Genomic DNA, 243,793 nt, shown 5'->3' with positions numbered 1-243,793 from the left:
TAACACACTACTTAAGAGAATTAATACAGCATAACTTTCTGTTATATAGCATATATAATATTCATTTTAATATTTGAGAAAAGCCAGTAATAAAATATGCATTTTGCACATGGTCATTGGAGATGGGGACAGCTGGACCAACCAGGCAGGGATGGGGACAGGAGAAATGGGGACTGCTGGGCCAAGCAGGGATGGGGACAGGAGAAATGGAGACAACTGGGCGAGGCTGGGATGGGGACAATTGGGCCAGGCTGGGATGGGGACAGGAGAAATGGGGATAACTGGGCCAGGCAGGGATGGGGACAGGAGATGGCTGGATGAAGTTGTGGAAGGAACAGAGGCTGGGATTGAGGAGAGCCATGGTGGCCTAGGCTGAGGACAGCTGGTCCAGACTAAGATAGTGTGAAAAATGTATATTTTATGACTGGCTTTTTGCGAATATTAAAATGAATATTATATGTGTTATGTTAGAAAGTTATGCTGTATTAATTTTTTTAGTAGTGTGTTAAATATAGTTTTAGGTTATAACATAATGTTAAAAAAGAAACTGTAAGATACTTTTTTTTTAAGGACTCACAGCAAGATAGCAGCCACCTAAATCTTTCAGATTAAGAGAATTTATTGCTCTCTTATCAGAAGAAATGAACTTCGTCCTGCCTTGCTCAGCCCTGAAGACACTGTTAGGATTAAGTTGAAAAGAAGTTGATGCTGACCAGACAGAATCCTGTGTTTGAATTCAATTTATGCATAATGTATGAGGTGTATGAATATGCAACAGGCTATTGTTTTTAAGGGTTAATCCTCTGTTAATGTGTGTCCTTTTTTGGGCTTATTTTGCCCAGAGAAACATACCAGGACGTCCGTGACTCTTTGTTTTTATTGTCTCATATTGTCCTAATCCAAATTGTCCAAATTTTTATTACTCTAATTGTATTGCTATTTTTATAACCATTTTATTACTATTAAACTTTAAAAAATAAAAAAAAAAAGTGATTGGCGTTTTTCACAATAGGAACAGGGGACAGAGTCTGGTGACAGCTGGACCAGGCTGAGATGGGAACAGGGGACAACCGAGCTTCTATCCCAGGCCGGGGTCAAAGGCCGGGGTCAGCCAGGCCGGGCTGGGTAAGGCCCAATCCCAGGCCTAGGCCCGGGCTCAGTTTAGGCCGCGCTGTCCCTTCCCGGTTGCCCAGCAACGGTCGCGGGAGTCACGTGACCGCCCAGGAGCGCTCACGTGGGTCCGTTGGCGTCGGGCGGCGCCGGTTGATGACGTCACAGCGCCGCGGGGCCGTCCGGGAGTGCTGCGGGAATGGAGGAACGGGAGAGGCTGTGCCGGGAGATCCGAGTGCTCCAAGGTTCGGGAATTGGGGGGAATCGGGAACGGGAGAGGCTGTGCCGGGAGATCCGAGTGCTCCAAGGTTCGGGAATTGGGGGGAATCGGGAACGGGAGAGGCTGTGCCGGGAGATCCGAGTGCTCCAAGGTTCGGGAATTGGGGGGAATCGGGAACGGGAGAGGCTGTGCCGGGAGATCCGAGTGCTCCAAGGTTCGGGAATTGGGGGGAATCGGGAACGGGAGAGGCTGTGCCGGGAGATCCGAGTGCTCCAAGGTTCGGGAATTGGGGGGAATCGGGAATGGGAGAGGCTGTGCCGGGAGATCCGAGTGCTCCAGGGTGCGGGAACTGGGGAAATTGGGAATGGGAGCGGCTGTGCCGGGAGATCTGAGTGCTCCAGGGTGCGGGAATTGGGGAAATTGGGGAGAATTGGGAATGGGAGCGGCTGTGCCGGGAGATCTGAGTGATCCAGGGAGTGGAGGGATTGGGGGAACACCAGGAAATGAGGGGACACCGAGGGGAATGGGAAAAAAAGGGAGAGAAGGACGAGGAAAAGAGGCCGGATCTGGAAACTGGGAGTGGCTGGAGCAATGTGAGAGAACCTGGAGGAGGGATAAGGGGAAATCTGGGCATCTTGGAAGGTGGTGCAGTGTTTTAAGGGAATTTTGGGAATCTGCTTCGGGACAGGGAAAGGTTGTGATGGGACCTGGAGGTTTTTTGGTGGGGGTGGGACGTTGGATTTTAGGGGAGTATGAGCAGGATGGGGATGGAGAAGATCCCAGAGTGTTGGAGAAGGAAGGAATGGGGAGAAGAGAGGACTCGGGAGTTCTGGGAGAAGAGGGAAGTGATCCAGGGAGTGCTGGGAAAAGGTGGAAAGGGAAAAGTCCCCGGAAATCCGAATGGGCCAAGGCAGGGAGGGAACAGAGCCCCTGGAGTGCTGGGGGATTCTGGGGTCCCCACACCAGGGAATTCCCACAGTTCTGCTCTCAGCAGGATCTGGGACTCTCCTGGCTTTGGGAAGGGGCTTTTCCCTGTCCCACAGCCCTGAGCTGGGAGCACAGAGGTGGGATGTGGATCCATGTGCCCTTCCCAAGCTCTGGAAAGCACCAGAGCTTATTTTAGCACTAAATCTCTCTATTTTTGTCCTTCACAATGAATTTTCCTCGTTAGTGAGGCCACAACCTCCGCTCAGGATTTGGGATTTACTTCTCCAGGAGCTCCCAAGTGGGGGAATGATGAGAGGGAGGAAAACAATCCTTGCTTTTCCATGAGGAATGTGCTGACTCAGCTCTCCTGGCAGCACCGTGACCCCGGTGAAGGAAAAACTCTGCCTGAAATACCAGGCTCCAAATTCCTTTGGGAAACACTCATGGGAAAGGTTTTCTGAACACTGAGGCTGGACAAGGGCAGGAATTCCCAAATTAACAGGGATGTTGCCTTCCAGAGGGACACAGCAGCAAAGCCTTGGAGTGTCCTTGTGGCTGCTTTGGAGGGAAGCAAGGAAGGGAATTTGGGAAGGGTCTGGAGCACCAGGAGCAGCTGAGGGAGATTGGGGGGCTCATCCTGGAGAAAAGGAGGCTCAGGGGGAACCCTCTGGCTTCCTAAAATTCCCTGACAGGAGGGTGAAGTCAGGTGGGATCTGGATCTGCCAGGACACAGGGAATGGCTTGCCATGGCCAGAGTGCAGGGATAGATGGGATTTTAGGAAGAAATTCTTCCCTGTGAGGGTGGTGAGAGGCTGGGATGGAATTCCCAGAGAAGCTGTGGCTGCCCCTGGATCCCTGGAAGTGTCCAAGGCCAGGTTGGATGGGGCTCGGAGCAACCTGAACCAGGTGGTCCCTTCCCACCCAAACCATTCCTGGCCGCTGTGATTCCATGACTTTTCCTTCCACCCTGGCTCATCATCCGAAACCCGAATGATGGTGCAATTCCAGCACAAGGAAGAGCAGCTCTGTGTTGCTCTCAGATTCCCATGGGATCAGGGAATGAATGCTCTGTCTCCTCTGCCACAGGTCTCATAAACAGCCACAGGAACATTCACGGGAATGTCCCACGCCCGGCGCTGTCGGCTCCTCCGAGGTGGAACAACCCCCGCCAGCCTGGGTACACCAGGAGAGGAGCCTTTTCCACCAGGTACCCCCAGCAGGCTCCCAGGAATTTCCACCCACGCCAAGCTCACTCCTGGAGGAAAAAATACTCCCTGGACAACCGGCTGCCGGGATCGGGGTATGAGGCTGGAAGCGCTTCCAGCACTTCCCAGGGTTTTGGGAGCCTTGGGGACAGCCAGGCTCCTGAGGCACCGGAATCGTCCCCGGAGAGGCACGTGGACTTCACCATGGATGGGAACATCGTTGTGGATATCCAGGTGCCACAGAGGGCTGGCCAGGAAAATGTGGGTCCTTACGGAGAGTTTTCCGGGCGGGAAGTGGCAGTGGCTCCTTCGGCGGATGGAAACATCCAGAAATCTCTTCTCCAGGAGGAAGAGAGAAGACCTTCCCTCTCCATTTCCTTCAGTTCCACCTCGAGGACTGTGTGCCTGCCTGGAAGCGGGGCTGGGAGCTCCTTTTCCACCTCTGGAAGCACCAGTGAAAGTGCCGTGGCGCTGAAGTCAGAGCCACAAAAACCTTTGGAATTTCCAGGTCAGGAGCCAGCCCAGCACTCACTACGGATCAAGGCAGAACCACTCTCTTCAGGGCAGCCAAATGGTGAGGAAGTCCAGGATGCTTCCCTACATCCCAAACTCTTTGGGAATGCTGAGACGCTCTCTCGACCTGCTCAGGCTGGGGTGACTCTGGTGAAGAGCAGATTTCCTGTAATTCCCAAAGCTCCTGCTCTCCAAAAAGCTGCCTCAGCACCCATCTCCAGCAAATCTCAGAAATTCAGGAAAAACAACTACACCTGGGTGGCAAACCCTGGGAAAAGCTCCCGGATTGTGAAGAGGTGGGCGAGCCCTCGAGCAGAAAATTCCAAGAAGGGCACTGTGGGAGTGGACAAAGGTGCCAAAATCTCCCCCAAAGCGGATTTGGGAGCCAAGATAAAGAAATTGGGATTGCAATCCAAGCTGGGGGTTTCTCCCAGTAAATATAAGTGGAAAGCCTCCAGCCTGCAGACTTTGCCTTCCACTTCCAAGTCAGCATTCCAGTGGAGATCCGAGGACCAGAAGGAAGCTCCAGCCCCAAATGTCCCTCGAACCGTCTCCGTCCCACCGGCTCCGAGCGCGGCGTCCGTTGTTCCCGGTGGGATGAAATCCTTTGGAGAGGCTGCACTGTCCAGCTACAAAGTGAAGAGTCGGACGAAAATCATCAAGAGGAAAGGGAATGTGGGGTAAGTTACTGGTTTGGGTTTTGAGTTTCGGATTTTGTGCGTTTCACGCCAGGTTGTGGCTGTGGGAGAAATTCCAGCGAGGGTTGTTGTGTGCTGGAGGATTTATGGAATCATGGAGTGGTTTGGGCTGGAAGACCTTAAAAATCATGGAATCTCACACTCCTGTTATGAGCAGGGGCACCTTCCATGACACCAGGCTGCTCCAAGCCCTGTCCAACCTGGCCTTGGACACTTCAGGGATGGGACAGCTACAGCTTCTCTGGGAATTCCATCCCAGCCCCTCACCACCCTCACACGGAGGAATTTCTTCCCAATATCCCATCTATCCCTGTCCTCTGGCAGTGGGAAGCCATTCCCTGTGTCCTGTCCCTCCATTCCTTGTCCCAAGTCCCTCTCCAGCTCTCCTGGAACCCATTCAAGCACTGAAAGGGGCTCTGAGGTCTCCCTGGATCCTGCCCTTCTCCGGGCTGGACATTCCCAGCTCTCCCAGCCTGGCTGCAGAGCAGAGGGGCTCCAGCCATTGGAGCATCTCCCTGGCCTCCTCTGGATTTGCTCCAGCAGTTCCATGTCCTCCTGATGTTGGGTGATCCAGAGCTGGATCCTGTGAATCCCTGTGGTCACTGACCCTTCCTCACTCAGCAAAGGAAACTGCATTTTCCTTGATTTAATTTCAAATTCTCATAGTTGTTGTGTTGATTCCTGCATCTGTTTCCCAGATCCCTTCAGTGCTTCCTAGCAGGTTTCCATCCTTGCCTTGCCCTCCTGCTTTGCCTGGAAAACTATCCGTGGGTGGATTGTGCTAGGAAAATCACTCTGGAGCAGCCTGGAGAAGCTGGGAATGTTTGGGATTTTTTTGGCAGTTCAGAGAGACCTCCCACACCTTGGTAAATTCCAGCAGAACCAGGGAAGGGATCATCCCCCTGTTCTGGGCACTGCTGAGGCTCCTCAAATCCTGGGGGGAAAATATTGAGGATCTGGAGCATGTCCAGAGTTGGGAATGGAGCTGGAAAAGGGTCTGGAGCACCAGGAGGGAGCTGAGGGAGCTGGGAGAACTCAGCTTGGAGAGAAGGAGGCTCCCTAAATTCCCTGACAGGAGGGTGAAGTCAGGAAGGATCAGGATCTCCCAGGGAACAAGGGACAGAGTGTGAGGAAACAGCCTCAAACTGCTCCAGGGGAGGTTTAGTTTGGATATTTGGAAAATTCTTTTTTGTATAGGGTGGTCAGGCATTGAGAATCCTCATCCCTGGAGAGATTTAAGATCTCTGTGGATGTGGAACTTGGGGACATGGTCAGTGGTGTCCGTGGCACTGCTGGGAAATGCTTGGGACTTGCTGATCTCAGAGATCTTTTCCAACCCAAACCATTCCATGATTCCATGACTCAATCCCTCACATCTGTTGAGCAGAAGGCAGTGGGTAAGTCTGACTGCCAAACACCTCATTCTCCATCTGTTCCTTGCCAGGAACTCCTCACATTTGCCCATTTCCTTGGAATTCTCTCTTCAGAGCTTCTTCCCCCTCACCCAGAGGAGAATCCCGGTGGGATTTGACTCCTCTTGGAGCCCTGGAGAAGAGCACCAGGAGCATTTTGGTCACTTCCCTGCTCCCTCCTAACCGTGTGACATTCCCTTTCCCAGTTCCCCCACGGATAAGAAGAACATCTCCCCCACCACAGCTCTCAAGAGCCGCTTCCACCTCCGGAGGAGGAATTCCATGAAGGGAAAACCCTCGGTGACAGCGAAGCGCTCCTCGCCCCGGGGCCTGGTGCAGATTTCCAAGCACCGGCTCTGCCGGATGCCGGCGACCAGGACACAGGCAGCCACCAAGGAAGGTAGGAACAGGCATTCCAAGGGCTCGCTGGATTCCAAGTGTTCTTGGATTTGGGAAATGTGTTGCTGAGTCCTCCTGGAGGTGTTGTTGGTTATGGAGCAAACACTGAGGAGAAATTTGACTCCATATCTCTGTTGTCCTTTTGGTATTTCCACAAAAAATCTGTTTCCTATATTTCCTGGGATTTCCCTGGATTTTCAGGAAGGTTTTCCAAGATGAGAGAGGTTGGCAGAGGCAGGAATACACAAATCTCTCACCTGTATTCCAGTTTTGCATCTAATTTGCTTAAAATTAGTGGAATAGAGAATCCCTCATGTTTGGGAGCAGGGAATTTGCATCCATGTCCTGCTGCCTTGGAGCAGAACTCGGAGCTCAGAGTGGCACCTCCACGTGTCTGGGATGTTGTTGGGATGTCGGTGGCTCCAAGTCTGGTTCTTCTGTTCCCTAGGGATATTTTTGTGGATAAAAGGCTTCCCCCACCTGGGATTCAGTTGTTTCAGATGGATGTGAGGCACAAATTTCCCTGTGGCCCTGTGAAATTCCCTGTGGGAATTGCTAGAGCTAGGAGAGGAGTTAGGATCACATTTAGCTGGGATTTGTCTCTAGTTATATTTTGGAATTATTTGATGTTTAAACAGCTCTGTTGAGATGTTGTGGAGTTTTTCTGGATGAGGGATTTTGGGCAAGGGGCTGGAATGCTAGGACAAGGGGGAATATAGCTTCCCCCTGCAGAGTTAGATGGGAAATTGGAAAGGAATTCTTCCCTGGGAGGGTGGTAAGACCCTGGAATGGAATTCCCAGAGAAGCTGTGGATGTCCCTGGATCCCTGGAAGTGACCATGGCCAGCTGGGATGGGGATTGGAGCAACCTGGGATAGTGAAAAGTGTTCCTGTTCATAGCAGGGGTGTGGAATTCCATGATCTTTTGAGTTCTTCAACCCAAATCATTCCATGATTCTGTGAAAAGACAGAAAACTCTGGAGACATGGAACTACAGCATTTTAACCTTGGGGGGAATTGAGGCAGTGATGATTCCAGGGATATCAGCTTGTTTGGAATCCCAGTTCCTTGATTGAAGGGAATGTTCCTGCACTGAAATCTTGATTTTAGCTGGATAGGAATGAGAAAATAAAGCGGGAATGTGGTTTTGCTCCAGGCTTTGGGAAGTTGGCAAATAAAAGAGGTTGGAGTATGGAAGAAAAAAAAGGGATTAGGTCTGAGAAGTTCAGGAGGAGCCTGGATTTCCTTGAAATTCCCTCAGTGAATTTTGGATTTGCTCCCTTTGATTAAAATTGACTTTCTGGATTTGGATCCTTTTGTACTTCAAGATTTTTCTCGGAGAGCTTCAATCCCAGGCAGAGGATTCACAGCTTCATGTGTTGGAATATTCTTAAACTCTGGGTTTGGAAAGCTGTGGAATTATTCCAGGGCTGTTCCTCTGTGTGCTCCAGGACTTGTGTGTTATTTTTTTCCCCCAGGTTTAGTAGGTGAAGATTATTGGGTGGTGGATGGGGCAGGGATATTCCCAAGTCTGGAATGCTCACAGGGATTGGGACAACTCCCATGTTCCCTATAAATGTATAATTATGGATGTGGTGCCAGTGTTTTTGGTTCCACAGGGAGCAGGGAATAAGTGAAGTTTTGTGGATTCAATTCCTGGCTCCCAGGTTATCCAAGAGGTTTTGGGAAAGTTGTTTTGGTTTCTTTTGGGGCAAAGTGTGGATATTAATCCCAGCAAAAATATTGTGGATATTAATCACCACAAAGGGGTGGAATTTCCAGTCTTTTCCATTTCTCCTTGGGCAGGTGTGAAGTAAATGGGGTTACTGGGATGCACTGGGAGCAGAGTGGGGTAGGAATGGAGCAGGGAGGTGGAGGGGAAGACAGAGGGGAGGAATGTTCCCAACTTCCTGCACGGCAGCGTGGCTGGAAAAGCTGGATCAGCCCCTTCCGTCCCCACGGATGTGGGGCCTGTGGTGACACAGCCTTGCTGGTTTCCTGTTTGTCCTGTTCCACAGGATTTGGGGATCTGTGGCACAGCTCTGTGGGCTGTACAAGGACATTGCTCCTGCTTTTCCCAAGTCCTGGTCTGTCTCCTGACTTTCCAATTCCCTTCTTGCACCCAAATGGATCTGTCTGGTCTCATCAGTAGGGAGCTCTTCCAGGCGTTGCTGAGTCCTAAACTGGGATTGGTGTTTTCCAGTGCTCTGTCCACTTCTCTCTGTGGGAATTGCTGTTACTTAGGAATCAGAGAGCCAGTGGAAAGTGGCAGATTGGCAGGAATTTTCTTGGGATTTATTTGGGCTGTTCTGTGAGAGATCCACCTGCAGCTCTTACCAATTAATTCCAAAATACTTGATTAAGTAGGGTGTTTAATAACAACTCAGATATTGGAGTGTGTCCCAAATGGAAGCTTTTCCAATGGGATGGTGGAACAGGGAGAAAGTTCCAGGTCAGGCTGCCTCCATCACCTCTGGGATCCTCAGGGATATGATGGAAGAGGCATAAAAGGTGTTGGTTGTTTCTCTCCTTATCCAGGAAAAAGCTGGAGGACCAACAAGGATCATCAAGGTCTCGTGTGCCAGTGTTTTGGATAAAATCGTGGAATGGTTTGGGTGGGAAGGGATATTGGAGATCATGGAATTCCAGTTCCCATCATGGGGCAGGGACACTTTTCACTATCCCAGGTTGTTCCAAGCTCCATCCAAGCTGGTCTTGGACACTTCAGGGATGGGGCAGCTGCAGCTTCTCTGGGAATTCCATTTCAGCACCTTCCCAATCTCACAGGGAGAAATTCCTTCCCAAATCCCATCTGTCCCTGCCCTCTGGCAGCAGGAAGCCATTCCTTGTGTCCTGTCCCTCCATCCCTTGTCCCCAGTCCCTCTCCAGCTCTCCTGGAGCCCCTTCAGGCTCTGGAAGGGGCTCTGAGGTTTCCCTGGATCCTTCCCTGCTCCAAGCTGGACATTCCCAGCTCTCCCAGCCAGTCTAAATGCCAAAAGAGCTTTTTCTCCATGTCCTGTCCCATCACCTTGGGAATCCTTTATCCACTTTCTCCAGACTGAAGATGGAATATTCCCAAAAGTCCAAGGATGGCATCTTTTTCTCACCAGTTTTGAGGGAAAATGCCAACTTTCAAGTGAGGTTTGACTGATCCAGGTGTGATGACAGCGAGATATTCCTGCTTTTGCCATCCTAAAAGTCCCATGCCAGAGGATATGGGAGTCCCATGCTTTCCCAACAGCTTTTTCCTGTCTTTATCTGGGATTTCTTGCAGGATGAGGCTTATTCCCAACCTATTTTTGACAACAGACAAGTGAATTGTGGTAGTTGGGAACTTTTCCTCGACATTCCTTGGCTCATCCTGCTTGGGATGTCATTTCTTATTCCCAGGATTTTTTCCTTGGAAAAACTAGGAATAAGTGCTTCAAATGAAGATTTCTTGATTTGTTTTCCAATTAATTTTAATGTCAGAGATGTGGCAAATGTATGGACAAGGAGAGTGGGAGTGATGACTGTGTGGATCGTGTGGGAAAATTGGGATTTTTGCAGGAGAATCGGGGGCTTTTCCAGGAGAATTGAGGATTTTTGGAAGGGCACACAGCCCTGCAGAGGGCACTCGTGCCTCTCCCATCTCCTCAGTCCACCTTTTTCTGGTTATTGATGGCCTAATTTCGTCTTTATGTGAAAGAAAGCAGATCTGGAGTAATTTGCAGCAATAACCTGCTAATGCCGGGCCAGTATCAAAATTCCCATGTTCATTCCCGGTGGCAGATAAAACACTAATATATAATTATCCTTGCAAATTGGATTGTTTTAAATAACCAAAAGGCTACGGCCGGGGAGAAAACCATCCCATTTCCCTGGAGTTCCTATTGCGGGGTAATTGCTGCGTTCAATCAATTTCCTTGGCATTAGAAATTCCATCACAATCAACATTAAGCTTTATTCATTGTGATGGCAAAGAGCCGGATCATTTCTCCTCTTTTCCTTAACTGGCAAAATTAATCAGGGAAAAGATTTTAAACATTTACCCGTGCGAAAGAGGTCAGCTCTGCCACTATATTGCTCAGCAGATAAGGGGGCTAATAAAAAGAAAATTGAATTACTAATGATCGCCAGGAACAGAGTATATAAAACCTGGCAATCGCCCGGTGCAGGAAAAAAAGGGAATCAATTTTCTCCGGACAAGGTGCGCTCGTTTTTTATTTTGGCTCATATTATCAGCAATTTAATTGGAGAGAGCATAAACAGGAGGAAACAGTTAGGGAATAATGAGGCTGGAGGTGTAAAATCCTGCAGGATAGATGCTGGACACAATTTATTTGGCACAACAGATAATCACTTTAATTGAATCCAAAAGTGCAGCGTTCAGCAGCGCCGGCTCTGCGCCTCGCCCGGGGGGATCATGGAATATTACAAAGAGGCTCCTCCGTGTCTTTTCCACCTCTGTAATGTCCCCTTCCAGGCAGGACTGCTCCAGGATTGCTTCGGCACAGTCACAGCTGGCTGGAAGCAGGAGATGGAGAGAGCACAAGGGAGATTCTCCAGGGAATCTTCCTTATTTATGTTGTGTTTGTTCCTTAAATAATTCGTTGCTTGCCCGGGTTGGGTGGCTCCGTGTGAGACTGGTCGTGTCCTGCTTGAGGTGAACTTGGAGTGGTTTGGACTGGGAAGGATCTTAAAGATCAACTTATTTTGCTGTGTCCTGAGTTCAAAGCCTGGCTCCCTTCTCCTGCTGTGACTTCCAGGTCTGGCTATAAAAGGAACTTCTAAAGAGATTTTGGATTGTTTTCCTGGGAGAGGTGGGTGGTTCATTGTGGAATTTAGATCCCAAAACAATTTGGATTGGGAGGGACCTTGAAGATCATCCAGTTCCACCCCCCTGCCATGGGCAGGGACACCTTCCACTATCCCAGGTTGCTCCAAGCCCTGTCCAGCCTGGCCTTGGACATTTCCAGGGATCCAGGGGCAGCCACAGCTTCTCTGGGAATTCTGTTCCAGTTCTTCACCATGCTCCCAGGGAAGAATTCCTTCCCAATATCCCACTAAACCTTCCCTCCTGCAGCTTAAGTAGATGTGGAATTGTTGCAATTCCCCATCTGTGGCTGTGCAAGTCCAAGGCCAAAGCAGGAGTAATTTGGGAGCACATCCTTGTCAGATCCACTACATCCAACCTGGATTTGTGTTGCTTCCCTTGGAAATATTCCTTCCCTGCTTATCTTCCCCTTTCTCCTGCTCCAAACTGAGATAAGCCAGTGGTTGGTGTTATCAGCTTTCTGCTTTTCCTGTGTCGCCACCCCACTGTTGAAACTGCCAAACAGAAGGAATCCTGTTTGTTTTCCCATCTTCCTAAGGAGAAATTCCATAGAATTCAGAAAACCTGCTTCACTCTGCATCTGCAGAAGCTTCTCCAACTCTTTACTGCCAGAATCACCCTCCAAAAAATTCCCAAAACCCTCATTTCTCTCCTTCTTGAAAGGATGTGACATGAGGGGGTTGGGATGGGCAAGGAGTGTTTGCTTGGAAAAACGCTGGAGGCAGAAGTGGCAGGAGCTGCTTTGCATTACTTGGGCGAGTAAAGGGGGTGTAAATGGTGAGGAGCAAGTTATGGGTGGCATCCAAATGCTCAGCTGCTGATAATTTTATTGACACCGGGTGTTTGGATCCCTCTGGCAGCTCTGAAAATCTCAGCCCTGGATTATATACCCTCTCCTATTTTTTTTTTCTTGAAGCTTCCAGCAGGTTGATTCCCAGTGGTACAGCAATTGAGGGCATTTTGGAGGTTTTTTCCTTGTTTGGTGTTTTATTGTATATTTATTTTATTTTATTTTTCTTATGAGTTGCGTGAGGTTTTGCTGCTCTTCGAGGCGACGCCTCCGATCGTGTTACAGCCGAGTTAAGCTCTTGATCCCTTCCCTCAGGGAAGCCCTTGGATCACACACAGAACTCCCCAGAGTTCATCACATCTTTTTCTTTGCTCCATCATCACTCCCGTTTTCCCGAGTTCCTTCCAGCTGATCCAAACCCCTTCCAAGGTCGCCGCTCTCTGTCATTCCTCTGTCCCACCTAGATTTTGACCTTGCTTGGAAATCATTCCATTGCCAGCTCTCTCTTCCCTCTGGCTTGTCCTTGGGAGCCAGGGGTGGAGCGTGGCTGGCGAGGTGGCTCCTCACTCCTTCAGGAATTGGGAAAAGTTCACATTCTTGGCTCTTTGCCGGGCCCGGTTACGTCAGTGGTCGTAAGTAACGGTTTTGGGTTTCCGCCTTGACTTGGCATTTCCAGGTGACTTGTCCCGAGCTGCAAGAGGAGCTGCAGGCCTGGAGCCAGGGTTGGGAATTCTCTTTGCAGAGCCCTCTTTTAAAAATAACAGTCTGCTAGGAGCAAGGGGATGGGCCTTGCTCAAGGAAGTGTTCCCATGTGGACGTTGGATTTGGGATCGGGGAAATTGGTGGCAGTGACAGAGGGAACATCTAGAGGGAAATGGGGATCCTGAAGGTGACAATTCCTGGGTGTCTCTTTCCCTGTGGAATTCGACCTCAGTTTGTACGCTCAATTTGTTGTGGAAGCTGCATCCGTGGACGCATTCCAGGCCAGGTTGGATGGGACTTGGAGCAGCCTGGTCCAGTGGAATGTGTCCCATGGAAGGAGATGACCTTGAAGGTCCCTTCCCATCCAAACTATTCCATGTTTTAATGAAAGTCACCTCTCAATCCCCATTTTAGGTAGTTTTACTTCAATATTTTTGCCCCAGTCCCTATTTTAGAGCCTCTCTTGTGCAGCTCCAGCTCTGTTGGATTGGGAAATTCCATTGGTAGCCAGGAGCTCTTTAGGGAGTAATCTGTTTATACACTAATAGGAAAAATATTTGGCTTTGGGGATGGATGAGATCCTTCCATTGGTCTGACCCTTGATATTTCCAGGGCTGTGGGGGGCTTCGTGTAAGACTCCAAACCTTTCAGGGATGGCACGATCTGGAACTAAAACAGACAGGGGAAAAAAAATACAGAGGGGAAAAAAACGTAGGAAACACAGCAATAGGTCCTAAACTCCTCATTTCACCTCCTAGAGCTTGCCTGGCCTTAAATATTTCCAGGAATGGAGCATCCACAAATTCTCTGGGCAACCAGGACCTCACCACCCTCACAGGGAAGAATTTCTACCCAATATCCCATCTGAACTTACTCCCAGTTTGAAGCAAATCCCCTTTATCCTGTCACTCCATGCTCTTGGGAACAGATCTTTATCTTGGAAATAGATATTTATTTGTCCATGGAATGCTTTGGCTTGGAAGTGACCTCTAGGAGTCTCCTAATCCAGCCAAAAAGGAAGCTTTTAAACCAGTTTTGGACCTGCTGCTTGGAATTGGGTGGAATTTCAGTGCTGATCCCTCTTATTCCTCTGCTTATCTTTCCTTCCTAAATAAAAATAAGGAAAATAAAAGTGGGTTAAGGCACTTGTAAAAACCCATAACCTGAGAAGTGACAATGAGTCCCTTTTCCCTGTTTTTTTTTTCCCTTTTTTTTGCTATTTTCTCCCACTTAATAAACTGTCTGATGGTATTCCCAGCACGGTCACAGTTGGAATTACTGATGCCGGCGTGGATGATCAGAGTATCCTCCACTGCTCTGTCAGGATTCCCAAAATCCCGCCCTGGCAGATGCTCAATTCCCCGTAAAACCTGCATAGGTTTCTCTGTTCTGCTTTCTGCTTCCAGTTCTTTCCCAAATCCCAGTTTACACCCTAAGTTTTAAAATTTTCTCATGGAAATCTTCCCATTTGGTTTTCCTTGTAACGACTCGGAAGCGTCGGAGGGAAATTCCTCTCCCCGGCTGCTGAGCCGAGTTAAGCCGTTCATTCCAGGACTCGCTGGATCGCTCTGTGTGCTCTACAAAACCGTGGAAATGAGCAAAAAACCCTTTGGAATATGGAACAGATGCCAGAGTGCACCTGGAATAAGGGATTTGTGGACTCGGCAGCATCTCCCGAGTCCTACAAAACTCTGCTGTTCCAGCAGCTTTGCCGGAGTTTCTGCTTCAGCCTGAGGGGTGGGGAAATGCCTTGACTTCGCTTGTCAATGGGAATTTTGCTGCCATCCCTCAGGAAATTTGAGTTCAAGGAACGTTTCCTCCTCCCCCGTGCCTCTGGATAATCCCCACGCGTGCGGTTTTTGGGGGACTGTTTCTATTTTGGATTGTTTGGAGTGGTGTCAAGTGGGGATTTCGTGTGGAGGTGTGGACGGGATTGGCTCCAAAGCTGATCCCACGTGTTATCAGCCCTTAAGCTGCCCTCAGGGGCTCTCTGTTGGAAAAGGGCACGGGAATTCTTGGAGGTTTAGTGTGGGCTGTAAACTCCAGTGTTGGTTGCGATGGGAAACCCCATGTTGTTCCTCAGGGCACCAGCAAATGTCCTGGGACATCTTGTCCTTGGATGGGGCAGAGAGAGCCCAGGGAAGGGTGAGTGGCTGGGATGTGGCATCAAACTTTTTCTTTTTCCCCATGGAATCACAGAATGGTTTGGGAAGGATCTTGAATATTATCCAGTTCCAATCCCCTGCTATGGGCAGGGACACCTTCCACAATCCCAGATTGCTCCAAGCCCCATTCAACCTGGGCTTGGACACTTCCAAGGATAGGACAGCCACAGCTTCTCTGGGAATTCCATTCCAGGGCCTCAGCACTGTCCCAGTGAAGAATTCTCTCCCAATATCCCATCTTTCCCTCCCCTCTGGCAGTGGGAAGCCATTCCCTGTGTCCTGTCCCTCCATCCCTTGGCCCAAATCCCTCTCCAGCTCTCCTGGAGTTGCTTTAGGCACTGGAAGGGGCTCTGAGGTTTCCCTGGATCCTTCCCTTCTCCAGGCTGGACATTTCCAGCTCTCCCAGCCTGGCTGCAGCCGTTGGAGCATCTCCGTGACCTCCTCTGGATTTGCTCCAGTATCTCCATATCCTACTGATGTTGGATCTCTGAGCTGGATGCAGAATTCCAGGTGGGATCTCATCTGTGCAGGGCAGAGGGGCAGAATTCCCCCCTCTCCTGCTGCCCACGCTGTGGGATGAGCCCAGGATATGGGGAATTTCTGGGATGTGAGCACACATGGATGAGGCACTTCCAGTTTTTCATTCACCAAAAACCCCCAGTCCTTCTCCTTGGTGCTGCTCTCAATCCATTCTTTATCCAGCTTTGGGATGGGAAAATGTGCTTGAATCCCAAGGCTCAGGTGGATCAGTATCAAGTGCTCCTTTTGGGATTTAAAAAAGCAAGGAATTCTTTCCTTTTGACGAAGAACCCAACCTGCCACCCAAATGATGTTGGTTCCTTGCTGGGTCGAGGTGTTTGCAGTGATTGGTGACCTTAATTTAGCAGTGATGACTTCCAAATGCTTTCCCTGTTATCAGGAATCAGGGAGTGGAGCCCTCCCTTATCGGGAAGCAAATCAAAAGGGAATTTGATGGGGTGAGGTGAGTCCATCAGAGATCCCTCTCTGTTTTTAAAACAAGATTTACTCTGCTCTCTCCACATTAACTGGGGCATTTTACGGTGCTCCCCTTTCCGTGAGCTTCCGTGATCCATCATTTCCCGGCTCGCCTGCCGAAGTGGCTGTTAGATTTTACTACAGCAAACACTGTAAAAGGGCATTAGAGCAGTTAAATCTGGAGTCTTGCTTCCATAAGGAAAAAGAAAATGCTGAATTAGGCACCAGAAAAGGCAACCACAGCGATACTTTAATCTTGCATAAATTATCAGAAGAGTCAGAGGCGAGTGATTTTATGTATTGTTAGAGCTTTGCTAATTAATTATTCCGGAATAATTGATGTTTAGAAGCACCAAAGTTGGGTCCTTTCCTGGCTTAATGGACTTTCAATATGGCAGCTGGATTTTTATTTCTTTCTTAATTTTAACCCTCCTGTCCATGGGGTTAATGAAGTTGCTTTCCTAAATATGAAGAGTCTAAATAATAATTAATCAAGGAAATATCGCTCCAAAAATTGAGGGTCTAAGTCAGTGGTGGTTTTGGGGACATTCCTGACATCCAGGGGAAGCAGAGTCTCCAGTGGGAATATTTGAAGGATGAAATGCCCTAAAGAAATGGAAAAATGTAAATAAGCTGAAGAGGAGCAGGATTAGATTGGATTTTGGGAAGGAATCCTTCCCTGGGAGGGTGGTGAGGAACTGGAATGAAATTCCCAGAGAAGCTGTGGCTGCCCCTGAATCCCTGGAATTGTCCAAGGCCAGGTTAGATTTGGCTTGGAACAACCTGGGATAGTGGAAGGTATCCCTGCCCATGGCAGGGGGTGGAACTGGATGGGATTTTAGGTCCTTTCCAGCCCAAACCATTCCATGATTCCCTTTGGCAGGAAAAGATGGCCTTCCTTGGATCTCTGGGATTGGAATGACCTTCTCATCAATTTCTTCATCTCTTTCTGGAGAGTTTGGATTCATTATTTCCAAAGGATTTCAGATCCCGGTAAACCCAGAACTCCAAAATGAGGCTTAGGGTTCACAGAATTCCAGCTGGCCGTTTGTGGCACTGGTGGGGCCAGGCTGGTAACCACTGGGTGCTTTGGGTGATCCCAGTTCAAGAAGAATACAAAGAGATGATCCCAGTGGATTTTGGGATTCCCTTGGGAATGTGACAAGGAATGGAGTGACGGGACACAGGGAATGGCTTCCCACTGCCAGAGGACAGGGAGAGATAGGATATTAAGAAGGAATTCTTGGTTGTGAGGGTGGTGAGGAGCTGGAATAGAATTCCCAGAGAAGCTGTGGCCATGGAATTGTCCAAGGCCAGGTTGGATGGGAATTTGAGCAACCTCGGATAGCGGAAGGTGTCCCTGCCCATGGCAGGGAGTTGGAATGTGATGATCTTGAAGGTCCTTTCCAACCCAAACCATTCCATGATTTCATGATCACGACCCCGCAGATATCCTGCCCCCTCCTGCTGCCTCTGGACATGGAGGAATGAGTGATAAAATCATTCTCCCCAGGCAGATTGGATTTTGCAGTTTGTTTCCAGAGCTTGGCAATCATGTGCTTGGTTGGATTTTGTAGCACATCCTGTCAGGACCCAGGACATCCCTCTGTCTGTCCTGAGCAGCCAAGACCCCTGCCAGGGGTCTCAGAGACCCTGGCACAGAGCCCAAAATGCCTGTGGTTTTGATTATGACCCATGCAGCAAGTTATCAACCTTAGATGAAGATCTGCAAGCCACGACAAATTAAGTAGAATGATAGTGAATTTATCACAAGGTGAAAAAGTAGATTTTGGGGTTTTTAGAATGGGGGTCCAGGGGGGCAGGATGGAAGGATCTGGACGTGTCCTACCTTTCTCCTTCTTCTTCTTGGCCTCCATCTTCTGCTGTGATGTTGGCACTTTTAGATTGGTTTAGAGTAGAAGCTCACTGTCTAACATAGGTGATAGGTATTGGAAAGTAATTGTAAACATTGTATATGTAGTTTTTGGTATAAAGACATAACACCACCCCAGGGGCAGGCAGAATGCTTCTGACTGTCTTGCTGAGCTGACCTCGGCTGGACAGGAGAAAGAATTTTATATGTAAGATACAATAAACAACCTTGAGACTGAGAAATGAAGAGCCCTGACTTCTTCAAGCACTGGGCTGGGAAAAGAGACTTTCCAACCTTTCTCGGGGTCACTCTGACCAGCTGGAGACCCCGACACATCCACTTTTTTGGGATGGGGGAAGATGGGGCCTGCAAAGGACAGGTGAGGACAGGTCATGAAGTGAACAAACACTCGTTGAGCCAAAAGGGGTTTAGGAGAACAATGTTGTTTAGGACATACAATGCCGGTAAAGTGATCCCTTCTCCTGAGCAATTCCAGCCCCCGGAGCAGGGGGATGCCCAGCCCCAGCGACTCTCCCACTGTCACCACTCTCCTTGTGGGGCCGGGCAGGGCGTGGGTGACAGACATTCCATGGCCTGCACACAACGTGGGGAAAGCAGCTTTGTGGAAAAGCGTCCTAAACTTGATATCTTTGTTTATCTCTTCCCAGGCCCTGGCTGGCCCCTCGAGACAAACAGGTGCTAGTGCTTGCGATTCCCAACAGCCGGAATAATTCCAAAAGGAGGTTGTGTTTACGTGGGGAGTTATTCCTGCCTTCCTTCAGGGCTGGAGCATCCCTGTGGCAAATGGGCTGGGAGTGGACACAGCCCCAGGACCTGGAGTTGCTCCAGCCTGGCCTTGGAAGCTTCCAGGGATGGGGCAGCCACAGCTTCTCTGGGAATCCTGTGCCAAGGCCTCATCACCCTCACAGGGAAGGATTTCTGCCCAGTATCCCATCTAACGCTGCCCTCTGGCAGTGGGAAGCCATTCCCTGTGTCCTGGCATTCTATCCTTCATCCAAAGTCCCTCTCCAGCTCTCTTGGAGCTCCTTTAGGCACTGGAAGGGGCTCTGAGGTCTCCACAGAGTTTTCTCTTTTCTCCCAGCCTGTCTCCATCCCCTGGATCAACTCCTTGGCTTTGTTTGCTTTCCTCACTTTCTGGATCAAACCAAGACATTCCAGCTCCTTGGACTCATCGATAACTTAAACCTCAGGGTCCCGTGCCTGGATTTTTTTCCTTTATTTCCCTTTTTCCACTCTCTCCCTGCCTCGTGGGATCCCTGCTCCTTCTCCCTGCCCTGGCCCAGCTCTCGCGTGCCTTGACTTAGCGCAGGGAATCCTCAGCTCCTCTCCTGGGAGCTCCCAGCATTGCTGTCATTCCCTGAGGGAACACTGTGCCCTGCTCTAGGGCTGTCTGCTGTCTCGAGTTAGAGACATTCCTGAATGGAACGTCCTTAATTCCCACACAGATGCTGCAGGAGCAGCATCAAGCCCAGTAGTAAAATGTAGTGAAGAATTCCAGAGTGAAATTGAGATGGGAAACCTCTGCTGCTGCCAGGCTGGAAATCTCCAGCCTAGGGTTTCCCTAGGCTTTTTAATGGAAGTACGAGCTTGTTTTATGTTGTTTTATGTCATGGGCTCTGAAGTGAAGCTGGGATCAATTCTGGAATTCTGGGATCAGTTCTGGCTCCTCTTAACAAGAAAGACAGTAAGGGTTTGGAGCATATCCAGAGAAAAGAATGGAGCTGGGGAAGGGTCTGGAGCAACCAGGAGCAGCTGGGGGAGGGCTCAGCCTGGAGAAAAGGAGGCTCAGGGAGGACCTTTTCACTCTCCACAACTCCCTGAGGGTGGAATCAGCTGGAAACTGGGCTCTGCTTCCAGGGAATAAGGGACAGGACCATAGGAAACAGCCTCAAGTTGTGCCTGGGAAGCTTTAGTTTGTGTATTGGGAAAATGGCTTTCATGGAAAGGATTGTAATGCATTGGAATGGGCTTCCTGGGGGAGTCACATCCTTGGAAGTGTCCAAAAAATGTGTGGATGTGTGGATTTAGCACTTGAGGACAGGGATTAGTGGTGGCCTTGGTGGTGGTGCTGGGCTGAGGTTTGGACTCTATGATCTTGGAGCTCTTTTCCAGCTTTCCCTTCCATGATTCCAGACTTTGCTCTGTGTTGTTTCTCTTGCTCTCACTCTCTGCCTTGACCCTGTGCCTAAGAGCAATGATTGGGAATTTGGACATGGAATTTGATTTCTTTTTTGGAGTATCCCAGAATCACAGAATTGTGGGAACTGGGAGGGACCTTCAAGACCATCTAATCCCACCCCTTGCCATGGGCAGGGACACCTTTCACCATCCCAGATTGCCCCAAGCCAAATCTAACCTGGCCTTGGACACTTCCAGGGATCCAGGGTCAGCTGCAGCTTCTCTGGGAATTCCATTCCAGCTCCTCACCACCCTCAAAGGGAAGAATTCCTTCCCAATATTCCATCTATCCCTGCCCTCTGGCAGTGGGAAGCCATTCCCTGTCTCCTGTCCCTCCAGACCTCATCCAAAGTCCCTCTCCAGCTTTCTTGGAGCCCTTTAGGCACTGGAAGGAGTAATTCAGATTTATTCCTGGTTTTTTTTTTTTTTAATTTTATTCCTTAACACATTCCCTGATATTTCTGGTAATACATTGCAGGAAACGTTGATTCCAAAATATTTTTTTGTTGTGTTATTCCATCCCCACAATTCCCAGACAGTTTTCCCTTTCAACTGAAAGGACATTTCCCTCTTTGTTGCATTTCCATTAATGGATTCTCACCATGGATCCACTTCCCATCGCATGTCACTCACTGCCTGTTCTGAAGGGCTCATTCCGCACTAAGTGGTGTCTGTCGGAAAAGACTTTTCCCTTCCCCGTTCCATCCTCTTAAAACCCAATCCTGGACATCACAGCGGCCACTTGGGCTGTGCTGACACTTCCTTTGTCCTGTCCCCTCTTCCTAAGGATCTTAGTGCACATTCCAGGCTGCCTTATTCCCTAATGCTTTGCTTTTTCTCCTTTAAATATTCATGGGAGCAGAGTGGCCTGGGTTGCTTAATGGAGCAGCATTTTCCTTGGAATTCAAAGCAGGAGTGTGCTTGTTGCCAGTATGTTTTAAAAACTTTTCCCAAATCTTGAATCCTGTAGGATTGAGGTAATTTCCCAATTTCCCGATTCTGGAGTTGATGGTTGTGATTGTGCTGTGTTGGGAGGAGGAGAAATTCCATAAACTTCCAGTTTCTCACTAGACAAGGATGTATTATCCTATGAAAAGGATCACTGACATTCCTGAGGGATTTTTAGTGGGTGGCTTTTCCTCTAAAACCTGGATAAGAAGAGTACTCAGAAGGAATTTAGAATCACAGAGTAATGGAATAGTTTGGATTGGAAGGGACCTTAAAGATCATGGAATTCCAACCCCTGCCATGGGCAGGGACACCTTCCCCTGTCCTAGGTTGCTCCAAGCCCGCATCCAGTCTGGAATTTTGGCTTGAGTCGGGATTTGCAGCTCCAGATGCTCCTGGATATCCTGTGGATTACTGAAGAGTGAAATAAAGGAATGCCAGAGATTTTTCAGGGAATTTTTTTTTCCCTTTCAGCTTTACTAACCAGTCAGCTCCCAGTTCATTCAGGTCACTATTGGGATGCCTGGCTCTCCTGCTGCTTGCATATTCCATATATTTAGGAGATGGTTCCTGACACATTGCCTAGAGAGAATAATTGGGATGTGGCAGCTGAGTGAAAAAGGTTGGATGGGATTTTTCCTTCCGGTGTGTGCAGATGGATGAAGTTTGGGGTGATTTGTTTTATTTTTATTATGGAAAAAATAAAGGGAAACAAAACAAATTCCCAGAAAACCACCAACAGAACCGTTTATGTTCAAATCAACTGGGATCCAGTGGGGATTCAGCCAAGACAGTGGGAGACAGGAGGGATTTTTTTTTCCTGTTCTGGAATTTCTGGTGGCCTAGAAAGGGGTTTACCATTTGGAGATACTCTTAAATCGGAATACCAGCAATCCCTGGAATACCTGGGGAATGTCCTTCAAATCCATTTGGAGTTGATTAAAACCAAAGAGTCTTTACTGTTGCTGGACCTCTGTAACCTTGGGATAAGTGATTTTACTGCTTTTCCTGGATTTTGCTGCTTGGAAAACGGGAGCAGATTTGGGAAAAAGAGATCTGTGAGATCTGGGGAAAAAACCTCCGGCAGATCCCATCACTGTGGGATCTGGGCAAAAATCCCACCTATTGGGCAGGAATTCTTCCCTGCGAGGGTGAGGAGTCCCTGACTCAGGTTTTGCAGAGAAGCTGTGGTTGTCTCATATTTGGAAGTGTTCCAGGACAGGTTGGGTGGGTCTTGGAGAAATCTGGGATAGTGGAAGGTGTCCCTGACCATGTCAGGGGGGTGGAACTGGATGAGCTTTAAGGTTCCTTCCAAAGCATTCCAAGATTCTGTTCCCTGTGCTCTCACTCCCTCCTGGGTGTGGCTGGTGATCCTTTAGGTCCCCATTCCTGTAGGATCAGAGTGGTATGGGGAGATCAAGCAAAAGAAAATGGAGAGAAAGTCAAAAGGGTTTGGAGATGGCAGGGGGAAGTGGGAAGTGGATGAGGGACAAAGAAATCATGGAATCATCAAGGTTGGAAAAGGCCTCTAAGATCATCGAGTCCAGCCATTAACCCAGCAACAGCCCATGTTCCAAATTCCACATCCACACATTTTTTGAACCCTTCCAGGGATTGTGATTCCACCACTGCCCTGGGGATGCCATGCCAAGGCTTGTCAACTCTTTCCACTGAGAAATTTTTCCCTGATATCCGAGCTGGACCTCCCCTGGTGCAACTTGAGGCCGTTCCCTCCCATCCTTGTTCCCTGGGAGCAGATCCCAACTCCCACCTGGCTCCACATTCCTGTCAGGGAATTGCAGAGTGAAAAGGTCTTTCCAAAGCCTCCTTTTCTCCAGGCTGAGCCCCTTTCCCAGCTCCCTCAGCTGCTCCTGGTGTTCCAGACCCTTCCCAGCTCCATTCCCTTCTCTTGGACTCACTGACCTTAGAGGGCTTTTTCCAACCTTATCGATTCCATGAAGAGGAGGGACTCAGGATCAGTGCTGGGAAGAGCTGGATCAGTGAGAAAGATGCTGAGGATGTTTTGTGACCAAGATTTTAAGGAATGAGAGGAAACCTGGAGTTGCCACCCTTCTCCCTCAGAAGTGATGGAGGGATCCAGGTGGAAAGAAAAAGCATCAAAGCTTGGGTTTTTTTCCTCCCCTCCAGTTTTCTCTGAGTTTGGAAAGTTTATTTCCGAGGGAGAAGAGTGGAGCAGCTTTTTTCCAGCCTGGAGTGGTATTAATTGGTTTTTGTTTGAAATATTTACGGGATGGGAACATCAAGGATGAGCCGCTCTCCCTCTAAGTGGCCTTGACAGGTGACATTCCCTGGCAGCTCCAAGTCCCCACGGTGCAATCGGGTGGATTTGAGAAGTGCTGACTCTCCAAATAAACCAGGTTTATGGATTGGCCTCAGTCTTGTCCTAAATCTTGTTTTCTTCTGGATTTCGTGGGAGTGTTTTGTGTGGACTGGTTGTGGTTTGGGGGTCTTAGGAAGTTTTTTTGTTCAGGTTGATTTGTCTAAAATATGGGGCTAAAATCATAGAATTTAGGGAAAGGTTTTATTCTGGGAAGTTGGATCTCGTGGTTGGTGGTGGGATCTCACTATCCCAGCACAAGGAGAAGGTGTGGTTTTAGGGACTGGAATGTGTTTGGAATGTGGGGTGGCCCTGGAAACAGCTGGGAAGTACCAGAGGGCCACAGTGAGCCAGTATCTGTGACAGCAAATCTGCACCTGGAAATGTGGGAATCTCTTGGAAAAGGGCGTTAAAGGAATCTGTGCACTATCATTTAGTTTTTTGGCCTTTTCCAGGCCAGGTTAGACAGAACTTGGAGCAACATGGGATAGTGGAAGGTGTTGCTGCCCATGGCACAGGAGTTAGAATGGGATGGTCTTGGGGCTGCCTTCCAACCCAAAACCATTCCATGATTCTGTAAATCTTTTTTTTTTTTTTTTTTTCCTGTGGAACATTTTTGTCCTGGAGTCTCCAGAGGAAGTGTGTCCCTTCTCCCAGAAATCTGAAAATTGAGAGGCTTGGCTGGAGGGATATGCTTGGAGCAAGCTTCCCTGTGTGTCCACTGGGATATTTCTTTCCTGTGCTCTTGTGCTGCCCGTGTTGTTTCCAGCCCCTGGGAAGCTGCTGTGTGTATCCAGCACGTTCCTCTGGAATGTGGTAACCCCATTCCTTGGGAATACAATTTGAGCTATGACATAATCCCTGGAGCAAGTGAGGAGCCATTAGCAGCTTCTTCCTTACGGCAGTTGGTGGAGTGGAGCTGTGCCTTGGGATTCTGCTCGTTCCTGGGTATTTTCTCAGGCTCCAAACTCGGACAGGTGGCACCCGGGAATGACTGGGCAGGGAATTCTGTTTTAGGTCATTCAGCACCTCGGAATGGCTTCCCCTGTTTGTCTGAATTATGGCATTGACCTCCAGAATTTCTTAGGAATATGCCCTTAATCGTCCCAATGCAATGGGAGAATCCCAATCCGGAGTGTGATGTTATGTGTATCCTGTCTGCTATCCAAATGATCCCACCTTGGCAAAGGGAAAATTGGGATAAATGAGAACGAAAAGGAGCTTGAGGTGCTCCGGCTTGGATTACAGCTGGGTCACAAGTGTTAAGAAACATTTATGGAGGAGATCTGGGACCATGTGGACGTGCTCCATGGATTCAGCACGTTCCAGGGTCCATGTCCCAAGTTGACACGTCCTACAGTCCTTAAAATCTGTTGGGATGTGGATGTGATCTGTGGCTGAGCATTTCCTCTCTCTGCCCAGCTTTCCCTTTGAAAATTTGGGGTAAAAATTAAATAATTAGGGATGTTAACGAGGGGATCTTGGAGCACTTAATGGGAAGAGCTGCTGGTGTGGGAATGGGAAAAAGGGACTGGAAGGAGCAACGCTGGCGTTTCCCTTTCTAACTGGGAATTCCAGAACTGTTGGATTGATGTGGCCAAAATGCTGCTTTTCCCAGCTGTTCCTGCTGCCAGCAGTCTTTTTCCTGGGATTTTCTCTGGTGAATTTCCATGTCTGGAAGCAAATACATGTTTGAATTCCTTGAAAATCTGTACTTATTCCTTCATCGTCCCATTCCTGTGGGATTTTTGGTGGCTTCTTCCACAGCTCCAGAGAAAGGGACAAGATGAGGTGGTGGTTTGGAAGTTTATCCCTGAAATTCTTGAATGTTGAGTCCTGAGAGAATGGGAGTTGCATGTGGGAAGTAAAAAGCTTAAGGTGAAAGTCAGGGAAGAGAGAAAAATGAGATATCCACCTGTGGGATGTTCCTCGTATCCTGGTCATGGAGCATCACCTGGAGCCAGCATGGAAAACAAGAGTTGGGAAGCAGCAGCATCTCCACAATTCTCCCTCCTTGCTGTCTCCAGGAGCTCCTTCCACGGGTGAAACAAGAGGGAATGGATTAAAAATTCCATAATTAGCACAGCCAGGGCTCTGCTCCAGGCTGCAGCCGGCATTAATTAGTTATCCCAACAATTATGGCATTGTTAGGAAAAATCAGCTCGTTCAAGCTCTTTGTTTTGGATTTGTTTGGCACCTCCTGGGATGGGATCCTGGACAATGACTGCGGGATGCTGAGCAGCTGCCAGTGGAGTGATCCCATTAAAATATGAAGATCTCATCTCCAATTCAATTCCGGCTCCAAAGAATATCCTGGGAAGTCGTTTTGTTGCTCCCAGGAGCATCTCCAGTTCCAGTGTCACGTTGTCACCCCTTGGAATAGGCTGAGTTATTGCTGTTGTTATTTAAGGAGAAATATTAATGGAGCATTTCCTTTTAATCCCATAACTCTTCCTTATTTTCCCTACCGTAAACCTGCCTTTCCTTCTGCTCTTCCTTGCAGCACTCCCTGTTGGATTTCAGTGCAGGAGCAGGAAATTTACCCCTCTAAAATGCACTTTATTACCTTTATTTGCTCTCAGATTCTGGGTCACTGCTCCCTTCCCTCCCTGATATTTCCTGGGGACAAATGAATCCTTATGTTATTCAGCAGCTCTTGGGAATTGTTGGGAATGCTCCAAGTATTTTATACCTGTAATGGAAAATAATAAGTGCTGTTTTCCTGGGTTTTTGTGGGATTTCAGGGAATTTTTATGCAGTGGAGAAGCAGAGGTTAAAGTAGTGATTCCTGTGATTCCTTGAAATGCTGCTGATTGCATTGCAGCCAAGCTTTGACATTGGGAATATTCATTATTTGTGTGAATATTTGTGTCCGGATTTGATCCTGTGAACAAACCTCCTGTGAAAAGTTGTCCTGATTTAGTAAAATTTAGGATTTATTTCCAAGTGGCAGCTTGGCAATGCAGGAAAATACAGCCCTTCGTCATCCATGGGATCGGCAGAGGGTGGTTTGGGAATTTTGAAGGTTATCCAATTCCAACCCCTGCCATGCGCAGGGACAGCTTCCACTATCCCAGAGTGCTCCAAGCCCCACCCAGCCTGGCCTTGGACACTTCCAGGGACCCAGGGTCAGCCACAGCTTCTCTGGGAATTCTATTCCAGCTCCTCAACACCCTCACAAGGAAGAATTCCTTCCCAATATCCCATCTATCCCTGCCCTCTGGCAGTGGGAAGCCATTCGCTGTGTCCTGTCCCTCCATATCTTGTCCAAAATCTTTCTCCAGCTCTCCTGGATCCCCTTTAGGCACTGGAAGGGGCTCCAAGGTCTCCCTGGAGGCTTCCCTTTTCCAGGCTGGACATTCCCAGCTCTCCCAGCCTAGCTCCATCCCTTGGAGCATCTCCATGACCTCCTCTGGACTTGCTCCAGGATACCCACGGGTTGGGATGGAAGTGGAATTAGAGCCAAGGTTATGACCCCACATCCCATGGTCCTGGCAGGTCCTTGAGCTCAGTGGGCCCACAAAGGTCTGGAATGATCCACCTCCATGGCTGTGATGCTCCAGGATATTCTTGCACCCAGTTTTCCATGTGACAGGAATATTTGGGTGTGAAGTGCCAGAGTGCAGGTACTGGAAAGTGTAGGAGAGGAAAGATCTTTCTCTTTCCTCTAGGATTGTTTACAGGAGTTGGAATTCCTGTTAATAAAGACTTATTTCCCCCCTGTGCTATTCCATATATTATTATTTTCCAGCAGAGGAAAATTAATGTAATTTTTCTGTATTCACATAGAACAGAACATTCCAAGAGCATCCCACAGATTTGTGAGGTGACACTTGTGGTTCTTATTCCTTTTAGTGACATTTGCACATCTCCAGAGATTGTCTCATCCCTCAGCTCCAGAATCAGCCCATGGAAAATGAACCAGGAATGTCCTGAGCTGCTCCTTTCCAGGGCCGTGTCTTGGGTTTGACTCCTGGAAGTTGGTTTCAGCAGGCTGCGGAAATATTCCCGCTGAAATCCTTAATGAAAACACCTGTTCCGAGTCATCATCTTTTCCCTTTTCCATCTCTTGTGTCCATATATAACAGCGGGAGTGATGAAAATTCCCAATTAGCTGCCTGTGAGAAAACGAGGCAATGCCAGCTGTGAGCAAGCCCCTTCTCCCTCCCTGGGGACAGAGTAACCTTATCGCATTCCCAACTTTCCTCCCAAATACTCCCAAGCCGGGGGGGACCACTTGTGAGGGCGAACAGGGAGATGGCGCACGAGGAAAAAAGGGGGAAAACTGGGAACAAGAGGAACTCCAGCCACGGGTTTGTCCCGGTGTGCCGGATCTATCTTTACCCTCCGTGGCTCGGGACAGCACTTGGATTTGTCGAGTCCCTACGGAAACATCCAGCTTGGCATCCGACTCCCGCCAGGAACGCCGGCCCTGGCTCAGCCCGCGCTCCGCGGCCTCAGGAAGCTCCTCGCTCCTCTCACAGGTGCCTTTCCAATTTTAAGATTTGGTTCGGATGCGTCGAATTGATGGGATTCGTCATGGAAAGCTCCGGGCAAGATGTGATTCCCGTGAATTAAAAAAGAATCCTGAGCTGGAGAGGGTGGGAGATCAGGGGCTCTTGAGGCCAACAGGGAGTAGTGTGGGATTCGATTCCTGACACCTCCCGGGGTAATTTTTGCGGATGATCTCATCCTGATTCTGTTGTTGATTTGCCACTTGGCTCCTCTAATTCCTTGTGGATTGACCCTCCTTCCCTCATCATCTGTCATTCCATGAGGGCTGGGAAGGAGTTGAGGAGGTGATGGGAGATGGGTGCTGTTGCTGTGCTCCCTTCTCCTTTTCCTGGGATAAAATCCCTGCTCACTGTCAGCCCTCACCTTCCTAAAATTCTGGAATAGTTTGGGTTGAAAAGCACCTTAAAGCTCATCCAGTTTCACCCCCTGCCATGGGCAGGGGCACATTCCACTATCCCAGGTGCTCCAAGCCCCATCCAGCCTGGCCTGGAAAATTCCAGGGATGGGGACTCCACAACTTCTCCAGGTTCCTGTGTATCTCCCTCAAAAAGAAGAGCTGGTGGTGGGAAAAATCCCTGGAAGTTGTGTCACCGTTTTATCCAATCCCAGAGCTCCTTTTTCCTTTCTTCCCCTTGAGTGAAGTGGCAGGACACGGGGAATGGCTTCCCACTGCCAGAAGGCAGGGGTTAGATGGGAACTTGGGAAGGAATTCCTCCCTGGAGGCTGGTGAGGGGCTGGAATGGAATTCCCAGAGAAGCTGCCCCATCCCTGGAAGTATCCTAGGCCAAGGATTTAGCTTGGAGCAGCCTGGGATAGTGGAAGGCATTGATGCCCATGGCAGGGGTTGGAATTCCACGATCTGGAAGGTCCTTTCCAACCCAAACCATTCCATAATCCTGTAATTTGGAGTCTTTTCCAAGATTCCAGTCTGGCTTTGGTACCACCTTGCTCCCTGCAGTGCCAAGAATTTCCCAGGTACCACTTCCCAAAGGTATTATTCCAATACATACCCACAGCTGCAAATCCCCTTTCCCTTTTTTTTTTATATCCTTGGACCTTTCCCATATCTCTCAAACAAATGGGGATCTCCCAGGTCAGAATCTGCAGCTGTCCCTGAGCTCAGGCTGGTGGTGAAACAAGTGGGGTGGGGTTTATTTCCCCTCCCCTTTTCCTGCTGGGAATGCCACAGGGCTGGGTGATTCCAGGTGTCTGATTAGCCACGCTTAATTAAGAGCCAGGGATCTTGGAACCAGCCTGGTGGAGTCAGCTGAAGGAAGCCTGGAGGGAAGGCTCAGCTTGTTCCCTGTGGGAATGTCAGCTCCAGGCTACCCAGTGCTTTGGGATTGCTATGTCCTCATCTTTCCAGTTCCACGGTTTTCTTGGAATAACCAGTTGGGAAAGGTGTCCTGGGAGGTTGGGGAAGTTGGAGGAGGACATTCCTGTGCCCCATGGGAAGCATGGTTTGGGATTTTGGGTAAATCAAGGCTGCTGCCTTGTGCAAAATCTGGGATTTTTGGCTCTTTAAATTCCACCAGGAAAACACTCCCCCTCCAACCCCCCCCTCCCTTCCAGACATTTAAAAGGAGCATACATCCCCCTCCTCATCTGTGGATGCTCCTTGAGCTCTGTCCCCTGGTGGGATATTCCCTTTCCATCCCTTTCCCGGCATGGATCCTCCACCTTGGCAGCTCCCTGAGGCAGGAGCAGCCTTTTCCTTGTATTTCTGTGCCTCATTGACTCCCATCTGTTCCCATTCTCCAGCATCAAACTTATTCCTTTTGGCTTTTCCCTGTTTTTCCCCTTCCACTTTCCCGTTTAATCGTAGCTGTGTTGTCGTACTCAGCATTTCCCCAGTGCTGAAATGCGGGAAGAGATTTGGGAATGGGAGATAGGTCGGTGAATAAACCCCCCCTGGGGCTTTGAGCAAGACCACATCCCAAGGGGATCCTTTTGGGATGATTTTTAGGGATAACTGGACTCAGCCCAGCTTCCCTGGAGAGCTTAATTCCATGTGTGTCACTCCAGCAAAACAAGAAGGGATCTCTTCCCTGTATTCCTCGGTTTGGGATAGATTTTTTTCCCCTGGATTCCTTGATTTGGAGTTTAATTACACTGATTTCCCAGCTGGAAAGGAAAATCTGGGGGGGTAAAATTTGAAGCCTGTACTGCAAAGTTTAAAATTCCTGGATGCGTTTCTCCCTTTCTTTTCCAATTCTTTACAAAGCATATTCAGGCATATTCAGGTGTGGAGATCTGTGGGAAGAAATTGATTTTTCCTTCCATCTTTTTCCTGTTGGGATACGGAGAAGCTGGATCTGACACCAGGACCTGCCGTGGTACCCTCTAGGGGGCACGATGCCTCTGCTGTTTTTCTGGAGAAAGGATTTTTTTTCCCATAGGGGAAAACGAACTGAGAGTTACAAGAAGCAGCAAAATATCCGTGTGTTCAGCAGGAATTGTAGCTGGCCCGGAGCTGCGTGGAATTTCCCTGGCAGTGTTGCCTTGCCTTCATTTTTGTGGGACTTTTCAGGGTAAATTTGGGTTTAATCCCTAATTCTGCCCTTCAGTCCCAAATAAAGTGAGGCGTATCCCGGCTCCTCTTTAGTTAAAACCTCTGGGGTCTTCATGAATCCTGGATAATTTGGGATATCCTGGATAAGCTGTGAGGTGCAAGAATTGAATTTAAACACCGTGTTGGTTTTTTTAACTCCTTCATTCCCACTATTCCTGAACTATCGGGAGTGAGAGTGGAATAAGAGGCTGAGAAAATTATGTAAAAAAACCCCTTTGGGAATAAATCCTGTTTTCCAGTGCTCCTATAATTACCTTTTCCCACTCCGTGTGGGATTCCTGCCTTAGGGACAGAGCTGGGGTTGCTTTTTTTGCTGCCTCTGGGATGTTTCCCACACGGAGCCGATTCCTGTCTCGTTAATTGATTCCCAAGAACGGTGAGTTAACCGGGAATTTTTTATTGGATCAGATTATTTTATTTCCCTGCCTTCCCAAAACTTTTGCCCTGTCCTTAGCCACAATTAATTAATTAATCTCTGCTTTAATTGCTCCACAAGGGGAAGGAATGGGGTGGCATCACCTCCAGACCCTCTGGAGCAGAACAAGAGCGCAAAAGGCTCCGTCGGAAAATCAAATCCATCTTTTCCAATCGGTCCCTGCCGACCTGGATTATCTTGGATTTTCTGGCAAAGAGCTTCGTGCCAGAGTGAGCAAATTAAGGAGTGAGGGGATCCCTGTAAAGGATAAAAAAGGGATGTGCATCCCTGGCTTTTCACGGACAAAAATTCGGGATTTTAAAAAATCCCAAACCACCTTCAGTTATAATATGAGTAAATGGGAACATTCCCTTTTTCTGACATAAAATTCCTTGTGCAAAATAAAAAAGCAATCTCCAAACCCTCATTTTTCCATGAAATATCCTCATGCTGGAAATGGTTTTTTTTTCCCTTTTTCCCCTCTTTTATACATATCCAGGAGGATTTTGTCCCGGAGAGGGGAATGTTGAGACACAAGCTCCATGCTGGAACTCCACTCCAGCCCAATCCTGCTGCATCTGCTTCCCTCTGCCTCATCCTTCTCCACTTTTCCTGCTGAGTCAGGATTTTTCCAGCTTGTAATCATTCCAGCAGATGGTGGGATAAAGGGATGCTGACCAGGAAATTACCTGGGATCCGGGAGCAGCGGCACCTTTATGTCACAGAGTGCCAAAAATCCGTTTGCAGCACGGCTGGGCTTGTCCAGGGAAGGCACGGATTTATGGAAAAGAGTGGGAAAAGCTCTCCAGCTCTTTTCTGGGTATCAGGATAAGGGTTTTTTTTGGAAAACCCTGAATTGGTAAAATTTAAACCTGCTGTGGTGGTGATTTAAGGTGGGGTTTGGTGATGTCCCGCAAAGTTTCCACAGGGAGAATCAGTTACTCCTTCGACTTGAGGCTCCTGGAATTTCATGTGGGAGAATGGGATCTCCAGGAAATTCCTGGTGGAGCAGGGCAGAACCTTTGGAATCTGTTGTCCAGTCAGGAAAACTGGGCTGTCCTGTGGATGCAGGCGTTTGGTGTTTGTTGTAAGAGGGTGGGATCTCCAGGAGATTCCCAGAGGAACAGGGGAAACCCTTTAGGATGTATTGTCCTGCCAGGAAAACTGGGTTCTCACATGTTTTGAGGCTCCTGGTGTTTGATTTAGGGAAATTGGATTTCTAGGAGATTCCTGGAAAAGCAGGCAGAGCCTTTGGGATGTGTTATCCAGCCAGGAAAACTGAGCTGTCCCTGATTTCAGGCATTTGGTGTGGGAGAACGGGATCTGCAGGAGGTTCCCAGAGGAGCAGGGTAGACCCTTTGGGATGTGTTGTCCTGCCAGGGAGCTCATTTCTCCCAGGATTTTGCCACCCAAAAAGAGGGAAGTGGGAAACCATATAATTCCATAAGATGCATCCCTTTTTTCCTCCTGCCTGTGCCCCTTTTTAAGGAGTATCAGTGGAGCAGGTGCTGCTTTGGGAATACAAAGCTCCGCTCCCATTTTCCCAGAAAGTATCCGGTAAATCAGGCACTCCTGGCTCACTCCATCCAGTAATGAAGTGGGAATGAACTCTGGAAAAGGGAAGGGGGAGCAGGGGGGGGATGAACTCCCCGGAGATTGATGGGATGTGCTGACGTCGGGGCCCAAACACGACCATCTCACTTTTCCAAGCAATCCATCTGGAGCTTCGGTGAGCTGTCATCCCCGCAAGCCGGGAAATTTGTTAGGAGACTTGGAAAAGAGCTCTCACCTCTGCGGTTTTTCAGGAAAGAGTTGAGGGGGGGATGCAAAGGAATCTTGGAGCTTTTTCCTGGGATTCTTGAGGGTGTTAATTTGGTGGCACAGGAGTTTAAGTGGGCTTAAACACTTGGATAAATCAAGGAATTCCTTGATATTTGGTTTATGAAAAGTTGGTTTATTCCCGATTTTTTTTTAAGCAGAGCCAGAATAGGAAGGAGATTTCTTAGGATTTAGGGCAGTCAAGGAAGTGTTAAAGCAGCTTGGAAAGGAAAAAAGGTGATGTGGGAAATTTTTTTTGAGTTTTATCCTTGTTTTTGCTGTTGATCTTTCTGTCTGCTCTAGGAAGAATCTATTTGTCATTCTGCTTCCTGGTTTTCTTGCTTTTAAATGAGGAAAAGTGGGATGTTGAGGGCTTGTGTTAAAAAATTCCTCCGAGGTATCCTAAGGGAAGAACAAAGTATTCCCTATTGTGCTCATTCCTTGCCTGTATTTGCATCAGAATTAATCCCAAATTCCATGTAATGATCCAGATTAACCACTTCTTAAATGGAGAGAGAACAAGTCCTTGAATCTGAGACCTGGGATGTGACAGGGTCTAGAACGCCTTTAAAACTGAATTTGAGATTTTCCTACAGGGATTCACAGAATTAATTCCACATTTTGTGTAAAAATTTGATCCAAAATGATCCAAATTTTAAAGGATGAATCTCTGGCAGAATGATCCCTGGAATCTGAGACCTGGGATGTGACAGAGGATAAAGCTCCTTTAAACCTCATCTTGAGGTTTTCCTGAAGGGATTTGCAGCAGAATTAACCCCAAATTCCATGTAAGAATCCAGATCAACCACTTTTTAAATGGAGAGAGAACAATTCCTGGAATATGAGACCTGGGACGTGATAGGGTCTAAAATCCTTTTAAAACCGAATTCGAGATTTTCCTACAGGGATTCGCAGGAGAATTACACCCAGATTTTGGATAAAAATTTGATCCAAAATGATCCAAATTTTAAAGGATGAATCTCTGGAAGTGAAGGGCAGAATCATCCCTGGAATCTGAGACCTGGGATGTGACAGAGGATAAAACTCCTTTTAACCTCATCTTGAGGTTTTCCTGCAGGGATTTGCAGCAGAATTAACCCCAAATTCCATGTAAGGATCCAGATTAACCACTTATAAAGCATGAAATTTTGGGAAGTGGAGAGCAGAGCAGTCCCTGGATCCTGAGACCCGTCCCTAGATTCTGACACTTGGAATCTGGCCAGGGCTAAAGCTCTTTTAGACTTCAGCTTGAGGTTTTTCTGTGTGGATTTAGTGAAATTCCATGTAATGATCCAGATTATTAACCACTTTTTAAGGATGAATTCTGGGAACTGGAGGGCAGAGCTATCCCTGGATCAGTGCTGGGGCTGGGACTGGTTTTATGGAAAGGGCCACACAGTCCTTGGTCCAGACTTCCATCACGCAGTTGTTCCCAATCCAGAGGCACAGCTGGCATGCCATGGCCCTGTCCCAGCATCCCAGGATGTATTAATAGCCCCACAATTTGGGAATTCACGGCTGGACTGAAACCTGACTCCAGCCGCTTTCCCACCCTGCACATGGACACAATTATCTTGGAGACTCCAATCATTTCCAGCACCCTTTTTCCAGTGCTGGAAAAGTGTGGCTCTTTGGTTGACATCCTGCTTTTATCCTCTCTCCTGAATTCCTGGAGAAGGGATCAGGTGTTAATTGAAGGGAGGGAAATTCTGGGAAGTGAGGGCAGCACTGATGTCTCCTTTTCCAACAAAATATCCTGGATGCTGCCTCAGTTTCCCCACATGATTCCCTCCTTCCTAATCCTCCCACTTGGTTGCTCCCTGGAAGCTGCATGGAGAAAGGAATTTCTCCTTCATTCCATGAAAAGTTGTGGCTGAAGCCCTCAGGGACAAATGTATGTGGAGATGGGTGCAAATACCAGGTGTCAAAATGCAAAGTCCATGAGATAAAATCATGGAATCATTAAGGTTGGAAAAAAACTTCGGAGCCCACCGAATCCAAGTGTTCCCTCGACATTTCCAAGGCCACCACTGACCTTGTGGATGGATTTTAACATCTTCTAGGGATGTTAAAATGGATTTTAAATTCTTCTAGGGATGGAGACTCCACCACTGCCCTGGGCAGCTGTGCCAGTGCCTCACCACCTTTTCCATGAAGAAATTTTCCCAATATCCGATTTAAACCTCTCCTAGTGCTTCTTGAGGCTGTTTCCTCTCATCCTGTCTCTTCTTCCCTCGGAGCAGATCCTGATCCTGCCTGGCTCCACCTACCTGTCAGGGAGTTACAGAATGAGAAGGTCCCTCCTGAACCTCCTTTTCTCCAGGCTGAGCCCCCCTTTCCCAGCTCCTATTTGTATTTCAGAGATTTTCCATAGAAATTATCCCTGCAAATCCACCCTCATTCTCCTTTTTTTCCCCTGCAAATCCTGTAAATACCTTGAATCCCAGAATGGTTTTGGAAGGGACCCTAAAGACCACCTCATTACAACCTTTTCCATGGACAGGGACGGCTTCCACTAGACCAGGTTTCTGGGATTCCTTTTTGTGGGAGTAGGGAATAGAATATTTATCGAATAAACACACCCACGGTGTATTTTGGCAGTGGTACTGTCATTGCTTTGCATTCGGTTTGCTGCAAATTCCTGATCCCTGTATCAATAGTCACTTCCCAGCTCGTTATAAATTTCCATCAGATAAATATTGATATTCCACTCCAACTTTATGGATAAACAACCTCCCTGGCTTCCATATTGTCCCAGGTTTTATGGATTGGAAAGAAATCAAAGGTGGTTTATGATTTGAAACAGCCTCAGGTTGGTTTGGGTTGTTTTATGTCCACTTGTGTTAATCAAGGGGGAAGTTTGGGATTTGTTCCAAGAGAGGTTTTGGTGACATTTGAGGTATCGGATGCTGTTATCCATGAGGGAATCCAGAGGGATTCTGGGAAGAGGCAAGTTAACGGAGACGTTTTGGGGTTTTGAGCAGGACATGGATATTTTTTCCCACCCAAGAGCCAGTTTGGGAACTTTTTGGGAGCCCGCGGCGCCGCTCGGTGTTTGTGTCACCCTCGGATGTCCTGGAGGGGTTGGAAAATCTCCAGCTACAAATGAAGCTCTGATGGAAGGTGCTGCTCCCGGGGTGCCTCTTCCCGTGTTCCTCAGGGCGGGAAGCAGATCCCACAGGCACCTCCTGTGTGATGTCTGCGCCCAGCAGGAAGGGAAAGAACTGGAGACAAAGGAGAAGAGGAGCTGTGCCATGTGCTGCTCCTCTGGCTCTCCCCAGCCTCAAATTGCTCAGGGACACGGCACTGGCTCCGTGGATTACTGGGAGCCAACACCCTCAAGGAAGCACTTTTCTTCCCCTAAGAGCTGAGGGATGTCTGGGGACTTTTCCTGCCACTTCTGGGACGTGCACAAGTACATCAAGACGGGAGAATCAGCCTGGAGAAGCCTCTTCCTGAGGTTTGTGCTGAGCTTGGAGGAAGATTTTGCTTAGCTGATTGGCTTTTGTTATCCTTGAGGATATTTAACCCCCTCTGGAAGATTCGTTCCTTGGGCTGGAGCTGGTGGGAGGAGGAGTTGGGGGGACACTGGGGACAGCACGTGTTGAGCTACTGGAGAAAAGCAGCTGGAATGTGTAGTCCCAGAAATAAGGATCTAAAGCTCTCCCAAAGGCACATGATGAAGGGCCTGGAGGGGAAAAACCTGGAGGTGAAGAGGGAAGAATCATTGGGATCTTGAGTTTCCTCAGGAGTGGCAGCTCCAATCTCTGCTCTCTGTGACCAGGGAATGGCTGGAAATGTGTCAGGGAAGGTTTATGTTGGGTATCAGGAAAAGGTTCTTTCTCCAGAGGGTGATGGGGTGCTGGGACAGGATCCTTAGGGAATGGTCATGGCCCCAAGGCTGCCAGAGCTGTTGGAAAGGGCTCTCTGGCATAGAGGGGGATTTTTTGGGATGTTCTGTGTGGGGCCAGGAGTTGGACTCGTTAATCCTCATGGTTCCTTTCCAACTCAGGATATCCTATGAATCCAGAGGGTGTTTTGGCTTGTGGGCAAATCCTTTTGACCCTTAAGTCTATTCCCTGTCAGGCACAACTATCCCAGGAATATTTTAATGTGAGATTCAGTCATTTTCTGCCTCAAACACCTTAAAACCCGTGGTAAAATCACCACCTGCTCAGCTGTTTTCTCCTCAAGCCCATCTTTTCTACGAGCATCTGATTCCCAACTTCTCAGCTTTTTTTCTCCTCCTGTTAATTATTATAATTACTTTTAAAACCTGGCCCCTGATTAGGCACTAGGTGGACACGGTGGCTGGGTTTTATTGCAGAACCTGCTCCTGCTCAAGGAGTTATTTTTGCTGAAGACTTGCCCGGAATTGCTGAGTCAAGACAACGCTTTGATGGGATAAACATCTTCCCTCTCCCTTCTGTTCAGACCCTGGAGCCCCATTTGCCTGAGTAAAGACGTCGAGTTTCTTGGAATGCAGCTCCTGTTAAAGGAGCCCTGGAGCAAACACAGCGAGCTCTTGCTGTGATTTAAGAGTTTATCCCAAATCCATGAACCATGGACCCAAATTTGGGAGCTGAAAGTTGCTTCCTCATCCTGACCATGTCTCTCCCAAGACCTGCAGGTGGGTTTGAATTCCCACTGATCTTGGAGCTGGCCAGTGATTTCCTCATGGAAACACCACCTCAGAGCCACTGGTGGTCACCTGCTCCTAATGTGACTTTTCCAGAAGGGTTTGGCCAAAAGGTCAGCGCTCAACTGCTCAATGGAACCATTCCTGATGGATGCACGGAGAGGCTTCCAGGGGGGAGCACGCGGAGTTTACACAGAAACAGTCACTCATCCGACTGAATCGTTAATGCCCGCTGCCCGCGGAGACTAATTAAGGAGAGCTGCAGCTGTTTTGGGAAGCACTTTGTGGGGATTACAGCACGGGCTGGAGGAGCTCTCGGAGTGTGAAACATTAGGAAAGGCGTTTTGTGCCGCTGTGCTCCGAGGAGTTAAGGGAAGGGGGGGGTTGCGGGGACAGAGTTTTCCAAACTGTTTTCTTGGAGATGGTTTGAGTTTGGCCAAATAATGGGATGTGAGTGGTGGCAGCCTGACTTTGGTGGGGACACGTCAGGAACCCTGGGAGAGAAAGGTTAATAGGGTGTCCCTGCTGCCTTTCCCTAAAAACCTGCTGCCTTTTCCATGTGCTCCTGTGGGGCAGCTGCGGGGGTTGGTGCTTTCCTCTGTCACTTTGGTGGCTCGGAAGAGTTTATGGGAAAGATCTTGGGTTTGTTGCTGGGAGCTGGGAAGGGTTTGGAGCACCAGGAGCAGCTGAGAGAGCTGGGGGGGCTCAGCCTGGAGAAAAGGAGGCTCAGGGGCAACCTTCTGGCTCTCTACAACATCCTGCTCCAAGCCCCATGTCCAACCTGGACTTCAACAAGTCAGCCTCAGCTTCTTGGGAATTCCATCCCAGCCCCTCCCCACCCTCCCAGGGAAGAATTCTTTCCCAATATCCCATCTAACCCTGCCCTCTGGCAGTGGAAATCCTCCATCCCATCATGCTGAAATTGCGTGATACAAGACTTCCTTTATTCCTCCTTTTGAATTTTTCAGTAGTTTTATTTGGTCATTTAATTTATGTATGTTCATTTACATAAGATCAAGTTTTCCTGTGCATGGGACATAAATTCTCCAAGACCATGGATCGCTCTGGGTTATTGTAAAAGAAAATATTAGGACACTTTGTAAAACCTTGGTTTTGTGGAACTCCTGAGACATCCTGGAAACCTTTGATTCCTTGGTCATAAACCCTCCTGAATGATTTGCTGTACTGGATTAGATCCTGAGACCCTGAGAAACAGCCAGTGCATGGATCTTCTGGGAGCCAACGGGAAAACTTTGGGAGGCATTACTGCAGTTGAAGTTCAGGCTTGGAGTGTGGCTGTTCACACTCCCAGTGGCATGTGCAGAATCCCTGGAGCTCCAAGGATTACGGCTTTATAGTTTGCACATGGGATTTGCTGTGAGCTCCTGGTTCTTTTTATAGGGAGTCTATTCTGGGGGGATTTCGGAGAGGAAATTTCTGACCTTTGGACAAGAAGCCATCAAGCTGTGAACCAGCAGGAAATCCAAAGTGATTTAGCCCGTGGTCCTTTTTAAAATCCAGCTGTTTCCTGCTTTGGGGTGTTGTTTGTTGGGTGATTGTTGTTGCCAGGGGCTGGAGTTGTGCTGAGGCAGGGTCTTGGTGCCCTTCCCTTGTGTCTTCATGGAATCCCAGAATGGTTTGGGTGGGAAGGGATCTTTCAAGCTTCTCTCATTCCATCCCCTGCCATGGGCATGGACACCTTGCACTATCCCAGGGTGCTCCATGCCCCATCCACCCTGGCTTTGAATTTTTCCAGGAATGAGGCAGCCACAGCTGCTCTGGAAAACCTGTGCCTCACCATCCTCACAGAGAATTCCTTCCCAATATCCCATCTATCCCTGCCCTCTGCCGGTGGAAAGCCATTCCCCCTTTTCCTGGCACTCCATCCCTTGTCCCAAGTCCCTTTCCAGGTCTCCTGGAGCCCCTTCAGGCACTGGAAGGTGCTCCAGGGTCTCCTTGGATCCTTCCCTTCTCCAGGCTGGACTTTCCCAGCTCTCCCAGCCTGACTCCAGAGCAGAGGGGGTCGAGTCCTTGGATCATAGTGATGGAATCACTGTCCCTGGAAGTGTTGAAGAAATGTGTGTATGTGGCACCTAGGGATGTGGTTTAGTGGTGAATGTTGCAGTGCTGAGTTAACAGTTGGACTTGATGATCTTGGATATATTTTCCAACTTCAACAATTCCATGATTCTGGGTTTATCTTCCCTCCATCATCCCTCCTGGGTCAGGGGGCATGAACCAGGCTCCCACCCGGCTTGTGAGATTTATGGAATTCTGCAGGACTCATACCTGGAGGGTTTTTTTGGAGGAGGGGATGGATTGTAGCCTTTTCTCCATCCAAAATATGTATTTGGTTTAACAACAAGCAAGAGCACCTGCCCTTTTCCCTGACACTATGGGAAAAACCCTGAAGTGCTGTCAATAAAAAGATTCCCTGATAGCTTTCAAAAGGAAATTAAAATTTATCAAATATTTTCCCCCCTGACTGGAGCAGCTCATTGGATGTGGAGGCTGGAAAAGGGAGATTTGCTGTTCTTTCCCTCTCCCACACTGACATCCCTGGGCAATCCCAAGGGTGTGACAAAGGGAATGCTCTGCTCACCTATCCCTCAGCCTTTGGAAAATTAATTTTTTGTTGGAATAGAATCCAGGTGCCTCCGGAGGTTTGGAGTCGCAGGAAAAGATTGAAGGAAAGTGATGTGGGTTGAAAGAGGCCTCAGAGATCATCTCATTTCAGCCCTCTTCCATGGGCAGGGACACTTTCCATGAATCCAGGTTGCTCCAAGCCCAATCCTTGGCCAGATGCCATTTCCTTCAGGCTATGGTGTTGAAGAGGCACAGGCTCCAGCATGGGATGGCGCTTGCTCCAGGATGATGCTCAGGGATGCAGGAGTAGCAAGCTGAATGTAAAGCACTGGATCAGAGGGTAGAGATGGGATTATGGACACTTTGGGTAAAAAAACTTTTGCTTTCCACCAAAAATAGAATTTTTTCTTTGTTTTGTTCCCTTCTTGGATGTGGCAAAGTTGATTGGAATCAGGTGACTTGGAGGTCTGAGCTTTCCTTCTTAAGATGTTGTTGACCTTAGGAGCTGAGGAGCCACCAATGCCAAAGCTTTCTTCTTTTCTCTTTCCTAAAAATGTGATGCGGGCTTATCTTTGTTCTTTTATGCTTCAAAATCATGGCTGAAAGGAATCATGGAATATCCTGAGTTGTAAGGGACCCATATAGATCATCCAGTCCAGTTCCTGGCCCTGCACAGGACACCCCATGAATTCCACCATGTGCTGAAGGACCTTGAATCAAAATTATTCCCAAGTCTTCTGGTGTGGTGCTCACTTGGGATTTTCTAAGGAGGATTTGCTCTCCAGGTAGCCAGTGGGAATTTCCTTCTTGTAATCCTGTTTTCCACGTCATAAATTTCAGTGACCCTGGTCCCCATGTGGATTTGATCCAAGAGAAAGTCTTGGCATTGTGTTTCCATGATTTAAGCTCCCTCTCACTGCACCCCATCCTGAAGAGGATGATTTTTGAGAATCAGACCTATGAGAAAATTCCATCTCTGGTGCAGGAATGGTGGTTTTGGGTCGTCTGGTCCCATTTAAGCCCTAGTCGTCAATCCCTTAAGTTCTACCTATGGAATGGGATGGTGGGTAGGGTTTGGGTGCCTCTTGGTGCCATCCAACCCCACGCTGAGCATGGAATGCCGTTGGAATCTTTCTCCTCCAGCACAGCTGAAGCCGTGGTCTTTGGGGAGGTGAGAGAAGTGGATGAGTGCCAAACCCATCCAGCTGGATCACCCAAATGGGCAATCCAAGGAAATCAACCACATGCCCTGATGCTCATGCACAGCTTAGGCTGTGAAATTCCTTATTTATAGGAACTTAACGGATGCTGTAACGGCTTCAAGCAGATGAACACATTTCTTTAAAGCAACAGCAACGTTCTTCCTCCTCGAGGGGGAAAGTTTTAACTGAAAGAGGGAAGATTTAGAGCGGAAATAAGGAAGGAATTCTTCCTTGGGAGGGTGGGGAGGAGCTAGAATAGAATTCCCAGAGAGGCTGTGGCTGCCCCATCCCTGGAAGTGTTCAAGGCCAGGTTAGACAGGGCTTGGAGCAACCTGGGATAGTGGAAGGTGTCCCTGCCCATGGTAAGGCTTTGGAACTGGATGGTCTTCAAGGTCTCTTCCCACCCAAACCATTCTGGGATTCTTTGAAGTTCCTTTGAAGGGAAAGAGCTGGGATAGAAACAGCACTGCAAAGACCGCACACGTTTTCCTCTTCTTCCTTCCCATCCATCCCGAGCTTTGTCGAGCGACGGATAAAAAAGGGGGAAAAAAAAAACAACCAACCCACCCACAATAATCTATAGCAACTGTCAGCCAGCAAACTACTCCCATTTCATAGGGATAGGTTGGATGTCAGCATGGGATCGATGGCTCTTGCGCCGTAATTATAAAAACTCGTGGGTTGTGTTGCTTGAGTGAGTTTGGGAAGAGTAGGGTCTCAATCTTCCCTCTAATGGGGCTTTGGCAGTCGGTGGCGCAGCGGCTTCGTCTTAGTCTGACAGTGTTGTCATTAAACACCAGGTAGTGTGGAACAACAGGGAACACGGCTCCGGAGCGGCCGGGAACACGCGGCTTTGACAGGAGTGATTTGTCATCGAGGAGCTGCCCAAACTCCTGAGCCTGGAGTACGGGCGGCTGCTTAAAGTGACTTATTGCCCCTGTCGGCGGCTGCAGTTGTGATTTGATAATCGGTAAATGTTTGTCAAAGATGAATTCCCTCCCTGATGCAGTGCAGTGCTGGAAAAGCAAATGAAAAGCAGGGGGAAAGAACATAATGGATGGATTAAAGACTAGGGTAGGATAAGGGTGATGGAAAACAACAGGTTTCCCTGTTAAACTTGGCTTCCTTCCTTCGGGGAGGTGGAGTGTTGAGGTTTGGGATACTGAGATGGGGACTCACTATCAACACTGGTGTTGGGGGACTGGGAGTGGTGCAACATTAACTCAATTTCAGGAAAAAATTCTTCATGGAAAGGGTTGTTAAGCATTGGAAGGGGCTGCCCAGGGAGGTGGTGGAGTCCCCATCCTTAGAGGTGTTTGAGGAATAACTGAATGTGGCACTCAGGGCTCTGGTCTGGGTGACAAGGTGAGGATCAATCACAAATTGGACTCTATGATCTTGAAGGGCTTTCCCAACCTTAATGATTATGTGATTATAAGGAGTGGTTTTTTTTCCAGATTTCGAAGATCCTGGAGCTGTGCTTGGTCTTGAGGGACTCTAGACTGATGTGGAGCAATGGTTCTCCTTTTCTTAAGCACAGGGAATAATGGAATAGTTTGAGTTGGAAGAGACCTTAAAGATCATCTCATTCCATTGTCGGGGAGCCATTGTGGTGTGTCTGACTTCAGCTCCATTCTCCTCTGTCCGGGAGGTTTCAGGAGTGTTTTTTTGATAAGGAAAAGAACATCTTGGTTCTTTCTTTCCATGGATGTGGTGCTTTTCTGGCTTTTTGGCAAATAGTTCCCTCGGCAAACCCATGTGCACCTACTCAGTGGTTACAACTTGTAGTAGAATCCCTTTGTTTCTTGTGGGGATGGATTTTGAGCCTGTCCATTGCCTGCTTTACATCAAAGTTTAGAAAGGAGAATTAAAAGGAGCTTAATGAACCTTCTGCCTGCAACGTTTTCCTCCCATCTCCCTGAGTTTATCCAAGTTCCACTGCTGAATGCCAGAGTCAGGTCAGGTTCTTTTTAAGTGGATGCTTAGAAATCTAAAAGCTGGCCTTCTGTTGGATAAGTGGCTTTGAGGGTGGGGAATACCTAAGAGATTCAAATTTTTCCTTGTTAAATTTAAATAAATTATAATAAAATAAAAAAAGGAAGTCAATCCTAAAGCACAAATGCAAATGGAATTCCAGCCCGCCGAGCGCTCCCGTCGTTTCCCGAGGCAGAGCCACTTCTCCCCGTGCCACAGTGAGGCGTGAACACGAGATCCCTGAACCCATTTGATTATAGCCGGGGTTTTTCTGGTGTGTGAAGTGCTGGAAACGATCAAGAGCAGGAAAAGTGGAGTGATTTATTAGACTCATAAAAATTCATACTTTGTTATTCCAGTTGTCTTCCATCTGCAGCTTGTTAGAACGAGCACCCCTGGCAGCTCCCGCCGCGAGGCCGGGGGGAGGAGGGCATTTATCAGCTTTCCTCCTGCCATCCCACTCTCTCATTTAGAGGAATGGATCCAGCTCCTGGAAACACATTAATAATCATTCACCGAGGGAAGGGGGGAAGGAAAACCCGCCACCCTCTTTTGTTATAATAATAAGGGTTGTGTTTGAACAAGGGCTGATGCTCCAGAGACCCATTCAGGCTCTTTAACACGGGCTGGGGCTGGGAAAACGGTGTTCAGAGCCTTCAGTGTGACCTCCTCTTGCCAGTCCTGGTGGATAATGTGGGCTCTCCTCATCCTTGGAAGGCTCTTCCACTCTGGTGATGTTTGGAAAGGCCATCCTGGGGCTTTTTGGCAGTGAGGATGGGATTGTGACACAGCTGGTGGGGTTACTGGGGTGACTGGGAGGTTGCTGATGTGTCCTCCTGTCCCCACCAAGACCTTGTTGGACCCTTCTGTCTCTGCCTCCCTGTATTTTGGGATTGGAGGGAATAAACCAAGATATTTGCTGGTGTTTCTGTTGTGGTTGGAATATTGGTGTTGGAATTGTGGGACTGAGTCAAAGGCACGGTTCTTCCCATTATTTTCTAAGGCTCCCCAAATCACCTGGCTCTGGGGGCTGGTGGGGCTGAAGTGACCCAGACCCCTTTGGAAAATGATACAGATTTGGATAAATGTAGGATGGCTTTGGTTGGGAAAGAACTTTGAGATCATCGAGTCCCAAACGTTCCCCCAGCACTGCCAGGGCTGCCACTGGTGCACATCCCCAAATGCCACATCCACACATTCTTGAACACTTCAGGGATGGTATTCCACAAAGAGTGGGAAGGATCTGGAGCACCAGGAGCAGCTAAAGGTACTGGAGGGGTTCAGCCTGGAGAAGAGGAGGCTCAGGGGGGACCTTCTGGCTCTGCCCAACTTCTGACAGGATGGTGCAGCCAGAGGGGGGTCAGGGTCAAGGGAGAGGACAAGAGGAAATGACCTCAGGTTGTGCCAGGAGAGGTTTAGATTGGATGTTGGAGAAAAAAATTCTTGATGGAAATGTGGTCAGGTGTTGGAATAGGCTCCCTGGCAGTGGTGGAGTTACCATCCCTAGAAGGCTTCAGAAAATGTGTGCATGTGGCACTGGGGACATGGTTTAACAGTGGCATTGGCAGTGCTGAACAGTTTGACTCAATGGTCTTAGTGCTCTTTTCCAACCTAAACCATTCCATGATTCCATGCTGGATGTTGTGGTACCCTGGGAACACCCAAACCCCAAAGACACCACATCCACTGAACCAGATCCACTAAAATCCATCCTGTGCAGCATCCCAGCTGCAGATGGAAGCTGGGATTGCACCAGTGGTCTGGAAAGGGAGAACGGGTCCTCAACCTTTTGAGAGACTGATCCTGAACGTGTTTTGCAGCAGCATTTTTCCAGGGAGTTTCTTGTAGCTCTGTGACTTTCACGTCTGCTGCTTTTCATTTCCCTGTCACGCTTGCTGCCAGTGTTTCCTTGCTGTTGGATTTCTCCTGGCTGTGCCATCCCCAGCTTTTCCAGATGCTCTTCTCCTCGCTCCCCTTCTTTCTTCTCAACAGCTCAGGCATCACTTTGTTCCCCCATGACATCTCCACGCGTCGTGGGGCTTTCCTAAACATTTGGATTTTTGAAAAGCTCTAATAAGGCCTGCCTGGAACCTTCCCTTCTCCTGGCTGGACATCCCAGCTGTCTCCAGAGCAGAGAGGCTCCAGCCCTTGGACCATCTCCATGGCCTCCTCTGAACTCACTCCAGCAGCTCCACATCCACATCCATCCACTCCAGAGCTGGATGTAGAATTCCAGGTAGAGTCTCACCTGAGCGGAGCAGAGGGGCAGAATCCCTCCCTTTCTTGCTGCTGGAATTTTTTTTTCTTCCAAGCTGGGTGATGTTTTGCCCCTCTGTATTTCCTGGAAATAAAAGTTCTGTATTTTTCACCTAAACCCAGGAATTCTGGATGCAGACCCAGACTTGTGGAATTTATTTGAGCAGGATATGTGGATTTGCCCAGAGAGGTTATGAATCCTCATCCCTGGATATGTCCAAGGCCAGGTTGGACAAGGCTTGGAGCAACCTGGGATAGTGGCAGGTGTCCGTGCCCATGGCGAGAGTTTTGGAATAAGGTGGTCTTAAAGGCCCCTTCCAAGCCAAACAATTCCATGAATTTAATACTTTGCCTGATAAAATGAGTGCTTCCTTACTGTTCATCTCCAAGTGCCAGTGCCCAATGCAGTCTCGCTCCTGGTGGATTCCCTGAACTTCTCTTCTCCTGTGGTCCGATTGACATATGGGAATTCACCAAGCAGATCTGGTATTAATTTCCCAAATATTCCCAGCTAAAAGCAGCTGCCATGTTAAGCAAATTTTCCAATGAGTTTGGAGCTCTCTAAAATATTCCAACTCCAAATCCTGCCCTTCTCCCGTCCTCTCAAAATGTGACAACCAGAGCAGCTGTCGTGCTCCGGGTCCCAGGTAAAGCAGTTTGGATCAATTGGATTTATTTCCTATTAAGCACCAGTTCCTGATCATAAAGCATCGTTTACACGCTAGCATAAAGAGCCGTCGCTCTTGAAAGAGCTCGGAACTGAATGAGTGTGGAAATTAAATTCCCCTCTTAAACCCAAGGATGGTCCTTTTGGAAGCTGATTCCAGTTGCAACATAATTAACCTCTTGCTGTGCCATTCTGTGGGAACATATTGAACCTGCTCCGGGATAATCATCCCTAATACTGGTGTCTGCTTTCACACTGAATTCCTAACAGCATTACAGTAATCCCAAAGCTTTTGTTGACTCCAGGGGCTTGGCCAAGTTGGCAGCCAGGACAAAAGGTGTCAGAGCCACGTGGCTCAGGGGTGATGCCATCGAGGTGTGGTGGGATGGGAAACACCAGAACTGTTTGCTTTTGGCTGGAGGAGCTGTAGTGGAACTTTATTCAGGTTTCCCTTGGATTTATGCCTGTTGAAGGTCATTTCCATATGCTTGGAGCAACCTGGTCTAGTGGAAGTTGTCCCTGCCCATGGCAGAAGGTTGAAACTCGATGGTGTTAAAGGTCCCTTCCAACCCAAACCATTCCATGCTTCTTGTTTTAGCCCAAATTCATTCTTTCTTTCTTTCTTTCTTTCTTTCTTTCTTTCTTTCTTTCTTTCTTTCTTTCTTTCTTTCTTTCTTTCTTTCTTTCTTTCTTTCTTTCTTTCTTTCTTTCTTTCTTTCTTTCTTTCTTTCTTTCTTTCTTTCTTTCTTTCTTTCTTTCTTTCTTTCTTTCTTTCTTTCTTTCTTTCTTTCTTTCTTTCTTTCTTTCTTTCTTTCTTTCTTTCTTTCTTTCTTTCTTTCTTTCTTTCTTTCTTTCTTTCTTTCTTTCTTTCTTTCTTTCTTTCTTTCTTTCTTTCTTTCTTTCTCTCTTTCTCTCTTTCTTTCTCTCTTTCTTTCTCTCTTTCTTTCTCTCTTTCTTTCTCTCTTTCTTTCTCTCTTTCTCTCTTTCTTTCTCTCTTTCTTTCTTTTCTCAGTTTTTCCCTCCATTGCTCTTCCCTTCCCATCCACAGTTTTTCTCATCCAGGGAAGCAAGTGGTGTTGGGGATAATCTCCAGGGGGTTTGGCTATGTTCCCACCTCTTCACCCAATCATGAGCTGAAGTCTGAGACTGGAGAAGAGAAGGATTCAGGGAGACCTTTGAGCCCCTTCCAGTGCCTGAAGGGCTCCAAGAGAGCTGGAGTGGGACTTTGGACAAGTGAATGGAGTGACAGGGCAAGAGAGTATGGCTTCCCACGGCCAGAGGGCAGGGACAGATGGGATATTGGGAGGGAATTCTTCACTGGGAGAGTGGGGAGGCCATGAAATGGAATTCCTAGAGAAGCTATGGCTACTCCATCTCTGAAAGTGTCCAAGGCCACGTTGGATGGGGCGTGGAGCATCCTGGCTCTCGGTTGACGTGAAGGGCAGTGATTGGGATTCCCAATCCCTGTAATCTGCTGTAGCAGTGGGAGTGAGGCTGATCCATCCTGGCCATCAGAGCTTCCCGTGGTGCTTCTGCTTGTGTCGAGGTTGCTCCTGGCTGCAAACTCCTCTGCTGCCCCCAAATTTGCCCTTGGACCTTCTTACTAAAATCCTGAAAAGCTCCTCCACCACCTTCCCTTCATCCACGAGGTGGGAGACAGTGTGGAAGGATCAGATCCATTAGGAAATGGTCTTGCAGGGATTTTACAAGGAATTCCATGCCTTGACCTTGGTCCTCCCAAAATGCACATGATGGAAGCCAGCATCAAATTGTTTTGAGTCAGGGATGCTTTTTCCCATGGAAAAGAGGGAGGTTTGATCGCATACCATCCCAGAGCATCAGTGGATGTGTACGATGGTCCTGCTGCCACCTGGGATGTCTGGCTGAGTGTCCTCTTCCTTCTAGGATTTGAAGGTAACTGGGTTCTGCTGAATCTTCCCTTCCTGACCTGGAGCAAATCCCATGGTGAGGGATTCATCTTCATGTTGGGAAGGGTTTGCTTCCAGAAAACCCCTTGGCAGAAATTTTCAGTTCTTTTTGGAGCTGCTTTGGGTACCAAGTGGGAGGTTTTTACCCCCTGTCAGGAGCTGGGACATGCTGGTGGCTCCTTCACTCATGTCCTAATAGTCCTTAACCCTTTTAATTTTTTCCATCATTCCTGTTTGAAAAGAGCATTTTGGTTTTATTAGAGGTTTTTGGTCTCTGCTTTGCTTTTTTCTTTGGGGTAGTTCTGCTTCATCCCTTTAATCTCTGAGGTTTTCCCAGCTCTGGGGACAATCCTGGCAGCGAATCCAAGGTTCAGCTTCTGCTCCCCAATTTGCATTCGTCCCTGTTGCTGTCTCGCTTCCAAGTGCTGGAAGATCAATGTACCTGTCACTCACTGCTTCCCGTCTCGCCTCCGATCGGGATTAATGGCACAGCTCGGTGCTGAGCCCCAATGGAGACACATGGGAGGGGTCGTGGTGGCCAAGGATTGACAATGGGAGACCTTGTGGTGCCTAGGTCACGACTTAATTTTGTTCTTTTCCCCATTCCTGTGCCCCTGCAGGAAGCTTTTCTATCCCATATCCTGCTCCTAAAGCAGCAGTTATCTCTTGGATTTGGGAATCTGCCCTCCTGAAGTTCCCCTTGCTTATTTAAATTCCTTTTTCCCATCAGTATCTGAACAGGATTTACTCCACCATTATTGTGGTTTCCCTAATCCATCCTGAGCAGCATCATCTTCCTCTTGCCTCATGGATTCAGAATCACATAATCATGGAATAATCATTAAGGAAAAGAGCTCTAAGATCATCAAGTTGAAATGTTAACTCAGAACTTCCAAGGCCACCACTGAACTCTGTCCCCGAGTGCCACATCAACACAACTTTTTGGGACATGTTTCACTAGACCAGGTTGCTCCAATCCCCATCCAGTCCATGGGCAAGCACAACTTCTCTGGGCAACCTGTGCCAGGACCTCCCCACCCTCACATGGAAGAATTCCTTCCCAATATTCCATCTAACCCTGCCCTCTAGCAGGGGGAAGCCATTCCCCCTTGTCCTGTTGCTCCAGGACCTTGTCCAAAGTAATTTTCCACCTTTCTTTTAAGCCTCTTTTAAAAGAAGGTTTCTCCAGGTGAAATATTCCAGGAGCGAACTCTTTTTGTGCCTTCCTTGCTTCAGCTTTCCCAGGGGGCCAATTCCTGGTACTTCTCTTAGGGAAATAAGAGAAGAACTAAGGACCCTTGCATCCAATCCCTTTCCTAAGGGATGCGTGTGCGGTGGCTCCTGGATCCTTCCTGCTTGAAGCACCCTTGTAAGAGATTTTGGTAACGAATTCCCATTTTCAAGGTCAGCATTGGACAAGAGGAAACAGGGGAAGTTTTGTTTGGATATTAGGAAAATTTCTTCACTGATGGGATACTTGGGCTGCCCAGGGAAGCGATGGAATCATCATTCCTTGAGGGGTTTAAAAGTCCATGTGGATGTGGCACTCGGGGACGTGGTTTAGTGGTGGCCTTGGCAGCACTGGCTTGATGACCTTAGAGGTCTTTTCCAGCCTTAACAATTCTTACATTTAGAGTTTACACCAGGATTTCTTTTTCCCTGGGAACAGGAGGCGCGAGCGGCGCCCGCGGGATTCGCGGCTCCGCAGAAAGCCCCGAGCTCAGCAGCGCGCGGCCCTGGCTGATAAATGATGCTCATATCCCATTCGAATATGATGCAAGCAGTTTTTTTGTAGTTTGTCTTCCATGGCGGTAGTAAAGTTTTTAATTAGGAAAGCTAATGAGATCGATTAGTCATTAGAAGTGACCTCTGGATCGCGGCGAGGAGTGGGGATGTGTGCGCCGGGCTGATAACGGGGGACGCTGGGGTATTGTTTGTAATAAAAGCGTGAAGTGTTTGATTTGAGTGAAATGTGCCACGGGGAATACATCACGCGGAGAGGAAAAAATTAGGAGCCTGTAATGAAGGGAATTAAACCAACATCCTGTCTAAATAACATGATTATCTACACAAAACCCCTCAGCTAGCAAGTAATAATAGAAAACGGAGCTCTTCGGAGAGGCTCTTTGAGGAGGTGGTTAATGCTGGAGTCGCGCATCAGGCACTTTCCAAGGAGCAGCTTCGGAATGAATACACCATCCAATTACCTCTGGGAATAGAGTTTACCAGGTGCCAGCCTGTTTTGGGGAAGGAGGAGGAGGAGGGGGATGCCTGCAATAATTTGGGATCTCTCTTTCTTGTCAGGCAGGAGTTTGATGCAATTCTGGGTTGATTGGTGGCAGCTCAAGCTTGTGTGGGGGGCAAAAAGATGTTAATTATGTATTCAGCAAATTCCCAGCTTAGTTATTCTGTGAGGTTGGAGTGGAGGAGGGAAAGGGGCAACTTGTGCTGTTGCTGGTTGGGGAGGATGTAGGATTGAGGCTCTCATCCCTTCCCTGGTGGGATGGAAGTGCTTTGGATACATGGCTGGTGCTGTATCCGTGCGAGGTTGGGTGTGTCCACATGTCCTGGGTGACAAAAGTGACAGAAGGCAGGTTTAGGTGGGATACTAGGGAGAAATTCTTCCCTGCAAGTGTGGTGAGGCCCTGGCAGATGTTACCCAGAGAAGCTGTGGCTGTTCCATCTCTGGATGTGTCCAAGATCAGGTTGGACAGGGTTTGGAGCAGTCTGGGATTGTGGAAGATGTCCTTGCCCATGGCAGGGGGTTGGACTGGATGGTCTTCAAGGTCCCTTCCAACCCAAACCATTCCATGAGTCCGTGATTTCAGGTCAGTCCCACCATCACCATAGCTGGGATTTCATTGTGTGTGTGGTGCTGGTCCCTGCAGGGGTTAGCACCTCTGTTCTTTTGTTGTCCCCATTTTCCTGTACTAACTGCAGTTCCCTGAAGGAAAAAATTCCAAGATTGCTGGTACTTGGAAGCAATTTTAATTGTAATTAGAGCTTCAACTTTGCAAAGGCTTTAAAAGCCCACGCAGAGGTTTGGTCACTGCACTGAACAATTTGATCTGCTACAAAAAAATGCTGGGATAGGGAAAGAGCAGTGAGATCCCGTTTGCTTTCCATGTTCTTTCCTCTCTTCATTCTTGCTTCACCTCTAAAGTGACCTCTGAAGTGCCTCACCTCTAAAGTGGCTGCAGTTCCTCTAAGTCATTCAATCATCAGATGGTTTCTACTCCAAGAGAACTTGGAAGATCCTTTAGTTCCATGATTTATCCCATGGGTTCAGATTGCGGAACATTGCAAGCATCATCTTTACCACAAAAAATTGCAGTGATTTTTCTGTCATGGCAGAGCCTGGTTTTTGCCTTTTTCCATCACCAGGGATTATAACTTTTTTTTCTGAATTTCTGAATGGAAATTTGTGTTGCCTGATCCCTCCCAAAGCCAACACAAGGCATCAACTTGTTGGGAATGCTTGAGAAGGAAAATATTCCTTGTATGAACCTGTAAAGCTGTGAATTGATGTTGCCACTGTTGCAGGGCAATGGGGGAACTGTTCCCTCCTTTCTAAGGAATGGTGTCAGTTCTAAAATGCATTTCCCTATTTTTCCTAGTTTACCTGGCAATCCAACTTATTCTCCCTCCTCTCACAGAGATAAACATGGGGATGGGTCGAATGTTTTCAGTGGAAATAATGCTCCCACTTTTCCCCTCCCAACCTCTCCATAATTTTAATGAGAGGATCTCCAAGAAAAACAGCCAGCTCTTTAAATCAGTTATAAAACCCAGAGACCGAGGCTCAGCATGGAGTGTCAGCTTTAATTATCTGGGCAGTTACAGCTGTATGTTATAAAAGTCGGGCAATTAGGTGCATTCCTGAAAGCTTGGGGGAAAAAAAAGGCTCATGGAGGAAAACCACAGTCAAACATTGAACTGTTAATTGCATGAAACATTCTGCAGAATAGCCCGGGATGTAGATCATCCTGCAACATAGAGAATCCAGGAATGGGTAGGGTTGGAAGGGAGCTTAAAGCTCATCCAGTTCCCTATCCATGGAAGGGACCTTCCATCATCCCAGGTTGCTCCAAGCCTTGTCCAACCTGGACTTCAACACTTCTGGGAATTAAAAGTATTATGAAAACGCCAGGGATTAAAGTCAAAAGTTTATTTCCAGTGTGGATGTATGTTGGGACCAAGGTGTTGTTGGTGAATCCATTATTCCCGTGGTAGTGTTTGCTGGTGAAGCCAGTCCCAAGCACATCAAGGCCTTTCTGTTACCATCAGCTGTACTGGTCCCATTCCTGAAACTTCACCCCTTTTTTCAGGTGGTAAAATGTTGGATATAGGACTTGAGTTGGATGTGGGACCAATGGCCATGGAACTTGATGATCTTAAAGGTCTTTTCTGACCTTAAAAATTCTGTGATTCTGTGAGAATGTCAGTGAGATCCCTCCTGTGCCCATCCACACCTGAATTTCAAGCCTGTTTTTCCATTTTTTTTTTCTCCTAGGATCCAACTTCCACTTTGTAAGGAGCCCCCCAGCCAACAAGGTGATAAAGACGCGCTACAGGATCGTGAAGAAGAACGTGGTGCCTCCAGCCTTATCATCCTTCACCAGCCCCATTCCCACCTGGAAAACCAGGCGTCCCATTACATCCAGGTAATTCTGCCATCCCTGGAATGCAGCTGGTTGGGATGTAGGAGCCACGGGAGCTCCCACGTTGGCTCCGTCTTTTTCTGTCGCATCTTCGCCGTTTAATTTCTCTCTTTGTTTGGCCTACTCTGAGTTTATTGACTTAAAGTGTAAAATCATATTAAGAATTGTGTTATCCTGAGCTGGTGCCAGCAGCTTATGCCTTTGGCTTCCTCTGTATTCCCTCTTGGAATTAATTGTTTCCATGGAACAGTTAAATAAGCTGAAAAGAGGATGAATAAACGTGTGGATGTTGGTGATGAAGGGGAGCACGTTGAATGCTCCAGACTTCTGCTAGGATGTAGGTGCTCTCCCAAATTCATTTATTCCCAATTATCTGGATGGGTGAAACATCCAGAAATATTTTGTCACTGCCTAGAGAAGGTGCCATAACCTTGAGTTGGAATATTCCTAAATCCATAGGGGTGGAGATGTTTCCATGGAGTGTCTCAGAGGCCAAGACAAGACCTGGAGCTTGTGTAAAGCAGAAAGGTTGTTAAAATAATTGATTCTTTAGAACAAGGTGTGATTAGAAGCAATGGGTTTGGTGAAAATACAGATTTTGGCTATTTCTAGGTCAGGAATAGCTTGTCCTCCCACTGGAATGCCAGGAGTCATGGGCAGTATTTTGGGCAAAGAGAGTCTGTTCTGCTCTTCTCTGGCTTTGTTCACCCTGCTCCAGGCGGATTCCTCCAAAAGTCATTCCCCATCAATGCCCTGAGGATTGGTGGCTTTTATGGTAGAGCTGTGGAGGGACAAAAATAATGGTGGTTCTTTTTAAAGCCTGACTTTGCCTGATATTTCCCTTTAAAAGTGAAGTTTGGGATTCTCAAATTGGTATCTGAAGGGAGAGTTGGTTTTGGAAGAGTTCAGGGTGATTAGGCAAAGTATGGAATAAACAGAGAGATTGGTAAGAAAGTTTGGGTGAATTATTTTGTGTATTTTCCAAGCTCTTGGTTGAGAAACTCCACATCTCCTGTACTCTCCTGGTCTCAAAGTATGAAACCATTCCATTCTTCCAGTATGGAAACCGGGATCCTTTTGGGCTCATGGTCAGCCTTACCTGCACCACCCCCTCCTTTGTCTTCTCATTCTGCTTTTGCCTGTGATATTTCCCCACCTGGGCACCATCCTGAGATCCACAGGTTTTGCTCTGGGTTGCCACCTCCATTTGCACTTCCTTCCTTCCAGGTGGGAGAATCAAATTCCTGCATTTCCCTGTCCAGAAACAAACCATGTAATTTTTTGCCTGTTCCACCATCCTGCAATTTCATGGAATCAGAAGATGTTTGAATGGGAAGGGACTTTTAAGATCCTTGGGTTCCAACCCCCTGCCATGGGTAGGGACACCTTCCACTACCCCAGGTTGCTCCAACCTGGTCTTGTACACTTCTAATGATGAGGCAGACACAGTTTCTCTGGTAAAACTGTGCCAGGGCCTTACCACCCTGGAAGTGTCCAGGGCCAGGTTGGAGGGGGCTTGGAGCAACTTGGGATAGTGGAAAGTGTCCCTGCCCATGGCAGAAGGTTGAAACAAGATGATCTTGAACTCAAATGGTTCTGTGACTCTGAGCCTTAATTAATGGAAAACAACTCATCCTCCAGCTGTTGGGCTCAGCTTCTTCCCTCACACTCTTTGTTACTCCAGATCTGGATGGTTGATCCATGCTGAGAATCAAGGCAGGGATTAGCTTTGGGCATGGAATCCAGAGCAGGAGCATCTGGGATCTGTGTGGTGGCTCTTGCTCAATGCAGTGGTGATTTTCCAAGGAACGACCTTGTTCTGCTGCAATTGGCTGAGAGCTCCCACTTGTAGGATCATTTTCTCTGTATTAATCTCCGACTTCATTAAATTGGTGTAGTTTGGATCTTACAGCTGCTTCAGACAAATCTTGATAAAATGCCATCAGCAAATTAAAACAATTATGTTTTAAAGAAGCCATAAATCTCCATCTCCCAATTACCTTCGCTGGGGGTCATCAATCATCTGGCCTGTCTGGAGGAAGCACATGGCAAATGATTCTCCTGGAGTTTTTACGGGATATTTTGCTTCCTCGTTCCTATCTTGGATCTGTCTCAAGCAAGACACCAGGATCTGTTTTTTTCCTGATTTTCTTTGCTCTTCACAAAACAAGGAGAAGCTCTGATGACTGTGGGACACCCCTTTAGTCACCTCATTTTTATTTTTCATACTTAGTAGTCAATTATTTTTAATATTTCTGTTTTTCATTGTAATAATTACAATGTTTTTACAATAATTTGATATTTTTAATACCCTTATCCCCTTAAGCAGGGGGATGTCACCTGGTGTTGCTGCCCTCCAGTGCTACTCCCAAGCTGGTTCCCAACTGGCACCAAGGAGAAATTTCTTCCCTGAAGTCCAGGTTTTTGGGTATCTGGAAGTAATGTGCCAGGGTTTTATTTTGCTGGGACATCCAGGATGTCACCCCTTTTGCCAGTAAATCCTCAAATCACCAGACAAAGATGAAGAGGGATGTGGCTTTGGGAAGTGAGTGACAGGGAGAGTTGCTGGAGGTACCTGATGTCAGTCCCTTGGGAATCAATTCCATCCTTCCCTTCTTGCTGGATTGCATAAAACTGGGCCCTGCTGCTGACTTTTCTTTGAGGCGATATGTGGGAGTATATTTTAAATTAATTTTACTCCACTTTTTGTAATATTTTTGTTTTAAATAGATTTATAAGCAACTCGGGGCCTATTTCTCCAAATTTATGAAGATAATTTTCACTCTCTTGATAAGGTGAAATTTACACCTGCTATTTCCATATTAATTCACATTGCTAAGTGGATCTAATTTTCTTCCGTTCTTCTATCTGGTGAGTGTGGCCTTTCCTAATGCAATTTCCCCCTCACTAAATCACTGTGATCGGGAGTCATGATCGAGTTAAATTAACTTAAATTAATTTACTTAATAAGAGCTCCAGATCATTGTGAATGAGGTTAAGATTTATTGATTCTCCTTTTCACTCCTCCCCCTTATCTCCCACGGCTTTGCTGGGAGTGCAGCTCACAAGGGCTGTGATTTGCTGGCTTTAAATTTCTGTTGCTCCTGGTGACATTGAGGTTGATCATCTCTTAAAAATCCTGGAGGGAGATGTCCTCTCTCCTCACAGCCTCCCTCTGCTGGGAAAGGGATGAGGGATTTGCTATGGAGGAGTTGGGATGGATGAAGTGTTGCACCGAGATTTGAGAGTGATGCTTCTTCTGCTTCCAACATCTTTCCATGGTCCATGTGGATGTGGCTACCAAAAAAATGGGATGTCCATATGTTATAGAGGCAGCAGAAAAATTCTGGGGTTGATGATCAGAGAGATGGAGCACCTTTCCTACAAGGAAAGGCTGAGAGAATTGGGATTGTTCAGTGTGGAGAAGAGAAGCTTCAGGGTGACCTCAGTGCAACCTTCCAGTGCCTGAAGGGGCTGACAGGAAAGATGGAGAGGGAATTTTTGCAAGGAATGACAGGACAAGGGGGAATGGCTTCTCACTGAAAATAAGTAGTGTTAGATTGGATATCAGGAAGAAGTTCTTCCCTGTGAGGGCGGTGAGCCACTTGCACAGGTTTCCCTGAGAAGCTGGATCCCCAGGGTAGAGATTGCAAAGCTTTTAGAGCTCAAGGAGCATTTGGACAACACCCTCAGGCACGGGGTGGCATTTTTTCCTGCATTTGTGCAGGACCAGGAGTTGGACTAGATGATCCTTTTGTGTCCCTTCCAACACAATGGAATCCCTTCTAGGATTCTATAAACTCCTTCAGAAAACTCCAATTGTCCCTCTGGAGAGCCAAAACCACTTTTAAGACTTTTCTGGGAGCAGAGCCCCCTTTGAGTTGAGCTTATAGACCCCCAGTAGGGGAATGAAACACTGACCCACTTTGAAGAGTTTTGTTCTCAAATCCTGCTGCAAGTGTGGAAAACAAAAGTCACCTGTCTGCAAATAATGAGTTGTGTCTGACACTGCTGGGGAAACTCTGATATTTCTTCCTGAAAACTTTGCGGCGCCTCTTGAGGGAGAATCCTAGCCCTCCAGCACTATAAATAAGTAAAGAACAAGATAATCCAACATTTGTCAGAGAAATGCCAGCTCAGGAGAAAGGAGCTCGTCAGTGGAGGATTCGCTCATGTAGTTTAGTTTAGTTTTATTTTTTCCTTTTATTTTCTTCTCTTTTGTTCTGTTCCGTGGCCTGGAGCGTGTTGAACAGATTAAGATGGAAACAGTTGTCACCATCCCTGGGGGTGTTCAAGAAATGACTGGATGTGGCACTCAGCGCTCTGGTCTGGCTGACAGGGTGGTGATTGGTCAAAGTTTGGACTTGATGGTCTTTTCCAGGCTAAATGATTTTGTGATATGGTGATTACAAGGATTTCTACCCCAGGATTTCAAAGATCTGAAGCCTTTAGGGATTCACACTGAAAGATGAGGGTGATGCAGGTTTTGAAATGGGGTTCAGCCACATTGGTGGGTGCAAGGACCACTTCCCTGGGAAAGGGGAGATACAGCTGAGGATCCAAGAGGAGGAGGAACCACCATCCCTTCCAGTCATCCTATGCAGGAGGTTGGGATGTTTTGTTCCAGGTCACTTGGACACACCAGCCTCCCTGTCCCGTTCTTTCCTTTCATTCACAGTGGGTGGTTTTGGGTTTCCAATTTCCTTTTGCTCCCTTAACAATATCTTTTACACACCCAGCTCATGATTCAGTTCAGAGAATCATGGAATGGTTTGGCTTAGAAGGGACATTGGAAGAGCATCTGGTCCAACCCCCCTGCCAGGGGCAGGGATGCCTTCCACTAGACCAGGTTTTTCCAATCCCTATCCAGCCTGGCCTTGAGCACTTCCATGGGATAGGACCATTTCATCCATTCCCAGGGAAGCCTTCCTGATTTTCCTTTCCATTCTTCTGGCATTCCTTGAGTGCTGTAACAAGTTTCCCTGTGGTAGTAATTTCACTGTCATGAGATAATCGGATGGCACCAGGTGCTAGTCCTGGTGTGCTGTTAGTGTGTGATTAACCCTTTCTCCCTAAATCCATGGGAATCTGGTGAGAATGGGAATCTTGGTTATGGAATAGAGTCCTGTGTTTCCCATTGGATGCATTCCAGTTCCTGTGACTCATTCCCACCGAATGGTGTGGTTGACTTGTCTTGGATGAAATGAACGCTAAAACTCAATATATCCCCTCTCTTTTGGGGAGGAGAACGTATCCTTGGGAGTTCCAGGGAAGCTTTCTCATCCTTTCCATCTTCCTCTTGTTGCATTTGAGACTGGGGCAATCAGGGTCTGCACCAAGTCATCCACCATAATCCCACTGATGGACAGTAATGGGTTAAACCAGACTAAATCCATCACTTCTCAGCTTTTTGGTTGCACTCTGAGGGTCCCTAAGAAGTCAATCCATTCAGGAAATGGGATGAGGTCACCCAGCATCTGTGACTCCTCTGGGAGCTGTTGGGAAGTGCTTGGGATACGTTGGTTGCTCGTTGTGCAACCCAATGTTGGATTGGGGTGGTGGTGAGACCCTGGCACAAGCTGCCCAGGAAAGTTGTAACTACCCCATCCCTGGAAGTGTTCCAGGTCAGGTTGGACAGGGCTTGGAGCAACCTGAGACAGTGGAAGGTGTCCCTGTCCATGGTTGGAACTCAATGGTTTTTAATGTCCATTCTAACCCAAACTGTTCTGGGATTCTTTGTTCACGATCCTGGAAGGTCAGCAGCTGGAGCTGAGAACAGAGAGCAGAGTGTGGGGCTGTAATTCACAGTGGATGGAGCAAATCCATATTTTCTGGGGTGTCATCTCAAAAGTTGCAGAGAAAACAGGGAAAACTGTTAACGTCGGCTTCCATGGTGGAAAATTGCCGAGCGCTCCAACGGGAGAGGCTTTAATCGACGTTCCCATATATTGTGAGCAGACAGGGATGGGCATTTTAAAGATCTCAGCAAATGCTGTCTTTTCTCCTTGATCCATTTATTTTTTCCACCAGTCTATACCTTCTAGGGCCCAAGAGGTGGGATCCCAACCTCCCAAAACCAGTTTGGAGCACAAGCCGGATGGATGTTCCGAGCCAGATGCTGCTTTAAGTAGTGCAAGTGGTTCAGTCCCCCAGTTTTGGGGGGTTTCAAGCACAGCTTTTAATGTTGTTTATTTAATTGTGATCATGCTCCAGTGGGATTTTACCTCCTGGTGCCGATTGCTCCGGGATCTTCCCACATGGAGGTGAGGGAATCATGAGCAGAGGGCAGAGGTTTTGGGGGGGTTTCAAGCACAGCTTTTTATGTTGTTTATTTAATTGGGATGGTGCTCCAGTGGGATTTTACCTCTGGATGCCGATTGCTCTGGGATATTCCCGAACAGAGGTGAGGGAATCGTGAGCAGAGGGCAGAGGTTGGGACACCGGGAGTTAATTTCCTTTTATCAAGATGATAAAATCCCCCCTCCGCCTTCCCGGCTTTTGCCGCGTTAATCTGCGAACGGAGTCGGAATGTGACGAATGGCCTTAAAGTTCCTGTCAATTTTTTTCTTCCCAAATTCATTTGACATGAAAGTGAGAAGTAAACAGAAAGCCTGTGGTTAAGCAGATAACTTGGAAAGCCTTTTCCATCACATTTAAAAACGGCCGTGTCATGGATTCTGCGAATTGGCGGCTCCTATTTTGTTTGATTTTATTTTGTCTGTGTGGTAAATTTTCTTTTAATAATCCCAACGTGGTTTGACGAGGTTTTAGGCCTCGGATTTTTTTTGAAGGGATGTTAAACCATTCTCCAAAATGACATCTCATTAAAGTGAAATTCATCTGCTGGGATTGGAGCCGTTACAGGCAGGAGGGAACAGTAACTCCCATTTGGAAATCCATATTTTTTGTTTCTATAGGAAATACTTTTAATCCCTTTAATGAGGCTGGGATGAGATGCACAACCCGGATTGTTTCGGAGCAGCCCTGACATCTGGCCCAGCATAATCCAGTTTCTGTTCCGGACTGGTTTAGAGGCTTTAAAAAACAATGGCACCTCTTTGGGGCAAAGCTGGGGATTAATCCTCCCTGTTACTGGTGCTCCCTTCCTTCCAAGAGACAGACACTGGGGAAAAGTCACTCCTCTCTTCTGTCTTCCTTTGCTTTTTATTTATTTCTTCTTTTTTTTTTTTTTTTTTTCTGTTTCTTCTTCCCCATTTTTATTTTCTTTTCTCTTTTTCCTCTCTCCTTTTCTTGGGTTTTTTTCTTCTTCCTTTCTCCCTTTTCCTTTCCTTGTTTTCCTTTTCAATTTATTTGCTTTTGCTATCTTATTTATTTTCCCTTTTTCTAGATTTTCTCCCTTTTTACTTTTCAACTTTTTTCTTTTTTCATCTCCTTCCTTTTTCACCTTCTTGCCTTTTTTTTCTTTTCCTTTTCCCCCCTTTCCTTTTCTCTGTTTTCCTTTTTTCCCTTTTCCCTTTTTTCTTTACTCCTTTTATCTCCTGCCCTCCTTTCCTTTTTTCCCTTTTCCTTTGTTTCTTTTCCTTTGCTTTATTTCTTTTCCCTTTTCCCTGTTTCCTCTTTCCTTTTTTCTTTTTTCCAATTCCATACTTTTTTACCTTGTTCCTTTTTTTCCTTTTCCTCTTTCTTATTTTTTCTTTTTCATTATTCTTTTACCTTCTCTCTGTTTTTTAATTTCCTTTTTTCCTTTATTTCCCTCTTTTGACTTTTCCTTTTCCTTTTTTCTCTTTTCCCATTTTATCTCCTTATTTCCTTTTATTTTTCCCTTTTATTCTTGTTTTTCTTTCTTTTTCCTTTTTTTCCTTCTTTTTCCTCTTTCTTTTTTCCTTTTTTCCTCCCCCCTTTTTCCCTTTTCCCCTTTCTTCTTCCTTTTTTTTCTTTCTCTTTCTCCTTTTCTCATTTTCCCTTTTTCTCATTTTTCCCTTTTCCTCTTTCCTCTTTTCCTGTTTTCCTCTTTTCTCATTTTCATTTTTTCTCTATTTTCCTTCTTCCCCTTTAAATATTTTTTCATATTTTCCATTGATTTCTTTTTTCCACTTTTCCTTTTCCTTCTTCCTCCACTTTTCATTTTTTCCCTATTTTTCCCCTTGTCCTTCTCCCAAACATTTCTCCCAGCTGGTTGCTTTCCTACCTGGAAAACTCGGCAGGAAATCCAAGTTCTGCAGCTTCCAGCAGGATTCAGGGACTCCACTCCTATCCCTGCCCTGACCACCCCCATCCTCCCAGTCTCCCCAGTCCTGCCCAGTTCCCGGACAATCTTGTGCTGGGAGGTTGGATTTTTCCTGCTTTTCCATGAATTCCAGGCTGCCGGCGCTGGGGGGAAGCGCTGCCGTTCCCTCCTCCTGGGTCAGCCGCAGTAATCGAGCTCCACTTCGGAGGAAGTAATGAAACCAAAATAAAAGCGGGACTCAGGGGTTAATGACCAGCTCTAAAGGCACATGAACATCCTTAGGAATAATGGGATTTTCCTTTTTTAATTTTGGTTAATGGAGTCGTCGCGTTTCGAATGGATTCCATTAAAAAGAAAACTGCCACATCCGATCGCGGGGACAGTGAGGGGTTATTTACTCGGCAGGGTGTTGTGTGGATCTTGGATCAGTTCTTCCCTGGAGCCTGGAGTATCCTTGTTGGGAAGCCCAGCATTCTGTAAACTGAATTTTTCTTCCTGGGAAATCTTGCAGCTTCATCCTGTGCTGGAGCTGTGTTGGATTTGATGATCTGGAAAAGCTTTTCCAACTCAATCCATTGAGAGCCCCCATCATGGCACTGGTTTCCTGCTGCGTAAGATGTTGGATTTGCTGCACCCTTTGGCATGAGATCACAAAATTCCAGCATCATTTAGGTTGGAAAAGACCTCCAAGATCATTAAGTCCAACCTGAGACTGATCTCCAGCTTGTCACCCAGACAGAGCACTGAGTGCCACATCCAGCTGTTCCTTGGACACCTTCAGGGATGGTGAATCCACCACTTCCCTGGCAGCCCATTCCAATTTTACTCTTTTTTTTGTGAAAAAAATCCTTCTAAGATTCCCAAGTTGGATGAAAGTCATCTGGAAGTCATCCAGTCCATAACTTGGATAGCATAATTGGAAGGTCTTCCTTGTGCCTCATTTCCCCCCATCCCAAACCAAATTTGATGGTGCAAAACCACTGTCAGAGAGCACGGTGCCACCATTCCCAACTGGAATTGGTGGCATCCTCAGTGGGATGAGGTCAGGATAGAGTTTCAAAATTCGTCTCCTGAATGAGACATCTTCAGTTCTTGGGCTTCACAGATCAGTCTTGAAGGTTCAAATCAACTCCTGGTAAATAAAACCATTCCTGAGGATGTTCAGCAGCTCCTATGGATTGTCAAGGCCAGGCAGGAGCAAAGCAAGGGATGTGGTTTTGTTGGAATGTGTTTGGTTGGGAGGGTGAATTTTGGATCCTCAGCTCCAGGTTTGCTCTCAAGATCTGCTCTGAAGGGTCCCCACTACTTTTGGGATGCTGTGGGTCAGGGACAAGGAGATTCTGGAGTTAGCAACCAAAGGATCCTAGGAAAAAGATGAACTGAGATGATAAATGAGATAAAAAAGAAGACTCTGCATTCAGGAAGTGCTTGTTTGCAGAGGTGCAGGGGACTCGTGAGTGGTTTGGGGTGAGGAACTGTGTCCCAGTTCCATCAGGGTGCTCCACAACCATTCCCAGCCTCCAGGGCTGGACAAACCAAATGGAAGGGGATCCCATAGGGACTAAAACCAGGCTGGAGGTCATCACGTCTGTTGTGCCACAGAGCAGAGGTGGTCATGGTGGTGCCACTCCTCAAAGAGCTTCTGGGCAACTCCTCCTGCCTGGCCGCTCCCAGCATTCCATCCCATGGAATTTTGGGTTAATATGTTTTCCTTAGTAGTGTTTCTGGTAGGCTGAGAGCACCTACAGGGGTGGCTCGAGGAGGATTTGCTCAGGAGCAGTTTTCATTAGCCAGGATTTCTTTTCCTCCTATTTTGTGAGGCCTTTCTGTGTTTTCCGAGTCCAGCAGATGTCAGAGAAAAGCGGAACATCCTTAGCAAGGAGCTTTAGACGGATTAAAAGTTGGGAGTTTGCAGCTGTGGATCAGCAGTTCTGGGTCAGGGAGGGATCATCTGGTGCAGGAACTCAGGTGGGAGAGGTGAAAATGTTGGCTCAGGTAACTCAAGAGCTCTTCTCCAGTTTTGGGTGCCATCTCCAGGTGCTGGGACACCAGACTAGAGTCCTGCCCATCCTATGGTGGAAAAAGTCAAAAATTCTCTGAATGCTCTGGAGCTGGGCTGGGAGAGCTGAGGGTGTTCAGCCTGGGGAAGAGAAGGCTCCAGGGAGGCTTTAGAAGCCCCTCCAGTGCCTGAAGGGGCTCCAGGAAAGCTGGAGAGGGACTTTGGATAAGGGATGGAGGGACAGGACACAGGGAAAGGTTTTCCACTGTCAAGGACAGGGATAGATGGGATACTGGGAAGGAATTCTTCCCTGTGAGGGTGGTGAGGGGCTGGAATGGAATTCCCAGACAAGCTGTAGTTGCCTGATCACTGGAAGTATCCAAGGCCAGGTTGGATGAGGTTTGGAGCAGCCTGGGATAATGGAAGGTGTCCCTTCCCATGGCAAGGGATGGAACTGGATGGTGTTGAAGGTCCCTTCCCACCCAAACCATTCCACAATTCCATAAAAAATGTTAATTATGGCTGTAATGCTATTTTTTGTGAATTAGTGCTCAGAGTCTGGGGTGGGCTCCGGGCAGTCAAGACAGATGCCCTGGGAAGGGAGCAGAGGATTGATCCTTCCCCTTCCAATCTTGGGATTCATCTTGTTTAAAGCCCCCCAGGGACTGAGCATGGTTCTGTTGGGATTCGGAGTATGTCTCTGAAATCCTTTAACCCTCTTGATGCTGCTCCCTCTGTCCCAGGGCATCCATTTATTCCTACCCAGGTACTCCAGCATAAAATCTCTCATGGGTCCATGAAGTTCCAAGTTCAGCTCTTCCTTTTCTCCATCCAAATTCCCCAAACACCACCTGTAATTTTAAATAAGATAAATTTTGTGGGATATTATTCACCTTTTCTAACCCAGGCTTCAACAGCAATGGAGTAGCTTGGCCAAAGGAAATTTCCCTGTGGATAAAGTTTTCCAAATTCGCCACATGCTGTATTTAAAACTAATTTTGAAGTGGTTTGGACTCTTTGGAAATGTTTTTTTAAGGCTAATTATGCCTGCTAACAACATCTCATTCAGAATATATTTTCCAATGCTGGATATTTACACACTCCCTGTTTTTTCACCTGACAGTGACAGCTGTGGGAGTGAAGAATGTATTTAATTCCTAAATATCTACTCTAATAAGAGATTAGTAATGGCAGAGCTGCTTTTTTTTCCACCCTTTTCCCAGATGGTTTTCCCTACAAAGGGTCATAACTTCTCCAAGCTTTCAGCAGATTGAACCCCGATGTTTTTCTGTGCCAATTCCAGTGTGAAAGTCGGGATTTAAAAGAAAAAGCACCCAAAAAAGGAGGAAGAGGGAAGCAGAGCATGGCTGAATGGCAGCTCCACAAGGGACGAATTCCCTGAATTACTTCTTATCCCGATAAAATTGGGATAAATTCCTTTAAACTTTTCTGTGAGCTGCTGCCCTGAGCTGAGTCCAACTGGTGCCAGCATCTGGGCTGAGCTCCGGGCTGTGCCCGGGCAGGTCTCAGAGCTCAGGAATGAGCAATCTGGTTTTTGGGGGCAAAAAAGGTCACTTGGCAAGTGCTGGAGCATCGTTCTCCACTGATTAATTCTGTCCAGGCTAAGTAAACATTTAGGCTTCTTTCAGGCCGAAGGATGGATCCATCTGTTTCATCCTGGTGGGAGAAATCAGGGAGTATCCTGAGCTGGAAGGACCATCAAATCCAACTCCTGGCCCTGCATGGGAGCATCCCAAAAAAAAGTATAAAATACTCTAAAAAATCTGGAGGAAACTCCTGGATTGACAAATTAAGAGGGATTCTAAATAAGATCTCTGAGAGCTTCACTGGGCATCAGGATCTTTTTTCTAGGAGCTGGAAAGGACTTTATGCAGTGGTAGGAAGGAAAGGAAGGAAGGAATTTGTGCATCTTTCCCATGGGTCAGATTTCACCCTTGGGCTGAGTTAATGAAATTTCCTGTTGAGTTTAAGTGTCTGTTGTATTAAATATGGAGAAAAAATCCTAAATAATTATTTATTCATATCCAAAATCTACATAATGTTTGGAAGATCTACTGGAAGGTTCCCTCCCCATGGCAGGGGGTTGGAGTGAGATGATCTTTAAGGTCCCTTCCAACTCAAATTATTCTGGGGTTATGTAATCAGCTTTCTCAGTCCCTGGGTGTTTATTTCCTTCTGCTGCCTTGGCAATAATTGGAATTAGCTCGTTAATACCGACTAATATCCCTCCTACCAGGTCTGGTCTCTCCCCAGCAGAGCACTGAGATTTCCTCTTTCTACACCCAAATTCTCTGTTGTGTTCCCTTCCAAACCTTGGTTTTATTCACATTCCCATTAGGGAATTGTGTGGATGATGCAGGACCATCCAGCCTCTCCCTGGCTCTTCCAGGGCTGGATCCTGGCACCTCTGTGTGGATTTCAGCATGAGGCCGGATCCGCCACCGCCCTTGGCACTGGCAGAGCCGACCATCTGCATCCGGCAGCTTCCCTGCTCCCGGTCCGTCCGTCCATCCATCCCCAGGTGCCCGTCAGGCTCCGCAGCATCTGCAGCTCCTGCTGCCCTCTGAGCTGGCCTGGAAGAAGGATTTGCAGGAGGATACGGGGAGGTCTGAGAGGTCACAGCTGTTAAAGCTGGGAAAGTGGGAAAAAAAGAGCAGAGGGATTCCCGAAGTTGGCACGGATCCCGCGGCCACCTGTTCGTGAGCAGGAATGGTTTTCCGAGCTGAAATTATGTTTTGATTGCAGATAATTTCCTTTAATGCCCTCCCCCAAATTAGTGGAGATTTAATAATTGCTTCTGGAATTGTTGGTAGTGAATCCAGGTCTGTGTTCCTGCCATCCTCTGGTGTGGAAAGGAGGATGTAAACGTAGGCAGTGAGGGGTGAATCTCCAGGGAAACCCCAAAGCTATTCCAGTTCAGGATATTTTATATGGGAAAAGGTTTTATGGCTCAATAAGAAGGAGGAGGGAGTGTCGAAGGTGATGTCTCTGCTGCTTTAAATTCCTTTTTAAACTCAGGGATAAAAGGGGAAACATTATTTGTGTCACGGGAAGGAACTTTGTGGGAGTTGTGGGAGACAGAGGGAATGTTTTTCTGTCCCCTCCCTCTAACAAATTCCTGGTCTCTTCTGCATCTAAAATAATGCTGTTTCAACTCAAATCAGGGTGTAGAATCATGGAATCATTGAGGCTGGGTAAGCCCTCATTGGATTGAACCATTCCTCCAGCACTGCCAACGTCATCAGTAAACCATGTCCACAAGTGCCACATCCACACAGCTTCTAAATCCTTCCAGGAATGGTGATTCCACCCCTGTTAGGGGCAGCTGTGCCAGGGCTTGATAACTCTTTCCATGAAAAAATTCATCCTGATGTCCATCCTGAACCTCTCCTGGCACAGCTTTGAGGCCATTTCCACTTGTCCTGTCCCTTGTTCCCTGGGAACAGATCCCAAACCCCACCTGGCTGTCAGGGAATTGTGGAGAGCCAGAAGGTTCCCCCTAAGCCTCCTTTTCTCCAGACTGAGCCCCTTTCCCAGCTCCCTCAGCACTTCCTGGTGCTCCAGACCCTTCTCCAGCTCCATTCCCAGCTCTCGACAGGCTCCATCTCCTCAATGTCTGTTTTTCTGAACTCTCGGATTTTTAAGAACAAAAAGCTGATGAATAAGGAGGAATTAAAAAGGACTTCCTTGTACAACATGTGAACATGTAGGATTAGAATCGTGGAGTCATGGAATGATTGGGGTTGGAAGGGAGATTTAAGACCAGTTTCACCTCCTGCCAAGGACAGGGATGCCTTCTACTATCCCAGGTTGCTCCAAGCCCTGTCCAACCTGGCCTTGGACACTTCCACGGATGGGGAAGTCCACACCCTCTCTGGGAAATCTGTTTCAGTCCAGCAGGACTGAATGAATGTGCTCCTCCTGTTTGTAATCCCTGACATTAATTCTGTGTCATCTATGAGTTGGTGGATGGACAGGGAATTAGGCAGGATCAATCTTACCCTGGACCTGCTTTTTCGTCCCAGGGTGGGCAGCTCCTCATGGATCTGCATCATTCCCACCTGTGTGCACAGGTGACATCAACCAACTTGCAGACACGAGGGAGTGCAGGTGTTGCATCTGCCACATCCAGAGCTGTGACAAAATCCTCTGGAGGCTGGGATCCATCTGGGAGGGCATCTTGGCAAATCCTCTGTGTAAAATCCGGTAGAAAGCATTTTGCGGAGCATCCAAGAATGCTCTGCTTGCCCAGCTTTGGGAGCCTTTTTGCCTGAGTTGGTGAAACTCTCGCCTCCTATTTTTCCCCTCTTTTTTTCCCCGTCGGCGCTGCTGAAGTGAGGCTTCCTCAGGCAGGTTTTTTACAATTTGGATTTGATGAGAACAGTCGGTTACAACTCCCCGAGTGCCGTAAAAGTTGATGCGATGGTCGCTCCGCGCCTGTGCTCATTTTTATAATTTTTTATTTTATGAAACAGGACAGGGAGCTTAGTGACTTATTACTATTCATTTCGTTTCAATGCAGTAAATATTGATTCAGTTGGGGCTTTTCAATTTAAACCACTTGCCGATTATATAAAATATTACCAGCCTCTGGAATTATGCTTACGGATCCCTTCGGCTGCTCATTAGCGAAGGAGTGCAATTTTTAGATCCCTTTGCTTTCATCATCCAAATAAATGGGCTGAGCTCCCTCTTCCCAGGGAAGGTGCTGTAGACTCAGCTCGCAGGGGCTTGACAGCCTCGATGGAGCTCTTAATTTGGAGCCGCTTTCAAAGGATTTTATTCGTGGGGATTTTTTTCATTTTGAGACATTGAGGTCTCTTCCTCTGATTTTTCAGAGACGGAATGACAGCTGGGATAAATGGAGCTGGTTCATCCTGCTCAAAGCAGCTTCTCCTACCTGTGAGTCTTTGGATGTTGCTTGAGCTCCAAGGATTTGTTTACATGAGTTGAGAGAAGCAGGAACAGAGGTCTGGGAAGGGGGAAATGGGTGAAATTCCAATGGTGGAAAGGTCTTGTTAGCTGTGGTCCTTTGGGATCATCTGTGATGGGCATTCCCGTGGCAAAACTTCCCACAAAACCAGCTTGGACAACTCACAGAGTGTGGCTTCATTGTGAGGAGGTGTTGGAGCCCCCCATGTAGGGATGGGGTTAAATAAGCTTTGGGAAAATGCTGTTGGTGCCACCAGAGCTCATGGTGGTTGGGATGGCCACCATGGGCTTGGGATGTTGCCCATCCACAGATGAGCCCATTTCAGGAGTTGTCCCTTCCCATTGTTGAACCTTTTCATCCCCACTGTCTCCTGTCATCTACACTGAGCCCTTTGGAATGTGAGCTCCTTGCCATGCTCCTCCTGGCATCTCCTCATGGAAGAACATGAGGGCAGGATCATGAAAATCAGGACAAGCTCCTTTTCCAACCTGTTTGTCCTGAGGACATGGAGAGCAGGAGATGGGCAGATCTAGGATATTCTGATGGGATTTAAAAGAAATAAAATAAATAATATCTAAGGGAGCATCCCCACAGTTGAGAATTGGCACTTTTGGGGGTTAATTATTGGGGAAGGAACCACCTTCAAGGGGTTTCAGGTGCCATCAAGATGAAAAGAGAGAAAAGTCTGGATTGACCTCAGCTTCTTGACCACTTTTAAACCCAACCAAGAAAACGCAGTTCTCAGGAGGAAACTCAGAAATTATCTGGTGTAGCAAGAGGTGTATTAATTGGATCAATGTTAAAATGTGATTTAAAGCACATTGTCAGTGGAGCAGGGGATTTCGCCGAGGACCTGGTTCCAAGGGTGAGTTATGATGCTGGATCATCGGGGCCAAGATGTTCTTCCTGTTATTCTCTGTGCAGCACTTAACCTGTGGTGGATTTCCCCAAAAATAAGTAATGATGTGCCCAGAAAGAACCTGGATGAGGCTTCAAACTGGAAAAGGAAGAGCTAAAAACTCCACTGCTGTGGAGCCAACTTACATCATTAAACACTGGTTTAAATACCGCTTTTAGGCCAGGTTTAAGGGTGGTAGTAAACCAACTTTGCAATAATCAATAGTTTTTAGTCTGCCTGCATAATTCAAACTCATCAGCCCCTTTCTCCCCCGTAGTTCAGAGCTAATCTCACCAATTGGTTGGATGTTGTGGTGAATGTGACCTGGAATCCCTTTGTGTGAGGGGGTTTTCGTCAGCTAAATTCAAGGAATTTATCCTTTTTAATGCAAAACCTTCATGTAATGTATTCATCAGGTTGCTGGCTCACCTATTGCTGGAGATGAATGTGTATTATTTTAATGCTAAGATTAATGAGGACTTTCTGAAGTCCTGCTTGAAGTATTCCCTGATGGTATTTGAGGACTTAATTTGAGTCTAAAGCTGGCATAATTGTGTGGCATTGCAGCTCATGGAAAGCTCTGGGAGTTTTGAAGCAGGGCAGAGCTTCCATGGGAGACTGGCACAAATTGTGTATAGGCTTCCCCAGATCTCCTTGGACTCCCTGTGTACACTTCAACCACTTTGGGATTTTTAATTGCTTTGAAAAATCCTGGAATCATCGGATTATCTGGGTTGGAAAGGAATTTTTAAGATCATCTCATTTCAAGCCCCTGCCATGGGCAGGGATTCCCTTCCACTATCCCACGTTGCTTCCAGCCTCATCCAACCTGGCCTTGAACACTTCCAGGGATGGGGCAACCACAGCGTCTCTGGATAACCTGTGCCAGGGCCCCACCACCCTGACAGCAAAGAATTTATTCTCAATATCTCATCTAACCCTGCCCTCTGGCAGTGGGAAGCCATCCCCTGTGTCCTGTCCCTCCATCCCTGTCCCTCTTCAGTTCTCCTGGAGCCCCTTCAGGCACTGGAAGGGGCTCTGAGGTCTCCCTGGATCTTTCTCATCTCCAGGCTGGACATTCCCAGCTCTGCCAGCCTGGGTCTAGAGCAGAGGGGCTCCAGCCCTTGGAACATTTCTGCAGCCTTCTCTGGAGTGTCTCCAGCAGCTCCACATCCTTCTGATGTTGGGCCCTAGAGCTGGAAGCAGCTCTGCAGGTGGGGTCTCACCTGAGTGGGGCAGAATTTTTCCCTCACCTGCTTTCCAAACTGTGGGATGAGCCCAGGACATGGAGGAATTTCCAGGTTCCAGCACACATGGCCAAATATTGAGGTTTGTAGTATCATCCCATTCCTATCACTGCATTCTGGTGGTGGGGGTTGTCTCACATGCCATGGAACCACTTTGGGATTCCCAAGGCAAAGCAGAAAGCTGGAGATTTTCCTGCATTGCCAAGCCAGGTGGGTCACTCCCATTGTGCCAACCTAGGAGAATTTCTTCCCAATATTCCCTCTAACCCTGGCAGTGGGAAGCCATTCCCTGTGTCCTGTCACTCCATCCCTTGTCCAAAGTCCCTCTCCAGCTCTCTTGGAGCCCCTTTAATCACTGGAAGGCTCTGAGCTCTTCCTGGATCCTTCTCTTCTTCAGGGACAAGTTCCTTTTATTGCGATGGAGATGCAGAGTCGTTTGTCCTCGTTGATTGAGTATTTATGATGGGAGCTCTGGATGGTGTTTCCCTCAGATTGGATTTCTGCAGCTGGCAGCTGCTCCTGTCCTCCCCAAAGGTCCCTTTTCACCTGTCAGGACACACTGCAGCCTTTTACCTGTTTATTCTTGTCCTTTGATTTAATCCCTGCCCGTTGGGGTGGCTGTAACGCCGTGATCTTCAGAATTTTCATTCTGCCCTGTATGTATAGGTTGGATTTCTCCTACTCTTTTTTTTTATTATTATTTTTTAAATCCTGCTCAATATTCAAGGACCATAAAAACATTCCCCACTTATCATAAGCTGTTATCTCAACGACTCCTCACCAGTATTAATAATCACTCTCAGTGTCGTGTATTGCTGTTCCTTATGGCTCCCGAGGCAAATCACCGATGCAGGGAAGGATTTTTAATGGTCAAGTCGCAGGCTGGGGAGGAGCAGAGCACTTTTGTCTCTTTCTGAAAGCAGGACAACAGTTTTGGAGTAATTTCTGTGGTTCCTGGTGGCCACCTGCTGAAGGGGAACCTCCTGAATTTAGTCATGCTATGTCCTCCTGCAGACAGTGACATCCATGGAGATGCTCCATGGGCATTTTGGTGCCTTCTTGGCATAGGGATGTGCAAATGTGAGCTGGTATCCAGATGCATCTGAGGTGATGGAGCCTACCCAGTCGCACCAAGATGCTGGATAACCCCAAAACCTCTCAATATTTGGTGTGAGATCTTCCCCCTTAAGGTATTTGAAAACCATAGAAGAGTTTGGATGGGAAGGGACTTTCAAGACCATTGAGTTCCACTCTCCGTCATGGGCAAGGACACTTCTCATTATCCCAGGTTGCTCCAAGCCCCGTCCAACCTGGCCTTGCACACTTCCAAGGGTGGGGCAGCCACAGCTTCTCTGGAAATCCCATTTCAGGGTCTCCCCACCCTCCCTGGGAACAATTCTTCCCAATATCCCATCTAATCCTTCCCTCTGCCAGTTTAAAGCCATCATCTAGACCTGGTGGTTCGCAGCTGGTTCTGGAGGGCCCTGCTTGAGCAGGGCTTTGGGCCAGACTTCCAGGGATTCCTTCCAGCCTCAAATATTCTGTGATCTCTCCTGAAAACCTTTGGGCATTGCTGTTGTTGATCATGGCACATCCTGTCTTGGGACACTGGGACATCCAGAGGAATTTGAGATTTGTCCAGAGAAGCTTTGGCTGTGCCATCCCTGGAAGTGTCCAGGGTCAGTTTGGATGAGGCTGAGAGCAACCTGGGCTAGTGGAAGGTATCCCTGCCCATAGCAGAGGGGTTGGAATGAGATGATCTTTAAGGTTTCTTCCAACCCAAATAATTCCTGGATTTTATGATTTCACATCAAAAATTAACTCTGGTCAGGTGGTTGGACTCTCCTACAAACCTGGAGACAACTTGATCTTGCATGAACTCTGGGATACCTGGAGTTGCTGGTGGATCAACAAGCTCCCATTCCCACTTTCAGTCTGCCAGATAGATATTTCCAAACCCACTCTTGAATTCCCAATCCAAACCAGGCAGCTCTTCCTACTGCCTGGTTTTCATTGCTGGGTGATGGCCTGAAAGCAGTGACCCCCCAAATCTTGACTGAAGAGCACCATCCCACTGGGAAAGGTGACTTCCTTCTTTTCTTCTCCAAGTCAGTGGTGGGTTTTATTTTTCCCTGTTGTTTTGGGGGTTGTTTTTGTTTTCTGTTTTCCCAGCTCGGCACGGTTCAGCGCTTCAGCCTTGTGAACTTGAACGCCCGGATTAATTTGTGGTTAGATCTCTGTTAAGATTGCATCCACTTCCCCAGTCAGCACTTAATTGGCAGTCGCTTGATTTAACAGCGTGGGAGCCGGCTCCGGAAAAATGGCTTGGATAAATCACTGCCTGACGCCAGAAAATAGATATAATCTCAACATTAACTACATTAATAGTAGCAGGAGCCGAATTAAGAAAGCCATAAAGTAGAGGCAGGAGAGTATAAATTACGGCCATCTCGCTGTCTTCTTCTCCAGGCTCTGCTTTCTGTCCTCTCCCTGCTGGTGGGATGGATCGGTGCAGGTCTTGGGTCCAGTTGGGTGGCATTCAGCTCTGTTGGGGACAGGGAGAAGAGCAATTCCCACAATTCACACCATTCCCAGCTCATGGGATGGCACCAGAGTCGGTCTAATCAGTTTTAGTGGCTTAGTTGATTACAGGGATCAAGAATGTTGAAGTCTGGATTTGATTTCTTCCCTCCAGAGTCCCAACCTGGGATATGGGGTCCTTTATGGTCCTTTGGTCACAGGGATTTCTGGGATGACTGTTTGGGGTTGGATGAGGGGAGAAAAGACATTTCCTAATGATGTGGATGGAAATCTATGCAGAGCATGTGGTGAGGTGGCCCAACTCCTGGCTCCTGGAGAACCCTCAGCAGATTCCTCGCTTGTGGGTGTCCAAGCTGTTCTTCCCAGGAAAAGCTTTGCCTTTATTTCCCATCTGTGAAAACCAGGGAAATCAACTCAGGATAAGTGCTGTGAGGGCGTGTTTTTCCCCATACTCTGGATAATGGTGAACTTCACAACTTCTCCTGCTCTTCAGGAATCCCAGGAAAAGTGTTCCTCCAGCTTTTGTGTGCCATGGGATGACAAAAACCTTCCCAGCTCCTTCAGCTGCTGCTTTATCCATTTGTGCCGATGTTGACTGTTTACAAATTCAGAAGCACATCTGGTTGGTTGTTCCTTTTTTTCCCTTCAGTCAGGTGTTAGATCCAACTTTGGATCAGAAGGTGACAGTTTAGGATTTTCTGTGGACATATTGGAGTGGAGATGCTCCACATGGAAATATTCGGGAGTCCTGGGATGGGGGTGGAGGCTGAGCAGCTTTATGAGGACCAAACCCTCAGTGGGAGCTGAGGTGCTGGTGGTACCTGCCTGCTGGTGAAAGGGGTTCCAGAGCATGACAAAATGGGAAGAGGGGAATGATGAAGCCAAGGAAGTCGCCTTGGAAGTTGCATCCCACCATCTGGAGGGTTGGGTTAGTATGACAAGCTGGAGGCAAGTTTTGGGTTCATTTAGGAAGGTTTCCCCATTTTTTTGGTTGTTCTGGAGATTTTTGTGAGGGTTTCGGGAGTTTGGGGATTGCTCTGGGTCTGGTGTCAGCAGAGTGAGACAGCTCTGTATAAGTCTGGTGTGGGAAAGGCTAATTGAATTTAATGAGAGAACAAGAATTAATTTGTTTGATCTTTGGGCACATTTTGAACACAATATGCCAAATTTTGATGGAGCCATCAAAATCCTATAAAATCCAAACCTTACCCAAATTTTCCCCACAACCCCTGATTAAAAGCATCTCTGGGCCGTTTGGAAATGCAAATGCTGCCAGGGCTTTAAATTTATTTATTATTTAAATTATTATTATATTCATTTATAAATTTATTTTCTTTACTGATAAATTATTTTATTTATTTATACTTATTTTATAAACATAGTTTGTTATCTATCTCAACAAAGCATTAACATTATAAAATCGTGAAATAGTTGGGGTTGTGAAGGGAATATCACCCCATTCCAAACCCCAGCCATGGGAAGGGATAACTTCCACCATCCCAAGTTGCTCCAAGCCCCATCTGCTCCAACCCATCCCTGAACACTTCCAGGGATGTGGCAGCCACAGCTCCTCTGGGCATCCTGTGTCAGGGTCTCACCATCCTCACAAGGAAGGATTTCCTCCCAATATCCCATCTAACCCTGTTCTCTGGCAGTGGGAAGCCATTCTCTGTGTCCTGGCTTTCCATCCTTTGTCCCAAATCCCTCTCAGCTCTCCTGAAGCCCCTTCAGGCACTGGAAGGGGCTCTGAGGTCTCCCTGGAGCCTTCCCTTCTCCAGGTTGGACATTCCCAGCTCTCCCAGCCTGGCTCCAGATCAGAGGGGCTCCAACCCTTGGAGCATCTCTGTGGCCTCCTCTGGACTTGCTCCAGCAGCTCCACGTCCTCCTGATGTTAGCCCCAGGGCTGGATGCAGAATGCCAGGTGGGATCTCACCTGAGTAGGGCAGAGTGGCAGAATTCCCTTTTTTTTCTCAGATTTATCCTGACCTTTTCAACTTTATTTCCATCTTTTTGGTTCAGTTGCACCCCCCTTCACCACGTTCCGTTTTCTCCCCTGGAAATGGATTTTTAAAAGCGTCATCTTCCTGTGAATTTTCCTCTCCATCTTGTTGTTTATTAGGCTCTTAAAGGCAAAGCTTGTAATGCATCCATTGATCCAAATTCCAATTGAAGAGATGTGAGCACATAAAATGGTCCTGACCCTTTAATAATGGAGCGATATCCTTTGGAATGTAGGCGATGCAATTAGGACAAGGAACCAACCCTCTGCCCCTTGATGGGGGCCTTTGAATCATTTTTATCCTTTGAATATATTGTTCCATATATTCAGAGTCGGAGCTGAGTTCCTTTAAGTGTCTTCCTGGTGAGTATCTGATGGACTGATGCTCTCAGAAGTGTTGGACTTTTTTTTTTATCCCTCTTTCTCTTGGAAGCAGATCCAAATTTTTATAGATCTGTGTTTATTAATTATGCATGTCTACATTTATTAAATATATATAACATGTATTTTATATGTGGATAGAAATTGGGTGGATGGGTTCAGTCCAGCGGTGTGAAGGTCAAAAAAGCCAAGTATTGGATCCAACACTTGGATCACAACAATTTCATGGAATGCTCCAGTCATGGATAAAGGGCTGGAAAGATGGAAATGGACTTGGAGGTGCTGGTGACAGTGTCTAAACATGAGTCCAGGTGGGCAAGGAGGCCACTGGCACCTGGATTGTAGCAGCCATGTTGTGTCCACAGACCCAGGGCAGTGTCCATCCCTCTGTTCTGGTTGTGCTGGGACACCTCCAGTCCTGGCGGGAATTTTGGATCAATCACAAAGCAGACATGGAAGGGCTGGAATGTGTTCAGGGAAGGGAATGGAGCTGGGAAGAATCTGGGGCGCCAGGAGGGGCTGAGGGAGCTGGGAGGGCTCAGCCTGGAGAAAAGGAGGCTCAGGAGGGACCTTCTGGCTCTGCACAACTCCCTGAGACAAGGTGGATCCAGGCAAGGGTGGGAATCTGCTCCCAGGGAACAACGGACAGGACCAGAGGAAATGACCTCAAACTACACCAGGAGAACTTCAGGATGGACATCAAGAGGAATTTCTTCATGGAAAGGGTTGGAATGTGCTGCCCAGAGAGGTGGTAGAGTCCTCATCCCTGAAGTGTTCAAGGAATGCCTGGAAGTGGCACTCAGTGCTCTGGTTGGGGTAACAAGTTTGGGATCAGTCACAGGTTAGACTTCATGATCTTGGAATTCAGGATCTTCATGGTCTTTTTCAACCCAAATGATTCCATGATTCCATATATGTTATGTATACACTTATTCACGTGTAGACAGCGTTGATATTAAATATTTACTGGATCATGGAATTACAGGGATGCTGAAAATTCACGCCAAGGAATCAGAGCTGACAACGCTGCTCCATTTGTTTTGTGGGTCAGCTTATAAATGGTAAGGAGACCACCAGACAGATATACAGCCACCTGCTTAAAATTTGGAGAAATAAGTTTGGAGTCAACATCTGAATTTCTTATTTACTCTTTAAGTTTAATATAATGTCAGGTAAACCAATTCTTTAAGGGAAAAAAGTCATTTATACACTGTTTTCTCTGCCTTTGTAGCTAAATTTAATTTAAAATTTAATTAATTAAATTTAAATTTAGCTTTTAGTTTTCAAAATGCATCACCTGTGAATGTGTATCCATCCCCAGTCCAAGCTGTGGGCATGGGGTTTTCCAGAGGCAGGCAGTAGTTGGTGTTTTCCCAGCGGATAATTCCCTTTAGCACAGCGCCACTGAACTCCTTAACCTCTTCCATACTGAGTTCCTGCTTTTCCATGGAATCCTGCTCCTTGTCCGAGATATTTACTTTAATTAAAATGTTTCAGCTGTTCTGGCTCTTCATAGTATTATTGCTGTTTCCTGTGTGAGGAAAAGAGCATTTAAAGTGAAAATATCTTTGGAAAAAGCAATTATCCCAGGTATTTTTGGAAAGCAGGCAGGAGGGAAAGCCTCCAGTGGGATTTGGCTCCGTGTCTGAGTGATTATTGTGATAAATATTCAGAGTTGGAACCATTTGGGTCGGGATACGGACACAGCATTGGAATGATCCTCGGCAATTAGCCTTCCTGGGATATTCCAGTGCTTGGAGCACATCCAGGGCTCTGAAATGGGATTTATAGGGATGAACAGAGGGAGGAATATCACTTCTGTGCCAGGACAGGGGAAGGTCTAGGAGCTGCTCTCGCTTTCCCTCTGGTTTTAGCCCATCACTGAGGGTGGTAGGACACCGCCTGGGAGGGATTAAGGATTAATCCACGTGGACACACGTCCTGGGGCTTCCCAAGCAGAACCACTGAATCCGGCAACACCTGCGTGGAGCGCCACGAGCTCCATTTCAGCTAATCAGAGTTAAACCCTAATGAACTTTGTCCAATCGCCTGAGCTAATGGGGGTAAAAGGAATCTAATTAACGGGACAATAGTTCCCGGTCTTCCCGGTGTAATCACTGATCCGATGCCAGCATTAGAGCAGCGGGATGGAAAGCCGAGTATTAGGGACCGTCAGCATTTCCATTCTCAGGCTCAGCCTAAGCGGTTTAACGGGACCTTGGCAGGGGGGTTTTGGGCTGAGACTTGACCTACCTTGAAAACAGCTTTATGTTGGGAAATTGTCTTCTCCAGAGGGGGCTTTAGTCTCATCTCCAGGGAGTTGTTTTCACAGCGCAAACTTTGCTGGAGAAGTTGGAATTGTTTCCGAGGATCCTCCCGTGGTTTGCTGTGGGTGGGATCAGGCCCAGGGCTGGAGGGAAACCAAGGAGGTGGTTTGGAGTTGGGCTGTCAGGGAGTGGGGAGGACAAGAGGAAATGACCTGAAGTTGTGCCAAGGGAGGTTTAGATTGGATATCAGGGAGAATTTCTTCATGGAAAGGGTTGTCAAGCACTGGAAACAGGGCTGTGGTGGAGGAAGGAAGGCAGGATTGGATAGGATACTGGGGAAAAGTTCATTCCTGTGAGGGCGGTGAGTCCCTGGTACAGACTTAAAGAATTGTTTGGTTTGGAAGGCATCTTGAAGGTCCCAACCCCCTGCCATGGGCAGGGACACCTTCCTCCATCCCAAGTTGCTCCAAAACCTATCCAAACTGGCCTTGAACTCTCCAGGGATGGGCCAGCCACAGCTTGTCTGGACAACCTGTGCCAGGGCCTCCCCACCCTCAAAGCCAAGAATTTCATCCCAATATCCCATCTTTCCTTGCCCTCTGGTGGTGGGAAGTCATTCCCTGTCATTCCATCCCTTGTCCAAAGTCCCTCTCCAGCTTTCTTGGAGCCCCTTTAGGCACTGGAAGAGGCTCTGAGGTCTCCCTGGAGCCTTTTCTTCCCCAGGCTGGACATTCCCAGCTCTCCCAGGACAGTTCCATCCCTGCCCTCTTTACCTGGCCACACCAGTCCTTCAGCACAGCTGGTCACAAGGCAAATTCTTTCCCTGTTTTTCGTGCTTGTCACAAAGAGCTGGCTTTGTATCCAAGCTCTCCATCTCCCGCAGGAATTAATTGGGTTGCAGACAATAGTAGGGATTTAGGAAACAGGGGCAGGGAAAAGATCTCTCCTCTCCCCCTGCTCTGAGCTCCTTGAGGTGTTACTGGATCTTGTGTGTTTTTTGGAAGGTTTTGGCAGGATTTCAGGGCTTTCTCTCGCTTGAAGTGGGATCATGAGCCCTGCAGGAGCTGCCAAGTGCCGTGTGTAGCTTTGGCTTTTCATGGACACAGTGGAGAGATGAAAAGGTATGGCAGTGTGGGGCTGAATGGCTTCCAGAGGGAAATGGCAATAAATCCAGTGGGAGGGAATAATGACACTTGAGGGAAGAGATGGCATCCAGAGGGACTGTTAGAGGCTGGGCCAGTACAAACCTCGGGGAGGCCATGGCCAAGGTCCTGCAAGTGGATGAGACAATCCCAAGGCTGGATGGGGAATGGATTGAGAGCAGCCCTGAGAAGGATTTGAGGGTGCTGGTTGGTGAAAAAATGAATGCGCCTCCTCCACATGTGCTGGAACCCTAAAATTCCCTGTGTCCTGGCTCATCCCACAGCGTAGGCAGCAGGAGAGGAGGAATTTCAGCCCCTCCACCCTGCTCAGGTGAGATCCCACCTGCAGAGCTGCCTCAGCTCTGGGGTCTAACAGCAAAGGGATGTGGAGCTGCTGGAGGAAATCCAGAGGAGGCCATGGAGATGCTCCAAGGGCTGGAGCCCCTCTGCTCTGCAGCCACGCTGGGAGAGCTGGGAATGTCCAGCCTGGAGAAGTCTCCAGGGACATCTCAGAGCCCCATCCAGTGCCTGAAGGGGCTCCAGGAGACCTGGAGAGGGACTTGGGACAAGGAATGGAGGGACAGGACACAGGGAATGGTTTCCCACTGCCAGAGGTCATGGTTAGATGGAATATTGGGAAGAAATTATTTCCTGTGAGAGTGAGGAGGAGCTGGAATGGAATTCCCAGAGAAGCTGTGGCTGTCCTATCCTTGGAAGTGTCCAAGGCCAGGTTGGATGGGTCTCGAAACAACCTGGGATAGTGGAAGGTGTCCTGCCCATGTCAAGGGGCTGGACTGGATGATCTTGAAGGTTCCTTCCCACCCAAACCATCCCATGATTCTGTGGAATGTTCCCCCTCAGTTTAGCTCAAAGTTGCCTGTGAATTTTGCAGCCCTTTGAGACGTCACTGCAAGGAGATGAGGCAGGATATTTTGTTCATACCTGGGTTTTTCCAAGTGGAATTATTTGAAAAGTTATCCAGTCTATGTAAGGATTGGCAAGAGACATCCTGCTATGGGATATGGAAACTGGGGAAAACCATGCAAATCTCCTCCACAACACTTCATTGCAGGTGTAATGACATGTTTCTAATTTTTTGGGTTTTTTTTGTGGAGGAATCTCTGTTCTCATTGGTTGATAACCATTAAATTTATTTGCAACTATTTTCATTTCCAGGTCAGGGGGATTTATTGGGAAGGTACGTCTTTATTTAGGTAATTAGGGAGCTTAATAGGTGCTCATTGAAATTCATAATTTTTCCCAGGTTTTGAAAATGCTAAATGAGATCTGGGTTGGATTATTATTTTTTTTTTCCTTGAGATTAACATTAAGCTGCATTTGAATGGAAATTCAGATTCAATTGAACCAAATTAAAATAGGGGTGTTTTTTTTAAGTGTTTGTTTCATAATTAGAAGTAATTATTGAAAGGAGGGAATTGTTTATGGGTAAATTAATGCGTTTTTGCCCGTCACTGTGTATTTAAAACTAATGGATCCTCTGTATTTATGGATGTATGTGGGGAAAAGACATAGCCCTTTCTATTTTTAATTTCCAATCACTTTTCCAACATCAAATATTATCAACAGTGGACTGAATGATTTGAATTATCCCAATCAGGTTCTTCAAATAAATTAAATCTTAATGTAGAAAGTATTTATTTGAGGTTTGACCTTTATTATTTTAAGGAGAAAGCATCAATGCTGATAAAAATCCCATAAATCAAACATTTTAGTGGAATTACTTGCTTTTAGCTGTAGATTTGGGGTCTTCAGAGATCTGATGGGTGAGGATAAGGATGGAGAATCTTTCGAGGGGCATCTTGGAGCATTCCTGGTGTGTTTGAGGAACACTTCTAGCCCTAAATCCTGTGTTGTTTGCTGAGAAATGATGAATGACTGAGGAAAATGGGATTTTTGGGATTTTTGGGATTTTCTTTTCTTCCTGAATGAGGATTTTCCATTGTCACCTCCCAGGCTTGTGGCAGTCGAGCTCCCTCCTTCCTCACCTCTCTCCCTGTTGCTTCCCATAACCATTGCCCCCGTGATGATCCTCTTTTTCCTCGGGATTCAAATGCCAGCATGCAAATGTGATTTCTGACTATGTAAGGATTACTTTCAAAAAAAAAAAAAAAAAATATATATATATAAGCTAAGCCCAAAGAAGAAATCCAGTAGTAAAAGAAAACCATTCTTTAAGAGCCACTTGTATCGCCGCCAGTGCCAGGAAATCCTCTCCGTTTCAGCCGGCTGGAAATGCCGCTGGGATGTTCCTGCTCTGCTCGTGGGGTTGTGTTTAACTTAGAGACGTCAAATACTCTAAAAATGTTACATTTCAAGTATAGGGGAGTTTTTGCGGGGATTTGGGTGATGCTTTTGGATTTTGTTATCAACACGTGGTCTTGTGTTGATGAGGCGATGGGGTGTTAAATGTGAGCAGGTTGGAGCGACTTGTCCTTGCTTTTAACCTTGTTTTTCATGTTGGCTTGGAAATCTCCCATTTTTTTTCCTTTTTATTTAGATTAATATATAGAATTATAATGTTAAATATAGATTCTCTGAAGAGGGAATGTATTTTCCCAGCTGGCTCCTGGCTGAAGTTTTGGTGGTTTTACTCCGTTCTGAGCAGGTTTGGAGCTCCATTCTGAGAAGGGAATGGAGCTGGGGATGTGTCAGGAGCACCAGGAACTGCTGAGGGAGCTGGGAAAGGGGCTCAGCCTGGAGAAAAGGAGGCTCAGGGGGGACCCTCTGGCTCTCCACAACTCCCTGACCAGGATGGTGGATGCAGGTGGGGTTCAGGATGTGTTCCCAGGGAACAAGAGACAAGAAAAGAGGAAACAGCCTCAGGTTATGCCAGGAGAGGTTTAGTTTGGATATTGGAAAGCTTTTTTCTTGGAAAGGTTGGGCAGGCTGCCCAAGGCAGTGGTGGAATCCCCATTCCTGTAGGAATTTAACGTCTGTCTGGATGTGACACTTTGGAATGTGGTGTAGCAATGGCCTTGGCTGTGTTGGAGGAATGGTTGGGCTAGATGATCTTGGAGAACTTTTCCCACTGAAATGCCTCTGGAATTCTCTGAAGGACACAGCAGGGTGATGTTTGATCCTAGGAAATCAGCCTTGGTCAACACAAGCACCTACTAAGCAGACAGCATGAAATGTTCTAAGTGAGGCAAAGTTTCTGCTGCTTCAAGAGATGCACTGGAAAAGCCTGAACCTCATCCTACAGAATCATGGAATGTTTTGGGTTGGAAGTGACCCAAGAGATCATTTTGTCCAAACTCCTACCATGGACAGGGACACCTTCCACTAGCCCAGGTTGCTCCAAGCCCCATCCAACCTGGCATTAAGAGTTTTATCACTCTAGCACCTCCCTTTGTAACATTTTTAGCATCAGGCTCTGATTTCCCCATAGTTGACGTTGAACCTGTGCCAGCTACGCTGCCGTTTTTAAACATTTTTATGTCGTTCCTCCACCCCCTCTTCATTAAAAATTTTTCTTCCGCTGTCCACCCTGGGGGTGGGGGAAAGACAACCCTCAACCTTGTGTAGTCAAGGTTATGGCGATAAATTCCGGAGCATTGTCACTTCTATTCGGAGTAAATTGGCCGGCCGCTCTTGGGCTGAAGGGGAGATAATTTGCTGTAGTATTTCAAATGGATTAGAAATGGATTTGAAGGGAAAGTTCATGCCTCCCATTACAAAGGCTAGAAAGAAGACTATCTTAAGGCACTGTTCACACTCTAGCCTTCATTATCCACGCTTAATACCTTTCCTATTTTCCAGCGTTAATGAAATTTCCTGCCGGAGCGGGGCCTTGTGGACGGACGGGAGGACTCTTTAGATCCGCGGGATGCGCGGCAGAAAGGGAATTACAAGGCCCTCGTGTCGAGGGGCCCAGTGTATTCTTCAGGTCCTTGGCCCAGCTATTATCTCGTTAATTTTATCCTCTTTTGTCAATACAGTTCATTTCCAAAGGCCGTCCTTTCCATTAGGGTAACAATTCCAGGGAGAGCTGGGATCCCGCCGCCGATAAAAAGCGATGGGCGTTCGGCTCCGTGCCCTCGCCGGTGGCTTTTCCCTGCCACCACCAGCTTGGATGTCAGTAAGAGGGAGGGGGACACACACACTGGTGGCTATGTTGGGGCCACACAAGCATTTGGGAGCAACACCTTGGATTCAGAGGGAAATAAAGGGTTCCTGCAAGTGAAGTTTGGGAAGTTGAGTTCCCTCCCCACTCTTCTGTGTGGACGCAGTTTTTCCATATAAAGCATAATTTCCCTTAAATTTTAAAACTCTTAAGGCTCCTATAATATAATAAATATCTTGCCTAATATAATAAATAATAAATATAGTAAATATTCTAATAACTATTACTTTATATATATAAAAGGATGAGGGGACATCACTGCTTGGACATTTGCACTGCCCAGAAGGTGGAAATGGAGGTAGCTGAGCCTCCAGTGAGCTCAAACTGAGCTCCTGGTTGGGACTCCCTGTCCCTGGAAGTGTTCAAGGCCAGGTTGAATGGGGTTTGTAGTGAGCTGTTTTACTGGAAGGTGGCCCTGCCCATGGGGGGGAATTGGAACTTGGTGATTTTGAAGATGCCTTTCAACCCAGATCATTCTGTGATGATTCCGTGGCTCCAGTCTGGTGACCCTTGGGCTTTGGCAGCCTGAGCAGATGTTCTGCAGAAGCTTAGCTTGGAGACCACCCAGAGGTCACTTGTCTCCTCAAAAATACAACAAGTTCAAATTAGAAGAGGTTCAGCCCCACTCCCTTTGGGGAATGAGATGAGTTTTGATGTTGTTTGTCAAAATCCTTGAAAAAATCATAGATTCAAGGAATGGATTGGAAGGAACGTTAAAAATCATTCTCTTCCAACTTCCTGCCTCAGTGGGGATGTTCTGATACTGTGTCTGCATTTGGAGGCTCCCTCAGTTTGGAGCTTGGCCATCCCTAAGGAATTCTAAAGAAGAGAGAGGTGTGTGACCACTTTGGTAATCTGAGAGCAGGAAGGCAGGAAAATAAATATCCTGAGCATTTGAGGGATTCAACCAACTGGGTGTTAAACTGGTGCTTAAACCAGTGAGTCAGGCTTAGGTAGTGTGAGCAGCCCCTGTGGCTGTGCAGGGTTTGGGGTGGGTTGGGTTTTATTGACATTACAGGCAAAAAATATTTATTTTAATGTATTACCTCATTTATGTGTGTCTATGTGATAATATAATGTATTAGGGCATACATGTAAATTTATATTCAATAGATATTGAATGTATCTCTATAGATATAGAATCATTTCATATATATGAATATATCTACACATAATATATAGATATAATTATATAGATACAATATATATTTAAATACATATAGTATCTATTTAAATATGATTATCCTTTATGTATATACGTCTGCATGTAGTTTATATATATCTATAGTGTATCTGTATGTCTATAGATCTATAGATCTGTATATCTGTATATCCATGCCCTGATTGCTTGCACAGCTGTGCCACATCCCAGCCTTTCCCTACAAACCAGAGTGGGGAATGTTGGATGAACCCCTGACTTCTTCCCTCCCCTCTACTAGAGTTAAGGAAAATATGTAATGTATAATATATAGAAAACAATATCTATATATTGTATGTATTACCTATATATTAGTGAATATATGTAATTCAATATATATGCTATATATTCAATAATATATGAATAATATAAAGTGCTAAGAATAAAAATAGTATCTGGCCTCACATACATTATCTCTAAGAATTAATAAATATATATATTGAACATTTCTAGATGTTATTGAACATATATAATTCAATATATGCATTCAGTGCACATATTCAATAGTATCTAGAGATAATTGATGGATATAGGAGGCCCCGAGAATACAGGTGATAATATATAGATTTATGTATGAAAGTATCAATATTTGTTATTCTATATAATATATAGATCTTGTATTTCAATACATACACTCGGGGTATATATATTCAATTATGTGTGTGTCTATATGGAAATAGATGTGTGTGGATATCTCTATGTATTACCCAGAGATAACATATAGGGAATATATATGGAATTACAGAAGTCCTTAAAGGGACTGATTCAGGGGGGAAAAAGGAGTCCCAAATCCACTGGCACTATGGCCCCTGTGAATGGAGGAATGGAGCATCCTGGGGTCCTTCCAGGAATGTGTCTCTGGGAGGAAGAGGAGATGGGTGGAGCTAAGATGGGCCTTGTCACAACCATGGTGGTGTTTTGCAATACCTTCATTAGAATCCTGGAATGGGATAGATTGGAAGGTTAAAGGTCATCCAGTTCCATGAAAGCCATGGGAAAGGACGCCTTCCAGTATTCCAGGGCTCCAAGCCCTGTCCAACTTGGCCTTGGACACTTCCAGGGATGGGGCAGCTGGAGCTTCTCTGGGAACTCCATCCCAGTGCCTCACCACCCTCCCTGGGAAGAATTCTTTCCCAGTATCTTACCTAATTCTGCCCTCTGGCAGTGGGAAGCCATTCCCTGTGTCCTGTCACTCCATCTCTTTTCCACAGTCTCCAGCTCTCCTGGAGTCCCTTTAGGCATGGCGAGTTCTCCCTGGATCCTTCCCTTCTCCAGGTTGAACACCCCCAGCTCTCCCAGCCAAGGGCCTCCAGCCCTTGGAACATCTGCATGGCTTCCTCTGGATCTGCTCCAACAGATCCACATCCTTCTTCTGCTGGCACCCCAGATCTGGACACAAAACTCCAGATGGGATCTCAGAAAAGCAGAGTAGAGGGTGAGAATCATCTCTGTCACCCTCCCGACTGTTTGATATTTGATATTATTTTGATTGCCCCTGATACGGCCACAAGACCTTTCTTCAGGTCCTGCAGCCACTGCTGGATGCATCCTTGGCCTTGCTGGAGTTTTCTGGAATGTGCTGGGTGATCCATGAGTGACCCAAGTGTCCCTCATGCCATCACCTCCTTCACCCAACAACACCACCGCCGTGACTCCTTTGCAAGTCACTAAGACTTGATGCTCTTCTCTGGAGCAATTCCGTCAGGAGGAAACCCTGGGGGAACTAAAACGAGGAATTTATCCAATTCCCATCCCCTTCCCACAAAAACCAGGCAGCAAATTTTCCGAGCTCGGTAGCCAGTGGCAACAGCCCTCCGGAATGAATAGGCTGTCACGCTCAGCATTAGGAAATGTAACTATTCCATTTTCCAGCTCTCTTTTTCTTTGGAGCACATGTTCATTTAAAGGAAATGCTCATTGGGGTTTGCATTCCGCTGATAGGATAGCGGGATCTTAATTTACGGATATTCTCCGGTAATGCGCGGTTTATATACGTTCTGCTAATAGCATTATGAGCATAGTTTGGGCTAATACAAAATTAGAGCTCTAATTTGCATAAACAAATTACTGTTTGGATTAGCGCTAAATGAGGAAGGCGACTGATATTGGAGGAGATTTGATTTGGCTGCAGTGGCTCTGTTTGGATAATGGGGGATGGATAGGAATGAGCTGGGAGGCTGCGTTGTGGGTCTGGAGGGAGATGGGGTGGTGCAGGAAGTATCAGGTCATGGAGCAAACAAGATTTTGGTGACAGACGAACCTCTTTGGGACATGTGACAAGATGGGGGTTGGCCTCTTTTCCCTGTCAACCAGCAACAGGATGAGAGGAAATGGCCTCAAGCTGTGCCAGGGGAGGTTCAGGTTGGATATGAGAAGGAATTTTTTCATGGAAAGGGTTGTTAAACATTGGGATGAGCTGTCCAGCGAGATGGAATGGAGTCCCCATCCCTGGAGGTGCTCAAGGAATGCCTGGATGTGACACTCAGTGCTCTGGTCTAATTGACAAAGTGGTGATCACTCACAGATTGGACTTCATAGCCTTGGAGGTCTTTTCAGACCTGAAAGATTTTGGGATTCTGTGATATTTATCCCTCAGGTGTCACTTTAGAACTTACTGGGTCCTTCAGAATAACATTATGGGCAACAGTAACTGGATCACAATTCCCAATCCATTTCCATCCCACTGTCTCAATACCGGATTTTTGAATTTAGGGAGAGTTGAGGAGGTGGGAGCAGGTCCCCAGCCCTGCCCACTGGACCCTGCTGAGGTCCAGCATCAGCTCCAGGTGACTGGTGGGGGATAGAAATGCTTTTGGGTGATTTGTCCCATGCAGGGATTGAGGAAAATCCTTCCAAGAGCCAGATTTGGGGGCAGAATAAAAATACTAAAGTTGTGGTATCTGATTCGTAACAGGAATAATGATAGCAAAGATACAGACTCATGGAATGTTTCGGTTGGAAAGGACCTTAAAGACCATCTACTTCCAAACCCCTGCCATGGACAGGGATGCCACCCACTGGATCAGGTTGTTCAATGTCCCATTCCACCTGGCTTTGATGCACTTCCAGGGATGTCAAAGCTTGTAGAGCTCCATAAAACTTGGCTAAGCTCAGTGAAGGTCCCACCTTGCTGATTCTCTCATGGGATTGCATCCACATTTCCTTGTTTCTGCTGGGGCAAGGGTGGGAGAAGTTGGGGGAGAGTCCTTGAAGGTAATTTTTTTGGTGTCAGTAATGAGGAATCAGAGCTTTTCTTCTGTCAAGAGTAGGAACATCCCTGCTTCTTCCATACATCTCCTCCATTCTAGTGGGAGCTGTCCTGCCCTTGGAAATGGGGTTGGAATGAGACGATCTTGAAGGTTCCTTTGAACACAAACCATTCCATGAGTCTCTGATCTCATGGTTTGCTCATGAAGCAACACCTCTTTGTGACAGTATCCCAAATTTGGGCTAACCTTAACTTTATTTTTCCTGCAGATCCCCATTGTTAAACCAGACCCGACCCTCACTCCTAGGTGGCAAATCCCAGCTCATCCAACAGCACTGGAGGAGCAAAGGCTTCCGCTGCATCGGCGGTGTCATGTACCGGGTGTCGGCCAACAAACTCTCCAAAACCTCCAGCAGCCCTGTCCGGGCCAGGGACCTGGGCACCAGAACTCCCATCAGAGCAGGTGAGCAGGAATTTGTCCCAGTTCATGTCCAAAATCCATTCAGTTCAGTTTTTAGTTGTTTCTTCCCAGCCTGTGTGTTGAGACTCATCCTCCAGCCTTATAGAATTCCAGATGTGAAGGTGGTGGACATCCCATGGTGCCAAGTGCTGTTTTTGCTTTATAGTAGCTCTGAAGGGGAAATAATTTTGGAGAAATTAAAAGTTTAGGAGAATTGAGGTTTTCTTAAGTCAGACTTAATTCAAGCTTGTGGAGATGTGCCATTAAACTTGGTTTAATGGGCAAAATCTTGGATAACTTCAAAGAGCACCACAAGGTTAAATGTGCTTGAGATGCTTATCAAATTGCATTCAGTACTGACCTAAAATTTGGGAAGATCATTCCGCAGATAACGGTGGAATGATGCCCCCCATTGTGATGAATTCCCAGTTTTACATCATGGCTTTGATTAAATTTGTGTTTCAGCTTCTCCTGTGTTTGACATCCCAAGTCTGACTCTTAAAAAAGAGCAGATTTTAACTGTGCTCAAGGTATTTTTAAAATGTCTTGGTCTCAAATTAGGGAGCAAATAGTTTTGCTCCCTAACTGGTTTTTCGAGAATTTTTGGGAATAGTTAAACTGGGGAAGGTGGATCAGAGTTTGGAGACTCAGAAAAAGTGACCATAAAACAGTCAGAGGTTTGTAGGAAAAAATTTTGGATTTTTTCCAAGAGCTTTGCTACTGGTACTGGATCAGGATAATTGGCTGCACAAAACCAGTTCGAGGGTGATTCTGCCTTAAGCACCATCTCTGGACATTGAAGATGTCACTGAAGACAGAAAATATCCTGCAGGAGTGGAAGAAAAGGGGTGAAACCCAGGACATGGACAGGGATGTTGAATGGATTTTAGGACAGAGTTGGACCACTAGGAAGAGTCCTGGGGAGAAGTGATGGCTGGAAGGACTGGAAAAGTGGATGATCTGAAGATTCCAAGCAAAGGAAGGATATCTCTCCATGGCCAGGTGGAGCAGCCAAAAACCAAGGGGCTTAAACTGGTGGGAGAGCTTTCCAAGGGCAAGGATGATGAAATGCTGGACTCATTTGGCTCTAAAATCGCCATTATTTTAAAGATTTTTTTTAAAGAACAGGCTTAATGAACTTCTTCTTGGGGAGGACATGGGTGGAAAAGGTCCTGCCTCCCAGCAAGAAGGTGATTTTTTTTATTTTTCCAAGTGAAAGGAAGTCTCTAAATTTGTCTGGAAATAGACAAATGAGCAAAGTCTCATTTGGGCAACTCAGCAAAGGCTGATAGATTCAGCCTGTCCTTGAATATTCATCACTGGATTGGGACCAAACAGAGAAACACCAACTTAGAGGCAAATTTCTGAAAGAGAGATGAATCCAAAGGTATCATGGGAGGATTTCTGCAGATTCAGGCCTTGGAATTGCTTGTGGGGAGTACCTGAGGGGATTTGGGCTGACAGGGCATGGAAGAGATGTGATGCCCCCATTTTTCCTTTCTCACTGAAACCACGTCTTCTAGTGAGGTCTCATTCAGAAAATTGGGTTTAATTAGTCCCACTTAGGGAGGGAAGATCCCTCCTAAGGTTATTCTCTTATAAAATATATTCCTATCTAATTATTTTGAAGATGTTCCTTATTTTGCTGTTGCCCCTTTCCCCTTCCACATATCACATTGGCTTTGTAACCACAAAACCTGAGGAACTGCTGTGAATCAGTATTTTCATGTCATCTTTCATCTCTCCCCACAATTCATCCTCCTTCCCAAGGATGGATTCCACAGATTCCTCTTGCCTTAGGATAACTGGGCCTGGCAGGGCGGAAGATTTGTGTGTTCTCATCGGCTGCGAACGTTTGCTCAACGCTCTGTGTTTTCAACACTTGACAAAGTTTATTTAAAAGATGGAAAAAAACGGCTTTTCCTTTCCCTTTCAGTGCCAGGCACTGTGTGTTTGGAATAGGGGAGAGGTGGGAAATGCTCCTGACAGTTTAATAGCTTGGAGTTTACTTCCAGTGGGTTATAATTCTGCTCTTTCCCTGGATTTATAGGGTTGGGGTTTTTTATCTCTACTGTACAAAATCTGATGCCGGGCACTGGGGCTGATCCATCCACACCATCATAGCATTCCCAAGTGATTTATTGGTGGATGCTGGTGGTGAGTTAAGATTTGATCCTGGGGATGCACTTCCTGCATCCTTGTGCTGTATTGGGATCAATCCTGGGTCTTCCAGGAGCAATTTTCCATAGCTTTTCTGGAATTGGCTTTGTTGGTGCTGGAGAGGTGAGGAGGGCACATGGCTTGGGGACAAGGAAAGTGTCACTCCAATCCCAGGAAAAATTTTTGGAGGTGGTTTGAACATTAAAAAACTCCCTGGATCAATCACAGCCTCACCACGGCCTGTGCAGCTGCTGAGAACTTTGCTCTCATCCCACGTGTGGCTCTGCTCCCAAAGGATTTCTGCACCTTCCACACTTGTCTCTGGAAAACTGCAAATATAATACAGAAATTTTTTTTTTTTTTTTTGCCTTTCCAGCTAGATAGGGATCTTGCATGTGGCATAATTAATTGCTCAGGCAAGGATGGAGAAGAAAACCCAGAGCTTAAACACTCTCTGCTCATCCCTGTGGAAGACGAAGATGTGGAATCACACATGGAAGGGCTCTTTCCCTTTGGGATGACTGGTATTTCAGCACCCATGTATTTTTTCACTTTGCAGAAGTCTTGAAAATCAGCAGTGGGATGTTATGGAAAGCATTGGCTATGTGGCAATTAATTAAACAACCAGAATAACTGGGTTTCTCCTCTCACAAGGAACTTTTCCTTCATTTCTTTCTCCAGCTGCTAAGGCATTTTCCAGACTCTTGAGAAATTTCCATGAAATCAGGGGGAGAAGCAAAAGGTCCTGGGCGATGTAGAGTGTCACAAAGAAATACAGAAGGGGAAATACAAGATTGAAAGTAGCAGAAAGCAAATTAAGGTTTGACATTGTCCGGAAACCAGCCCTGACCCCAATCTCTGCACGAGCCGCCGCTGCTGCCGAGAGAGGAATTGCACTCCGTGAGCTGGGGCTGGCTCCAGCAGGGTTTTCCAAGTGTCCAGGCTATTGTTCCATGGGCAAATCATCACTTGCATGATTTCTTCATGCTGAGGTTTTAGCTGTTGGTTGGAGGAAGGCTGGTGGCTTTCAGGACTCCAGAGGTGACAGTCGGCCCCTTGAACAATGTGATTTTATTTTTTGGGGTTTTCGAATTGTCTTCATGACCATAGATTCCAGAGCCTTGGAGATACCCAGGATTGCTGGGCTCCCAAAAGTGGAGGCTTAAGAGGAGTTTAAAGTCCTCTTGAGCTGAGGCATCTCCCACACATTACGATGGTGGCTCTGATCCCAGAGAAACAAATTATTAATTAAAACATGATTGAGTTCAGACCTTCCAAAACTGGGGGGGGATTTTCCCTGCATCTGGATGCACTTCCTGTCTCCATCCTGGTGTGTAACATCCCCTCCTGCCTCAGTTTCCCCTCTCTGCTGCAAAGGGGATCAGCTGGGGAGATGGAAGGTCATGGAATCATGGAATAGTTTGGGTTGGAAAGGAGCTTAAAGACCATCTCATTCCAAGAGTGGAGGTGCAGGGGCACCTTCCACTATCCCGGGCTGATCCAAGCCCCACACAACCTGGCCTTGGACACTTCCAGGAATGAGACAACCACAGCTTCTCTGGGCAACCTGTGCCAGGGCCTCATCACCCTCACAGGGGAGGATTTCTTCCCAATATCCCATCTAATTCTGCCCTCTGGCAGTGGGAAGCTATTCCCTGTGTCCTGTCCCTCCATCCCTTGTCCTAAATCCCTCTCCAGCTCTCCTGGAGCCTCTTCAGGCACTGGAAGGGGCTCTAAGTTCTCTCCAGAGCCTTCTCTGCTCCAAGCTGGACATTCCCAGCTCTCCCAGCCTGGCTCCATTCTTTGGAGCATCTCTGGACTCCTTCCTCCACTGCATCAGGCTGGGGACAGGTGATGGATGCTCCTGAACACAATTTGGGCTGCAGTGGGAGAACTCCACACTCCACAGAGCTGAAAGAAAGTGCTCTCTGGCCTCCCTGTTTACCATCTAATTTTGGAAGTGCTGAATATCATGGAAACATGCTTCCAACTTTTTCAAGGATGATGAAATGCTCAGTGCTGCTGTTGGCCCAGTACTTGTGGGAATGATGCTCCTTCCTCTGAGCCACTCCTTTTTACAAAAGGAAAAGAGGGATTCAGGAATGTTTCCACCACCCATCATCTGTCTCTGCTTTTAATTTTAAGAGGCATTAGGGAGGATTTGCTCTGGTGTGCTGGGCTTTGTCTTTTCCCCATGTCCATGGAAACATCACAAGCTTCTTGTTTGTCCATCATGACCCTGTCTTCTGTCTTCAACACACCTTGAGTGTGTTGGGATCATACTGGACGTGTAAGGAAGACTTTGGTGGAGGAGAGACCAGCCCAATGCACTGAGGTGTGGGAGCAGGGAAATTTGGAACGTTGCTATCCTCAGATTTCCACTGGTTTTGGTGTTGCTGGTACCAGGATCCCTTTGTGCTCACTCCCTTTGAGGTGAATTCCTTGGGTTTGGGATTGCTCAGTCTCTTGCCTCTTTTTGATCTCAATTCCTTGACTTCTCCAGGATCAGTCTCTTGTTTTGGGATTGCTTTATCCCTCGGACACTTCAATCTCAATTTCTTGGTTTTGAGATTGCTCTGTCCCTTACCCATCTTGAATTAAATCCCTTGTCCTCTTTGGAAGTCATTCCCTTGGCTTTGGGATTGCTCAGTCCCTTACCTCTTCTGACCTCAGTTCCCTGGCTCCCTCAATCTCAGTGCTTTTTCTTTGGGATTATGGGTTCCCTTGCTCCCTTTTTATCTCAATCCCATGGCCCCTTTTTACCCAATCCTTTGCCTTTGGGATTCCTCAATTCTTTCCTCTTTTCAGATTAGTTCTTGGTTGCTCAATCCCTTGGCCCCTTTTGAGCTCAGTTTCATGACCCCTTCAATCTCAAGGCTTTTTCTTTGGGATTGGGGAATCCTTTCAATCTCAGTCCCATGGTTTTGGGCTGCTTCAATCCCTTACCCCTTTTGAGTTCAATTCCTTTACACCTTCATTCTCAATGCCTTCCTTGTCTTGGGATTGAGGGATCCCTTGGCCCCTTCAATCCCTTGTTTGTGGAATTGTTCTGTGTCTTTGAACTCAGTCCCTCATTTTCTTTTAACTCAATCCCTTGTTTTTGGGATTAGGGAATCCCTTGGCCCCTTCAATCTCATGCCCTTGTTTGTGGAATTGTTTTGTGTCTTTGAGCTCAGTCCCTCAAGTTTTTTAAACTCAATCCCTTGTTTTTGGGATTCCTCAATCCCTTGCCCTTTTTCACATCAGCTTCATGGCCCCCTCAGTCTCAGTGCCTTGTCTTTGGGATTGTGGGATCTCTTGACCCCTTTTATCTCAATCCCTTAATTTTGGGATTGTTCAATCCCTTGCCCCTTTTGAGCTCTGTCCCTTGGTTTGGGGATTGTTCAATCCCTTTGACCTCTTCACTCACAATCCCGTGATTTTGGGATTGTTCAATTCTTTTATCCCTCTGGAGCTCAATCCTTTGGCCCCTTCAGTCTCAATGCCTTGGCTTTGGGATTGCTCAATCCCTTTCATTTTATGAACTCAATTCCTCAACTCTGGAATTGCAGGGATCAGATCCTGCTCCTGGCCCACATCTGCTCATACAACATCCAACATCCAACCCAGGGCTGCTTAATTAATTGAAGCTGAGTCATTAATTGAAGTTGCTTTGTTAATAAAACACTTGTGACCACCTGACTCTGGGACATTCATGGGATGCAGGGACAGTCAGGCAGGAAAACAGGAAAATCTCTGCTTGTTTAGAGGCAGCTCATCCCTTCTTTTTCCGTTGTCTTCTCTGGAATGAGGACTTGTGCTGTCCAGTGAGGGAAATAAATGACCCCCAGCAGCTGCGAATGCTGATCCTCGAAATCCGCGGAACCCACTTAAATGAATAATAATTAAAGAAATAAATTTCCCCAAGTGCAGCCTCAAAACTTTCGGTTCAGCAATAAAGCCAAGGAGAGACTCGGAAAATGAATCGCTCGACTCTTTCCGAAGGAGGCTGCGGTGGGAGAGGTGGGGTGATAATGGAAACTATTAAAGGAGCCAGTGTGGTTTAAGGAAGCCTTTTCCAGGTCGTGTGGGAACAGGCTGAGGAGAGGTTGTGTGGTGATGCTGACACCTGAGGGATAAAAGGATTGAGCAATCGCAAAATCATGGAATTGAGGGGGAAGGAGCCAAGGGATTGAGGAATCCCAAAACTCAGGGATTGAGCTTGAAAGGGACCAAGGATATAAGGAATTGAGTAATCCCAAAGACAAGGCACTGAGATTCAAGAGGCCATGGAATTGAGCTCAAAAGGGATAAGAGATTGAGGAATCCCAAACCCAAGGAATTGTACTCAATGAGCCAAAGGACTGACCTCAAAAGGGATGAGGGACTGAACAATTCCAAAACCATGGGATTGGTGAGCAAAAAATGGGATCACTCTGTTGTGCTCATCCCCCATTTGGAGCACTGGCCAGCAGAGCTGACCACCTGCCTGTCATTGCTTGTGCAAACCCCTGGTTGATTCCTTCTGTGTGTAAGATTTTTCCATAAATTATTCTTGCCTTGGGATGGTGGAAGTAGATGGGAAGCAATGGGCTTGATACTCAACACTCATCATTCTAACCATGTTCCCACCCTCTTGCCTATCCCTTGGCCCTACCACACCCCAACTCTGAATTTCTTCCTTTTTTTTCTGCCTATTTCAGTTTTCTACTGATTTTTTCCCTCCATGGGGAAGATTTCCACAAATTATCCTTGATTTGGGATTGTGGAAGATAGGAAGCAATGGGCTCAATACTCATCATTCTAACAGTGTTCTCACCTTCTTGCCCATCATCCCTTTGTCCCAGCTCACCCTAATTCTGGATTTCTCCCTTTTCTGTATTTCTCTTTTTTTTTTTTTTCAGTTTTTTACAGCTTTTCCACCATTTAAAAAAAGTAAATTATTAGATTAGATGCTCCAACAGACCTTTCCATGAGATGAGGTCCTGATCCTTGAGCTGTGCCTCGGAGCAATAAAGTCCTTCCTAAATAATTAAACAGGTGATAATTAACTGTGATATTTGCAGCCAATTTTTAAGTCAAAGGACTAATTGGAATATTGTTTTCGGGGTGTGTTTGCTGCATCCCAAGCCTCTGGGTGACAGGGAGCTGAGCAGGAGTGTTGGATTGGATGGGAGCATCCTGATATCCATGTGGGAATGCTGGAAAGCACCGAGTGTTGCTCCTGAGTGAAGTTCCTGGGCTGCCAAGGGAAATCTCTAAATCTCTGCCAGCCTTTCCCTGGAGGAGAACGACCTTGAGTTTTGAGCTGTGTTTGGGGTTATGGAAAAAAAACCACCCAGGATGCTGAAGATGGACCTGGGTCTGCTTGAGCTGAGTTTTAGGATTAAGGATATGAAAAGATCCTAATTAATTTATAGTTGGTGCAGGGGTGCAGCATCCTACCCGCTTGTTTTAAACATTTTTTTTTGTTTGACAAGGATGAATTGTGCCTTTTCCCCTTTTTCCATCAAAAGCTGGAATTCCAAACGTCGAGCCAAACGCTGCGGAAAACACCGCGGGACTGCTTGGCTGTGGATTCCTTCCTAGGAGCAGGGGAAAAAAAAAAAAAAAAAAGAAGGAGTTAGGCTGTAGCCCCGCTATTAATCATAGCTGTAATCATGCATTTAATGAACATGACAGCTCCCGCTCCCTCCGGAGAGACGCGCGGAGTCTCCCGGCTGGATTGGGAACAACAATCACTTCTCACCGCGAGCCACCGGAGCCGCCAGCGTCGGGCTGGGATGATGCATTAAGAGAAACAGCCCTGTTTGCACGGGCTGTGGGTTTCCTTACGGATGATGCTCCTGCAAGCGACTGAATCATCAGGAAAGGGGGGGAGAAATCCACCTGTCCCTTGCACAGGGTGGAAAATATCCCAGCTGACGCCGCTGTGCTGGGTGTAATCACTTCAAAAGCCCTCAGTGTGCAGCTCTTGATGCTGTCTGTGGCAGCTTTTCTTACTTGCCTGCTTTTTTCCCCCTTTCTGTTTTTCCCACTGCCCTGCAGCATACACATGGGAAGAATTTACCATGGCACCACTTTAAATTTCCATAGTGAGGGATTTTGGCAGTGCCAAAGACGTGGGAGTCACTTTCCTGATCTGACAGCACCACTGTGTCCCGATGTTCTCCCTGGCTGGAAAGTGATTGAGGAGAAAAATGGGACAGATCTGGGACTGGGATGTGCCCAGTGTTTTGTCTGGACCAAATGAGACTCCCAAAGTCGAGCCCTGGGGGCATCGTTTCAGCTTTTTGTTTAATTTAGGCCAGACTGCAGCAAATTTTGGCTCCTGATGTTGGATTTTAACCCTTATCCCTTTTTCCAGTGTCTTTTGATGTCCCAATTTCACCCCAATTTCAATAGTACACCCTCCATTGCCAGGAATATTTATTTATTAGTGCATTTATTAATGCAAATCTCTTGTCATAACCAGTTGGGAATTCCAAGTTGACAACCACCCTAAAAATCCAAATTTAGGCTCCCTTGGACCTCCTGAAAAGTCGGGAACATGCAATCCCCTCTCCTGCACACCCTTCTTGTCACTTGAATGTACACAAAGCTTTTATTTTTATTTAAACTTTTTTTCCACGATGCAGCAGCTTCAAAAAATACCCTCATGACAGAGCCTGAGTTTTCTCTGAAAATCCCAATGGATGGAGAAATGTTTAATTACAGAGCTTTCTTGTAATTGGCTTGGCTTCTCCTGGAGAAGTATTTGGGTGATTTTCTAATAGTTTGGGGAGGATTTTCACATGGGATGAATAATTAGGGAGTGGGAAAATGTGGATGGGGGTTTGCTTTGCTTTGCCTGGAAGGATGCTTTGCCAGGATGGATCTCACATGGATTTTGTCATGGATGGGACCACCTCTTGGGTAGTTAAACTCCCTCTGGGATGCAAGTTAATCCCTGGAATGGGAGATGCACATCATGTTATTGCATGGCTTCTTGCTGGCAAATGAAAACTGGCAGAAAAAAGCCAAAAAAAAAATTCATTAATGTGTTTTTGCTACATAAAAATTCCAACCCACTGGCAGGAGGCTGTTGACCCCTTTATTTATCCTGTATCTCTTTAGTGATTCCTCCTTTCTGGCCATGATGACCTTTAATGGCCCTTCCAGCCATAACCATTCCATGATTCTGTGATTCCAAACTTGTTCATCCCTGTGTATCTGCTTTTATGCCCAAATATTAAATATTTAAAGGGATTGTGTGCTGCCCTCCGGAGCTGATTCCTGGTGAAGGAATATTCCTAGCTTTAAGGAATATTATGCAGAATTCCAGAGGGCTGAGGATGCTCCAGCCCTATCCTAATGGATTTTAATTTGAGGCTTTCTCCCCACATTGTTTGGGAAGTCAACCTTGCTCTTAATGGAGACTCTTCTGTAGCGTCTTCGGAGCATCCCAAAGTTGGTAAATGTTTATTCTAGCACAAAAAAGATGCTTCCACCGCTTGAGATGAGAAGAATTAAAAAAAAAAAAACAGGCAAAAAAAACCATCTCAGTGGTGGCTCAGACGCCCCGTTGTTGGAATTTGATGTGCAGAGGGAACAGATGGGGCTTCGCCGACGCCGGCAGCCGAGTGACAGCTCGCGGTGCCGCGCAATCAAATTCCACTCGCTCAACTTCCCAACACGCCCGGGCTGGTAGGTGAGTGACTGAGCCGCTCTCATCCCACCTGGAAAACTGAAATCCAGCCTTTCTTTCCCGTCCATTCCTCCCTGCACCAGTCAAGGATGATTTGATTCCGTGCGTGCATGGATGGGAGTGGGCGCTGGGCTTCCCTGTCCAGCTGCAGGGAGCAGCCAAGACAAGCGTGGAAATTTGTTGGATTGATGGTGGAAGCGTGGGATTTGCTTGGAGAAGTGTTCTGGCACGTTTGGGTGCTGAGGGGAAAAATTCCTGCTGTGTTTTGGGGCTGGCAAGGAGCACTTGTGCTGGGGCTGCTCCAGAGGTGGGAAGTCCTTGAAGGGCATCTTTTCCATTGGTTCCCTGGGAGCTCCGTGCTTTGGGTTAAATAAGATCATGGAATCATGGAATGGTTTGGGTTGGGAGGGAGCTTGAAGATCATCCAGTTCCAACCCTCTGCAAGGGGCAAAGACACCTTCCACTATTCCATGTTGCTCCAAGCCCTGTCCAGCCTGGCCTTGGACACTTCCAGGGGTGGGGCATCCATAGTTTCTCTGGGCAGTTTGTGCCAGAGACTCCCCACCTTCACAGGGAAGAATTTCTTCCCAATACCCCATCTCTCCCTGCCCTCTGGCAGTGGGAAGCCATTCCTTCTGTTTTACCACGCCAGGTTCCTGTCCATAGTTCCTCTCCAGCTTTCCTGGAGCCCCCTTAGGCAATGGAGGGGGGCTCCAGGTTCTCCCTGGAACCTTTTCTTTTCCAGGCCAATCAACCTCAGATCTCCCAGCTATTCCTCATAGCAAGAGGTCTCCATCCCTCCAATAATTTTTGTGGGCCTAAGGTACTGAGGACCATGTGAATTCCTGTAAAATTTCTTGATTCCAAGCAATGATCCATGTTTTTCTCTCTCTCCAGCACTGAGATTGCACTCCACACCCAGTCCTGGGCTCTTTCCACCCAGCCTGAGCAGATCCTCAACGTGCCGATACATTGCCAGGTCTGTACTCCTCATGGGAAGCAGGAATGATGTGCTCCATCTTTGGGCTCAGGAGGGAATCAGGAGCTTCAGGAGCAGCTGTTGAACTGGAGGATGATTTGGTGAAGCTCTGGCTGCTGCTTTTCTGCAGCTTCTACTTCGAGGTGGTTTTAAGCTCAGCCAGACCCTCTCCATCCTCCCAGGGAAGAATTTCTTCCCAATATCCCATTTATCCCTGCCCTCTGACAGTGGGAAACAATTCCCCCTTTTCCTGGGACTCCAGCCCTTGTCCAAAGTCCCTCTCCAGCTCTCCTGGAGCCCCTTTAGGCACTGGAAGGTGCTCCAAGGTCTGCCTGGACAGTCAGGATGGACATTCCTGGCTCCCCAGCCTGGCTGCAGAGCAGAAGGGCTCCAGCCCTTGGAGTATTTCTGTGGCCTCCTCTGGATCTGCTCCAGCAGCTCCACATCCCTCTGCTATTGGACCTAAGGGCTGGAGGCAGCTCTACAGGTGAGATCTCACCTGAGTGGGTCAGAGGGGCAGAAATTCCCCATCTCCTCCTGCCCACACTGTGGGATGAGCCCAGGACATTGTGGGTTCCCATGGCTGGATTTTGTGGAGCTTCTTATCCACCAACTCCCTCAAGTCCTCCTGAGGACTGCTTTCAACGCATTCTCCACCAAATTTATGCTTGGGGTTACCCACTACACATCCAGGACCTTACACTTGGCCTTGCACCTCCTTTTAATCCAGGAGCTGCAGACAACCAGCAATTACAGAGGTAAAAATGTGCATTTCCTCTGAAAATAATTTCCTTGAACTTGTGTTTTTCATGGATAATGCACTGTGTCCTCATCAAACCAGATCTGACTGTGCCCTACCACTGAATTATCTACTTGGAGAGATCTGATGTGTCCCTCATGGTTTGTGTTCACCTTGATCTCAACACTTCCCCTCTCCCACCTGGTCCCACACATCCCAAGAGCTGCAGGGTAATTCCCTCTCCAGCTGGAAGCTCATGGAAAACATGTGCTTATCAACTTCTGAGCTCCTTAAGTAGCTTCTAGTGGGACCAGGCAGTTAAAAAGGAACTTTTCTGCTCTTTGGTGGTACTTTTTGTTCTTGTGGCCATCATGTAGGTGCTCGTTCTTTGAGGTTCATGAGCAGGTGCCCACTTGAAGGCCAAGAATAGCATCAGGCCCAGCTGGTGGGACATGTGCTGAAGAGCCCTCCAGGTCATTCAGCCTTTGCATCCTGTGCTGCACAAGGAGAGGATGTTTCCTTCCTCACCATATTCCCCAAAAATGTGGGAAACCCTCTCCATGCTCATAAAATCCAAGGAGAGAATCAGAGTTATGGGGGTGGGAAGGAATCTTGCTGGTGACTTTGGTGTAACCTTGCAGATTTTTAATGATTTGGGGTAAAATCGGCCAAAAATTGAAAATATTTAAGGGCTTATGAGCATGAACTTCCTAAATATTTCACTCTGCAAAGATGGGCTCCTCTGTTTCAGATACTGTTGAGGTGTCTTCTCCATGTTGTTGTGGTGTTGGAGCTGGAGGTTTTCCCTGACCTTGTCCCTCTTTCTCCTTCAGCCGTGCTGTGCAGAGGAGCTTGGCCATCATCCGTCAAGCCAAGCAGAAGAAGAAAAAGAAGGAATATTGTATGTACTACAACCGCTTCGGGAAGTGCAATCGAGGCGACAGCTGCCCCTACATCCACGATCCAGAGAAAGTGGCCGTCTGCACCAGGTAGGGATGGACACGGAATTGTGGTGAACTGGGACATTGGGTGGCTTTGGTGCTTCCTTGTGGGGTATTCCTATGGGAAACAAACTGGTAACAGAGCTGTAGGACAACAGGAATGGGAGTTCTGGGTCAGGTGTAGGTTCTGCACTGTTGGGTTGGAAGGAGGAGGTCAAGAAGAGGCCAGAGAATCATGGAATTGTTTTGGTTGTAAGGGACATCAAAGATCATTGAATTCCAAACCCCTGACATGGGCAGGGACACCTTCCACTGTCCCAGGTTGCTCCAAGCCCTGTCCAGCCTGGCCTGGAACACTTTCAAGGATGAGGCAGCCACAGTTTCTCTGGGAATTCGATTCCAGGGCCTCACCAGCCTCACAGGGAAAAGTATCTTCCTAATGTCCTATCTATCCCTCTGGCAGTGGGAAGCCATTCTCCTTGTCCTGTCACTCCATCCCTTGTCCCAAATCCCTCTTTGTCTCTCTTGGAGCCTGTTTAGGCACTGGAAGGGGCTCTCAAGTCCCTTTAGAACCGTCTTTTCTGGGCTGGGTGACTTGAGCCCCTGCCCTGACCACACTCCAGATTATTCCTTCAGGAGCATTCCTCAGATCCATTTGGATCAGACCAGCAGGTTTGAATCCCTCAGCCTGTGACGTCGTGCAGCTCCGAGAGTCGGTGATTTATTCCAGGAGAACTGAACTGTGTTGGCAGTTCATTAGACCTGCCCAAGAGTTGATTAAACTCCATTATGAGTCATTTAAAAGGGCAGAAGAGCCAACTCCACTGATGAACTCCTGGAGTAATTTTTCCATAAAATTGCCGCTGTGCTGGAATCACTTGGAAGTTGCTCAAAGCTCGATGGGAGACGATAGAGGAGGGGAAGGTGATTTATTGGTTTTTTAACTGATTTTACTCCTTCTCACTCATTCTCCCATAACTCCTTGCCTACTTCAGGAATTGTGCTCCTTGAAGTCTTTTGGGTCTCCAACCTTTCTCATTTCCATGGATCATTGGAGGACAACACTGATTTCTCCCAGTTTTGTGTCTCCTCATCCTTGTTCATTTATCTCTAATCCCATTCTTTGGCTTTCCCTGATAATTTTATAATTTTGTTAATCTAGTCTCACAGTGGTCAATCCTAGGAAAACTCTTGACATCCTCATGTGCTTTGGGATCTTGGTTCCTGTTCTGGGCCTGTCTTTGCTCCTCCTGGTCATTGGCCACTCCCACCTGCAGCTACATCCAGGATCTCTTGGAATGGGATCATAGAACCCTGGAATGATTTGGATTGGAAAGGACCTTCAAGATCATCCAATCCACCCCTCTGCCATAGGCAGGGACACTTTCCACTGTCCAAGCTCCAAACCTAGTCCAACCTAGCCTTGAACACTTCCAGGGATGGGAATCCACAGCTTTTCTTGGCAACTTGGAATAATCAGGGGTGTAGGAAGGACCTTTCTCCTTCTGGGAGCATCAGGTCTGAATTTTGGGGTACAAGCCTTGCTTTACCTACTAATGAGCAGCCAAATGTGATAGAAGAACAAAATCTATCAGGAATCATCAGCTGCTCTTCCAGCAAGGGGGATCTGTACTAATTTAGGGTGTGAAATGGGTTTATGAATGAGCTCGGCAGCAATTGTGTGGTTTTTGTGACCCACCTCGTGTCCAACCTGCTCCATCTGCTTTATCTCCAGGTTTCTCCGTGGCACCTGCAAGAAGACGGATGGGACCTGTCCATTTTCCCACAAGGTGTCCAAGGACAAGGTCTGTGTGCCTTCCCAACGGGAATGTGGCTTTATATGCAAAAGGATGGATGTAGGAAGCTTTTTCCTCACTCAGTCCTTCCAACTGAGTTTGGAGTTTCCTTACTGAGTTGTTCGGGCTCCTGAATCGTGAGAGAGCCATGGAATAGTTTGGGATGGATGGGACCTTCAGAATCATCTCATTCCTACCCCTCTGCCATGGGCAGGGACACCTTCCGCTATCCCAGGTTGCTCCAAGCTCCATCCAACCTGGCCTTGAATTTTTGTGGGGATGGAGCATCCACAGCTTCTCTGGGAAACCTGTGCCAGGGCCTCCCCAACCTATGGCTGAGGTCTAGAAAAGACCTGTGAGGTCTTAGAGGTCTAAAAGAGACCTCCGAGATAATCAAGTCCATTTAGTTGCATCTAATCCTTCCCTACTTCCCTAAGATCACATTTCCCTGGAAATCCCTCTGTGCTGGGGTCAGAGGATGTTTTAACAAACATAGCTTGGAGGTATAAATTAATAAAAATCAATTCTAAAATGCCAATCAGCAAAATCAGGTTGAAACCATGGCAAAACAACTCTGGAGTTCATTTTCATTTCTTGATGAAAACCTTCATCAGAAGGTTTTCCACCTTCTTGATGTGTCTGGAGCTCTGTGGTTTTATTACACAAGGCGGAAAAATAATCCAGATTTTTTTAATTTGGGTTTATCAGTGATGATTTAGCACCTCCGCCTGTGTTTAGTGGCTGGGATCTCCACTTGGATGTTGCTTTGGAGACTCCAGCACGGAAGCTGAGGTGGCTGAGGCACGTTCCTTGTCCATGGGGAGCTCATAAGTTATCCGGGAAGTCGCTCCCAATGAGACACGGAGCACCAAATGTTTTTTACATGGATTTCTCTTCAGAGTCACTTAATCATGAGTACATAAAACAGGGATGGGGACAGCTGCATTCCCTGGCTCGTGGCATGTCAGAGTAGGAATGGGGATGAGGATTGATAGATGGAAATTTTTTTTTTTTTTTTTTTCCATCCCGTAACAGCATCAGACTTCAGAAATAAAGAAGCCAGGAATGAAGGAAGCTTTGCAGGTGGATTAGCTGTTGGTTTGTCCAAAATTATTGTAATTAGTGAGGCCAACTACTTCTTGTCATCCAAGTGAACAAAGTGCAACCCTCTGCCTGCACCTCTGAGGTAAAGGATTGAAATTCGTCCACAGAACCATGAACTCCAAATTAAATGGAATTTCAGGAGGTGGTGAAGTCTTTCTTGGTCCCAGAGCAAAAAACCTAGATGAAACTTGGGAATTGGACATGCCCAAGGAGCTGTTGCAGTTGGTGGTTTATCCACCAAAGAATGTGATGGTTGGATGCGAATGAATTTGTGGTCTCTCTACCCAGGAATATTCCTCAACATGTTTAAATTCCTGGTGGAAATGTGGCCTCAGTTTCCCCTACAGAAACACTTGGTTCCTCAAAGAGGATGTCCAGATTTGACTTCTGGGCTCTGTTTTGGGTGAATAAATTGAGAATGATGGAAACCTCAACCTTTAGCAGCACCTCTCCAGTTTGAGAATAATAACAGTGACATTGTGGTAATAAAACTGAATTAAAAAGGAGTGACCATGTCAAGGAGCTGTTTGCCAATAGCATTTTGGGGACAGAATCCCTGGGATGGGATCCCATGGGATGCAGTGACCTCAGCCCATCTCACCTTTATCCTGAGGTAATGAAGGATCACCTAAACTCAAGATGAATCATTAATTAACAAACCAAAATCATAGTAGGCAGTAGCAGAAAAGCTGATTTTTCTGAAAAGCTTTTGGAGCACGTTTTTCCTGCCATGCTCCGTTGGGAAGGGGAATTATTTTTCACAGGATTAACCAACCTGAGGGTGGTTCAAAGGTCTCCCTGTTTGCCACCTTGTCATCAGCAAGGGCTGGAAGAGAAACAACCTTCTCCATGGAGTTCAGGCTTGTTCCAGGGTGATTTATTGCCATGGGAATGCTGCTTCCTAAAGCGGGAAGCAACTTCACTTTCCAGGTCCTGGAGCTCCCCATTAACCTGAGTGGTTCTTGGCAAAGGGGGCTTTTCCCTCATTTATCAGAGCTGGGAAAAGCAGGTGGAGGCACTCAGCAGAGGAAGGAAGCAGTTTTCCTCTTGCTTGTGGAGTTTTTGGAGTAAATCCCACCTTTTCCTCAGGTGAAGGATTGTGCCTCATTGGCTTTTCGCTGTTTGAGTTGAGGTTTTAATGCAATCCATGTTTTTTTTTTCTCATGGGATGATATGGTGGTTTGGGGATTCCTGATTTCGTTGGCCCCGTCGATTTCACTGTGTGGTTATTGGAGAGGGACATCCCAAAACCTCCTGGTCAGAGAAAGTTCAGGTTGTTGTGTGTCTCAGCTCGATGGGATTTCACTGGGATGGGATATCCAGTCCAGGAGGTGAAGGATCAAAGGCTGTCCGGGTTTGGCTCTTGGTTTCAGGACAAAACTGTTTCTCAGCCTTCATGCATTCCCATGCCTCGGTTTCCTCACTGAAAAGTGGGAATAATCACTATTTTCTATGGGAAAAATCACTGTTTTCTGTGGAAAACTGCATGGATTCAACTGTCACAGCAGCAGGGAGCTTTTCCCCATCCTAGGGCAGCAAACCCCTTATTCCAAGCAGGGAGTGGTCCCCAGGATGGAGGATGGCTCCAGATTGTCCCTGAGCTTTGCAGATCCAAACTCCAGTGGTTTCCATCACCCTCTGGTGATGGAAGAAAGAGCCTGGGGAAGAGGGAAAGCTCTTCTTTTTCTGCCATGGGCAGGAACACCTTTCACTATCCCAGGTTGCTCCAAGCCCTGTCCAGCCTGGCTTTGGGCACTTCCAGGGATGAGGCAGCCACAGCATCTCTGGGTATTCTGTGCCAGGGCCTCTCAGTTTAAAGAATTTTGCTCCACAGGAGACCCAGGCAGAGCCTTTGGTGAGAAGCACCTGCTGAAGTGACACACAGGGAGTTTTTCCACAGTGGATCAGAGCCACTGGCACATCCCAGCAATAGGGAGAAACCAAGAAATCTGAAGGAAGCAAAGGTTGCAAGAAGCCAGGACTCGAGAAGCCGCCCGCTGCTGTTCCAACAGCTTTTCCCCTTGAGGAACTCGGAAAGAATCAGCATTTTTCTCCCTAATAGAGCTTCAAAACTCAGTTGTGAGCAATTTGGAGGCTCACGTGGAGTTTCGGGTTCATTTAGCTGCTGCCTCCAGAGCTTGTAGAGAGTCAAAGCTGTCGAAGGCGGCCGCAGCGCCCCAGTGCCTTGAATTAATGTTATTGTTATTTGTGTGGACGTGCTGGGGTGCAAACAAGGTTAATTGAAATGAGAGCGCTGCTTCCTCTTGATAATGGCTCGGGCTTGACAGCGAGGAGGAGTTTATTTTTGTCGGAGAGCTGCCTTTATTATCCCTTTTTATTAGAGCTAATTTGGGCTCTATATCAAAAACTACATTAAGGGAATCGTTTACGGTCACACCACCAGCACTGCCAAAGATCGCCCCAGAGCCCTGTCCTTTATGTTAATGTCTGCAGTTAAAAGACAATTAAAAATAAACTCTCCTCTTTTAAAGCACCCTTTGTTTTCTTTCCTCTCGGCCTCCAGCGAGGCAATTTAGTTCAACCCTTAATGTGCCCTTCAGGGATAAGGGATTTTTCCGGATAGTCCCGGCCATGGTTATTGCAGGATTGTAAATATTATTTGGGGATGCTTGAACTGGTGGGACCAGGATGCTGCTGGTGAATGGGGTGATCAATACCACGCCAAACAGTGAGGAAATTCGGGATGTTGGAGCAGGAGGAGCCGGACCTTCGGGAAGTGCGCATTCCAGGTGGCAGCTGCCTCGTCGGGGCGGGAAGCGGGAAGCTGCCGGCGGTTGCCGGTGAGTTAAGGATGCTGAAATATGGCAGCAGGCTAGTAATTTGTTTTTAATGATAACAGCTGGCAGAAGGTGAAGTTTGTGCTTTGAGGACGATGAGGAGAATCCTTGCTCCGTCGGTTTTCCCTGTCGGCTGTTGCGCTGCGGAAAGCCGGGAACGCGGGAGCGCGGGATCAGGGATCTGCTCCATGTATCCCACTGCTCTCCTTCTCCAATGCTCAGGGCAGGAGCTGCTCTCCTCCTCATTTCATTCCCTCCTGGAGCATCCCTGCCTGCCCCAGTGTGCAGGGACAGGCATCACAGCCCTGGGGAATTCCAGGAAAATGCCTTGGAATGATGCACCTCCCCAAAATCCTTGCCGAGGTGCTTTTTCTCCCCTTTCTAGGAACCACCTTTTGGAGCCTTTATCAAACCCCCTTCCAGCCAGCTCTGTATCCATGGAAGAGCCAAATGGGAAGCACCCCCAGGATGCTGTTTTGGCCTTTATGATGGCCAAAATTTCCTCTGAGATGTTGGAATTCCCTCTGAGAATTCTCTGTGGGATGTTGCAGCTGGGCTGGGTGTGTTCCTTGTGCTGCTGTTCCCATCTCCATCACTGCATCATTCCTTGCAAAAGGTGTTCCCAGAATTCATGACATTTCCCCATCCCTTCCCTACACTGTCCAGAGGGAATTTTCTTCCTGGTGGGAGTTTCCAGCTTTTCACCCTCTCTCCAGCATCCTGAAGTACGCTGAGGGAAGTGCCTTCGCTCCCTGCGTATCCAAACACCAGGAACATGTAATAACAGGGAGCTACCTTGCAGGAGACCAATGGAAGAGCTAAAAACACCTCTGGGATCGGTGGCTGGCAAAAGATTTCTATTTATTTTATGCTTGTCACGCTTTTATTTCAGGTCTGGGGATTGCAGTGATTCTGAGTCACGGGTTTAGGGAATTGCTGATGGATTTCTCCTCCTCTTGCAGATGCCGGTGTGTTCCTACTACCTGAAGGGGATCTGCAGCAACAGCAATTGCCCCTACAGCCACGTCTACGTGTCCAGGAAGGCAGAAGTGTGCCAGGATTTCCTCAAAGGATATTGTCCCATGGGAGAAAAGGTAAAGAGGGATTTTTCCCACCTGTTGTGGGCCAAAGCCAAAGCCATGAGCAGCATCCTGCACCAGCTATGGCACCACAGGGAAGAGTTGGAAGCTGCTCAGCACCTGCACTGTTCTGTGGTGAAGAACAGTCCTGTGCTTTTCCAAAGGGTTTTGGCAGAGTGGTTTGGTTGGGAGAAAAGGGAAAGAAGTCAAAGGCTTCAGCTCATCAGCATGCTGGTGTTTTCCTGGTAAGAGCCTACATGGTGTGTTCATTTGAACTGGAAGCACCTGCCCTGGAAGCACCTGCCCTGAAAACCCCTCACTGAAACAGATGAAAAATGCAGGAAAATATTTAGGATTCCCAGTTTTACCTAGAAAATCCATAGGCATTAATACTTACTTTCCACTCTGGCTCCGTGATGGGTTTAAACTTGAGCCTTAAATCCTGTGGTGTAGTTTTAGGAGCAAGACCAGACTTGCTCAGCTTCCAGCTCTGCCTGAGGGATTCGTGGAGCCACCTCCAGGTCCTGGGGATGGTTTGGATCTGTGCAGTGAAGTCCTACACGGACTTCATGTGCACCCTGGGGAGAGTTGCAACCTCATCCATGAGCTTTTGGTACCCAACACAACATGGAAATTGTGGGAGCAGCTTCCCTGGAGCAGGGCTTGGAGCCAGCTGCCATTTGCTGTTTAAAGGAATTTGGAACACACAGGATCTCACCCTTCTGTGTCGTGGCTAAGGGAGAGGGTTGGCCATGCTGGTGTTCCCTTGGGAATCCAAGTGACTATCCTGACTCCTCTTTGCTGTTTTCCAAATGGGTTGTGGATTATGGTGTGGGATTTCTGCTCATCCTTGGACAACTGTGACCACAGGAAAGGGGGGAATTCTGCCCCAGTCAGGTGAGACCCCAACTGCAGGGCTGCCTCCAGCTAGGATCCAGCAGAAGAAGGAAGATGTGGAGCTGCTGGAGTGAGTCCAAATGAGGCCATGGAGATGCTCCAAGGGCTGGAGCCTCTCTGCTCTGCAGCCAGGCTGGGAAGGCTGGGAATGTCCAGCCTGGAAGAGGAAAGGCTCTGAGGAGATCTTAGAACCATTTCTAAGGGGCTAAAGGGGCTCCAGGAGAGCTGGAGAGGGATTTTGGACAAGGATCTGGAGTGCCAGGACACAGGGAATGGCTTCCCACTGCTGGAGGACAGGGTTAAATGGGATATTGGTAAGAAATTCTTCCCTGGGAGGATGGTGAGGCCCTGGCACAGGCTGTCCAGAGGAGTTGTGGGTGCCTCAGAGGGCTCTTCTCCTTTTCTCCATCCTGGTAGCACTTGTTTGCAGAGGTACACCCATCAGGAGAAGCCATAGGTGCTCAGATCCCACCAGCATGGTCTCCAGCCTGTCCCAGAATCCAAACACAACATTGGATGAAATCCTAGGATCATTTAGGCTGGAAATGACTTCTAAGATAATTGAGCCCAGTTTTGAACCCAGCACTGTCAAGTCCCACTAAACCCCATCTGGCCTTTTCCCCATCCTTTCCCAAGGAGAAACCACCAAAGAGCAAAAACCAGGGAAAAAAGCCAAAAGTGAGAGTTTTAAGGGAAGCAGGACATCAGCAGCAGCAGTGGGAAGCTCTAATAAATTAGTCTGGGCCTAATTACTTTTTGTGGCAGTGCGTGGAGGGGGACTTGATGCAGGATAAACATTCCCTCAGAAGGAAAACACAGGCATCCTGCCACCTCCCTCCAGCGCAGTGCCAACCACGCAGCCAGGGTCCCTACAATTATTTTTAAAATATTCCAATTTAAATGAAAATATAAAAGAGATATTTAGAATATTTATTCTATTAGGAAAAGTGCTTACGGCGTCACTTTTGGAATGTCGGGAAAGCATTCTCCTCCAGATGATGGATAGCAGCCTGTAATTATATATGGGGAGAAATTGCTGAGCGGGCCATATTTAACTGGGGAGGAGAAATTCCAGCTTGGGCCATTAAGGGTTAATTTTATTCTCTAAATAATATAAAAAGTGCTGAGTCTGTGCCTTTGCTCCAAGTAGAAAGTCCTCAAATGGACCCCGGAGAGTTTATAATATTCTACTGAATCAAGGAAAAATGTTAACCTTGCTTCATAAAACGATGGCTTGTTAAAGATGCGCAGTCCCTTTTCTTGTGAATTATTTAGGATGGGAGTAAATCTTCCCTCGTTCTGCCTTTCCCTGTCCGAGCAATGTTGGTTTGAAGCACAAAGAGCATGGAATGCGAAGGTGTGTGACTCCAGTGGAGCATCCTGGGTGGATAAACTCCAACTAAGCTGGTCCATAATTAGGAATTTAGGTTGTTTTATGCTTATTTTTTGAACGCTGGGCTCTTCTCCCAGTTGCATTTTCCTCTTTGTGCCCTCCCAGACAAACACAATTCCTGATTTTTAGCAGACCTCCATCAATAATGTCCATTATTATCCATAATTTATGATGTGTCGCTGGCAGTGTTGTCTCTTAAGGACTTCCTAGGATGTGTTGCAGGATTCTCAAGATAAGTTGATCCACCTCTGACCCATTCCATGAACTGTAATTCCAGCTGCTCTTCATACAAATGACGCCAGGACTGACCCGCTCTGGCTTCACCAGCAATTTAGAATTAAGTGAGAAAGCTTTAATTTTGCATTCCCAACTCCTTTTTTTCAGGAATGTGGACTGTAGAGGGTCTAAATGCACCCTTGGGGAATGGGACAGCTCCTGTACAAGACTATGATCACATCCTCCTTAAAGGGAATGTTACCCCCAACATTAATTAATTAGTCTAAAGTTGGACCTGATGATTTTGGAGAGCTTTTCTAACCTAAGTGATTCCAGGATTCTCTTTCCAGAAGGGAGATGGTGGCAGAACTAGGACCTTGGTTTCCAGCATTCCTACAGGTTCCTTGGTCGTGGGCTGGAAAGTTCCTTTACCATTTGTGCTTCCTAAAGGGATTGTCCCTAAACACAACATTATGTGTGTCCCTTAAGGCCATGGAGTGATTCCCACCTTGGAGATCTCTGTCCCAATTTTCCTGGAGCTCCCTGCCCTTGCCTGGCACCCTGACCTGGTCATGCTGGGAGGCCCCTCTGGGCTTGGCCACCTGCACTGGAGGAAGCCCCAAGAGGGAAGTGGGAAGAGAGGGAGAAATGGGGCCTCTTGCATGTTCTTCCCAGGGTTTTTTGGAGATGTTTTCATGAGCTGCTCTACGGTCAGAGCTCCTCTGTGGTTCCACATCCCTCTTCCCGCATGGGGCCTTGTGCAGGGGCTTGGAGGAGGAATTCTCTAGGAGAGGATGACATGAGGCTGGTGCTTGGAGGAGGAATTCTCTAGGAGAGGATGGCATGAGGCTGGTGGGTGTGAGGGATGAGGCAGCACCAGTGAGTGAAGTGTCTGTGGTGATGTGACCCCAGAGCGAGAGACAAACAAGAGGAGACATTGGATGGAGATGCTGTGCATGGCTCATCCCTGGAAGTGTCCAAGGCCAGGCTGGACAGGGCTTGGAGCAACCAGAGGTAGGGAAAAGTGCCTATGTGAGGGGGTTGGAGCAGGATGGGCTTTAAGGACCTTTCCAACCCAAACCAGATTTGGTGGCAAACCATGGGCTGGGGTCTCTGTGAGGCTGAGAGCCTTGAGCTGGGAGCTCATCCATAGATGATCCCAAGGAGCAGGTACCTTGGGATTTGCTTTCCAGGCACAAAAGATGAAGGAAGAAAGATTTAGATGGGATATTGGGAAGAATTCTTTTCTGTGAGGGTGGTGAGGCCCTGGCAGAGTTTGTCCAGAGAAGTTGTGGCTGCCCCATCCCTGAAAATGTCAAAGGCCACATTGGACAGGGCTTGGAGCAACCTGGAGTACTGGAAGGTGTCCCTGCCCCACAGCAGGGGTTTGAAATAAAGTCATTAAGGTCCCTTCCAACTCAAACCACTCAATGATTCCATTGCTGCATCTGGAAAATTGTTTTGTATTAAATAATCTTCTCCCCTCCATGCCCATTAGTGCCAGAGCTGCATTAAATCCTTCTCTCCAGATTGTTTCCATTGCCTGCCTTGGAGCCTGTGGGTAAATTGTTCCCTCATGGGAGCTGTTAAACAGTGAGACACAGTGAGATTAAACAAAGAAGCTTCCCTGGAAAGGCACGGGGAGATGGGCTGGAATAAATCATGGATAAGAGGAGAATCTGTTCCATCCCTCTGGAATCCCAACTGGCACATCCAGACCTTGTGATGGTGAGGCTTGACATGGGGACCTGCCATGGCATGTGCTGGAACTGCTTATCCCAGCTCATCTTATTCCTGAAATCCATCTTTTTATTGGACCAACAGCTTTCACCAAAGCTCTAATTTCTGCCTTATCTGTGTAAAAAATATGGGACAGGGGCAGCACTGCCTGAGGAAGTGCTGCTTCCTTGGGAAGAATAATTTTCCTCCCCCAGGTGGAACTTGGTGTTTTTTTGCAGTGGCAGCTGCTGGATTTTGCTGTAGAAAATCAAAATGTGGGGATTTTTGCTCAGCTGAAGCCTCGTTCTTGTGTGGTTTTTTGTGTGTTTGGTTGGTTATTTTTTTCCTTTTCTGGTGGAAGTTCAACAATTTCCCACCAGAAACGTAATGTTTTGTGTGTCTGATACATTCAGTTTAACACATTTCTTTAGAGAAAGCCACATGAGCTGTGTTACAACAGTAAATATTAAATGTCTGTGGCGTTTTCTCTAAATTATCCAGTAATGGAGAGCAGCAGCCTGGGATCCTTGTTTTCCTTAATCTTTTGTCATGGAAAGGTGAAGTTCAACACTGTTCATGCTTTCTGATCTTAGCTGACTTTTCTGGTTCAACCAGCATTTTTCTTTCCTCACAGCCGTCAGATCTTGGTGTTTCTGGGTCTTTTTCCCCCCTCCTTTGATCCCAGATTGAATCCCAACCAACTTGGCTTCTCCTTGAGGAACTCTTGAGCAAAAGGTTGTCCAGCCCTGGCACAGGCTGACCTGGCAAGTTGTGGAATACTCATTCCTGGAGGGATTTAAGAGCCCTGTGGAAGTCGCACTTGTGGACATGACTTAGTGGTGGCCTTGGCAGTGCTGGGGGAATGGGATTTTTCAACCTAGACAATTCCCTGATTCTGTAATAATTTGGAAATAGCTGATGGAGAGCTTTGCCTTTGATAGCTCTTTTATAGTCCACTGCAGCTGTATGAAAATCAACGACAAAAGCAACTTAATTTTGTTTATCCTTAATTTTGGCTCCGGATGACAGATGTTTTCTGGAAGCTTGATTTGGGGTTTTTTTCCCCCATAATGTGTAGCAGAAATCTTCAGTCACCAAACTGATGAGCAAGTGGAATTTTTATTTTAAATAAAGTATATGTAGGATTGGTAATGAGGCTGTTTTTAAGGTCATCAGTAGTGTCCAGCATGGATTTGAGCTGGCTGAAATTTCTCCAGGTTCATCCCACTGGTTTGGAATGTTGAATCCTTGTCCACATCCTCTGGGTAACGAATGCTGCTGATAATAAATGATAAATCCCAGTTGTGGCAATGGGATCTTCCCTTTGGAAGCACTTTGTAGCCTTCAGAAGAGGTTTAAAACTGATCAGGATTCTTCCATGGTCAATCCTATCTTCGTATCTCTATGGAAATCTTGTGGATTTCCAGTTGTATCTCTTGGTTTGTAATGGGATAATGAGGGTTCTTATTGCTCCTTTAATTTAACTGTAGCATCTCCAATGGAATTCTGATCTTTACATTAAAGATGGGGCTTATCAGGATGCACTGGAACTGTTTAATAGCCGGGGATTGTTGATAACAGCACCAAGATAAATCCCAGGCTGAGATTTCCTCTTTCTTACACTTTAATATCTTTGTAGAAGGAGGTGGGGCACAAAATGTGAAAATTGGGAAGTTTGGGAGAAGAGCAGCCACAGAATCACAGCTCTCAAGTGGGAGTGTAGTGATGAGGCAGAGACTTCCTGATTTCAACCTGAACTTCTGTAGAGCTGAACACAAAACCCGGCAGATTGGGGTTTTGCTTCTTGTCTGGAATCTCCCTTTGATCTCATCTGTTCTCTGTCAGAAAATCCCCACATGCTGTGAGCAGTGGGTGATTCCCAGGATCACAGAATGGCTCAGGTTGGAAGGGACCACAATGGGGCATCTGGTCCACGCTCCCTGTTCCAGCAGGGACATCCCAGAGCACATGGATTGTGTCCAGAGGGTTCTGGAATATCTCCAGTGAGGGAGACTCCACACCCTCTCTGATCTCTGTTCAGGGCTTGGTCACTGCACAGGGAGGAAGTTCTGCATCATGTCCAGGTGGAATTTCCTGGGATCAGTTCCTGCCTTTTCCTCTGGTGCCGTTGCTGGGTCCTCCAGAGCAGAGCCTGGTCCATGCCCTGAGCCCTCCCTGCAGACAGGGACACACAGAGATGAGGTCCCCTCTCAGCTGTGTCACCTTTCAAGGCAGAACAGCCCCAGCTCTCTCAGCCTTTCCTTGGCAGAGATGCTCCAGTCCCTTCATCATCCTCGTTGTCCTCCTCTGGACCGGCTGCAGGAGTTCTGTGTCTCCAGTACTGGACAGAGCACTCCAGATGTGCTCCATCTGTGCTGAGGAGAGGGGCAGCATCACTTTCCTCAACTTGCTCTTCCTAAAGCAGCCCAGAATCCCACTGGTGGTACCCTGAGCCATCTGGAACCAGGCATGTGGTGGAGCCCCATGATTCCTGATGGAAATGACACCGTTAGGAATGTCCAGTGGCTGTCTGCCTCTCTCCACACCCAGCAGTGAAGATTTGGGGTTGGGAATTACCATTGATGGATAGACCATGTGAAAGGGGCTCTCTTGTGGCTTTCAAGTGAGATGGATGGGATTGTGGAGGTCCCTGATGGAAATGGGATTCCTCAAAGCAGTGCAGGGGATGGTTGAATTCCATAGGCATTGCCACTAAAGGATGAATGCCACGTTCAGAATTCACCTTCTGGATGTGAATTGAGTCAATGACTCAATTTCCAGTGGAAACCAGTGACAGGTGGTGGCCCTCAAAGGTCCGTACTGGGACCAATGCTAATTAATGCCTTCATTAATGACATAATGGGATTGGGTGCCCCCTTGGCAAGTTTTCAGATGACACCAAGTGGGTGTTGCTGTTGTTCCACAGAATCCTAGGACTGCAGACTGATTTGGGTTGGAAGACACATTAAAGACCATCCAATTCCTACCCCCTGCCATGAGCAGGGATTCCCTCCCAGCTGCTTTGCTGCCTCTTAAATATGATTTTCCCAATGATTTTCAAAACACCATCTTGGTCTTCTCCAGCTTGAGAGGTATTTTAGCTCAAATGTTGTTTTATTTCCTGGACATTCCAAAGAAGAGGGTTTATGGATTTGCAGTGGATCCTGGAGAGCTTTTAGATCCCAAATTCCTCTGATCATTTGGAGATGACCGTCAGGAGTCATCCCTTCACTACAGGCATTTTGCTGAGCAAACTGTTTTGAGGGCAGAAACTTGTTTTGGAGCAAATTCCTTCGGATAACCACATTGGTTAAATTTGTCCATCATTATTCCAGTCTGGATGATGTTCGGATGTATTGTCCTCCAGGTTTTAATGACAGGGAGCTGGGATTTTTTTTAAAGGCTGTTTCCATCTGCACCCAATTATAAAAAAGCAATCGGAAAAAAGCCATTTACTGGTTGTCACTTCGGAGCGGCGTCAAAACAGCTCCAGCACCTCCAGCCATCACTTCCCAACAGCCACTTAGAAGGACATTAAAACAGCCTGACATCCATCCAGTCCATTAATCCCACTGCTTGGCCATGGGGATACCTGGAATAGCTTCGGCAAGAGCTTCATGGATGCTCAAGAGGGCTTTAAAAAGTGGGAAACACTGGAGTTGAGGCAGTTGAGTTTTGGGGATTTCAATGCTCCCCTTCTCCTGAAGGTCTGGTTGGTGGGATTTGTGTCTGTCATGATGGACGGAGGGATGGACATAGATCCCAAGGAGATGGGAAAAGTGCTTCAGCACTTTGCCATCTCAGAATCACTGAATATTCTGGGTTGGAAGGGACCCACAAGGATCATCAAAGTCCAGCCCTTGTCACCTGCTGTCCCACAGCACTGGGAAAGGAGCAGGGGGTGAGGTTAAGCCTGGAGATACTTGAGAAGTTCAACCTGGCCAAACTGCTGCCCATGAGCCAGGAATGTGAGGCTGGGTGGGATCTCTCCTCCCCACCCCATACGGTCAGTGGGTTGGTTGTTGGTTGGCCCAGTGACCCAGCTTCACCTTCCTCCCACCCTCCATCCCCTCCTGCCAAGCTTATTCATGGAAAATGTTCATTAACATCATTCCCAAGACTGGGCCAGGACTTCCCACCAGTTGTTGCCTCCTCCTTTGCCAGCTTCATGCTAAAGAAGGCTTGGCCCTGCAAACCTCCTCATCCCTGTCTCACTCCTGGAGCACGTTGGGCCCCGTTGGACCATTTAAGGCCTTGTGGATCCTTGACAGCACCTGGAATTTCACCCAAAGCTGCCCTGGCAGCCAAGGAGGAGTCCTGGATATGAGATCTGCCAGCTGGGCACCATCCCAACCCTGGGCACCGTTGCTGGACAGGCTGTGGTGGGAACCCCACAGCAGGGAGACTGGGATTGGGACATGCCCATGGGGATGTTGGCAAGGAGCCGGAGTGGGGTGAGATTCCTCCCTGCGGCTTTTTAGGGATTCTCTGGGGTTTTCTCATTTCTCTGGTGGAAGGGACCAGAGTTTTTTTCCCTTTTTATGGCCCAACCTGTGGCCTGGCGGGGGTCCCGGGGGGGGTATAATTAGCCACCCCAACAGGTGTCAGGGATCAGATGACCCCCAGCACCACCCCACAGCCCCGCTCGGCTTCACCCCAGCTGACGCGTGGCCGGCAGCAAAATTCCCTGTGGAAACCCAGCCCCGGCACGTCGGATCTGGCAGGAGCAGGAGAGCTACTGTAAATAAACAGAAGGGGCTTTTCCAGCCTCCAGAGGCAATTCCAGACTCACCATCCCAGCTGTGGGACAGCGAGGATGGATGGGGCGTTTCGGAAGAAGGGCCGGAGCGCTGAGAACGGTGTGGAAAAGCCATTAGAAACCCGAGCTGGGGACGCGGCCCCGGGATTAGTCGCACACGGTTTGTTTTCTTTATTAAGTATCTTTTTACCATGGAGCCAATAAACATGGGCTGCTCCAAGGATTCACTTGGAGGCTGGGGCTGGGTGGAGCACTGAGGAGATGGCACATCCTGATCCCGGTGCCCAGTCGGGATCATGGCACTGTCCCACCCCGTAATTGGTGCCCTGCTGGGAAGGAACAGCCACACTTCTTGGCCTTTTCCCAAAATAGCATAATTCCTCGATGTAGCAGTGATGCATCCATGTGGCTTTTTGGGGTCAGGACTTTTTTTCCCTGCTCTTCTCCTTTCCAAGTCGATTTTGTGCTGGAAACCCCTTTACAGAAGAGGATTTCACATCCTTTTCCGGGATCATGCAGGGCAGAGAAAGAATTTGGACTTGATGGTCCCTGGGAGTCCCTTTCAACTCAGAATATTCTGTGATTCCAGGAACTTTGGATGGTCAGACCAGGACCTGGCACCAAGGCCCATCTCCACAGTCTTGTGCTCCACTGGGATTGTCCTTTCCAGGTGGGCTTGGAAGGTCTGCCCATGCATTCATTCCAGTCTTCAATCCCTAATGGGCTGTTCCTTATTTTTTTCTCTTCCCTAATTTTGTCCCATTTATTTTAAAAGAAGTTATCAGGTTGAGGGATTTGCTTTTCTGCTTGCTAATATTTTGGGAGAAATTCCTGTGTTTGAATTCCTGTCTGGTTGCCGCCTTTTCCAAGCTTTTCTCTTTGGTCCAGCATGTATCCTGTCTGTAGGTAAATGAGAAAATGAAGAAAATATCTTGTGGAATGAGAAAATGAAGAAAATATCTTGTAGAGCCAGACAGGGAGAGTTGGGAATGTCCAGCCTACAGACAAGAAGATTCCAGGGGGATCTTAGAGGCTCTCCCAGTGTCTAAAGGGGCTCCAAGAGAGCTAGAAAGGTACTTAGGACAAGGGATGGAGTACCAGGAAAAAGAGGAGTGGTTTCTCACTGCAGGGCAGGGTTAGATGGACTATTGGGAAGAAATCCTTCCCTGTGAGGGTGATGAGGCCCTGGCACAGGTTTCGCAGAGAAGCTATGGTTGTCCCATCCCTGGAAGTGTCTAAGGCCAGGTTGGACAGGGCTGGGAGCAACCTGGGATATTGGAAGGTGTTCCTGCCCATGGCAGGGGGTTGGAACAGGATGATTTCTAAGCATTCCATGATTCCATGTTCCTAAAAAACACAGGATTTGGGAGTAATGGCAAAGCCAGGCACTGTTCAGATCTTACTCTACTTCCAAGTTTCCTGTTGGTTGTAGAGTTACTTCCCATTCCAGACTCTTGAAATAGGAGGTGCAAAATCATAGGAATGGGAGTTTTAAATGTGGGGTTTTTTATGGAAAAGCAGCACTATCACCGAGCTGTCCCCCCCATTGAGCCCATATTCGTGTGTCCATGTGGATCCCAGCCCTCCTGCTGCTCAGCACCATCCCCAACCTCCAGCACACGAGCTCCTTGCTCCACCGCCGACTTCAGCGCTCAGCCCCAGGCGATGGAGCTGCCAAATCCTTCTGCTTTTCCAGGAGAGAGCTCGGCAGGGATCCTGCTTAATCCCAAAGGTCAGCACAGGGAGATGCTCCTGCGTCCCCAAAGTAAAGTTGCATTAAAAGGGCAGGAACTGACCTCCATCCCCCATTGCTGGCAGGATGGATTTTTATAAACAGGGCAGAATGGTGGTGCTGAAACCCTCCCTGTGTTTATTTCCCCATGGATTTTTCTTCCGCCATTGTCGGCAGGATGGATTTTTATAAACAGGGCAGAATGGTGGTATTGAAACCCTCCCTGTGTTTATTTCCCCATGGATTTTTCTTGTTTTCCCCAAAATTTGAGTGTCTGTAGCATGGAGGAATGGGATGCTTGGGCATCCAAGTGTGGAAGGACCCACATTACGCCAGGAGGTCAACAAAGGAATGAATGTTGGGGTTGGGAATTTTTGGTTGTGCGACATGTGTTGGGTTGTCTCTCCATGGATGTCACAATGTGATGCAAAAGGCAAACTGGTTGGGATGGAGCATCCTGGGGGGAGTGAGTCCACATGGGACTAAGAAGAGTCCAGGACTTGCTCCCACCTTTCATCCCTTGGGATATGCTGGGATGAGCTCTCTGGATTGCTGGGAACAGAGATTATAGAGAAGCTGTTCTTTTTCCTTCATTCCCAGGAACCCAGATGGAAGTCCCAGCTGAAGGCATCTCCTCTTCCCTGCCTGCCTCTCTTCCTGCCTTTCCCACTGCCAAAAAGTGCCATATCCCAGCAGAAAACCTTGTGGGGAAGCTCTGGGACACTGATGACACCTCATTCTCACCAGAACCACTGGTGGCTGCTGAGAGTTGCCAAAATCCAGAGCTGGGAGTGCAGGAGCATTTTTATTGATGAACATCTCAATGCTGTTGTTTTAACAGCTCCATTCCATGGGCACACTGAGCTTCCTGGGATGGGAGAGCATCAACCAAGCCTTGAGAAGAGCATATTGAGCTCCAGCCCTCTTCCATCTTCCTCAGAAGGCTGGTCCGGGCAGCAATCCCAAAATAACTCCTAAAAGGATTTTGTTCTGGCTGTTCCCTGCACTTTCCCAAGTTCCAAGCGTGTCTGGGACAACAAAACCCTGTGTCATCTCCAAAACCAGCTTCTCCAGCCCAAATAATCTCCTTGGGACTTCTCCAGGGGTTAATCACTGCTTTGGTGGTTTGAATCCATAAAATCAAGCACTTGGAAAACTTTGAGCAGATGTGGAATGTACCAGACTAGAATATTATTTTTAGTAGTATTTTTTCTTGGAATATTGTTTTGATAGGGAGAAGGAAACGCGAACCCATCCCTCTCTCCCTTTAGCAAGGTATTGGTGCCACCTGAAGGAGCTCAGCTGTGGATTCCTGTGCTCCCACAGGGTTTTCCCTGCCTTTTCCAACTCTGCTTCCTCTTTCCTTGGCAGTGCAAGAAGAAGCACACGCTGGTTTGTCCCGACTTTGCCAAGAAGGGGGTCTGCCCTAAGGGTGCCCGGTGCAAACTTCTGCACCCTCAGAAGAGACGTCACCCACAGCAGGTTGGAGGTGATGGAGACCACAACAACCCCCCTTCCAAGTGGAGACGGATCCAGGAGGCATCAGGCAGGTAGGAAGGAGCTCATTTTGCTTCATTTAACAGTTTTCTTCCCAACCTGCTCCAGATTTTTCCTCTTCCATGCGTGTTATGTCTGTATCCTGGTTTATTTTAAGATGTGTTGGTGTGGGTCACTGGGGTGTTTCCTGATGGAGCCACGTCTGGGATGGGCAGTGTCCATGCTTGAGGAAGAGGTGATGGAGAGAAAAGAGTGGATTCACCCTTAGGAATGTGCCATCCAGGGCTTTAGCACCTTCAGGAACCTTAGAGGCTTTTGTAGATCTTCCTCTTGGAGATGGAGGAGTCCTCATGGAGATTCCACTGCTGAAAGTGGGTCCAGGTTATCCATAGTTATGTGGGAAACAGGAAAACATCATCCCTCTTCCGTACATCCATATTGGAGAGCAGAGCTGAGCCCTCTCCATGGCATGGAGGGGCAGGAGAATCAGAAATGAGGATGGACATGGAGATAAGAGGCTTTGGAAAAGTTTAATGCTGGACTGAGCCCTTGGTTAATCCTTGGAAGCTCTCTGAGCTCTCCCTGATGTTTTTGGGTGCCAGGGTGGAGCCACAGGCTGATGATGGATGTGTCCATCCTCATCCTCACAGGATTTTCCTGAGCTTGGCACACCATCTGCCCTAACTCCCAAGTCCTGCATGCAGGACAACATCCCAATGGAATTTAAACTAAAGCCAAATGGAAATTTGGCTTTAAAAAGCCAAAATCTCCAAGTCCTTCTCAGTGGGAGGAGGTAGGATGGATTTGGGTGCGTGGCTTCTCCATGGCTTTTTGCAGCGGGAGGTGGGAGTGAAGGTGGGATGGAAAGGGAGGGACCTGGGAGCTTTGCCAGGCTGGTCCATGCTTCTGGAATCCTCCTTGGTCTGGGCCTGGGCCTCATCCTGGCCCTGCCTTGTAAGGTAGCAGAGGGGGACAAGCAGCTCCGTGGGTTCTCCGAACTTATCCCTGGTGACAGAAGAGCCTTGGAATGACACCCAGCTCACGTTCCCGGTGTGAACGAGGTGTAAAATAGCTCCTTGCTCTTTTTAGGGAAGGAGGAATGAGTGCAGGCCTGCCTGGTTGGGAGGCTCCTGGCATCCTCCGCTGGGAAGGGAGCATGCCCCAGCTTGGAAGCTGCTCCAGGGTTGTTTTTTTCCTTTATTGGCACCGTCATGGGAGATGTCAAAGGAGCTGGAGTGTCAAGTTAGCTTGGAAGAGAGTGGCAGGGCTGGGAATGAGCCAAGCCCAGCAGGACACCTCCAAGCCATCCCAGCTCCCCACGCCTTCCATCTCCCCTTCCCTCTGCTCGATCACAAACAGGAGCCCAGCACCTGAACAAGAATCTGAGGAGCTGGGAACCTTGTAGGGAAGTGCAGGACAGGGAATCCAGGTGGGGAGGGAGAAACTCCAGCTGAATCTGTGCTGGCTCCAGGGAAATCAAGGATACAGCATGTCCTTGGATGGATACTTGGGAGCTCCAAGCCTCTTCCATTGCATATGATGCCCTGTCCAGCATTGCCATTGTTTTACTTTTCCTTGTTGTTTTTCCCATTCCTGCAGGAATGATCCAGCTCAGCTCCAGGATGACGGGGAAATTCCTGGACCCTCCAGTGGAGAGCAAGAGGTGAAGTTTTGGAAAGAGGAGGAGCCCAAGCCAAGCAGCTGCCTGCAAAAGCTGCCATCCTTCATCTCCCTCCGATCCCCGGAATCTCCCGGTTCCCTGGGCTGCAAAGAGGAGAGGGATGAGGACGAGCCAGAGGATGAACCAGGTAGGATTCACGTCCTCCACTTGGAGCTGCTCTGGTTTTCCAAGAAAAAAGTTATTCTCTGCTGTTCTCCGTATTTTTTATGGGATCCATGTTCTTTGTGAGTCACCAAACCAGTTAAGACTGGGAGTCCAAACTGGGATGGCAGTCAGGATTCCCATCTGGACACAAATCCTTGTGTACGTTCCCAAAATTGTGTCAGGACTTTGTCCTCTTATTTTATCAACTCATTCCTTATCCTGTAAATTATCCAGTGATGAATCCGGTCTCATTTCCATGATGGAATCACACCACTGCCCTATAGAGAAGGTGTTTAGTGGGATGCAAGGATGCTTTGCCTCTGGGGGACCTCTGGACCATCCATCACACCTGTTTCCCAGCAGGAAATAGCTTGGAAGCTTTCCAATAAAAACATTCCAGTGGGAGGTGGGGTGGAGTGTTTGCAGGTTGGAAATTTGAAGGAAGAACTGTTCGTCTGGGATTATCTACTTTGGAAGTCAGTAAAATTTTTGGGATACACGGTTTAGGATGAGCAGAACTTTTTAGGAATTCTGCCACATGAGAGCAAGCAGCTTCTGCTTCTCCAGTGTTCTCCTTGGTTCCTCCTCTCCTCTTTCAGCTCTTCCATGGGAAAATCCCTAAAGGGATGGGATTTTGAGGTATTCCAGGGATGCACCCCCAGGAGCAGAGGTGATGGAGATGGTGAGGTCGGAATTGTGCCTGATTCTTCCCAGCTCTGAGTGGGAGATTTTTGGCTGGATGATGCTCCACATTTCCCTTTTCTTCTCCCATCCTTCTCCAGAGAGATGTGCAGCTTCATCTCCAGAACACCATCCAGGGGAATGGGCTCAAAAATCACAATATTTTGTGGGAGTAACGATGAAATTCCCATTGCCAGCTGTGCTGGCACAAGATTTGGCTCAACGTGAGCCTTTCCCATCTTCGATCCCTGCTTTCCATGCAGCCAGAGCAGGATCCCACTGGGATAAGGGATGAATTCCGTTGCAAAAGCCAGGCTGAAGCATTTACAGGATCATCCATAAGAATCTGTGAGGCTGTGCCTGGCTCAGTCACTTCAAGCCAGGGAGGGCTGAGATGCCTTAACGCTGTCGGAAAGAGAATTCCCAGGATTAGCAACATATTCCCGAAGTCACAGATGAGTGCGGGTGCTGTTGAACCACAGGGTGGTGGACACATCGAGGGGACCATTCCAGCTGGGAATGTTCCTCTCCACAACACAGAATGAAACACTCAGCTTCCCTTTCCAGGGATTTCTTCTGCCCTTCTTCCTTTTCCTTGGCCCTGGTTCAACTCCCTTTTGATCTTGGGAAGTGTTCCTAAAGCAGCGATTTAACCGGGATTTTTGTCTCCATGATGAAGTTGGAACAATTAATTCATGGACAGGAAGACTGTTGAAATGCCTTGGAGTACACTTGGCAGCTGGGAGTAACTCATGAGCAAGGGCATCCCTTTCCTCTTAATTCTAGTGTGTGCATCCAAGGGAGGATGAGTTCCAGGCGTTTTGGGTGGGAGGATGAGGAGGAGGAGCTGGTTCATTTGGGAATGTCATCAGGAAGACTGGGTGAAGCTGGCAGCTACGAGGTCAGGGCACTCATCCCTCTGTGCTCCTTTGCCCAGGGAGGTTCATGGAATTGGGAAAGCAGATGCTGGAGGATCCATGGGAAAGGAAAACCAGGCAGGAATTGCAGATGGCTGTAAAATTATCTGATGATGAAGCAATTTCCCTGCCAAAGCGATGACGTGCTGAGTCTGGACATGAGAATGTTGATCCATGGGTTTGCCCATCCTTGGATCTCATCCTAATCCCAGTACCTGGGAACCCCCAAATCCAATGGGATAAGAGGAGCCCTGGCCACCATTCCTAGAGAACATGGGATTGATGCTTCTAAAGGACCAAATGCTTTGAGGTGGCCACATCACTTGGACTGGACTCCATGACCCTTGTGGATCCCTTCCAATATTCCTGTATTCCTTTGGAATATTTGGTAATCCTGAGATTGAGTTTGGAGCTGAGGAGGTGGTCAGGATGAGTCCTTGTATAGCTCTTTTCCTCTAGGAAATAGCTGGAGTCTGAGGTGGGATTTGGGTGTGGGATCTGGGCAGCTGTGCCAGCGATAATGTTGGATTTGTGCTTGTGAAGCCTGAAGTTGACACACAAATTATCGGGATGGTAAATAAGGAGGAGGACAGGTTGTCATTAAGGAATGAGATTAATTCCTTGGTTAAACGGTCACAATTGGAGAAAATGCCCTTTTAATCCAGTGAAATGCAAGAGGAATGAGGAAAAAACATGGGAGGGGCAAGGGAGGGAGTTTGGAGATGACCTTTAAGGACCAGCGTGGGCAACAGCATGAGCTTGCAGGGTCTCAGTGGGGGTCTGGGTTCAGGATATAGGGAAAGGGGACTGGAAAGGAGGGATGTGTTCTGCGTGCATGGAGCAGAGCCACTGTTGTGTTCCCAACCCTCCAGAGGAGCCTGGAAATCGAGGTTGGAAGAGTGATTCGTTGACCAGGTGGTGATCGGATAAAGGCTGATCTCAGAGGTTTTTTCCAACCTAAATGATTCTGGGATTCTGTAATTTGAGGGTGCTGGTGCTTTCCAAGCAGCTTCCAAAAAGCCAATCCATGCAGCACAGCGATAGCCAACTGCTCCCAGCCAAACATCCCAAATGGGAGGAGTGGTTTTGGTGGCATCCCATCCTTCACCTTGTGTTATCCACCCAGGAGCATGGAGCCAGAGGGAGAACAGGCTTCCCTGCCCCTCTGACTCCTGTTTTCCAGGTAATGGGCTTTTCCATATTTCACCTTCCAGTTAAATCGCCTGTGCTGGAGCCTAACTGGCCTCCCCGCGCTAATTGCACCAATGCAAACCATTCCAATCGAGTGCTAATTTAATTAGAAAGCACCCATTTTAGTTAATTTGTTCGAGAAGATCACTGCAAACTCCTGGAGAGAACAGATGTTCCCCTCTCCCCCGATGAACATTCCGGGCTTTGTAAATGGCTCCGCTCAGCCTTGTTTAGGAGAGAAAAGAGGATTTTATAGCCGCAAACGACCCTTTCTGTAAACATTTTACAGCTCTCTGCACGTTTGAGTGACGATAAACCCCGAGCAGCTCGGCGGGCTGCAAATTTGGGACCATACGGCCGTCATTTTATTGTCATATTTCACGGTCGTAACGTTAATGGAAGATGCTCACTCCAGTCTTTTTTAACGGCTCCGCTGAGCACGCTCAACCGCCTCGGCTTCCAAGGAATTCGGGGAGGTGCGGCGGCTTCTGGATTTGTTTACGGCTTCTACTTCTGGAGGGATAAGTTTGGGAATTTTGTGGATTTTCGCCTCTTTTCTCGCCGTGGTTGAGATGACCCCAACAGGGAACTGCCGCTTTTGCCGCCGCCTTGGTGGCGGGGCTTGGTCCAACCATTCCCAGCTCCAGGAATGTGAGAATTAGAGAATATCTCAGTTTAGAAGGCACTGTCAAGTCCAACTCCTGGTCCTGCACAGGACAACCCCAGTTTAATTTAGAAGGTGTCCAGTGCTGCCAGTCTCCATGTGGATGTGGCCAGTTCCCCTTGGGTCCCATGGAATCTTCATTGCCTTCAGCATCTTCTTCAGTGCTTCTTCTGCCAGCAGATCTTTGCTCCAGAACTTTTTTTGGTAGCCAAGTGAGGCAACTAAGTCATTGATCAGTTGAGTCAGTGGCAGAAGATGCCCTGGAGCTTTCCCTGAAGCATCTGCATGGTTGGGGATGGAGGGCTTGGACACGAGGGGATTGTCCTGGAATAACAGGAGCTGGCATCACTTTGACCCCAGCAGGACTTGGTGCAGTTTGTTCCTTTTGGGAGGAAGCAATGGGGATAAAATACAGGGAATTGATTTCTCTTTGTGGTCGCAGACATCTCCAGAGTGGTAAGGCCTTGACACAGGTTTTCCAGAGAAGTTTTGGAAGTGTTCAAGGCCAGTTTGGATGAGGCTTGGAACAACCCAGACTAGGAGAAGATGTCCCTGCCCATGGAAATTGGTCCTTAAGGTCCCTTCCAGTACAAACCATTTTAGGATTCCATGAAAAAATGGGCAAAAACTCAATATGAAAGAAAAAGATTTCAGTCCTGGAAAAGGAACGAGACTTGGCAGGTTCTAAATTGGACGCTTTGCAATAAGGAAATTAAATCACAGTGAAGTTTCTGACTTTGGGAGCTACTCAGGGACACCAGGACATGAGGAGATTCAAACCCAGCCTCCAGCAACACCTGAGTCATCTGTGGCACCCCAAAGGCTGAAGGTATCCCAAGCCCAAAGGTGCCTGGTGGATGTAGGGGATGGAGAAGGAAGGATCACAGAATCATTGAGGTTGGAAAAGACCTCTAAGATCATCAAGTCTAACTTGTGACCAATCCTCACCTTGTCACCAGACCAGAGCCCTGAGTGCCACATCCCATCATTCCTTGGACATGTCCAGGAATAGGGACTCCAAACCTCCCTGGACAGCCCCTTCCAATACCTGACAGCCCTTTCCATGAAGAAATTTGATGGATCCGTGTTGTCCTGCTTTTGAGGGATGGGTGCATTTAGACTCAGTTTTTAGGGTCTCATCCACCTGTGGCAAAAGTTTTGGGTGGAAGAGCAGCAGGATGAGTTTCTAGTGCAGGTTGTCACCACATGGATTTAGTGCAGGATGGAGCCAAGGAGATCCAATATATATAATATCCATATCTCCCTATATGCTTTTTCCACATGAAAAACCATTTGTGAGAAATTCTGGGATGTAGCCCTTCCTGCTGGGCTTTACACCCCATCTTTTGTTGTCGAGTTTTATTTAATTAAAAAAAAAATATATAAAGGCATTTCCCAGCTCACATGTCTCCAGGAGCATTTGGCAGTGAAAGGAAAAGACCATTCCAAGGCAGATTCAGCCTTTGGACTCCCCTGAGGTGTCCTGGAAAGGGTTAAAGGATATTTTTCTTCTGGGAATAAGTAGGGAAAGTGTGTTTGGAGGGAATTTCTCCTCATGGTGTTAAACCTTGAGCATCCAGCAGGGAAATACTGGGATGCATCTCGGTGCTCTGAACCTTCCTGGAGGATGATGCAGGACAGGATGAAACCCTTTGCTGGCATCGGGAGAATGACGGAGACCAAACATTCCATCAGGTCAAAGGTTGTCGAGGAAGGAAAACCAACAAAATTCCAGCTTTTCTCCTGCTGGATGGTAAAGTTTGGAAAGCTGCAAGGGAGTTGTCTTTCCCTGTATCTTGCTGCTTTGGGGTTTGGAAATCTTCACCCCTGATGTGGGGCATCTCCAGCTGCCTTCCACCTCCCCACCTTGTGGAGAAACCCAGTTTTTAATCAATCCCTCATGGATCAGGAATGATGAGCAGGGAGAGGATTTGGGCCCCAGGCCCAGACCCACCTTCTTTCACCCTTCATCCGAGAGGATTCCCCACCTTGAAATCACTTTCAATCCCTCTCGGATCAGCATCTGGATGAAACAAATTTGGTTTTAACTTCCCTGTTGGATGCAGCTGGAGCCTCTCAGCTCCGGCTGGGGGAAAACCAGGTTTTATTGAAAAATCTAATGGTGCCACCTGAAGTGTGATTTACTGCACTGTCCACTCCTCAGACTTGATAATATATTTCTATTAGATTTCCTCCTTTCCCCTCTTTTTTCCCGGAGAAGAGTGGCAAGTTTCTCCGTCTGCCTGACACCTTCTTAGGCTTAGGCAAAATAAATGTTGATTTCCATCAGGAGGAAGAGCGCTGGAAGTCCTAATTCTCCGACAAGCCTGACAAGCTCAGCGAAAACCGCCTGGGTTTCGATGGAAAACTCTTGATCCAGCCGTCAGTTCCTCTCCTTCGGAAGCTGTTCAATCTCTGGAATGAAAAAGGGGTTGCTTTCGCTAACTAGAAATTATATACCTGGTTCCTTGGAAGATGGATTGCGCTGCTCCCGGAATGCCGGGAAAGGCGTCGCGGGGGGAGAGAGTGAAGGAGCTGGAGATGCGACCCAAGATTGATCACGCCATTTGCAGGATCTCCCAAGCACAAAACTGGAAAAATATCTTTTCCTTTGCCAGGGTTGAGTGGAGTGACACCCCTGTTTGGTCCAGGTTTTCCCTCCCGGGGGTTTTTTTGGGATGTGGTGTTCACCCCTTGGCTGTGCCATCCTTCCTCCATTTCCTTCCATCCAATGGGAAAAACTGAACCAGTTTAGCCCTCTCATGACCTATTTTGGGTTTATTTTCTCATTCCCACCTTCATTTTTTGAGGAATTTGTTGGAAATCAAGCATGGATGCTTTGGAAGTATCTTGGCCCTGTGTGCTCTGTACAAAAGTCAGGAAGTTAATTGTGGTCAATTTAAAAATCACCTTTTTCCTTCTTCTCCCAAAGAAATAAATCCATATTTCTACTTCTGTAATCATGCCTGCTTTAAGCTGCCTCATGGATATCAGCTAAGGAACTTTGCCCTGGCTCATCCAAAGGGAATTCAGCTCTTCCCACCATTCCTATTGATAACTCACACCATGGGGCAGGAATGTGGAGTTGCTGATTTATGTGGAGTTGCTGATTTTGACCCCTGGAGGTGACAGCCAGCAGCTCCGGACCCTCATTCCAGCAACCAGGCTGGGCTTTGCAGATCCCAGGCTGGGAAAACCACATGTCTGGATGCCAAAGGGAAAAATTGGGAGGGTGGGGACACAAGGGTGTTCTGCTCCATGTCACCATTCCCAAATCCCAGCCAGATTCAGCTGAGTTGCCGGTGAGGAATATCCAGATCCGCCGTGTCTGCCGTGCATCCCGCTGATGTATGGGAGTTATACTAAGGGTGGAAAGGTGCTAAATGAGCCCTCTTTATTTTCCATAAATTAACTCCAGAGCGATGAATCACTGCCAGCGCGGCTTCAATTTCCAGCAAGTTTGTTTATCCAAGTTGGAAAGTGAAGGAAAACTCTTGGATACTCCCCATGGTTGGGTCCTCACCTGTCCTGCCTCCCCTGCCCTAAAAACTTTCTCCTTTGGGCTCTCAAGGCTGCTTGAAGGTGTCTTTGGTCCCACATCCAGGCTGGGTTCATCTTTTGGGAAGTGTCATGCAGAATTTTGCAGGAGCACGGGCAACAGAACATCTGGAGGGGGTTTGGGCTGGATTCCCTCCATCTTCTCCATGACCTTCTCCACCTCCATTAATCCCAAGTGAAGGGGAACTTTTCCCACTAAACCTGTGGGTGCTTTTTTTCCATCCTCATTCATCTTGGTGGCCAAGTGGCCATCACTTTCCTTCCCACCCATCACTCTGGTACGTGGAGCCCCATAAAGACCTCTCCAAACCCTTTGGAGAGGGAAAATAGGAGAACCTGCATAAAGGTACTCACAACATTGTGGTTGAAATGGAGAAGGATTTCACTCTTTCCACCTTGGTCAATGTGATGATGCTGGACTTGTCTTACAAGGAGGTCACCTCCTAGAGGCACTTCATGGTGTTTTGGCTCCCCATGAGCATCCAGAACCCTCTTTGGAGGAAGCATCATGTTCCAGCAAGAAGACATCACCTGGAGCATCCTGAATGGATGCTGGGAATGCTTGGAGGGATGGCTGCTGGTGCTCAGCTCTTCCTGGCTCCATCTCAGCACCAAAGCAGGTCCTGATGTTCACCAGTGGGAAGGTTTGGATCCTTTTTAATTCTCTTTTTCACCCATAACTTGGGAGTTTTGCAGCAGATTTGCTGCTCCATAGTGGGAAGTGACCTCTGAGTGCCACTTGTAGGGAGCTCAGGATGCTCAGGGATTTGGGGAATGAGCCACTTCCATCCTTGACATGGCCAAGGGGGAAGTGAAACAGAAGAGGAATTTTGGAGACTCCTACACCTGCATTCCAAGGGATTCCCAAGGTGACCTGAGCCAACCTCAGTGACTTTCTCCTCTGTTCTTCCTTTCCTTCCCAGGCAACACCAAAAGGAGGAGAATGTTCCCCAGGGCATCCCTGCAGGATTCCGAGAGCTCCCTTGTGGGTGGCAGAGGTGAGTCCAGTGGGTGCTGCCAGGGCGGAGAACCACCCACATTCCCGATTTCCGAGTGTTTTAACCCCCTCCCATGGCCAGGCAAGGAGAAGCCTGGGAATATCCAGCTGTGCTCCCCCCTTTCCCACCATCACCATTCCCTTCCCTCCCTCCAGGCAAACGGCTGCAGATCAAGCCCCGGCTGTGAGTTCCATCCCAATCCTGTGGCAGCCGACCAGCTCAGGAACTGGAGAGCCAGGGAACAAACCTGGCACCTACCTCAGGATGCCATGTCCAGACATGGCACCCCCCTCCTCCTCCTCCTCCTCCTCCTCCTCCTGCTTTTCCGGGATGTCACTGGGACACGGAGCCGTGCGGCAGCGTGGTAATGCGCCGCTCGTTCCTGCGGGGGAGCAGCTTGGTTTGGAATCTTTGAATTGACCAATAAATGACCTTTTCAGATGGTTTATTGAAGACAAGTCCTGCCACCTCCTTGGATGCTTGTGGGGCTGGGAAGAGCTTCCCATCCTCATCCATCCTCCGGTGCTGTCCCAGCCACAAGGACAGGATATGGGAACCTGGGGTGGTTTAATGCCATCAGGTGACATTCCCACATCCAGATCAGGACATATTAGGGACAAGTCACTGTGCTGGGATGTAACGGGTGTAAAGCCCCCACAGCCCTGATCCCACCATTCCAAGAGCCCATCCCACTCCATCCCCTTGCTTTTGGGAGGTTTCCTGGAGCTGAGAGCATCCCTCGTGGAAATGTGTTGGGAGTGATGCTGAAATCACAATCTGCATTTTGGGATCTCCCTGAATGCACCCGACCCCCTCCTCTCCCTATCCCAGCAGGGGTTTGGGCTCCATTGGGAATGCCAAGCCAACTCTCCAGGGTTTGGGGATTTTGGGGACTCGCCAAATCCAAGCAGGAACAGAGTGAAGGAACACTGGAACAATGGGGTTTTGCATCCATAGGTAAAATTTCCAAGGGATTTTTGGTGTGGCAGGTGCTGTTCTCCCACGCAGATGTGATTTGTGGGATTTGCTCATCCACAGCCCCTCAGGCAAAATCCTGTGGGGAAAAGGAATCAGAGGGAATTGGGAAGGACTGCGGCTCCGTGGGGATGCAGGATCCAGATGTGATCAGAGATAGTGTAGGTAATGCCAATGGGCAATGGCTTCATCTCCAAAACAAGTCCCCACAGGGGGGTTCCCTTCACCAAGTGACGCCCATGGAGGGGTTTTGTCACCATCCCAAATCCACAACATCCCCCAGGCACTGGAGGACCAGCAGATCCTCACCCTGGGATGTCACTTGTGCCCCAGGGTGTGTCCAACGAGTTGATTTTTAATAAAAGCATCGTGATTTTTGTTGATATGAAAATGTCTTTTGTTAACTCCTGTGTTTTGATATGTAAATAAAAGAATTCCCTCCCCTGGGATGGAAAAGCCTCCCTGTGGCTTTCCTCTTTTTTCACCATGAACATCCCATCAAATATCCATCTGGATCCAGTGGAGGAGTCACTCTGATCCCTAAATCCTTGGGTTTTTTTAATTATTAAAACTTTTCACCCAGAAACAATGATTCTTCATGTGGCGGTATACTAAAAAAGCTCAAATTCCCTAAAAACCACCCTGGAGGAGACGGTGCTGTTGTGAATCCTCAGGGATGTCCAGCGGTGGCCGGGAGCTTTGGTTTTCCCTGGATCCCTAACGAGGATAATCCTCGTGCTGCACTAATTAAAGGAGGCAGTGAACAGCGGTGGCTCCGCCGCCCACCGGCACCGCTGCTCCCTTCCCGGCGAGGATTGGAATTTCCAGCCGGCTGTCATTAAAGCTCTGCTTGGGGGTGATTAATTTCCAAGCAGGGATAAACGCGGCCCCTGGAGAGGTGTCACTGAACTCTGGTGGGTTCCCCCTTTGTCTCCAACATCCTCGATTCCTCGGCAGTGGGTTCCAATGGGATTTATCCCTCCTCGCTGCGAAGCCGGGGGTGCGCTCTTGGGCTCGGGGACCCGCCAAGGACATTCCCTGGGGAGTGCCGCGACTGGGAGGTTGGCACAGGGTGGAGTTTCTGGAGGGCTCCATAAACATTTCCCGGAAAATCCTTCCCGCGGCGGGTGCTGCTGGCAGCGCTCTTGGTCCCCTGCCGGGGAAGCAGGTGCCGGGTGAACGTCACCCGCCAGGATCGGTTTTCTGCCTGTCATCGGGGTGGCTGTTCCCTGCCCTCCTCCTTCTCCACCTTCTCCTCCTCAGCCTCATCCTCATCCTCCTCTCGATGTGATTTCCCCACTCCGCCCCGAAATTCCTGACCCTGCAGCACCACTGGGTTGTGGGGCAGGTGCTGGTGGAGCATCACCAGGATGGTCCCACCCTCTCTCCATGGGGTGCATCGTGGTGGACACCACCCTCCCATGGGGTGAGGTCACTGTCCCCAAACCGACAACACCCCAAGTGGGAGCTGTGTGCCATCCAGGGAAACTGAGGCAGCCCCAGGTGGGCACCCAGCCCTGCTCCGAGGAGTGATGGGGCACACGAGCTCTAAAAGTGAAAGGTGACGCCATCCTGCCACCAAGCCGAGGCCACCAACCTGGTTATGTCACTTGACCGCCTGTGAGTAAACTTAGCTGACGGGCCTGGCGTGGCGGGGAGGGTTGGGGACATGCCATGGGCATTTCCTAAAAATACCCCGGGGGTGTCGCTGGGGAGCCACGGCCCCATTGGACCCTGGCCCGGTCCTAATCCCTTGGTGGCTCCTGTCCCAGCTTGGGTGGCAGCTGCTGGTGGGGGCCAGGTGCCCCCAGGGTGGAGCAGCTCTGGGGACGATCATGGTGCCAGGGAAAAGGAGGTGGCACCCCATCTTTTCCCAGTGCAGGATCCCGGTATCCTGCCACACAGGTCGGATGGTGATGGATTTTGGGTGACACAATGAAGCAAAAAGGGTTAAAACCACCCCACAAAAAAGATTTTTTTGTTGTCCACTTTGCCCTCTCCCGCAAGTCATGCCCAAGTCTGGGGACTCCAAAGTGGGATATCTGTGTCCAATATGGGATAACATCCAGGATCACCAGGGAATGAGGGTCATGTTTAGGGCTTTGGCTGCATCCATGACCCTTCCCAAGGGGAATAAATGCCCCCCCTGCCCTGACCCAAATAGCAGCAGAAAGATGGACCCCCCTCCTCAGAGGCTAGATCCAGTGTAAGCAATAATGTGGGATTTCAGTTTCTCTGGAGTTGCAGCGGGATAAAGGTTTTCATCCTCAAAAAAATACCTTTTTTGCATTAATTTGACCCTATGGTCAAATGGAGAGCAGTGTCCCCTGTCCCCAAGTCTCCAAGCAGGATTGGCTGGATGAGGGGAATGTCACCCCCCACATCCCAAGGAGCTGCCTGTGGGACGCAGGAGTGTGGGATGCAGCTGGGTTGGGATGCAGTGGGACCCAGGATGCATCCTGCAGGTGAGAGACACTCCTGAATCCCCATGGGATGAGTGGATGGGTGTTGCCAGACTGTGGGATGAACCTGCTCATCCCTTGGGATTAGGTGGGACCACTCCATGGCGACTGCCCCGTGCCTCAGTTTCCTAGTCCTGTTCCTCCCAGGCTGCAGCAGCCCTGAGGTTGCAGATGGAGCAGCAAGGCCACATCCCAACCAGGGCCTCATCCAGGGGTGGCATGAGCACCCCAAAAATCCCCTGACCTGCTGCCTCTGGGTGCCAGTGACACCTTTTCCAGGTGCTGGGATGGCAATCCTGCTCCTCCATCTGGTGGCACTCCCGTTCATGTGTCAGGTGTGGATGTCACCTGTGTTGGGTGCGACACCACCTCTGAAACCAGAGGCAGCGCTGGAGTACAGAGGCACACGTGGCTGCAGCCTGACCACCAATAGTTTATGGAAAATCCCGAAAAATCCCCAAAATTATATTTATTTGACTTTCTGCAAGGATGGAAGTGCTCGGGGAAGGACCCTGGGCTGTTCCTGAGGTGGGGAAGGGGCTGCATTCCTATGCTGTGGTCCCTCAGCGAGGTGGCACCGAACCCGGTTTAGGCTCAGTAACTCCTTTTTGGATATTTCCCCTTTTTGGGGAGTAGGAAATCAGGATTTCTAGGATGTTTCTCCCCACTCCACACTCAGTTCGGGGCGGAGGGTGAGTGCTGAAGCCCCACGTTGGGACGCGGGGGCCGAGAGGGTCCAGGGGGTACCCGGAGCATTCCCCGCCTCCGGAGATTGACAGCTGCCCCAGGGGCGTTGCCATGGGGATATGAAAATCCAAGCGGGCTCTCGGGATGCTGATAGGCTGGAAGCGCTTAGCGTCGCCCCAGTAGGCGTGGCCGTGCCTCCTTTTCCCCGTATAAAAGGCGGCGAGTTCCATTGAGCTCCCGGCGGCGGGGACGCCGGTCGCGGGCAGGGGCGGGCAGGGGAGCGGCCCCCGCCCCCAGGGCGCCGTGTCCCGGCGGGAGGAGGAGGAGGAGGCAGGAGAAGGCTCGGAGCCCGGGGAGGTGGGGCCGGGGCAGGTGCCAGGGGAGGCAGGAAGGGGCGGGCAGGGCGCTGCCCGCTCCTCGCCATTGGGAACCGGCCGCAGGCAGCGGCGGAGCCCGCCCGGCCCGAGAGCAGAGCCGTGGCGCTCGGAGGACGGTCCCGGAGCGCAGCAGCGGAGCCGACCCCCGACGGAGAGAGGTGGCTGCCCCGCAGCCCTCAGCGGAGCCCCGGCTGGGGGTCCCGGAGCCCGGCTGAACCGCAGCGCAAAGTCCCGTCCGGGGCGAGCACCGGAGCCCGGCTGAGCCCCGCAGCAGAGCCCCGGCGGAGGGTCCCGGAGCGCGGCTGAACCCCGCAGCAGAGCCTCATCTCGGACACCGCTAAACCTCTCCGCAAAGTCCCATCGGAGCGTCCCGGAGCCCGGCTGAGCCCCGCAGCGGATCCCGGTCGGAGCGTCCCGGAGCCCCGCTGAACGCCACCGCAGAGCTCCGTCAGAAGGTCCCGTAGCCCGGCTGAATTCCACCGCAAAATCCCACCGCTAAGTCCCGTCGGGAATTCCCGGAGCCCGGCTGAGCCCCGCAGCGGAGCCCCGCCGGAGGGTCCCGGTGCCCGGCAGCAGATCCCCGTCCGAAGGTCTCGGAGCCCCGCTGAACCCCACGGCAAAGCCCCATCGGAGGGTGCCGTAGCCCCGCTGAACCCCACGGCAAAGCCCCATCCGAGGGTCCCGGAGCCCGGTCTGGGCAGCCGCTTGCGCCGGAGCCCGCTCGGAGGAGGCTCCCGGAGCCCGCGGGACCCTCGGTGAGCGGCGGTGCCCGGGGGCTTTCCCCCCCGGTCCCTCCATGGACTGAGATGGCCTCGGAGCTGGCCATGAGCGCGGAGCTGCCCACGAGCCCCCTCGCCATCGAGTACGTGAACGATTTCGACCTGATGAAGTTCGAGGTGAAGAAGGAGCCGGCGGAGGCGGAGCGGCTGTGCCACCGCCTGCCCGCCGGGTCCCTGTCGTCCACCCCGCTCAGCACGCCCTGCTCCTCCGTGCCTTCCTCGCCCAGCTTCTGCGCTCCCAGCCCCGGTGGGCAACCGGCCCCCGGCCCCCCGGCTACCACCGCCGCTTCCCTGGGCTCCAAACAGCAGCTGGAGGAGCTGTACTGGATGTCGGGTTACCAGCATCACCTCAACCCCGAAGCTCTCAACCTGACGCCGGAGGACGCGGTGGAGGCGCTGATCGGTGCCCCTCACCACCATCATCATCACCACCAAGGGTACGAGCCCTTCCGACCTCAGCCCTTCGGGGGCGAGGAGCTGCCGCCGGCTGCGCATCACCATCCCGGCCATCACCATCATCATCATCACCACCTACGCCTGGAGGACCGGTTCTCCGACGATCAGCTGGTGAGTATGTCCGTGCGGGAGCTGAACCGGCAGCTGCGGGGCTTCAGCAAGGAGGAGGTGATCCGCCTCAAGCAGAAGAGGAGGACCTTGAAGAACCGGGGCTACGCTCAATCCTGCCGCTACAAGCGGGTCCAGCAACGGCACATCTTGGAGAACGAGAAATGCCAACTGCAGAGCCAGGTGGAGCAGCTCAAGCAGGAGGTGACCCGCCTGGCCAAGGAAAGGGATCTGTACAAAGAAAAATACGAGAAATTGGCCGGCCGGGGCTTCCCGCGGGAGCCCTCCCCATCCGCCGCCCCGAAAGCCACCGCTGACTTCTTCATGTGAGCCGGGCTGGTGGGATGGGGTGGGATCCCCTTTTTCTGTTTTTTTGTTTTCCTCATGCGGGTAGAGAGCGAACCCGCCGATTATATTTAAAAAGAAAAAAAAAATTAATATTATGAAGTCCCCACCGAAATTTTGGGGAGGGGAAGTTGAACTCCCTCCCTCCCACCACGCACCCACCCATCGGGACTCGGGGTGGGGGGTCCCGAGGTGGGGGAGTGGGGGGCAGCCCTGCATGCGGGACGTGTACGGCCACCCGCCCCCCTGCCCGGGAGCATCAGCGCCATCCAGGTGGCTTCTCCCCACCTTTTCCTGCGGGTTTTCCCCTCCACTGGGATTTTTATTCTTCGAGGGATCCCCCACGGATCGGCCGGGGAGGTCCCCGGCAGCGCTGCGCCCTGCCCGGCCCCCTCCGCCCACCCCCCCATTCCCGGCCGGCAAACCTGAGCCACGTTTAACTTATTCACCCTTGTAAATATGTAGAAAGTTAGTTCGTTTTTTGCCTTTTTTTGTTTTTCTTTCTTTTTCTTTTTTTTTTTCCTTGAGCCTATATTTTGCTTGGTGATTTACGAGAAAAAGAAAACGAACAAAAAAAAGAAAAACCAACAAAAAAAACCTAAAATCCTTTAGAAAAGAGAAAAAAAAATTACACGAGTCTTAAAAGTTTGTATGTAATAGCATGCAAATAATATCCGAGTTAATTTAACGATGTTGGGAAGAAGCCGAATGCACTATATACAGGAATCGATTGGGTGAAATAATACTGTTTTATAGAGATTTAAAATTATCTATGCTCTTAAAAATAGTGGGGAGGGGCGGGAGGGGAAGAGGTAACAATTTGAGGGTGACCTGAAAGGCAATATAGTAATATATGGACTGCAAACGGTTGGCTGCTATCTCACTATGCACCAGATTTATTTATTAACCCTTGGGAAACGGAAAATCTTATTTTAACCTCGATGTTTGGAGAAAAAGGAAAAAAAAAAAAACAGACGGCAAGAAAATGCACATTATTTGTTGTGGAAACAAGAGGAAAAAAAAAGGATTGAGAATTCGTGCAATCGTTGGAGCGAAAGCGGGACCGATCCTGCGCGGAGGAGCGGGGCGGGTTTGTTTGTTTGTTTGTTTTTTTTTAACGAGTTGCTTATTTAAAAAAGGAGAAAAAAAATTAAAAAAAAAAAAAAAAACAAATTTTAGGGGGGAAAACAAAAGGGTCCTGCGGACAAAGCGAGCTTGGGAGCCTGGTGCATTTTAGGGACTGATCGTGCGAAGCGTTTTTAACGACCTGTTGTTTCGATTTGTGACGGTTTTAATGATGTTGCATCAAGATAAAAACTTATATTCAACTAGAGCCTGGGTCGGGTTTTCTCTCAACTTTTGGGGGGAGTCCACGCATCATCGGGGTTTTGTTTGGGGGTTGTTTATTATCCCTTTGATTCCCGGTGCTGATGCAAAACCTTCCCCGAGCTCCCGCTGAGATAAGTCCGGTGTTGAGCGTCGCCTCTGCCTCATTGAACTCTGGCTTTTCACTTTTCCTGCCTTTTGTTTTGTTTTTGTTTTGTTGTTTTTGTTTTTTTTTTCAGCCGGGTTCTGGGTGGTTTTGGTTTTCTTTCCCGGCTGGAGGGTCCTGGAGACCTTCATCCCTGCAGCTGCTGGGAAGTCACCGGATCCAGTTTGGTTCCAGCTTGTCCGACACCGTCCTGATGAGCCGCTGGCTTGATTTTCAACGGTAATAAATTATTTTTCTTTCATCTTTTGGCTTCTCCCGCTTGAATTTTTAATTAAAATAGTACCAAGCCCACACTTTCCCTAATCCAACCTTTTGGGCTGGTATTTTACTGAGATTTTGTGACTTTTTGGGACTGTTTTTAAGGTTATTTCTCCTTTTGCCGCAAACCCCAAGTACAGCTGCAGCTTTTCCTGGACTCAGCGGGACAAATTCCAACCCAACCCTTGGTACAACACATTTTTTGGGCATTTTATGTGCTTTTTTAATATTTAGGTGTATTTTCTGTCCTGTATTTTTGCCCGGGCTCTGCTGTTGCAAGTCCCCAAGCTGTGGCGTGTTCCCTCCTGCCGCTTCCATAAATCTCCACTGTGCTCATGTAACCCCCTTGGCTTTTCCTTGGATTTGTGGGGTGCCTGCAACTCCACAACCCTCTGGTCTTGCCTTTTTTGCACCCCCAAACCTCACTCCCCTTTTTCTTCATCTTTTTCTGGCTTTTTGGTGTCTTACTGTGTGACCACAGGATTTTTGAGCAGCCGGAGCTCGGCTCAATATCGGACTTGGATTTTGGGATGGGAGCTGGGATGCAAAGAGGGAGATTTGTCCCAGGGCTGGACAAAAAGGGGGGTTTGAAAGGTGGGGGATTCACCCCTTATTCCTGTATTTATTTAGATCCAGGGAAACTTTGCAAACCTGGCTCTAAATAAAATTAACTTACGCAGCTGCTTGCGGGACATCGCGTCCCCGAATTTTTTGGAGGTGAATCACAGCTTCCTGGTGGGTAATTCCCTAATTTTTCTCCCAATATCCCTTTCTCTTGGCATATATTTTTGGGGGGAGAGCACATCCAGCTGCCTGGTCATGATCAAATAAGAATTTGGGGAGGAAAAGGTATTTGGGGCTGGTACCTTCCCCAAACCAGACCGGGGGATCTCGGTCCCTGCCGTCTCCATCCTCACTCCTGGATGTTTCTCTCCTGGATCTCCATTCCCTGTTGGCACATCCTGGGGGTCATTGCCCCTTTTCCCAGCTGGGCTGGGGCTGGTTGGGGAAGCAGAGCTGACTTTGGGGTCTGTGTGGAGTTTTGTGGGAGCATTGTCCCACGGGGTGTCACCCCAGGACACAGCGCGGTGCCCGTGGGGTGACTGCGATCGTCTCCTGCTCCGGAATCCTTTCGCCGCTTCCATGGCACAGCGAAGGCAGCGATTTAAGATTCCAAATTTTCCCCTTCGCCCTCTCATTTTGGTTTTATTCTGGGGTGCAACAACCTGGAAAGATCCCAGATTATTTTAGCAATCCAGGTATTATCCCTTCCTCTTTATCCCGAAAGGATCCCCAATTCCCTGCGCCACTTTGATTTAGTTTTTAGTTCCCCACTGATTTTTTTTCCCCCAGACCCTCCTTGAAATCCCCTAATAGCTGGAGCAGGACACAGGGTGTTTCTACCGCCCATTAATATTGGTAGTCCATTGGGGGACCCCATCCCACAAATTTTTGGGGAGATTTTGGGGTGGAATTGCACCCCTCTGCCCCATCATCCCGAATTTCTCCATGCTCCTGAAGCTCCCGGCTTTCTGGGATTTAGCTTTGCTGAATAAATAATAAAACCCAAAGTAGTTTAAGCCTAAATTTGGCTGATTTATGACTTGTCTCCTTTTTGGGACTGAGCCCCTCCTGCACCCCGGGCTCTGGGGGGTGTCTGGGTGGTCCCTGCTTGGGTTTGCAGCTTATTGGGATGGCTGCAATATTTGCAGGATCATGTGTGTGCATTCCAAGCGTGTCGACACATGTTTTGGGATGGGGATGTGGCGGGACAGGGTCGTGTGTCACCCGTGTGCCGCAGGACTGCGACATCCGCAGGTGCCACCACGTCTGCTGCAGGAGGACGTGTGGCACTTGGGGTCACTCTGACCTGGTTTCAAAGCTTTCCCCTCGTTTTTCCTGATCCCTGAGAGCGGTTGGAGCCTCCTTCTCCATCTTCCTGCTGCCTTTTGGGGGATGCAGCAGGACCTCAGGACACCACGCTGTCCCTCCTGTGAGGATCTGCAGTCCCGCAGCTCATCCTGGGCATCTCCTGCATCCTCAGCTCCATGCTCAGCCTTTTCCAGGGGTGGAAACAGCAGCCAAATCCAAAAGGATGCTCCAAGGGCTGCCTGGCATTTGGGATGGGGACATGGGGACAAGCCCTGGGGATCCTCTTCATGTTCCCTTCCTGCAGAGCTCCTTAATCCCATTTCCAAGCTTTACTTGCCCACTCAGTGGGCATCGCTGAACTGGGAAATGGCTGGAATTCCTCCTGATTCCCAGCCTGTCAGTTTTCCACGGGGCAGAGGGGTGATTTTGGGGGGTGCTCACCCCCAAACACAGCAGTACCCTGGAGCATCTTATCCATGGATGCTGGGGATTGGGCACAGCCCCTGGCAAAGTCCCCTTGAAGCGGTGCAGGGTGCTCTGTGCCACCTCCAAGCAGGAATTACTGGGATCGCTGGAATCGGGTGGAAAACCAAAAGAAGATGATCAGCGAGGCATCTCCAAAGTGTCCCTCGCTCCTTCCTCCTCAGTTATTGATGCTCCCACCCCACAGGTTTGTCCCAAAACTGCTCTGGTGTTCACACAAATCCCGACATCTGCACAAATCCCGACATCTCCACAAATCCCGACATCTCTGTAAGGTGAGAAGTCCTGGAATTCAGTCCTGGGATGGAAGCAGGTTGGGCTGCTGGGCATGGAGGAATCTGGGGTAATGTTCACTTAAAAAGCAGGAATTAATTCCAATCTCAGCCAAATTAATCCTGGGGAAAAAAAAAATCTTGGATTTGGCTCCGAGTTCAGGGCTGAGCCACTGTGAGCCGAGCCTGGGCTCAGTTTGGAGCTGGAATTTTTTGGCTCCAGTAGATCTTTATATTCTGACTCGGCCAGAGTTTGATTTTTGCACATTCCTTCCTTTCCATGCTCTGTGTCTGCCTGCCTCCTCAATATTCCTGCATCCCTGGGACACAAACACCACTCTGCCCATGTTATGTAAAAATATATTCATATAAAATAAATTTATCCCCATTTATCACCTTGGTAGAACAGAGCTCTGCCATGGGATCATGACTCTGGCACTGCAGAGCTCATCCTGAAGGCTGGAATTTTTTCCAGCTCTCTGCCTTCCCCTGGGCAGCGCATCCCAGTTCCACTGATGTCATCCCTAAACTCTGCAGGAAGTGAGGTCCTTCCCGAAATCCAGGACATGGAAAACCCCCCTGCATAACATGTACAGCACCACAGATGGAATTTTATCCCAAATTCCTTGGGTTTGGTGGGTTTGCTCCATCCAGGCATGCTGCTGCTGCTGTGGGAATTGGGATGCAGGTGGTTGGATCCAGAATAATGGGTGTGGGATGCAGGAGGAGGGATATGGGACACAGGAGGTGGGATGCAGGATGCACAGATACAGAACAGCAGGTGTGGGATGAAGGGGATACAGGGATACAGGACATTGGATGTGGGAGGGAAGCAGTGGGATTCAGGATATGGGATGCAGGAGGTGGGATGGAAGAAGTAGGATGCAGGACTTAGGATGTGAGATGCCAGATGTGAGGATACAGGACATTGGGTGTGGAATGCAGGAGGTGGGATATGGGATGCAGGTATTGGGATGAGGGATATGGGATGCAGGATGCAGGGATACAGGATTTATCATTGGGTGTGAGATGCAGATGGTGGGATATAGGGTACAGGATGCAAGGATGGAGACTTTTGGATGTGGGATGCAGGATAAAGGATGTGACAAATAGGATATGAGAATTGGGATGCAGGAAATGGGGTGTAGGAGATGGGATATGGAATGTGGGATATGGAATGCTCCCTGCAGCAGGCTGTGTGCTGGTTGTCACTGCCCCTTGATCCAGGAGGAAAGGGAAACTCTGGATTGTGAGGATCAAGAAGGAGCCTGGCACTGCCCACCCTTTCCTGACCGGATAAACTCCATCAAGGACGCAACACCAGCAAATGCCAGGAATTCCAGCTCATACCCATCACTGCCTGTGTGTGTGCAGGTGGTGGGATAAAGCAGGTGGGATATGGGATGCAAGCTGTGGGATGCAGGATGCACATCCATGTGTGTGCAGGGAGAACAGCTCACTGCCAAGTGGGAAACATTCCAAGGCAGCGTCAGTCCTCAGATCCAGACGTGATCAGATCCTGCCAGCCAATGCCCTTTGCTATCTCAGCTGTCTGGGAAGTGCAGCTTTCCTTGGAGTCGCCATCCCCAGTGCCTGGGAATGCCCCTGTTCCCCTCTCCATCCCCACAACTCTGTATCCCTCCTTGCCAAGCTCCCAATTAAATCGTCAGCTCAGTGTTTAATTACCCACACCATAAACCCCAAAGGTTCCCTGGGTTTTCACCCCCCTCCAATCCTTCCTTTCCATGGATGAGAGCGGAGGGAAAGCAGAGGGAGTATCTTCCCACCCCCACCAGGTTATTTATTCATGGAAAAGGCCGAGGCTGGAGCGCGGCTCCGGCACAGCCCTGGCAGCTGGCGGCTCCCTGGGAGTTGTAATTTGCACAAGCAAAAATAAACTAATTGTTATTTTCCATTTACATAAAGGGAAGGGAAGAGAGGTTGGAAGAGAGGGGAAAGGAGGCCGGGAATGTGAAGGGAATGTGCTGCCAAGTCCTTTTGGCAGGGCTGTGCCAAAGTACCGGCTCATTCCCTGCTCCTGTGGGGCTCATCCTGCCTGTCTGGTTGCTGGAGGAGTTGAAATTTATGGAAATGATGGCACTGGACCATCATCTTCCTCACCACAGAGTCAGGGCTCACTGCCAGAGGTGTGAAGCCCATCCCAATGAAGATGCAACACAACAGGAGAGAGAGGACAACCTCTCTCATCAGCTGGGTGGGAGGAAAAACCTGCTGGCATCAGGACAGATTGGATGGATGGATGGATGGATGGATGGATGGATGGATGGATGGATGGATGGATGGATGGATGGATGGATGGATGGAGATTTATTTGGAGTTTTCACTTTGGCCATGGTGTGTGGATCAAAAATATGGGCCTGTGCATAGAATCATGGAATGTTTTGGAGTGGGAGGGAACTTAAAGATCATCCAGTTCTAACCTCCTGCCATGGTCAGGGACACCCTCCATATTCCAGGTTGCTCCAAGCCCTGTCCAACCTGGCCTTGGGCACTTCCAGGAATGGGGCAGCCACAGTTTTTCTGTGCAACCTGTGCCAGTGGCTCCCCACATTCCCAGGGAAGAATTTCTTCCCCATATGCCATCTAACCCTGCCCTCTGGCAGTGGGAAATCTCAAATCTTTGAGACTTTAACCCTTTTCCCAAGGGTTGACCATTGCTGAAGGGCACCTGGTGGGGATGTGTTTGTGGACCTGGGCTTGGGATGGAGGTGGGATTGAGGATAAACAGCAGAGGGGGATGGGAGTGCTCCTCTCTCATCAACTCTGTGCAGCCCAAGGATTCCTTGGACCAGGGAGGAAGAAGAAGAAGCAGTTTCCCTGAGAGGCTGTGGATTCCCCATCCATGGAAGTGTCCAAAGCCAGATTGGATAAGATTGGAGCAACCTGATCTGGTGGAAGGTATCCCTGCCCATGGCAGTGTGGTTGGAATGAGAGGATCTTTAAGGTCCATCCCAACCCAAGCCATTCCAACAATTTTATGAGGAACACATCCACAACCTTATGCACTGGATGGAGTGGAGGCTGTAGATGCTGTCACCAGCAGTGTCAGCATGGCACAGAGACCTCTTCCATGCTGCCACATCTTGGGAACCTTTGTCATAACACTTGGAACAAGACGTCGCGGGCGTTTAATTCCGATTTACGCCGACAAGTCCTGTCCGTTAATTAAATATCCATTGATTGTTCGGAGAACACTTCCTTGGGTTTATCGCGTTTCTCTGAGACAAATCAAATTGCCATGTCATTAACTTCCAGCTCTCCAATCCATACATAATTACTGCCTTATTAATACCTCCGAGTTACGAGGAAGTTTGAGGCAATTAATATTTGTGGGATAGTTTGTATCAAGTTAATTCTGTCAGGGTTATGTTAATAATGCGGACATCTAATAAGCTGGATAATTAACGTCTTTCTCGTTAGCATCTTCTCAGGTGCCAGTTAAATGTCAGGACAGGCTTTGTGGCCGGGCTGTGTTTAATTAAACTCGTTATTACAGAGGGATTCATGACTGTTACATGTGAACAGAGTCAGGTAGGACCAGCACGTGATTCCTGCCCTGCCTGGGCTTTGGATACAAAATGAGTTTGGGGATGGGTTGGAAATTGGATTCAGGTGTTGTTCCAAGACTGGACACAGGAGAGATTTTTGCCTGGCAGGAAGTTCAGGATATGTCCTGGTCAGTGTTGTTCCATCTTGCTTGACTCAGAGCAGGGTTTGGATTTAAGGGATGTTTTTCCAAGAAAGTGGCAAAAACCATGGACTCCCTGATATGGACATTATTAGTGGAGTGGGAAAAATGCTGGGAGCATCTGTGACCACATTCCCCAGCAAGCCCAAAAATTGTCCAAAACCTATCCCCATATGAAAATTCAGGCAAATTTTAGGCTCAACTTCAGCCCAAATTTGAAGCTTTGGGTTGGGTTTCTTCCTGAGCTGGCAGGAGTTTTCCCAGTGCACCCCAGCCCTGGGATCATCTCACTCCATGCTGCTTCCCTGGGGTTTTCCTGCTCCCTCATCCCTGGAGCTGGTGACATGGAGTTCTTGGCCATAAGAACTTCTCTGGGAGACCTGACTGAGCCTGCATCTCCCTGCCCACAGCCTTCCCTCCCCTGCTGCTCATGAATAAAAGATGGGCCCCGTCTACCTGGCCTGTTTGTCCTCATGAAAAATTCATCGGCTGCTGATTAAGTTTTAAGGAAGGGCCGTGTTGCTCAGGTGGGTTGATGTTCTCCAGAGGGGTGGGAAGCCGTGGAATTGGGATTTGCCCCCTCTGCTTGCTCTTCAAAAGGAATGGGGGAGAGTTTTGCTCCTTCCCTGCTCATGGCTGTGATCCTGGCAAGAAATCCTGTAATAATGGGAAGAGAAGGACCCAGGCTGGGCTTGGTTCATATTTGGGAAGGTGATGATCTACAGCAGGTCCAGAGCACACCAGAAATTGTGGAATTCGGGAAAGGAGACACAAGCCATGACCACAGAGAGGAAAAAGGCCCCAGGTGACCTGAGCAAGGTCTTCCATCCCTGGAGAGTCTGGTGACCACTGAGGTTCTGCCTCAGCAGAGGGATGGCATTTCCACTGGAAAAAAGAGGGAATTAACCAAAATTAAAACACTTTTCTTTTCTGATTATCCATAATCCCTAAAATAAAGGCTCCGCTGCTTCTTTCTCCCCTCCCCTCCTCTTGTCTCTCTCCAAGGGCACAGAGGAGACGCTCAGGAACTTATTTTTAATTGCATTTAGGAGCTCATTTAATGTTATCCCTAAAAACGTTCCTGCTGGAGATGGCTCCTCATGTTCCCTCTTCTGGGACAGGCTGGGGAAGGATCCTCCACCACTCCATGTGTGGGGGCTGTTCTCATGCTGGCACCACAAAGTTGCTTCCCTGGTCAGAGATTCCTGCTCCATAAATATTTCAGGAAGCAGCGTGGGGGTCCCAGGAGTCTCCTGGGATGGGTCGTTACTGCAGGATGAGGAAACATCGGGCAGAGAGCAGAGGAGGAGGGGGAAAAAACTGCAATGAAAACCAAGCAAAAGCTGCCAAAGCCACAAGGTCAGGAATGAAATATTCATGGAGCCATTTGTGCTGGAAGACAGGTGTGGAGGTCCTGGGGAGGCTACGGAAACCCTGCTCTGGCTTCCTTCTCTCTCGTCATCAATGCTCAGCCAGCAGAGTTTGGGGCAGTGGTTAAAGATGCATGAGCCCAGTTGTGCAACAGCTGGACACATCTGGCACCTCATCCCCCTGGTGCTCCTCTCCTGTGCTCTGTAAAAGGTGGGTGGGGAGAGTGGGAGGGGACATTTGGTGGCCACAGTGTGGGCTGGGCCCTTCAGGAATCACAAGGAGAAATGAGATTTGGGATGGAGGTGGTTGGATGGGAGAGATGGGATTTGGGATGGAGGTGGTTGGATGGGAAGGATGGGATGGAGGTGGTTGGATTGGAGGGATGGGCAGTGGGATGGAGGTGGTTGGATGGGAGGGATGGGTTCAGGGATGGAGGTGATTGGATTGGAGGGATGGGCTTTGGGATGGAGGTCGTTGGATGGGAGAGATGGGCTTTGGGATGGAGGTCGTTGGATGGGAAGGATAGGCAGTGGGTTGGAGGTAGTTGGATGGGATGGATGGAAGATTTACCAGAAGGGATGGGCAATGGAAGGGGTGAATGTGGTTGAGTTGGAGAGATGGGCAAAGGGCTGGGGTTAGTCATTCTGGGATGGATGGGTGGATGGATGGATGGATGGATGGATGGATGGATGGATGGATGGATGGATGGATGGAAGTGGAGTAGGCAATGGAATTTATGAGTTTGGGTTGGAGGGATGAGCAATGGGAAGCAAGTGAGCTGTGGGAGGAATGGGTAATGTGATGAAGGTGGATGGATGGGAAGGATGGAGCCTCATATGGAGATTTTTCCCTACATTTCCCTTTTTGTGTGTCCTGTTTGGCCCCTCCATGTCCTGTCAGAGCATTCCACTGGCTCTGCACCAGGCAGCCTTCCCAAATCCCATCTCCAGCTGGGAATTCCACCCCATGCCCATGGATCATCACCTTCCTTCCTGATCACCACATCTCCTGCCAGACCCTGACCACCCTAGAGATGAAATTCCCGAGCCAGGTGTTGAACCACCTCTTCCTAGAAATAACACCCCATTTTCTTACACAAATTATTTTCTTTTGCCTCTGTGGAAGCTCATTAGAATTCCTGAATGCTACGGCACGGATCGATGACGTGCCAGGCCAGCACACGGCAGTCGATTCCTGTTTTCCAGGAGACTTTTCCTCCCTGTCTAATCAGAGAAGGCAACGTCTTTCTCCCTGATTTTTGCTCTGGTATTGGTCCCCTGCTGATTAATTTCCAATGGGTCACCTCAGCAGGGAAGGAGGCTCTCCGGTTTAATTAGGAATGGGTAATATGAGTGTGGATTATCCCGCACTGTCCAGTGTTATTGTGGATGAGAGCCAGGAGTCTCAGCCTCTCTTAAAATAAAATTCCAAAAGAAAATACTTGGAATAAAAGCCTTTGTGTTTATCAGGTCAGTGTCCAGTTCAGGAGCTGATTAAGCGGCTTCATTGCCACCTGCCTGAGCCCACAGGCAGCTTATCCCAGGCCTTTCCACAGGGAACTGAGGTCGGGATGTTGTTTCCAAAATGGTGAGTGCCACTGAATAGTAGAGGATGGAACAACTCTTTGCTTTATGGGAATTTATGGGATGGGACACAGCATCCTTGCATTGCCCCTGTGCTCTGTTGTCCCCCAGGATCATTGTGACACTCGGATCTGTGCACACAGACTCGCTCCCGTCGGTTTTCCCAGCTCGAGGTCTCCTTGCTGGGAGCTGCTGAGTCAGCAGGCCACACATCTGCAGCACGGCATCCACCGGAGGACGATATTAATCAGGATTTTTCCCTCTTGGACTTTGGCAGCTTCCCGGCGTTCACAGCTGTGCCCGCGCCCTGGGAAATCAGCTCCGGTGACTCCCGCGCTGCCGGCTGGGAATGTTCCTCATCCCCAGGAGCTTTTGGGGCTGTGGGGACAGATGTGTCCCTTCCCATGGATCAGCAGGGAAAAGGGAAGGTGCTGTTAATTCCCTAATCCTAGTGATGTTGTCCTGGCACCCTTTCCCATGCAGCTTCATCCCTATCCCTTCTCCTTGGTGCTCTTGGAGCACCTTTGGATGTTGTTTCCAGCAAGGAGAACATCCTGAACCAAGCAGCATCATCCTGGTCCCAAACCCACCCCACGATGCTCAGAGGGGGAATAAGATGTTATGGAATATGGGAAACCCGTTAGGATGGGGACCTCCCTTCCAAGCGTGGGATCCCATGTGCCACTCCTGACATCCCACATTCCTTATTTGGAAGTTGGATGAGGCCCGTCAGGTGGATAATTAGGATAATGAATCGCCCTAAGGCAGTGTTGAGCCTCAGTGGGAATAGTGGGAAGGCCAGACGGGAATCTTCTCCCACTAAGAATCTCTAATCCCATTCTTGGAGAATAAATTGTCCCAGTGCCTCAGTTTCCCTGGAAGCAAACGGCTGTGTGGGGTGGATTGGTGATATGGCCCATCCTGAGGGCCATTATTTATTTTATCATATTTTTATCATTATTATTTTATCATATTGCGTTTTCCAAGGGAGTTTTGAGGCAGGGACTGACATGTGCCTGTTCTTTCATCCCTATTTTCCATCACCTGGATCTCCAAGCTCCTTTCCCTAACATCCTAAGAGAGCTTGTGGTTAGGAGAACATGGGAAAATAGGATCTGGGGGAGGATTTTGCTCCACCCTTGCTGGCCCCACTCATTTTGTTTTTGGGCTGTGTTCCTTTCCCTACGGACACGAGTTCTCCACAGGGGTTGGAAGCAGGAAAGGTGCAGGGAAGGGGGGGAATTCTCTCTCTCTTGTGATCCCTTTGTGTCTCGGTGTAATCACCTCTGATTTATTCTCTTTGATTTTTTTTTTTGGGTCCTTTTTGTTGTTATTTTTCATTTTTCCTCAGTGTCAGCATTTTCCCCCCAGTCTCTCTCTTCCCCTGGGATTCACCAGAAACCTGAGACTGGGAATTATTCAGGATGCAAAGGGCTGTTAGTGGGTCACTGGTCTCCTTCTGTGGCATCTTCCAACTTCCAAGCCCTTAACCCTTCCCAAGCCACAGAAGGAATCCTCCACACATCCCCCTTTGCCCGACACAGATCCCTATGGAAAAATCCCTATCAATCCTGAAATCCTACAGGCAGAAGGGCCAGATGGGACAGGTTTGGGTGAATTTGGGCTGGAAAAAAAGACTTTGTGGCCATTGGAATGCTGGATGCTCTTCTGGGAGATGTCACAGGGAAATTATCACACCTTTGGGAATTTGGAATACCAGTTGTGGGTGGAATGGGGTTGGGATTGGGATGGGACACTGGAAGATGCTTGGATAGCTTTGCAGGCAGCACAGCCCTATGGGCAAAGCCAGAGTAACAAGAAATTTTGGGGCTTTGGGATGAGTTTTAAGCACTTAAAAACTGGGAATAACGGGGAAATTGGTGCTGCCAGCAGCAAATCCTCCTGGGATTTTGGGGACAGACTCAGGGGCACCAAGAGAGTGGGAAATTTTGGATCAGGATTTGGGGCAGAATCCTTTCCAGGGATGGAGATCTGAGGATCTGGGCATCAGGGAGGTGTTGAGGGGTTGGAGCATGTCCAGAGAAGGAGCTGGGGAGGATCTGGAGCACCAGGAGTGGCTGAGGGAGTGTGAGTTGGGGAAAAGGAGGCTCAGAAGGCACCTTCTCCCACTCTGCAATTCCTGGAAAGGAGGATGGAGCCAGGTGGGGATCGGGCTCTGTTCCCAGGGAACAAGGGACAGGACAAGAAATGGCCTCAGGTGGTGTCAGGGCAGGTCTAGGTTGGATATCAGGGAAAATTTCTTCATGGAAAGCATTTTCCAGCCTTGACACATCTGCCCAGGGCAGTGGTGTCACCATCCCTGGAGGGATTTAACATCCATGTGGATGTGGCATTTGGGACATGGTCAGTGGTGGCCTTGGCAGAGCTGGACTTGATCTTGGAGAGCTTTTCCAACAGAAATCACTCCATGATTCCATGGTGGATGGATGACAGTGAGCTGTTGGCCACCACATGTCCCCACCAAGCTCCTCTTGTCCCTCAATCCTCACAACTCCTCCAGCCCACGGAGAAAAGCCAAATCCCTACAGTTTTGTCTCTCTCACTTCCCAAAACAAGAAGGAATAAATCCATGAGGATATGAAAATGCGGGAAAAAAATCCAGACTGGATGTTTTTCCAGCATTTGGGAGGCGTGTGTTTCTCTCCCAACTTGTTTGGCACCCAAGGCTATCGGGAGAACTCAATCTCAACCTTTTTTATCTGCTCCCAAAAAATTAATCAGAAGATGCAGAAAAGTGGATCAGCTTTTAAGCGCTGCATTAAGAAAGTTGCAGTTTAAACAGATTTTTTTTTCTTTTTTTTTTTTTCATCACCAGAGTTTCTAGGAAATTTAAAAAAAATCCATGGAAGTGAAGAACAAGGCAGATCTGATAAACAAATAAAATGATATGAGATAAACCCCCAAGGCCTCTTTAGCCACCACAGCTGAAATATCAAATTTTTAGGCTTCCCTAGCCTGGATTGTGAGGAAAACAGAGGTGGAGGGACTGGAATATTTGCTGGTGGTTTTAAAAGCAGCCACTTTTTATACTGAAGGCTTCTCTGCACCTTGTGGTGACACAAGTGGTGTGTGGCCAAAAAGCCACCGGGGTTGCCACTCTAATGGAGCTAAATTCGCTTGGAAAAAATAGCATGAAAATAAAAATAGCATGAAAATATTATGGAAAAAAAAAAAAAAAAAAAAAAAAAGAAAAGCAAACCTGGCCAGAGTCCATAAAGCAAAGAGCTGAGCAAATTGGGGCAATTGTCAAGGGAGGTCAAAGCTGTCACCTGTCAAGGTTGGCAGTTTCCTCTAGAAAGGACTTGATGTGAATCCTTCCCCCAGAACATGGGCAGTGTCCAGGGGCAGCTCTGCTCTCCTGATGTGCATGTTTCCTGTGGGACGAGTTTTGCCTACACAGCCAGGGCCGATTTCACATCACAGTGAGCATTCAGCAGCTCCTCTCCTGCTCCTTCTCCTGGTTTTGTTTGGATCCAGTTTGGGTGATCTTTGGGAACGAGGAATATGGGATATAGGATCAGCAGCTGGCTCTGCTCCAATGTGCTGGAGAGAGGCAGGGATTAAAACCATCTCTACCCCAAAAAGGAGCCATGTAGCTCCTAAGGGCACCTAAAACTTCCAAAAAAAAGGAATTTTTGAAGAGACCATGGAGATACTCCAAGGGATGGAGCCCCTCTGCTCTGGAGCCAGGCTGGTAAAACTGGAAATGTCCAGCCTGGAGAAGGATCCAGAGAGATCTCAGAGCCCCTTCCAGAGCCTAAAGGAGTGCCAAGAGGGCTGGAGATGAGGCTTGGATTGGAAGGAAAAGAGGGAATGCCTTCCCACTGCCAGAGGGTGGGGTTGGATGGGATATTGGGAAGGAACAGCCCCTCCTGGCAACCTCAGCAGAGAGGTGGAGGGAGGAGGAGGAATGAAACAATTCCCTAACTGCTGGAGATGTTTCCTCCACATGAACACTGCCCTGGCTCCAGAGATTTGTCTGGCATGTCATTCTCCTTGGCACTGGAATGACCTCAGCTCCCTCTTGGCTGGCGCTCCGAACCCACTGCTGGCCTGCAAGAAAATAATAAAGAATTAATTAAGACCCAGCTCTCATCAGTGTTAATGCTTCAGAGCCCCTTTAGCCACCATTTCAAGGCATTTCAGGTGCTTTTGCCTTATGAAATAATCAGGCTAGAGATGCAGCCAGAGCAGTGGCCTCAGCCCTGAGCACTGATCACAAGAAGGGTAAGAAAAAAACGGATTTCAAAGATTTCAATACTCAATTTTCCTCATCACCCTGTTCTTCTCCCTTCCCAGACAACATTTACTCTTCCTCTTCCCCAAGGAATTCTAGTGTTTCCCTGCTGTTTAAATTCCCACAGTTCAAGCCTCCTCCAGCACAGACCTCTAGGGTGTGACTGCTCTGGTGACATCCTCTAGGAGACATTCCCAACCTCTGATAACCCTGCAAACCTCCTTCAGAAGGTCACAGCATTCCCATGGCATCTCCATCCACAGAACCCCCACCACAGGGAAATCTCATCCCAACATATCCCACCCATCACTGGGAGAAGCACCAAACCTTTGGACCATCAGGACAACTCTGGATTCTTGGCTGACCCACCACACCTGAGCCCTCGGAGCATCTTTGTGGCTCTCTCCTTCCATGAGGTAACTGGAGATGCCCTGAAGGACTGGGAATGTGAATTCCTGGTGGATAAAAACTCCTACAAGATGTAGGAAATAGATTGTTGTTGATCCAAGGGGGGCCAGTGTGAGTAACAACCAGGGAAGGGAACAGCATGGGAAGGGTATTTTACTCTTTGGTGGTCGTTGTCCAAGGTTTCCAGCTCTTCTCAGAGGAGGCCATGCTGCTCCAAAGGGTTTTCTGACTGAAAAATCCCTCTTTTTTTTTTCCTATTGGGAATTTTGAGGGTTCTGCTCCGTGATGAGGCTTCCCACAGGCTCTTTGAGAGGGCTGGAGGGGATGTGGGCTGGGGAACATGGATTTCTTTCCATCAGGGATAGTGAGATAACTCTTGGATTAAAGAGTTGTCTGGGCTTTAAGTGCCCATGTCCTTATCCTGAACTGAGAGGGAATGAGGACTGGGAATGAGAAGGAATTCAAAACGATGGGGCAAAGCCTTAAGAACCTGTGAAGCCAGAGCTGGTTTCTCAACCTGGCAGAGCAAAAAGGGCTTGAGGACCTTGCTTATTCCCACAAGGGACTCCAAGAATGAGGATGGAATCAGGCTGTATCCTCAGAAACAGCTGTGTCCTCAAAATCTTTGGGAATATTCAGCGCAGCAACTGCTGGTGGCAAGAGGCAGCACAAAGAAACTCCGTGGGGCATCACAGAACAAGTTGAGCTTGGGGGAATTTCTTAATCCCTCTCCTTACTCAAAGGCTGGATTTTGCCATCCCCATCACTCCGGAGAAAGGAGCCCCGAGTGCTGCTGGCTTGGGATGGGACTTGGAGCCAGAGCCTGGTCTCAGAACACGAGCTCAGCTTTGAGAAGGAGAAACTGAGAGCTGGTAAATGCTAAAGGAGCCATTAAATCACCTGCTCCATCCCCAGCAGGGCCGGTGGGATTGTCCCCCCGAGGTGGCTGGCATGGAAATGCTGCTGTTGTGGGGTTTTCATGGAGATCCTCTGGGAACAGCTCCCTGTCAAGTGTTGGAAACTCTGTGAAATCTCTACCTTTTGCTTCTCGTTAGTGCAGCCTAATCATCCCCCTTTCCCCAGGGGGATTTCTGCCCTCCAGGCACACCAGACCTTTTTTCCATCTGCCTTCCCAGCTGTCTGCCTGCCCAGGTCCCTGCAGGTCGGTGCTTACCTGGAGGGGATTTTTTTCCAAGCCTTTGGGTCCTGGCAGCCCCCAGGGCAGGACAAGAGGCAGGAAGAGGAGTTGAATGATTGGGCAGGATGCAAACAAAGGGAAATGGTGCCCGAGGAGGTTTGTCCTGGCTCAGGAATTCCCCTGGAACACATCAGGCAGTTTCATGTCCCGATGCCTGTGAGGATCCATCCTCCAGAGGCCCGGCACTGCCTGTTCCAAGCTGTGCAGGAGCTGGAAGCCAGGATTGTCTCATTCCCTGTGGGACAGCAGAGGTGTTCATGTATTTGCTTCCCAACAGGCAGCTCCTGCCCCTAAAGGGATCAGGATGTGTCAAAGTGGAAGGCTGGGAACGGGGAATGGTTCAACCCCAGAGCTGGGAGAAATTCGGGATGAGAAGGTTTGTGGCTCCTCTGGACAAGCAGGAATGATGGATTCTCTGTAAGAGAGAAGGGAAAGGAGCTGTCAGGCATCAGGTGAGATGTGATGGGTCTGCAGTGGGTTTGCCAGAGGGTTTGGAAAGCTGTGCAGAGCCAGAGGAACAGGGAAAGGGATGCAACACATCTGGATATGGGCTCAACATGACTGGAAATAATCCAGTAGCCACCCCAGTCTGGGAAAAAATTTCTTTCTAATCAAACCCAGAGCTGGCAGAGCTGGCAGGGATCTCTCCTCTGAGGGAAAAGATGCTCCCATCACACCTCCTTCCACCTGGGAAATGACCCACATTCCTGGGAGCATTGCTTTGCTCCCCCATCGGAACCATCCCCTGGTCCAGCAGCTCCTGTGCTGAACAAAACCAGGAGTGAAAGCTCCAGTTATGGAGTCTGGCAATAAAAACACAAAATCCAGAAATAACCAAGGTGGATTTAGACTGTGAACATGTGCTGTGAATGCAATTTAAATTGTAAAATATTTAGGAAGCTGCCTGCTGGTGACAAGGACCTGCCCTGCCCTGCCTGCAGTGCTGCAGGGAGAAAAAGCCAGGTGCTGTCACTCCACCTGTGACAAGGACAGCAAAAACTGACCAAAACACTCATGAAAAAATCAGAATGGTATCTCTGAGGGGTCCAGAGGCTGATTATGTCCCAGAGAATGTGAATCCAACATGGGGCAAGAGGAAGATACAGATAACAACCGGCTGTGTCCCAAATCCCTGGAGCCTCTTCCTCCTGCTGGTTTGGATCCTGCTCCATCACCTGCTGTCACCACATTTATCCCTTCCCATATCTCACAGCAGGAGAGTTGGAACTGGATTCTCTTTCAGGTCCCTTCCAACCCAATCCACTCTACAACTCTGGGATCACTCCACAGCCCCACAAGGGGTGAGGTGAGGCCAGGACGCCGCGGTTGCAATCCCAGAGGACTCCCCACGGCTCCCAATCCCTTTATCTCAGGATCAAGAAGCTCCGGGGCCGCATCTGCCAGCCTTGTGCTGGTGGCATCACGCTGCTGCTGAAGCAGCAGGATGGGGCAGCCCGTGGGAGCGACAGCACCGATCTTCCACCCCGAAAAAACCATCCTGGGATCAAACACTGGGATGATCATCATCCTGAAATGATGTTCCTCCCTGTCCTGTGGGGCGAGGTCCCCACGGCTTCCAGCATTTCCCAGCCTTGCAGCCCCCCGGGTTAACCCGGCAGCATCCTCCTCCCTCCATCCATCCCTTCCCTTCCCTCCCTTCTCTCCCCGTCTCGGCTCTCGCCCCCGCCGGCATCCACCAGCCTCTTTCAGGTACCTCGCAGCTTTTAATTGAAAGCAGCCGCCGCTGCTCACAAAACACGCCGAGATCCGGGAGCCAACTCTGAAGCCTGACTCAGGATGGGGACCCTGCCGGCGCGACGCGGGGCGACAGATAATTAAAGTGACAATCGCGGGGGACGCAGCGATGCCTCCCCCGAGGATGCCGCGGCAGCACCGGGCGAGTCGTGCCGGGCCGGTGGCTCCGTTTTTGGCCACCTTCAGCCCGGGTACGCGGCCACCATCCACCTCCCGAGCCGGGTTTGAAGTCCCCCGGGTGCCGTCGGTGAGGGACAAACACGCAGGGCTTGATGGCTGGAGGCTCGGGGTGTTTAAACGTGTGGGAGCGTGAAGACAGATGGGCTAAAATTTCTGAGTGCTCATGAAAGATTCAGGGGCGTCACTTGTTAAATTTAATTGGGAGAAACCCGACTCGGCGCCTGACTGCACGGTTTGGTGGCTTTTGCTTAAGAAGTTAAGTGACAAGCTTGTCGTCTGTGTTTTTCCCCTTCTTTCCTTCCCTTCTCTTCCTCCCGCCCTGCTTTTCCCAGCTCCTGCCACCGTGAATAATTTGGGGAGGATTATCTCCTGTCTCCTGTTGTGGCGAGCATCACTCCAGGCAGGAGAGAGGTGGGATTTTGGTGATGCTGTCAGCTTGGGATGCAGGAGGTGGGAGCTCAGGTGCTGCTGGGTTTTGATCCAAATCCAGGAAGGGAAGTAGGGGATTCAATAAATGTCATTTGCCAGCACAAATTTGGGATTCGATCCCTCTGCCATGGGGCTGGGACACTTTTCTTCCCCACATGAACACCTGGTGGGAGAAGGGGAGGTGACAAAATCCCTCTCCTAGGCAGGATCTCCTCTGGAGCTGAGTTTTCCAGAGGCTGGAGGAAAGTTGTGTGCCAACAGGGGTGACAATGAAATTTAATGGCTTCTTCTCCTGGGGGATTTTCAAAGTGATGGGTGTTTTAAGTGGCTGACTCTTCTTTTTAAAAAAACGAGGTTCCAGGAGGGAATCATCCCTCCAAAAGCTGATTTCTATGCTCGTTGTGACTGCCTCTACTTCCAAAGAGAAAAGCAGTCCCTGCTGGAGGGTCAATTCATCTCCTGTGAACTTTGATGTCTGCAGGAAAGCAGATGAATCACACTTGAAAATTCCTGCTTCTCCCAGATGGCTCCCAGAGAAGCTGCAGTGACTCCCCAAGGTGTTCTCCTGCTCCACAGATATCCTCAGAGAGGTGATGTGGACCCTCCCCACTCAGCTCTGTGGCATCCCGATTGTCACCCCTGTTGGCACACAACTTTCCTCCAGCCTCTGGAAAACTCATCTCCAGAAGAGATCCTGCCTAGGAGAGGGGTTTTGTCACCTCCCCCTTTCCCATCAGGTGTTCGTGTGGGGAAAAAAAGTGTCCCAGCCCCATGGCAGAGGGATCGAATCCCAAATTTGTGCTGGCAAATGACATTTATTGAATCCCCTACTTCCCTTCCTGGATCTGGATCAAAACCCAGCAGCACCTGAGCTCCCATCTCCTGCATCCCAAGCTGACAGCATCACCAAAATGCCACCTCTCTCCTCCCTGCCTGGGTGGGAATGGGAGCTCCTGGATAAATTGTGGGAGCAGTTTGGATCCTGTCAAGTGGCCTGGTTGTCACTTTAAATGCACCAATGATGTGGGATGCGACCCTTTTTAATGGGGTTTGTCTGGTGGGATCTTTGAGTCTAAAGGGGAATTATTCCTGGTGTTTTATGCATTGAAAAGTATAAAATACACTCATCTTTCCATGTGACTGTTCCATCCATCCATCCATCCATCCATCCATCCATCCATCCATCCATCCATCCACAGAATCACGGAATGTTTTGGGTTGGAAAAGACCTTCAAGATCATCCAGTTCCAACTCCCTGACATGGGCAGGGACATCTTCCACTATCCCAGGTTGTTCCAAACCCTACCCAATGTGGCCTTGGACACTTCCAGGGATGGGGACAGCCACAGCTTCTCTGAGAATTCCATTCCAGGGCCTCCCCACCCTCACTGGGAAGAATTCCTTCCCAATATCCCATCTCTCCCTGCCCTCTGGCATTGTGAAGTCATTCCTCCTTGTCCTGGCTTTCCAAGCTTATGAAATGGGTTTGTGGAATGAATTTCCTCTTTAATGAGTCTCAGTCCACAACTCCAGGGCCAAATAGTGGCTTTGGATGAACATCTGGATGTGCTGGAGTGTCCTAGTGTAGAGAGGCTTGGACATGAGCCTGGAGTTTGGACACAGAATTGGATTTTTGCTCAGCTTTAGGTGCTAAATTCTCACATGATTTACTTTGAGAGATCAGACTTGGTACCAAAATCTTCACCCCAGGTTTGCAGGACACCCCAAGTCACCCAAAATTTCACCTGAAATATGCTGATTTGGATTTAGTGAAACCCCACAGAGTGATGAACATCTCACTAAGCTGCTCTGAGTCTAAGCTGGGTCAGGGGACGTTTAGGCTCGGTATTAGGAAAATTTCCTTGCCCAGATGGTGGCTGGACACTGGAATAGGCTCCTCAGGGGAGTGATCACAATCCTAAGCCTGATGGACTTCAAGGAGTGTTTGGACAATGCCCTCAAGCACAGTGTGGGGTTTTTGGGATGTCCTGGAGGTCAGGAATTGGTCTGGGCGATCAGCGTGAGTCGCTTCCAGCTCAAGATGTTCCATGATTCCATGAAATAACTTATTTTTGTCATTTTCCTTCACCATGAGCTTTCCCTTGAACCCATTCCTGGTTCCTCAGGACCATCCCATGAACAGCAACATTCTCAAAAGCTGAAGGAACAGAAATGAAAGTGCTGCCTCCTTCTTGCCACTGTTAATTACCTCCTTTGTTAATGACTTACATTTCCAGCATCCACTGCTGAAGATTTGCATTTGGATTTTGGAGATGTGGTTCTACTCTGAGAGAAGTTTTATCAAACCCAGATGTCAGCACAGAGCCAGATTCCCACAGCTCCAGCATGACTCAGGTGCAGTTTCACAGGGATCTCTGGCTTTGAATTTCTCAGGATGAGGATGCACGTTTTAACAACATAAAAGGGTGGAATTTGTTCATCGCGGCTACCCCAGTGAGGAGCGGGGAGTTTGTAATTAAAAAATTTTGTCTTTTTGTGCTCATCCTGCCACAGCTCTCCTCTCTCCATGGGACCTTCAGGGGAGCCTCTCCTAAGTCCTTGGAATGGCTCCTCAGAGGGGAATTCCCATCAAATCCTTGTCCAAAAAAAAGGGAGGGGATTCTGCTCCTCTGCTCCCCTCTGGTGAGATCCCACCTGGAATGCAGCCTCAGCTCTGGATTCCCCAGCACGGGAAGGACATGGAGCTGTTGGAGGGAGTCCAGAGGAGACACCAAGGTGATCAGAGGGATGCGAGGGAAAAGTGGGAGAGTCGGGTGTGTTCAGCCTGGAGAAGAGAAGCTTTGGGGTGACTTAATTTTGCCCTCCAGGACCTAAAGGAGGTGACAAAAAAGATGGAAAGAAGTTTTTTACAAGGGTTGGAGTGACAGCACAAGGGGGAATGGCTTCCAATGGCTTCCAGTGCCAGATATTGGGATATTTGGAACAAATTCTTCCCTGGGAGGTGCTGCAGCCCTGGTATGGAATTCCCAGAGAAGCTGTGGCTGTCTCCATCCCTGGAAGTGTCCATGGCCACATTGGACAGGGTTTGGAGCAACCTGGGATAGTGGAAGATGTCCCTGACCATGGCAGGGGGTTGGACTGGATGATCTTTAAGGCCCTTTCCAACCCACACCATTCCATGATTTCATAAAAAATAAAGGTTCAGTGCAGTCCAGAGCACATCAGGCAGTGCCTGCCTTTGGAGTCCATCCCAGCAACAGCCAGGGATGCTCCTGGATTTGAGTTCTGCTGGTGAAAGGTAAGAATTTCTGTGCAAAATCCCAAACAGAAAAGCAACTTTGTCTTTTGAACAAAGACAAAGGGATTGTCAGGGATTGTCTCTGTACCTGTCCTTTGTTTTCTTTTTTTAATTCTTTGTCCCCCAGAATGAGGAAAAACAACCTTCCTTCTTCTCTCCATCAGTAAAGGAGGGCAAAAGGGAGGAAAATAATTATAAAAGGAAGAAAAATGCTCCCCATAATTTTTTGTGTTGACAGTGCAATCTCCAAAAAGTCCCCTGCTTTGCTTTGATGCAGAATAAAAGAATTTTGAGTGACACAGAGACTTTTCTGTTGTTCTGCTCTCCATTTTTCATCTCAAAAATGCAGCAGTGAAGAGCTTTTTATTCCTGAGTCTCCACCAGGATTTATGGATCTGGAATTCAGGTTCATCCGGTCAGAAGTCAGGGAAACATGGAATTATTCAGGTTGGAAAAGAGTGATTCCAGACATTCCCCCAGCACTGCCAAGGAAACCACTGACCGTGTCCCCCAGAGCCACATCCACATGGATTTTGAATTCCTTCAGAGATGGGAAGACTCCACCACCTCCCTGGGCAGCCCATTCCAATGGGAATTCTTCAGGAAATTCTTCCCGAAATTGATTTAGGAGCTGCTTCCAAAACAGCTGGTGCTTTTCAGGGACATTTTTCTTCTCGTCTTCCAGGGCCAACTGCATCCTTTAATTCCAAGGGTAGTGGAGTTGGAATGGGCTGGAGCTCACAGGGGGATGTTCCAGGGATCTCTCCAGGTCAGAGGAATCCCAGTCTCCTCCTTGTACTGTTCTGCTTCACGAAATCTTGGAATCATGCTCCAACTCCCTCATTCCAAGCCCCTGCCATGGACAGGGACACCTTCCACTACCCCAGGTTGTTCCAAGCCCTTTCCAACCTGGCTGTGGACAATTCCAGGGATGGGGAGTTTCCTATCAAGCTGCAATTCTCGGTGTGGGAGAGGCAGGAGTCCTGCTCCAGGGTGTGCCTGTTTTGGATTAATGTCCAGCTGAAATTGGTGTCCATTGACAGCAAGGATTTTGTCCCTCTGCCTCACTCAGGTGAGACCCCACCTGCAGAGCTGCCTCCAGCCCTGAGATCCAACATCAGAGTGGCTGGAGCAGATCCAGAGAAATCCATGGAGATTTTTCAAATGCTGGAGCCCCTCTGCTCTGGAGCCAGGCTGGGAGAGCTGGAGATGTTCACCTGGAGAAGGGAAGGATCCAAGGAGAACTTGGAGCCCCTTCCAGGGCCTAAAGGGGCTCCAGGAGAGCTGGAGAGGGACTTGGGACATGGAGTGACACAAAGGGGAATGGCTTCCCCTTGCCAGAGGGCAGAGATGGATGGGATATTGGGAAGGAATTTTTGCCTGTGAGGGTGCTGAGGGGCTGGAATAGAATTCCCAGAGAAGCTGTGGCTGCCTCATTCCTGGAATGTCTAAGGCCAGGTTGGATGGGGCTTGGAGTGACCTGATCTAGTGAAAGGTGTCCCTGCACATGGCAGGGGGTTGGACTGAATGGTCTTGAAGATCCTTTCCAATCCAAACCATTCCATGATTCTGTGACCCTCAAAGATGGGACTTAAACCCTTTTCCTGGGAACACTCATTGAGCAGGATCTGTGGAAGGCTGGGAAAACCTGGCAGGGAGCAGGGCCTGAGCCAGCCCAGGGCCCAGTTTTAGGTTACTGCTGCTTAGGGGCAGAAATAGCTCCTATTAAGTTGCATTTCGGGATTTGGAGCCAGAAGATTGAGGTCACATCCACAGAGCGGGACCTGGTATTTCGTGTCCTCTGCAATTCCAAGATCTCTCCCAAGAGCCATCCTGGGAATGGCATCCCCCTCCTCCGGCTCTATTGGGACACAACCTCTTCCAAGGGGGATTTTGCTGCCTGGCATTTCACCTGGCAGGAAAATGTGGAAGTGGGAAATGGAAAATTTATCTCCTGCCTCAGTTTCTCTACACGAAGTAAGGGAAGATTTTCCCCATCCCATAAGGGCTGGGACATCCCACCAGGAGCTGGTGGCAATCTCAGTAAACACCATCTTTCAAATCACCCTGTTCTGCGTGGAAGGAGAATTCCCCTCCATGGAGAGGGGCCAGGCATCCCTGGAAAGGGACAAGTTTAAAGGTCAGGGATATGGGTTGGACCCAGACCAAAATCTTTTCCCCTCAACCACCTGCTCTTGCTAGAAGTTGTCTCTCTGCCTCCCTGGTTCTCATCCAGCCTCACCCCAGAGCCCAATTCCATGGGTATTTTGGGATATCTGAAACATCAGGCCAGGATCCTCCTGCTGATTTCTACGTGGATGAATCCCACTGCAAAAGCCCCTCTGGAAGTGCTTATCCCTCCCCAGCCGGAAGAAATGATGGCAAAAATTTCCAGGGTTTAAAGGGTTCAGGAAAGTCTGATGGCCTCAGACTGTGAGATTCATCTCCACATGGAACTGATTTCAGGCAGGGGTGGGAAGATCCTTGTCAGTGGACAACGTAGCAAAAGGGGAAACCTTAAAATCATGGAATGGTTTGGGTTGGAAAGGACTTTGGAAAGGAAGACCATCTTATTCCAATCCCCTGCCATGGGGGACCCCTTCCACTATCCCAGGTTGCTCCAAGCCCTGTCCAACCTGGCCTTGGGATGGGGGAGCCACAGCTTCTCTGGGAATTCTGCGCCAGGGCCTCAGCACCCTCACAGCCAGGAATTCCTTCTCAATATTGCATCCAGCCCTGCCCTCTGGCAGTGGGAAGCCATTCCTTGTGTCCTGTCCCTCCATCCCTTGTCCAAAGTCCCTCTCCGGCTCTCTTGAAACCCTTTTAGGCACTGGAAGGGGCTCTGAGGTCTCCCTGGAGCCTTCTCTTCTCCAGGCTGGACATTCCCAGCTCTCCCAGCCTGGCTCCAGAGCAGAGGGGCTCCAGCCCTTGGACCATCTCCATGGCCTCCTCTGGAATTTCTCCAGCAACTCCACATCCTCCTGATACTGGACGCTTCTTGCTCATCCTCTGCTTTTTGGGCTGAGGAACCATTTCCACACAGTCACAACAATGTTTTCCTCATCCAGACATACCCTGGGATCACTTTTCCTATTTCTCACTGCTCCTGGAGGGATTCTGATTTTTTGGGAATTGCACTGCTCTCATTGCTCTGCTCACTTTTCTTCTCTTTGTTTCCCCTCCCGACACATGAAGATAATTTAGGGTGTCCTGGGAATGGTATCCGTGCATCTCCACGGCTGTGATGGCAGAAAGATGGATAATTCCTCTCCTAATCATCCTGAGGTGAATTCATGTCATCCACGGAGCTCTGTGTGCCCGTTCCCTGGTTTTCCAAACCACTTTTACAGGGAAGGGGATATCCAGTGCTCCAGGGAGCTCTGGGGAGCTTTGGGGACTTCCAGGCATCAATATCACCCCCGAGCTTCCTGAATTCTTCCCTCTTCACCTCTTGCCATCCTCCTGTCCTTACAGCTGTGTCAGAGGGTCCAGAGGAGGCCATTCCCGTGGAAGCAGCCGCTTGAATTTCCCCCCTTTCCCTCAAAGTGATTTTTCTCCCACTTCCGCGCAGTGTGCGGAGGGAATTTTCGCACCCGTAAACACTTTGCGCCGCTGGCTCCCGGCTAATTGAGTCTGACAGTTCGTGTAGTCAGCAGCTGAATGGTGTCACTGGGAATTAGGCTGCCGGGATAGACTGCCAGGAGCAAATTACTTTGTCACTTCTCAGCTGACTCGAAAATATGGGGCTTTTTTTTTCCCTTTTTTTTTTTTTTAATTCTTCTTTTTGGTTTTTGATTTTGCTCCCCAGGTTTCGGTTTAGTTTTGGAGGTTTTGTGTGAGAGCGTTTGAAGCCCCCCCTAAACCCCAGCCTGGTTTGTTTAAGGAGCATTTTCTTGTTGGAAACAAACTCCTCTCCTCCTGAACCCCCCTCTAGAAATGTTTATGGAGCGGGTTCTGAAAATGATTTTTAAAGGGGATCCAGGGGGATTGAAGGGAAGTGACTCAGAGAGCGGGAAAGGGATTAAACAGATCCCTCCTCCTCTCTGTGGTATCCATCCAATGCCATGGATTCATCACTCATCTATCCACCTCCACCAGGCAGCTTCCATTTGTTTGTTCATCTCCCCGATGTGTTCCTTTTGCTGTGCAGTATTCCAGGATTGTGTCCATTTGCCAACTGGTTATCCATCATCTGGCTGTGGGGTGTCTCTGGCCCATCCTTATTATCTGTTTGCTGAGTTTATCCCTTTACCCTTTCCCAAATTCCTCCCACAATGCCATGATCCCATGTTGGGACAGTTGTCAAGCTCTTCAATCATCCCCTTTTGAGGTCCTGTTGGAAAATTGTTTGTTGGAAAGTTGTTGGACGTGAAAAGCTGTTGTTTGGATATTCTGCATCTGCTGGTGGCAATGGAATTCCAGCCTCTCTGAAAAAATGGGATGAGTGGGATTTTAACCAGTGAAAAGCAGGTAATTCCTGAGGTGACGGAACCAAGACCTGTTTCAATATCACATTGATGCCAACCTGGGCTCTCCCAAACCCTGTCACCTGTCACAACCATGTCCAATAGGTTGTTTCCCTGAAAACATTCCTCTGCTTCCATGACAAACCTTGGAATGCCACCCAGACCAGTCAAAGCCAGGGGAGAAAGTCATGGAGCAACTTCCCAGCTCCATGTGACTGGAAGTGAAGAGGAGCCCTGGACCAGGTTCATCCAGCTGGAACACTTTTCTGGGGAAGATCCAGAGTTTTGGTTCTATTAAATTAATCCTGCACTGGAATGGCTTTTCATCCAGGTGGGAATGAGGGAAGGGTTGGTTCACCTGATTTCTTGGGATTTTTTGGTCATGTTTTCATAAAAGACATTTCCACTCCCGGATGTTTCTGCATCCATATCCCAGCACTGCTCGTGCATTGCTGCTCCAGGGACAATTTGCATTTTTCCAAGTGTGATCCCACTCCCTAAAAACCGTGACTTCACATTTACAGTGACAAAACCACACTTTTTTAATGATTATCACCAGTGCAACATCTCCCCCCAGTCTCCATTCCTGCATTCCTGGGGCTGAGGGTACTCTGAATGTTCCTGTCTTTATCCTCCAATACTTTGAACATGTGAGTCACTGTTGTAAATTTTATAGGAATCTTTTATTAAATTCTTTCACTTAAGCTGTCAATTAAATTTAAACGTTGTTAAACCTTTAGGCTTAAACTGCTGGTCAAGCCCAAGGCTCAGTTTAACAACAAGGTTTGGTCTGAAGCTTGTGCCTCAATGGAATGGTTTTCCTAATTCCTTTTTATCCTTACCCTTTTCCTTGTACTCCCCAACACCTCTCTTTTCTCTTTCAGGGGGTGATTTCCTATTCCTCAGTTTCTCCAAAGCCTGAAGCACTTGGATACCAATATTCCCTACCAGAGAGGAACTCAGTGGCCAGAACCTTGAAGCCAGGTCCTGCTGCAAGACCAGGAAAACCAGGATAATCCCACCTGGAAGAGACTTCACATAGCCAGGTTTATCCTGGACACATGGCAGAGATGCTGCAGGAGGTAAATCCTCCATGGAAACACCAACCCTGGCTCTGCTTCCCAACAATAAATCCAAGTTTAATCCTCAAATTGCCTGGGCCTCCCTCCTGCGAGGCTCTGGCTCCTACACAAATTGTCCATCAACCCTAAGTAGGATTTCTTGGCCACACACAAAAAAGAGGCCCCACAGCTGCCATGGAGGGATGCAAATAAATGCAGGGATGGTGGGCTCCCTCTGGATGTTTTTGGCCAAGTCCTTTCTCATGGGTGCTTTGGGAAGAGGTCATTATCCACCCAGCCTGTTGGGATGGATCCTCTTGATCCCATTTAGCTGAGGCTGGGAGTTCCCACCCCTGTTTTGGGGAAGAAACCACAATTTCTGCCCATTTCCAGTGGTTTGTGGACTCCTGGCTGGTTAGCTGGGTGTTCCAAGGTCTGGAACACCTAAAATCCTGGAATGGTTTGGGTTGGAAAGGACCCTAAAGATCCTCCAACCTCCTGCCATGGGCAGGGACACCTCCCACTATCCCAGGTTGCTCCAAGCTCCATCCAAACTGTCCTTGAACTGGTCTGGATTTGTCTCCCAGACCAGACAGTTTTATTGGAGTCTCAAAAGGAGGTTACTGTCCTCCAGGATGCTCCAAGCCTTCCCAATGGTCCTTCAGGTGCAAAGAATTTTGTGTTTCCCTTCTCCCAGCAATCTAAAACTATTAATGCCCAAGATGTGTGTTTAGACACTGGACAGAGTATTTGCCACTTCGAAGTTCATCAAGTCACTGACCAGAAAACTGTGCTCGTATATACTGGAAAAGGGTGTGTATGCCTGAGAACTGCCTGTGCTGCTGTAAAATTTGATAGCAACGATGTTATTTTCTCTAGTAGAAATCATTCTAATTTCTGTATTTGTAATTTTGTTAAGATTATAGAGTCTGATTTTTCGTACTTGGCCCCCGTGACATCCCCCCAGTTGATTAAAACCAATTATGCAATGTATCACAGACTATCACCTACCCTATTAAGATAGACCTTACATTAGTAAAACAATTAATTAAGCACCAAGACCTACTAGAGATCTTGAAGGAAATCCAAGAAAGTGGAAAGAAAACTTTAATTACTGTCCAACATGATACAAAAGAAATAACCAGAATTCTACAAAGAATAAAACAAAACATAGATCATCACTAGTGAGATGTGATCTTTGAGTAGTCACCAACTGCAAATAGAGTCTTTAATAAGTTGTGTCATCCAATTGCAGTTTTGTTAATATTAGTAAGAATAAGTTTAGGATTATCCATTATATTGCTAATTTAGAATTGCAGAATACTACAACAAGTAGCTGTGTTAACTTCTTTATCAAATGTACATGGTAAAGCATTAAGAGACACTTATTGTCATAAATGTCACAAGCTTTCTAGATTGCTGGGAGAAGGGAAAAACCTGGAAGATCATTCCATTGAAAGCAGGAATTTCGTCTTTGCCCACTGCCTGCCCAGGCAGGAAGGTCATGGTGATCTGATCCCTGGGAATTTCAGAAGGTGGATTGGGATTCCTTCCCTCTGCTCTCCTCTGGTGAGATCCCACCTGAAATGCTGCATCCAGCTTGGGTCTCCCACCACAGGAAGGATGTGGAGCTGTGGGATCAAGTCTGGAGGAAGCACCAAGATGGTCAGAGGGATGGAGAACATCTGGAAAAGCTGGGAGAGTTGGGAATGCTCAGCCTGGAAAAGACAAGTTTTTGGGTGACTTAATTGTGGCCTTTTAGGACATGAAGGAGGTGACAAAAAAGATGGAGAGGAGCTATTTCCAAGGATTTGGAGTTATGGGACAAGGGGAAATGGCTTCTCACTGACAGGGAGTAGGGTTAGACGGGATATTAGGGAGAAAGCAAGTTTGACAGATGGAAGGATGAGCATGATGTCGCCAAAATGGAGAAGCCATCCCTGGAAAGCAGCATCCTGAGGGATTTGTGGGCACAGACCTTGTTTATGCAACTGCTGTAGGCCAAACCAACCTAACCATGAATTTTGGTCTCTAATTCCTCTTGGAAGGGGCAGAATGACATGAGGAGAATGAGGAATATTTCACAAATCAGGCAACATTTTGGTGTTCCTCAACTGCTTCTAAAGAGCAGAACCTTTCATCTTTCCAAGATTCCTTCTTATTTTGGCGGCCACATTTTCCTTTCCAACGCTCAGGGATGGAGGCACCTCTGGCTCCAGGGAATGCTGACGTGAGTGGTGGGTGCTCAGAGCTTCCTGGGACCCATGGAAGGGATGGTTTGGAGATTGCATGACCTTGGAAGGGGAAGAACAACTCCTGTCAAGAGGAGGGCTGTGATTTTTGGGAAGGAGCCAAAGGAAAACTGATCAACGGAGCACGGGAGGGAAAATGAGACACCCAGAATAGCTCCGGGTCTGGTTCTGTGCCTTGCAGGGAAAGCCTGAACATCCACAGGATCTTCCCTCCTTCCTGGCTGCTTTGCCATCCCCAGGGGCCCTCCTGATGTGCCAAGGTCATGGGACCCTGTGACGAGGCCGTGGTCCCTGGCAGATGCAGAGCCCTGGAGAACAATCCCTGAGGAAGAACCGAGCTCAGGCCAAGTTTTTTTAAATGGGATTTTTCTTATCAGGAAGACTAATCCTCATAAATTTGTGTGGAGGGCAGTGTGGAATCTGCATCTGGGGTTTAAGTGTGCTGATCCTTGTGGTGTTCTGCCCCACAGAGCACCTGATTTTCCCTCTGCAGGGCAGGGACCTCTCCACATGGAATTTTCTCTCCCCTTTTTGCTCCACTTCCCCCACTTCTCCCAAAATCCTTGTAGTGCCCTGCACCAGTGCACATTGGAGGGAGTTTTGGGGCTCCATGTCATGTTAAACTCAGATTTTGCAATAAACCTTGTTCCGTCCTCTCAAAATAATTCCCTGTGCACCAAATGAATCAGGGAGGGATGGGAGGAACAGGGACTTCGTGGGACAGAGCCAAAATCAACTCTGGATAAAAAGTCCTGCCCAGAAAGAAGCAGGAAGTTTTGAGGAATGATTAGCAGAGAAAATGAAGAAAAAATTACCCCCAGGGCAGGAATGGGAAGCACCCCGGGGCTGGCTGGGCTCCTTGGCTTTGTTTATTCCTGGGACTCTCCTGGCTGGGGCCTCCAGGCGATGAGTTCCTCACTTCACAGTTTTGGGAGCACATGTCATGGTTGAGGTTCATTAATCTCCCCCTGCCAGCGTCCTTGATGAGTGATTTTAATTTTGATGCCTCTCGGGTTACCCTGAGCCGTGAGGAGGTTTAAAAACATCCCCGGGTTGGGGCGTTTTGACTTTCCCGTTTAGGATCGAAGTGCAACCTCTCTGAGGGTGGATCCTACTCCTTCACTCTGCAGCTGTGATGGCAACATGGGGAGGTCTCAGATCCCTGAGAATGAATTTTTGCACAGGAGCAGCCTTGGAGGAGACTTAAAGGTCACAACTGATGGAATTCTGCCCCGTTTGCCACTGCTGATGGCTCTGAACACCCTGTTCGGAGTAAGGAAAGGGCTCTGACACACGAGAAGCAGCAGCATCCTCTAAAAACACATCAGAGCCAGCCCTGTCCCAGAAAACTTCATCCCAGTCCTGCATCCCCTTGAATTCCAAGCACACAGGAATCCCTGTAGGGCCACAACCACATACAAAAAACCAGGAGCCGTTTCTCTCTCCTCCCTCTGCAAAAGCACGCTCGTTTCCCTAGGAAAATCCCTCTCTTTGGGTTTCTTCAGCCTCGCAGCCTTTAGGGGTCACTCCTAGCAAGATTTCCATCATTTATTTCCCTGCAGCCTCACGAGGTGGAAATGTCCTGGAAGAGCCAGCAGTGGCATCAGGACTCCTTGTGTCTTGTGCTGAGTATTCCCAGTTTCCTGTGGATTTACCTGGGCATGATCCTTCCCTTCTTTTCTTTCCCTCTTTCCTTTCTTCTCCTGAGGAAGATGGAAGCTGCATCCTCCCCGGCTCCAGAAGGTGAAGGATGAACAACCCAGGGTATTTAATGCTGGTGTAATTGTGGGATGAAAAACCTCGCAGTGCCACTCTAAGCACATCTCAAATTCCATTTCCATGCTTTCCAGCTTGAGATGGGCTCAGTAAAGCAGGATGAACTGGCTGGGAATGGGAATAACAGCAGGGATCATGCACCTTTCCCAGCATGACATGAGGGCAGGGATTTTTCTGCTTTGTCCCCTCTGTGGCTGCTATTTGCTACAGCCAGAGTGACGATTCTAACAGTGGGAGACAACGTTCCTGGGCAGTGGAATTTGATCACCTGCTCTTTTCCACTGGGCCCAGGCCAGAACATTCTATCTATCTCCAAGAATTTGGGATGAGGGTTCTGCTCTGAACAGCCTTATCTGCTTGAAGATATCCCTGATCTTGCAGGGGGACCAAGTTGTTCCAAGCCCCATCCAACATGGCCTTGGACACTTCCACAGGTGCATCAGCCACAGCTTCTCTGGGAATTCTATTTCAGAACCTCACCACACTCACAGGGAAGAATTTCTTCCCAATATCTCATCTATCCCTGCCCCCTGGCAGTGGGAAGCCATTCCCCCTTGTGCTGTCACTGCAGGCCCTCATCTGAAGTCCTTCTCCAGCTCATCTGGAGCCTCTTTAGGCACTTTAGGGTCTTTTCTTCTCCAGGTGAGTATTCCCATCCTCCCAGCCTGTCTCCAGAGCATTCTCCATTCCTGCACATCCTCCCCCTCTAATCAGAAAGAAAGAAAGAAAAAACCAGGAAGTTTTGAGGAATGATTAATGGAGAAAATTATGATTAGTGGGAAAAACCCCCATAACCCTCAGGGAGTGGTTATTGCCCTTGGAAAAGCAGTTCCCATCCTGGGAAGGCAACATTCCCAGAGGCACAGCACTCAAAACAGCCAGAGATCTCCCTCCAGCTCCCAAACTTCTGGCTCCAGTGATGCCAAAGGGGTTGTCAGGCACAGAGGGATGGCGGGAGAGGAAGAGGATGCAAAGCCAGAGTTTGCCTTGGGATCCCTATTGACAGGATTTCCTGGACAGCCCAAAACCCCAAAATAAGGGAATTGTTCAATAATGAGAAATAGACAATTAAACTCTACAAAGTGTCAGAGCCAGACACTTCCAGCAGCAGCCAGAGGTTGGCTCAGGATCCCTACTTGCTCCCAGCGGAGAAGTGGCTGTGGAACAGGCAAAGGTCAGGAAAACTGGTGTTGGTAACAGTTTGCCAAGGATAATTTGGGCTGCTCCAGGCCCTGAAAGTGAGACAGTGGCTCCTGGCAGAGCTCCAGGCCTGGCACAACAGCACTGGAGTGCAAAGACTCTGGCAGGAAGGATATCCAAGGGCTGTCCATGCATCCTTGATGTGGGATACAGGATGATGTTGCTATGCATGTGCAGGAATGGTGAGATGGGAGATCCAACAGCCTGGAAAAAGGACAGGAACATTTAAAACCCCACTGCCACATCACTGAAAGTGTCCAAGGCCAGGTTGGATGGGGTTTGGAACAACCTGGTCTAGTGGAAGTTATCCCTGCCCATGGAAGGAGGGTGGAACTTCAGGATTTGGAAGTCCCTTCCAACCCAAATCATTCCATAATGGTTATAGGGAAAGCAAGGAGATGGAGGGACATGGTGAGGTCTGATTTGCTCTTAGTGTTGCCGTGTCCCTGAGTGCCGCTCAGATGAACAATTGTCCTGATCCCACAACCCTGCCTATGTTGCTGAATGGCCCAACCAGGTGGAATTCCACTGATCCCAGCCCTACCTGTCCCTCCTTAGCTCTGTGCTGGGCCCTCTGGCTGTGCTCCTTTGGAGCCTGATAGATTCTGTCCCCCTGGCTGAGCAGGGATCCGCGGCCAGAGCCTCGCGCTCCCCCGGGCCAGGTCCCGGCGGTGTAAGCGGATCCCTGCAGCTCAGGGCTTGTTATGTTTCCCAGCACAGTCTGTGCCGGTTAATTTGGACCTCCAGGAATTTGGAGATGCTCCTTCCAGCAGGGAGGCCCCTGGGTAAGACATGGCATCTTCTCTCCATGACGTAAACCCTTCCCGGGCCAAATAGCTGCGTGCTCCAGCACGGATCATGGAATCACTTAAGCTGGAAAACTCCTTTAAGACCATCATGTTTCCTGCTGTAAAACTGCACCTTGAAACCTTCACCCTTCTCCACCCTGGGGATGTAAAGTTTCATTATGGAAGTGCAGGGAATAGTGGGAATAATGCTACTGCCTCATGGTTGGGGTGATTCCTTTGGGATAACTCCGTGCTCTGGTGGATCTCCCTCTGCAGGACCACGGGTAACCCTGGGGGAAGCCCATGGGTGGGGGCTGAGGTCCCGGCAGGAGGTGGGGATGCATCAGGTGTCAGCCCTGGGTGCCAGCCAAGGTGTCTTCTAACAGCACCCCGGGGACCTGGCGCTGCCCTCGGGGCGAGGGAGCCAAGCAGTCCCAGGGTGAGGTGCCCTCGGGAGGGGAGGAGCAGCTGGGGGACAGGCAGGGGACATTTGAGAACCAGCTCCCTGCATCCCAGGGGGCCCTGGCCGAGATGCAGCTGCCAAGCAGATCAGGAAGGATGGACACGTCCCCTCTCCAGCACTGGGAAAGGACCAAAAGGGTTTTTGGATGGCTTGAATCAATGTGCAGGGATCTGGAGTGTGGTTTGGAGCAGCTTTCCCCCTGAGGTCAGGCACATGTTAGGTTTGGAGCCTGGGTTTCCCTGCAAAATGCCAAAAATTTCCCCACAAATCCTGTCAGGGATCCTCTCCTGTTCTTTGCAATTCCCTGAAAATAAGGCCCAAATGTTCCTCCTTCTGCTGTTTTCTTCTCCCACCATCTCTGACTTGCTTGTGTTCAACAGGGTCCACCTGGAGTACTGATGTTTCTCTGCCAAGGCCTTTCTTGTCGCTCCAAAGTTTTTTATCCTCATCCCATTTCCTGTTTTTCTCCCTGTCTGTATTCCTGAAATGGTCCCTCCTGCATGATATAAATCCAAAGTTTCTGTAGAATCATAATAATGGAATTGTTTGGGTTGGAAGGGACCTTTAAAGTTCATGTAGTTCCAAACCCCAAACCCTCTTGGCTTCAATTAAATTGTTCAAGAAATCATGGAATGGTCTGGGTTGGAAGGGACCTTTAAAATCATTTTGTTCCATTCCTCTGGCATGTCCCCTTGCAGGGACACCTTCCACTATCCCAGGTTGCTCCAAGTCCTGTCCAGCCTGGCATTGGACACTTTCAGGGATCCAGGGCAGCCACAGCTTCTCTGGGCAACCTGTGCCCATGCTTCACCACCCTCACATGGAGGGTTTTTCCTGATATCCAATCTAAACTTACTTTCTGACAGTATTAAACCATTCTCTCTTTTTCTGTCATTCCAGGCCCTGGTAAACTGTTCATTTCTGTCTTTTTGTAGATCCCTTCAGGTACTGGAAAACTGCAATTAGGTCACCCCAAAATCTCCTCATTTTCTTGTTTTATGATCATCCAGACCCTCCCATTCAAGATTTCATCAGGGTTAAACCAAGCACCAAATGAATCACTCCTGGCTCCTTCTGCAGGAGCATCCCCATCATCCCATCCTCAGACTGGAATTCTGTGGAGGCTGTTAATTATAGCTGCTATTCCCTCTGGAATAATGACTTTTCCCTGTCCCCTCAGCGGTCCTTTGTGTTTCCACATCACCCTCCAGCCCAGCAGCATCTCTCTCCAGCAGGGAAGTTTAAAATCCAGGTCTCCTGAAGGAAGTGGAATCGCAAGGGTCATTTTCGCCTCTGCAGATGCTAAATCGTGCTCTGCTGACTGCTGGAAAACCTTTCCCTCCCCCTCCCAATCCATGCAGAAGTTTTGCAACAGCAGCAAATCCCTTGATAACCCGCCTGTGCTGGAAGCAAAGCCCTCCCCAACTCAGCGCACCAAGAAGTGCAGAACATCAGCTTCCCTCATATCCCTCTGTTTCCCTCTTTTTCTTGGGAGCTCCAGGCAAGGGACAGACATCTGAGCCAGGCTCTTTCTTCAGGTCCTAATTCAGGGCCCTTTGCAAAAGGATTAGTTTCTGTTTGAAGGGGTTTTTTTCCTGCTCCGGGGTAGTATCCAGGCAGGAGAAGCCAGCTAAGGGAGAGAGGAGCCTCACAGAGTCCATTTCTGCTCCCTTTTCCCTGTCAAACTGGCAGCCTGGGATGGATCAGCAGGACCAGGATGCTGGACCCAAGATGTTCTCTCTACTCTTCTCTGAGGGTTGATTGATTTGGGGCAGGTGAGAAGAAAAGTGGGGACTCAACATATCTCTACCTCACCCACTTCCAGCTGACTTCCAGGCCCCTCCACACACTCTCACCCTTCATTTTTCCCTGGATGGGACTAATCCATCCCTGCTGTTGCTTTTCTATTCCCAGCCCCTATCAACAGTTCCCTGACCTGGGTGCCAAGTGCATGGTCCAGCCCATTTTGGTGCTGCCAAACTGCCTTGCATCCCAAATCCCAGTGGCTCCATCCACGTGGCCTCTTGGGACAGCTCCAAAATCCCTTTTGGGAACAGCCCCATCCAGCAGTGGTGCCAGAGATTTTATCCATAGTCCCAGCTGCCCATGCATCTTCCATGCTTTGCAAGCCAGGCTTCTCACTTTTTCCAGCAGAGAGAGATCTCAATGTTCTTGGGCACAGCACATGGTCTCATGTTGGATCTCCATGGATCTCCATCCACAAGATTAAATCCAGTCGTGAATCCATAAGTTGATCCATGAATCTGTAAGTTGATCCATGAATCTGTAAGCTGATCCATGGCTTGTTTTCCCTCATTGTTTGCTTCTGGTGGAAACTCCTGGCTCGAAGCCTTACATCCAGACCTTGGGCTAGTTTAGGATAAAGGATTGCAATTCCAAGGATAGGCCTGTGGACATAAATTGGCTGTGAGAAAATCCACTTCCATATATTCCAGAGGCATCTTCATCTGGGCTCTCATGTTCAGTGCATGGACTGTTCTTATCTAAAGGAAAGTCCTGCAGAAGGGTTTGATGGAGACTGGGATCATCATCCCAGTCTGAGCTTGAAGAAGCAGGAGAGAGAGACACAATTCCATGGATTCCACAGTGGAGTGTTGTTTGTGCTTTCCTGCTGTTTTGTCCCAGCTCCTCTGTCCTTCCATATTGTCCCAACAATTTCAAGCATTCCCAGTCCCAAGGAGTCCTCTGGCCTCGAGACTTATGAATTCCTGGTTGGACTCAGTGTTCCTAGAGGTCTTTTCCAGCCAAAAGGATTCTGTGATTTCCATGGTGATTCCTATTTTTTCTCCTTTGTTCTTCCCAGGTTTTTAGTACTGGTGGGAAGCAATTGTTACAATCCCAAAGCTTCTCCAGGGCCACCACCAGCCATGTCTCCATCCTCCCACATTCACACCCTGAATCCATAGCACAAAATCACGGAATCTCCTGAACTGGGAGGGTCCCACAAGGATCACTGAGTCCAACTCCTGGCCTTGCACAGGAAAACCCCAACAATCCATGTCCAACTCCATTATAATCTGAATTACTGGAAGTTTCTGAACTGACTAGAAGATTCTACCTTTGGCCAAAACTGCTTTAAACCCTCAGCTCTAAATCCCTGTGGCCCCACAACAATTGAGTGGCTCCATCATCAGGTGAATGTTTTCCCATTTCCATCCTGCCCAAAGGGAAGAAACCTCCAGCTTTTATCTTTGAACAAACCTTCCAACACCCTGTGGAATTTCCTCTCCTCCCTCCACAGCTTGTGCCTGGCTCTTCCTGCTCTCCAGCTGAGCCAAGCACAGACCTGGGTCAAGTGTCATCATTTTTATAGAGCTGGGGATCAATAACTGCTGGAGAGAAATGCTGTGTGTCAGAGTCCCCTCGGATCCTGGAAAACCAAAGGAGCACTACATGGAAGAGCACTTACTGTATTACTGCTGCAGGGGGCTGGAGCTCTGTGCCAGAGGCTTGGCAGGGCTTTGGAAGTTCTGGAGGGATTCATGCCCAGCTTCTCTGGGAATAGGGAGAACATCCCACCCTGCACAGCCCTTCCTTCTTCCCATCTTTCCCAAGGAATATCCCTGTTTTACAAACACCAGCTGCAAGAACACCTGGGAATCAGTGGCTTTATGCCAAGCTGATGGATAAAGCTAGGAAAGCATGGATACACACAGATTAAACACCATTCTGCCCCGAAACTTCACTTTGGGAATTTTTTTTACTGGTTTATGCTTTTTATTTCCTGTTTGGGTCTGCTCTGTTGCTATGGGCTTCTGGAAAAGCTGGAATTTCCAGGGATAAACACCTAGATCCAATCCCTGCAAAACCCTTTGGGACAAGGTGTTGGATAAATGTCAACAGAAAAACTCTGGGAATAATCTAAGCTGGTGAAAAATTCTCCTGGGATGGAACCAAACTTAATTTGGGTAATTGGTGGCTTGAAGAGCAGGAAGTGGGGATGAGATAGAAGTGCCATCAGGGGACGATTGTCCCTTTCCTCTCACATGACACTTCCTTGGTGCACCATGGGTGATCTGGGGGATGTTAAGGACATGTGGGATTTGTCCAAGCATTTCCAGAGCCTTGCCACCTGTGTCTGTCTGTTACCTCCCTCTCTTTTTCCCATCTCTGTCCCCTCTGCAGTTATTCCAGTGGAGTTGGGCTCAGGAGATCACTGAGGGAGATTTCCAAGAGATTCCTGTTCTGCACAGAGAGGAAGAGCTCATATCCCTTTCCCCACCACATTCATGGATGTGCTCTCCAGACTATCCTGAGGATGGATCCACCTTTAGCCCTCCATGGCCTGGTCCAGCTTAATCTGGGAAATGAAAATTGATGCTTGGCTTGGTGAGATGCAGCATCATCAACTCAGTGTAGGAATCCAAGGAATGAGCAATTAGTCATAGACGGGACCGTCACCCATCCCTGGGTATCTTCCTCTCTCTTCCTGGTTTTCCATGGCAGTGGTTTGGTGTCCCTGCAGTGGGAGTGGAGGAACTGGAGAAGCAGAAATAATTTCCAGATATATTGAGTCTCTTTGGATTAGAATTAGGGTTTGCACAAGAGGAATTTTATAGGACCATCCTTTGGAAATCAAAATTCTTCTCCATTCCAAGAGAGATCAGTTCCTAAGCTTTGTCTGCCCCTATCCTGTTGCTCCACACATGAGAAAAGGGATAGAGTCCTAAAATCATGGAATACTTTGCGTAACAAAGGAACTTTAAAGGCCATCTGCAAGAAGCAAGGAGACCTTCAACCAGATCAGGTCGCTCAGAGCCCCATCCAACCTGACTCTGAATTTTTCCAGGGGTGGAATTTTTCCAGGTGTCCACCCCCCTGGAATTGTTCCAGTGTTTTTCCACCCTTTCCAAGCAGGAAAGCTTTAGGAAACCTTAATGTTTCAGGTCTGTCTGAGAACTGAAATGCACTGACAGGAGTCGGAGTGGGGTTGGGAACCCATTGATCTTGTCTCCATCCATTTCTGGAGAGTTTTTCCATTCACCCATCTATACATCCATCAAACCATCTCCAATCCTTCCTCTCGGTGCTGCACAGGAAGTTTTGACAGGCGGAGACGGGAATGTGCCAGGTCATCACTTCTGTTACTGTTGCAAATGAATTTTATGGATGGTTATTTACATCTGACTTTATGACCCACCACTTTCTACTAAGGAAAGACATTTTAATCCATAGGAAAGATCTCTAGGGCCATGATTTTATCAGACAGAAGAAATCTGATCAGAGCAGATCTTCAAGCCTGGAGTTTCACGGGTCCTGTTTCCTTCCAACAACACCATGCAGTGATTTTGGAGGAATTTCCATGCAAACCTCCTTGTGCCAGAGGTTTAACTCCATTAACATGCTTGAATCATAACTGGGAATGTGCCTCCTCTCCCTCTTTGCCCCCACAAGATCCTTTTAGGACACCTAAACCTTGTACCTGTCCTGACTGAGGCTGGTGTCAGCCATGGATTCATGCCCATGGGATATTTTGACCATGGGATATTTTGCCAGTGAAATCTCCCTCCCCACTTCACCTTCTTCTGCTGGATTGCCAGGTTCAGGTGGGATCTGTTCCTCCACCTGTCTCCCTAATCTCCCCTTTCCATCTGGATGGGGCTTTCTGAGTCTGAATCCATCTCCTAAGCACAGGCTGGGTTTCTCCTGCTTGTTCCTCATTTGGTCCTGATTCCCTCATCCCTAGTGCCAATGAACTCCGTATTCCATCTCATCCTTACCTGAGAGAGTTTGGTTCTTCCATGATGAACAAAACTGATTAAACTTTATCACCTTCCCTTCTCCTTCTCCTGGCTGGAGCTCAGCTAATGGTCATCCAAGTCCTGGCCCCAATCCCGATGGATTCTGGTTGTCCAGAGAGGACCCAGGCTGTGTCCAGGATCCAAACCAGGCTCTGGAGTGGGAGATGCTGTCCCAGGGCATCCTGCCCACACAGCTGTCCCCTCACCTGATGACCCCAAACCACAGTGGCACTGAACAGCTCACACCATCCAGCTGTGCTGCTTCAGCATCTCCTCAGCCATGGTGAGGCACATCTGGGTGCTGTGTCCAGTTCTGGGCTCCTCAGGACAGGAGGCACATGGAGCTCCAGGTGGAGGACAACGAAGATGATGAAGGGACTGCAGCATCCCTGATAAGGAAAGGCTGAGGGAGCTGGGGCTGTTCAGCCTCTAGAGGAGACACAGCTGAGAGGGGACCTCATCCCTGTGTGTCCCTGTGTGCAGGGAGGGCTCTGAGAGGGCCCAGGCTCTGCTCTGGGGTCCCAGCAATGGCACAAGAGGAACAGGCAGGGACTGATCCCAGGAAATTTCACCTGGACATGAGGCAGAACTTCTTCCTTGTGCAGTGACCAAGCCCTGAACAGAGACAAGAGAGGGTAGGAGTCTCCCTCATTTGAGATATTCCAGAGCCCTCTGGACACAATCCTTGTGCTGGGTGCTCTGGGATGACCCTGCTGGAGATGAGGGGTGAGACCAGATGATTCCACTGTAGTTCCTTAAAGCCTGACCCATTCCATGATTCTGTGATTGGACATCAATTCCAACATCTGGCATGAGCCAGCAGTGACCATGGGCACACCACAGGCAGCTTTGGAGCTGGTGGGGGAGATCCTGACCAGGCTGGGACAGCAATATCCAAACCCACAAACTGCTCTTCAGGCGCTGGAAGCAGCAGGAAGCTGGGCACGGCCTCTCCCCCTTGCAGCCTGCAGTTAAATATTGACAAGGGAGGGCTGTTTTTAAGGGATGACTGATTTTATGAGCAATCATCAAGGAACGCGGGGATGCCACGAGCTCATCCAATATCCTGTCTCTGAGAGCATCCCCTCCCAGCTGCCTGGGAGGAAGGAGTCAGCCCCTGTAATGGACACTTATCCAATAATTTGCCAAAGGGGGCAGTTTCTCGCTAACCTCAAGTGGTTTCTGTTTGGCGTGTGGCCTGAAACACAACCCTGACATCCCTCATAAATATTTATCCCAGCTGCCGGAGCAGTGGAGGAGATGTTTGACCACATCCAGCCTTTGTGGGAGTTTTCTAAGCACTTGTTTCAGAGAGCCCCCCCTGTGCTCAGGGCAAAGGGCAGCTCCTGAGTCAGCTCCAATCTCCTGCCAGGGAAGCCTCCCGGGAGGAAATGAACCTGGGAATATGTTGGGGTGCAGTGGATCCTCTTTGAATGTTAAGCAGGATCACAGCATGGAATATTCACTCACTCTGTCCCTAATTGTCAGCATAGGGTTTGACACGTTTTCTACCTGGCTGCTCCAGACCCTGGTGGCTTGAGGACACAGGGGCTGGCAGAGACCGGGGTGATCTCTCCACCATGCCACCCTCCAGGGCTCCACCTGTGTGTCTCCAGGGATCAGGATGGGGATTGCCCACCAGGACTGGGAGGCCAGGGAGTGGGGATGAGGCTGGGGCTCCAAAGACCCTGTTTTTCCTGTGTTAGGGGTTCTTTCGGCAAGGTGTGGGAACACCCTGGGCTCCATGGCAATGCTCTGTCCTGCCCCAGACCCTGCTGTGTTTTGTAACATCCAGGCTGAAAGACCTGGGACAATCCTTGCATTCCCATCTGCTGACACTTTTTGGGAATATTGCTTTGGTTTCTGCTCCCTGTTTTCCTTCCTGGGATGCTCTGAACCCCCCCTCAAGGGACACATATTAGGGAGCCACAGCAGAGCCCCAGGGGGACCCTGCATATATGCCAGCCTTGCCCATGTCCAGAACTAGAGCCTCTCCCCTCCTGATTTTGGACACATCCAGGCTCATTTGAGGTGTGGGGGCGCAAGGGTTAAGCCCTTGTCCTTTAGGAGCAATGAATTTATCTCATCACTCACTCCGGGTCCTCCACTCCCGGAGCAGCATCCAAGGAAAGCCTCCCTCCCCCGGTTCCTGGGGGCAGCCAAGCCTGAAGCCCCTCTCGCTTCCCACCAGCGGGAACAATGTTATTCTGCACCGAGGCAATTACCGCCACCTAATTAAAACCGAAGCGCGTGCCATCCCTCAATGACACGGCGGGTGGAGGTGGCAGGGTGCAGGGAAGGCGGGGAGCAGGGAAAGCGGATGCTCTGCCTTATTCCCCCCTTTTTTTTTCCAGACCTCCCTCGCTACTCCCCTGTGGGACTTTGCTCCCCAGGCAGCTCAGAAAAGTGGGGAGGAGGGAGGGGGAATGGGAGGAGGGACAGAAAATAAATGGATGCTCTGTGGGGGGGCTTTGTCCCATCCTCTCCTCCCACCCCTCCCCTCCAACCTTTTACACTGCCACTCAGCTCCAGAGGCTCTTGATTGACTTTAAATGTAATTAAATCGCAGGCACGCCGAGGATAATTCAGGGAGGTTTCATTGCCCGTCGGAGAGAGCGAGGCAGCGCAGACAGAGGGGTGTTAATAATGCACTTTTTATTGCCGAGCAGTTGGAAGAGGTTCAGGGAATTTGTGGAGAGGGAGGAGCCTTGGACCGGGCAGGGGAATTTGGATCGGGATGGGCGAGTCTGGGATTTTTGAATTCGATCCCAAAAGTCCTCAGAGGGATGGGGGAATGCCCCGTGGTCAGTCAGCTGGGGCTTCCCTGCCACATTATCCCATGGGAGGGCTGCACCTTTGGATCAATCCCCAAGGGATGTGAAGGTTCTCCCAGGCAATTAGTGCCAGGAAAAGAGGAAACAGCTCTGCCAGGGGAGCTTCAGGCTGGACATCAGGAAGAAATTCTTCATGGGAAGGGTTGTCAGGCATTGGATTGGGCTGCCCAGGGTGGTGGTGGAGTCACCATCCCTGGATGCATTCAAGGAATGACTGGATGTGGCAGGGGATTGCTCACAGGTTGGACTGGAAGGTGTTTTCCAAGATTCTGTGAGAATTGTCTGAGAAAAGAGTGAATTTATCTTGCACAGTCGGGAATGCCCAACTCAGGATGAGAACTCCTGTTTTGTTCATAGTATCTTGTGGATCTTTGCTGTGTCCCACCACATGGGGGGACAACTCTGCCTCAGACCCTCTGGGTATACCCAGATTTTCTGAACTCTAAATTGGGTGATTTTTCCCAAACTGGTCTTTCAGCTGATGCTGATTTTTCCCACTTGTCTATTTTATTTCTATCTCTTTTTCTTTATTCCCCCAAAAATCACTTCTGCTGCTTCCTCTGGAAGATAAACTGAGCAAATACATCCCCTGAGAATAAGTTCTTTCATGAGTTTAGCTGGGCTTCAGGCTGCCCCAAATCCAGGTCTGACAGCTCCATGCTTGGCTCAATCCAGAGAATATCTGGAGAACTCCTGCATGGCAAGGGAGGACCCAGGGGTACACTTGGTGTGAACATGGTGGCACATCCAAAATTCTGGCTGGAGAAACAAGAAGAGCAATCTGGATTTCATCAATATGGAAAAATTCCCAACAGAAGTGAAGTAGGTTGAAGTAGTGACTTCGAGGTTCATAAATGTGTGAGGCTTTGCTGTCACTGCCTTCTTTGGGAATGATGTTGGTTGCAAAGAAGGGTCCAACGGTGCTGTGGCACCCTCCTGTCTCTTACTGGTTTTACACAATCCTAGGTGAGTCTTACTAAGCTATGCTTAAGTCTGGGTCTGGTGGGACCTGAGGAATGTGTTGTTGGTCCACACTGGTAGACTCTGACAATTGCATGAGACAGAACTTCCTCTTCCACTTAATTTTTGTCATTTGTCACATCAGGCCACTCTGCCTCAGTTTGAGATTCAGAGGTGAAAACACAGGATGGGGATGAGTATTTCCTTGGAAAGAGGGCATGGCTGAAAGGTTTGGGGGTAGAGGAGGTCAGGCTTTCATCAAGGAAGCATCTCAAGTAGCATTTCTTGTGGTGGAAGCTGTTTCAGGGGCTGTTTCCAGAAGAAGGAACATTTCACAGTTTGTTGAATGAGAAGCAGAAGTTGCCTGAAAGGGGGATCTCTGACCCCCTGCAGAATTAGAATTGTCCTTCAGAGGGAGCCCACAGGGTCTTGAGACCCAACCCGTCCATCTCCTCTCACCTGCTGATTGGTCCTCTTCCTAAATTCCCATGTTTGGAGGCCTGACTGGGCCAATGTGGCACCTTGCATGGTGCTTCGCTGTTTGCTACAGTAAAATCCCCTCTCCACTGGTGTCTTAATTTGGAAGAAGATCCTTAGACCAACCCAGAGCAATCAGCTGAACTCCCTCAAGAGTCATTACCCCTTGATGCTCTTGGTATTTTGTTCCTCTAGCCACCATGGGGACCACCCACAGCTCATGGAGCAGAAGATGCAAGCTGCAGATCCCATCTTCTCCCAAGTCCCAGAGAGCTGGTCAAAGGCTCCAGGAAATGGAATTCCAGGTGTGGAGTGGGTCCCCATGCCTGGTTAGGCCAGGCAGAGCCCGCTGGAGCATCTGATGGGGTGGAGAGGGGGTGGGGAGCGGATTAAAATTCTCGTTTCTTCACGCTGGGTGAGAACGCTACAGTGGATTAGGCCGGGAGCTGCTCCTGGCTGCGGTGCTGTGCTGAATTAGCAACATGTTTGAATGAGATAAAAGGGGCAGCTTTACCCCAGCGCCCTCGTTCCGTTAATCCCACTACAGCTGTGAAATGAAGAGCAGCAGATCGGCTTTACTCCCTTCCCTGACTATTTCCTACCCTTGAGACCGAGGCAGCTCCGCACAGATTTACCAAACCTGGCCCCGCAGGCAGCTTCCTGCTCCGGCTGGATGCTTCCTTTGCTGTGCCAGGCCCTATCCCAGGACTTGTTGTGATGGGAGACTCTTGGAAAATGGGGTTGGTTGGGGTTGGACTTTTGGAGAGTGGGGTTGGTTGCCCTGGGAGGGGTTCGACCAGCTCACCAAGCTTTACAAGATTCCGCATTGCTGTGGTGTGTTGCCACGGATGTGCTGGAGGAGGGAAAACTCATCCCTGTTGCAGCAGGTCACCTCAGCAGTATGGAACAGGTAGGGTTTTCTCCTGCTTTTCCCTGGGAATCTGTCAGGCAACTAAATGGAGGATGCTCTTTGGTCCTGCAGCTGGGGCTGTGCCCACCCAACCTCCAGTTCACTGATGACATTTTACCCTGTGGTAGCACATCTTGCTAGTTCATGGATGTCCCAGTCTGGGACTGGTCACAGCTCCAGGGACATGGACAACATCTCCTGGTGCTGGAGGTGATCCCACCAGTGCAACTTTATCTTTCAAGTGGGTCCCAGTGTAGTTCCAACACCTTATTCACACAAGGATGTTGCAGTGTTGGGATAACTTGGCCCCACGAGTCCCATCTCCTCTCATGCAAAGCGAAGTTTGTAGAGGGAGATGAGAGAAGGAGACTGTAAATAGCCAGGTAAAGATCTGAGAGGTCTTTAAAAATAATCTTAACAATGTTTAAAAAGGATCTTGGAGGTCTTTTCCAAACTCAACAATTTGGGGGTGATAGAACTTGGAGGAAAGGGTTGCAACCAATGTTTGGGTCTGTTGACCTACTCCTGAAATGTGTTATCTCTTTCTTATCAGTGAGCCAGGAGTCACAATAGCTGGATATCACTTCCCTGGAGCTGGGGAGCTCAGATATGTCCTTGTCCCAGTCACTTAAAGGCTGGAATTCATCCCTTCTGTTCTGGGAGCTGTCACAGTGGTGTAGCCATTGGAATGGTGCTTTTATCCTCCTGCACATCGAGGAGTTTAAATCTGGGCCATCCACAAAGCTGAGGGAATAAATTGTCCACTTGGGTGGAGTTTTCTGCCTTAGGAAGAGTGGAAAAATTCCCTCAGCTCCATTAACTGGATCAGCTTGTTGTGAAGCCATGGGAAAGAGGAATCTCCACTGCACACACCCTGTTTAATCCCATCAAAACACCTTTTATCCACATCTCCATAACATGGGTAGGAAAACAAACCTGCTGTAGGATCGGATCCATCTGTTTGCACAGGAGTCACAAAGATATGGAAGATGGATGAAGTTTGGTGTGGTTTTCCTCAAAAAATCTGTTTGTGTGGATGCAGAACTAGTTCAGCTGGAAATGGTTCTTCCAGAGGAAGGTTCAAGAGAGTACACAAGGAATCTCATGAAGTTTCATCCTTACTCCTGCCAAAGAGAGTAAGGATGAGAGACCTGACCTTTCATGAATTATTCCTCTTCTGCAATAACTTCAAAATCCAAAGGTTTCCCTGTTCCATGTTTTCAACTCTGGAAGAACCCCACTGTCTTTCCCTTCATGGCTTTGTGTCTGTTGATCACTGTTTAGAAGGTCAATCACAACAACAGGGATTCCATCCCCATCTCTGCTTAAATCTTGGCATTTCCCAACAGGATAATTGTGCAGAGAGAATTAATTCAGGTGATCTGAACATCCAGGACTTTTCTCCTTCTGTGGGGGACACTTGAGCTTCTTAACCACCAAACCAGCAAATCCGACGTGTGAAATGAAAATTGATCTTCTCAATCTCCAAAACTCAATTCTCACCTGGGAAGTGGGAGTTGAGCTTTCTAACCTTCAAAACAGCAATTCCCACCTGTGAAGGTGGAGGTTGAGCATCCCAGAATCCAAGAGTACACAAACCAATCACCTTTTCTGACCCGGAGGTGGAATTAGTTGATGTTTTCCTTAAGTTGTGGCCTAATTTCAGCATGATGAGCACCAAAATGTTTCTATGATGAGGAACTCTGATCCCACCTTCTCCAGGCATGGCTGATCCCAGATGGAGCCATTGAAAAGCCTCCTCACAGCAAAGTGAGGATGATAAGGGTGATGTGGCCCCGATCTGTGTTTGCATTTTGGGTTGGATTCATAGAATCATGGAATCACTGAGCCTGGAAAAGCTCTGCAAGATCATCAAATCCAACCTTTGACTGAATACCACCACATCAAACAGATTTCAACTCCCTTAAAATTATTTTGGTGCTGAGTTTAAAGCTGAAGGTGACACTGGATCCCTTGGGATGAAAGGATGGTGCTGTGAGCGTGTCCTGAGCAGAGACCTTGCACAAGGATCCCAGCTCCTCATCCACTGCCTGGATAATCAGAGATCAGATGGAAGGCAGGGATCTGAATTTCCACTTCCATCCCAAAAGATGAAGCCTGTTTGTGTGTGATCACCTGCAGTTCCCCTCTGCATCCCACATTCCTGGAAGAGGTGGAATCCTTCACATCCTCCATTTCAAAGACGTCTCTATTAACAGGACAATGGGAGAATAAGCACTTTCCTTTATTCATTTCCCCGCTGTCTGATAAAATCATATTGATGATAATTTTCCTTTAATAGACCATTTGCAGTAATTATGATGCAGAGGGTGAGTAATTGGAGCTGACGCCCGATGCCTCCTATGGAACTCGGCAAACTTAATTCACTCCATTGTCTGGGAGAAAGGGAGAGAGAGGAGGGAGACAGGGGGGAGAGGCCAATCCCACAGGCCCCTCTCCCCTCCCGAATGGTCAGCAGAGCAAATTATTGCTTCTTCTGCCTCTGTAGGATTTGCTTCAGTGAATCAATTTGTGCCTTTCCCTTTTCTTCCCTTTTCCACCAGTTCCCAAACTGGCATTCTCTGTCCTGATGTCTCCATGCTCCCGGTTTTCAAGCTCCAGAATAATTTCTTCTGCGTTGTCTGTTATGTGCTTTTCCCCATCACTTACCAGCACATTCTTCTCTTAGATGTGTCCTGGAATAACAGAATTATTTAAGGTCAAAAAACCCTCCAGGATCACTGAGTCCAACCATTCCTCAGCACAGTCAAGGCCACCACTAAACGGTGTCCCCAAGTGCCACATCCACATGGCTTTTAAATCCCTGCAGAGATCGTGTCCAGCCTGTGCCAGGGCTGAAGAGCCTTTCAGTGAGGAATTTTCCCCTAATATCCAACCTAAACCTGCAATGGCACAGCTTGAGGCCATTTCCTCTTGTCCTGTCCCTTGCTCCTTGGGAGCAGATCCCAACCTCCCCCTGGCTCCACCCTCTTTACAGGGAATTGCAGAGAGTAAGAAGGTCCTTCCTGAGCGTCTTTTTCTCTAAGCTTTTTCTCCCAGGTCCCACAGCTGCTCCTCATCAGATTTGTGCTGCAGACCTTTGTATTCCTTTAAAAAAATCAAATATCCTTGGGATAGACCCATATGCAGACTCCCTGCAGCATTATACCCTCCTGAATGTCATTCCCTCTGGGTCCTTCTCTGCAGGCAAGAGGAATGAGCCCCTGGAAAATGAACCTCTTTTCCACCTTGGTGGAAAAATAAGTTTCCCTGCTGTGGTCCAGTTCTGGATTCCATGGGAAAGCTCTGGCAGTGGCCAGAACAAGGAGCTGTGCTCCAGGGAAAAATAAGGCTTGGAATTATCTGATTATCTGTGAGTAGAAAACATCCTTGACTGGGAGAAGGGAATTGGGAAACATTCCATCCTAGGTTTGAAGATGTTGGTCTAAGTCTCTTTGGAAGGGTCTTGGTTTAACCTGTCAAGGTCACACAGACACTTCCTCAATCCCCCTCAATTCAGTTGGATAGGGAGAGATTTAGGAATAAAAAAGTAAATTTGGGTAATTGAGATAAAATCTGTTTAATAGGATGGAAAAGGAAGGGAAAATAATGACAATAATCCTTGAATTCCAGAATGGTTTGAGTTGGAAGAGAACTTAAAACTAATCCAGTTCCAACCCTCCATGGACAGGGACACCTTGATCACCTGAAGGTGGAGATGGGACGAAGTTGTGGAGGGATGAGCCTGGATGCTCTTGGTAGTGATGCAACCAGCCAGCCCAAATCCATGGGATCATCCAGTGGGAGGTGGGGCTACAGGGAGAGCAGAGAAATTTGGACAGGGAGAGAATCCGTGTATCTCCATAAAGCAGAACAGATATAAAAACAGTTCATCAGTATTCTTGGAACTGGCTTGGGATGGAAATGAACATTTCTCTATGCATTCTGGCAGATTGACTCCTTGGAAAAAAATGATGGAGGCCAATTGAGCAATTGGCTCCCAACAATTGGTTGCAATATTTTGTTTCAGTCAGGAGTGCGCTCCAAGTTGGCTCCAAGTTTGGTCTTTTTTTTTCTAATTCAAGATGAATTTCAAGAGTTGTTCTCAGCTGCAAAATGAAAATGTCTCTTTTAATGCATTTCCTTCTATTTTTAATTTCTTGGAATCAGGAAGGCATTTTAAGCACCAAAAATTCAATGGAATTGAAATGTGTCTGAGAAATGCTTCAATACTGTTGAAACTCTTTTTTTTTTTTTTTTTTTTTTTTCGTTCTAAGAGATTTTTCAAGAGAAAACTTCTCCCCAAGGTCTGCTCTCTGGGAAATTTGGAGTGATAAATTTTGTAGTTACGAAAGACCAATGGATGTCTTTGTGGAGAAATCTGGGAGAAGAGCAGCCCTCCTCCCATCTCCTGATTTCTGCCTCAATCTCACTGAGGAATTGCCTTTGAGTTCTGCATTTTCTCCCAGGTTTCATTTCTGGAAATTAGCTGTTAAGAGGAATGAAACTCTTGGAGTTTCTCCCGTGTGTGGATCCAACTCTCTGCCCATCCATCTCTCTGCATTTCACAGACCTAAAGCAGCTGTTTTGTCCAGCTTTTCTTATCCATGGGAAATAAATAATGGGGAAATGAAATGTGGTGCTCTTGAAGACAGTGGTTGAGTTTTGCCTCTGTTTTTTGGGGGACAAATCCTGAAACAAGGAGTTCTGGGACTTGTAGTGGAGTCTTCATGGTTCAGAGAGTTCCTGGAAAACTGGGCATGGATTAGAACTGACAAGTGTCCTCTCCACCTGGGACAAACATCTGCCAAGCATGAATGGCTCAAGGTGGCCAGACTCAACTCTTCATCCCTGGAAGTGTTCACAGAAATGTTGGATGGGGTTTGGAGCAACCTGGGATAGTGGAAAATGTTCGAGGTCAGGTTGTTTCAAACTCCATCCAACTTGGCCTTGGACACTTCCAAGGGTGGACCATCCCCAGTGCATCCACTCCTCGTGGGAGAGGCAGCAGCTGATGTTTGCTTTGGAAACACATCTGGCTTTCCCATCCCATGCATGGAGTATGACCAGTCCCTCCCAAATCCCAGTGCTTGTTCTGTGGGAACAGCAATATTTCCAAGGATTAATAGGAAAGCTGTTCATTAGCCCAGGAATTTAATAGGAATTTAGACCAGTGTTGGATGCCAATTATTTTCATCTTTGCCCCTGGTGATGTTGATGGGGAAAGGTGGATCTGGACCCTGTGTATGGCTGAAATTCCCTTCAAAACTGGGCATGTGCTGTGTTGGAATTCTTAGGATTTCTTTAGGATTAATGGCTATTCCTCCTCTTCTCCATTACTCTTTATAACTGGAAGTTTCTCCTTCAGGGAAGGCTGAAGGATACAGCCTTTTCCAAGGCTCCTTTGTTGTTTCTGACAGGACTAAAGCCAGCTCTGCCTTTAGTCCAGAATAATTTTGAAAAAAAATTATGGATGCCCTTTATTTTCCCAAATGGGACCAAACCATTCACAACAAAAGGGATCATCACCTTCTCCCGCGGGATGGTGGCATCAGTCCTAAAACCCTGCGGAAGTTGGCAGTGGATATCAGTAATTATGGGAAAATAAATTATAGGGATGGTACAATTATCCCAGAGCCAAAGGCAATAAACCCAGACACACAGAGTTAATGTGAAACTTTAAAGAAATCCAATATTTTAAGGTGGTATTTCCCAGGATCCAAAGAGCCCTTAGCCAGCCCCTCTGGAGCTCCAATCACATTTCAAATAATTGGAAATTGGGATACAATCTATGTTTGCTTTTGCAAGATGAATAAGAATATTCTCCCTCTCTACTTATTTCACTTGGAAAAGCCTTTTAAAAATAACTAAGTTCATTTTCTTCTCTGATTTTTAGGTTCCTGATGAGGGAACCTAAATGTTTCTATTTTTTAGTGACAAATAATGGCAAAAAAATCTCATAAAGCTTTAAAAATTCATCAAATCAAATAGGATATATTTAAATTTTTCATCATTTGGGAGAAAGGATGAATTTGGGGAAAACTGCAGCAGGTTTTTTGGGAATCTCTCCTTGGATAAATCTGATTTGTGTCCTGTGGAAATCTTCCACCTTGCACATCCCAGGCCAAGATATCTGGATGGCAAACACCTCCTGGGAAGGAAGTGGGAATAGATGGGAAGGGATTAGGAGTGGCTGGGAACAGGCTGGAATGTTGTGAGATACTTGGATATGGTTTGGGATAAATCCCTAGTGGTGAATAGACAGACCTGGGTCCTGAGAGAAATCCGTATCTGTTGCTTAAATCCCGGAGCAGGATGATCCCATCCAATTTGCAAGGAAGGCGGCATCTTGGGGTGTCTTCTTCAGCCTGGAAGGCCCATCTGGGCCTCATCTGATTAAAATGAAAACTTTATTCTATGAAGTTTTGAGATAGATTGAGGAGATCCAAAAATGTAGGATCCTTCCATCTTTTTGGTCACCACAGCCAGGTCAAACTGGGAAAACAAACCTGTGCTGGAAACACCAGATTTCCCAGTGGATCCCTTATTTTCCTTTCCACACTGAGGAACTGCTTTTTTCCGTGTTTCTGTTTGTCTAGGTGTCTATTTGGGTATTTTGTTTGCGGGGTACTTTTTATTTGTTCTTTTGGGTTTTTTGTTGTACTGTTTGGGTTGGTTTTGGGTTTTTGTACATGCATGTTATCCCTGGATGTGGTGACTATGGAATGTCACCCAGTTTAGGTTCCAGCTCTCCCAGCTTTGACCATTTAATTGATTTCTTTCCACAGATGAGTGGAAAAAATCAGGATACTGACTCTGGACTAATCCTGGGGTGGCAAATGCATCCTGTGAATTCAAAGGAAGGAACCTTATTCCATTCATTTCTTGATTCTGAGGAAAATCATCATAGAATCATGAACTAATTTAGGATGGAAAAGCCCTCTAAGATCATCGAGTCCAACCATTCCTCAGCCAAGGCCACCACTAAACCATGTCTCCAAGTGTCACATCCACGTGAATGTTAAATTCCTCCAAGAATGGTGACTCCACCTCTACTCTGAGCTGGGCCACTTTTTCCATGAAGAATTTTTTCCTAATATCCAGCCTAAAGCTCCCCTGGTGCAACTTGTGGCCATTTCCTCTCATCCTGTCCCTTGTTCCCTGGGAGCAGAGCCTGATCCCACCTGGCTCCACCCTCCTGTCAGGGAGTTGTGGAGAGCCAGGAGGTTCCCCCTGAGCCTCCTTTTCTCCAGGCTGAGCCTCTTTCCCAGCACCCTCAGCCTCTCCTGGTGCTCCAGGCCCTTTCCCAGCTCCATTACCTTCTTGGGACATGCTCCAGCATATTTCTCCAGTGGGAATATTGTGGGAAATGCATCAAAGGCTTTCCTAAAATCTGAGTAGATTCCACAGCTTTTCCCTCATCCATAAAATGTTACCTTGTCAGAGAGGAAGCATCATGTGTGACCTTTTTTGGAACGCTGCTATTTGGGACAGTTTTTTTTTTTTTTTTTTGGGAAAAAGGAGTTGCCTTCCCAAGGGATGCTTGGACATGGCGAACCCTTTTTCCACTGTGGGTTTTTCTTTTGGAAAGGGCAGGATCCTGATTGAGAGAAAACCCAAACCCTCCATGTCACACCTTGTTTGGGACCCTCTCATCTCAAAGCTTGGCTGCCTCTCTCCTCCCAAAATCTTCCCATTCCTGCTGTTAATGAGGATGGAGTGACTCATTTGGGATCCTGGATGTCTTTATAACCCGAGCCCACGGCTCAGAACTGCTTCTCCTGATGATTTTAATCTCCTCATCCATCTTTTCTGGTCAATAAACTCCCTCTCGAATCAAATTGTTACCGAACATATCCCAACGCTGATGTCCATCGGACTCCGGGCTCCAGCGGATAATGGAGTTTGTCATAATTAAGTGTCCTTCTTAATTAATTGAGTGGTCAGGATGCTAATTAGCCAGGTTTATTGAGACTGGAGGAGTATGAAGGGCAATACCGCAGCTCATCAAAAGCACTGGGACTAGGAATAAAGTGCAGCTCCCTTCCCTCTCCAGACAAATCTGTGGCTCCGGAGATTTATGGATTGGGAGATGGGGATGAGCAGGGTTGTGCTGGGCTTTGTTTCAGTGTGGCCAAGGTTTCCCAGCCTTTGATCCCGTTTTCTACACGTTCCTGGAGCTCATCCATCACTACAGCCCTGACTCAGGCGTCTCCTCATTCCTTATCCGATGCTCATTCCTGCATTCCCTGCTCAGACAAAGCAGGACTTTCAATAGAAATTTGGGACATCTGATGGCTCATGTTTACATAGGAAACTTCCTGAGTGGGAGTTCCTTGACTTTTCCTTCCCCATCTCGTTTGTATCCTCTAATTCCCAATTCTCAAATCCTCTTTTCTTTTGGAAAGCGTTGACCTGACCTGAATTCTTGAACTTCCTGGTCTATCCCCATGATCCGTAAAAAAAAATAAAATTGTCTCTTTATATCCAAAACCAGGACAGGGATTTTCATAAGGAATCAAGAAAAAAATTGGGATCATGCAAGTGAAGGAGGATCTTCATCTGGGATCTGGAATGAAGTCAAGGCTCTCTCACTGGGTCTCTGGATTATTTTAGGGAATAATCCTTAGGGAATTTGAGTATTGTATCCCAGTTCCTCAACCAACCAAAGCCAAAGAAATCCATCAGGATCTCCCAAGTTGGTTTATATGAGCAGCAGGATTCGGAAGAGGGGGAATGCACTTAGGAAATGAAGGAATACTTAATAGGGATTTGCAATTCTCTTTTTTGCAGCATGAGGATTGGAGCATTCCCAGGGGGATTGAAGTGAGAATTCCCTTTGGAGACACCCAAGGAGAACCAGGCAAAGCTCAGTACCTGTGTAAGGAGTGAGGAGTTCTTAGTCTAACTTTGCTTTTCTTTGGGAATGTTTAAAACTAGAGAAGTGGTATCTGTGGAGGCCAAAAATGAATGTTGGAAGTGCATCTGGAAATCTGGGAGTAATTCTGGAGTTGAGGATGCAAGAATTCCTCAGGATTACAACTTCTTACATGATAGGGGTGGACTTCAGCATTACTCTTGGAGATCTTTTTACAGAATTCCCTACATTTATGAGCTCAAGGAACAAAGAATCAAAAGCCTCTCATGCCTTATCCCATCTTGCATCCTTTGTATGCCTAAAAATGTGGAATTTGCCCCATCAAAACATTGTTTTACATCCCATTTTTACTCCAAGTGATGAGACTTTGGCCTTATTTTGGCTGGAATAATTCTGTGCCCAGGAAAGATTCATCCATCATGCCCTGATTTTGGGGGCAGCACCCATAAAATCTGTAATTTCTGCCATCCAGTATTTATTTTGGTGGCTTTGGCATTGGAGTTTGCCTGTCCCGTGGGAAGAGCAGGCAGGGAGGAAACATCTGGAAGGAAGCTTCCCATGCCTGGATTATTTGGAGAAATTCCTGGTGGAGATGGCAGTGCAAGGCCAAGACTTCCAAGGAATAAGAACAGAAGGAGGATGTGGAGCTGCTGGAAAACATCCAGAGGAAGCAACAGAAATGCTCCAAGGGCTGGAGCCCCTCTGCTCTGGAGCCAGGCTGGGAGAGCTGGGAATGTCCAGACTGGAGAAGAGAAGGCTCCAGGGGGAACTCAGAGCCCCTTCCAGAGCCTGAAGGGGCTCCAGGAGAGCTGGAGAGGGACTTGGGACAAGGGATAGAAGGACAGGACACTGGAAATGGCTTCCCACTGTCAGAGGGCAGGGATAGATGGGATATTGGGAAGGAATTCTTCTCTGTGAGGGTGGTGAAGGGCTGGAATGGAATTTCCTGAGAAGCTGTGGCTGTTCCTGGATCCCTGGAAGTGTCCAAGGCCAAGTTGGACAGCACTTGGAGCAGCCTGGGATAGTGGAAGGTATCCCTGCCCATGGAACCGGATTATCTGGAATGTCCATCCCATTCCAAACCATCCAATCATTCCATGATTATCCCTAACTCACAGAACATCCCTTGAAAAAAGGAATAATCGAGTTTCTCATAGTAAAGATCCTCCCTTTTTAGTAGAGCAGGAGGAATTTGGCTCCTTGTCCATGACAACTGAAGGGATCAAAGTGATCCAATGATCCCTAATCCATTCACTGACTGGAGCTGGAATGATCTGTCCAGACAAGGATTGCTCTGCACTTCCCCTGTTCCATATATTCTCTCACAAAATATCAAAACCTAAAATTTTTGGGCATTAGACATAAGATATTTGTATTCTCCATGTTTTAAAATTTAGGGGAAAATTAGTTGTGTAAATTAGTACTAAAGAGGTTTTCCTGTTATTTTTCCTTCTTCCTAGTGAGATAGGCAAAATGAGGATTAAATCCTGGTCTTAAACATATTAATGATATTTATATTTATTTATAAATATTTATAGGGTTTTTTAAAATATATGTTGTGGTCTAATAATGCCAAAATTCGGCCAGATGATCCTGATTTAAGGATTTGCCTTAGAATTCACCTGGATGTATTCTGTTCCACTTTGTCCTTGTGGAAAACCAATCTTAAACAGATAAAAAATATATTTGAATAAATACATTAAATAAAAAAACAAAAATAAATATAATTTGCATTAATTGAACAGAGCTTGCAGAGCATATTCCAGCGGGAGATTTCCATTAGGAAAAGGCAGCTTGATAGAAATTAGGGAAATTCCAGCTTTTGTCAGGACACCTCCCTGTATTTTTATGGCTTTTTGGTGACTCAGGAAGGTTCCTTTTGATTTTATGATTTCCAGGACGTTTTAATGGACAGAAACATCAAAGCAGAGATGGCTTGAGGGGTATTTTTAGAAATGTGCCTTCCATAAAAATTCCATTTATTTCTATATATGCACACTTTAAAATATAATTGCAAAAACATTTCTATTTTTCCACATAATTTTTATAAAAATAAATGTAAATATCTTGACTTGGGATGAAGCAGGAGAGGGAATTTGAAAGTGTGACCCAGCCTAATTCCAAAGTATCCCTTTCTTGATGTATTTTCAGTCCTAGATTTAGTAAACCAGCTTATTCCTGGTCAAATTCCTGAGGTGGTACATTTTGGGATTTTCTTTTCTTTGCTCTGCAATTCAGCTCCCGACAAATAGGTTATACCTGGATGCAGGAGGCTGTTGGAAGTGAATTCTGGGAGTGTTTTAAAGGGGAATTATCCCATTCCTGAAATCCTTTAGTTTGTTTTATTTACCCAAAATCAAATGCCAGTTTTATTGGAATATTATTGTGTATTTGGGAATGAAAAATTTCTTCCTCCTCTTCCCAAATTCGTGATTTTTGGGATAAGAAATAAAACTGGATCTAGCGGTGGATTCCTGATATCTCTCAGTTCCCAGGTGGTGGGATGAGATCCTGGTAGCAAACCCCTGATCCATTTTGAGGGATAATTTCCCCACCTGATGGATGAATTTTTTCCTGGGAAAAACAGCTGAAGGCAATCCTTCTCCCCACTTCAGGGGTGGCTGGGTTAAAATAAATCCCAGAGGATCCCAGGATGGAAAAAGGGTGGAATTAAGTCCTCAACAAATGGATTGAAGAAGGAATTTCCAGCTCCTCACACTTCCCTGGTGAGGTGAGAGCTGCCCTCATGGGGGGCATATTTTTCGCACTATAGTTGCCATTCCAGGAAGGAATGTCCCTAAGCCCCCTCCAGCATCCCAATGGGGTCCCATCCTGTCCCTCCATAGGGAGGGGGACATTTTTCCAGTGGCACTTCCTCACCGCTGTCACCCCCAGCCAAAAGATTTTAAACAGCTCTGCAGGACCTCCCACCTCCCTTGGATCCATCTTCCCTGGAATTGCTGCCTTACAACCAAACAGGATTTGTTCCACTCCAATTTGTCAAGATTGGACAAGGCCTCAAAGTTTGTGGAGATGTTTATTAAAGGTTTTCCAAGGGTTGGAGCAGGGGAGGCAATTTTCTTCCTGGGCTCTGAGCACAGCTCCCATCCCTGTTCCGTAGAGTGGGAGGGATGATGGGGTTTCTCTTTCTTTTTTGCCAGTAAAAATTAGATCAAATCCCTTTTCCCCATCCCAAAATCACCACTCAAGAGGGATCAATATTTTTATATTATTATTATCTTCCTTTTCCAGCTGCAGGAAAAGGGCAAATGTGATGGAGTGGGGACACAGGGATGCGTCTGGGAGGGATGAGCCACATGTGCCACCCCGGGATGGTGCAAACATCCCAAAGCTTTTAATTTCAGGGAAGAGGGAGATGCCTGCAAGGACCCCCTCAGGAGGCAGATTTGGGAATCAGACAGGTCAGTTCTGGGAAGGTGGTGGGAATGAGATCATGGCTCTGGAGGGATGCCAGCCCCCTCGGGATTGGGATTGGGCATTTTGTGCCAGCTGAACCACTCTGCTCCACTGTGACACTTTTAGGGGAATTCTGTTCATTATAGCTCCCCTCCTTCCTCATTTTTCCCCCTCCCAAAATTAATTTCCAGAGTTTTTCCACCCTGGGAAGAGTGGGAAGCAGGGGACAGTTACTCCAGAAGAGAGGGAAGGTGACTGACATTACCTCCTCCTCATCCAGGTCAGTGTTTCTGGGGCTGACTCATTTTGGATAATCTGGAATAACTCCAGGGAAGTCACTGGAGACAGCAGAGGAGCAAACCCAGCAGGAAGTGAAACAGAAATTAACCTTTGGCACATGCCCGTGGATTTATCTGAAGGCAAAGGATTTTATTACACTGGCTTAAGTGGGCTTTGGATGGAGCCTCTGGAAAAAGCAGGGAAAGGTTGCTAGAATCCTTCTTGAGCTAATTAATCAAATATATAAAAAATAAATCACCTGCAGTCACAGCCAGGTGCCTGGAATGGAGGCAGCACAGCTTTAAGCAGAATTTCAGGCTTTGTATCTTCGGGATTATTGTTATTTAATTATATTGGAGCTGCCTTTGGAAGCTGGTGGGCAGCAGGTATCAGGGGAGAGCTCCCTGCTTTATTCTGAGGCAAGATTTGATCTCTCTGTTCCAGTGATGAATTTTCCCTGATGAAATTAAACTTATTTCAGATTAAGAGGGGAGGGAAAAAAGTGTTTTCTATTTTGAGCTGCAAGAGAAGCGAAGAAATAACTCCCTACTGAGATTAATTCTTATCATTTTAAGATATGATGACAGATAAAAAAAGAACTTCAGAGCTGATATGAAATGAGATTCTGAGCTTTGCAGGGGAAAAAGGGCAAATATTTTGGGGAAATTTTCATGGAAATACCTTCCTGTATTTTTGTTGACAAAACATGGATTTGAAAGGCTTTGATTGCCCCACTCACATCTGACAATTGTACAACTCCCGGGGTTAATTTTTAGGAATTGTCAAGGAGAACTGAAAGCCAAACTCATCATCAGGACAAGAGGGAGAAAGATGAGTTTAACTTCCCCTTTTATTTTGTTTATTAACGGGGAACGTTTCCCTTCTTTGGATTCTGGCTGGAGATTGCAATTCCTTTCTTTCTGAGTGCTGAACTCCTGCTGACTTCCAGGCTGAACCTCTTTTCCAGCCTCATTTCAGCACCCTTGGATGCAGGAGAATGAGGATTAGAGCACCAGAACTGTGCAGGTTTTGCTTTTTTGGGTCACTGGAGGCTCTGCTTTTCCTGCTGGGGATGTGGCCTCCATCCCTGAGCATCCTCATCCTCATGGGAGTGATTTATGGAATGTTACAGGTCCAGACCCTCTTCCCAGGCAAAATTCTTAAACACTTGGTAAAATTGGAATTACTTCCAGGACAGGATTCCCTCCCTGGCAAGGCAAAGTCAACCTCATTTCCTGATTTTTCACATTTTAATTTCCCTTTCCAGGTGCTGCTGGGTTTCCTGCTAAGGAGGAGAGCTTGTCCCATGATTATGGAATCAGTGGGGGCTTGGAGATCAGTGGGTGACACCTGGAGCACCTGGAAAAGTCACCTAATCCCCTTGTGACAATGGAAAAGGGAGTTGGGGCTGAATTGCCAGCAGCTCTGCCTGATTGGAGTTTCCCAGGTGCCTGACTTTGTCTCTTACCTGAGCAACCAAGTGAGGGCAAGAATCTTTCTTTCTTTACAATAAATGCAATTAACTGTTCAGGTTAATTACCTGCACCAAAGGTGTGACCTTGTTCATGACATGTGATCTCAAGGCTCACATAAAATTCCAGGTGGTTCCTGAAATTTTATCTCCATCAGAAGGAAGACCTGGTATCCCATTAGGTCTCCTCACCCTTGCTCCAGGTCAGCCTCCAGAGGGGGATGAGGGTGGGATGTTTGAGGGTGGAATCACAACTAACGGGGAGGTTTGACACCCCCAGGTGAAAATTTGGCTGGGGAGAGCTGGGGGTGTCCAGTGTGGAGAAGGGAAGGATCCAGGGAGAGCTCAGAGCCCCTTCCAGTGCCTGAAGGGGCTCCAGGAGAGCTGGAGAGGGACTTGGGACAAGGGATGGAGGGACAGGACACAGGGAATGGCTTTAAACTTCCAGAGGGCAGAGATAGATGGGATACTGGGAAGAAATTCCACCCTGGGAGGGTGGTGAGGCACTGGCACAGGTTTCCCAGAGAAACTGTGGCTGCCCCATCCCTGGAAGTGTTCCAGGCCAGGCTGGATGAGGCTTGGAGCAACCTGGGATAGTGGAAGATGTCCCTGCCCATGGCAGGGGTTGGAACTGGATGATCTTTGAGATCCCAAACCATTCCAGGATTCCTTGATTCTGCTTTGGCCCAGGAGGAGATAGGAGCATGATGTACAAGCTAGTAGCCCTTTCATTCCAATTCCCAAAGCAATAACCAGTAAGGAGAATGTTGGACAAACCTCCTGTGAGGCTGGGTCTCTTTTTCCACTTCTGCTCTTCTCCTTGGAGTGCATAGAGAGTTTTGGGATGAAGGTGGAGGTGATGGAACCAGAACCTGGGAATGACTGAGGCTGAGACACAATTCCAGGGAATATCCCACAAACTCTGCTTGCCTTTCCTGCCTCCTCCGTTTCTTTATCACTGCTGTTTTCCCCCTCTGCTTTCCTTGAGCTCCTGGCAGCATTCCTGGCTGCCTTTCCCTGCTGGTGCCCAGCCCTGGCTGGATGAGGTCAGGGACAACAAGAAGGAAAACAGGAGGAAACCAGGCCAATTTGTCCCGCTCATCCCTGTCTCCCTATCTGTCATCCCCAGTCCAGATCCGCTTGCCCTCCTTAAACAAGATCTCAACTGACCGTAAGGCTTCTGTCACTCCACCAAAATCAAACCCCTTCCCTCATCAAATCCCTAATCAGCCGGAACGGCTCCGTTATCCGTGCGAAATTGACTCCTCTCCGCTCCTTCTGCTGACCGCTGCCCTTCAATGAGCCGGCCCCGGCTCTGACTCCGAGGGCAACATCTCATCTAATTATATTTCCCCTGCCTTTTCCAAATCCTCTCAGGCACCCGGACGAGCCCAGGTATCGAGGAGAGTGGGAGGATTAATGGAGAAGCCAGGCGTGGATTGCAGCGGGAAAATTTGCAGCCGCGCACTCCCGGCTGGTTTGGGAAGGGTGATTTTGAGGCAGGAATGGGAGAGCTCCTGCTCCGAGGTGGAGGCGGTGGCATGGTGGGACCTTGAGGGTGAACGTGGCAGCTGTGTTCACCACTTCCCAGCAAAAATTCATTCCCTTCTGGCCACCCCAGTTTTGAGCTCTGGTGGCACCACACATGCTCCATGATCTAATTTTCCAAGAGAAAAGAATATCCCTGTGTCCACAACCAGCCTTGAAATTGGCTTTGTGTTAATTGCCTTCAGATTCCCAAAAAATACTCAGAATTAGGGGCACAGGTTAAAACTGGGATATAAAAAAGGAACAACCACGATCAGTGGTTTAGGAATGCCACAGGGATCTGCTTTCCCTGGAGAAGGATCCTTTGGCCAAGAGACACCAGGAATTCTGAGGTCATGGGGAAACCTGTGAGGATGGGCAGGTGTACAAAGGTGGGATGATATTCCAATGTGTATGGATGCCCTCGAATCAGGGCAAGAAGCTCTGTGGAAGTGGTGGGAATGTGAGGGGGCAACACTCAGCTAATCCAGCAGGAAAAACCCATCCCTTGAGTGAGTCAGGATGCAGGGAATGATGGCATTTATTCCATTCTCCCCAGTCCACAGGATTTTCCCTGCGATGCCACGTTCCTGCCAGGAACATCTCAGTGTGAGATCTTGGGGCTGCATTTTTCAGCTGGGAGATGGGAATGGATTAGCAAGGGAGGGGATTTGATTCTGTGGAAATAAACTCGCTCTTTGGAAATGGAATTAGTGTGGGATGTTTAATCAAAGGAAAAGATGGATTGGCAGTGGGATAATGCCAAGCCCTGGCCACAGTAACCACAATTTATGGCTTGTGTTGCCACAAAGTCAATTTGGGCTTAATTTCTCTGCTTTGCTCCAGCTCTGTTTTCCGGCAGCTCTGTCTGATGGAAGGTGGGTGATGGGAAATGCCTCTATTTTGGAATTTAGAAGCAGGAGATTGTTCTTGCCTGGGATATTCAGGATTTTAGTCCTTTTCCTGCTGCCTTTGGGGTGACCTTTCAGAGGTGAAAGTCTTTCCTGGCTCCAGGGGAATTTTCTGGGATCAGGGAGTTGCTCCTTCAGGTGATTTAAGATCAAAGTATGGCCTCGCAGAGCCCCCGTTGAAGGCTTTATTCTGTCTGTTCAGCCCTTCTAGAGAAGAGGAATGGAAAAGGAATGGAGGCAAAAGGATGTGTCACCATGAATATGACCCTGATGAGAATTGTGCTCTGATGGGAATTCTAATCCCTGCCTTGGGATTAGACACCACCAAGTGTGTTTTTATTGGTCCTCCCAGTTCCAAGAGTGGCATGTGCTGGGGATGGGCAGCCACTGTAATCCAGGGAAAATGTTTCTGGGTCCAATCCTTGAGCTCAGCCCAGCTTTCCTCTCCAAAATCCTTGGATAAGTGAGGTTGGAAAAGAGTAAGAGGCCTCTGGGCAACCTGTTTCAACTTGCGGCCACCTTCCTCATTCAATCACTTTCCCTTGTGTCAAGCTGGATCCTCTTCCATGTCAACTTGGATTTTCTCCCTTGAGGATAGTGACAATGGAACCTGGCCTTGGAATGATTCAGTGGGGCTGGAGCCCATCCCAGTTTCTGCTGTGGGGACCAGCTGGTCATGGATATCAACCCCAGCTCTGGCATCTTTCCCTGGATAACTCCAGAAGTTGTGGCCTCTTCTTCAGCCATAGAATTAAATTTTGTCCCACATCTTTGGGACTTTGCTGCAGCTCACTTGCAGAATTCCAAGGGAAGAAGATTCCTTCATTCCTTTGCCTTATGTCTTTTCCTGTCCTGGTCCCCAGCTCCCTGCAGAGGAGGGGAATCTGGTTCATGTCTTTAGGAGCTTTTCCATTAGTGCAGATTTGAAAAATAACAGGAAAATAAAGAAACCACTTCCTTTAATTCCATGGAACAAACCCAGTGAGTTCCCATCCATAAAATTTTATAGACAACAATAAACCAAAAACGTTGGCCTCTCTACTGAGTTGTTTAAGAGGCTGTTGTGGCATTTTCCTGCCTTGTCATTCCTGTGCTCTGCAGTGGGAATATAAATCACCTGGAACAAGGGTAAGATTCGAGCTCAAATACGTCCCAGGTAGGAGGGAAAGGGAGAAGAAGCAGGATAATCCATGGGCTGAACAGCTCATGGCTCTGGATACATTTCTTTGGAAATGAATAAAGGATATTTGCCAAATCTGGAACCAGTGTTGTTGGTCCCTGTCATTCCTCTGAGGGAATTTATTACTGATGCTGATCCTACAGGCATTGCTTACCTCAGTTGATCAAGGATTTATGGGAGCAGGAGGGAAAGTTCTACACAGTGGGAGATCAAGTGTGAGGTTTGCCTTCAAAAACTGAAATTTTCTGGCAAAAAAAAAAATTCATTAAAAAGAAAACCAACAAAACCCCACCCACAAAAACAACAACCAAAAAAAAAAACCAAAACAAAAAAACCTCTAAAAACTATTCTTGACCAGCCCTGCTTGTAATTCCCTAACATTTTTTACCTTTTAAGCTGAAATTTTTGACTCTGCTTTTATCCCAACAAAAATACTCCAGAACCACTTAAAAAATAAAGATATTTTCAACACAGTAGCAAAACCCTATGTTTTTTCTCCATTTCTCAAATTCACATTAAAAATGGGATTCTTTTCCTCCGAGAAGCTGCAGAGTAATACTGGATAATGGAAGCTGTTGTTCCAGGACATCAAAACATGGCATGGGATGAGCCTTTCAGGGGAAGACTTAAATCAATAAGCTTTGAGCCTGGGAAAATAGGACATTCATTTGAGATGTTTACAGTCAGTACAGGTTTTTTAAAATTTTTTCCCTTTCCCAATGTTTTGCATGTGAGGGGGGATTCTTTCATCTGGATTATTCCCTCATTAAAACCAAGGGCTGTCAGATTTTCTGCCAGCATCAGGGCTCGGCTTCCTAAAATGCTCCCATGGGAAGCTATTCCTTTCTGAGGGTTTTAAGCAGGGCTGCACTGAGATTCCCGGCATTAGGGAGACAATTCCCATTTTTAAAGTGGATTTTAAGGTTTTTAAGGAAGTTTTACCTCCCAACCTGCCCAAGATAAATTGAACCAGACCCTCCATCCCTGAAAGTGTTCAAGGAAAGCCTGGACATGGCATTTAATGCTCTGGTGGCCAAAGGTGGCCTCAATGATCTTGGAGCTGTTTTCCAGCCTTAATGATTCCAGGATTCTTGGAGCACCCTCATAGCTTTGTACCAGGAAAGCAGAAGAAAACCCAACTTCATCTCCACCCTTGGATTTGATAAAGAACAGCAAAACCACCCTGGAGATGTTGCTGCTCAAAGGATCATTCCCATGAATGCACCTGGAAATTCTTCCACTGCCTGAATCTCATTATATCCCAAACTTTTTAGTGGATGAGAAAAATACTCTGGATGTGTCTGCCTAGATTTTGATGCCATTTCCCACATAATTCTCCTGGAAAATGTGGCTGTTCATGGCTTGGATAGATGCACTGTTTCCTGGAAAAAAAACCAGACTGTGCCCAAGGAGTGGAAGGGAATGGAGTTAAATCCTTCTGGGACGGGTGTGGTGTTCCAGAGGGTGAAACACTGGAAAAATCTTGTTTAAAATCTTTATTAATGATCTGGATAAGGGGATTGAGGGAACCCTCAGGGTTGGAGAGGACACCAAGGTGGACCATTGATCTGCAGAGGGATCAGAACAGGCTAGATCCATGGGCTGAGGCCCAATAAAATGAGGTTCAACAAGGCCAAGTGATGGGTCCTGCACTGGGTCACAACAATCCTGTGGAATGCTCTGAACTTGGGGAATAGTGGCTGGAAAGGTTCCCATTGGAAAACTGGGAATTGAGAATTTCCCATTGGAAAACTGGGAAGGATCTGGAGAACCAGGAGCAGCTGAAGGAACTGGAGCTGGAGAAAAGGAGGCTCAGAGGGGACCTTCAGGCTCTGCACATCTCCCTGACAGGAGGGTGAAGCCAAGTGGGAATCAGGCTCTGCTACCAGGGAATGTGGGACAGGATGAGAGGAAATGGCCTCAAGCTGTGCCAGGGGAGGTTTAGGTTGGATATTAGGAGAAAAGTTCTCTGTGGAAAGGTGGTCTACCCTGGCAAAAGCTGCCCAGGGCAGTGGTGGAGTCACCATTCCTGAAGGGATTTGGGTGTGACAATTGGGCACCTGGCTTAGTGGTGGCTTTGGCAGTGCTGGGTTAATGATCTTAAATGTCTTTTCCAACCTAAACGATTCCATGATTCTTTTTTGGGACCACCAGGGAAAGGGTCAGGAGAAATCTGGGATGCTGCCCCCACATCCCACCCTGGCATCCATCCCCCTCATGCCTGACAGTTGCTGGACATTTGTTCCCAGAGATAATCCCTAAATCCCAAATCCCCTAAGAGCAGAGAGTAGATTCCAGGAATCCCAAACCACTCAACCCTGCTTCCAATGCCCATTTTCTGTATTTGCTCCTTTTCCCAGGATCTGCAAAGGGAACCCCCAGATTTTTCTTCCCTGACCACCATGTTAGGGGAAAAACCAGGAATGTTGTCCCCCCATCCCCATATCTGCAGTAATTCCTTGAGCTAAACTTTTTCTGACTAATTTGAGCAATTGGCAGATTTGGTGTCTAATGAGCTATGGAGGGCACGGGCAGTTAAACATTCCCAAAGCGCCTGGAGAAACCCATCCCATCATAACAACAATGGGGAGATTAAGGCTCCAATTAAAAGGAGACAGGGCAGTGACCAACCGTGATCAGCCTGGGTTCCTGAAGAGCTGATTTAGGGAATGATTGAAGCAGGAATGGGGTGGGAGCAAGACGGGAGCTGAGGGAATTCTGTAATTAGTGGTGGGATGGTGCTGTGTATCTGTCCCTGCTTCGTGAAGGATTTTCAAAGTGGGCAAAGGAGAAGGGGAAAAAATCCTGCAAAATGTTTGCTATGGTGACATCAGATCCCTGTGGAAGAGATAGGCTGTGTTTGGCATCATCTGCAATTCCAGGAGTTCGCCTCTTTCTTGAAAATCCACTTTTCTCCTTCCCCCAACATCAGCAACAGTTTCCCCTCTGTCTCCCATCCCTTTTTCCCTCCCTTTCCCTTTCTTCCCAGACTGGTCCTGTGCCCTGCCAGGCAGGAAAATGCAATGCCCTGCATTGTGAGAGAGACTTGAACGGCATTTTTCTAAGGATAAGACAGTGAGAGAGAAACTCCTGACTGCGACTTGCCTGGAAAAACCCAATTTATCTGATGGGAAGTTGAGAAGAGGAAACTGTCTGTGTTTTTCAAGATGTTGGAAAGAAGAGTAGAACTGGGAAGCTCGGGGAGAAATGAATAATTCTGTTTTCAGACACAGGGGAAGTCATGGATGGGAGAAACCAGACACAGGAATATTTCCTTTTCTAGTGGTTGCAGTCCAGGCTCTACAGTCTGGGAAGGAGCAGGTCTGGACAGGGATTGGAGCTGTCCAGGAAACCTGGGAAGCTGCATCTCCTGTGCCTGTGCTGTTGGATTGTAGCAAACTCATGGGCCCCTGATGTTCACCCAAACCTTTGCAACCTCCCCTGATGCTCTTGTTACTCCATAGGGAATCCTGGAGTGGTTTGGGTGGGAAGGGACCTTAAGGATCATCTCGTTCCACCCCTTGCTATGGACAGGGACACTATCCCTGTTCCACTATCCCGGGTTGCTCCAAGGCCTGTCCAGCCTGGACTTGGACACTTCCAGGGATCCAGGGACAGTCATAGCTTCTCTGGAAAACCTGTGCCAGGGCCTTACCACCCTCCCAGGGTGGAATTCCTTCCCGGTATCCCATCCAGCCCTTCCCTCTAGCAGTGGGAGGGCATTCCCTGTCCTTCCATCCCTTGTCCAAAGTCTCTCTCCAACTCTCCTGGAGCCCCTTTAGGCACTGGAAGGGCTATAAGGTCTCCCTGGAGCCTCCTCTTCTCCAGGTGGGACAACCCAGCTCTCCCAGCCCATCTCCACAGAAGAGATTCTCCAACCCTGAGGACAAGTTAGTGGCTTTCTCTGGAATTGCTCTAACAGGAACATTTGTACCTGCCTCAGGTTCCTTCTGCTGTTCCATGAGACCAGAAGCAAAGGAAAAGTCCAGAAAATACCTGCTTGGAGAGGAACGGACAATGGGGATATTTCTAGGATGTAACAATTTAAAGGGAGATTTCTAAGGGAGGGAAGAAAGGTGAAAAAAGGCTCAAAAGACAAGTCATTCTTGATAAAAACGTTGATCAGTAGAAATCTCTCCACATCTCCACAACCATGATGATCTGAGTCCAGAGTTTTGGAGCAGAAACCTGCCTGGAAAACAAGGATCAACTGAAATGTCAGCAGCCATGTAGTTTTCCAGGGATTTAGTTCAAAGTTAATCTCATGCAACTTTGAAAGCCTCGCAATTCACTTACCCAGCATTGTGGGTATTTAACATCGTGGCATCACCTGCTCAGGGAAAATCCTGAAGCAGTTCCTAAGATAGGATTTTGCATTCACTTGCCAGGTAGCCTGACTGGCCCATTTGCTGTGCGAATGGGGAAGTGAGTCTGGGTATTTCTGTCCCAAAACTCAGGAATTCTCTTCCTGGATGAGCTGACCTTGAATGTCTCCAGGGATGAGGCATCATCCATCCTCCAATCCCTTATTTTACAGGCTCTTGTAAACGGAATTTACAACCCTAAAATTTACAACCAAAGTTCCCAGCACTTGTGACCCTGCAGGAGAGGAATGTGAAGCATCTTCAGGGACAGAAATGGAGACCATGGAACTTTTCCCATGGGATGCCAAGGGACAGACATTTTACCCACAAAGTCCTGACATTCTGGTGGGGAATTGTCACATCCTGGCTTAGGGAGGGATCTGGGGTTTCCTACCCTGTCAGACTCTGAGGGCTGGGATTTCATTCCTCACCATCAACGCTGGAAGGGAAGCAGGGCATTTCCCATCACCAGGAATAACAGCCATTCCTTATCCTCCAGGTATTCCATGCTCAGTGAGTGCTGGAAACCCAAGGCCTCCATCAAGATGGGTGAGCAGCTGTCTGGAAATGCAACCTTTTTGGAAATTCCAGCCCTCACCACATGCCAGAAGGAGAAGAAAACCAACCTGAGACCCAACTGAATACCTTGGTGCAAGATCTGCACATCTGAGCCCATGCCTTTCCCTGGATTCACTCCAACCACAAACACCTTCGCTGTCCCCCTCTGGAATCAAAGATCCTTAGCAGCTGAATCCATGAGTGATGGAGAGCAGCAGTCTGACTGTCCTGAGCCTCCCATCCCTGCCTGTAAATCAGGGAAGAGGGGTGGATAAATCAATCCCAGAAATTGACAGACTGGCAGTGGAATGTATTGTTGGTTTATCAGTCAATAGTTATTGACCGGGATCATGTTCCCAGGGTGATAATCCTGCCCTCAGGAGGGAACCCACACCCCCATGGAAATGTTGGCTGTGGAAGCACTCAGCAGACAGAGAGGAAATTTGGGAAGAGAGGCTGAAAAAAGAGGTATAATGGGGAGAAGACCAAGCACCTGGAAAGGATCTGTGGGAATGTTACAGACAAGGAATGATGGTGGAAGGGGAGGAGAGGAGACAAGGATGTGACTGTTTGTATTTGGGACATAAAGACAAGGAGAAGAGTCCACACAAACTCCACACACCCTTTCCCAAAGCCAATGAGGAAACCAGGAGCCCCAGTTCTCCCAGTCCCCTCCAGGCAGATCAAAAAGACAGGCCTCAAAAGCTGAGATTTAAGGGTTGTATCCCTTCAGGAGGTCCACACTAGAACTGATCCCATGCCCTTAAATCTATCATGGCAAACTCCCCAGTCCCTGCCAAAATTCCTCAAAAAGGCCAGCTCTGTACAAACTGGTTGAAATCTTGCTGGGGAAGGAGCTCTAAGGACTAAATCTCTTCTCATTGTCCATGGTTTTGAAAGTCCTCTTGGCAGGCATGAGGACATCTCTTTCCAAGAGGAAATGGCCTCTGGGACGGGGGGCATTTCCAGGACTGACAAGGTCATTTTAATCCCGAAGAAAATTGGTGGCATTGTCAGGTTAGAAGTTGCTACCCTATTTCCATCCTGGTTGGGGATGGAAGAGAATCCAGTTTTAAATGAATGTCCTGCTCTGGTATCCAGAGAATCCCAAAATCATTATGGTTAGGAAGGATGTCCAAGGTAATTGAGTCCAACCAACGCATCACCCAGCTCAGAGCATGGAGTGCCATGTCCAGTCTTTTCTTGGATATCTTGCATCCTTGGACAGCCTCTTCCAATGCCTGACCACTTTTTCCATGAAAAAATTCTTCCTGATGTCCAATCTAAACCTCCCCTGGCACAACTTGAGACCATGCCCCATCTAAACCTCCCCTGGCACAACTTGAGGCCATGCCCTCCTGTCCTGTCGCTCTTTGGCCCCCACCTGGCTCCATCCTCCTGTCAGGGAGTTGTGGAGAGCAATAAGGTCCCCCCTGAGCCTTCTTTCCTCCCAATAAAGAGCAGCAGTGATGGATGAAGTCGCTGAACTAACGCAGAATAATTTCCTCCCTCCCTTCGCACTCTTTGAAATTAAAAAAAAGGGGAAAAACAGAAAAAAAGGGAAAAAAAAAAAAAGGGAGAAGGATGAGAGCCTGTCAGGTTGTTGGATGTGACACCCCCAGCCCATGTTCACCTTGGCAGATGGCAGGGGATCATTGCTTAGTGCTGCATGCTTGACATCCCGCGGAAACAGCTAGGATGAGGTGGTGGCTCCGGAGCCGTCGGCAGCTGCTGCGGTACCTGCGCGAGGAGACGGAGGCGCAGATTCCTTTCACACCTCCCCATGCACAAACACGTTTTTGGGAAGCAACCCGTGGCACATCTGCTTGTCCCCACCACCCCCTGTTTCTCTCCCCCGGCGTCTCGCGGTGCTGGCTGGCGGGTTGGGGGGTGTTGCTCGTCTTGTCACCAGCTCGTGTGACAGGTGAGGAAACACGGAGTTGTGGAGGTGCCAAGGAGGTGCTCCGGGGCTTTCCCGCTTCAGCAAGGGGGACTGGGGGAGGTGGGTGGGAAAACAGAGCAACAGAGCAACATCTGTTCCCGTCTCCACTTTGCAAAGAACGGGAAGATGAGCAGGGAGGAGACAGTGGGAGATGGGAGTTTTTCTGCCCAGCAAACCAGGGAAGTTTGCTCTTTCCAAGTTTCCAAGGGTTAAGGTTCACCCAAGCCTAAAGTGACCTCTCCATGTCCTCTAAATATCTGGAGTAAGGAATGACCCAAGGACTCTTTGCTCAGGGAGTTTGGGCATTCAAGTGCTGCAATTGGATGTGCAAGAGCTGAGATTCCAGGCGAGCCCTCTGGATGTGTGTCCTGTCCTTCCTCAGAGCTGGGATTCTGTGGGCAAAGTCTCCTGCTGGACATTCTGGTGGTGAGGCTTCTGCTAATTCCTTGTTTAATTTGCGGTTGTGAAGGGTGGATTGCTGGGAATGATGGAGTACACATGTGCAAGGAAGCCAGAAAATCTGAGAGGAAAATGACAAAATCCCAAATCCATGGGCAGCTCTCTCCATCACCCAAAACTGGAAGAACTTTCCTCACTTCACCTGTTGCTGCAAGAAAATCTCAGGGATAAACCCTGCTGCTGGATTATAGGGAACATAACTGACATCACCAAGTTCTCTCCTGATCACTACATCCATGAAGCTTCCAACTTTAGGGACACAGTACTCCTGAAATATTAACTGTCTCAGATTGACGATTATGGAAAAAGCTTGAATCCAGGATATCCATGAAAATTCCCTGTCTCCAAAACACATAATTCCCAATCTGGAGACCTTTAACTTTGCTCCTCACCTGGAAATAAGCACACAGGGATGTTGTAGAGATTGTTTCTCTAACTCGTTGCTTAACTTTACATTTTTGTGGGTTAAAACAGTGCCTGGGAGTGAATGAAAAGGTGACTAAAGACTTGCAGGGTGGAAAGGAGGAAAAGGAAGAAAGAAATGATCCTAGAAGTGTTCAAGGCCACATTGCAAGGGACTTGGAGCAACTTGGTCTAGTGGAAGATTCCCTGCCCATGGTAGGGGGTTGGAATGGGATGATCTTTAAATTCCTTCCTACCCAAATTATTCCATGATTCCATGAAACATTGGTGGTCATGGTCTTCAAACAGCTGGAAAATCAAAGTAGGTCATCAAATGTAAATTTTTTTTCCTCTGGAATTATCCAGTTCAGGGGCTGGATCTGGCTAGTTAAGGATGATTCCTGTTGACACCTGAGGTATCCAAGATTATGCAAATCATCAGGAAATTTCCCAAGGATCCACTGAAGACCTGAGTCCTTTGGGATTTGCAAGTCAGCAAGGATAACTTGAAATATCTCCAGAGACACCTGTGCAGACAAACAGGTTAAGTTGCTGGAAATAAAAGGCATGAAAGTCCAGCAGATCCAATGGGAATGGTCAGAATATCTTCTTTTGTCACTCTGGACTAGGATCAGAACAACACCAGAGCTTTGGTAGATTTGAATAAATCCACTGTGGTCAAACCTGTTCCCAGGCCAGGATGACAGGATGGAAACTGGTCCCCCAGGATGGCATTCCTTAAATGCCCCTACCTCTGTGCCCTGGGTCCATCCTGGCTCATTTTGAGATGGGAACAAGGCACAAGACAGGATTTCATGACTGATATTCCAGCCCCTCTCAATAGCCCAGCAGGTGAGGAAGAGGATAAGAGAGGGATTTGAAAAGTGCATTGAGCTTCTTCTTTGTCTCTGTGCGGCATTAGGAAAATTCCCTTTTGACATCAGGAAAATTCTCTTTTAGGCTCATGATCCCAATATTTCAGAGCCCCTTTGCTGCATCCTGCCTTAGAACTGTTGGCAATTATAGGAGCCTTTGGTTTAGCAAAAATCACTGGGACAAAAAGCAATCCTGAAGGGCTGCACCCTGGGAGAACATCGTGGAGAGGGCAGAAGGATGCAGATTGTATTGAAATGTGTTTCACAGCTGGTGGGCTGCACGTTGTGCCCCTCCAACTGTGACTCTGGCTGCCACCACTGGTTGTCCTGGTGCTCGGTGGCACTGCTGGCCAGGATCTGCTGGGAGGTCACCGTGAGAAGGAGCTGAGGTCACCGAGCCATGCTCAGCTCCTGGAGCAGCTGTCGGTGTTATTTGGTTTGGCAGCCTCTTCTTCTCCCAGCCGGAAAAACTGAAACCTAACCCCTCAATGCATGCTTTGTTTTGGAATTAGCTGCTGGAAGTGGTGGTTCCTGGGGGCGGTGTGGGATATAAGCTGCTGTCCATCAGGATGATGGGGCTGGGTGACAGCTTGTCTCTCCCGCTGACACAAGTTGGGAAGGGCTGGAATGTCGTTTCCAAGTGTTTTGCTGTGTGGAAGAGGAAGGATGGTCCATGATGTGGTCTCCAGAGGTTTGGAGGAGATGCAGGATGATGCAGGCTCTGTGCAATAGCCCTGGTTTTCCTTTGGGATTGTTTATTCCATAGGCTTTTTCCAGGGATGAATTGGGACTGGGCAGAGCTGGCACAACAGGATCTGCCCATCTCCAGTCCATGATCTTGTGGACCTGGATGAGGCTTGGAGCAACCTGTCTAGCGGAAGGTGTCCTTGTCCATGGCAAGGATTGGAACAAGATGATCTTTAAGGTGCCTTCTGACCCAAACCATTCTGTGATTCTATGTAAAAAACCACACCTTTGTTGTGTAAATCATTGTAAATTATGTTCCTCTGGAGCTCTCTGGAATCCAGACCATGCCAGGGTCATGGATAACAGATAATCTCACGGGACAGCTTTGAAATCATCCATCCCAATACTCCATGTGGGTCAGTTTCACTGCAGCCTTCACACACAAGGTTTGTTCCAAGTGCCAGTGGCATGGGACGAGTCCTGTTTTCCCAAGTGCCTCCCAAGATTCCATGGAAAATGAGCACACCTAAAATCCCTGTGTAGTAACCATGTCTCATGCCTATATAACTCTTCCAGGATCCCCTGAAATCCAAATAATTTCTCTTACTCTGGAGATGGAGCATCCAGGGGTTCATGTCACTGTTTGAATGTGAGTCATTGAGAAGATGGAAAATGGAACAGCGAGCAGCAGCATTCCCAAATATTCCGGTGGTTTTCACACTTTTTTTTGTGGAATGGAGAGCTGTGAGAGATTTAAGAGTCCACTCATCTGTTCCTTCTCTTGTCCACCAATATTTGGAGGATCCACGACTTTATTCTGTTTTTATCTTAATTTTCCAGAGGTTTAATAGAATCCTGGGAAGTTTTAGGTTGGGAGGGATCTTCAAGACCTCCTGCCATAAGCCAGGATTCACCCACTATCCCAGGCTGTTCAGAGCCCTGTCAAGCCTGGCCTTGGACACTTCCAGGGATGGAATAACCACAACTGCTCTGGAAAACCTGTGCCAGGGCCTCACCACCCTCGCAGGGAAGAATTTATTCCCAGTATCCAATCTATATCTCTCCTCTGTCAGTTTAAAGCCATTCCCCATTATCCTATTACTCCATTCCTCATCCCAAGGCCCTCTCCAGCTCTCCTGGAATCCCTTTAGGCTCTGGAAGGGGCTCTAATTTCTCCCTGGAGCCTTCCCTTCTCCAGACTGGACATTCTCAACTCTCCCAGCCTGAGTCCAGCCCTGTTTCATTTAAATGGTTTTAATTTATCCCCCAGCCTGGTAATTTATTTAAATTTCTCTTTTCCCTTCCCCACCATGGTCAGAAGCAGAGCTATAAAGTTGAGATAGGATCTACTTGGGACTTGTCAAACACTTGTTCAGGCAGCAATGGGAAACTCCAAGTGCATTTGTTGGATTAAAAGGAATATGAGTCCCAGGAGAGCTTTTCCTAGTAAATTTTGCAGTTCACTAAACAATCGATTTCCTCTGCGCACCTTCCCTGGATTCCACAGAGCAGGAGCTTGATTCTCCTATGTTATGCCTTGATTCTTCAGCCTACTGGATCCTTTTCCCTGTGCACCAGCCGTTGCTGATGGTCAGATATCTGGGCAGGGATATGGATGGCAGCAGGATGTGCTATCCCTGTACCTCTTCCCACAATCCTTATTTCTTGGTCATGCTTAGTTAGAGCCTCCCACCATGTGAGTTTGGACAGCTGCTCCCTGCATGGCTCAGCCCTTCACCCCAGCAGCCCAAGGAATTCCTGGGAAAATGCAGCAATCAAGAATTCCTCATTATTTTTTTTAAATACCAGTTTCAAGTAACTTTTGCTTCCAATGTGATATTCCCAGGGAATATTTCTTCATAGTCAGCAGTCAAGGGATCTTTATTACCTGCCAGTGAGTGAAATTCTTGTCCCTTCAAGGAAAATGTCCCTCAGGGGTGGTGAGGCCCTGGAGGAGGTTTCCCAGAGAAATTGTGGATGCCCCATCCCTGGAAGTGTCCAAAACCACGCTGGACAGGGCTTGGAGCAACCTTGGATAGTGGAAGGTGTCCCTGCCCATGGCAGGGGGTGGAACAAGATCATTTTTACGGCCCCTTCCAGCCCAAAGCATTCCATGATTCTCTGGTACTTGATAGTCACTGGAGATAAAGAGATTCCTGCAGGAAGTTTAAGATGTGTCCTTTGGCTGGGATGAAACATTCCCTAAAACTGCTTCTATCACTGGAGTGTGTATGGAGAGGGATTCAGATGGATTTGCCCACCCAGTAAAGAAATCTGCGCCTGGATCTTTTCAACGCTGCCTGATTTCAACTAAGACCCGATTCCTTCACCTTGGAAGTAAGGGCCATGTGTGTTGTTACATCATTCCCAGACAAAGACTATTCCAGGGATATTGAAATGCTCCTGTGATGCTGCCAAAAAGCCATGGACATGCTCTCCTTAGTGTGTCCTCAGTGGTTGGACTGGACAATGTCCTTCCTTGGAAAGAACCTTGGCTTTCCTGCTGGATTTTGCTTCTGCTCACTTCAGCTCACCTCTTCATCACCTTTCATGTTCTCACCCTGATCATCCACAAATTCCACCAGTGACCTCATTCCTTTCTCCTGCCTCTCCAGGTCCTGAGTGAGACCATTGGGATGTTGCAGATGTCATTGACATCAGCTGATCCCTTCATCCCTCTGCTCCCTTCCTATTCCAGGCTGCCAAGGGATGCTCCGCTGTCTCTTCCCTGAGTCCTGCATCATCCTGGAGTTCCTCATGTGGTGCAGGGAATGCATCTTGGAGGCTTTGCCAAAATGCTTGATGATTAGGGACAACCAGCTCGATGGTGCCACCAGTCTTTGAGCAGCCAGAACTACCTCAGGGTGAATTTCCTTCCTCTTGCTCTTCCCAAAAAACCCCTTTTTCTGTAAGCTGAGAAAGGCTTCCAAACATCTGGATCTCCTCAGCTGTTCCACTGATTTTCTAAGGAGGCTTTTTCCCAATTCACATCCCAAGATGTACAATTCCCTCTTCTCCAAACAAAGTGGGAGGGATAGGAGGAATGCTGAGCTGCGAGTGACTGGTTTTGAGACATCAGGATAAATCTTGATCCTAGTCTGGGTGGGATCTGTTCAGCTGGGGGTTTGATCCAGGTCATGGAATATTTTAGGATAGGAGAGAGTGCTGGTATTTCCATTTCAACCCCTTGCATGGCCAACCTCAAAGTTAGACCAGGCTCAGCTCCTTGGGCTCTTTTTGAGCTGAGGATGGCAATTCCACAGCCTTTCCCAGGGTCTGCCCACCCTCATGTTGGGAATTTTCCTTTGGTGCCCCCTGTGATTGTCCCCACACATCCTTTTGCTCTGGTGCTTGGAGAAGAATCTGACTTCATCCTCTCTGTGAACATCTCCTGTGAAAAAGGTGGGCAAAAAGGATGTTCCTTTACTTTCCTCTTTTCAGCTGGGCTCAGTCACTTCATACACTTCATTCCCCAACCCATCTTGGTGTAGCCGCAAAACCCATCTTGGTGTCACCTCAAAACCCATCTTGGTGTCACCTCAAAACCCATCTTGGTGTCCCCTGCCAGATTTGCTGTATTTTGTCACTGGAGCCCTAAAACTGAGCTCATTACTCCAGATTTGTCCTCCCAAGTGTCACATCCAGGGGACAAATCCCTCCCCTTCCCTTGCAAATAAAACCCGGGATGCAGTTGCTGACAGGGATGGAGATGATGGAGGCAATTGATCCGAGCCGGATCCTTTTTGTGCTCTCTGAAGGAAATCCACAGCCTGGGGCATCACCTTGTTAACATCTGGAATGAGGAGCCATGGAAATGGGTGGGAAATGGAGGATTTTACTGTGGGGAATGCCCTCAGGGATTTTTGGGATCATGGTGAAGGTGGTTGCCATATCAATCATGTTATTTATGGACAGGAAAGGAGCTGCATTCCCAAGTTTTGTTCAGCTGGTGCTTGTGAAGAATTAAGTTATTGGGTGATGCTCTGTCAGCCTCTTCTTCGAGACCAGAGGAGGAGGGAATGTTAAGATCACTTTTCCTAACTTGAAGAAAATCCCTTTTGGGATGTAATGGAAAAATTCAAAGGTAAAACACAAGTTTTACCTTTTCTGTTTGTGTTTGGCATTTTTGTTTTGGGGGTTTTGTTCATTTGTTTGTAGGTCAGTTTTTTTGTTTGTTTTGGGGTTTTTTGTTTTGTTTTGGTTTGGTTTGGTTTTTTTTTTAATTATTATATTTTTAATTGAGAGTATGAACAGCTCCTATGTCCTGGCAAATGGATAATCCCAGGATAATCTCCTCTATCATAAGAACTGGATCCAGAAGTTGTCAAGCTGGAGCTGCAAGGATGGAGACAAGAGGAACATTTAGACACTCTGAACTGTTTATTTATTTTAATCCAGTTGTGGGAATCTCTTCCTGCCTCCTCCACTGCCTGGGCCAGTGTCACTCATTGTGACAAACATATCCAGGGATACTGAAATGGAAAAGGAGTCAAGGATGTGGCTCCTGCTGAGGGACCTCTGGGTTTGCAGGTAAAAAATTGTCACCTGCTGGTGGCTGCTGGCTAGATATGGGCACCTTTCCCTCCTTTAGAGCAGGACATGGATAAATCCAGCACCTTGGACAGTCCAGCACTGTGCTCCTGCTGGAGGAACTCCTCAAGGTGTGTTAGATCCCATTTGTGTCTCCTACCTGCTGGAATCCCTGCACTGCACAAGGTGAAGACTTGGATGTCCTTGTCACTGAGCTTTTAAACTGAGGGAGAGGGATAAGAGCTTTTCCCCATGAAAATCCCACTGATTTTGACCTCTGCACCTTCCAGCCCATCTCCTGTCCCCGAATTTCCTTGGTCATACCTGCTGTTGGAGACAGGGAATCACTTTTACATCAAAGCCTCCTTAGCTCAGCCCTGTTATCCCACCTCACCCCCAAGAAGCTGCTCAAGCTCCCGTGGCCTTTTCCTTTTAATCTTCCTGCCTTCTTCCCGTCTTGGAGCTGTTGCCAATTAAGAGCAAACCATTTGATCATGCCATAATCCCAATGCCAGCAGGCAGAACCGTTGGAGCATGGGAAGGGAGGGAAAAAAAAAAGGAGAGAGAGGGGGGAATAATAAAAATAATAATAATATAGAGGAGGGGAAGAGAATAAAAAGCAGCCTCTTCTTCCAGCTCTCTGCTCACAAGGTAAAGAATCAAAAAGTCATTTGATGCATAATTGATTGCTTTGGAGTGACTCACAAATTGCTCAGGAGCCTTGATTCTCGGGATAATCAGCACATGGAAAACACAGGGACGTTTTGACCGCGGGGTTGTGGAGAGGGGGGTCTGGGGAGGAGGGAAAAATAAACACCAAAAGAGCACGGCAGCACCAGAGCGAGTCCCAAATATTTTAATGAGTGCCAAGAACAAGGGATTTCAGAAGCTTGAGCTCAGGACAAAACAATAAATTAGCAAACAAAAAATGGGAACAAAACAAAAAGGGGCTTTTTAGTGTTTTTTTTTTTTTTTTTTTTTTTTTTCTTTTATTCCCCCTGACAGAAAAGCACAAAAGTGCTGAGTTGGCAGGGCTGGGGCTGCAAGTTGCTCTATCCCTCCCTGTTTCTCTGGAATGTGTGGATGGGAAGGGGAGGAATGCAGCCTTGAACCTTTGGGTGTGAGTTCCCTCACCCTGCCTGCCCCATCCTGGGTCATCCCAACTCCCAAAATACTCCAAGAGAACCTAAGGCTCATGGTAAATTTCACTGTGACTGGAAAACAGATGTGTTGAAGCACTTGGATTTCATAATCCTGGTGATTTACCTCCAGAAAAAGAAGGGAAGAGAAAGGCTGGACTTCAATTGATCTCCTAACTCAGTCCTTTTCCAAGAGGGAATTTTACTGATCTGGATTTCCTGGACCTTTTGGGAGCTGGGAAATGACAACAGCAGCACCACAATCCAAATGGGATTAAAAAGCCTCCCAAGGACTATCTGGCTCTAAGAGCCTTGCACAACCAAATGGTGGGATTTTGGAAGCTGCTCCTTCTTCCAGCATCATCTGATCCCTGTTGTCTGCTTCCTATGGATGTTGTGATTGCTTTTCCTTGGGTCTGACCACACTTTTCTTCTCCAGCCTTTCCCAATTTTCTGCTGCAAGGGATGGATCCCTGGGGATGTTGTTGCTGTGTAGTTCAGGTCCAGATATTGTCATTCCAAAATATCCAGAAGAGTGCCTTCCCAGGGTTTCTGGATGGAGGGTTTTGTGCAAGTAACTCATCCCAAAACTTCTAATCTTTCCTCAGCTTACTTCTCCTTCCCTGTCCTGGTCCCAGCCTTTGGAAGCAGACACATCCCAGCTCTGTTTTCCCCAAAATTAACTCATGGAATGCCTGAATGCACCAAGGAGTTTGGAATTCTTTAGGGAGAAAAGATGTTTCCCAGTGTGAATGGAGAGTGCTGGAATCCCTGCAGGAACTGGTGGGATGAATCCATCTCCAACACATGGATAAGTGCCTTTTCCTGCTTCCTTACAGTCTGTCATGTTGGGAGGCAACTGCTGGATGACATTAGTCCAGCTGGAGACCGGATTTCAGCTTCTGCTCAGAGCTCAGAATGTGCTGGAAGCATTGAGAAGCTGATTCTCCATGGGTTTTGGGGCTTCCTTTGTGCCTGTGCCCACCACATCCTCAGGGTTCCTGACCCGAAGCGCCACTCCAAGTGATTGCAATCCTGGAATGTACTCCAGGCTCCAAGGCCAGGGGGATTTTGGGGTGGGAAACATGGCCGTGAGGTAGATGTTTATCTGAGATTTCTTCCTCTTGAAATCCATGGGAAAAAATGAAGTGCATCTTTCAGGTCAGGCAGGGAATGTGAGTGCTCCCAGTTGAGATGTGCTTGTGGAAGGGCCTGGCTGAGTTCAACAGTGACAGAATCCTGGAATAGAAGGACTTTGGGAGGGAAAGATCCCTTCCCTTCCCTTCCCTTCCCTTCCCTTCCCTTCCCTTCCCTTCCCTTCCCTTCCCTTCCCTTCCCTTCCCTTCCCTTCCCTTCCCTTCCCTTCCCTTCCCTTCCCTTCCCTTCCCTTCCCTTCCCTTCCCTTCCCTTCCCTTCCCTTCCCTTCCCTTCCCTTCCCTTCCCTTCCCTTCCCTTCCCTTCCCTTCCCTTCCCTTCCCTTCCCTTCCCTTCCCTTCCCTTCCCTTCCCTTCCCTTCCCTTCCCTTCCCTTCCCTTCCCTTCCCTTCCCTTCCCTTCCCTTCCCTTCCCTTCCCTTCCCTTCCCTTCCCTTCCCTTCCCTTCCCTTCCCTTCCCTTCCCTTCCCTTCCCTTCCCTTCCCTTCCCTTCCCTTCCCTTCCCTTCCCTCTCCACCTCTTCTCTCCAGGGATTGGGAATCCCCCCTGCATCCCATGGGCAGCCCAGTGACACAGGAGGGACAAAAGGGACCTTGGAGGTGACCAGAGGGTGACAGAAGTTGCCCAGGGAAGTTGTGGATGCCTCATCTCTGGAAGTGTCCAAGGCCAGGTTGGATGGAGCTTAGAGCAACCTGGGATAGTGGAAGGTGTCCCAGGAAGAGGGTTTGGAATGAGATGAGCTTTAAGGTACTCTCTAACCCAAACCATTCTGGGATCCCACGATCTTTCTAGCCCCAAATCTTGTCTTATTCCCCTCTGAACCCTCAACTGGCTTTGAAGCCAAGCCTTGGAATCATCCATAGTAATGCCAGATGAACATCAGTCATGAGAAACAACTTCGCTGTTGGTCATCCCAAAAAAATCCCCTCCTGTCAGCAGGGATGAGGAAAGGTGATGGGATTGTGACCCTGCAGCACCCTGGGACACCCTGGGACACCCAGGGACAAACGCCACCCTCAGAGCTGGTGGCAGAACCGCCCTTTCCTGCTCCAACCATAAAACCATGGTGCCTCCCTATAGATGGGTGATGCCTGTTGGGAAGGGGGCTGACGAATCCTTGGCATTCCCACATAAATCCATCCATCCTGGCTGGGATAAACTGATTTAACTCAGTGCTTAGCACACCAATTTCACATCAGCCCTAGAAGGTTTTGCCCAAGGCACCATCCCAAAATCCTGCACCTCTCCACCACATGGAGCTTCCCGATACCGCTGCCGAATTCTGGCGGCAAGAGCTCGTTAATATTCCGACAGCTCCGATGTCACTCTCTAAACGAAGGCTGCTCTTAAAGAGAGGTTTTTATTTAATTGGGCCTCGACTCCGCCGCGTGTGGCCTTGTCAAGCACCTTGGCGGCACTGCTCAGAAAAAAAAAAAGGGGAAAAAATTGGGAAAAGCAAAGGAGGGAGGGGAGGACAGGAAAAAGGGAAGGGTGGAAGGGAGCGACCCTGAACCCTGCTTTGAAAGGGAGGGGATGAGAAGGGACCTGTCAATGGGATCAAGCTGGAGGTGGCCGTGAAAAGCCTGGCAGCTCCCGCTCCGTGAGGATGGGGAGGGGAAGCAGTGGGAATCCACGGGGCGATCCGTGAGGAGATGAAGGAGGAATGACAGCCCCTTAGGCTGGCAGGGTTTGAAAGGAGAACACACAGGAGCCAAAACCTGCGGAGAGACACTTGCAACTTTTCACTTATTCCCTTTGACAAGACAATGCCTTCTTTCTGCATCCCCCCCAGCTCCCCCCTTCCTTGTTTTTTAAAGTGGGTCCCAGAGGGAGAAGCAGAGAGTTCTCAAAGGATGAAACAACTGGAGTGATGGGGAGGGGAGGAGGGAAATGGGGAAGAAAGGAGGGAGCAGCAGAGCTCATTTCCACATGGGACTCTGCTTTAGCCAGGAGGAGGAGGAGGAGGAAGGATTGAGCTGAGAGGGGCATTTCCTTCCCCTCGGACTCTCAGGATTCCCACTCAAAGGAGGGGCTCTGGGGAGGGGGACACCGGGGTAGGATGCAGCCAGAGACCTGATTTCATAGTGATGGGAAGTTTCCCTGATTACCTGGGAGCAGGGAAGGTGGCAGGTGGAAGAAGGGGAGCAGAGCAGAGGGACCGAGTCCTTCTCTAAACTGCTTCTGTGCCCATTGGTACCAGGAAAGGGAGGTTAGACTTCTGTGCTTTACACAATTCCAAGGGAAAATGGGGATCAGGGCACTTGGCAATGCCAGCTTCTTGCTCCCAGTCTTCATGCCATGAAACTGGGAAGACTGGGAAAATGCCGCTAAGGACTGTCGGGCTGTGTCCCCTCTGTCTAAACCCTGCAGGGACATGAGGGGTGGCCAGCCCAGGGTGTACCCCGGCTCCAAGGGTGCTCCAGGACTTAATTATATGCTGGAGAAACTCTCTGTCCCTCTGTCCATCTTGCTCTTAAATTTTCCAGGTGAGATTCCCCACAGGAAGAGCTTTAAGTGGACCTAATAAACAAAATAATGTTGGAGAAGAGTTTTTTCCCTGAATGTTTCTGCCTTAACCTCATCTCTGTCTGTCAGAGATGGTGGGAGGGAAGCATGGGGCAGACCCAGGCCAAAATAGGATCAGGATGCTGTAGTCTTGGGTAATTCCAGGAAAAAATAATTCTGGAAGCTCTTCACTGAAAGCCACAATTGCATCACTCCAGGATGAACAATCCCAATTGTCTCAAGTCTTTTCCCACAGCAGAGCTGCTCTATCCCTCTAATCCAGTTGGTGCCTCCTCTAGACTCACTCCAACAACTCCATGTCCTTCCTATGCTGGGGAACCCAGGGCTGGGTGCAGCTCTGCAGGTGGGGCCTCACCTGAGCAGGGCAGAGGGGCAGAATCCCCTCTTTTAATCTTGGACTGAAATCCATGTCCCCTCCTTTGGGGAGTAAAAGTGTTTGGAAAACCAGGGGCTTCCTCATGTGTTGCTAATGAAGAGTGGCATCCAGGAAGGGAATGGCCAAGGTGGTCTCTGGAATTTTCTCTTTCATGTGTCTTTGAGGAATGGGACAATGTAGGGTCAAATATGGGATCCACTACAACATTCCCATGGTGGGACATCTTCCAGAGCTTCTTACTTGTCCTGGTCTGTCCAGACCCTCCCAAAAGAGACCCAATTGCTAATTCTAGGACCTGCTCCCTTGGTCCTTCATGGATCCTTTGTTGGTGGCATCTGAATGTCACCTGGCCCAAGGCCTTTGAGCCCTGGATCCTGTGTCCAGGAGATGGGACTGGTAAAGCTCCTTCACTTTTCCATTGGGAGCAGTATGAGAAGTGGGATAACTGATGGCAGGTAGGGAAGATTTGTCTGAACAAGATTCCCTTTAAGACCCCAGATTTCCTTTTCTGGGCTTGTTAGCAAGACAGGGGTGCCTATCTCAGGTGAAGATGCTTTAGAAGCAACTTTCCCATGGTGGGTGTGAAATGAATTCCACGAAAAAATAGGATTTTTAGTGCTTCTGTTTCTTTGGTGGCTCTGGGAAGGACACATCCTCTGCCCTAAAGTGTCCCCGAGTACTGCTTTTGCATCACCCTGAGATCTGACCTACTTTTGACTCCTTTTTTATCTCTCAGAGTAGAGATTTAACACCTGGAACCTGATGCAGGTGCTGACCCTACAACTGGGAGCTGCCGACAGGTGTGGAGAGGGGAATAGAGGGAAAAATATTCCCCTAGGACAGGTGACATTCCAGCCATTGCCACTGCCCCACCTGCAGCTGGGAGAGTGCCCTGGAGAACGTCTCAGCCATTCCAGCACCAGGGACCATCAGCTGGGTCCAACTTTGTGTGTTGATGTCCTTGGGACACATCTGAGTGGGAAAGGTGGATGTGCAATCCCTTGGGAAAACCATAACAGGGAGCACTATCAGTCTGGCCGGAGGATGGGGGTCACAAACAGTCCCACATCCCAAATTCTCCAAATTCTCCTCACCCAGGACCATGGGGATCACCCTTTATCCCAACCCTCACCTTTATTTTCTCTCCCCGCTTTCAGCCTCCCTCCCTCTCTCTCTTTGTCTTTCCTTTCTCTCCGCGCCTCCTGGCTTTGCCACTCCTATTTCTCCCTCTTTTCTCCCTTTTTCTCCCTGCCCCTCTCGGGCAGGCTTGGAATTCACATGGAATCTCACCCCCAGCTCACGCATTCCCGACGCTTTGTACCAGCTTTGGCCTCCACATTTCCATAGGCAGCGGCTTAATGGGGTGCTTAGCGAAGAACTTTTTGTGTTATTTTTCCCTGTGTGAATTACCTGGCCCGCAGCGTCACCGCGGAAGATTGGAAATGCTGGAAATGCTGGAAATGCTCCTGCCATGGACCTTTACACGGCACATTTTAGGATTCCCGCTGTGTTTTCTTTCCAAGAAGAAGAAAGACCTGTCAGCATTAAGCAAATCAGCCGCACGTCTTGCCGCCTTGAGCTGTGTCACACATGAATATCTGAGGGCTTTTTTTTCCCCCCCTCCACCTTCTCTTTCCCTTCTCCCCTCTCCTTTCCCCTTCCCCATCCTCTTGGTTTTTAACGAAAGAAAAGTTTAATGCTCTCACAAAGGAGGGAGAGGGAGAAATATCCATAAAACTCCAATTTAAACCCCTTTAACCCGTTCCTTTGCTTTTCCTTTCAACCTGAGAGCAAACCCTTTTTTCTTCCTAATAGGAAGAAGGTTTGAATTTCTTGAGCAGCTGGAGGGGGAGAGAGAGGAGGAGGAGGAGGAGAAGGAGAAATCTGGAGGGGAAGGAAGAGTTTTTCCCTCTGCATGAGGGTTTCAGAGAATGGAAAAACGGGGATGAAGTAGGACAGAATTTTCCTTTGTCTTGTCTTGCTCAAGCTGCAAATTAAGTGTCCAGGTGCCCCCAGACAAGGGAAATGTGGATAAATAAAACACCAAATTATTAAAAATCACATATATGTTAAATCTCCTTATCTTGGGAATAAATTTAGGGCCAAAATTAGGACCTTCCATAGAAAAAGATGGTCAGAAACTGCTAAAACTCAGGAGTGACACCAGACACCCAAAACAGCCCCTGACCATGACACCTCATTGAAATTGATGTAGTTGAGTTTTGGGGTCACTAGAGCTGCAAAATTTGTCCTCAAAAGGATTCAGGAGTTGGTGTTCCCACCCTGTCCCAAGCCTAGGAATCTGTGTCTGCACAGGCTTGGAGCAGTGATGATCCCACAAGGTGGGAAAAGGCAGCAAAGCACAGGGATTCGTGCCATGAGTGGAATTCCTAATGGAGATTTCTTTTATCCTTTCCACCAGACTTTCCTCCTTCAATCTCCCAATTAGTAAGGAATCCAAAAGTGAAAACTCATTCTAGCCAGGAAAGGTCTGGTAATATCCAAATATCCACATGGAAATTCGAACACACATTTCCTTGTCTGGGCTCTCATTGGACAGAGTCGGTGTGGATGAGCATCTCCAAATTGCTGTCTTTTGGGGGTCAGAAAAGCAGGAGTGGGTTCAGCTTCTTTTCACCTCATAAAGCTTTTCCTGACCCCAAAAAATTGCTGGGAATTAGTTAGGGAAGATGTGGAAGAGGAGAAAAGGAATCAAATATGTCTGCTCATGAATCTCAATGAAAATCAGGGAAATCAGGGAAAATTAGCCCCACTGCAAATTCCGTGGCACCTTGGACCTAGGTCAGGCATCCAATCAGGCATGAAAAAGAGGAGAATCCATGTGAATCAACACCAGGGAATTTTCACTTCCAGACCCTGGGGTTGCCCACCTGAGCCATTTATCTCCCTTGCCCATTAATGCTTAATTGATCCACAGCTCTAATTGACTGCATGGGAGACACACCATGCAGAAAGTTGGAAACAAAAGCAGGATCCAAGGAAATTTGGGAGTTTCCTGGATGTGTTGAGGGGAGCTTGTGTGTGGGGATGGCAGAATAATTTCTGGGACTTGGGAATTTCCATCCACTGCTGAAACAAGAGCTCTGTGCTTTCCTGTGCCTGGTCCTTGCAGAGATCCTCAAGCCAGACCTGCCTCTTATCCTGCATCACCTCAAATTCCTCATTCCCTCTTTGGCTCCTGAGTTTCCTTCACCCCCACAAATCTTGGATTGCTTGGTCTCAGTTTCCTGGACAGATCCTTCACAGGATCATTGAGTAGTGGCCAAGAAGGGCAGTGCCACCTGTCCTGTATCAGCCACAGGGTGACAACAGAATCAGGGCAGGGATTGTCCTCCCTGTGCTGGCACTGCTGAGGCCACACCTCAAATCCTGGGATCAGTTTTGGGCTTCTCAGGACAATAAAGCCATTGAGGAGCTGGAGTGTGCCGAGGGAATGCAACAGAGCTGGGAAAGGGTCTGGAGAACCAGGAGTGGCTGAGGGAGCTGGGGAAGCTCATCCTGGAAAAAAGGAGGCTCGGGGGGGACCTTCTGGCTCTGCACAACTCCCTGATAGGAGGGTGGAGCCAGACAGAGCTCTGCTCCAAGAGAATGTGGGACAGGACAATAGGAAATGGCCTCAAGTTATGCCAGGGGAAGTTTAGCTTGGATATCAGGAAAAAATTCTTCATGGAAAGGGTGCTCCAGCCCTGGCACATCTTCACAGGGGAGTGGTGGAGTTCCTGGCTGAATTTAACACCTGTGCTGATGTGGCACTTGGGGACATGGTTTTTCAGTGGTTTAGTGGTGGCCTTTGCAGTGCTGGGGGATAAGTTGGATCTTCGGGCTATTTTCTAATGGAAATGATTCAATCATTCCATGACTATTAAGAATGGCCTCTTGTCCCATGGTTTATGCAGAGCTATTCTTAGGAACATCTGGGAATCAGCTCATGGGGCTGCTCTGTGCCTTCCCAGGGACTGCACTGATGATTGAACAGCAATTGGATCCCAAATCCTGAGCCCATTCCCTGTCACTGCCTGAATCCAGACACAGCCCTGTGTCAGGGTTCACTTCCTTCCCTCAGGAAGTTTGGTGAAATTATTTTCCAGTGGGAGAGCATGAAACCTTCCCAAAGCCTCGCATGGAGCCGAGTGAATGAGTTGCACATCCCGTTGCAATTCCCTGCCTGGCGGGGGCTGCCTCATGCAATCCCAGCTTCCCACTGTGCCCTTCCCGACTCCTGGGGACTTCCTGCCTCTTGGTTCTGGCTCATCCACGCTCCGCTTCATTCCGGCTGCCTCCAGCTCTCAGCACATCCATCTGCCCCCGCTGACTTCATCCCTCCAGTGCCTGGGACACGCGCCAGGGCATGGGAATTGCGCATCCCACCTTCCCCGGGGTGCACTTCTTGGAATTGCTGAGCTGAGCAGAACCACGCAGAGCTCTCAACCTTTTCCCCTCACCCCCAAATTTAGGGGAAATGAGGGGAAACGCTGGGAGAGCTGTGCTGCCGTGGAGTTATTCCAGAGCTCGTGCTGCCTCCCTGCATCCCAGGGTGATGAGAGATGGGATTTGTGCTGTGCTGTGGAGGTGGTGGAATGATTTAGGGATGTGAGGCTGCCTTTGGATGCAACAGGTCCCGACGGAAGCCGCGATGCCTGCAGCAGAACAGAATCCTCTAAATCCACAGACGAGTTCATTAATTATTAATTGCATTGCACACTTCATTCATCAGCTCAATCCCAGGGCTTCAGCACAGCTCCAGAGTGGGAATGGCATCCTTGAGGAAGGAGCAGAGGGCTAGGCATAGAATTAGGATGGGACAGCTCGTTGGAGGACCTGGATTGTCACCCCAGGCACAGAAACATCATCCTGTGTGGTTCTCATCCAGTCCAAGAGGATTCTCTGTGGATTCTCCATGCCTGGAAGTGTTCCAGGCCAGGTTGGATAAGGCTTGGAGCAACCTGGGAAATGGGAAGGTGTCCCTGCCCACATCAGGGGTTGAAATGGGGTGATCTTTAGGGTCTCTTCCAACATAAACCATTCCATGACTCCATGATTTTCTGCTGTCTCTCACTCACATTTGTCTTCTGGTGCAGGGAAACCAAGTACTGAAACAGCCAAATCCCAGGGGAGACAGAGGTTTGGATAAACAGTTTCCATCTGACTCCATTTTCTTGGGAATATTCCCAAGGAAATGTGGCAAGACGATTGTATTTGGGGCTAACAGCCACTCCAGGTATTTCTCCATTAAACGTTCATAGTTCCTGCTCCAAAAGCCAATGGTCAAGAAATGGATATTTTGCACTGTCTAATCCTTTTATCCCATAAAACAGGGACAACCTGGTACTTCCCAATTTGGATGGAGCTGGAATCTCTTTTATGGAAACTACAGCTGGATTTCCATGGTGCGAAGCACCACAGATTCCCAACATCTTAAAGGAGAGGAAACACATCCCAAAACCCACAAAAATGTGTGGGGAATGAATCAAATCTGGGTGCTCCGGAGAGCATCTCCCGTGTGGAGTGGAGAGGAAAGGTGGGAGCAGGGAGGGAGGGAGGGAGGATGCTGGGGGTGAGCTCTGCGCTTCCCAGGAAGGGCTTTAATGCATCGGAAAGTGGAAGGTTTCCCATCTGATTCTTGTCACGGGCAGCAGGATAATCGGAGAGATGCCACTTCTGGGGGGGAAGGAAAAACCCCAGGAATGGACAAACCACTTTGCTCAGAGGGGGCTGCTGCCCTTAAGAGGCTTTTATTGCCAAGGCTCCGTGGCTTGGCAGAGGCGCTGTCATTAGAGTGACACTAAAAATATCCAAGGATTAGCGGTGATGGACGGACTGACCTGTCCCTGTCAAGCTTGGAGCAGCTGAGGGGGGGAGGAAGGGGGAGAAAAGAGGAGGGAGAAGCAGCTTTTCCTCCGCAATGGGGTGATTTCCATGAAAACCAGGCAGTGCTGGTATCCAGCTCAGGTCCTTTCCAATTATCGCCTCCAATCAGTCCATAAATCCCAAAAGATTTGGAATCTGCCCTTGCTGGGAATGCAGAAATTGGGTGTTTTCCCTGCCTTCGGCAGGGCTGGATGAAGGACAAGCTCCCAGCTTTGAAGATGTTGCCAATCCACCCTTTCTGCCAGGGCTTTTCAAGGAGAATTGAGGAAAGCCATGGCCTGGCAGTGACATTGATGTCCCTGGGTCCCACCAGCAAACAATCCCCTTCTTGATCTCTTATCCCTGCCTATGGCAGAGGGCTTGGAATTAGATGATCCTTAAGACCCCTCCCAATCCAAACCATTCCATGATTCATTGTCAATCCAGCTCTGATTTTAGGGGATGTTGCTCTTGTTTATCTCTGGGCAGAGCTGAAATTGCCTCCTTCAGTGACAGAGTTATCTTTGAGGAGAGCAATCACTTTGGATAAAATCCTGTTTCCTCCCCCCACCATTTCATGGAAATCTCATACCATGAGCTTGAAATAGGAGTACCCCTCATCCCACGAGACTTTGTGACCCTCCCCATGTGGAGAGCCCATCCCAGATGACCACATAGTGGAAAAACATGAAAAATACAGGTTTTTAATATTTCTTGTGGCTGTGGTTAAATTTCTCCCATATTTCTGCACTCCCTGCCAGGAAATCTTACCAGAACCTCCCCCCAGATTTTGGATTTTGACCTTGGCCAGGGCTGACCTGGGAAGATGCCAAGTTTCCTGCTGGAGTCCTTTCCCTAATCCCAGCATATCTCACATCCCTGCTCCCCGTTTTACCTCTCCTCCCTGCTCCTTCACAACAGAGCATTTGCCAGCCACAGCTCCATTATTCTGCTCCCAAGGCTGAAATTTTCCTTTTAATTCTTCTCCTTGTGGAAAATGGATCTAATTTCTTTTCCCTTCCACCTCCCCTCCTCCTCCTAAGCCCCTTCCTGGCTGCTTGCAAAGAGAGGTTTTAGACACCAATTTCAAGGTGGATTCAGCCCTGGGAAATTGGGGAATTGAACATCAAGAAGTTGTTTGAGGCTGTGGAGTGGTCTGGGCTCCCTCCTGAGCTGGAGGAGTCCAACAAAACCCTTGGAAGTGCAAGTCCAGATAATCAAGCTTTTGGAGAGGTAGGAAGACTCCTGGGGATGGAGGGGGGATATTTCTTCAAACACGGATCTTTGGGAAAGGCAGGGAGACTCAGGGGAATGGAAAAATGGGGGATGAGGGAAAAGGATTTGGGACGTGCTGGTTCTGCTGTTTGAGTCCTTGGTCAAGGCCCCTTTGAATCCCGGTTTTCCCACCTGTTTAGTGATGGTGAGCTCTTCTCTATGGACTGGTGGGAATCTGCTCTGGATGGCCTGGAGGAACAATGCATGTTCCTTAAGGATTGGCTGGCAAAGCCAGGAAATAGCAAAGCCAAGGGATGTCAATGAGACATGACAAACTCCCTCTCCAGAGAAATTGTGGATGCCCCATCCCTGGACCTGTGGCTGTCCCACTGGATGTGCCAGTGTTGCATCTAAAAATTGGATTATATCAGGCACAGCTGAGTGGAAACACATCCAGAGACTTAAAATTGAATCATGGAATGGAATTGGTTGGAAAGAATCTTAAAGCCTATCCAATCCATGGACAGGGGCACCTTCTACCAGCCCAGGTTGCTCCAAGCTCTGTTCTATCTGGCCTGGGATATTTCCAGGGACGGGAGCATCCACAGCTTCTCTGGGAAACCTTCTTTTCGTAAAAAACATTCCTTTTTACAACGAAGGTGGTCTAGTGTTTATCCACCTTCATTGTAAAAAAACCTTCTCCTTCTTTCTAGTTTAGGGATCATATCCATGTATTTAGTGGCTGTTGGAGCACTACTTGGCTCTGTGGAGTCCATCACAATCCAGGGAATGGTGTGTTTTGGGAACTGCCACTTTTCCTTCTGCATAATCCAAGCCGATCTAAGCTGCCCAATGGCATTGATTAAAATCTCAGCAAAAGAAAAACTTTTTTCTCAAGTCTGGGAATTTAATTTGGTGCAGTGATGGAAATCCTGGATTTACATAATAGAAGGTTGTGGAAGGGGGAAAACCCCTTTTGCCAGGGGAGCAAAAAGCTATGAAGGAGTTCCAGGTTGGGAATTCTGAATTTGTCCCACTATTGCTAAAGGATTTGCACCAGACAGCAAATCCAGTGGAAAAATGACCTGCAAGTATCCAAAAATGCTTTGCTGTTCCAACACCCTTATATTCCAACTTTTCTTAAACTATTCCATGCACCTGAGTAGTGGGATAAACAGCTCAGGACAGCAGGGTAAATCAATGGTTTTTCCATATTCTACCTGCATGAGAAGCAGAATCTGGACCCTCAGAAAAAACCTGATATTTAAATGGTATTTAAGACAGATCAAAACATTCCCAAAATCTAGGAAAGCTGCACAATCTGGGGCTATGGGAAGACCATAATTCCTCCAGGAACAAGCAGGTTTCCTGGCTCTGAGCTAAATGGGAATCATGTTTGTGTCAGGGATTCCTGCTGTGATCATGAATAACCAAAATCCCAACTTCCCAGTTTACCTGAAAAGCTCCAAAGACTTTTCCTTAGCTCCATGTTCCCTGGAAGCATTCAGAGCTTGCCCAAACAGCATTTTCTTGACGCTCCATGAAAAATATTTGCTCAGCTCTTCTGAAAATCACAAGCTCCCAGGAAGTTCAAGGCAAGGGATTCACCTTGCCCTGGGCTGCTGGAAATTGCTTTGCTCCACAGCTCGTGCTGGAAAAGAGGGAGATCAGTGGGGTGGGAGTCTAGTAAAGGTCGTGGAGGATGTGGAATGACAGTGGAATTTGGGACACGGGTTGTCTGAGCACAGCATCTTTCCCAGTAGTTTGGTGGAGGGGGAAATTAAGGGATTGAGAGGAGGGAAGGGAGGATGGAGAAATGGAGATGGAAAGCTCTGGAAATGGTCCCACGTTGTGCCAGCAGTGGTGGGCAGAGGTCAGGGGTACCACTGATCCTCTTATGGTGGAATCATGGAATGATTTGGGTTGGATGATAATTATCTTGATAATTATCTCATTCCAACCCCCTGCCATGGGCAGGGACACCTTCCCTTTCCCAGGTTGCTCCAAGCCTCATGCAACCTGGCCTGAAACACTTCCAGGGATGGGCAGCCACAGCTTCTCTGGGAATTCCATTCTAGGGCCTTGCTACCCTCCTAGGGAATAATTCCTTACCAATATCCCATCTATCCCTGCCCTCTGACAGTGGGAAGCCATTGCCTGTGTCCTGTCTCTCTAGCCTTTGTCCCAAGTCCCTCTCCAGCTCATCTGGAGCCCCTTCAGGCCCTGGAAGAGGCTCTAAGTTCTTCTGGGAGCCTCTTCTCCAGGTGAACATTCCCAGCTTTCCCAGCCTGGCTCCAGAACAGAGGGACTCCATCCCTTGGAGCATCTCCATGGCTTCCTCTGCATCTGCTCCAACATCTCCACATCCTTCTGCTGTTAGACCCTGGAGCTGCTTCCAATAAATCTTTCCTGCAAGTGACACCAGGACAATCCAGGAGGTCTTTTCCTGCAGCAAGGACAAGGGACATGGCTTCAAATTCAAGGATAGGAGGCCTAGATGGGATATTGGGAAGAAATTCCTCCCTGGGTGGGTGGTGAGGCATTGGAATGGAATTCCCAGGGAAGCTGTGGTTGCCCCATCTCTGGAAGTGTCCAAGACCAGGTTGGACAGGGCTTGGAGTAACCTGGGATAGTGGAAGTTCTCCTTTCCCACAGCAAGGAGTGGAATGAGATGATCCTGAAAGTCCTTCCCACCCAAACAATTCCATGATTCCATGATGAGCAACCATTGCAGAGCTTCCCCAAAACAACTGGTGACTCCACTTTAGGAATTTGCTGGATTTGTAAGGAAAGAGAAGAGGAATCCAGGCAAATCCAGCTAACAAACATGCAGAAGGGACAAGGAAATTCTCCTTGGCCCCTTCCCCAGATCCACCACAATTTACTGATTTTCAGGATGCTCCCCATCCTCGTGATTCCTTCTGGACCATGATGGATGAGTTTGAACTTCCGTCTGCCTTCCTGGAATTGCTTTGCCATTGGAAGCCATGTCCGGGGGGCTCCCAGGGGGGTCAATGAGGATGGGGAGGAAGAGGTTGGTGGCTGGGGGGATTTTCCTGGTGTGGGGTTGTTGTGGATGGAAGTTAATGGAGCCAGGAGATTCAGCTGCTGCCGGGGAAGCATCCAGGGATTCTTTTCACTCCTGCACTGCCGGCAGGAACATCCTGGAGCCTCAGCAGCACATAAGTAACTACAGTGGGTGATTCCTTAATAATTAAAGATATGCAGTGCTTGGATTGCCTCCCGGAGCCGGAGCAGACTGGGGAGAGCAGGGAGGAAAACTTCCCGTCTTACAGGAAATCTTCCCATGCCGAAGCTCCCTGCGCCTGCCGGGGGATTTGGTTGGAATCAATTCCCTCTGCCTGCAGCGGCAGGAAGCTGCCATTGGGATCCTGCCATGGATTAACTAAGCGACCTTGGAGTGCTGCTTCCCTCCTTGCCGTGCCTTCTTTTCCTCTCTCAGATTTGGGATGCTGTCTGGGGTGTCTCATGGGAGAGGTTGGAACCTCCAGAGCTCGGAGCTGAGAAGTCTCAGGAGGAGGTGGGGGTGTTTAATGGGTGATCCCAGAGCTCTCTGAGACAGAAAATCTGCCTTTTTCATGGAGTTCTGGAATGGTTTGGTTTCTAAGGGACCTTAACGATCACCTCCGTCCAACCTCCTGCCATGGGCAGGGATACTTCCCACTATCCCAGATTTCTCCAAGCCCCATCCCACCTGCCCTTGGAGGCGCTCTGCTGTTCCCACTTCCATTGCTTGCCCTTAAACCACTTGGAATTCATGGAATTCTGGAATGGTTTGAGTTGGAAAGGACCTGAACGATCGATCACCTCTTTCCAACCTTGTGCCATGGGCAGGGATACTTCCCACTATCCCAGGTTTCTCCAAGCCCCATTCAACCTGCCCTGCTCTGCTTTTCCCATCTCGTTGTTTGTCCTTAAACCCCTTGGAACTTGAGCCAGCATAGGAAAAAACAATATTCCCACCCTGGAAAACAGCATCCAGGCGGGACAGCTGGGCCTCACACCCTGCTCCCTGTGGCCAGGACAGCTCGGACACACTGTCACAGGGATGCTGAGGAGCCCTCTGGCCATTCCCTGACAGCTCCACTTCATTCCCAGCGCTGATTCCAGGCGACACGCGAGTGGATTGATGAACTCCCTCTCTCCCTCTTTTCCGAGCCTCGGAGAGAAACGGCAGAGCCCGGGGGGCCAAGGCTAAAACCCTCAGTTAACATTAAAGTGAAGGATCTGCCGGTGCTTCTGCCGGGGGCACAGGGGAGCGGATGCGCTTTTCTCTGCAGCCCAGACGCGTGTCGGCTCGGCGGGAGGGGGGTTTGCCTTTCCCCGGGATGGAAAAGGCGCAGGGAGGGCGGGATGCGGATGCTGACTCAGCAGCCGCCGCTCCATTGCCTGGAAAGACGCGGAACGGCGTTTGGAGCATCGCGTTTTGCGCTCTGGGGCTGTGCCGAGCTTCCTTTGCATCCCCTCCCCACCCCAAGAGCTGATCCCCATCCAGGCTGAGCGATGTGACAGGAATTTGTGCCCGGGCCTGGCTTTTATCATGCAGATTGTGCATAAATCATGATAATTGACCCTGGAGTCGGGGATGGCTTCAAGGTCAGCTTGGATTAGGCTTAGAGTGTCCTGGTCCAGAGGGACATGTCCCTGCATATGGCAGGGGGGTTGGAATGACATCTTCCAATGGAGAGGATGGAAAATCCTCTCCATCCCAAACAGTTCTAGGGTTTAATGATATCAAAGCAGTGTCAAATTGGCACAAGAGGAGAACTCCACTTTAAATCCCGCTTTAAATCCCTCACCCCTATATTTAAGTTGCCATTCCCTCTGCGTAACAACTCTGAGTTGGATTTTAACTTCCCAGGGTGAAAAATCCTCATTTATTCCCACAATGAGGATGGAGGGAGAGATCAGGGAGCTGAGGGACAGCTTACAGCAGGATGAGCCAGCTGTGACCCAGCATTCCCATTCCTCTGAATCCCCTTTGCCTCCCTCTGGAGCCCTCAAATTGTTTTATCCCTGCCTGGGCTTGTGCCTGGAGCTAGCATGATTTTGCCCACATTTCCCGGCTTGCACAAGGTTTTCCCGCTGGGATTAACCCCTTGGAGAGGCAGGCACCGCCTGGAACCATAGCCCAGAGCTGATCACCTGAATCCCTGCAAAGTTCAGACTGTGGGGACTCAAAGGATGCAGCAATGTGGCTCTGGGTTTGCCAGCAGCTTTCCCAGGGCTGAGCCAAAGCCTCCTCCTCCTCTTCCTGAATTTTATGCTTAACTGAGGAGTCAAAGAAATTCAAATTTACACAGCACTTGATTTGAGGAGAAACGTGTCATTTTCTTTCTGCTTGGGGTGAAAAATTGCTCGGGCTTGGACACTGAAAAATTAGGGAATGTGTCCTTAAACATTCCTGTTCCTTACCTGTAGGGCCCAGGGATGAGGATTTCTGGGGGATTCTGGTGGATCAGGAGGCAGGGAAAGGCTCTGGATGCCCCTGCTGCATTCAGGGTAATTATGGATTACACAGCCAGGGATGCTGGGATATTTCCAGGGATTTCTGATATTGCTTTCTAGGAAGGAATTCTTCCCTGTGAGGGACTGGATGAGGTTATCCAGAGAATCTGTCCCATCCCTGGAAGTGTTCAAGGCTGGGTTGGATGGGGCTTGGAACAACCTGGGATAGTGGAAGGTGTCCCTGCCCATGGCAAGGAATGAAATGAGGTGGACTTTGAGATCTCTTCAACTCAAAGCTCTCTGTGGCTATGAGATCTGGGAGATGCCGCTTGGAATTCCCTCCTTTCTGTGCCTCAGTTTCCCCAGCAGCAGGAGCTGTTCCTCCTTTTCCACCCGCGGGGGAGACTGGAATTTCTTGGGCTTTGCTTCTTTCATCAGGGCTGGATTTTCCGAGCTCAGCACTTCTGCAGAGCCAATCCTTGGAGCTGGTAAAGTGCTGTGGGAGAGAGGATGTGCTGGATACCTGAGCCGGGTGGGAGCAGACAGCTTTTCCATGGATGGGCTGATCCTGCAGCCGAGGCCGGGGCAGGGGGGATCGGATCAATACAGAGAGAGCTGGAATAAGCCGAGCTTTGCAAGTGAAGCCTGAGCTCTCAGGGCTCCCGGTAAAGGCCGTTATCTCCAGACATTCCCGGCTGTCTGGATCCTCTCACAATACAGAGACATTCCAACCAGGATATGAGTCAGCTCGCAGGGATCTCTTCCTGATCCTGCCCAACACCGCTTTGCGCTGTTGGCTGACACTGCCTGATGTGGGTGACACCTCTTTTGGGGACCAGGACCAGCCAGGGAGTCCATCCCTACCCATCCTTCCTGATTTCGCCTGCATCCCATCCAGACACTGGCATCCCTGTGCTCATCCCAAAGTTATGAGGAAAACAGCCAGGGAAAAGGCACATGGATTTATTCCTTGATTTCTGGGCTCTAAGGGTGACTCAAACAATTTTTCTGGTCCAAAGAGCTCCTGGCTTTATCTGTGAAATCCATAGAAGATTTCTCAGATAAAGGAGGAGAAGGAACTGGAAAGACCCCACAGACCAACTGGTTTTTGCCCAATAAAATCCAGAGGAAGATGGAAAAGCTTTGTGCTCCCCAGTTATGCCCCATCCTGGTCTCCCAGCCACATTCCCATGCTTCCCAGTGGCTCCAGTTTGGGTATCAGCCCTAGCCCTGTCTAACCAGTCCAAGCTGGGATTGGGAGAAGAGAACAGCTGGATTTTGGGCCTTTATCCATGTCCTGTCTCCTGACCAGGAGAAATGCAAGGCAGTATGGACCAGCAGAGAATTCCCAGAATTTTCTCCCTATTGCCAACAATTTGTACCCTTGAACCAGCATTTTTTCATCTCTATTATGGTAGTGGATGGATTTTTCTCTTATAATGTGCCTGTTATCCTTGCAAAAAACATTTCCGAGCAAGGAATTCCTGGGGTGTGGAATGCAACAGCCAAAAAGGGAGGGAAAACTTTGCTGAGACCTGGAAAAATCAGTCCAGTTGTGAAAAGGAAAGAGCTGTGAAATCCGAGCTGTTTATCCCAACAATCATTGGGAGTGATCCACACAGGCTCTTCCCAAATTAGGAGCTCTCAACTCTTCCCCTAAATGTTGGTGTTTTGGATTTTCCACGGCGTTTGGCAATAAATAAAATCCAGGCCTGGGGATTTTTTTTTGGCGCACCATTCCAGCCATTTCCCTGCTCGTCCTTCCTCCCCCCCTTCCCATCTCATTTCCTCGGGAGCCAAAGGAATCTGTCTGCCTGATGGATGGCTCCTGACAAGCTGAGAAGCCAAAGATCACATGTCAATAGGGCCATAATTAGGAGAATTGAGCCCCGTCAGGGCCTCCCGGAAATTTATCTGGAATCAATGGCCAATAGGGTGGAAGGAATGAAGATGTGGGAGTGTTTGCTTTGGAGCTGCCATGGATTTTTACACCCTGTCTGCACAGGGATCCTGCTGGCCGGGCCTTTCCTGCTGCCTGAAAGAAGGGAGGATTATGGAATTAGCCATGGAGATCTGCCCTGGCACCCGCTGACCCTTCTGGGGATGTGGCTTCACCCCTGGAGCAGGCACAGCGAGAGGGAAAAGTGGGATAGAGAGTGGAATTCAATGTTTTGCTCTTCCTTCCAGTGGGAAAGAGCGTGGCAATCCCAGGCATGGGCCTGGAATTGTGGAGGGAATTTTAGGAAATGTGCCCAAATCCCCCATGTCCCCAAATCCCCCTAATGTCCCTAAATCCCCCCAAACACCCTCTATGTCCCCAACCCTCCCCTATGTTTTCAAATTCTCCCAATGTTTCTGAATTCCCTCCCCATCCTCAAACTCCCCCAAATCTCCCCAGTGTCCCCAAATCCTGCCCCCACGTCCACATTTCCCTATGTCCCCAAATCCCCTCAATGTCCCCAAATCCCCAAGTTCCCAAAGCTCTCCCACATCCTGAAATTCCATCCCAAGCTGTCATGTCCCCAAATCTCCCCAGTGCCCCCATTTTCCCACATCCCCGAATTCCCACTCCATGTCCCACACTTGGGACCCCACATCAGGGTCTTGGATCCACCCAGGGATGCAGGATGGGAGAGGCAGCAGATGAGGGGACAAGGACATCCTCACCTCCCATCCCCAGCTGAGACAGGGCTGGAGTCTCATCTCTTACAAATTAAACCTGGATTAAATCTCCAAGTGAAGCTCAGGCTGTCACAGTTTTCCAGGGATCCCAAAAAAAGTTGGCATTTAGGAACTGACTTCCTCTGGAGGCTGCTAAAGTCTGGGCCACTGCAGGGATGTTTTTTCTTACTGCTTTTCCCACACCTGAGGCACTTTCTGGATGTCCCTGAATCCCAAATTGCCTGTGACGTCCTTGGCATTGGTGAAGGATTGGGAGTTTTGCACTTCTATGGGCTGGGGCTGAACTCCTTCTGCAATTCCAGGGTTTACAGGCAAAGAAAAGTTGGAATGCCCTGGGAAACCCTTTGGCATCTGCTTTTAATGCTTTGTTGGTGCAGGGGTCAATGGCCTGGCCCCAAAACTGTTGAACCATGAAAACAGCTGAGGTTAAAGCCAGAAATCCTTTGGAAATGCTTTTGGATACAGGCAGGATGGAGCTGGAATCACACAAGCCAGAGAGAAACAGCAGGCAGGGGGTGATTCCTCCCTGCCTGGGGAATGACGCTGGGATTGGGATACTGGAGCACCACACTGTGGTGTTTCTACCCCAGGATTGAAATAAACTAGAGAAAATCTTTGGAATTCCAGCCTTGTGCATTGCTCCAGGGGTCGACCCCATTTCCTATCTGTGGGTTTCACCCCCAGGGTGCAGCAGGCATTCCACGCTCCCTGGACTGAGCTCACACATCCCACAGACTCTGCTGCTGCTCACCCGGGCTGCAAAATCAAAGCTTGGAAAAACTCCCAGGGATTAGGGCTTCAAATCAGAGAAATCATCGATTCCCTGCTGGGAATTAGGGATCAGAAAGGCTCTCCCTGCCTGTTTTTGTCATGGCAGCATCCTCATGACCCCTCCATCGTCAAAATCCCAACTTTTCATCACATCCCAGTGTGTCCACCAGGTCCCCACAGCCCCCACTGAGATTCATTTCACTTCTGGAAACCCCATAGGATTGTAGGAAAAGAATCAAGGAAAAGGGAAGGATCCAGAGCCTTCCAAAGGCTGTGGATACCACAGAGCTCCTAATTTATTGCTTCTGTAATTGGGGTTAATTACTGGTGACCAAATTTATCTTCTTGCCTCTCATTAATCCCAAACACAAAAGAACCCTGTTTGCAATCAATTGCTGTTTAATTACAGCACAATAGCTGCCTCCTGAGATCGAAATCCCAGCTGGCTCCAGATCTTGAGGAGGATGGGAGTGGAAAAATGGGGGATGAGGATGCCAGCTGGGATTGGCATTGTGTATTCCAGGGACTCCTGAAATCCAGGGAGAGGAGTGGGAAATCTCCTTGTCCTGGTTGAAGGATTAGAGATTGGCTTTCAGCTGGGGAGAAATGAGAGGGAATGACCTCAGGTTCCATCTGGGCAGATTTAGGTTGGATATTTGGGAAAAAAATATCATGGAAAATGTTGCCAAGCCCTGGAAAAGGCTGCCTGGAGAAGTGGTGGAGTTTCCATTCCGTGAGAAATTTCAAAGCCATAAAGAGGTGGGATTCAGGGATATGGGTTAGTGCTGGAATTGGCAGTGCTGGATTAATTTGACTCTAAGATCTGCACAAGGTCTTTTCCAACCCAAAGGATTCCATGATTCTGACATTTGGATGAAAAACATGTTCCATGTGAAACCTCTCAGGGGATATTTGGTCCACTCTCAACCTGAGAATAGTGGGAATAAAAATTCCTTCCTCAAGGAGAACAAGGAAACAAGATCCCAGCACTTCCCAGGGCTTTGTAGTTTGGAGTGAAGGTATTTGAGGTGACCAGGAGATTCCCCAAAAGACATGGAAAGTGAGGAAAAAGGGGGAAAATGGGAATTGTGGGAAAGCTCTTATTTCTGCAGGCAAACTCCAGTTTTCTGTCCTGATTCTCCATTCCTGGGAATAGAACTCACCAGCCCCAGGACCATACCTGAAATCTCCAAACTGTTTTTTTTTTTTTTTCCAGGAGAAAGATTTCCTTGGCACTGGTTCCTGTCCCACCCCCTCATTTATCCCAATAAATGCTCTGGATTAAATAAACTCCCCTCCCAGCCCATCCCTCCCTCCCCATTCCTTAGGAGCCATCAATCTCCAGGATTATTGAACCCAGTTTGCGAGTTAGTGGGGTGTTGAAAACGCTCCAGTCTTCCCTTTATCACTTTCAGATCAGTCCATTGGATGGGAATCCATCAGGGAAAATTATGGGAGAGGCTGCGTTGATCTATGGCTCCCTGTTCCCGGATCAATCCAGCTCTTCCCCTTCCACCGCGGGGGTTCTGAGGATCCAGGGCTGGCCACACATGACTCCCTTCTCTTAAAACACCACATCCATCAACACTTCCCATTCCTGCAAGGATTTTGTCCTGGAGATGGGATAAAATACCCGCTGAGCCAGACAAGGTGGAGGCTGAATTCCTCTTGGGACCTCAACTCCTGACTGGAGCCACTTTTTGACATTTATTGCATTTAAGATTCGAGTGGATTTACGGATTATGAGCAGCCAAAATCTGGACTGTGCTGGAAGTTCATCATATCCCAAAATTTTAGCTGCTCTCAGGATGGTGCTGAGGTGGTTCATCCACCCTGAGACCAGGAGTCAGGACCAGGAGCTGGCTTTGGAGCTGTTTTTCCACCTGGGCATTCCCAATCACCCTCTTCCCATGCCCTGTGCGGATCCAGAGGGAAGAGCACCACCTACTGAGTCTCCCTCACTTCTTCCTTATTTATTTATTTATTTATTTATTTATTTATTTATTTATTTATTTATTTATTCAATCTATTTTATTCCTATTTGTGTTCCTTGCTTCTCCCTGAGAAAGGCAGGAGCACGTTTAATTCCAAGGAACCCTCCTGATCTCTCTGGACGTTTCTGCTTGTTCTGATTTTCCCTGTGTTAGTGAGACTTCCTTGGGGTCTTTTTGCTTCCTGCCTTTGGGAATTAACAGCACCTCCAGCCTGATGCCTCCCCACATCCAGGTTTTCTCTTGGAACAAGTGTAGGAAACAAAATAAATTAGGTAAATTTTGCCTCAAAATCAGAATTTAAGGTAAATATTGAAGAATTTGCTAAAGCAGAAATAGATGCAGGAATATATTCCTCTGGATGGATTTTTCCATATATGGGTGTCCATTTGTAGTAGGAACATGTCTTTGGATGTGTTTTGGCCAAGGATTTGGGGAATGAGCTGGAGACTTTCACATCTGGGTTCAGTTCCCACTCTGGCACAACCCCTTAATACTGATTAAACACTGAAAAATTCCTTGAAAACAGATTGGGAGAATCACATAGAAATCCACTCTGATGTTCCCTGAACATTTTCAACTGGGAGATAATCCAACTTTTTAAGGATAAGACCTCAGCCATGTTATCCCAGAGCCCTTCTTTGCATCCAATGCCAAATTAGACTTATTAAATGTCCTCTTGTTATTTCTTCCTGCTTGGTTTGTTTGTTTGAGCCATGAAAGTGTTTGTGTTTGTCCCAAGGGAATTGGCCCAGTGATATTTTGTAGGGATTTACAAACCCCCGAGTCGCCTAAACTGCTTCCAAAGGTCTCAACACTGTGGATATCCCAGAAAGAACTTGGTGGGAAGTGAGAATGAGGAAATCTTTGTCAGTCCTCATTACCTATTTTCTGCTTCATGTCCCACGTAAAGCTGAAGGATCTTTCCATTGGGTGGAAAAACCCCAAATGTGGCATCCCTATAGATTAAATACAGTCTGTGAGGAATGACTGGGAAAAACAGGAGATTGTTTATCCCAAAGAACGAAGGGAGATGGGATAACAGCTCGCAATTATGTAAAAACCTGCTGCAGGAAGAGGAGGGACACGTTTCCCTGTGTATAGGACAAGGAATAAGGAGCTTAAAAACCAGCAAAGGAGATTTAGAGCTGTGGGATAGAGGAGGGCTGGGATTAATTGCTGGGAGGAGGGGAAGGGTGGGATCTCCAGGGATGGAGTTTGGAGGACAAATGTGTCAAGAAGGGCTTAAAGAGTGGATTCATCCATGGGACAGGAGGCAGGGAAGATAAACATCCACCTGGATGTTTTTCCAGTGTTTCAGGTGGCTCACAAGGCAACATGAGTGGATTCTGGGATTTCCAGAGTGGGATGGGCGTTTGGCAGATTCGGAATTTCTCCTCCTGCTCATTCCTTGGAAGGAGCCATGTGGGGCCACACAGAGCTGCCTCTCCAAAGATTTCCCTGCCATCCCTTTTCCCACCTCCACAGATCCCAAGGTGACCTGGGATGTGCGTTCATTGAATCCTGGAATGGTTATTGTTGGAAGGGACTTGGAAGATCATCCAATTCCAACACCTTGCCATGGCCAGGGACAACTTCCACTATCCCATGTTGCTCCAAGTGTCATCTAATCAAGCCTTGGGCACTTCCAGGGATGGGGCATCCACAGCTTTCTGGGCATCACATCTCAGCCTCTTTCCCATCTTTCCTCCTTGGAAATGTTTTTTTTGGTGGGAATCATCCAGCCAAGCCGAAGGGATCCCATCACCCCACGGAAGTAAATCCGCTGATGGAGCAGAAGTCGGAAATAACCCAGCAAAAACTTGAGACAGCTCTCACTTCCAGTAATTCCCAGAGAAGGGTGTCAGCCATGATTTCTAGGAGCCACATGCAGCAGAAAGCAGGGAATTGCTGGCAGTGCTAATGAAGTTACGGCCATCCGGTGATTGGGTTAGGAGATCCTCCGGGAGCGGCCAGCGAGGTGATGGACGGAAAGCAGAACGGGAATTAAATTGCATTTCATTTCAATTTGGCCATAAATTTGATGATTTCGTCAGATAAGGAATAAAGGGGGAAAGGGAGGAGGGGGAGGAGAGGAGAGGGAGGGATCTGCAGGCAGGGAGTAAGCAGGACACGAGGAATTGCATCGTCCCAGTTTGTACCATTGTAGGTCATTCATCAGAAGTGCCAAAGGTTTTATGGATAGGACATAAATCACCGGCTCTCTATGGATTATTCACTCTGGTAATAAAGGTTGGGCATACAGGTTATCGAACTGTCCTGGGATTTATAGGAGAGGATGCATGGGGTGAAGGGAGGAGATGGACCCACCATGGGATGCTCCACTTGGCAGCAGTGGTTTGTGTCACCTGAGTCATCTGCTGAAGTGTGGACGTGTCACCAGGGGTGGAGAAGCTGTCAGATTGCAAGTGATGCAAGAGCCAATGAGAATTCCCAGTTTTGGATGCATCCAGAGGGACCTGGACAATCCTGAGAAGAAAAATCATGAGATTTAACAGAACCAAGTGCTGGTGCTGCAACTGAGGGAGAGTCAATCTCAGGGTCAATCCAGCTGGGGATGAGCAGATGGAGCAGCCCTAGGGAGAAGGACTTGGAAGTGCTGGTGGGTGAGAGGCTGGACACGACCCAGCAATGTGTGCTCCAGTCACAGAAATCCAAATACAAATGTATTCTGGGATGATTCCACAAGCAGGAATTTTCCAACCTCAGAGATTCTGGCTGGTTGATGCTGAAGTTGTCTGGGACAGTCCCAACCCCTGGGATCTATATGATTAAAGCTACAAAGCTGTGCTCTGAATGAGGCCTCTTGGATCTCTGGTGGCATCAGTGATCCCATGGGGTGCACCACCACGTTCCCACATTCCTGCTGCACCTGGCTGCCATGGGGACGGGATATGGATGAGCTGTGCTGAGCCTGGGAGCTGTTTTGTGCTGGTCCAGCAATGCCAAATGTGACAGGAGCTTGGCCTGCCCTTGAGGCCAAAGCTTTTAAACTTGGTGCGAGAGAGAGGCCAAAGATATTCCCCATCAATCTTAGCCCCGGAGCTCCAGCTGCAGCAGGGATGGGAAGGAATTGGATTCCAGCAGTTTGGCAGTTTTGTGAGCATAATTAATACACGTCATTGCCAGGAATTCCCGTGTAGTCATACAGATTTTGACCGATATTTGGGATATTCCTCTGGAGAGCGCAGATGGGAGTCTGTTTCAAAAGGAATCTTTAGTGGAACTTCCACATGTTCAAAGTGAGGGATTACAAGTGTTCCCAAAATAATGACTGGGAGGTACAAGGGGAAAAAAATGCCGGAATCTATTTCACATGCACAATAATTTACTTTTAGATGTGCAGTAAAGATTTTATATGCACAATAATTTACTTTTACACGTGCAATGATGTTTTTAAACATGGAATCATTCATTTTTATGGATAAAAGCCGACCAATTAAAAACCTAGGTGTTAAACATCCCTCCCACCAATCCTGAAGGATTTGTTTTGGAGTGAAATTTCACTCAGGCCTAACATCAACACTTTTGTGCAGGATTATTGTTGCTTTTCCAGCTTATTCCATGTGCTGCACCTGATTCTTTTCCAGTTCGCCCTCACGGGAAGTAGGAGCAGCTCCATGGGCCATTGTAAAGGGATGTGAGGGCCACATCACCTGGATTGTCACCTGATTTGTCACCTGGTTTTACTCATGATCTATTCTGATCAGCTCCCTGAATCTATGGGACGATAGATTATTAGCCCCAACAGGAATATTAGCCCCAACAGGAAAAGATGAGAAAACATTTATGGGATCATGGAATCATGGAATGGTTTGAATGGGAAGGGATTTCCAAGGCCATCCAATCTATGGACAGGGATGCCTTCCACTATCCCAGGTCGCTCCAATCCCTGCCCAACATGGCCTTGAACAATTCCAGGGATGGGGCAGCCACAGCTTCTCTGGGAATTCCATTCCAGTGCCTCACCACCTTCACATGGAAAAATTTCTTCCCAATATTCCATCTTTCAGTCTGAAGCCTTAGTGGTGGGATTTCCATCAGTAGAGCTGAGCAACTGCAAGAACAATTTAAAGACTCCAAAGGGTCCATACAGCTCAGAGATAAGGCCATGAAAAATTCCAGATATTGAAGGACCAATGTAAAAACTTTGTTCAGAGACCTCAGATCTGCTTCTGTCTTTTTTTTTCCATGAATCTCTTCATTTGACCAAGCCAGATGAGGTTGGAACTTCCATTTCTCAGATGAATCTTTTGATCAGACAGTGCAAGTTTGGGGGTCGGTGTTCCCTCAGTTTTTCCTGCATATTTAATTCCATATTTAAACAGGATACACTTCAGTGCCCTCTATCCAGGATGGATTATTAATCTTCAGGAAGCTGAATAGAAAGGCAAATATCTGCTTGTTGTCCCTGAGGCTTCACCTCCATGAAAAGCTGTCTGCTGCAGTGAATGAGCAAATTCGCTGTCCATAGCTAATTCCAGGATGATCCAAAGGAATAAAGGGACTGAGTAAATTAGGAAATGCTTCCCAATATTCTGGAATCTGGTGGATTAAACGGCCCAGCTCAGGCCACAGGGTCACCTCCAAGCAGGGCTGTCCTGGTCACGCTGAGTCTTTGCCAGTGGCGGCTCAGTTACTTTGAGTGGGAATCTCAAATTACTGCAAACCTGGCAGATTCCAGGGAAGAAGAGGTGGAAGGCACTGGAAATAAAAATAATAGTCGCCAGTCTAGGAGAAAAGAGGTTCACAGGACCTTTTGTTTGGACAATCTGGGAGAAGAGGGAAGGAAAAGAGGAAAAGAGGAAGGTAGATGGTCAAGTGAAATCAAATGAAATGAAATGGCACAAATTGAAACACTTTCCCTTGGAGAAATCCCAGTCCTGAAAAATAAACTGGTTTTGAGTTCATAAATGTTCAGTGGCAGCCTGATTCTGCCGGAAGTGGAAAAATTTCTTTTCATCCAAAATTAATATTTCTTTCAAGGAAAAAATAAAAGCTTCCATGGAAGCTCTTTTTGGAGGATCCAGTTCCACCAGTTTTGGTTGCTGCAGTCCTCAAGACTCTGGTTATGGGATATTTTGAACAAGGAAATGGGGAGAAATTGGTGAAAATGTCAAGCCATTGGGAAACCTTATAGAAAAATGATGTGGAATGGTTATGGATCAATGTCCCAATAGAGAGGGTGGGAATTCTGCTGATTGGTGGTGTCTGCACTTGACAACACTTCCCAAACAAAAAGGCAGAGAAGCAACCTAAAGATTTACCTGCAAACCATCCTAAAAATCATCTTGTTCCCACTATCCCAGGTTGTTCCAAGCCCCATTGTGGAGCATTTCCAAGGACGGGGCAGCCACAACTTCTCTGGGAATTCCATTCCAGAGCCTCACCACCCTCAGAGTAAGCTCAGAACAGCTCCTTGGTTATTTTTCAAGGTTCATGGAAAACTAAAATCTCCTGAAGGACAATTCAGCTGGTTAAAAAAAAAAAAAAAAAAGAGTTAATGGTAAAATGAGAATGATGAGAGGAGATGGTTAAAAAACAACCAAAGTGCCCCCAAAAGGCACCAAGAGTGACACTGGTTTGAAAAACTGGCTTAGAGGCAAAGGGACAGTGACAAGGGACACATCAAACGGGGGAAAAAAAAGAATAAAGGACATTGGATTTGCACAAAAATGGAGAAAATCAGTGAGATGAGCAAAAAGCCAGGAGAGGCTCTGGCCAGTAGAGCTGAGGCCAGCAAAGAGTTGAAATACTTTGGGAACAGAAGGAGCTATAATAACCCCAGTATTGATTCCTCCTTGGAAGGGAAATGTGCAAAGCAGGCATTTTCCAGGGATATTTGTTTTGTATTTGGAGGGAAAAGCAGATTTGTTCCTGATTAAAGGGAAGGGATGGTTTACAGGCCGGCATTCAGTGGGGAACATTCCAAATAGCCCCTCTTAAAAAACACTCAACGTGCTAAAAACAGGGATTAACTCTATCCAAGTGTTTTCTAGGATGAGGCCAAGAAGAATCAGGGTTGGTTTTCAAGATCCTAAGGCAGGGAAATCCAAGGGACAAGAGGAAATCTGATGTCATGTCGGTCTGTGAAGGAATGGGAATGACTTGGTTAATTATTGCCTGCCATTGATTCCAGGCAAAATGAGGGAATACCTCACTAGGACTCGATTAATAAGGAATTACAGGAACATGATGCTAATCAGCAGGGGGTTATGGGAAATCGGTCTTGTCAAATTAAGCAGCTTTTATAAACGCAATTAGAAGAGGGAGGATAATTAACGAACTTGCAGAGGGTTGGGGTTGAGTTGCTGGGGGAGGTGTTGATATCCAGAAGTTTTGGTTCAAGAAGTGGCATTTGGGAAGTGGGAGGAACAACGAGAGTTGTATCCATTCATAGAACCCCAACCTTCAGCCAAAATATTCACACAGCAGAACAATATCCAAGCAATATCCATGCAGGCTGTGAGATCCAAAACCTTGGAAAAGTTAATTGTTTTTGACACTCAAGTCCATACATTGATAAAGAAATAAACTCCAAGGTGGCTTCTCAAAATGAAGGCAGAAGATGGCTCTGTCTTGTCACCAAAAGGGACAACTGGGACACTTTTTGGTATTGTAGATTTGCACCTAAATAAATTTAGGATAAATTGGCTTTATGTTGTCCTCCTCTCCCTGTTGTCCCATCAAGTCCAGAGGAGGTCACAGTTGATCAAAGGACTGCAGCTCCTCTGCTCTTCTGGGAGAGCTAGGAATGTCCAGCCTGGAGACAGGAAGGCTCCAAGGAGACCTTCCTGTGCCTAAATGGGCTCCAAGAAGGCAGGAGAGCAACTTTGGGCAAGGGATGGAGAGTGGGACAAGGGGGAATGGCTTCCCACTGCCAGATGGAAGAGTTAGATGGGATTTTGGGAAGGAATTCTTCCTTGTGGGAGTGGTGAGGCCCTGGCACAGGTTTCCCAGAGAAGCTGTGGCTGCCCCATTCCTGGAATTGTTCAAGTCCGGGTCGGATGTGGCTTGGAGCAACCTGGGACAGTGGAAGGTGTCCCTGCCCTTGGCAGGGAGGTGGAACTGGACGATTTTTAAGGTCCTTCCAATCCAAACCATTCCATGATTCCATGACTCTATGACTGAGCTGTTGGTGGTGACTGATGGGGTCACCTCTGTGGTGTTGGGCAATCCCCAGCCATCCCAAATGGAAAAGTCTCCTTTCCCCAGGCTTCAGGATGAGCACCTTCCATGAATTTTAGCCTCTGAATTTTGGCTGTGGGGAGAAGTGACTGCACACTGCTCTTCCTTCTTGGAACAATGGAACAGTTTGGAAGGGACTTTAAGGATCATCAACTTCCCACCCCTTGCCATAGGCAGGGACACCGGAATTCCTCTAGAATTGGATGTGACTGCTGGACCGCATTCTAAGGGATGATCCTGATGGGGGAATCAGGAATGCGAGGCTGTGTCCCTGATTTCTGATCGACCTGCTCCATCCCCTCTCCCACTCCCATGCATCTTCCCCTCCCGCACTCCATAAAATGCGTCCTCTCAATTGAGATGCTCTGGTTTATTTGGGCTGCAAAATCTACTTAAACCTTTTTAATTTGTCTTGTTTGGATATGGGCATCATTTGGATCATGTTTTATGGGCACCCAGATAATTTTCCTTCCTGTAAATCGTCCCTTTAGTTACTGAGGCTTCTGGGAAGTTGTAAATCCTCCCTCCCATCTTTTCCATGGAGTTTACGTTGTTTTACAGCTTCATTAATAGGTTCTCTCCCGGCGAGGTTGATGAAAGTTATTGACCTAATCATAACCTATTAATTATGACAGTAAATCCCACTCTTGGAAATGTTTTACTGAGCAAATGTTACTTGGAAAATCTGCGGGTTAAACTGCAGATCCAAGAACTTTAAATCTCCCGTTCACTGCCCCAGTCATGGAACCTTGAGAGAAGCTTGTGGAGGCCTGCTGGCTTGGGAAAGTTCTCGTTTAGGGAGAATTCAGTTTCCCTAAATATTGGCTCTAAGTGTTTGAATTTAACATGGAAACTCAGGTGCATCCAGTTCTTCTGGCTCTTAGAATCATGAAATCACTTAGGTAGGAAAAACCCTCTAGTCCAACTGTTCCCTGGCACTGCCAAAGCCACCACTAAAGCATGTCCCCAAGTGCCACATCCACATGGCTTTTAAATTCCTCCAGGAATGGTGACTCAACCACTACCCTGATAATCTTTTCATAGAAGGAATTATTCCTGATATCCCACCTAAACCTCCCCAGGTGCAAGTTGAGGCCATTTCCTCTTTTCCTTTTGTTTTTTATTTCTGGAAAGCACAGTTCATTAGGAATGTACTGACTTCTATCTGAGGCCCATCATAGGTAGGGTAATATTCCAAGTATCTGCCCAGAGAATCTGTGGACTTCTCATCAGTGGAAGTGTTCAAGGCCAGGTTGGATGAGGCTTGTAGCAATTTGGGATGGTGGAATGCATCCCTGCCCATGGCAGAGGGATGGAATGAGTTAATCTTTGAGGTCCTTTCCATACAAACCATTCTAAGATTTCATGATTTTCCATGATCACATCCAGGACAGGTTTTTTATTATAAGAATCCAGTTCCAAAAACACCCAGCATCCCTAAAGCTGCACCAGGATCCCCAAAACCAGGCAAAAGATGTTTCTCTTCCATAAATCTCTCCCTTCCAGAGGCAGATCCATCGCTTCTGTTGGAAGTGTTCCTATAGGATAGCACAGCTCCCTGTAGCTCAGCTGCTGAGTGAGCAGCTCCCTTCTGCATGCTCAAATCCCTCAGGAAAACCACTTTGCTTATGAAGCAGAGAGAGAAAGGTCTCCCGGGAATCCAAGTGCTTCCATCAGCCTTTCAGAGTAGCCATCCGTGGTAGGAACTGCGAGAGGTCCCAGCTGGGCTCCAGGGTCTGGATTAAATAAGCATTAAAAGTTCAGATATGCA

General features: G+C 48.2%; 2 protein-coding genes across 2 annotated transcripts; both read left to right on the top strand.

Annotated features, from left to right (window-relative positions):
* Nucleotides 1-1,276: 1,276 nt before the first annotated feature.
* ZC3H3 (zinc finger CCCH-type containing 3) lies at nucleotides 1,277-129,912 on the top strand. Its single transcript, XM_059475251.1, has 13 exons — nucleotides 1,277-1,355; nucleotides 3,344-4,655; nucleotides 6,292-6,485; nucleotides 52,396-52,546; nucleotides 86,979-87,172; nucleotides 97,893-97,974; nucleotides 99,547-99,702; nucleotides 101,390-101,459; nucleotides 106,315-106,446; nucleotides 118,519-118,697; nucleotides 120,244-120,452; nucleotides 128,404-128,478; nucleotides 128,634-129,912. The coding sequence occupies exons 1-13, from the start codon at nucleotides 1,310-1,312 to the stop codon at nucleotides 128,663-128,665; spliced, it is 2,832 nt and encodes a 943-aa protein (XP_059331234.1). The 5' UTR covers nucleotides 1,277-1,309; the 3' UTR covers nucleotides 128,666-129,912.
* A 3,019-nt stretch (nucleotides 129,913-132,931) lies between these two features.
* MAFA (MAF bZIP transcription factor A) lies at nucleotides 132,932-135,840 on the top strand. Its single transcript, XM_059487488.1, has one exon. It carries the CDS (start codon nucleotides 133,786-133,788, stop codon nucleotides 134,650-134,652), a length of 867 nt encoding a protein of 288 aa, XP_059343471.1. The 5' UTR covers nucleotides 132,932-133,785; the 3' UTR covers nucleotides 134,653-135,840.
* Nucleotides 135,841-243,793: the final 107,953 nt, after the last annotated feature.

The sequence above is a fragment of the Ammospiza nelsoni genome, chromosome 1 (genome assembly GCF_027579445.1).
Source record: "Ammospiza nelsoni isolate bAmmNel1 chromosome 1, bAmmNel1.pri, whole genome shotgun sequence".
NCBI lineage: Eukaryota > Metazoa > Chordata > Aves > Passeriformes > Passerellidae > Ammospiza > Ammospiza nelsoni.
The sequence above is the reverse complement of the archived record's forward strand: the minus strand, read 5'-3'. Positions and strand labels throughout refer to the sequence as shown.

Bases quoted from the DNA above. Each gene is read 5' to 3' on its own strand.
- MAFA (XM_059487488.1), top strand. From the start codon at position 133,786: ATGGCCTCGGAGCTGGCCATGAGCGCGGAGCTGCCCACGAGCCCCCTC.
- ZC3H3 (XM_059475251.1), top strand. From the start codon at position 1,310: ATGGAGGAACGGGAGAGGCTGTGCCGGGAGATCCGAGTGCTCCAAG. The intron at 1,356-3,343 runs GTTCGGGAATTG...CCTCTGCCACAG, and splicing joins GGAGATCCGAGTGCTCCAAG to GTCTCATAAACAGCCACAGG. The intron at 4,656-6,291 runs GTAAGTTACTGG...TCCCTTTCCCAG, and splicing joins AAGAGGAAAGGGAATGTGGG to TTCCCCCACGGATAAGAAGA.